This window comes from Cinclus cinclus, chromosome 18 (genome assembly GCF_963662255.1).
Source record: "Cinclus cinclus chromosome 18, bCinCin1.1, whole genome shotgun sequence".
Lineage (NCBI taxonomy): Eukaryota > Metazoa > Chordata > Aves > Passeriformes > Cinclidae > Cinclus > Cinclus cinclus.
The window spans coordinates 12,076,860-12,362,537 of record NC_085063.1 but is presented as its reverse complement, the minus strand read 5'-3'; the positions used below and the strand labels follow the sequence as shown (position 1 = coordinate 12,362,537).

Sequence of the window (285,678 nt, the reverse complement as noted above, 5' to 3'; positions counted from 1 at the left end):
TGAATGAGTAAGCACATTTCATTCCCAAACAAAAATCATGCCTAGGAGGAGGAGAAATCAACAAGCACACTGGGGGACAGGGGTTAGGGGAGGAAGCTTTTCTCATTAACCCTTTAACTTCTAAGAAGCTGAAAGGAGTAGTCAGTCAATGCACAGAGGGCTAAAGTTCTCCATTGCCTCTTTCCTTCCCATCCATACCAGCACCTGACAATGCTGATATTGCAAAACATGTTGTGATTTCATGTAGGCAAGAATCACTGTGGTCAGTGCCCACAGATTCTGGCATGTTCTGGCCTATTGGTCACAGTTTTGGCTCCTGCCCCTGAGCCTTACTGTGCAGCAGAGCTGTGGCAGCATTGCATCTCTCTCAGTCCTTGCACGATTTAACTCAGCTGATGCCTTAAGCAACGACCCACACAGATGAGCGGATGGTGAAACTTTGCCCACCCACGACACAGCCAGCAGATCCTTCAGATCCCACTGGTCTCTCCAGATCCCCTGGGGCTTGTTCCACCAACACAGCTCATCCACCTGTGTGCCACAACTTAGCCACTACTGCTTGGAAATACTGGTGTACTTTGTGCTTGGGTTACAAGGCACAGCTCCATGTACAGCCAGTACCTCTCTTTTCAGATCCAAATGCCTCAGAATGGTGAGTTATCTCTTCCTGAAACAATCTGCCATATTTACTTCACCACTGCTTATCCTTCTGACAATGTTTCTTCCTGGAAACCACAAGGTTTCCACACCTGTCCAAAATTCCCAGTCCCTGCAGGTCACCTATCCTTTCCCTCCCCTACTTTCTGTGCTCCATTTCAATGGCTTCTTAGAGAGGGGCAAAATGTCTTCCTTCTCTCCATTAGCACATCATCTTCCTCTTCCCCATCCCACTGGCTGAAGCAGGAAGGGGCACCAAGAGGAAAGTGGGCCCTGAGGCATGTCTGGCACAGGAGCAACCCTTTCTGCTGCGTGCTGAGACCAGAAAGCTCTCTCTGGCCATCGGGTAGTCCAGGATCCATAACCTGGGAAACACTGACAGGGAGAAACAGGCTTTCTCTGTTCCACTCCAACACCATTTGGTGTTTTCTCTTACAGGCTGTTCTCTCCACCTCACTGCACAGAGAAAACACCCCAGAGTATCCTGTTCAGAGCCACTTCCTTGCCCTACATCCCAGTGGATGCAGCTTCTGAAAGGAAGCAGAGTCTGTAAGGATGGAGTACTTTTGGGAATCATTCCCAGCATATGGAGACTGCATTCTTCAGCAAGAAAGGGCAGTTCCCTCAGCAAGTGGAAAATGGGCTTCACCTCCCTGTGGTCTCCCTGTGGTTTGCTTCCCTTGCGATATTATTTTTGAACAGCAGGCAGGAGCTCTGTGCTTCTTGTTCTGTTTAGTAAATCCAATAACCAAACCTGGCCCACTTCTGGGTGGTCCTCCTGAAATATCCAAAATCCACGCCAAGGCCATGTGATATAATAATCATAAGAAATACAGGGATTGCTTTGACAGATACCTCAAAATCAATTTTTCAGGAAATGGGATGTTTCAACCAATGTGTCCATTCCATATGGATTTTTTCCCCCTTATTTCTTTTACTTTTTAAGTGCCTTTGTCCTTCATTCCAGGAAAGCCAGAATTACCAGCCTGGAAAATGAAGATCATTGGTGCATGATGCTTGACTTGGTCTTAGGCTGGTTAGACTACACAAAATGCCTCCCAGGTTAAGGAATTCAGATCTGGATTTGCTGGGCAGCCCGACTGATTTCATGACCAAGAAAAAGAAAGAGAGATGTAAAAATCCAGCCGTAAAAAGCCAGCCATGAAAACCCAAACGTAAGCATGGTTTCCTTTTATTTTTCTGAATACTTTGTGGGTACAGTCAGTGCTCATGGGCTGCTCGGGGCAGGCAGGGATGCGGAGCACGGAGCACTGCCCGGAGACTGCAGGGGCTGTGCCAGCGGCTCCCCCCGCGGGGCCCCTGCGCTGCCGCTTCCAGTGCACTCCAGCCCCATCCCGGTGTGTGCACTCCAGCCCCATCCCGGTGTCTGCACTCCAGCCCCATCCCGGTGTCTGCACTCCAGCCCCATCCCGATGTGTGCACTCCAGCCCCATCCCGGTGTGTGCACTCCAACCCCATCCCGGTGTGTGCACTCCAACCCCATCCCGGTGTGTGCACTCCAGCCCCATCCCGGTGTCTGCACTCCAGCCCCATCCCGGTGTGTGCACTCCAACCCCATCCCGGTATCTGCACTCCAGCCCCATCCCGGTGTGTGCACTCCAGCCCCATCCCGGTGTCTGCACTCCAGCCCCATCCCGGTGTGTGCACTCCAGCCCCATCCCGGTGTCTGCACTCCAGCCCCATCCCGGTGTGTGCACTCCAGCCCCATCCCGGTGTGTGCACTCCAGCCCCATCCCGGTGTCTGCACTCCAGCCCCATCCCGGTGTGTGCACTCCAACCCCATCCCGGTATCTGCACTCCAACCCCATCCCGGTGTCTGCACTCCAGCCCCATCCCGGTGTGTGCACTCCAGCCCCATCCCGGTGTGTGCACTCCAGCCCCATCCCGGTGTGTGCACTCCAACCCCATCCCGGTATCTGCACTCCAACCCCATCCCGGTATCTGCACTCCAACCCCATCCCGGTGTCTGCACTCCAGCCCCATCCCGGTGTCTGCACTCCAGCCCCATCCCGGTGTGTGCACTCCAGCCCCATCCCGGTGTCTGCACTCCAACCCCATCCCGGTGTCTGCACTCCAGCCCCATCCCGGTGTGTGCACTCCAGCCCCATCCCGGTGTGTGCACTCCAGCCCCATCCCGGTGTGTGCACTCCAGCCCCATCCCGGTGTGTGCACTCCAGCCCCATCCCGGTGTGTGCACTCCAGCCCCATCCCGGTGTCTGCACTCCAGCCCCATCCCGGTGTGTGCACTCCAGCCCCATCCCGGTGTGTGCACTCCAGCCCCATCCCGGTGTGTGCACTCCAGCCCCATCCCGGTGTGTGCACTCCAGCCCCATCCCGGTGTGTGCACTCCAGCCCCATCCCGGTGTGTGCACTCCAGCCCCATCCCGGTGTGTGCACTCCAGCCCCATCCCGGTGTGTGCACTCCAGCCCCATCCCGGTGTGTGCACTCCAGCCCCATCCCGGTGTCTGCACTCCAGCCCCATCCCGGTGTCTGCACTCCAGCTCCAGCCCTGTCACCCCCACCTGCCCCTACAGCACCCCTGCCCACCTGCCTCTGCAATGGCCTCTGGAACGGGTCAGTCCCCAATGGTGTGAGATGAGTTAAGGGAAAGGAAAATAATCCAAATCCCTTCTGCGCTGAGCTGTGGGATAAGAAAAGGCTCCTCACAAACCCTCTGTGCAGAAGCAGGATCAGATCACCAGTCAGCTCATCTCCCTGCACGTTGGGGATGTCCCAAAAAGTGCTTAACTCTGAGGGAAAATAAACATTATATTGCATCACTTACAAACTCCTTCCCAGCTACCAACTATTAATGATGTTATAACAGTTTTTCATTCACATTTTTTGCTGGTGTGTTTTATATACAGTGTATTTTCTGGGAGAATGGGAACCCAAGCCTCTTCAGATGGAGAGGACAGGCTGGCCAGAGACACTGTAGTAAATTCTTGTTCTGATAGCAATCAAATGAATAATTATTTGGAGCAGAAAGTCTATTCCTTCTTAAGGGCCTGATCCAAATCACATTATGTCAGAAAAATGTCTTTATTTTCTTCATATGCCTGTGCAGCGACACCTAATTAGATGTCTGTGCTCTTATTTGTCACTGCCCTGATTTAACTAATTGCCACAGAATTAAAAATACTGGTTTAATTCATGCTCACATAAATTTCAATCATTCTTGTCTCTTTTCATAAACACAGGCCCCAATTCAAGTACCATAATTTTGCACTGCAAACCTAGCCAAAAAGGTGATAAAGGAGAATTTCATGATCTGTGTGTTGGCTGACACAGAAACAGCAGTGCACAGGATCAAAGCAGAGCAGTGTGATTGATTTATTCCCAGCTGCTGCAATTTTTGTGAAATGTGTCTCAAGACATGGGATCCCATGAAGGGAGCAATTGGTGCCAGGAAGAAACAGTCAGCATTGCAGGAGCTACATGTCCTTCCACTGCTCCTGGCACAGATATCCATGTGGACAGACAATCACTGGATCCCTGTCATCTCCTCCTGACCAGGGAACCCAGCTGTTAAACAGTGCTTACTGAGAAGCTCGGGGTTCAACAGGCACACCCTGCCCTCACAAAACCTTCTTCCCACTGTCACCTGGCACTTCACAATCCTGCTGCCCTTTCTTTGCCACATTACATTCTCACAGAGCTGCTCCTGCTCTCCCAGCATGTAAATAATATAAAAGAGACTGCTCTTGTTGTACTCAGTTACTGTGGGAAATGGGTTTATGGTTAATGGACCAAGTGGGACTCAGGAGATGTGACTTCAGTTCCCAGTGCTGCCACACACTTCCTGCACAACTCCAGCTCCCCACACAGCCTTGTCACATTCCCCCCAAGCCCAAAGGAGAGGATCAGAGGAACAAAAATGATTTCAAACAAGTCCAGGGTGCCAAACACCCTGGCACAGGAGACACCAACACTGCTCATACACAGCCCTGTGCAAGCAGGGTCACAGCCAGAGCGGAGACACTGCAGTCCCTCCTTGTCCTCAGCAAGGAAACTGCTCCCCAGAATTCCCAACTGCAGTGATTTAGTGTTGGCAGGGAAGCCAAGGACAAACTGCGATGGAGGGAGCATGGGCGTGAGGACAGAGCAGGGCTTGTGCAACTGCACAGGCAAAAGGTCAAAGCCTTTATTAGAAAAACCTGTAAACAATTAAAGTAGCCACGAATATGGGAGGTATGAGTGCAACATTAATATTTAGGGGAGTGGAGGAAGGAAGACAGAGAGATGAAAGCTGAACACCTTTTTGAACCTCAGCCAAAGCTTTATCAACCATATAAATAAGAGAACATATCCTGCTCAGTGAGACACGTATTCACCCTGTTTCATTACATTCTGTTCTGTCCTCAGTCATGATGGATCCTGCTGAGACTCGTGTTTAACAGTTCCTTCCTGGAGTGGCTCGAGCAACAACAAGAAAAAAAATATTGTGAAAGTCACACCCCATTGAAATTGCATCCTAAAGGGACCTGGTGAGCATGGTAATTACCAGGATGACTGTGAGCACCAGGGCCACTCTTGGCTCAGAGGCTGCTGTATGTGTTAAAATTAAAAAGGACTTTAAGCAGATGCAAGGAAAGTGGAAATTAGGGACCAAAGTGTAGGCTCAAGAGCGATTCATCATTCCTGATAAGGAGCCATTAGGCCAGACTGTGATGGGAGCAGAACCTGGGGAAGCTGGCAGTTTTAAGCTTACAAATGCAGAGTAATCCCCCTGTTTTCAGATAATGGAAAACTGCATTAACCTTGTGATGTTTCCCTGGTGCCTCCAGCACATCCCCCCTCTTACCAGCTTCTCTGCTGTTTTGTTTTTTTTTTTGCACCCTCTGATTTCTACAGGTTCTGATTTCCACCCTCCATGGCCAATCCCAAAAGGTTTGGTAGGCGAGATCAGAATCCAGCCCCATGTTATTTCAGCCTGAACAAGATATCTGGCTTGTTTTAGCCATCAGGATAGCCTTGACATGCTTTGACTTGCTTGCACCAAAAATGTAAACAGCAGCCCTAAGTAGAACAATTAACATTGTGTCTCTGCAGATGTTTGTTTCCCTTGAAGCAGCTTGGAATTTGAGTGGGGAAAAGCAGGGTAGGCAGTGAACAGAGGCTAATGCAGTCTGGGGCAAACTTCCCAACTGGGATTTTATAAACAGCTCAAGCTGCTTCCCTTTCTATCAATGATGTCACTGTTAACCTTAGTTTGGGCTGCAGCATTGCTATCCATCATCTGCCAGTTGCTATTCCTTCCCCACTGTATAGCAGCAGGAATATGTGAGGGCAATTGGAGACCTGAAGAGTTTCAGTTTCATGTGATTGGAAATCAGTAAGCTCCAGATTCCCTGGATTTTTCATACAAATTATCTCACCCAAGTCTGTAGATAATGCTGTCTAACAGTTGTAGGTTATAATTTCCAAACAGGGAGATAACCTTCATCATGAAGCAAAAGCAAAACTGCCATTAGCAGATAGAGAAGTGATTTAACTCAACCTAGCCATTTCCTCACAAGCCTGAATTTATGTCACCAGTTGTGATGAAATGAGTGTTTTCTTAGATAGATATGGACAACTAACACAGCGCAGAACTCAGCAATCTTCAAAGGACTCTCAGTTTTAAATTCCCTGGCTGAAGTCAAACATTTGTCTTTCTTATCACTTTCACTCAAAGGATGTGTTTTTGCAATATTACATCAGGTTCATTTGCCAACAGAAGAGGCCAAAAGGTGATGTCCAAGAGATGAATGCTGCCTTCACTTACATGACAGTAACCCATCAGCTGCACTGGAATTACTCTGGGATTCCAGTGAAGGACTTGACAGCACGACCATAACACCCTGCTAGAACATTTCTTATATCACCGTTGCAAGAGCTCCATAAATCCAGCACTTTCCAGCTGAGACATTTCAGAGGAGAGCTCAAAGTTGAGGTGATCAAACAGCTAGCAAAGAGGTGAGTGAACAATGAACAGCAGTAGGACACTTGTCTTCCTTCCCCTGCCAAAAAATCCTGTTAGGTCTGAGTACTACTAAATGCAGAGTTATTCTCTGTCTAAACCTATTTTGTCTGCAATTATACGCCTTTGCAGCATGAGGCTTTGTGAGCAGGACATATTATTTAACAGGTCACTTGCACTTTCTCTTTCTCCTCTCAAACGCCAACACTTTGGCTGCTCTTGTCTCCTCCTTTAAACTGTTTCTGAGCCAATCCTGTATGATTCCTTGCAGTGCTGCTCTCATCCCTCAACAGGCCATGAAAATCAAAGCAGATTTCATTTGCTTTTGAAGCAGATGTCTTGTGAAAAAGCTTCTGTCTGTTTAGCAGCATGGCAGATTCATTCCTCCAACAGTCAAAAGGCTTTAATTTAGTGAGGTCACACACTCAGAAATCGGCCAACTGAATACTCACCAGAGGACCTCTGCATAAGCCTGATGTGATTTTACAGGACAGAGAAGTACCTGCAGCACCAGGTAGAATATTAGAGCATCTCTCATTGCTCAGACACAGCGAGGTGGTCTCACTGCTTAACACTGTTATTGTTATATGCAGCAAATGCTGCTGCATCTGTTTGACTTTCCTGCAGCCTCCCATGGGGCTCACAGCAACGACAAATGAAGAGAGCAGAGAGAGATGGTAGGTCCTGACTGCCTCAGGCACAGGAAGGGCTGAAAGTGAGTGACTGCCTTATGCAGTACATGACTGCAAATCCTGCTCTGGTTGTTTGCCACTTTCCTACCAAGATAAACAAAACATGTCCCTACTCAGTTCGTGCAATTTTCCACGATGCCCTGAACTCTGCAGGTGACAGCCTGGGCGAGGGAACAGAGACAGCTCTGCACACAAGTTGATGGGATTGCAATACTCAATTGTGACAGGTGGGGATATTTTTCAAAACTATCTCTGTACCAGAGGATTTGAAGTGTTTCTTACCTGAGGCTACCTGCCAATAACTACTGCTATTCTTTGCAGCTGCATACATCTTCAAAATAAAGGCAAAGTTCCATCTGAGTGTGATGTTCAGACTCCAGCTCCAGTGTTAAGGTCTGTGAAGAATTCATTCAACCTACTCCTGCACCTTGTTGAACAAAGATGAGTTGTTTTCATGCCCTTAGTTTCTGGACAGTTGTGCCAAACCTTTGGCTATACCTAACCAAAGACCTGCCTAAACCCAGGTGCATCACTGGGTAAGTAAGTTTAAGTCATGCCAGTGTCACCACAGTGACATTAAAGAAGACAACACTCTGTATCACACCTCATCATCTTGAGACAGATGGATCAACTGAAAACACCTAGGCAAGGATGACCAGAAGGCTTCTGCATGGAAGAAGCTGAAGAAAGACACTCTAACACAGTGAATTTAGCCATCACTAACACTTATCGAGTGCATCATTAGGAAAAAACCCAAAGGTGGCTGTAATTCCAGTTTCTGCACTCCCTGTCTTCAAAGTGCTTCCAAAGGCAGCTTGAATTCTTCACCCTGGTGCTGGCATGCTAGGAGTGACATTGGAAGCCACTGCTGCAGTCGCTGTTATCACAGCCCCAGCTCCCCACGCTGGCAGCAGCAGGAACGCGGCTGTAACTGGATCTGTCCCAGCCAGGGAGAGTCTGGGCAGCCCCACTCCCAGCTCCACTGCACAGCGGATATCTGCCCTGCACACTAACTATAGACTTGATGAAACATTATCATACATGAAGGACTAATTAGGTGTGCTGGGCCATTAGCCATCTCTGAACATTGACTGATGAAAAACGTAATTAATGGCAGCTTCTATAAACAGACTGCAGAATGGAGAATTGAATTAAAAGGAAAACAGCTGTTGCTAATGGAAATAAGGGCCATTTCTTGATTAAAATATCTGCCTGTCTTTCCGTGGGAGTTTTTCCAGAGTGGTGGGATGGAAGAGTGTAACGAGATCTGGGAGCAGAGAATCTGCAAAGCTTCCTGCTGAAGAAAGTACAACTTCTCTGCCTGGTGAGTCACAATGTTTTCCTTTTGCAGATTGGAGCAGAGGAAAGAACCATACAATTGCCTTGTTCATCTTGCTGCCAGTCTGAACAGCTTTATAAACCTCGGGGATCAACCCTGACATGTAGGAATCCAGCTCAGCTTTAACATAATGAGATGTTTCATTTTACATGAACCCATATATATAGGAGGGTCTAGAATTCAAAAGCTACTTGCTAAGGCCCTACACACAGTAGCACTGAGCTCTGAATCCAGGAGGCATCTCCACAAATCCCACTTAAGCACATCTATTGATTCTGACACCAAACTGCAGCAGGGATACACAGCTGAGAACATCTATCAAAGAGAGACTTCTACCCAGAGACAGCCACTAGGGACTCAATAAAAGTTAGGTGACTTGATTGAAAGGGTCTGAATGATGAAAAATGTCAGAATCAAGATTTTTTTTTCAGGTCGTGAGGCCTTTCCTTCATGCTGTGATGACTCTGATTCCCTCCGACAAGAAACACTGCAGGATAAACCTACAATATGGAAGAGTTAACATCCAGATTTTCATAGAGACAGAGCAACAGAGCTTCATCTGCCTCCTGTGACAGAAATCACACAGCAGTGGGGTGAAAGGCTGCTTTCTGGGTTTCTAAAGCCATTTACTTCCACATTTGCTTCATTTAGCATAAAAGTTGTCATGGCGCTCCCAAGTGCCACTGGGACCTGCGTGTCAGTGGACGTGACCTTCTCAGTTCTACCCCGTGTGTTTGAGTGTGTCCTCTCCAAGGCTCAAGGATGCTTTAGTGTCTCTTCATATAAAGTCTTGAATGATGGGGTTGATTCCCTGGGAGGGCACGTGCTGCAGATGCATTTTGGTGCTTCACTGTCGAGCTGCTCTTTGTAGATCTGTACCCCACTGTGTACCTGGGGCAGAAGAGCTCTGCTCTGCTGCTCCGACTCCATCAGTCTTACTGTGCTTTTTCAAAATGATGGATCTTTTCCATCAGTGATGCCTGAGAGCTAAGCCCTGGAAATCCCAAGCCCCACGGAGCCTGCTGACAAGGAAATACACGCTCCATCCCACCTGTGCCCTGAGGAATGGAGGCGCATGAAAGGCTGTGTTCAGGCTGCATTATCAGATTCAAAGTGGAAACTAAAGAGGGAGAAAGGCCTGAAAGATGAGCCAGATGGGAATGCCTGTTGCTTTCACCTTTGATCCACGTGACGCTTTGATGTGGTATTTCAGTCCTTCAGACAAGGTAACTTATCCCAGTCTGCAGCTCATGGCACCTCTGATAGATATAAATGAGGCAGCAAGAAGAGCTCCTGGGCTCTCCTGAGGTGCTGCCAGCCAGAGGCTTAATTCAGTCCCAGCTCCCTTCCCATGCCCATTTTTTCTCTGCCTGAAGAGTCAAAAAGGAAATTCCCTCAAATAAATACAAAAGCACTTGATGTTCATCTAATGGCATTTCAGGGAAAGGAAGCATGAAACCACACAAGTTATTCATCTCCATAAAATGGTTTTATCAGGACCCAGAACACAATTCGTTAGCCTGAGGAGGTCTGGTCTTCTTTGTGAGATGTAAATGCATGACATTATGTGCAGAATGGATGCTGCTTAAGAACCCAGATAGATACACAGCAGGCATGTGGGAATGATCAGCATAAAATATTTCCTTTTAATGATGTGCACACTTCTTCTCCTTTGAGGGAGAACAGTATGTGCAGTGAATACTTCAGCACATTTTTCTAGTGATATGGAGGTCTTGATCTGCTGGTGAGGGCTCAGACTCAAGTGTTATTTGTGTCACTCTCAGCCAAAGGTTTGCCTCTCCATTGCTCTGTGCATGGAAAACCCTGTGCCCAGATTTTCCCAACAGCAAAAGAAACAGAGTCCTCATCCATGTGCTCACCATTTGGGCAATAACCTGACCTGGGAAAACAGGCTCCGAACTTCCTGGGGTTTGCTCCTCTCTGCAGTCAACACCAGAAATCTGTCCCTAAGAACAGAAAGAGAAGTATTAGTTTCAACAAACACTCCTCAACGTGCACATGAAACAAATCCTGGGAAGGGAGGAAAAGCTGGAGCTGTTCTTACTTGCTACCTCCTGTACAGGCTTTAATTGCACATTATTCATTAATCCTTTGCTCTTCTGAGCAAACAGATCTATTTCAAGACATTTGTATTACATAAAAATCCAGAAACCCTTCAGGATGAGTGTGTACATACACATTCACCCAAGGGAGCGCCACTGGTCTTCATTTCCTTGTGCAAGTGCTGTGATAAAACTGACAGAAATTAAGATCCCTTGTGTGGCTTTGTTGGGCTGGTTTTGACACCAGTTTTACAAAACCCACATGGGAACCCCAAGATAATTGCCTGGAACACTCTCAGGAGTGGCACTTGGAGTGGGTGGGTATCTGCAGGACTGTTTGGAGCTACAGGAGGCATCTCACTAAGGAGATTCTTCCTCTCACCCCCCAGCATTTCATGCCTGCTGTCACCCTCCTGTGTTTCCTCTGCTGTCAGACCATATGAAGATTAGATATGCAGTTCTGGCTCTACAACTGCACTGACCACTGTGATATGGTTTCATAATCATTAATAGACAGCATAATTCTATCTATGGGCCATTAAAACAGGAAGAGACTAACAATTGTGCCACAGGAGAAGGCAAATTCTCCTTGTGCAGGGGTTTGATCTCTGTAACACAGCTGCCATTATGCTTAAAGTGGGAGAAAAGTTATCCAGAAACAGAAATGAGGGAGGGAAAGGTGAAGAAGCAAATGCAGGGAGCACAGAAATGTGTTCATGGGTCCCTGTCACTCAGACTGCACGTTCAGGACAATCAAACACAACTGTTGCTCTGTTGTTCTTGATCAGTTCTGTTGTTTTCAGTTCAATAGGAGTGAATCCTGGTCCCCCAGGGAGGAGAATGGGGTAACTGGTGCAGCAGGGAGACCTTTCAAGCTGGATCTGGAGCTAGACTAACAACTGGCCAAAGTCATTTCTGATAGAACAGTGCCAAAACCAGCTCAGCATTCTTTACCTCCCCTGAGCTCCGGCAGGGACAAACCTGGCTGGGCTGTGCTCAGCCTGGATAACCCAGCTGTGGCAGAACCCAAGCCCAGCAAACCCTTCGGTCTGGTGGGCACTTGCCAACCTGACATGTCTGAGTTCGTGAACTGCAGCTGGTGCTGGCCCCGGGTCCCATTTTCCCTCCACATCCCGAGCAAAGCGGATCAGGCCTCACCACAGTGCCTGGGAGACCATGGGCAGGAAGGGATCAAATTTTCCAGTTTTGCCTCAAGTGTGTCACCACATCAGCACACAACTGCTTCGCCTCATGCCAGTGTGTTGTGTCACACCTCATATTTCACACGACAGAACACAGCCCAGTGATGGGAGTCCCTTCTCTTGCTGGACTGCTGGTATTTATGGAGATAGCAATTACCAGGAAGCCAGGATTTAGGGCACGCAAGGGCTGGTGGTGGCACAGAGCCCTTGCTACTGGTGGGTGGGATTGCTTTACCTCTCCCTGAACTCCAGCCAGGCCACTCAGCACATCTCCAGCCACAAGAAGTTTCCAGCTGTTTTGGTTTGAAGCACCAGAGGGGGAGAAGTGGGGGAGGCTCTATCAGCTCTTCCCAGGGAATGTGGTTCAGTTCCTCGCACCTCATCTTTGGTCAGGAAACTGAGATGGGGATAGGCAAAGCTGCTGAGCCTACATAGACAGAATACCTCAAGAAAACATGCAGAGCCAAATTATGTCTCTCTAACTTCTCCCAGCCCAACACCTTCCACACTCTGCTGCAGGGAAGGCAGGGCAGCACTGGGACCTTTTCCTTGGCCCCTGCTATGGAACATCTCCTGGGCTGTCACACACTCTCGTTCTCCATGGTGGGGAAAGCCACTGCTGTGAGCTGGGACACTGAAGCACCAAGAATAGCAAATTCAGGCAGATCCTGACTTCCCCGATCCTTGTGCCCAGTGTTTCCTGCTGCTGAGTGATTCTGACAGCCTCTTCTATGGATTTTAAGAGGGACAGAGTGGAGAGAAGCCAGGGTGAACATTCCCATGCAAGGAAAATGAGGTGGCTGTGTCAGTAACTGGCACAGACTGGATCCAGCCCTCCCTTGGGTGCAACAATTCAGCCAGGGGTCTCCGGTTTTTCCCTGTAACTCCACTCAGGGTTTCAAGAACCCTGAGCCCTCTGTGGTCAATGGTGGATGTACTCCAAGCATGGGAATATGTGGCCACCCCCAAAGAGCACAGCCAACAGGCCCTGGACTGCCTTTCCCAGCAGGGATACAAGTGCAGCACAGCACAGAGATGGGGCCACACACCCTGGAGAGCACAGAGCCTCCCAGAGCAGCCTACACACAGCAGCAAGGAGGTGTGAGGTTAAAATAACCCTCTGCCCACCACTGGCATCACTCACATCCTGACATCATTCACATCCTGATCCTCTCCTAGCAGTGGGGATGACTGGGAGTTCAGGGCATGGGTCATTGAAGGAGTTATTCACTGTCACTGCAGAGCTGCTGAGCCCATAGACAACAACTGAGGGGTCCTGGCCTAAAGCCAGGCAGGGGGACATCAGTGAGAGGTGAACTAGAGGAGTCTGGGCTGCATGAGTCATCCAAGATCAGGCATCCTTGACTCCAGAGGGATGAAATGAGGGTAGCTTGGAGAAAAAACAATTGTGTTTAAACCCAGCAGGCAGCAAAACACCACCCAGCCCTCACTCAAGCCTCCATGGTGGGATGGGGAAGATGATTGGCAAAAAGGCAAAACCCACGTGTTGAGACAAAGACAGTTTACTAGGACTGAAAAGGAAAGGAAAGGAAAATAATAATAATAATAATAATAATAATAATAATAATAATAATAATAATAATGATAAAAGAATACACAAAACAAGCAATGCACAAAGCAATGGTTTACCACTCATTGAGTGATGTCCAGTCAGTCCCCAAGCAGCACTCACCTCCCCCTGGGTAACTCTCCCCATTTTTTTTTGTCCAGCATGCTGCCATGTGGTCTGGAATATTTCTTTGGTCTGTGGGATCAGCTGTCCTGGCTGTGTCCCCTTCCAGTTTCTTGCGTCCCCCTCCAGCCTCCCTGCTGGCAGGGCAGCATGAGAGGATGAAAAGTCCTTGGCCAGTGTTCAGTAACAACTAAAACATCAACATTATTCTCATCCCAAATCCAGAACATGGCACTGTACCAGCTACAAGGCAGAAAAAAATAACCTTTTTCCAGCTGAAACCAGGACATTGTCAAATCAGCATCACAATCCCTTGCCTCAGTTTCTTCAAACTGGGAACAATAGGGTATGTTCCCATGAGATTCTGGGGAGTGGAAGTTCTCAGATGGTGGAGACATTGTAATTCTTTTATCTGGGCAACAGGAAGAAAAGAGAAAGAAATAAAAACAGTTCATTTCTTGGAGCCGCTGTTCTGATGTTCCTTCCAATCCCTCTGTTTTGATTGCAGATGTATGGTCTGCTCTGGGGTTTCTGGTCTTTTCCCCCACTGTGATGCTATTTATGGCAGAAAGGGGATTTCATCATCTCCCCATGGTCATTCTCAGAAGCCACTCTTGTCCACTTCCCTGCCTTGCTCCCCTTGGTCTAATAAACTTTTTTTGCTTGGTCCAGTTTTCTTCCTTGCGCATCATCTCTTACATCATCTCTGTACTTATCTCAGGTTCTATCATTTCCTATTTCCAAGCACCTCTGAGAATTGCAATAAACACCACGTACAGCAGAATCTTGGCATAAGACATCAGCTGCAGGCAGAAGTTCTAAGTGACAGAAAACCTGCCTGGAAATCTAAGATTTCTTCACCACAGGACAGCCACTTGGTAATAACTGGGCACCAGTTCATTAAGAAATTCAGTATTTACAGTTCCTCACCCAACAGGAAGATATAGGCCAAAAAAAAGGTGAAGATTTGTGAAGGAGGACCCCATTCTTACGTGCCCTCTGCTGCTCCCAACTGGCATTGAAATTCCCTCCTTTCAGAATGATTTATGGCTAAATGCTATCATTATAAAGCAGAACCAGACTACTTCTGTGCAAGATAACACTCATTAGGCAGACTTTCTGACTAGATTTTTTTTCACTGTTTCATTGATTATTTTTACATTGTAATGTGCAAGAACTTATTCATGTCTTTATTAGCCTGACTTGTTTCCTACGTTTATGGAAAAGATCTTTCTTTGATAACAGTTGTTATTGCTGGAATGAATGTCAGACCATGATCTACTGTAACACATATTTCTGAATTGCTTTCTCTAATTTTGTTAGTCAAAAAAGAAGTCATCTAATTCAAAGAGATAAAACCTTCTGGAAGTGGAACATTGCCACTAATTAGGATAACAAGAACATAGGTATGAGTTGCTGGGGATACAGGAGTCTAAGCTTCTTTTCCTAACACAAGAAGAGGCATATTTTTCTGGAACAGTCTTTCTTCTGTTACTGAAGTTCTGCTGCTTTGAGGGAAATTATTGACATTAATCTCTTTATCCATGATTCCCTTAGGAAAAATGCTGACCAGGATTCAGCAGCTCTAGATTCAGGTTCTGGGTTTGCTATAAATACCCTGTACAACCTTGAGCAAGGCCCTGTTGTTCTGTGACTTAGTTTTTCCATCTGTAAAATGGTAGCAACGATGAATCCTGTGTTTTACTGCCAGCTCTTACATTACACATATCTGCAGTAGAACTGCTCACTGAATCTCCTCATGCCTTGGCGCCTCATCTCTAAAAAGGGAATAATAATACTTCTCTTGTCTACTTATTTTGACTACACTTTGTTCATGTTTGGATGTACTTGAAGTACTGTGGGAGTCTGCCCCAGGATGCAAACAACACATTTCTCTCTTTCTGCAGGCACGGTTCTGTTTGACCCTTGAATGTCTGCTGTGTTGTCTGTGGTGGTTTGACCTCTCAGGGAAAGTTGCTCTGTCAGTGACTGAACTGACTGACTTGCTCTGAAGCACAAGGGAAGCCCTTACAGTGTGCTGTGGTAGATAAATTGCAGGGTAACATCATCACTATGGTCAGCAGCAAACATTCAGGGGACAGAACATCTTGAATTCACACTATCTCTGCACATCAACATCTAATTACTGCCATATCTCCAGCCCCACAACTTTTGCTCAGCTAAGAACCACATCCATGATGCTAGGAGTCCCATCTGGACCTAAAATTATCTACACCTAACAAGGAAGAGACCACTAACACAATTTTATATTTGATAGCTCAACTTAAAACCAGAATATACTCATGTGACTACTGGAGAGAGAATTAGGGTAAGCAGAGATATAAATGCCTACAATGAGCAACCTCTAACTTTGCTGCAGAGGTGACCTACACTGTGGTGACACAGAAGATTTAATATAGTGCCCAGCTGAGGGAAGGAATTTTGCACAATATTAGATGACAGAGTTGTTCCATTGTTTAAGTACCACAGGCATTATTAGTCTGTCACGAGACTGGGGTACAAACTCATAGACTGTGCCTCACATCTGCCTTTGAACAAGGTTGCCTGTGTAATTATGTATGTGAAGTATGTCTGCCTGTAAACACCAAATTCATGCAGCTGAATTTTGATTAAAAAATTCCTCCCAGTCCTCCAAGCAGACACATCAGTCTTTACTGCCTACCCAGCTTAAAGTAAGACCTGATTCCACCTGGATTGATTGCATTTCAGTGGCAGGGGAGGAGTACAGACATATTTGCAGGATCCGTTCTACCATTTTTCAATGTGCAGAAGAGCAGCTGAACTCAAGGCAACACTTGACATTGAGCAAAAAAGAACAGAGCCCCTTTAGAAAGGTGAATTTCTTTCTCTTTATTTAAACATCCATTATTTAGTGTCTGTGCATGACCAAATTATTATTCTTTTTCAGATGTCTTTCTGGAATTCACTAGATTCCACAACTGCTGTTAAAATGCTGGTACAGTTAGATCAATATGAAAAGCCAGTTTGTTCAACAGCAGTTTTCCAGGCAGAGTTACAGAATGTCAGTTGTTTGAACCCAAAGAAAATAACAGTTCTTCTCTGTTTATGTTTCCAATGGGTGCATTCAGATTATCGCTCATCAAAATGAAGACATTATGGGCAACTATGTCTCATTTTCGTTTAAGGAAGCTGGAATACCAAGAACTGGTTGAGAAACCAAGGGACTGAATTTTATAAGCAGCACAGGCAGTTCTTGCTCCCATCTCCCTGCCTTGCAGCACCATCTACAGAGATGCTGTCAGTATCACACCCACTGCAAACCTCGGGAAGCTCCAGTTCCCTGGACAAACAAACCCTGGCTCAGTGTTACCCTGCTCAGGAAACTGCGAGTGTGACAGCCCTAAAACCTGAAATCCTTCTGCACCAAGATAAAGGCAAGAATATGATCAATTTTCCCAGGGGCCACTCAATTCCCATGCAGAAAACACACCACTAGCAATGACAGAGGTAACCCAGACACTTTGCTGGTTTTTTCTCCAGAAACTTTCCTGCAGAAGAACTTCTGTGGCAGAGAAGTGTTCCATCTGCAAAAGGATGGTGGGATTTTTCAGGGCAAAATGCACTTCATGGTCTATTAATCCCGAATTTGGCACAAGTTGATTGCTCAGGCTTCAAAAGAGTGCAATATTTCACCTCCTCCGTGTATCTACTCAATTACACAAGATAAAATATCATGGGGATTGACCTTCATCTGATCACTGGAGCATAAGGTGCTTGCCCTTCACATGGCCTGGGTACCCAAACAGTGATACAAGGGTGGGACCACAATGAAAGAGTTTTTAAGCACAAGCAAAGGAGTTTGCAGTTTAAAAGCTGGAGTATGAAATATGTCTCTGATTAACTTGTCATTAATAAAAAAAAAAAAGTATGCTTATCTATTCACCTCAAAATAGAATGTTCTTCTGAATATGGAATGGTTTTTTCCACCAGAAGCCAGATCCAAGTGCCACAGTAGTAACTGGAAAGTTCCCCACCAGGTCCTGGCTGTGGGAGGAGGTGGGTGCAGGAATGTGCCAGTGCAGGCAGCATTTCTATCTCATGGCTCACTGGGAGCAGCAGGAGAGAACAGGCATTAAGAAGCAGATAAAAGGCAAAGGAAGACACAGGCTCCAAAGCTACAGCAGTGGGCTTAGGCACAGATATGCAACAGCAGTGAATATTACCAGCACACACTTAGGAAGATGTATTTTGGGATCTGTGCTGTCTTATGAGGGGAAAATATTATCTGGGTTTTTATGATCAGCTCAAGTGAAACATTCTAATGTTGCTGTTTGCCCTTGCCATGCCTGTAAGGAGGACACACCAGGACCCAATTCCTCTGATGGTTGAACATATTCTTCTCATTTCCAGCCTACATTTATTCATTACCAGGCAGAACAGAACTACCAGCTCTTAACTGTTTTGAAAACCAACTACCATACAAAGTCATTAGGTTATTCCAGCACTGTCCCCCTTCAGTAAATAAATCCATGTTGCCTTTTAGTCCATTTCTCTCTGCCATCATATCTGCTATTATTCTTTCTCACTAAATTTATCCCAAGTCTTGCATTTTATTTGTATCAGACTTCAATCACTTTTCCTCTTTTTAAAAGCTGGAAGAATTTTTCCTGTTCTCAAATTGTTTTGTGTTGCTCCTGCAGGGATGCTGTTATACAGCCAGATATAAAGTGCTCTTGGATATCTGAGTCAGAAATTAGAATATTCCTGCTGAAAGGTGTCTATAACAATCATTTAGCCCAAATCATTGTCACATTATGATCTTGATGATTTGTTCCACTTGGATGAGGTAATTTCTGTCTCCATGCATTCATTTCCTCTGTGTACATTTCCACTACATATTACACATTCATTTGTGTCCTGCCTCTCCCCCTTTCACCACCTCTCCCCCTCCTCTCCTTGCTCTCCTGCTATGTATGCCTGAAGAACATTTTGCCATTTGTTTTAATTTCCTTTGCAAGATCTACCTTAGCTTTACTTCTGGCACATTTCCCTTTATGCCTACACTTCCTAACTTCTAAGATGCATTTTTCTTTGATTAATCCTTTTTTCCATTCCTTCCACTCTCTTTGCTTGTTCCTAATATCCACTTTGAAGTGGTTATTCACCAGGTCTGGACCCATTCCATGCAGAATTTTATCCCTTTGTGTACAAGTCCCAAATACTTTTTATAGCCCTTGCATGAATTCCAAGCCTGCCCAACATCCAAATCTTTTTAAGTTGGCAAAAATCAGAAAGCAAAATATGTTAATTACTGCTGTGTACCAACTTCCAGCACACTGGGCTTCCTACTGGGTTCATGTTCTCCATCCAAATGAGATATTCCAAGAGGTTTTTTCTCAAAGATCATGGCGAGACCACCAATGGCAGGAGAAATTTCTCTTGACCTCCAGCCACGGCAGCAGTGCCAGGAGAAGGCAGGAAGGTCATTAGCTGTTCTCATAGTATAAAAATTGTTACAGTAGATTAAAAATTAGCATGAAGAAATGAAGCACACACATATATTTTAAAAGCCTTTGTCAGGCAGCCAAACTGAAAGCAGATTTCACCAGACCACGAAGAATGAAACGCGTGCACTAGGCCTTGTATGGCTGGAGCTTATTTATTTGCTAAATTCCAAGTTTCAGGTCTCTCCCGCTGAGGCAGAAGGGCTAGTCAAGAAAACTCCTCAAATGTCTTATAATAGCAGAGGGGAATTTTTTTCCCCCTATTTTTCACAGTACAAGTTTGCCCAGGCGGTTAAATAAAACGAGATAACATTTCCAGAAAACGTGGTTGTGATTACAGTCCCTGTTCCTACCACATGTGTAAATACTGGCTGGTTTGGGAGAGGGTTTTGAGGGTTTAAGCGAGGCAGGCTCTTGATGATCTGTGGGCAGCAGCTCCCCTGGCTGTGCTGGGTAGTGGCCACTGCTGTTTCCATGGGGGATTTGGCAGATGTCCCTTGGAATAAAGGCATGGGGTGCCCAAGCCTCGTGTCACATCTGCCCCACACTGGGACTGACAGAGCAGCTGCAAAAAGTTATTTTAGTCACCGTGTTGAAAAGTCTCTTCTGAAAAGTCAAGCCCCATATTGTCATTTTAAATGGTTTGTTCACTTTCAGGAAACATCATGGGTTTTGAATGGCTGGGATCAGAAAGAAAAAAAAAAATAAAGCCACATGTCATTGTTTGGAAAACAGAAAAGTGACTGCAAGCAAAGCAAATGGCAAGAGGTGGGAGGGATTCAGAAAAAAGAAACCAAATGGAATGTGGGCGAGGATGTGGGTATGGATGAAGGGCTGGACTGGAGATGGACCTTCAGATGGACTGGAGACAAACACGAAGATGAACGTGGGGATGGACACAGACATGGGGGTGGCTGTGTGGATAAAAATGGGGATTGCCGTGTAGATGGACATGGACATGGACATGGCCGTGTGGATGGACATGGACATGGGGATGTGGATGGACATGGACATGGCCGTGGGTGTTGCTTTCCCGGCCCCCGGAGCACCGGAACTCTGTTGTCGCGGCCGCGGTGCCGGGCGGAGCGGTAAGTGCGGCCGGCCGGAAGGCGGCGGGCGCTGCACAACGCGGAAGTGCCGGTCCGGGCCGGGGCGATGGCGGCGCCCGGCGGCCGCGGGGACCCGGGCCGGGGTGTCCCGGTCCCGGCCAGGGCCGTCCCGGCCCCGGCCCTCTGAGCGGTCCCGCTTACGGCCCTCTGACGGGTCTCCGCCCCGACCCTCTGAGGGGCGGCCGCCGCGTCTGCCGCGGGTCCCGGGCCGGGCTCGGGCCCGGCGGGGCGGGGGGCCATGGCCACCCGGCGTCTCACGGACGCGTTCTTGTTGTTGCGGAACAACGCGGTGCAGAGCCGGCAGCTGCTGGCCGAGCAAGTGAGTAGTTTCGGCTCCTCCAGCCCTCTGAATTCACGTAGCATGGCTGCTGCGGTGAGTCTCCTCCCTTCATCCTTCTGTACTCGCCGCGCCCGGGGCTGCCGGGCGGCCGTGCCCCGCCCCGGTTCCCTCTTCCCCTGAACCCTCTCCTCAAACCCCCCCGTCCCCCGACCTTCCTCCCTCTGCCCCTCCCTCCCCACCCTGTTGATTCCTATTTTCCCACTCCTTCACGTTAAAGGAATAGAAGAGATCTGAGTGTGCTGCTCGCATCTCTGTTCGCTGCGTGCATAATAACTCAGTTACTGTTTTAACAGCTTCGTGCTAGCATTGACAGGAGGTTTTTTGATGCCGCCTTTCCTATAAAAAGAAACAAATTCATAAAGCGGATCTCTTCTATTCACCTCACTATGGGCACTGTTAAAATACACTGGTGTAGTTTATTCCCGTTGCTTAAATTTCTCCATAACTTGCTCTGATGTTCATTGCCCTTTTTTTTAATCCCTGAATACAAATAATACTCAAACACATTTGTGAGAGAGGGGAGTCAGTAGATTCTGGTGTAACTAGTTACTGGTTCAGAGGCAGTTTCTGTAACTTCTAGGTTTTGAGCTAGTCAGGTTGTGATGGGCTGAGCAGCTTGGCAGGTCAGCTCTGCTCAGGTTTTTACAGTTTCTGTTTAAACTTATCATTTATTTGCCACAGCCACCGGTAAATATCTGTTGGCAGTCTCATCACTCTAAATAGCTTTACACTAACGCATTTTTGTTACGAAAAGCAGTGCTTCCTGTTGCTGTCAATGTCTTTGTTCCTTGCTAACTTTATTATACCTGTGTCTAATAAAAACTGTGTATCAAATTGCATTTGCAGAACAGGAAATGTCAACAGTAATTTGTATTTTACATGTGTACTTTGGCTCTGCATTTAGTCCTTGTTCAGTTTTTAATGTCACTTGTGTAGATCCTTGGGTTTTTTAAAATACCACCAAGAAAAAGTAGTGATATTTTGAACTCACTACTTCAGAACAATGAAACTTCACTTTGCTCAGCAGCCAGTGCAATAACATTTAGCACCTGCATCAAATATTTATTTGCAGTGTTTGTTAACCTTAATTTAAGGTTTTTGCTGGGCTGCTCACTCAAATGCAGTGGAGGCTCTCAGTGACTAGGAATTGTCCATCTCTGCAGATGGGTGAAAGGAGTAATTTTTGGCCCTGGTGGGCATTTCAGAGTCCCACAGTCACTGCAAGTGAACTGTTTCAGCAAGAAGTGTGGAGTTGTCAGTGTGAGCTGTTTGTCTTTCATGGTTTTAGGTGCCTGTCACTGTCAGAGTTGCAGGTTTCCCTTGGGTGGTGCCCCCAGGCAGAGCTGCTTCATGTCATCTGGGCAGGGTGGCAAATTCCAGCTCTCAGTACTTCAGCTTCCCTTAGTTCATCTCCAGCTTTTTCCTCAGGAAATCCTTTGCTGTGACTGGGTCAGGAATTGTATTCCTAAAGTCAGACAGTCAAAGCAGCATCTTTAACAGTAGAATCCTCTTCCAAAAGCTTGGGGAATCTCATAAGTGATAATCACCTGATGCTGCTTTGTTAAACCAAAGGTATTTTGTCCAGTTTTAGGTCTGACTTTGTTAATCTTGGAGTGAAATATCCTTTTGCTGACACATCCCCTCCCCAGTGCAAGAACTGATGGACAGGGAAGGTGCAGTTAGGTGTCCTTGTGTATTTTTTCAGATCCCTGCAGGGTTAAGGTTCCCTCAAAGCAGAGCACAGCTCAAGTGTGTACAGAAGTGACTGAACAATTGCTTTTGCATTTTGTCTTTTGCTCTCTGTTTGAGAACTGGGGTGTTTGTCAATAAATGTCCTAAAAAAGCTTCTCTGTGCCCCCCCCCCCCCCCCCCCCAGTCATAATCAAACCCAGTGGATGCTGAGTGCTGCAGTCAGACTGCCCTTGCTGTCATTCTTCACTGTATTCTATTGCAGATTTTCTGCCTGACATTTCAATATTTAGAAAGTTCACTGTACAATTACTTGGTTAAACAAACCAAGCTCTGCACTTGATCTCTTTATGTTCTTGCTGTTTACCAAGGAACTGAAATATTTCTTTTAAAAGTTGGTGCATTAAGCAAAATGCTGACTTAAAATGCAATATCATGATGTATTTATTGATTAACCATGTCTTAAAAGCCAGTTTGTTTCTTCTTGGTAAACAATCATACTTTAAAAATAAATCAGTATTTTCTCAACTGACCATGCCCTATATCTGTCCTATGTCTCTTTTTTCCCTTTTATCTTTTGCTGTCTCTAACTGGATGGGGCTGATGGGATCCACAAATCACTTCAGGAGCTGGATGAGGTATTGTTTTTCACATTTTATTCTGCCATGGTGCATCAAGCCTACATCACTGAGCTAAAATATTCTTTCTTTATTCTGCTATAGTTTATAGAATTTCACTGTAAAGGATGAAATGTCTGTGCTCAGTAGGACAGGCTGCATAGAGAAATCAAGCATTTTGTGATGTTATATTGTGAATAAATAAATGTATGAACCAGTCTGGCTTACTGTGCACACATGGGGTGGGGTGACTTTGCACAGTGAAGGCATTAACTATTCCTAATGCTGTGCATAAATTATGCAAACTTTATTGATCAGAAGATAAGGTCAGGGATAAAGAAATTGCTTTCAAGAAAGAGTTGCTCAGGAAGCAAGGGGGATTGTTTTTTAAAAAGGCAGGGGGTATGGAACCACAAAACTTTCCAGGCCTGATAAAGGAAAATTACAAATTTGGGAGAAACTAGGGAGGGAAGTGTTTGTATGAAAGCTTTCCCAAATAATTAGTTAATACTGTAAGTGGTATCATTCTGTATCATCTCCAGTACTGCCTTGGCTGTTTGTGTTTAGCACAAATTAATTATCACTTACTAAGTAATGTAACCATTTGAGTTGCATGTCAGTTTGCCAGAGTGTTTGTTCTTCAAAATAACATTGTTTGAAAACGAGCAGTTATAATAAATATATTTTTTCTGAGATTTTCCCAAGTGCAGTTTTTAAATTTGCCAGGCCCAGTATGAACTGCGCTGCAACATTGCGTCTGAATTGTTGTCTGGTAGAAATGTACCAACATGAGAGTTACTTGAATTCTCACTGCAATACCATCTTTCCTTCTGGAAAATTCGCTAAGAATTTATTCTAAGAGTAACTCTGAGTTGCTGTAGGACGTGGGAGGGTGTCATTAGAACAGAGGGACAAACCAGGAGATGAGATATTTGATCAAACACATCTCTGAGGTTAATTTCCACGGGAAGGTATACATGCATTTTTTCTGATGCTCAAGGATTTGGATCTAATTAGAACCAAGCTAATTAGCTGTCTCTTGTCCCCTGTGCAGCTGGCTGATGACCGCATGGCCCTGGTGTCAGGGATCAGCCTGGATCCCGAGGCTGCCATCGGAGTGACAAAGAGATTGCCTCCCAAATGGGTGGATGGGGCAGACGAGGTGAGTGCTGTGCTCTGGCACACCCAGCCCACAGCTGGACTTCCCACTGAGGGATTTGTTAGTGCTGCCACTTGCATTCTGTCTGTTTTGTAGCAGAAATAGTATTGGAAGAAAGATTCAAATAAGAATTTTAGTTTGAATTTTTGTTTGAAGCTGGTGAGGAGTCCAGTTGAATGGACCCTAAAATGGTAGAGATGGGCAGTTTGTTTGAAAACAGGAAACATTAGTGTCTTCTTGCAGGAGAACTTTCCTACCTCTGCAGTCTGGATGCCTTGCAAGTTATGGAAATATTTGGACAAACACAAGGGAATGATTCTGGAAGCATCCAGTTAAAAACCTTTTCCAGTATTTGGAGTGTGAAGCTATTCTTGACCTGCAGAAAATCCTTTTGTTAAACTGTACACTCAGAACGCATGTTAGCTCATCAGATTGTGTGGACAGAACCCAGTGTTGCAGAAAGATGCTTGGTCTCCTTTTTACTGCTATCATAATCATCCTTACAGATTTATTTTTAATTACATGGTTGAAAGCATGGCATTTAACTTCTACTGCTGAGTTGAGGCTATTCAGTTTCTGACAGAGTTGAAGGTGTGACCTGAGTTTTCATTTATTTTTTTGGAAGTTGGCTAAATCTTCTTGCTGTGATGCTGTATAATTATAAAAAAATTATTCCTACCTAATGAAGTGTATTTGAAAGCAACAGTCTTGTCTAAGATTAATGAGTAGGTGTAAAAAAGTAGCAAACTCAAAGTCTATTAAGAGTATTCAGTTTCTTAGCTTTTTATGTGGCTTTTAGTAATATTTGGTCTGCCTTTAATGTTACAGATTTCTCTCAATGATTTTTGTCGGAGCCTTTTCCCCTGAAGCATGAATTAATTCCCTTTTTTCCTGTTGGAATTTCTGCTTTAGATTCAGTATGATATTGCCAGGGTTAAACAGAAGATGAAAGAATTAGCCAGTCTTCATGATAAACATCTGAACAGACCCACACTGGATGACAGCAGTGAAGAGGAACGGGCAATAGAAATAACAACCCAGGAGATCACACAGGTACAGAGTGCTTTGTGTCCTAAACCTCCAGTCTGGCACATCTTTAATGCATTAGGATGAGACAATCCTCTTAGGAAGGATTTCTTTTGTGTGATCAGTGTTGGAGCAAGCCAGAAGTCCTGGGCTCTGCTCTGAACTTCCCAACAAGTCAAACCTGCCTGTTCTTTCCCTTACCTGTTTGATTTTCTACTTGGAATACGATTGGCAGATTAATCAAATCAAATTTACAGTTATCTAGGAGAAATCTGTATCTGCAGATGCCTGTTCTGAGGCTTGCAATCCAGCTAATTGTAATGAAGCAAATATCTTTGGTCAGAAGGAGTTGTATTACTCTGCTACCTTGAAGTTATTTGTTCATTTATGTTCTGTTTCCGTATCTTTTTAAACATTGCACGGGCCAAATTTAAAATTACTTTAAAAATGTAGAAATCAAAATATTAGTCTTCAATGTGGCACTTCTGCAATGTGTTGTTTAATGTGTGTACTGCTGTATGGTTTTCCACTAATGGAATTGTTTTCTCAGTTATTCCACAGGTGTCAGAGAGCAGTCCAGGTGTTGCAGAGCAGGTCACGTACTTGTACAGAACAAGAAGCACGTGTTCTCAGGAATGTAGTGTCTTCCTTAGCACAGTCCCTTCAGGACCTCTCCACCAACTTTAGGCATGCACAGTCTGACTATCTCAAACGTAAGCATAAGAGATGTAACAGTAGTGCCTGGGCCCCTTCTCTGGAAAGCACTCACTGAGGTGTGCTTATTTTCCTGGTTGGGAAAGCTGAAGCACAGAAGGGTTAAGTGATGCACACAGGACTAGAGGATAGAACTGTAGTTTCTAGTTCACAGCCCATTTTCAAACTGCTTTGTTCTACTTCTTTTTCTTGTTGCTAAAGAAGTGGCACAGTTGAGCATATCAACACAACCATTTTTAATCCATCCACATTTTTAATGCATTGTGCTTCTCAACCTGTGGTTTGCGAAGCTGCATCTGTTACATTGGTGAAGCAGCCACTGGTCTTCAGCCATAACTGCTGCAAATGGCAGGCTGTGATAGATAAAGCTTAAGAGCTAGTCTATGATGAGTTAAAATTCTGCATCCATAAACAGATGGGAAGTTTACTGTTTAAAAGTAAAATTTTGTTGAATTCTGTTTTAACACAAGTCAAATTATTTTATTCTTGAAAGAAACCCACAAAAACTTTATTTTTAAATTTAATATTGGTATTTCTTCCTCCTGTGGTATAAATGGCAGGGGTGGAACTGAAGATCACATTTCAGACAAGGAGTGTTCCTAAGAGAATTTGTTACAAAATAGCCTGGAGTGATGACACTTTAAGGCTCTTAACTTTCCAAACTTTTTTAACTTCATGGAACATAACAGCTAATTTAATCAGTCTTGCAAGTCTGGTTGAATTTGTTATGCTTTCATTAAATAGTGACCCCAGCAGTTAAAATTTAAATATTGTGATTTATGTCATTTACTACCCAGATTTCCTTTTTTGTGCATTTTTATCTGGTGCTTCAGACCTTACCCTGATTAATGTGTGCTTAAATATCATGCTCAAACATAGTTTGTCTTTTACAGGTATGAAGAATAGAGAAGAAAGGTCCAAACACTTCTTTGACACCTCAGTCCCACTGATGGATGATGGGGAGGATGATACACTTTATGATAGAGTAAGTTGTTATTACACAAATTCAATATGAATTGCATTTTCTCAGATTATAAACATCTGAGTTATGAAATCTTCTTATCCTTTTAATAATTTCTAATGTTTTCATACTGTTAATAGTAGTTCAACATGTAAATCTTGTATTTCAACAGGGTTTTACAGATGACCAGCTGGCACTGGTGGAGCAGAACACACTGATGGTGGAAGAGAGGGAACGAGAAATCCGTCAGATTGTGCAGTCAATCTCCGATCTCAATGAAATATTTAGGGACCTGGGAGCAATGATAGTAGAACAGGTACACTGACAGCACAGTATTAGTAAGAAATGGGACATTCCATGCAGTGTTAAGGCTTCCAGACTCACTTTTTCTAATTTACTTCTTCATGCTCAGGTTCCCTCTGCTTGAAATCAGCCACAAGTTGAGTTAACGAAAATAAGCGAATTAAAATTCACTTATGGGTTAGACTTAAAAAAAACCCAAAAACATAGAAAGCCAAAGTTCTTGTGGTTATTCCTCCCAGAGTTTCAGTTTATGGTAAATATGTTAGCCAAAAGCACCTGGTCTGGAATCAAGATGATTTTTAGGGATGTAATGTGAGATGGTGACAAAGCTGCTCTTAGGAACTGAGCAAGGAAGTTGTTTAATAAAATCCCAACTGGTCCTTTGAAAGTTCATTGTTTACATAGTTCATAGCTGTTTGCTGTGAGTGTTGTTAATTACTCTGCTGCTTATGATAACATTTGCTTTATGAAGTTCATTTAGGTTCAATTTGGTGCTTGTTTTCTCCATTTTATTTAGGGAACAGTTCTAGATAGAATTGACTATAATATTGAACAGTCATGTATGAAAACTGAAGAGGGTCTAAAACAACTGCATAAGGTAAGCTAATGGAATACTTAAGCCATTTTGCATATCTAATAAGCTTTTATAATTAAATAGGTATTAAGTTGTTCAGTCAGTTTTCAATTGGACATTGTCCCTTTTAGAAATTCCTTCTGTACAGTATGAAATGTCCAGCTGTGCTGTAGGAGGAGCTTTCCATATAATTTCTGTGAATGTCATGCTTGATGCCTTCAGTTAATTTCTTAAATGACTTTCTGGGCATCCAACCAATGTGCTTCGATATTTATATTGCTGATCTGGTGGGACCTGTCTGCAATTCCTTCTCTATTTGAAAAGCCAGGCACTTGGGAATAGGGTTGGTTATTGGGTACCTCACTGCAGATTTTAGTTTGAAAAGATTATCTCAGTCATGTGAGCAGAAAGTATAATTATTAAAGTTTTTTCTTACCATCTGACACTTGTTAGATGTCAGGTCCAGCCTCTTGCTTTAAGGTGAAGCTTTTGCTATGAACACCTGGAAAGTTTTTAAAACATTGATCTCAGCAGATCAGAGTTTTGTGGTCATTTTTGTTTTGGTTTATTTTGAAGGCTTTATTAATTAAAAACAAAATGCAAGCTTTGTTTTGTTTTGCTTCTGTTAGTAGACTTTCATTTGGCTTTTGGAGAGTTTTCTCTATGTTGTGTCCTATTAATTCTCCTGGGAAAAGGAGGAGAGGGATGAGAAAATATGGTTAGAAGAAAGAAGGAGTGAAGCAGAAAACTTGAGAACCAACTCAAAAATAAAGTTTTCAGTTCTAATTGAAATTAAATGAAAATGCACAGCTGACCAGCTACAACAAATGTGCCTATTAAAAAAGGAAGATTGTTGTGAATTTTAATACCCTTCAAATATGATACAACAATCTTATCTCAGCAAACAGTCTTTAACACGGTTAGATGTGACTTCAGTGCACATTTACCTTCCCTGGAGCTTCTGGTGCAGATCAGAGTTACTGTGTGGGAATTGCCTTCTTTAACTAAACAAGGGTCTGTACTTCAGCCTTGCAGAAATCTAATTATTAACTCTTTCCTCTCTGTTTATAGGCAGAGCAATATCAAAAGAAGAATCGGAAGATGCTAGTTATTTTAATTTTGTTTGTTATAGTAATTGTCCTTATTGTTGTTCTTATCGGTGTAAAGTCACACTAGATTTTGCTTCATTTTCTCATTTTTGGAGTTTCTGTGAACTTTTTCCCCAATGTGAATGGATAGACCTGCACTCCAGAAAGCTGCCTTTGAATGTACGAGCCCTTGTGGTACAACGTCTGTGCAATGTTTCTGTAGAATTCTTCAAAGTGCAAGTTTGGTGATCTGTGAGGTGTTTGTAAGGATTATATGGAAAATGTCAGGAAATTTGATGCTCCCACACAAAAAAAAAAATGGTGCTCTATGCAGAGGTATTTTGAAACACAGTACTTAAGAATAATTAAAAATTGAAGTTTACCAGTGACTACAGTAATTAGTGTGTTACTGTGAACAAAAATGTGTTGTCTTCTATATTCTTATGTCATAATTGTTAACAGGCTTCAAACTTAAACCATGCTACTGAGTCAATGGGACTGGATATAAAATTTGTTGAGACACAGAATTGCTTGATTGAATGCCCTTTCTTCCAGACTCAAAAACTCCAAAGAACTGGATAGACAGCTAAAAAGGAAAGCTTTTAGCAACCAGAACGTAATCCAACTCCTGTGATCTTAATTTAGATACTGCACCATTAGTAAGAAGCAGTGGTACTTGATCTTGTAAATAACAAGATGTAATCACTGGCATAATTTAACATGTTCAGTTAATTAAAAAATTTTCTGAGCTTGAGTAATCATGGGAATGATTTTCCTTCATTGGGATGATCATATTTTTTCATGCATTATATTTTTTATTTTAAAGTACAGACAGTACATTAAAGCAGTGAGGTTAAGCTGAAAAAATGGAGTAGAAACCCAAAAAGAGAATCTCTCTGGCCTGCTGCAGTGGGTCTTGGATGTTTCAAACTGTAGCTGCTGTATAAGTTGTTTATTTTACAGTGCATTTGTCCATATGGGTTATGTGTTTTGTATAAGAAGTGGCTTCACTACAGTAGATACTACATCCATTTTCCCTGACAGAAAATTCTCTTTCAAATGTCTGTCTAGGAGAGGATGTGTTCATGGTCTTTTACTGACCATGAGAGATGTCATGCAAGTGACATGTTACAAGGCCTTCAGTGGAGAATTTGGGGCTTTCACTGCTTTTTTTCAGTGGAAAACTTTGCTGCAGGCTGTACAACAGGAATTAAGGCAACATATAAGTAATAGAATACTCTTAATTTAATTCAGGCCTGAAGTGGTGTGCAATTGTAGAGGCCTTGTCTTAATATTTTTATTATTGCCTTTATATATTTTTTGTTGGTTTTTTTTTCCCAAAGAGACTGTAACTTCCTTCATTTTTTGACTGATACAAGTGCTCCCCACAGACCTGCAGAGAGATGCTCTGCTCCAAGCCCCAGAAGTGCAGTTTCAAAACACTGTGATATTGAAGTTGCATCTGTTGCCTGCCCTGAGTTTCTTTATTCTGTGCTAAAGAGGACTTGAGACATGGCTTTAAACTGACCATTTTCAGGGGATGGACCTGAAAGCAAAGACTGCAAAAACATGAAAGCCTTGGCTTTTTGTGGGGCCTGTGAAAAGCTTTGTACCACTCTTGTTACCTCTAGAGAAAGGGGATGTTGAACCACCAAAACTGCCAGTTAAACTCTTCATTGAATTCATGAAGTAAATTGATGAAAGGAAGAATGAGGCTTGTGTTGGGTGTGCAGCTCCCCTGTTCTGGTGATAGATCTTTCAATGATCATGAGTAAAACTACTGTCTCCCTCATGCTGTCTGCATCACTTGGTGTGAAGCAGCAAATTGCTATAATTTAATATACTGTATTTGCAACTTTCTGTCTAACATGAGATCGTGTTATTTATTTCTGTCTTGACCGGTGCTTTTGACATTTTATCATGGCAGATGGTTTCAAAGAAGTAATAAAACACTTCCAACCTAATTGGGCAATTCTTCTTCTTTTTTTTTTTTAATTATAAACTGAGACATACTTTTGTGATGTTAACATGTTTCTGTTCATCATAATAAATGAAAGTGGCAGTAATGTGAATTTTTTTTTAAAGTAACTTTATTTAGCACAGTGTAATTTGCATTGTCAAGAGTTATTTCCCATGAGTTATGCCCATTGGCTACCTATTTTCTACCCAAATTCTGTACAAGGAAATGCATTTTAACAAGGCTAAACTCAGGTATCAAGTGTCCTATGTAACTTGAGCTGGAATTTATTGAAGCTTGACTCCACTGAGGAAGAAAACTCAGAACAGGCTGGATTCTAAATCATTGCTGGTGTGTGGCTTATTCTGAGTCAGTCTGAATAACTGCCAACAGTTCCATCAGACCTGATGCTGTGCTTTGTGGGGGTATCCCCACAAAAGGGGATCTGCCTGTGCCTTAGGGCAATGAAAGCAAAGCCACAGCAGCTGCTGCCTCCTCAGGTATTCCAGGAGCTGCCTGAGCCTCCTGCCTGAGCCTCTGCCCAGCCCTGGAAATCTCTGTGAGCTGCTGCAGGCAAAGCTGGGACCCTCTCTCAGCCTGGGGCGTCTTCATGGGTGCTGGATTGTTCTCAGCCTGTATGGAAACTCAAACTCCTTACAAAAGAACAGAACAGCATTGCTAAAGCATCTCCCAAGGATTTGTGTCTCCTCAGCTGGTGGGAAATGGCCTGTAAAACTGTTGGCTTGTACAGAGTTTCTCCATTAAAATGCATGTGAGCGTGCAAAAAATGAGCTGCAGCTTAACAGAAATTAATTATATGCCAAAAGGACAATAGTAAAAACACTGTAATAGCAAATTTATTTTTACTGCAAAATTTGTCTTGAAACTGGAAAGTAATGCGAAAGAATTGTCTTTTTGCTTGCTGATTTTCGGAATGTGCTAAAAATTGGAATGTCTATACTTAATTCCATATTCACTGCCTAGATTGCATTGATTTAAGGTCTGCTTTTATGAACCACAACACAAAGGAGTCTTAACTCTTTTGTTAAAGTGTTTGGAAACTGCTTTTGGTACAGCCTTGCAAATAAGTTCTTGGATAGGTGACAGTGAAACTGATTTTGTTGGAAAAAATAAGCTTACTATTTAAAAAAACCCAAACCAAACCGCCGCCTTAAACAAAACTCATTAAAATGAATTCATTATAATTTTGCATATTAATTATGATAGATTGTGTAAGATTATATTTTACTGGCTTAATTCCATGAATACTTGTAGAGGATCAATAACTGGAAGACAGGTCCTTGCTGCAGCTTCTGCTGAGGCTCAGACAAGCAGAAACATTTGCAGCTGCTGGTGGTGGGACATTGACGGGGAGTTTTTGTAGATAAGATTGATTTCCTCTGTCCATTCCCTTCACGAGGACCCTTCTCTGCTGCTCTTAAGTGCAACAAATGGATCGTGGGTTAGGTGAGTGTTTCCTACCGTTTTATTTGCTTTGCAGATGCTGTGGATTCAGGGAATGTCCTGGTTTTGGACTCTTAGAGCATCAGGAACAGCAGATTTTGAACTCGATGATTGAGAGCTTACTCCCTGGAGAAATCTTTGGAATGTCTCAATCCTGAAGTAGTAGCTGTGTGTCCTCTCACTCCCACGCTGATCTTCTTTACTGGGATAACAGCAGACCCACAGCAGTGTATTTTCTGTGGCTCAGTAAAGAGACGCTTTAAAGTTGGAGCCTGTATACTGAGTTACCGTCCCGTTTGTGAGGATGCATGATGGACCTCTGCAACAGATGTTCCTACAACTTTATTTTCAATAAAGTTTCTGTGATGTCCCTTCAAAGACCTTACTCTAAGGATTTTTTTTTTTTAATTGAGCCTGGGTTTGGGGGTTTTTTGTTTCTCTTTTTAGGTGTATTTCCATTATATACATCAGAATTCACTTTTCCCGCGTAGGTGGAAGACTGCACAGACCTTCCCGGCTTTCCTGGCTGCACATCAGTGAGCATCAGCATCCCCACGGAATGGTCTCAGCACCAAACCTGTCCGAGCTCCAGGAGCGTTCGGGCCCCGCTCCCAGGGACAGGCTGGGATCGTCGGGGCGTCTGTGCAGGGCAGCGCTTGGACTCGATGATCTCTGTGGGCTCCTTCCAAATCACCATATTCTGACAACCGCCCGCCGACCAAACATTAATAGGAGGCGCTTGGCGACTACAAAAAGACCAGAATAAACACCTTACTGTATTCCAACCCGCCACGTGTGGTTGCGTGCACTATGCACACAGGCTCTCGGCAAGGCCCGTTCGCCCAGCACCGTGCCCGCAGCCTGCCCCGGCCGTGCCCGGCGCTGCCGCGACACCGGCGCGTCCCCGCCCCGCGGAGCCGGGCCCGGGGCGGGGCGGCGCGGCCGGGCCGGCCGGGAAGATGGCGAACGTGCAGCTGGAGTTCCAGGCCAGCGCGGGCGAGGCGGACCCGCAGAACCGCCCGCTGCTCGTGCTGGGGCAGCTGCACAACCTGCACCGCCTGCCCTGGGCTCAGCTGCGGGGGAAGCTGCAGCCGCGGGTCACCGAGGAGGTGAGGCCGCGCCGCGGGTCCGCGCCCCCCTCAGAGCCCGGCAGCGCCCGCGGGGCCCCCGCGCCGCGTGTCCGCCCGGCCCCGGGGCCTCGTGGGACCAGCGGCGGCCGCCCCGGCTCGCAGCCCCCGGTCTGGGCCCGGCCCGGAGCTCCGCTGTGCCCCGGGTACCCCCGGGCCGGGCCGGGCCGAGCCTGTTGCTGCGGCGGGGCCGCCCGGGCAGCCGCTCCCGCAGCCCTTGTGCCCAGCCCGGCGAGGGAAAAGGCGTTTTGCCCTCTCTGAGGGGACGGGGGATGGCTGCAGTGAGCGCTGAGAGCCCCCTCCCCGCCCGCAGCCGCTGCGGTGGGAGCTGCGGACCTGTTTGTTTAGTGGTGGTGATGGCTTGTGGTAGAATGATAAACGTTTTGCCTTGCGGCTTTTAGGTCGCTAGATGTTTGGCAGGGGTTTTTATGCAGGGTTTCCCAGTCTCTTAAGACAATATTTACCCTTTTTGGTTTTATTTGTTTTTAATTAAGTTGCTATGTGAAATAATAATTCGGAGCTAGTAAATCAGTTCTCCTATTTATCACTAGGAAAACTGTCTCAAGAAAGCTCTGAACCAGCCTGTGCACTAAACAGTGTGGGTTTAGATTGCAATTCATATGGCTTAAAGGTGATGCTTGTAAAGGAAAGTACGTTTGTATTTTCTGATTCATGAACAGGTTTGTCAAATTTCCTGTTTCTTTTCGCTCCAGAGGTTCTTGTGCACAGTTTCTTTGTTTCCAGAACCTAAACTCCTGTCATTAAAAACTGCCTTAATACAGCAGGACTGAGGTGGGAAGGAAAGTCTGGCACAGTTCTTTGTCTTTAAATCCTTCGTTTCTCCCCAGATCTGGCAGTCTGCTCTGAGCACTCTGAATCCCAACCCCACGGACAGCTGTCCCCTGTACCTGAACTATGCCACGGTGGCTGCGCTGCCGTCCAGGGTCAGCCGGCACAACAGCCCGTCCGCAGCGCAGTTCATCACCCGCCTGGTCAGGAACTGCCTGCCAGGGGGGGTCAACAGATGCATTGTTGTGAGTGTCTCCTGAAATGCTTCTGGTGAAATGTCTAGCCAGTGTTTTCTCGACTTTTCCGGGTTGTAGCTGTCTCCAAGGAGACTGGAGGTGGACAAGTTTGACTGATATAATTACACTGACATGAGGGGTTTTGCACTGACGTGTAGGCAAGACCTGGCTGCAGTGGCTTGTGCATGCTCAAGCACATTAGGAGGAGGAAATTAAGGCTGGATTTGTACGGAACATCTTCAACAAGGAATGCCCATGCAAAATGAACCATTAGTGGCTTTTTCCAAGCTAGGATTTGGGATGTCAGCACATGCTTCAGAAGATTGATGTAGCCTGAGTGGAGGGTGTTATGTCTGTATCACAGAACCCATGAGAAGCGCCTTGCTTGTGTTGTTCAGTGAGTTTTAAAAGTCTTGATGCAAATTATGCTCCAGTGTGAGTCCTTTGCAGTGCTAGCTCTTGGTCTTCTTTGGTCATCTTCTATATGAAGGTCATTGGTCATCTTCTAAATTCTGATGAATTCATTTGTTCCTGTAGGTTCTCCAATTAATAGCAGATGTATGGGCTGTCAGAGAAGACTCATACAGTCGGTGTCAGTGACAAAATTTAATAGTACTCTTCACTTGGAAAACTTATTGCAAGAGTAATAACTCTGCTTAATTTTTAGCCTTTGAAAATGTTCAACCAAAACTGCATTCCACTAGTAATTTCTATAATGAACTTCAGAAAAAGAATCTACCTGTTAACAAACTTTTGGGTTAATATTAGCCACGTTCTCATACGATTTCTGCCTTCACATTCTCATATAATTTCTGTCTTTGTTACATTTGTTTTGAGCACATGCTGGTGATTCCTGTGCCTTTTTTTGGTCCTGGTCTGTAGGCTAACCTGTGTTAATTGCAGTGATATAATTACAGCAGCCCAGCTCCCTTTTAAGGATGAACTAATTTCAGCAGTGTAATTAATTTCCATAGGGGAAATGAACTGGACCAGTTCACTGGGGTACTTTCACGCTGCCTCTCTGTCCATGCAAAACACGATGAGTGAGCTTGTCTTGACTCAGCGCTCGGTTATTTCCCACCCAGCTCCTCTTTTCCCTCCTTCCCCAGTAATACCCCAGGTAACAGATCCCTTTAAGTGCATCTTTCCACACCTGGTGGTGTGTGACATGTTTTGCTGCTGGCTGCTGTTGCAGATGGTGTGTGAGCGCTCTGAAGTCTTCGCCTCCGCGTGTGCCCTGGCCAGGGCCTTCCCCCTGTTCACACATCGGTCCAGCGCCTCCAGACGCACGGAGAAGAAAACTGTGGTGGTGGAATTCTTCCTGGTTGGCCAAAACAACGGACCAATGGAACTGGCAACACTGAAAGTAAGATTTTGGGGGTTTTCGGTCATCTCCTTCAGTTTGTTGCATGCGCGAATGCATCTCTCTCAAGCTGCCTCTGGAACAGGTGTTGTGTAATTATCTTAGCTCAGGGTTCCTTGAAGCTGATCGGTTCACAGCATCTGTGAGTAGAAATAGTGAGCATACTACTGCAGCAGATGCTGGGGATGTTATTCAGAATTTAGATTTCAGGGGTGGAAAACACCAAACAGCACAAAGAAAATGTCTCCTCTCTCACATGTATCACAGCTGAAAGCTCTGGTTGTAGCCTTTAATATTACACTGCTTTTAGTGTGTGTGCTTCTCACTTTTTTCCTATCCAGACAAAAGCTGTGTGTGATTGTTCAGGTGAATATCACACTGATGTCACTAAAAGTCACCTAACAGGGATCACATATGGCCTCTGCTATTTCTGTCTGATGTACCTCTTTGGCTGAGTTCTTCTGGCAGAACTGTGGCCAGAAGCAAGACCCTAAGAAACAAAACAGCTTGGAGATGAGCTGTACATGAAATATGTCCAAGTCATCTTTCAATGGCAGAACATCGAGGACTGTTTCCCTTGTTTGACTGTTACAGAGGGGAAACTCCAGGTAACTGTTGGCATGCCAAGTCATTCCTCTTCAAGATCCATAAACTTAAAAGCCATTCCAAGGTTTGCAGTTAATCTGTTAGGGAACTCCCTGTTCAGTGCTCCAGGTTCTGTGCTTCAGTACACATGGATAGTTCCTTATCTGATCAGTCAGTGAAGTTACAGAAATGCCTTAAAATTTTTGGCAGTGGATTTGACAAAGTGGGTTTGATATTGCTGCATTTGAAATTCACAGCATTACAGCTTTAGGGTATTTTTTTTCAGTATCTTTTCCTCTGTGTTTGGTCCCTACTCCCTGAACTGATTTGGCCCCAGAAAATGGTGCCAGCCCAGTTTTCAGCAGAGTGGCAAAGACAGGCGTGCTGAGAGTACAACTCTTGATCACTGCATTTTTCCATGCCCCAAATCAGAAAAAGCATAGCTGCTGTCAAAAATAGTTCCTTCAGATAGATAGATTCCAAACCACTTGGGTTATTTTTAACTTAAAAACAAAGCTGCAATTATTTCTACCTCCTGTTTTTTCCCTTGATGTCAATGCCAAAAATATTACTGGCTTCCTCTTAGCTGAGTTTGCACCCCTTAAATTCAACCAGCACCAGACAGCTAATGCAGAGCATGGAAGAGGCATGTGGTAGGACATTTTTATCTAAACCTCTCCCTTGGCATGTTGTATTTTACACCTACTTCACTGTACAGGGTATTTTATGGTGAGGACTAGCAGGGATTGTCAGAGCTTTGCAAGGCACTTATTAAAGGCTGCCATTATCCAGGTTCTCTGGAGGACTGGAAACACAAACACTGGCACAGCTTATTTCTGGAAGTCATGCTGCTCCCCTCGGGCTTGGCCTTGGGGTTAGAGCACCTCCTTTTACCTGCATGGTCCTAATAAGGAATCACTCCAGACAGAGCTTGGCTCCTGAGGAGGTCCTTACTGCTTTAGGGACAGTAAAGCAATCAGAAGTAATTGCAGGAATTGGGCACCATTCCAAAGCAAGCCAAGGTTTAGGAGTGTGCTGGGATACAAATGTATCCTTAGGCTGGTCTGGCCAAGCCAAACTTCAGATACCTCAGCAGGAGTGAGTGTCCAACACCTCAGATTCCTGTGAAACCCATCTTGACTCACCCTTGTGCTGTGTGTGGTCCTCAGTGTAGTGTGGCCACGGGAAAGCTTGCAAAGTTTCCTTCCCCCAGGTCTTACAGCTTCAAGTTGTTAGTTCATGGTAATTAAATCTTTGTGCCAGGAGGATCCTTCTGTAAGGAAACAGCCTTGACTGCTTGACCATTTTGATTCTGTCCACTCTTGCTTAGATAAGTTTTTGCTCAGTCCAGGTGAGGGTCAGTCCATTTTGCCACAGAAATCAGGAAACAGTTTTACACAAACATGAAATTTCCCAGCTTCCCCATGGGCCTGCCATATAGAACATCTCACAGTAGTAATCTTTATTGCCCTCAGCCACTCTGCCTGTCCTGTACAAACTGTGCAGTTTCCCATGTTGCAGATTACACAATCTCTGCAGGTTTCCAACCCCAACAGCCCATAAGCTCGTTGTGACTTCCTGAATTAGCTGCCTCTTATCTTTCTTTCCTCCACCTCACACTGCCTTCTTGGTCTCCCTTTGATAATGGAGAAAGATACTAATTTTGCAACAGCAGTTTGCTGAGTAAAGGAATACAGTTGCTTAGAAATTAAAGCGCATAGGAAGATAAGTTGGACACATACAAAAAATAATGGCTGGCTTGGCTGACCATTGTTTAACTGTGGTGTTGGCTGCAGTGGGATGAATGCAAAGCTGTGCCAAAGCCCAGCCCCTTCTCAGGTGTCCTCCCTTGTGTTGGCAGTGCCTGGCCAGTGCCACTGAAGGTGTCCGGCTGGCCGCGCGCATCGTGGACACCCCGTGCAACGAGATGAACACTGACAACTTCCTGGAGGTTGGTGATGCACCTGATGAGTGAGAGTTGCTAATTGGAAGTCTAGACTGCAGTAATCAAACCTGAGTGTTGCTGTCTCTCGGTGAAAGCTGTGTGGCAGCAGTGGGGAGAAAATCAAACCAGGGGTGCTCAGGCTCTTCCTTTGGCCTTTCGTGTTTTGTAGAACTGTGCAAAGTTGGAAGAAGGCAGAGTTTACAGCTTGGAGTAGGGCACTGGGAAGCTGAAAATAGTATTTCTTCATTTGGTCATGGTACTGGATTCTTGTCTTAAACCTGGTGGTGACCAGAGTTACTGAAATTATGGGACAGTTGACATATTTCCAAGTGAGCTTTATCATAAAGATCTGGAAAGCTCTTGAGAATGAAATTATTCCTGTCCTATTACATCATGAGCCAGTAGAGTGAACAGTTGTCCTCTACCTCAGAAGATTTCTTTTACTGGCAGAGCCTAAAGGTCAAATTTATATTTCATGCTGCAGTAAGTCAAGGATGTGTCAGTAGAGTTAGGCCATTGGAAAAGCAGCACCACTCCCAAAATTGTGAATGTTTGTATGTGTATGCGTGCAAAAATCACAAAAACCCCTTAACTGGGTACCCATTTGTGTGGAAAGGTGCAAATGTATCCTTATAATTGACTGACAGTGTCCTTTTTTCTGAATTATAAAGGAAATCAAAAAAGTTGGCAAGGATCTTGGGATTACTCCTACCATTATCCGAGATGAGGAGCTGAAAGAGAGAGGCTTTGGAGGTACATGTTGTTGAGTATTCCACTTTTTTCCTAGCTGATGACTGGAATGTTTTGCCATCTCCATTGTAATATTGCATTTGCACATTTTTGAAACTGTTTCATTGTCCATAGTGTTCCAAGAAAATACCCACAGGGGCTCCCCACAGCCTTGTCTTCCCCACAGGTTTAATTCTCTGTTTTCCAGGTATCTATGGAGTTGGAAAGGCAGCTCTGCATCCCCCTGCCCTGGCAGTTCTCAGTCACACTCCAGATGGTGCCACACAGACCATTGCCTGGGTGGGCAAAGGTATTGTGTATGACACTGGAGGACTCAGCATCAAGGGAAAGGTACAGAAACACTTGTTCTACTGCTGCCTTTGCTTACACTCTTGGTTTCTGATGACAGCAGTTCAGATCATGTCTGTAGGAAACAAAAGTACCTTTTTATTGAGTTAAACGCTTGATCTGTTGTCATCCATATGAACACACACTGTCAGGGGAGAAGACCAAATGGGATTCAGGGACCACTGCAGAGCAATTCAATAGCAACGTGATATTTTGCCCTTTAAATACTACCTGCTGAAAGGCAGAAAGTAGGAACAAAGATGTTTAATTTCTGGTTTCAAAGATGGAATCAAAACCCATTGGAGTTGGCCTCAGTGTGAAACTTATAAACAGCATTTTTCTTTTTACTTTCTTTACAGTTTAGCAGCCCAGGTTTAGTATTTTTCAGTTCCAAGACCAGATCTACCAGTAAGCAGAGGCACATGTTCCTTGTTAGTGTTGTTGACAGCTGAGCACTGTCAAAACCAGAGTCTCAGAAGCATCAGAAACACTGGTTCTAGCAGGCATTACTGTGAAATTCTCTTTCAAAGACAAAAAAAAAAAAATCCTATGGTTCTGTTTAAACAGACTACTATGCCTGGAATGAAACGAGACTGTGGTGGAGCAGCTGCTATTTTGGGTGCTTTCAAAGCCACTGTAAAGCAAGTAAGTAAAATGTGTTAATTGATATCATGTATCCCAGCACTGCCAAGGAGCTTGGATGTATTCCCAGAGACAGGCCTGTCTAATCCTGAAGTTCTGACCTGCCACTTCTCTTAGTGAACTTGAGCCACTCTTCTCTTTCTGCTATTCCAGGAAAATATTTCACATCTTTACTGGGATCTTGAGAATTGTGAGAAATTCCTTGAGTGCTGATTTTTTTTAAGGGTCTTCCTTGAATTGCAGGGTTTGTTCTCTGGACTGAGTGGTTTCTAGTTCCTTGAATCAGGTCTATACTTGAGTTATCCAGTGCTGATTTTGTTTGAGCTGTGGGATTTGGGGCAGCTGTTGTCACCTTAGCAAAGAAGGGGATGAGTGACTCTGGGATATGAAGTCTTTCTATATTCCACATATTGTGCCACGTCTAATATTAACCTAGTGAGGAAATAGCAGCTTTAGTGTCATCAGGAGCTGCTTGTTGGTTTGCTTCTGTGGTCAGAAAGTAGTGGGAGAGCTGAGAAGAAGCCAGGTATTGAAAGACGAAGAATTACAAATGAATATTCCTGTTGCACTTTAACAATGCAGGCTGGGGAAAAGTGGCTGCTGCCAATAAAACTCTGCCCTCTCCACAAATCCAGTGACTAAGTCTTGCTGACAGAGCAGCTATTGCCTCCAAGGAGTATCCAAAGTTCAAAAAATATTTACTGCTGCAGATTAATGCATAGATCTGATGGATGCTTTGTCCAGGGGCTGCTCAGTGCCAAATTCCTGTTTCTCAATAGTCTAGCTCTGTGCCTTGGCCCTAACAGCATGTTTGATGTGGAAAGATTGTAAACTTCACCGTTATCTGCTGGGAATTAAAATTGAAAACAGATTTGTGAGCTGCATCTCGGGCACAATAACTACCTTGCATAACTAAATCCTTCAGAAAGTTATGTCAGAGGTCTGGAAGGGACAGGAGCTGAAATGCAGTGCTCTGGGAGACTTTGGGATAGCCAGGGATGGGGGACATCCTTTCAGTGGTTCAGTCCTTGTTTCCAGAGTAGTTTTGTGTGTGGTTGCCTGCACTGAGAGAAGTTCCATTCACAGTCACAGTAGATGTGAGCACAAGTGATCTGTCAGTTCATACACAGTTACTGCAACAGTGAATAAACTGCCAGTGATGTGTTTGGACAAACTGAGGCTGGAGAAATCTTTATATGCCTTTATATGTAAAAACAAAAGAATGAACTCACTGCTTAATTTTACAGTCTTGTGTGAGAGGACCTGTAAATGACATCCCTGCAGAAAATGTGTTCCGACAGGCAGTGGGAAGAATTTATTGCTAGTGTTTCAAGGCTTTTTTTTTTTTATGCATTGAAGAATAAAAGAAAGGTGGAAGAAGCTTCACTGAGCTGTGCTTTGTCACAGAGACTGAAGTGGGAAATGTGTGTTGGATAGAAAGCTCAGTGGGAAGAGGGGGCAGAGGTTATTTTCCGTCTTCATAAAGTATCTTCCTGCATGCTGTTCAACAGTTACACAACATGATTTTAAAGGGCTTTGGATGGCAAAATTAAACAAGTGTTTTTTCCTAGAAAGGTGCATTTCCTCCATTGTGAGCTTTCCAATACAAGAGAGAAGAGAAAAACATAGACTTACATTTTTTTATTTCGTTCTTGTTAACATGATCCTGCATGTTAGAATAGTGAATCCTGCTTTTGAAGAGCTGCAGGCAGAATGAGGTGCAGGAAAAGGGAACTGATACTGGAAATAGATTTTCACTTTTTGACAGTAGATTAACAACATGTCTTTCTTGGAGGAGAAAAATCCAGTGCAGTGCAGTGAGACTCTGTGAATAGTTGGGTCATGGAAGGAAGGTCTGGGCTAGAAACTGGAATTACTTTCTGGCTTCTAAATGCTGCCTGTTATTTTGAAAGGTTTTGATTGATGCCTTTGCCCTTTAGACTTCAGAATATGGGCTGATTCAGCAAGCCCAGATTTCTTCAGCCACAGACTTTTATCAAGAGATGAAGAGTAAAACTGGCCCAGGTTTTCCCCCAGAATTTGATGATGTTAATTATCCCAGTTAAGGAAGAACAACGTTTTCATTTGTTAAATGCTGCTTACTCCCTGTCTGTTCCTAGAATCTCTCCACACAATACAACTGCTGTATAAATAACAGAATCATCATCCATTTTAAAATACCATCCATAACCACATAGACATTTGACTTTAAACAAAAATTATAACATCATGAGATAAACCAGAAGGCAGGAAGCTGAGGGGGGGAAAAAAAGCCAAAACAGGTAAAAAATGCTGTGTGCCTCCCAGCAAGAATGACATTTTTCAAAAAACCCAACTACCACCCACCCACCTGTCCAAAAACCCCACCAGACTTCTTTGAAAATTGCAGCATTGCTGTCAAGAAGTCTTAATCCCTCAGTGATTTCAGTCCCAGTAAATGAGTTTGACATAAATCAAAAGCCATTTCTCCTCTCTGGTTGTTACAGGGGTTTAAGGACAATCTTCATGCTGTTTTTTGTCTGGCTGAGAACGCAGTGGGACCACGTGCAACAAGACCTGATGACATTCATGTTCTTTACTCTGGAAAGTAAGATTGTATCTATCCCTTTCCCATAAACAAAACAAACATTATTTTTCTGTTAATCTGAGAGCCATGCAGATTGTGAAGTTGTCCCCAAATCAACTTCCCTAAATATTGATAATTGCATTTCAGACATCCGTAGTAGTGAATTTTAAATGTGCTTAGATTTCCCTGTGGGGTGTGTAAATATACATCAAAATACATGTGTATCATGAGCTTCGATTTCCTTAAAACACTCAGACTTAGGTGGTTTTTGTAGTAGAACCAGTTTTCTGTGTTCTTCTACAGCTGCACTGTGTGGCAAAGCAGCAAAGACAGGCCACTGATGGATCAGAATCTCTTTTAAGGATAGATGTTACTTCTTTGGCAGTAATTTGTAGAATCCCAGCAAGGCATCACACAGGCTCAATAAGTAGAGCCTGCCACGAGGCCGGCACTGTCATTTCCCTTTTCCTTGTGTGCTCTGTCTGGTTGCTTGGAGCTGGCGAGTAGCAGCCCAGCAGACTTGCAGAGTCAAATAAGAGAAGCACATGAGGTCTGAGGCTGCTCTATGAAGTACTCTAGTACAGACAGGTGAGTCCTGACTTCCAGCCTGAGGCACTCCAGTCTGACATGGCCTCTCTTGCTCCCAGAACTGTGGAAATCAATAACACTGATGCAGAAGGTCGCCTGATTCTGGCTGATGGAGTCACTTACGCCTGCAAAGACCTTGGAGCTGATATCATTCTGGATATGGCCACTCTTACTGGAGCTCAGGTACAACACTTTACATCTAGAACTCCGTTTCTTTTCTGCTCTTCATGCAACTTCTTTATTTTTGCATACTTAAATTAAAAGTGGTGTTCTGATGACATCAGCAGCTGATGTAGGCGGACAGTACTCCATGTTTGCAATTCAATTTATAATTACCAGAACTGATTTGTTAATACTGATCAGGACTTTTTTGTCCATGAAATGGCTTCCATTTCGAGTCATACACAGAGTGGTACAAGGGTACAAATTTAATACCATTATTTTCTAGCACCTGTTCCTGTGTTCCACAAGGTTATATTGATGAACAGTGGTGAAAGGTGACTTCTTCTTGATTTTGTCCTTTACGTCACCAGGGAATTGCTACAGGAAAATACCATGCTGCTGTCCTTACAAATAATGAGGAGTGGGAAAAGGCTTGTGTTAAAGCTGGCAGGAACTGTGGAGACTTGGTCCATCCTCTGGTGTACTGCCCTGAGCTCCACTTCAGTGAATTTACCTCTGCTGTAGCTGATATGAAGAACTCTGTAGCGGTAAGATTTATTTTTTCTTTTAAATTTCTCTCTTACATAAAAATGTGTGTTTTCTAGACAGTGAGCTGGCCTGCAGAAAGCTCTTCATGGGGGCACCTGTTAGAAATGGCCCAGAATTGTCCTGGTCTTCAGGGTCTTTCACCTGGAGCTCTGCAGGCTGTCTTTAGTGGCAGTTTTAAAGAGGGTGACCTGCTGCAAAGGTATCTTTGGGCTGCTTGCCTTTTAAACGTGGCTCTAAATGAATGCTAAATTCCTGGATGGAGACCTTTTAGGAAATCAAGATGGGCATTGCTCAGATCATGTAGCACCAGAAAGTAGCTGGGAGTGCAGAAACCAAGAAGCTGAGGACAGAGGGCTCAGAATTGCTGCAGCTGCTTTTGCTTCATTTGGGAGTTCCAGTGTGCAGTGAGGTTCCAAAAGCACTGCAGAAAGGAGTGTGGGCAGCAGAGAAATTGAGCAGGGCCACACTGCTGCCAGGGACTAAGCAAGGATTTACAGTAAGGTTGGTTTGTAAGACTGTTTTAGGGCCACTCGTTAAGCTTTGAACGAGATTTGTGTAACTGCCTTTCCTCTAGGCAGAATGAACCATTTACATTTTCTTTGATTGCAAGACCAACTCTATTTTTATTGCTCCCACAGGACAGAGACAATACCCCAAGCTCCTGTGCTGGGCTCTTCATTGCCTCTCACATTGGCTTCGACTGGCCTGGGGTGTGGGTGCACATCGACATCGCTGCTCCCGTGCATGCCGTGAGTGTTCCTGCCCTTCCCTGGGCACACAGACTGGGCAAACACACCTGCTGCTGCCTGCAGGAGCCCTGCTTTGTGTGCATCCAGTTCAGGGGGACAGAAATAGGTGCAGTAGGGTCCTTTAGGAAAGCACTGACTCGTCTCTGTTGCGAGTTTCTTGGTTTGGTAGTTTCATCTGTTTGTATTTTTCATTTTGGTTGTAAGATATTCTAACGGCCACTTTAATCAGTGACATCTTTATCTTTGTGAGTATTGACAACTTGCCTGGTCTCTGTTCATGGCAATAATCCCAGCCTTCCATTTTCAACAATGTTTTTTTAAGATGATTGACCAGAATTGATCATCCTTCCAAAAATATGCTCCCTCTTAGATATTTTCTCTTCTTCTTTTGGTGGAACTTGCATATAGTATTTTTTTTTTCGTAAAAACCAAGCCAATTCACTCCACTTGCTTCTTTTTTTTTTCTTTAAACCTAGTTTTTTCAGCTCATATTCCAAACCCATGCTCAGGCTGGGTGGGAGATCTCCTGCCCTGAACAATGCTGGCCTCTCTCCACCCACAAGTCAGTGGGAGCTCTGTTCTCATGTGTTGGTTTAATCCAGCTGGGACAGATTCCAGTGGCAGTGAGGATACAGCAGCACAGAGCAGGGGTTGGCTGTGGCTGCTGACCACCAGAGCTGTTGGATGAGTAGCCAAATTAAAACTAATCCAAGTCCTACAAGTGTGAACTGTGTGGTTTTGGTTTTGTTTCAGGGTGAGCGAGCTACTGGCTATGGTGTAGCTTTGTTGCTGTCCCTGTTTGGAGGGGCCTCTGAAGACCCTTTGCTAAACCTGGTGTCTCCCCTGGGGTGCAATGGGGACTCTCCCCCTGAAGAGATGGAGAGGGACTCCAAGAGACGGCGCCTGGTTTGACACAGCCCCAGCCCTGCCAGGGTGTGGGGTTACCTCACTTTGCACTGATCTGTTCTCAAGCAATGAAATGTCACATGTCAGAAATTGCCATTGGGTTCTTTTTGTTTGTTTTATTTTTTTTACTATCATGATAAGATTTATTACTTGTTTCTGATAAAAACAGCCTGATGTATTGTTTAGTTTTCTTTTTTTTTAAATTATTGGTGCACACAGTTGTTGAATGATATCAGTGGTGCAGAGTCCAGGCTCGACTAACTATATCAGGAAGAGGCCATGTCCTCCTCTGAGCTCCTCACAAAACCTAACTAAGTGCATTAATGCATGAGAAGCTCTCTCTAGTCTGAAGAAGCAACTGTAGCTATTGCTTACAAAGCCTTCTGAATTACTTATTATATGTGAGGTTTTATCAGACGTTTCTGCAGGCCCTACTACATCTCAACACAGGACAAAGAAAAAAACCTCTGTAGACTTGGCTTATTCAGAGAAAATTTAGCTTAGCAGCAAAGGAGATGTAATGAGAAGAGGCCTATAGTTTTAATAAGGTGCTGTTTCCGCATGTTTTAATGTTCTTCTGACCAGTGAAAATCAACAAGAGGGGTTCAGAACATATCTCTATGTAATTGTTTCACATACAAATTACAGAATGTATTAATGTTAAATGAGGAAAACAGTAGAGGGACTGTGATTGAGTAAAATCAGTTTACAAAGCAGAGTGGCTTCTTGCCACTTAATAAATTTATTATTATTAAAGAAGCTTACATATCCCATGTGGTGTTTTGTGGAGTTATTTACATTTCTGAGAGCACTGAGTGCTCCAAAACTTTGTGTACAACATCATTACCCTGTTCACATTCTTTTTCCCAGCACTCAGAGCTGAGAGAGGAACAGCTTGCAGTGAGTGCTTTGGTTCTGCAGAACTTTCTGATTCACTTCATTTGATTCAGCAGCAGTCAGGGATGCTCAGTGTGAGTTTCTGTGCAAGCCACAGGGATCTTCCAGGCACTGGTTTGGCTGGGACACCCACGGGAAGTGACTGGTCCCAGTTGATGTCATGGCAGTGACAGGGCTGGGAACAGAGAGACCAAGTCCCTGTCCCAGGGCTGCAGCATCAGCCTTTGGAAGCATTTCCTGGCTCCAGCAGTGTCAGTGGTGAGAAATCTCCTCCAGCACCCCCTTGTGCTTTGCAGATCAAGTCAAGCTGAGCTGTGAGGGATTGTCCCTTTCCCTGTTGCAGGGATCTCTGGAGAACTGGTGTTGGTTTTAGCTGGAGTTCCAACACTGAGGAACACCAAGAGTCTTTTTGATTGAAGACTTCTTGGAAGGCAGAATGCAGAAGGGAGAAGGAACATGTTTCATTCTGATTGTGTGGCCCTATTTGACAGATAAAATGTAACTTAAAAAAAAACCAAAAACACAACCCCAGATTACTTCCTGTATTTGTTTCTCCCTTGCTGTTCTGGCTCTCTGTTCCACTTGAGTTTTAAGAAATCTGTATCCAAATGAGTTCTGCCTTTGTTTATTCTTAATAATTGGTATAAAGCACTACCTGGTACCAAAAACTGCTGTGGGAAATGTGTTGATGAAGTTAACTTTATTACAGATTCAGCATTGAAACAAATAGCAATATGTTCTAATTTCAGTGCTCTGAGATCATCTTCAATCTCCATTTTGTAGAAGCATTCTTCAAATTAATCAATTCCAGTTTTGAAATATAGTGGTTTGCCAGACTTTTACATAAAAAGTAGCCTGTGGCTTTGTGGCACAAAGCTCAATTCTGATGTTATTCACTGAATGATAACAGAGCAGTTTGATTTTGATGCCTGATTATCATATTCCTCAATTTTTCTGTGTCTCAAGGCATAATTCTGCTGGATTTAATTTGGAAGGCACTTAATGGAAGCCATTTTTTAAAACTGAGTACCTCATTTTAAAGAAATCCATTAAGAAAAACCTGAAAAGCAAATGAGATGTTTGGGAAATCAAAACTTGAAATCCAGCTGAAGTTTGCTAAATAACAGTAAAATAAATTAATTCAACACCTAATAATGAAAAAGTCTGATGCTTCCTCTGTATCAGAGACACAAAATAAAAATCAAGGCTCTTTCTTCCCAATTTCTTGCTATTCTTCATGTGCATTATTATTATTTCCTTTTGTTTTGGTAAAAGGTCTATTCTCCAGAGCTCAAGCTTTGGACCTACACAAGACAGTGATTTGTGAGCTGTGTTTGCCAAATAAATTATTCTCTTTCCTCTGTGTTTCACAGAGCTTGCATGGGGTCATTCCTATTAAGCTCATAATGTTTCTTAACCCCTAATGAGTAGAATTTTTCTTCCTTTAGCTTACTCACCTGTTTCTGGGTGCTGGGCAATTTTAACTCCTGTTTTTTCCCTGAACTATCCTGGTGTGAGAGCTGGAAGCAATCTTCAAAATGGGAGATCCCAAAACTGCCTTACAAATAGCAAATACATAGAAATTAATACGTGGGGTCATTACCAAAATAAGAAAAAAGCCCATGTTGAGCAGCAGAGCTGGAATTTGTCCCTGCAGCTGCCACCACTGCCAGTTCCTGGGGTGATTGGTCCCAGAAGCCACCCTGACCCTGTGTCCCAGCATCACTGACACCTAAAGCTCCCCTGGCCCTTCTGTGTGACAGAGCAGCAGATATTTACAGGAAACACTTCCAGACACCAGAGCTTTGACCTCTGAGTTTAAGTCTGCACTTGAAGTGTGTTCTGGCACCACTTAAGCAACTTTAAACACAAACACTCCCACGCTGGGCAGGGAGCACCTGCAGAGCTTTGCAAACCTGCTGGTCCTGGGTGCTCCTTGCTGTGGGGAGCTCTGACCAACCCTTCAAAGGTACTGAAGGTCACCTCGGTGTCAAAGTGAAGACCTGAACTCGGGGATCCCCAAACTCCAGGTTCCCAGATGTCGTCCTGCCCCTCCTCAGCTGCCTCCTGAGCAAGCACAGGAGCCAGAGCAGGGTCACAGAGCTGGGGAGGTGCCTCTTTGTGTTGTTTTGTAGGTCTCAGAGCTTAAATTTCTGCAGCTGAGAGCCCAGCACTTTTAAGAGGAGGTTGGCAACCACGAGGCAGCCTCTACAGGATTTCACTTCTACAAGAGGTCTCATTTTATTTTTGGGGCTGCGCTGCTGTTACCAGGATGAGCCAGTGGAATGTGACACAGGCTGCAGGTGAGGTAAGAATGTCTCTGTCGTGGTCCAGACAATCCCTGCTCTTTGTCTTGTGACAGCAACATCCTCTGGGCAGCAATTTGCTGTGAAGTGTGTGGCAGACTTGGGAGGATAAGGCTGATCTGTTGGTTTTCTTTTTAAAGTGAAGTTGGTGTTCAGTCAGGGAAAATCCTGTCTGTGATGTGTTAAACTTACAAACCTTACTGCAGGAAAGGTCTTTTCTGCTTTTGTTATGTTTTGCCTGGAGGAAATTTAGCTAACAGTGCGTTTTATCCCATTTTGGCACTGCCAAGTGCTGTCTGAACTGGGAAAAGGCCACAGACATGTCATCAGAGTTTTACCTGGTGCTCTAGAAAGATGAATTTGGGCAAAAAAAATATTTAGTAATTAAGTTTTGCTGGGCAGTTCTTATCCTGGGAAGGTGCAGTAGATATTTGGGATCCCTTTGGGTGTGTTGGACTTTACCTGTAGCCTCTGGTTTGGAGCTGAGTGTGGAGCTGTGTGTGGAGAGACCAACACCCCCTGCTCTCCCTGGGACCAGTGTGAGAGGGAGGCACAGAAACCCCATCCTGCTTGTAACGTGGACAAACTTTGGGACAAAGTAGTTTTTTAGAAAATGGTCTTTGGGATGTCAAGACAAGCACCTGTGTTCCAAGGTTGCTCCAGGTGAGTCAGGACATGCTTTATTTTTTAGTTACCTGTGCACAAAGCTGCTAACCACATTTGCTACAGCTGGAAAAGCACCCATAGAGGCAAAGGGCCCGTTTGTGTTACACTGCACTGACCCTGAAGCTGCACAAAGGCACACTAGGCAATTAAATTGATTTTCCTCCATTTGCATGTGTAAGAGTTGGAATTAGTACATCTCCCTTCTCCGTCCCCATTGTGGTTTGTGTCTTGGAAATTTTGTTGCCTTGGTACGTGATGTCTTCTGGGCTCTGGATGGGAGAGCAATGGTTTTCCAAAACTGCTGTGCAGGGATTTTTATTTTTCCCTTTCAAGTTTTCTTTCAAACACTTCTCTTACACAAAACCCACAGAGAGAGTTCCAGGCAGCATCCACCCATATGAAACCAGACATTTTTTTCCATAATCTTTTTATAGATTTGATAATATTTAACTCGGCATGTATTAAAAATGTATGGAGTACATAAAATTCATTATAAATGTCACCAAATGGGCCAATGGCTTTTTAATATCACTGCCACAAGACTGTATTTTAACCCATTTCCTGTCTGGATCCATTCCAGTGGCAATTCCAGGAGGGGAATATATTTAGTCTATATTTACTTAGTCTGTTTAACTTTCAGTTAGTGTCTTTGGCTGATCCCGTGGCCGTGCTATTTTGGGATGATTTATACAATATTTACATTAAATTCTGCTAATATTTCCTTGCCTCTTGAAGTCAGATTACACTATTTACATCTCAAAGGCCCAAGCTGGAGGAATAAGCAGCTGTTCCAGGCACCAGAGAGAATTTAGTGCAGAGGAGGTTGCCAGCAGTGAGACCATGAGTCTGAAATACTCGTGGAGGAATTATTTAGGATTGGACCAGTCCTCCATGAAGGAAGTCGGAATCGTGGAATGGTTTGGGTTGGAAAGGACTTTAAAGACTGTCTAATTCCAAACCTCCTGCCATGGGCAGGGACAGCTTCCACTATCCCAGGCTGCTCCCAGCCCTGTCCAACTTGGCCTTGGACACTTCCAGGGATGGGGCAGCCACAGCTGCTCTGGGAAAACAACTCCAGGTGTGAGGTGGTTCCCCTCATATTCCCCATATCTAATCAAATCTGCCCTTTTTCAACTTGAAGCCATTCCCTGTGTCCTATGACTACACACCCTTGTCCCAAGTCCCCCTCCAGCTCTCCTGGAACCCCTTTAGGCACTGGAAGGGGCTCTTGGATCTCTCTGGAGCCTTTTATTCTCCTGGCTGAACAACCCCAGCTCTATCTTCCCAGGAGAGGAGCTCCAGCCCTCTGAGCATCCTTGTGGCCTCCTCTGGACTTGCTCCAGCTGATCCACGTCTGTGGATCAGAGGGAATTCCCTTCATGTCTGCAGAGGTGGAGCAAAGCCCTCAGCTGAAGGGAATGAAGTGTCTCTCTCTGGTCTCTGTGTGGTGTGGCAGGAGAAGCAGGACAATGCCCAGAGCTGTGTAATTGAGCCTTTTACAGAGCTGAGAGAAACCTTCAAATCAGAGTTTGGATGCTGAGGTCATATCCCTTAATGCAAAAAAAAAAAAAAAACAAACTACAAAAATAAAGGTGGGGGGTGCAAATTTTGGATTTAAAGCAAAAATTAAAATTAAATATATTCAGCACCACTTAATTTAACTGCAGACATGCATCACAGTTGGAGGAGGAAACATTCCTCTCTGCATAAATGGAAAATTATCTTCAGGACTGACCTGTGCAGTAACAAAGCAGCAACTGGATGAGATCAAAGTGCACAGAGCCAGCTACCCTCAATCCCAACAATATTTGGCAGAACAAATGATTCTCCTGCATGGCAGGTACAATGTAATTTAGTGGTCCAGGGAAAAAATCCAAACTGTGAAAATATTTGATAGCTACTGTTATCTAGAGGGAGGAAGAAACCAAATTAGCTGGAATTTTGGTCTATAATTATTCCCAGGGGAATCTACAGATTTTTAAGTATAGGGGATGGTTCCAACAGACATTCTTAATGGTTTGAAACTCTGGAAGCAAATCTTGCTTTGAAAGCCAGTGAAACTGTAGGATTAATAAATATTTTTTTTTTCTTTTTACTCAATCTAGTTCTCATTTTCAAGTCCATGAATTATCTACAGTTCATGAAAAAAATGTTTCAAGTCTTATATCCTTGCTAATCCACTCTAACTATGCACCAAAGGACATTCATTTTACTTTTAAAAATGTCTCATTTGTAAAGTTACTCACTTCAATACTAAGAAAAACTTCATTAGTAGTAAGAAAAACCTGCCTGTGGATAAATAATCTGTCATCCTGAAGGATTTTGTTGGCCTTGGAACCGATAAAATGACACACAGAAAAAAGAATAAAGGGCAGAGCCAAAGCAAGAATTGAAGCAGAAATTCCTGTGATTCAGAATGATCACAAAATAAAGTCTTTCTGGCTTGGATACCACAAAGCAAAGCACAAGGCAGACAGATAAAACACCTCTGACTCCTCCAGTTCATTGTCATGAAATATCCTGAACCATTGGGGTGGAAGGAAAAAAACAAAAGAGTTCGAATGAATAATTTCTGTTTTCTAGGAACAAGGGGGTGAGATTGCTAAAGAACATTTTTAGCTCAGATGAGTAAATAAATCAGAGCAGGGTATGGGGTAATGGAACTTTTAACCACTGCAGGTGTGACGTGGTAACAGAGCATTAACCAAGTCTTTCCTAAAAGCTTTTGCTGACTCAGCCACTGATAATCCCAGTCTGGGATAGTTGGGCTGATTTATGGGCACTAAAAGGATGATGTGAGTGGAATCACCTAAACTGCACCCATTCTGTAACCCCCCTGAATTACCACGGTGTGTTTACACTTACCCATCACTCAGGGCACCAAACTGTTGCCAGATTACTTTGTCAGAAGTTAAATTTTCCCTAGAAGGCCACAGAGATGATGTCCAGTGTGAAAATGAACAGCAGTCCCCGAGTGTGACACGGGGCAGACACACACACCCCACTGAGACCAACCCTCTGCCAGGGCAGCAGTGCCCATTTAGGACACCTGACACCCCCTTTTTAGTCCACACAAGATTCACGTCCCTAAAAACTATTAAGTGTTACTATATTTAATTTTTTTTAGATTTTTTTTTCACTCTGATCAGGTGCACGTTGTGACAGGTAGGTTGGCTTTGAGGCTTTTATTGCCTGTTCAGAAACAGATCACTGGGCAGTGATCATAATGAGAACTTCATTTAATATCCTGCTTCCCTCTTCACTCCTGGACTGAAGGGGAAGGGATGACACCTGCCACTGATGAATGATTATTCAGGCTGAGAACCAGAGCAGGGGGAGCAGGTGAGGGATCCATCCCTGGCATCTCACCCTTGATGCTGCCTTTGGCTCCCATCTTTTCTGCTGCTTTAGTTCCACTTAATTCTTCAGCATTGTGGTGCAAATGTGTGAGTTTGAACATCTCTGAGCCTATCAGAAAAGAAAAATTAATAGACAATGATCATTTTGGGCACAGATAACAGAAGCTTCTTTCCCAGTGGCAAATATTTCACCTGTGCTTTCCTCTATGCCCGGCTCCTTCTCTTCATGCTCAGCCTCAAAGAGGGGTGACCACCAGTTCAAATCACTAAAACGATCTAAAAATCAATGGAGCCCAGAGTTTTGTGGATTATTTAGAAAGACAAAATCTGAGGGAACTGTGCCTGTAAATGCTGTGTGTGCTGGTCTAGTGCATGTTTAGATTTTTAGCACCAGTTAACCATAGCATAATGGAACACGAGTTCATGGTTTTAGTCCCTTTATTAGTGTTTTTAATGTGATGTTCATATAGTTGAAGGCAGTTATTGAGCTCTAAGTAGGAACATCTGGAAGAAAATAATTTTCCATGTACCTTGAAGTGTGCTGGGCAGCAGCAGTGTTTGGGAGGGACAGAGTGGAAAATTGTACATGTCTGGCTAAAATACACTTCAGTCCCTTTGGGAGAGGGCAGGTCTGGGTGCAGCTCCTGGAGAGCAGAGAGTTTCATTTCTGCAGTTTCCACCTCCCCACATCATCTTTTCTGCTGAAAATGGCTCCTTGGCTTTTCCCTGCCCCAAGCTGTGGGGCTGCCACTGGCTCCTTTTGCTGACATTTTTCTGCACAGAGGCAGAAAGTGATGCTGCTGCTTCACCTGCATCTTGGAGATGCTGCTCTTCTTCCAGTGGGTTTTTGGTTTGCTTCAAATTCTCACATTTCTTCCGTCTTATTTCGATTCGTTTCATCCAACTGGTTGAAAACAAGGTTGAGGCAATGACTGCTCTAAATTAGGTGTGCACTTTATCTGAACTCGGTGTCTTGCAAACACAAAACCTGTAACTTTAGTGATATAGAAATCACCAGAAAACGCAGATTTGATTTAGAAAGTACTTAAGAAATGAGAAATGTTAATTTTATTTTTTCAGTCTAAATTTTTTTCCCAGTAGTCACATACTTTGTTTTTATTCTATTGTATTTTTTTAATTTCCTGTCAGAGCAGCCCTAATGAATAAATCCAGATTGCAAATAGGGAAATATTTTTCCTTAAGAGGTAAGGTGAAACCAAAGCCAAGGAGACACTGGCTGTAGGCCTGGTGTTAAAGACACCAGCCATTTGTTTGTTATGGGCATTCACACTCGCAACTTTCTTTTCCATCTGACTGTTGCATTCTCTCTCCTAAGGCTGGGTATCCCACCAACATTCTTCTTCCTGAATCATCCTTCACAAGAAATTTCACGGCACTTCACCACATTTCCCATCTGTCTGAAATCCTTCCATGACAGCAAAATAGCATTCCCTTTGTCTTCAGCAAACTTAGCAGTGGGCAAGCCCACAAACCTAACCCAAGGACCTTTGTATGAATACCAGAAGGGATGAGGATGGTTCTTGACGTGTATTTTGTTGGATATCACTTTGATATGTGAGATGTAAAGGCTGTGAGAGCAAGAGACTTTAATCTCTTTGGCCAGCAGGAACTGAGCACATGCCTTTAAAAATTGCCCCCCTCCTAGACCACATGTAAGCTTGCAAGTCAGGAAATAATAGAGAGACAATTATTCATCCGAGTATTAATACTTCTTCTGATATTATTGTTTTTATTTTTGTGGAGCACAGCTTACTTTGGACCTGGCCAGCATTTGGAAGCTCTCCATCCCCAGATCTGATATCCAAAACAGGAAGCGGATTTGACAGGCACATGCAACACTATAGGAAAACACAAAGCACCACCGTAAAGGGCTGGCTCTGGCCCAGCTTTGTATGTGATGTTGAAACATTTGGTGTTCTGCTTATGGTTTCTGCCAGGAAACATCTGTGAGATTCTGCTGCAGATAACACGGAATGTTTGATCAATCCTTGTTCACCTAGAGAGGCTCTGGGAAAGGCTTCACTGCAGAATCAAAATGTGCCCCATGCTGGGATAGCCTGGGTGACCTGAGGCTTGCAGGGCTCTTTGCATCCCCTTGCTGGAGGTCCTCTGACCATTTCCTTCATCCATCTCCACTCCATTGGCTATCACAAATATCCAAGCAGGATTTTTGTTTTAAAGAACCTTTTACACCCTGTTTATCCCGTGCAGATAAATTGATTAGTTAGCCTACTGACTGAAGCAGAAGCCACTGAAATTATTTCTGGCCAACTAGCAAGTACGTTCCAGATCTCTTTGATAGAGAAAACCAAATAAAAAAAATAGAAGGATGAGAGTTAGTGCAAAAGAAAAACCCCAAAACCACTCAGTGCGAACCCTGCTCACACCAAAGGGCTTTTTTTCTCCTGTTAAACACCACAGCCTGACACACAGCAGAGCTTGGTAGTGCTTGGTCCTCCTGTGACATTGTTCCAGCAACCTCCCAGTGATTAAAATAAGGCTCCTACCTTGAGGCAGGGTCAAAGAGCTCTGCTGCTCCTGGAGGGCTCAGCACCAGCCTGGGTATCAGCAGGAGTTCAGGTTGCCACAGTGGTGTAAATGAAACTGCAGCTCACAAAACTTTTTCTTTTTGCTTTTCCCCAACAAAATTCAGTAGATAAATGACAGTTTATCTTCCCTCTGAAAATCTGTGCTAATGGACACTTTTGGGTTGGTTTTCCTGCTTCCCTGGTGCTGAGTCACACAGGACTAAAAGAGCAGGGTGTATTTATTCCAAATGCCACCATGCTGCCTTTGAAGTTGAGAATTGACAATGTGGCAGCACAGAAATATCTCCAGTATTTCACTAATGTTCCCTTAAGCAGCAGGCCAAGGATTTCCAAAAGAAGATGATGTGGTGTGTCCCCTCCTGTAATAAGAAAACAAATCTGTTTGGTGTGATGCTCTCACCATACTGATTTGACACCTTGTCTATAATTATTCCCACGTATGGCTGCAAACGCCCCTGGAGTAGGTGACTTATCTTGCCTTAAACATTGTCACTTAGCAACTGAGGTTGAAAACACAGAGATTGGTGCCCTGAAGAGCAGCTGCTGCTCCTGAACATGTGTAATATGTTCTCTTCTACTTTCCATGGCATCACTTGTCTTCCTCAAATACTTGAAACAGCAACCAGTGAAAGCTGAACAACTTTCAGTGTGAAAACAAAGGCACGTTCTTGGCAGCAGAAACTTCTGCTTCAGGAGCCAGGTATGGTCCTTGCAATACTCTGTTCCAGATAGGCTGGAAGGTCTGTGACATGAACCCTTCCCATCTCTATTCCATGTGCTGTTTTGTGTTACCCAAAAGCCAGTTCCCATTCCAGCACCAAAGCAAAGCATGGCTGAGGGGTTTGCAAGAGCACACATGGAGCTTCCCAGCCAAGCTGGGTACCTGTGTTCACTGATCAGATCCTCATGTTTGCACAATTAACATTTAGTAAAACTGTCCTAAGGACACTTTGGTAACAGGTTACAGCCCTAGTTTAGCACAATGTTTCACTGTGCTGCTAAAGAGAAGCTCAGAGCACCTCATCTGGAGGAGCTTGTGTTGTTTCCTTACTGTGCCCATTCTCTGTCACTTTTTGGAGAGATTCTTGTTTATCTTACGCCTCTCAATCATAGGTTGCCTTAGCAACAGTCAGACTGTGAATGCATAGAGGAGCTGCAACTAAACATATTTGCACCTTATTTTTCCTACAGAACTTGCAGAGGTGCACAAGCAACACCTCTGTTGGTATTGAGAGAGATTTAGGACATTACAAACTACTCGAGTTAAAAAGGCAGTACGGACTGGAGAGGATGTCTGTCCCAGTGGCCATAGCTTTTATAGGTGTGAATCAGGGAGTTCAGGTTGCAAAGGCTTTGGGGGCTTTGTGTGGGCATTGCACAGCACACTGTGAGGTCTGAGCACTACCAGAAAATGGAGGTGAAGTCCAGTTGCTGCACTTTTCTTAAGTATCAGCAAATGGCTCCTTTCCCTAACAGTTAATTAAGACAGCATAGGAAGAAGAAAGTTTCACTTGGCTATAAAGATCCCTCCCTTCTGGATTCCACGCCCCGCGGTGAAGTGCCGTGGACAAACCAAATGACAAGTGTTCCCAACACCACTGTTCTCCTCCAGCACCGGCCTCACTGCTCCAGGTTCTCTTTAAAAACCAAATTCTTGGGCTGTGATAAACTAGCAGGGCTGGAACAAGCTCCAAGGATTTAATAAAGAGAGTTTTACTTTTTATGTGGCCTGCCCTCAGAGGCTGACAGTGAACACGCCAAACTGCGGGGATTTCATGAGTGCCTTTGCCAAGTAATTCTGGTTTGTCCCTCACATCATTCCTCACATGTTTCAGGTTGAGGGAGAGTGCAGTACAGCACCAGAATGAAAACATAGTTTTACTTTTCTCTGAGAGGCTGGGTCACCTGAGCAGGGAATGAGAAAACGTGGAATTCCTCTCTTTGTGCCAAGAAGCGTGCTGGGCAGTCACTGTGGTTTGAAGCCAAAGCTGATGAGAACTGATTGTGTGATTGGAGGGAAGAATTCCTCTGGGGAGGTATTTAGCCCTGCAAAGAAATTTGGGACAAGCAGGATGTTCCTGCAAGCAGGAAGGAATGGGGAACTACGCAAGGCACGAACGCCGCTGGTCACGAGCCTTCAAACAGGGAGGTGAGAGAGGAAACAAAGTGCATTGTATGGGATGCTGGAGCTCTGAAATAGGAGCTGGCTTTAACTGGGAATGATGGTGGAATTAAAAGACATCCCACATTTTTTTTAGCAGTACTGGTGAAATTGGGAGCGAGGTTTTTTTTAATTCAAAGCCATCTCTCCATCATTCCACGAGCTCTGCTGTGCCACTGTGAGACAACCTTGAGCGTGAACTTGACTTCTCTACTGCTTAGTTTTGATTGTGACTGTAGCATTTTATCTCTTTATGAAAATTGGTGTAATCAGAGTGTCCTAGACCCTTTCCCTGCAGTTTGAAGACGAACTGGGAATGTGGATTGTTGGTGCATTTTGAAGGGGAAATGCTCTGATAATAAGAGGTGAAAGGTTTGGAGGTAGCAAGACGATATGAATGCAAATAAAATCTATTAACAAGAAACTTCGGGCAAATTTTGACTTTTAGATAATGAGAGAGGTAATGGTTTGTTTTTAAAGTACATAGAAACACATTTTCCTGATTTCTCTTCTGTCCCAAATGTATTATTGAAACCTGTTATTGAAATCAAAGTGGTTGTTGAGAAACCAATAAGAGTAGAATTGAGTTAATAACCTTTGATGAACAAAATCTCTATTTTAAGTTAATCAACAGCACCTGGAAAAACCCTGAAATACTGATTTTGTTTCTTCAGACACAAAACTGATCAAGTGCCTGTTAAAAATAAAATAAAAGTAGTAGCATGTTTTTTAAGTCAACAATTTTTAATTGCAAATTTATTCCCTCAAGGTGTGGGGCTGTAAAATTTAGATTGTTAATGGGATGGAGAAGCACAGATTTCAGCTACCTCTTCATTGCAGTGGGTATTGCCAAGTTAATAATGCAGTTACAGGGTGCTGCTTTCCATGAGGTGTAAGTTGTGCCAAAAAAAGCAACACTCATAAATTAGGTCATATATTCATGTTGTCCAATTGTTCCATGTAACAAGTTTACTGAGTATTTTCTTTAAGGGTAAAGAATAACGAAGGGTATATTGTACAGATGATTCTTCAAAACAAGTTTCCAAAAATAATAAACACAGGAAAACAAGCTCATATCAGTTATTAAAAACTCAGCTAATAGAATTTAAAGTAAGTAAAGTAAATTTTTTCGTAATAGAAGAGTGGAAAAAATTATCCTTCTTTTCCAGGAGAGCTTTCCATGCTAAATTGTAGTCATGTACAAGAACTGTAAGGATGCTGCAGTTCCAGCAGGATAAATGAAGTTACATATGATAGACTACAATTTAAACCATGCATACTTTATGAGTAAGGAGAAACCATTTCTGAAAGCAGAAATCCAACTGCTGGTGAGGGTGAGGTGCAAGGAGTGTCCCTGTGCCAACAGCAATTGTTCTCATTGCTTCCAAAAGGGGGAACAAACTCACAGGCAGCTGTTCCTGCTTCCTTGTCCTTCAGTTCTCAGATGGAAAACACAAACTATGTCCATCGATTGCTTTGCAGGTACATTTACTGTATACATTTCCAATCATCAAACCAAAGGCTTGGATTTGCTTTCTGTCCAATAATCCTCATTTTCTCTGAAATGGGAACTATTGATCCCTTAGGTTTCACTTTAATCCAGACTCTTTATTGCTGTACAAGTACTTTGAAATGTGACTGTAGGACCATCCTTTCTAAATTAGAGATTCTCTGCTTGGTTTCTTTCCCAATAAAAATAATTAGTCAGAGCAGACGTGTTCTTCACATTGAAAACAAACAAAAACTGAACCTCATTTTTAAAACTAATGCTCAAAAGTCTGGTTCTTGAGTATGAGATGGAAGCACACAGTCTCCATGCAATGTATCCTTAAATGCTTAATAGGCCAAATGAAGACACTTTGAAGAGCATTCTAAGTAGCAGTCCAAGCATCACAGAGGCCTGCATGATCCACCTAAAAGAACTCAAATGATTTTTAGGAATGGTTACGGTGTTAAATATTCCAAATTTCCACCTATTCATCCTGTACCAACCCAACTCACAGGAAACCAGGCTGGAGACTGGGGACAGTAGAAATACAACAGCACAAGACAAGGTTTATATCCTTTGTAATGCTCAGGGCAGGATTAACTAGCAAGGCAGAACACAATTAAGTTAATTTAGTAATATTGGTAACGTTGCTTTACTCAACAAATCCTCTTTTTGTCATACTAATTATTTACTGAAGCCATTTGCTACTTAAACTGTGAAAGCTGAAATGCATCTGTGATTTTTTTCCTTTTAATCTTTGGCTAAGGATTTTGTAGTAGATAATCCTGCAGACAGTACATGGTGGGTCTGTGATTTTTGTTGCCAAATGTATCTGTGAATGAACTCCGTGGCTCTGAAAACAGAGAACCCTCTAGGATTATTTGCCAAAAGAGCAATTACAAGCTTTTTGGAGGCTGGTACTTGTGTGCAGTCTCCTTGTATGTTATTGTTATGTTTAAAGGGAATTAATCAGAGGGTGAAGCAGAGCTCCCATCCAGAGTTCAGTCAGAATGCTGGAATATGTTTGCACCCCTGAGCACATGAATGGAAATGTTCAGTTGAAGCAATGCAGGTGGTCAGACCATGCCCTGGATCACACCAATTCCCAGGGTTTCCCCAGCCCTGGCAGCTGCCTGCTGCTCCCACACAGGAATGGGAATTAGTCCAGGGACTGTGCCTTAATTACAGTCTGTCCAAAGGGAGGCTCTCTCTGTGGAGTGTCAGTGCTGCCTTTCTGAAACCCCCAGTGTGGGTGAGGCAGTCAAGGAGCGACACTCTGCAAGCTCCACACACTCATCTGCTTCCTTATTCCAGCTCCAGGTTATTGCTGCTCTCAGTGGTATTTAATTTGGTCCATGTGAAGGCTGAGTGATGGTCAATTTTGCATTCTGCACCTAAAATCTTGTTGGAAGGACTGCAGACTGGCTGGTGCTGGCTGTAGGAAGAACTATTTCATAATGGGAGCACAGATGTCCTCAGCAAAAATTAATAAAGCTCATCAAAGCTTCCTTTGCTGCCCAGCGAAAGACACTCCTTGAGATACAGATAAACACATTTTTAAATGGAAGAGAAACCAAAGTATCTTGTATCATGTAGGCAAAGGTGTCTTTTTTGGCACATGGAATGGTTTCTTACCATGAAAAGACTCCATTGCTTTCAGTGTCCCATTCTCTTGTATTTTTTTTTCAGTAGTAATAACAGCAAGGGGATTCATGAATGCTTTGCACTTCCAGGAGAGCTTTCTAAATGAGAGGGTTCAAGGTGATTTTCCCTTGACACAGCTGTTCTTTCACTTGAGCCTTTCCATTTGGTTCAGTGGAGGTTGCAGGTCTCCAGGTCAGCACACAAGGACCCTCCTGGGTGAAGGGCAGCTGTCTGTCTGTCCTAACAAACACAAGCCTTTTCCTTGGATACTCCAACCTGATGTGTTCTGGCTCTGTAGAGACAAAGAGTTAATCCTTACTCTACAGAAACCATTGGGAAGTTGAAAAATATGACAGTGAAGTAACAGCAAAATACAGCACAGGAGGAGGATGAGAAGGAACATTGTATTTGCCAAGGGTTTTTTTCTGTTGTTGTACCAGAAGAGGAAAGGTGATAAATTCCTGATCACTCCCTTTTGTGCCTGCACCTGAGCACTGCAGCATTAACAAAGAGGAAGAAAAGACAGACAGACCCCTGGACTGATGAGACACCAGATGCATGAGAGCATGGAGCAAAATAAGAGCTGAAACGGTGAGAAAGAAACGAAGCAGTGTCGTTCTTTTTTTTAACTTTTAATGAGTTAACACACTGGGGCCTCATTAGCAGCTTCCAGGCGGCTCTGAAGCTGGCCATCCCAAAGCAGCAGCTCTGCCTTTGTTCCTGGTGGACACTTGCAGGGATGTGGCACCGCAGGGCCAGGCACAGCCAGCCTGTGGCACTGGTGACATCTAGAGGACTCCATCTCTCGGCACTAGCCACAGCTTCAGGGAGAGGATGAGCTTCATGGGGCATCTCCTGCTGCCAGCTGAGCTCATCTCGCAGTGATGTGGCAGAGGAGAGCATTGAAAACAGCTCCGTGTGCACGTGGAACTGCCCTGAGGATGCTCCACTGCATTTTCAGATTTCATTAACTGAGGGTGTAAACTGCACTACTGCAAGCAAGGAATAGACCAAAACCTGCTACTTCACTGCTGTGACTGACTTACCAGGAGCCTGTGTCTGGGGAAGCTCTGACACTGTCCCCAGGCGGGGTCGAGTGACAGTGACACAGAGCAGCTGCTGTGCTCTGGGAGCATCTCCCCTGCTCCCCTCCCAGTCACTGATGGTATCTCGCAGTGCACAAATAACCAGAATTATGACTACAGCTGCAGCCGCAGTGCATCCATGCCTTTATTTCCTGCAGTCCTAATGACAGGCAGGTGTCAGGCAACACAAAAAATACACAGAGAAGGTGTAAGTGGGAGCTCCAACTGCTCTGCAGGGCTGCTGCTTCTCAGCTCTTGTGGGAATGTCACTGCAGTACCTTCCTGAGAGCCTGGGTTTGCTCAGCCTCCCTGGCCCTGGCAGCTCCGACTCAACCTTGGCTCTGGAGTGTGTTGGCACAGAGGCTCAGTGGCAGAGCTGCCAGGTTGCTCCAGGGCTTGCTGGCAGTGGGGACACCAGCCTTCCCCACATCCCCTGTCCTGTGCAGCCAGAGGTGCTTTCATGTTCTGTGTTATTTTTACCAAGAAAGTAGATCCCTTGTTTTTCTGACATTTTTTCCTTTAAAGCTGCATGAGAACAGTGAAGTCTAGCAGGCAAAGTCAGCCTGACCCAGTGCTTCAATGGCAAATATTAAACTGCAGTGCTCAGAGAAATGATGAAATCTCTACTGGTAGAATTTAACAACCTACTTACACTGGAGCCAACTAGGAGAGATTTATAAAGCTGTAAAATCAGCTAATTCTGGTTTAAATTATTTGAGAACCTGAACAGCACAAGCTGTCTTTAAAATCAAAGGGCAAATTTGACATTAAAAAGTGAGATTATGCATTGTGGCCAAAATTAAATGCAGTTGACCCAATCACATAACAAGTATTTTTGAGGAATAGCAGGGACAAGGATTTCTGGGATTGTTTCCACTTAAAGAGAAAATTGATGGTAGTCTCCATTTCTCTCAAGCCTCCAGTCCACACTATTCTAAAAGTCCTCTTCCACATGACATCCTCCCATGCCCACAATACCTCCCTGCTACTTGCTTGCCCTTTCTTTTGCTCACAAAGGGCTGCGGGGACCATCAGCGCCCAAATCAACTGGGCCCCACGTTTGCAGAGTGTTTCTCAGAAAATCCCTCGGGCTGCAGAGTCAGGCTTGGGACTTGCCACCCTTTAGGTTTTAGTCACTCAAAGCAGAAGTCTGTAACTGCTCCATCCCTGAGGCTGACAGAGCAGCCTTGTCACCCACTTCACTTCAGCCTCGTGTTAATTCCGTGAATAAGAGCGCTGACATGCGATCCAGGGCTTGCAGCGAGGAGCTTTTAACCAAAGCAGGATGCTGGCTGAACTCCAGCACATAGTGTTGTTCTCCGCTTATGACACTAAACACGCAGTTATGTTATCCAAATCGTACATCTGAGTAAGAGTTTGCTACTTCAACTGAAACGCTTCGCTCGGAGCTTACTTGCTTTTTCCAAAAGGCTGTGTGGTGTTTTCAGACACTGATTCAGAAATGAGTGTTCACGTCCCGCTGCTCTAATTAGTCAACACGGGCTGAGGAACGCGCTCGCAGTGAAGCAACACAGGCTGGCTTCAGCCTTCTCCTTCAGCAAGGCAACTCGTGCTCCTTCAGGATACGAGGACAGCCGCGGAACTGGAAGGACGATGGCTGGGATTTAATTGCCTGTGTCGCAGGGAACACGGTCATTGCCAGCTGAGCTTTCCGACGGCTCGCCCTTGCTGCCGGCCGGCGCTGTGTGCCCGTCCCTTATCGGCAGCCGCGGGGCGAGCGCGGCTGTTGCAGCATCGCCCGCTCCTGCCGCAGGCGCTATCTCAGTGCGCGAAAACACGCGGGCTTGTTTTTTCCTAGCCGGGCAGATAAGAGCCAACAGATGTCAGTGCAGCCTGAACAACACGGGGCCGTGCTCTCCGCTCAGGGCTCTGCTCCTGCAGAAACATCCCCGGTGGGAGTTCCGCCGTCGGGGATACCTGGGCGAGGGGGAGAGCGGCGCCGGGAGCGGTATCGGTGCGGCCGGGGAGGATGCGCAGGCTCGCGCAGCTAAAAATACCCGCCCAAGTATTTTTAAAAACAAGTTCGAGGGTCCTTATAAACACACAGGCTTTTGTTGACAGAACAAGACTGCTCATTTATGCCGTGTATTATCCTTGAAAACGTGCTCTGTTTGTGCAGGGAGTCCCATGACAGCCCCTTGCTGAGGGTGCCACAATGATCTCGACAACAAATGTGTCCCTTTATCTGCTGGAGAGGGACAGGGGGGAAGCAGGAAGTATCTGCAGGCTGTAGGAAAAACAGTTAAGAAATGGAAATAAGCTGCTTTATCAAAATATTTCTTTACTGTTTTCACAAGTGCAATCCCCGTGGATTTCTAGCCCAGCTCAGGGCACCTCTTCTGTGGCAAGTTAATGCCAGAGATGTGTGCGTAAAATCCGTGGAATTAGCTCAGCCATCTGGTTAAGTGATGTCTGAATGGAGGGAATTTGACAATGGGATATCATCTTTTTGCCATGAATATGTTTTCAGGTAGCAGCTCTAGGACAGAGAAGGCCTCTCCAGGGAAACTCGCACACGCTCTGTTACTGGGGAAAAAAAGTGTAAGTATTCTGATATTCCTGAAGACAAACTGGGGCATGAAGCCACAAACCAAGATAGTCAGGAGAAAACCAACCATTAAGATAGCCGAGGGGAAAGGTAGCAATTTTATTGTATTTGAGAGTGAGAAGTTTATACTTTGTAGCCTGGATGGTGGCAGTGGTTTGTTCTGTTCCTGGTCTTCTATCCCTCACTGCAGTGTCAGGACCAGAGACAAGACAAATGCTGGATCAGGGAATGAAAGATATTATGGAAATCTCACATCTGAACGAACTTAATCAGGATATTAATAAGTTGGATGCTTATCTACTCAGTTACACACCACACACAGTGAAGTACAGAGCTTTGCTCCTGGAGTCCAGGACCTCCCCCTGTGGCTGATGGGAACCCAGATGGACTGGAAGTGTCAGTCAGAACTGGCATTTAGACCAGAACTTTGTCCTCTCCCCAACTGCATCTACATGCTCCAGTCTCTCCAAAGAAAGACTTTGCCTTTTTTGTACTTGGAATGGTCTTGAATGTGCTAGATGGAGGTGGCTTTGCTCAGCCCATGCCCCGTGAGTCCAGGTGGAAGCTCAAAGCTGCTGTGCAGTAACAGCAACACAGTTTGTTGACCATGTCTTCAGTCACCTTGCCATGGATAAAAGCACCAATACCTCTTGTCATTTTATATCTGAAATACATTTCAAATGGAGGTAATTCTACCTATCGTGCCTTATCTGTGCATCATGATGTTTACTTTAGAGATGAGCCACCTTTTAGATTAAGAGATGTGATGAGGCCAGTGACTGTGGCTTTGTGGTTATAGGTATCAAGAGCTCTTGATTTTCAGACTTCTTCAGAAAGAAGACAAAAAGTATTGGCTTAGATTGATACTTAAGCAAGAATTTAGGAATCTATGATTGAAATTAGGTACTTAGTCACCATTTTTGACCTAAATTACAATGCAATAAACAGAGAAATGACAGCAAAATGAGAGTTAAGTGAAGGAAAGAACCAAAAGCATAGACCAGATAGAATCTGTTTCAGCTAAAATTAATGGAAAACTCTCACAGTCTGTAGTGGGTGCTCAGTCATGTAAACACAGAGCAAATCCCACAGATGTAGATTCCTCTCCCTATGCCCTAAAAGCCTTGTTATGTAATTGGGTGGCAGGATTTATTTTCAGGTGTGCTCAGCTCCGTTTGTTGCTCCAGCCAGATTGTGCACAGCCATCTCAGGACCCATTTCAAAGCTAAGCCTTTACTCAGATGTCTTTAACCACCGTGCCAGGCTACAGCCACCTACACTGGAAAAGCTGAGTGCAAACTGGGCCCAGAGAGAAGCTGCCTGTGGGAGGGCAGTGCCAGCTGCGAGGGTGACACATGCTGCTTTGCACCAAGAAATGAGGCTTGTACATATGGATCACTTACTCTAACAGCAGTGGGAGTCTGAGTTCAATTATTTTCCCTCCCAAGGTACAAATAAATGCAAATTTTACTCATCTACATTTCTGTTGCTCTCGTATTTCCTAGCATTGATCTGAGGTTTTTTTGCTTCAGTGTCCATGTCTCTTCTTTTAATGCTGCAGTCTCATAGTCTCACAGCCCCTTTTCTTCCTTAATTTTTTTTATATTCTCAGATGGCCCATTCTGTTTTTTAACCTCTTCATCTTTTCCCCCTTCATTGCAGATGGTAGAAGCAACAGAATAAGAATGTAGAGATCTGCAGCCCATTGCTCAGGAAAAGACAGCTCTCTATTCCCTTCCTCCCCCCTGAGAGTTGGGGAGAGGCAAATCTTGAAGGTAATTTCCTCTTCTATCCTTGAAACTGTGTGTGATTTCAAAAAGCTGTCAGTCTGTGTCATGCAGTCCTCACCCAGGTGAGACATGTGACTTTATACCCTTGCTGCCACTTTCTGCCACTAACTAAAACTGGTGTAAGCAGGGAAGTGATGAACTGTGCCTGCCATTGTTAACAGCTGGAATTCAAGCAACTACATCTGTGCTGTAACCACGGGCAGGGCCACAGAAGGATGTGAAATTTCTGATTTCCTGAAACAAGTAACTTGTAAATTTTATGAGTTATTCTAGGGGGTTGGAATAATAGGGTGAGGGAAAGCCTGTTTTCCACTTTGGAATCCTACTTCATTTTCAGATTTCTACCTCAGAGGATGGACATTACAGCCAAGGTAGGCTTGGTATGCTTTGCCAAACTTGTCACCTGCACTGGCAAAGTTTTCAGAGTAACCAAACCAAGACAGGCTGACCTTAAATTTGTCTTGCTATGAATTGCACCGGCAGGAAAATTTTGCTTGCCTACCCCCAGAACCAGGAGAACAAATTTATAGGCTGAATGTTCCTACTAGTTTGTCATTTTAGTTTTTGGGTTTGTTTGTTTTCTTCACAGTCCTCAAGAGAGTTCTCTTTCCTTTTGGTAGGTGGAACATAGACAGATCCCCACAAACCAGCCTGTTTCAAAGAACTGTGCTGTCTGTAAGTACAAGATTTGTCGTGTCTCAGTGTCTCTCCAAAAAGCTCGGGAAGAGAAAGAAAACTATTAATAATCTTCTAGGCTGACCTTTACATTTTCTTGTTATATTACATTCTCAGGGGTGTGTTCATCAGAAGAACAAACTTTGGGTCCCAGAGGAAAAGGCATTACAGCAGTGGAGGCAGAATGAGTCATGTGGGCATCTTGAGCCTGATGTGAGATGGATTTATTCCTGCAACAGGCAGCAACTGCTGCGGAATCCTGGGCTAACAGTGATGTGCAAAGTGAACTTCCCTGCCGTGTAGTGATTTCATTCTTACACTTACTAATTCCTGTACCAATTGCAGGAGATTTTGAAAGATAAATTTGTATCAAGAAGACACCTAACTTGTGAGCAAGCACCGAGAGGAGAAATGGAAATTTCAGTGAGAACCACACGGGCTGTTTGCAGAGGACAGGCAACAGCACAGAGAGCTGGTTGGAAAGCTTCAATTCCAGAGTGCAAGGATGTGTGGCCAGGCCCCAGAGAGCATTAGTCATTTCATAAATGAATGCTCAGAGCTGGCCGGAGATGAGTACAGAACAGAGCATGACAAGGCTGGCAGTGCTGTGCACAGCCCGTGCTGCCAGAGAAGGGGGTACCGCCACAATCAGCATCATCACCCCAGGCCAGGTAAATTGACAGAACTGAGGAGCTGAAGGTGAAGTTTGTTGTCAGAGGGCAGATGTGGTGCCACCAGAGGAAGTTCATCAGTAACTTCTCCACTGGATGATGGTACTGGTGGAAAATAACAAGAAGTCACTGACAAATCTGTGTGTGGGAGGAAGTGAATTAAAAACGGGGCATGAAAATGACACGGGTCTCGGTGTCCTTCTCTCCACTGGGCTCAGGCGTTGTGTCGAGATGCTCAGGTGCAGTGTCCAAACTGGACACGAGCTCTCCGTGGACCGGGGCTCTCCCTGGCACCGCAGCATCCTCACGACGGGATGTCGGCTCGGGTCCCGACCTGCCAAAAGCCGGGCTGAAACGTCAAAGCAGCGCTGGCTCCTGCGGTTTGGGGTGCGGGGAATGTCAAGCGCTGCCCCCCGTCTCTCCCCGAGGGGCAGGACGAGAGCCCGCAGAGAGCCCGCAGGTCCCCGCCGGGCCCGGGCGCCGCCGGGGGGGGGGCGGGCGGGGGGCGCGGGGGCCGCTCCCCCGCAGGGCCGGCGCTGCGGCGGGGCCGCTTTCCAGAGAATACGGTAAACATGTCCGCATCACGTGCGGCCGCTCCCGCCGGCCGCGGCGCGGGACCGGCCGGGAGGGCGGGACGGGACGGGACCCGCGCTCCGCCGGCCGAGCGGGGCCGCTTTAAGAGGCCGCCGGGCGCCGCCGCCGCCTCGCCCTGCCCGCCCCGGCGGAGAGCGATGCCCGCGGCGCCGTAGGGCGGGCGGCTCCGGCACCATGGGGCTGTGCTACAGCCTGCGCTCCCGCCTGGCCGCCGCGCACCCCTCCGCGCCCTACGGCACCCGCGGCGAGCCGGACACCCCCGCGCCGGCCGAGCACGGGGACCCGCAGGTGCGGCACCGGCTGCGGCAGGACCTGGTGGCCAAGGAGCGGGCGGACAAGAAGCGGAGCAAGAGCATCGACAAGACGCTGAAGGCGGAGAAGCGCGAGTACAAGCAGACGCACCGCCTGCTGCTGCTGGGTGAGCGGCGCGGTTCGGTTCGGTTCGGTTCGGCAGGTGCGGGGCCCGAGGCCGCTGCCGGTGCCCGAGCGGGCGGAGGAGGCGGCGGCCGCGGGGGCACCGGGGCGGGGCGGGCGCGCACGTGGCGGCGGCGCCGGGCGGGGGCTCCGGAGGCTCGGCGGGGCTGCGGCAGCGCGGGGGGAGCGGGGCCGGGATTTGCCGTGCCCGGCCGGGGGTACCGGGGCTGGGGAAGGGGGGATCCGCGCTCGGCTGTGTGCGGTGGGAGCCGGTGGCCGGCCCGAGGGAAGGAGCAGCCGCACCCCCGTGAAGGTGATGCTCGGCGCAGAACCGCGGCCGCCTGGTCCCCGCGCTGGTGCTCGCACGGAGCCACGCAGCGGGACCGCGGCAGCAGCAGCGCTGGCTGAGCGGGGGCGGCCCTCCCGTAGGGAAGGAAGCCCGAGTTTTCTGTGTGCGGGAGTGATTTGCCGTTGTCCGCTCCGCCTCCCCGAATGCACGGCGCGGGGATGTAGCTGCTCGGGCTGCGCGTTTCCATCCAGCGCTGCCCCTTCTTCCCTGCGTGGCAGCTCGTCCCTGCCCCGGGCTGCGCAGAGCTCACGGGCAGGGATGCTCCTGCACGGTGACAGCACAGGCACTGCCTTCCCGAGAGGTGCTCTATGGAGCTCTGTATGCTCTACACTTCAATTATGTGTGATGTCTGAGCTTCTGTAATACATGACCCCAACCCAAACAGGCTTAGAAAGTCACGTATTGGCCTTCAGGTAAGTCGAAGGAGGCTGGAAATGTTTCTACTCCTCCTCCTCCCAGTGCAGATGGAATACAGGTTACCCTGAAGAATAATATTTCCAAATACTTCACAAATAACTTAAGCGCTTCTCACCCTTGGAGCGTGCATGGTTCCACAGGGCATAAACAGCAAAATTTGGCCTTCATCCTATGGTGTGTGTTTGCAGCCTGTAATAGAGGAGCACAGTTTTAAGGAGCTTTAGAAAACAGTATTGGATCTACTTTTCTGCATCATGGTGGTAAAAGTTTCTATTCCAGAAGCAGAACTTTTGATGTGGTTGCAGCTATACTGATGCAAGTCTCTTCATAAGTGTGTCCCTCCTTCCCATGGGAAGGGGGTTGAGCAACACTTGTGGGAAGAGTAAAGCTCATGTTACTGTTGGTAAGGAATCTTACAACAGTAACAGCGCACCTCTACCCAAAGTGCATTCCTTTCAAGCATACCGTACCTGTAGGTGTGTTACCATTTGGTGTTTGGTTTTAATGTATTTCCAGTTTGTTCTGTAGTGAACAAATGCGTGAAGGAGGAGCCGTGAGAACTTTTCTTTCTTTGTAGATTAAATGTCAGAAAAAAAATCCAACAGTAGGGTTAGTTTTGATGTTAATCTGCAAGCCTTTAAGTCATAAAGGCTATCTGATACAGGCTTCTGTAGACAGTATTTCAGTTGCCTGGTTTTTAATAAGGAGCTGGGTTTTGCTGCAATGACATTGAACACTGAGTGGGTTAAACAACACATCTGAGTGGTTTAGAGTTGTCTATGGTGGAGCCAACAGAGCTTTCTTTGTCAAAGTACTGATTTATAAATCTGATGGATATGAGTCAGTGTTATGCTGGCAGTCGTTTATTATATTTCAGCCTGGACTTGAATAGCAGGAAGTCACTTTTTGGCCCTCCTCTAAATCTTGGGATGCCTAAGAGACCCATTTCCCTGCTCCTTGCCCAGGGACTATCAGTTTTCCAGTTAGCTTCCTTTCCTTGCTGCTTCTCCCATGCACCCACTTTCACTGTTGCTTTGAGAATTTTCTGTTTCTAAACTGGATTATGAAGTTTGGGGTATATTAGGTGATCCTTCATGTACATCAGCAAGTATTGCTGCCACAGCTGAGTGTGTCTCTGCTGAGATTGCTTAGGGATTGCACACACAAACTGGGGACAGGAGGGTGATGTTGAATGCAGGGGGCAGAAGCATCCAGCTGGGATTTAAAGCTGCAGCTGAGCCTTTCTCTAAGGAATGGAGTTAGGGTGGGGAAAAAGTGCAGAGCCAGGAATGTCTCCTTGCTTGGGCTGAAGCTCCATAGCAAAAGCTGCAGTAGATACTTGGAGTTTCCCACTTGTATTCCCGATTTTTAGGCTGAGGTGCTCCTGTCAGATTGCATGGCTGACACAGACAGTGAGGAACACCAGGGGTGCCAGCTCTTTCTTTGAGAGTAACAGATTTTAAACCAAAACTTCTCTGATGTTTCAGGTCTCTCCTGTCCCCAAGGCTAAATTGTTTGTAACATATGGCTGCAGTAGCTCATGCACTTCCAAGTGCTGGGAATGTGGAGTGTTCCTTCCTTTGGCTGGGCTGTACAGGACACAGGGAGTACCCAAAGCCACTGTGCCTGTGCTGTGTGGTTTGGTGTTATAGTGTGTGTGTCTCTTACGTGTCTGTTTCTCAGGGTTTCACTCAGGTCATGCTCTTCAGCACACTTGATACTTCTATTTCAACATTGCAGTTCCTTTTTTTTTGGAAGGACAAGTTCATATTTTTATCTGGCTGCTCAGGGGTGTGCAGTGTCGTTACTCAGTGGACAGCTTTATGCCATTAATTGATTCTGGTTTCTTTAAAAATTTTTCAGTCCTTTTTCATCACCACTGTTGTATAAAATAAAATCCAAAGCCCTGAAACTTCTCTTAATTTCAGTAAAGCAAAGATCTTGCATCTCCTCCATTTTGGAGGCAATAATCTGGCTTTGTACTTGCAGCAGATTAGTGGGAGGTTTTTTGCTTTGTTTTTGTGAAATGCTCTACCAGGTGTAATCTTACTAGATTTTGTTTAGTGAACTGTACAAGTCACAACTTCAAGATTACAGTCACTGTTATGTTGGCAGCATAGTGTGAGTTCAGGGATACTACTGGGAATAGTAGGTGATTTTTCATGGCATGGTTTTTTTGTTGTTGTTGTTGGAGAACAATCCTGGCTCTAAAACTGAAAGTCTGTGGTTATGGGAGAAAAGATTTTAAACTTTGTCTTAAAACAATTCTCTTACCTGTATGCTTTCTTACTAGTAACAGTAATGTGGGTTTTCCTCTATTTTTTCTTTTTCTTTCTTCTTTTTTTTTTTTTTTTTTTTTTTTTTCCTTTTAAAGGCTTGAAAGTATGAATCTGGCTTGCTATAAGAGAGTGAACTTGGGCTGGTCTCCTCTCAGTGCTTTGCCAATCTCTGTGTACTTGGCTTTTTCACTCTCTCAGGCTGAACTGTTATCTATGTAAAAAGTACTTCTAGCTTATTCCCATTTTGAAAAGGAACTGCAGATATTAATATATGAATAGAGATATATGCACTTGTCACCTTAAATATTCATATTAAACTACAGCTTATAAAATAACAGCCATTCCGAATCTTCCCTACGTCAGTGTTTAAGTAAAAATGGTTTTAAACAGAAATATCTATGGTGGTACAAATATGAATATAGAGTATGAAAATGGGAAGGCATTGTGGGGAAATATATTATACAGGAGAAGAACACACTTTAAAAAGCTGGGAAATGCCAGCGTAAAGACTGACCACAGTCACCCTGTCTGTGTGTGCTCGCTGCCTGGTGAGCCCCTGCCTGCCATGTAATTAAAGCCTGTCTTGTATGGTTTACATTGTATTTTTTTCTCCACAGGGCTGGTACTTCATTCCGGGCACAAGATGGATGTAGGGTAGTGAATGAGCAGCTATTCAATATTCTTATCCTCCTCATACAATGTGTCACCCTGTGCCCTATTTGCGGCAGTCCCTCCATACCCTGTGCTGAATAAAGAACTGTTGAACTCTTCATGCTGTAGCACTGATCACTGCAGGGACTGAACGCTTCACAAATGTCAGTGCATGGCACTGCTGTGAAATGAGGTGGTATCCTCCTCCTTTTGTGGATGCTGGAGGGGAAATGCCACCAAAGAAAAAAGCTGAAATTGTCCAAAGGCACCAAACTTTGTGCTTTTTTTTTTTTTTTTTTTTTTTTAGTAAATACTTTCTGTATTTAGATCATGGACCTCATTGTTGTGAATGCTCAGCGCTTTTGCAAAGTGAGCTTTAGGTTCTGAAGGGCAGCAAGAAGCACAGCTGGTTATCCCTAATGGAAGCTCTGTGCTGTTCTGCTGGTTGGGGCAGCTCTGTAGCAGACTGAAGCTGGCCTGCTTCTCCAGGGCAGCAAATCCCACAAAACATCACTCCTCTTGTGGTGATTCCCTGTCTTGCTGGCTCACAGGCAGGTGGTTATCTCGGCAGTGCTTCTCTCGAGGTGGAGTGGGAGAGGAAGATGCCCAATTATAAAGACAGTGCTCGAGCACTTGACAGAATTCCATCTTGTTGACAAGATTTTCATTCACTTGCAGCCAGTTTGCTTCTTGTGCCCCATGTATTGTGATCTGCAAGAGAGGGCACACACCCTGCTGAAAAGCATGTTATCCTTATCAGAAGATCATGTAAAAGATGCACAGGACTAAGTAGACTAAAAATGTAGAGGGAATATTTATCCTGGTGCTTCCTAATTCTTAAGAACAGGATTTTTCACACTAAACATCTTATACAAAGTTGGGATTACATTTCCTGTTTAAGAAAATCAGGAATAGGACAAAAATGTCCTATGGGATGCCTATGATATGTGTATCTTGTAGCCTGTACTCTGTGATACCAGCTGGAGAGGCAGCAGTGTGCACTTCTCCAAATGGACTATCTTTAGTGGTGAAGGAATTACAATATTTTCCAGTAGGGCTCCCAGTAATTACCAGATACTACAAGAACACTTAGACATGGGAATCTCTGTGGTTTCCATCTGCCCAGTACTTCCCAGTGCAGACATGATAATCCTGCTGTGGACAGCAAGAAGGTGGAATGCTAATTAAGAATCTTGCTTTGCAATTAGGACCCTCTGCAAGAGGAGTCCTACTCTGTTACCACTGCTGTATCCAAAATGTGATGCCTTTTCAGCTGGTAAATGGAGATTTTTCTGAACTGGAATGTGTTCACCCCAAACAAAAATAACTGAGAAGCTTTGCAAATTTTAAGAAAGTTTTACCCAGCGTGCAAGCAATGCTGGATGCACCTGTGATGTAATTTGTGATTGTTTGCTGAATCTCAGAACAACCTGGTGTCCTCAGCAATGACATCTCTATGCTTTCGATCACTTAGTAAAGTAATTTCTCTCCTGTTCTCATGTGAAATTTCATAGGAAGGGGAGAGGCAAGCTGCTTCTCATTTCCTGCTCTGTTTTGTTCTGTTTTATTTTGGTTGATTTTGTTTTCATTTTTTTGGTTTTTTGTTTTTTTTCCTCGAGAGCTCCTGATAGTGACTTTGCTCCACATAAACAAAAAATATCATTAGCCTCGGGCAGCCACATGGTGTGGGGAGCTTCAGCCAGCATATTTGAAGTTTGGCAAAGTTTGATCTACTTCAAACAGGGTCTGGCAGTGGAAGGTGTCTGAAAAGCTGGAGCTGCACTGCTCTAAGTGTGAGGCTGGAGGGCTGCTAATGGATGGCAATGCTGTGTGAGGCAAGGTGGATGTTCTCTACAGGGATCTGAACTGAATTACTTTCACATTTGCTGCTAGTTGTAGCTGTAGCTAGCTGAAGGGATGCTCTGTACATGTGTAAGCATGAATTTTTGTGGGAAGGGAGTGGAGAGTCTGAAGGATCCCCTGATCCCCAGGACCAACCATGCCTGTGCAGTCACACAGCAGCATAAATGAACATAGTTTCTCCCTTTCCCCAGCAGAGATGCCATCTGTGTGTAGTGGTAGTCTGTTTTTTTCATTCATTAAATGCCTGGTGGCATAAAGGTCATCATCCATCACTCTAGAGAGGCTGCATTTTCATTTGTAGCCATGGATCTAATTTCAGAGTTATCCGAGAATTATTTTTAAAGCTCAGACTCCACCCCAACAGTGCTCTCTTTTTGACTTAACTTTTTTGAGCTTGTGATCCTGTTGCTTGGTCAGCCCCATCTGCTTCCAGAGCAGGCAAAATGTCTTGCTTCCTACTGTGCAACTGTTGGCACCATTCTCCTCTGGGACATCTTAAATTGAACTGTCTCCTGTGCAAGGGCTTCCCTAGAGGAAGAGCCTGGAGGAGTGTAGTTAATTACATACAGTTCTTCCCTGGCTCCCTTAAATTTGGGAGTGTCCTTGTTCACAGATATGCATGATTTCATTGAATTTCGTTCTAATTGCCATAATCTAAAAATGTCAGGAAAAGAGTTTGGCAATTCCCTGGTGAGAGGACAACTCAGATGCTTTTCATGAGAAAGCCCAGTTACCAGGCATATAAATCCATGATGGTTTAGATATTCAGACCTGAAGAATGTGTCTTGAGAAGTTGAACTCCATGACTTATTCTTATTGTTCCCCTGCTCAGTGAAGCATTTGAGAACCAAGCCATGCAAGCTTCATAAATAGCTCAGCCAAAGTTTTCTTTACTTCCTCTAATGTGTTCCCTCTGCAAAGAAAACCCACAGTGACTGTGTCTGGGCAGCATTTTAAAAGATCTGTATGTCACTAAGAGGACATAAAAGTTGATGGGTATTCTCTGCATTGAGGAGTGTGGGGAGGCAGCAGGTGTCACACAGATGTCAGAGAGTTGATATTTTTATTTTGCCAAGTGAAGGAAGGGGATACTGAGGAGGAGGGGTTGGCTCCTGGCACGAAATAAGATGTAGTTTTACAATCTATGGTCTTGCTCTGTTTAGTCACTTCAGTCTCAGTGTTTTGGAAGAGGGAACAAGTGCTGTCACAGCTTTGCTTCCTCTGCATTATGTTACAGGAGACTTACACCCAAATAAGTTGCTTTTATAATGTAACGCTTGCTTGAGAGCATTCCTTTGACTTTGAAATCAGTCACATCTTGCCCTGGTGCTGTTTCTGAGTGCTGAGGCTGCCTCGAGAGGAGCTGGTGAGGTGTGTGCTGCTCCCTTTGGCAGCCAGAAACCTGAGCCTCAGCTGTGAATTGTTCCTGTCACATTGCAGAGATTTTAGATCTCACTGATACCCTGGAACAATTCGGATCATGGTCTTGCTGCTGGCCAATGTGTGTTGTGTGCCAGCCCTGCAGGGACCAAGGGCTGGTGGAAGGGATTCTCCAGGCTTCAGTCCTTTCTGACTTTTCAATTTTGCTTAAGGCAGTTCGACAGCAGCAACTGGGCAATCTTGTCAGGCACTTTGTTGGAGATGATGAACTGTGCTGGCTTCTTGGTGGAGGTGACAAACACGTCTGAGTCCCTGGAGAACAGAGAGCCTGAGTGGGAACCAGCAGCTTGTGTGTCCCCAGGCTCTGACAGAACAGGGGTGCTCTGGTCCCTGGGGCACTTAGCACCTGGGCTGTGCCTGCTGGGCAGCTCTGATGGGGAGATGCTGCTGCAGAAATGAGGGAGGGGAAAAAAGGCACTTTTTAGGGTTTGACTTTCTGTTTTTCTGTGTCATCCGCATTACACGTACACCACCTCTTCCTCTTTCCTACCCCACCCCCCGCTGAACACAATTTTTCGTTTGTGGGCTGTATTTGTTTGGGTTTCCATTTTTCCTGGTTGTTTTTCACGCTGACATCTCAGGATCACTGGTTAGCTGGGAGGTTTTCTGGAGCACAGAGGGATTTGTGAGACTGGGACTCAACACAGGGAGGAAATGTAGATACTGAGGAGAAGGGCATGGTATTGTGAGCTGAAAATCTACATTCAGATGTTTTGGGCTTTTTATAAATGCCATTTAAAGCTGTCTGCTTGGAAGAAAAATACTCTGTGAAATACTGATGCTTTCCTGCCTTATCTCCACACAGGAAATTCACAATTTGATACAACTGATTTTCCTCTGCCGGTGAAGAGTACAGAACAAATTCCTTTTAGACTGTAAAAGCTGTAAGGTATTTTCTCCCCTGATCCCTTAACACTACCTGTGCTCTCATTTCTCCCAGCTTCTGTGAAATTCAGCCTCATCTGTAGCATTTTGTGGTTTCAGGTGTGCGTGATGCAGGACTTGACTTGCTCATATTTCAGAAGAATATATATTTATTTTTGACAGCACTTCAGATATTCACAAAGAAAGTGATTCTGTTTTCACAACGAAAACTCCTCAGTTTCCCCAAACAAAAATAAACATCAAATTTGATAGTTCTGAAACATGTATGTATCCTTGTGATTCCAGTGGGATTATTAATGTGAGCAAGGGCAGTGCCCACTGTCCCCTGAGAGTCACCTGTGTGCTGCCATCCCACCTGGACACTCCATCCCTGGGCACGGCACAGGGACACACCTTGAAACTGGGTGTAACCCACTTCATTGCAGAACCAGGCAATGTAGCCTGAACCTCACTATCAAACCCAAATGGGAGTTTTATGGCACAAAGGAATTCAAGAAAATGTTATTTGAAATGTTGTTTGCCGTTGAATTATTCTGCATTAGGAGGTTTGAGAATCTGTTGCTTCTAGTAGAGGTCTGAGCAAAATCTATATACTGCAAAGGTATTTAGTGTTCAGGATTATTTTGGGAGGGGGCTGAGGAAAGGCCTGATAAGTTATGTACTTAACCACATGTAGTTAAAAATATTATTTGGAATATAAACTTCCTTGTCTAAAGACCAGCTTTATTCACGAAGTCAAAAAGCACAAAAAGCAGTTCTCCTCCTGGCCTCCATAAGTATACCTTAATGCTGCTGAATCCTGGAAATTATGCAGGGCATGCTTTTTAAATGTTGATTTTGACTTCTTGCCTGGGACCAAGTGTAAAGTCTTTCCAAGGAAATACTTAGAAAACTTGCAATGAAACCCAAAAGCTGCTGCCAAACCTTAGTTTTTAGAAAGGGAGTAGGGGGCAATCCAGCCTGTTAAAAACTTCCAGTTGTTTGTAATTAAATCCATTTCTTCTGTGCACAATAAACATATACTTAGAAAAAGATCGTTTTACATAATACTTATGTGGTTTAGTGCTGCTTTTCAGCTGCTAAAAATCAAGCAGTAGGTTTGCTGTTTTTGTCTGGGAAGGTTACTGAGAGCTGGGAAGCCAGGCTGATGCAGCTGTGCCACCACAGTGGAACAGATCCATGTATTCAGTGGTGACACACAAAGCAAGCCAGGGAATCCTTTTCTCATCATGAACCATCTTTCTCACTAGTTCAAGTTTGTTTTGGATTGACAGGGATGGGAATAAAGAGCAGATAAAAATATCCCGCCTGCACGTCCCTCTTCGCCAGCAGCAGCAGCGCTCGTGGCTTTGGTGGAAACTCTTCTCATCACTTCTTCAGGAACTTCTCATCACTTTGAGGGCTGGCAGGAGGCAGGGATCACCAAATCCTTACCACCCTGAGCTTGGTCTGCCACGGTTCATTCAAGATGGTTTCAAATCCACTGCCATCATTTGTCTGGAGGATGGGCCGTGTAGGGTGATGGGGGCAGCCCGAGTGTGAGTTTATGCAAGAGATAAATTTTATACTCACTCTTAACAAGGAAGGGGATTTTTTTTCCAGGATAGCATGGAGAAATTGTCACTTTTTACTGGGCAGGTTGCAGGAGCTGTTGGGTGCTGTGATGGGAGTATACACAAGGCATAGAAAGAGCAGAGAGGAGCAGCTTAGAGGTATTATCTCATAAGTGACAAAAGAAAAACTATGAAGCCTTGTAGAGCAGATTTGCTAGGATTTGAGATGAAAATCCCTGTTGCTTGCTGAGATTATCCCCCAGCATATGGCAGAGAACGTAACAGAGAGGTAGAATTAGCAGCTAATGACCTGGACACCTCTTGAAAACAGATGTTTGTAGTCCCATAAAACTGCTTGCTATTTTGTTTGTCCAAAATCTGGATTACTCAACAACACGCCCAGCATGGTATTAGAATGTTTGCTATCTTCATTTCCCATTGATCTCAGTACAGATCACCCCTTTCTTAGGAATACTGCTGGAGTAATCTAATGTGCAGTTGGAATGGAGAGGTGGGAAATGGCTCTCACTGCAGTGCCAGAAGACAGAGTTAGCTGAGGGCAGGGACTGGTGAGGAAGCTGCAGGCATCCCTTTGGGCATCCCAGGACATCTCCATGGCACTGTGGCACTACCCTGCTGCTGTTCCATAGGCAGTGTTCATTCAGGGTTTCTTGAGAAGATGAGTTTTTGGTAGATCTCTATGGCAAATGATGCTGCAGTTGAGGAGGGGATTGCTCAGACTCGGCACTGCTGCATGGGCAAGCACCTGATGTAAAAACCCTTGTGTTATTTACACATTTTGGTAATTTTGGTACCCCCTTTCTCACCCTGACTTTGAGCGGTTGTCAATGAATACCTGACTTATCCTCACTGTTGTTTAAGGCACTGAAGTTTCCAACTCAGGGACGTAATTCCCAGTTTCTCTTTGGGATCTCCTAATTTATTTAAGTGTTACTTGAGCAATCTGTTCTAGAATGCTCTTGGTATGCTTTAATTTCTTTACATTAAAAAAAAAAATGTTTCCAAGTTACTTTTCTTGATTTACATGATTGGAAGACATCTTCTTGATGCTGGAAACCTTTATTAAGGTGGGGGAAAAATTGTTATCTGTCAGTTCAGCTCATCTGTTTTCCACCCCTTCCTTCATGTTAAACTTAATTTTGGACTTAATATTTTACTGTAAAAGCAAGACCTTAACCTCAACTTCTCTTTCTAAGTTAGATTCTTTTGACCTGGTGTCATCTTTCTTACAAGGCTTCACACGCTGCAATACAATAATATTTTTCTTGTGGTGCAATGAACAGCGCTGCAGACGCTGTTCCAGATGGGGTCATTTTTTCTCTAAATTAGCATCTGCCTTAATAGATATTTTCCGTGGCTTCCAAACCATGTGGTGTTGCTTGAACGAAAATGTAATTCCACTGAGAGATTTTAAGCCCAGCTTTTGCTGGGCTTCCAGAAATAATTTTTTAAAAAAAAATATTTGTACAGTCGAAATGAGTTTGCTAGCGTATTGTGCTTGCATGTTGCAGTTGTGTCTTTAGAAGTAGATGGAAATTCTGAATACTATTCTGAGTATATTATTCTCAAAGAACTGCATTTTGATGCAGGCTACCTTATTGATGTAAGGGTTAAACTATGGCAAATTTATATTGAAAGAGTTGGAATATTTCTTTGAATCAAGAGCAGAAAGTCCAGTTCTCTGCCTCCAGAGGTACTTGTAACGCTTCACCTTAGACTGGTTAATTTTCTGTCATTTTAAAGCAATCATTTGAGATTGCAATTTTAATGTGAACAGCTTGCTTCTGATCACTCGAAACTTCCATGGAGAGGTGTAGAGGGTTCTGGTACACAAACAAAACGTGATGTGGACTTGTGAAATCCTTGGTGGTGGCTGCTCTAGCAGGACATGAGTGGGCTCTCAGGAGCATTTGCTTGAGTTCTTTGTCACAGACAAGCATGGAAAATGCAGGAAATAATGAAAAATCCACCAGGACATAGTACAAGCCTTAGGATCACAGATAGTTTTCGGAATGTCAGTTTCTAAATAGTTGAATTTAGTCCAGAGAAATTCTAATATTTTTGTTGGTTATCCAGCTAATATCATTAGCATGGCCAATAGCAAACTATTAAATTTAAACTGTGCTGTTTCTAAGTATTTTAAGATTACAGGATCTGTGGTTGCTTTTGAGATGGAGAATTTGCATTTCAGTCCCATATTCTTTGTGTAGCTCATTGCCTCTCCTGGTTCTGTCCTGAGCCACTCAATCATTCCTTGTGCTAGGCAGGATTTTTTTTTTTTTAATGCCAAAATCCAGAAGGACTGTTCCAATTTTATTACAGTTTAATCAAGTGAAAGGTCCTGAACCACCTTCAACACCTGGTGTGTTGCACCCTCTGTGCTTTTGAGGGTGGGCAACCATTGCCCCGGTCGCGGCTCATACGCCACATTCCAGGAATAGCCTGGCACTGGATAAGGTACAAGAGGGACAGCAGAAGGCACTGGGCAGGCCCTGCAGCCCTTTGTGTTTGCACATTCAAGACTGAGACTGTTTGTGCTGCAAGTGGCTCATCCTTTCACACCGGAGGCCTGGGAGATGCTGTTGGAACTTCTGTGTTTGAGGAGAGAAAGTGGGATTTTTGTACAACCAAAGAGCTAAAGCTGTGCCTGCAGGGTGGGAGGGATTCCTGCCAACTCCCCATGGGAACAGGGCTGGGAAGGCATGAATTTGTTAGGTCTGTGGGGGCACTTTGGTTCAGTTGAGTTCTCCTGTGAAGATGTCACAAGACTGCGTACCTTGGCCATTAGGAATTTGTCCACGCTGCATTATTAGAAGAGATTCCTATTTTATTTTTTTAATTTCATCCTCCACCTACTATGCTTAGAGAAAGTCTTGCTTCTGTGACTTGTGAAGAAGCAGTTTTCCAGTGCTTCCCAGAATTTCCTCCAGAAAGGGATGATGTCACATCTGACCCAGATGCTTATGGAAAACAGTGTGTCTCAGCACAGTAAGTTCTGGGAGGGACCCTGACACTCAGGAGCTGATCACAGCCGTGAGGACATTGTTGGGGGAAGAGAGCTTTTCCTAGGATTAACTCAAGGGGCAGTCAAACACTTCGGTTTGGCTGGCTTGGCCTTATTTCCAAGCTGGACCTTCTTATTTTTCAAGTGGGAGTAGTGTCCCTGGACCGCTAAAACCGCCAATATTTTTTCTCCTCCTGTCCTTTGATTAAATACTTGTTTGTTGACTCTTCAGTGGGTTGTGGCTCTGATGACAGCAGCCCTTGTGTCAACCAAGACAGAGCTGCTCACTGCTGATAGTTCCTGGCTTTGTCTCTGCTTCCTAGATGTGGTCAGATAGAGGTTCTAATGGTCTTACAAGTTGTAAGTAGGGATGATTCTCAATAAAAAAGTCAATTCAGTGGATTTTTGCATTTCTCCATTTGTTCCCTGTGCACATGTGTTCCATGTATGTAGACCAGACAGAAGAACAATGGCAAAGCTATGCAGATCTCCAAGCTAATTCTAATAGTCTGCCTGAAAAAGCAGATGTGTAGGATGAAATAGAAGGGTCGTGTTTGCTCAATAAATGTTTAAAAAGTTAGTTCTGTATGTATTTCAAGATAACTTTTCAATGGAAAATAAGTGACTGAATCTACTGTGGTAGTGTTTCCAGTGAACAAAATGTGGTGTAAAGTTCAGATTTACATTTCTTATTATAGCTTAGAGGGTTTCATCTTAAAGGAGTTTTAGTAGGTGCCAAATGCTCTCAATAACTGTCAAGGTCAATTATAGATGAGATTTTTTTTTCCCTATTTTTGCATGGAGCAGGAAACATGAAGCATCTTATTGGAATAGTTCCTAGAGGGTTTGAACTTTGCAGATGTGTGAGGTTTTCATATATTGTGGTAAAATGCTAAATCTGAAGCTCAGCAAATTACTCTGCTGGCTGTTAGCAGAAGATTCCAGCTATTGCTGGGTCTGCAGGAAAAGAGATGATATTGAAAGACTTCCAGCCCTGCCAAATGGAGATGTCCTGGTGGGTAACTGGTCCCATTGGAAAGGTGTTGGAGCAGCAATGTTGGAGCCTTGCTGCAATTGTTTTGGCATCCGTTTAGCCCTGGATCCTGGCTTTATTAGCCCTGGCTTTAGCTCAAGGTTCTGTTACTCTCATTGCAAAGGAGAAATTCCCACCAGATAGATGCAAGGTGAAAATCACACCAAAGTTACCCCAGCAAAAATATCAAAATCAAACTATCAAAAATCAATGATCTTTGGCAAAGGATGAAATGCAACATTTAATTCAACATAAAACCACTTATCATAGCATTACTTAGTGTTAATTTAACATTTACTTAGCAGAAACTTATCCCAACTGAGAAAAACCTCTCAGCTTAGGACAGCTGGGCCATCAGGCTGCTGCTGTCCCAAGACCCCTGGATCTGTCTCGAGGGCTTCAGCAAGTCAGAACTCAAGGGTAGAATGTGCTGCTCTGGTTTCCAGCTATAAACACAGAGATCAGTATCGTGTCATAACCAGAACTGTTAAAGTTGGTCGTGCACTTTATTATTACCAGGATTTTAAGCATAACTCATCACTACCATAGAACACTGTAGCAGAAAAGATTTGTTCATTTGCAGATAAAGTGCTGAGTTACATTGTGCTCTATTCTTTGTTTTCTTATCTTTTCTTGACAAATGTCCATTTTAGGGCATCTTTCTTTGATTGCTTCCCCTTTATTAACTTTGTTCTTGCCTTTTTGTACTTGGAGTTGGTTTTTGACATAGAAGCAGTACTTCGTACTTCAACATATTTTTGTAAGACTGACACTCCCTAATCTTTGGCAGAACAGTTCATATACTCTCAGATATTTTGTTCAGCACACCTCCTTCACCATATTTGTTTTCTCAGATTCAAAGTCAGGCTTTTTCTGAAACACAGCATTTTTAATTATTAAGCTGTTAAGGACACAGCGTGTTGTTATAAAATGATGGAAAAGTAGAGTGCTGCAGAAATATCAAAAAACATTGGGAAAGGTCTTTTCTGTTGTCACTGTTTCCCTTTACTCTTTCTCTGTTAAGCAGCAAGTACTGATCAAATCACAAGTCCTAGTTCACCCCCAATATTATTTTTTTGAGAAAACCATGTAACTCCTGCAATGAAAAACATTGAAGGTGCCAGTCAAAATTGAGAAAGAACAAAATATGGAAGCTCTATAATTAAAAAAGGATGTTATCAAATGCGTTGCTTTGGCAGAACTTTTGAACAGAGTTTTCTAAGACTGGCAAGTTGTAACTTCACTCAACTCCAGCTTGCTTGATACTAGAGCAAGAAAAAAAAATTAGGGGGCTAATTACACTAGTTCAGAAAGAGCTGAAATATTATCATAACCTGTGGAGAACAAAGTAGTCCATGACCTGACACTGGAGGCAGGTGTGTGCTGGGGAGTAGAATCTCAAGGAAACAGTCCCCAACAAGGGGGGGGATCTTGGAGCTGACACTGAACATCTCAAACTGCATCATCAACCTGCAGGACCCAGCTCCTGAGAGAAGGAATGTGGGAAGGATGCAGTGGAGCATGCAGCAGGTGGAAGGTGCAGGAGGGATGTGGGTTTATTCATGAGGGCCAAGAAGCTGTTGCTGGGAGGATGCTATTAAAGACCAGGGAAAATAGTGCAAACACAGGGTAATCAACATGCCCATAAAGGACTCCAGCAGCTCATTAATCCCTTCCAAGAGAAAAGGGTGCTTACGTCTTCATCCCAAATTTTCTTTTTGTTTAGTTCCATGAACACATATGCTTTCTCGCTCTTTCTCATTTAACCTAAAGCAAGGAAATTATAATTTTAAAAAATTCCGAATGAAACTTTTTGTGTTGTCCTTCCACTTTATCATTTTGTGCAAATATTTGAAGGCATAACTAGGTGCTAACCTTGAATGTTTAATGTTAGGACTAACTTCTGCTCATTGTTTACCAAAATAGGGCCACTGTGTAACAGCAGTAATGTAAGTCAGTGTCAACACCGGCCACTAAGATTTAACAGAAGTTCATAATTGAGTTCATAGTAAAACCAAGTCAAGGTTTTTAGGGTGAGTTAAATTTACTGCAGCAGCGCCCTCAAGTGCTGTGACACTTCCTAGGCTTGATGGTGTCTGTCCCATGGGACACTGTCATGTGCTGGGGCTTGATTCTTCAGCACATTTAGCCTGGTAAGAGCATGTAAATTATTTTGGTGAAATTTTGAGTGAGACCATTTAAATCTGTGAGACCATTTAAATTAATACCAGAGTAAAGGGAAGGGTCCTGGTTTGGGAGTTTCCCCCTTTAATTGCTCTGTGGTAAGAAAGGTGCTTTCAGGACCAGTTTGGTTGGAAGTGATGGTGGAAGGAAACCTGAGCAGAGGAGCTTTCTTCAGACAGGTCAGCTGTAGGCCAGGTCCTGCAGGATGCTGATCTGGAGTTTGGGATGCTTGGTGCCAGCAGAGCCCAGTGCAGAGCTTTATCAGCTGCTCTGCAGCTTCCAGGGTCTTAGTTTAGGTCTCTGTCTCTGCAGAGACAGAGGAGCAGAACCTACTCTGGTGTGACTCGTTACCTTAACAGAGAATTTAGGATTCAGGCATAGTATCCACTCTCCTTTGGTTTTGAAGGAACTGTGTCTACTAGTCTGTGGATTTAACCAGCACATTATTGACGTATAGTATAAACTGTATGGACAAAACTACGGCAGTACAAAACTGTGGGCTGCTAGAGGTGTTAGACATCCTAAACATACATTATTATGGTTGTGCAAGGAGCCTATAGGCCCTGGACTCACTGGATTGTGTCTTTGCCAGCAGAATTGCAGCTGTCCTTGAGGCAGCTGCTGGAGGAAGCCCTGGTTGCACTCACTCCTCAACTTGTGAGTAATGAAGCCCCAGTGGCTCCTGGAATTGCAGCATCTCTCTCAGCTGTCTGACAAAGCTGTCTGTGTGATTTCCTCCATCCTCAGAATTCCCTTCTCTTGAGCTCTCCACCTCTTGTCTCCCAGCACGACTGATCAAAGTAGGTGAAGTCAGCTTTGTTCAAAAGCAGAATTGCCGAGTGATGCTGCTGTGTCTGGAGAAGCAAATTCAGCCTGAGGGAATGATTCCGTGGGGGTAATGCAATCTCAGTACCTAATAATTGCCTGTATCCACAAAATGAACATCTGAGGCATTGCTCAGAGCAGAAGGCATCACTTGCAACTCTCACTGTGTGAAAGTAATGCCCTTTCCTCCTAATTATTATGGAGTATTTTTGTAAAGATACTTCAAAGTCTTTATTTCATATTCCTAGCATATACTAGTCAAATGTGTGTTCTGTAGTGTCCTTTTGTGTGGGTTTCTCTGGATCCAGAGGGAATAGCAATTGCAATAGTGATAGCAATCTGTGGAATGAGGAATTGCAACATTTGGGCCATACCCACTCCCTATATTTTAGTCTTGAATGAGTATTTCTAGAATAAAACAGGAAAAAAGGAAGAGGTCAGAGGGAAGAGAATTTAGAAATCATTCAGTTGTTTGACTTATGAGAAGAATAGTGACACATCTTTAAAATCAACAACTGCAAAGGTCAGTGGCCAGAAATTCAGTAGTTCAGGGCTTTTTTTTTTGGTCACTTAAACAAGGAAGTTCTAAAGCCTTTGGCCCAAGTGCTTCTCTCTGCTGCACATGGGGAGTTTCACACAGCTCCTTCCTTAGGTGGCCTCGGGCTGGTTTTGATTAGCACAAAGGAAAAAGTATGGCTTTTCTTTTGCTGGGAGTTTTATCACTCCAGAGAAGTGCTGTGAAGAGTTGGTCACTGGATTCAGTCCCCTTTACAGCTCCCTCCTGCTGCAGGCTGGAGGAACAAGTACTAAAGGTACACCCTTCTCCAGGTGAGACATCCAGCAGGTTCCTTAGGTATTTTGGACCAGAACACAGAGGCAGGGTATGAAATACTGTAATTTAGATACATCACACCCTGTATTGCAGTATTGTAAGGACAACTTGCATTGTCCCTTTGGTCTCTTAATACCTCTACCATTGCCCTCCATAAAGGAGGATGGAAAAGAAAGAAAGGGGGGAAAAAAACCCCAAAAAATCCAAAACCAAAATGTGAGGGGGGGAAAAAAGGAAGTGCCATTATTTGGCAAAGCTTCAAGGGGAACATGACCAGCGAGTTTGGTTTTGCTGACAGAAGAGGGGGCCAAAGCTGCAAGGACTGAGGGTGGGTTTCAGGTTAAAAAAGGAAGAGGGTGACAATGGGAAGGAGCAGAGTGAAGGACTGAGCACTCTGGGTGCATGGGAGAAGCCTCTCCCAAGCAGTGTTGTGGGTGTGAGACAGGGACTGTGCCTGCCCAGCTTGGGCTACAGCTCCCACTGTCCTCTGGCTACAGTTTTGACATCTGCAATGGGTTATTATTTTGGGGGGGAAGTTTTTTTTTTACCTATATTTTGCTTTAATAATAATACCAATTTATATAATGTTACTGTGCAGGCATTTATTCATAGCTTGGATGAAGTTGTACTTTTTTGTGTCTGTCTTGCTTCTGCCTTTGAAACCCAGGACATAGCATTTCCATGGCTAATTCAGGTCTTTTGGAGAGATTTGCACTCTGCCTGGTGGAAAAGTACCCCCAGCCCCTGAATTCTCTTTTGCTCAGAAAAATATTTTGCAGAGCAGTCTTGACAAGACAGGTTTGTCCAGGGATGCTTCCATCCTCCTGTGCTTCCACATGCATGTTTGGCTGTCATTGTGCAACAGCTTGGTGATGGCTAAAAGGCAGGATAATTGGGATTTCTTGCAAACACAGAGTTACAACACTGATAGCAATGTGGCAGCAAAGTTTCTGTTTCCCTGCTTAAAGCATCTGCTCCCAGAAAAGCATTTGCAGAACCACTGCTGCATTCTCCTATTAAAGACTTTCAGGATCATGGTTTTCAGTGATTTTTCTTCTAGCCATTCTGAAAGCAGCCTGCAAATGGCACTTGATTGCTAATGTCACATCATGGGAGGTGGTTAGTCTGAACCCCTGCCTGTAGCAGACATCTAAAAGCAAATGGAAATTGGTAAAAATCTGTATATTATAATAAAATAATATAATGCATACAAAGAGCACAGCTCCAAGAATTCTGACCAGCCTGCTGCATGTCTGGTTTGGTGATATGTAAAATTTTGGACAGGCAGTGGTACACATGGACAGTTTTTGTTCCTGTATAAACAAAGCATGTGAGTGTATACGTGGTGGAAGGGAAAATACAGCCTGAAAACTCCTGTGCAGGCAGGACAGGAGGTGATGTGACTTTCCACTGAAAAGCCAATCAAGAAGAATATCAGGAAAGCAACTGAAATGGGGCTATTAGGAGGAATAAATGTAGGTAATCATGTTGCCAACTGTTACAATCATTTTTTTCTCTGGGTCTCACCATGGTTATTGCTTTTTTCCCCTCAGCTACAATCCGTGGAGCACTGGCACTGAACTTCTGTTGTCAGTCCAAACAAGCCACGTTTTCTAGCTCTTAAGATTTCTGAGAAATGTTTCAAGTGTTCCCAAAAGGCTCATAACTGGAAGCTGTATTTTTCCTTTAAAGTCTCAAAACTTTGGGAGGGTTTGGCCCCTTATTTTAAGTGGCTGGGATTTGCACATTTGTGATAAATTTCTCTACAATACTGTTGTGTGTGGTGTGGTATTTGTTGCCTCTGTACAGTGATGTGTGAGCTACTATCTTCCTCCTGAGTGGGAATTCTTTGTTTTAGCAATGAGAAGAAAACGAGGAAACCTGCACTTCCAAAGAGAAGAAATTATAAAACACATAAGCATGTCCCTGTGAGATGGGAGGTGACATTAGTGTGGCATCTTCTCGTGATAAGGAGTGGCTTTCACTGAACTGGGTGCTGGGCTGTGCCCTTAGGACTCTGTTCAGTCACGCAGCTCCTTCTGCTGCACCTGCAGCTTCTGAGTCCTGCACGTGCTAATGGGAATTTCTGACAACAAATTCAGAAGGTATTAGTGAAGGAATAAATCCTGCATTGTTAAAATCTCCTGGATGAATAACTACTGCAGATAACACTGAGTGTTTGCGCCTTTGCCAGTTGCGGTGCCGCTTCTCGACCAACTTCTAGAGCTGGCTCCAACATAGCCCTCCAGCCCCTCTCCTCACCAAGACAACATCTAGGCTTGTCCGGAGTCAATCCAGGAGCTGTTTCCAGCATAATTTCTAGAGCCACCTCTAAAGCCATGTCTAGACTAATTTCCATCTCTTAGGTGATTTATAGGTGAACCTTTGAACTTGCCCCCGGGTCGAGGTCTGCAGTCGCTCCTAGCACTGCTCTGGCGTGAGTTCATGTGTTGATCACACATGGAGCCAAGCTGGAGCTGCTTGTGGAGCCCCTCCTGTGCTGTCTGCGGGGTGAGGTCCTGCTGGGGCCCCCTGCCAGCCCCGACCACCTCTGCTTCACCCTGTGCCTCCTCCCTGGATGCTGGGCAGCGGGGCACGGGGGCCAGGAGGGCATGGGGCAGCCAGCATGGCTCACTATAGTGGTTTTTTTCCTTGCTCTTGTTATTTTTCCCGTCACTCGTGCCGCTCTCCCCGGGAAGCAGCAGTCATTTCAATGTGCGCTTTGTGGAAGCAGAGCTGTCTGAGCCCTTTAAGCGGGAGATGAGCTCAGGTAGAAGGAACGCAGAGAGCTCCTTTCATCAGCCAGAGCCCCGCCGGCGGCTGCCGGGCATGTCCGGCCAGTTATAAATGGATCATGTGTTGCTATTTTTAGCCGAGAGAGGATTGTAAATATAAAAGGGTATAAAGTGCAAAACTTAGCAACAGTGGCGTTTATTTGCTTTTTTTTTTCTTTTTTGCTTTTTTTTTGCTTTTCTTTTTTTTTTTTTTTTTTCTTTTTCTTCCCCTCCCCGTTGGCAGGAATGTGTTTGGAGAGAAGTTAGAGCAGGAGCTTTGCCGGTGGACTTTGCGCTGCTTCTATAGACAGAGATATATAGATGTGTATCGCCGGGCGGGGGAGGGAACGGGCTCCTGGTGCTGTTTGAAGAGATCCAAAAGCGCAGCCTGGAATGAGATGGAAGCGCTGCGAGGGGGAGCGGGGGCACCCGGGGAGAGCGGGGCCGGCTTGGAGACAGAGTTCAGCAAATGGAAAACACTGACACGGGTAAAAATAGTAACAGCGGGGTTAAAAATAGCATCTGGTGAAATAAACGTGCAAGTAACTCCTGAAACCCTCCTGGGAACTGCCCCCTCCCGATCCGCCCCTGCCCCGCGCCCCGCTGCTCTCCAGCCGGGAACCCCAAAGCAAACCCCCTCAGCAGGCTGAAACCATCAAAGCACACCCCGCACTCTGCAGAGGACGAACTTTGGGGACTTTCTTGGCGATTTTTATGGATTTTTGTTTTGGTTCGTTTTGTTATTTTGTTTGCTGAAACTTCGCGCCAGAGCAAGGGGGAGCAGATCCCTCTTTTCTCTGACACTCTCGCGGTCCTGGGACAGAGCAGTTAAAAGGTCCTTGGGGCTGTTCCTCGCTTCCCCCCCCCCCCCCACCCTCCTTTTTTTCACCTTTTTGGTGGGGGATTTTTGGTTGTTGGTTTGTTGTTTTTTTGTTTTGTTTTGTTTTTTTTCCCGGTGGTGTTCCTGCTGTGGTGTTTGGCGTTGTCGCTGCTGGGAGCGCAGGGCTCGGCGCTGTCCCCCTGCCCTGGGCCCAGAGCCGCGGGGCAGGAGGAGCTGCAGGCCCCGCTCCGAGCTCCCCAAGGTGCAGGCTCTGTTCTCCGGGCTCGGCGGGGTGACACAGGGGACAGGAAAGGATGGAGAGACCTTGAGGAGCTTGCTCTGTGGAGCAAAGGCTTGGCTGGTCCCTTCTCTGGAGGCGCTGAGGGCTTGAGGGTGGGAGGGGGTCAGGGAGGAGCGGGCGCTGCCGGGGTGAGCAGGGGACAGGCTCAGGGGGTTGTAGAAATCTCCAGATCTTTCATAGCTCGGGCTGTAAATGCGCCTGTTTTGACTGGACCGGGTAACTGAGGCAGAAACAATCGTGATAGACAAGGCAGACCTGGTTCCTGAAGCTGCCCCGCCACAGGGGGAGGGACAAACTGGAGGCCCTGCAGTTCAGAGGCAATTACACGTTTAATCAGATATTTTTAAAAGATTTTCCTCCCAACCAAGCGGCTGAAAGTTTCCACCTGGCTTTTTGTTGCCCAGGTTGAAGGGGTGGGTGTTTCAGGGGTGCATTTTTAACACCTCCACACGGGTTAGTTCTCTGCCCTCTGCCTTGTAGCATTCCAGGTGCTCCTCTGCTGAAAAACTGGGAAACTAAACGTGATAAATATTATTACAGGGGTTTCGGTACCGGAGCATCACTGATGAATCTGGAAGTGGCTCTCCAATGCAGGTTGATGTCTCCCTGTTTTCCCAGGTCTGGTGCAGCCCTCCAGGATGGTGCCAGGGTTGGAGGTGAAAGGGAGGGCATTTATCTGGTAAAACCAGAAAGGAGCAGAATGTCCTTAATTGTCTTTAGCAGGCTAAGCCCTGAGCATTTAATTACTTTTTTTTTTTAAGGATTGGACATTCTGCAGCTTGTTTCTCTGTATAATTTTAAATTAGTTTTGATGTTTAAATATATTTCATGTGAAGCCTGTCTAAATCTTTTAACCAGTATATTTTTGAAAGCACAAGTATGCTTTCATTTGATGAAGTACCTAGAAAAACCCTTTTTGTGTTTGAGAAAAGCTGTTTTGTTTTTAAATTGGGTTGTTCCAATCTTTCTAATTTGATCATTTCAAATTTGATTCAGCACACAAAACTGATGCAGAAACTCCTGTTATGAATCTAAACTGAACATTCATTTTCTTATCAAAATATTATTATCGAAAAATATTAGTCATTCTTCTTGGCATAGTAAACAAAGAAACATGTGGATGTGTTAATTTATTCCAGACTTAGAAAAGAGGGATAGTTTATATAAGTAAAATAAATAATTCTTGACTATTTAATAATTGGATCACTTCAACAATAGCTGACTAATAGTCATATGTCTGAAATACATCTTGCCCATTTCTATTCTTTAGGGGTTTAACGCTTAAAGAGTGGTTTTCTTTTTCCAGGGATTGTAATTTTAAAATTGTTACCTTTTTGCATACTTAATAGTTGTTGTCTTTCATAACTTTGGAAGTCAGAACTAGGGGGAAAATAGCTCAAATGTAGTTGAAATTAATCCCCTGAAAGTATGCAAAGAAATTAGACTGAGATGGTAAATTGTGTGAAGGAATTTAAGATGAGTGAACACAAGATAGTTATTTTACAAGTGCATTATTTTACTACCTTGCATAGGTAGAAAAGTGGTGATGTGTTTTTGTGTCATTTATTGGTTTTGTGTCAATAGATTTTTGAATTATACACATCTAATTCCAAATTGCATTGGTGGCACAGGAGTGAAAATGTAAAAATTAATTTTTTCTCACTACTGTAGTATAAATGTACCAACCTATAGCATATGAAATTCCTGCATTTCTACATATGGCTCTGCTAACTTCTTAGTTTTTCAATTGTTAGCGTTACCTATTGAGTTATTTTGCTCCTGTTTGTAACTGCTTTAACACTTTGTTATATTTTCCCAACTTAGAGAACACAGGTGGTGTGTTGGTAATTGAGAACAGCCAGCTGAGATTTAACTCCTGGGATTAGGTTGTTTTAAAAACAGAATTCCACACTTGTATTTTTTCATTTGCCTGAGCTTTAAAGAAATCAAGCCTGTGATTGTTGCTTGTAAGTAATAAAATTTAAGCCCCCTCATGCTAATGGATTGATGGGGAGGGTATTGTTTGTTCATAGGGTGCAAACATATACAGTGAGTTCTTAAATGCTCTATGAGTATTTTATTCCCCTCTAAAATAATTTTTTATATTTATGTATATGTACCAGAATCTACAGTGCATTGATAATTTAGCATTTTATTCAAAAGGGATAACATATTATTGAAATATCAGATAATATATGTGTTTAAAAGAGGATATATTGGAGAGTTTTAAGAACAAGTGAAAAAACAGTATTTTTTTTTACAACGTGAAGAGAACACCTCTGGAAAGTCACAGCTGAGATCTTGCAGCCCTTGTTTATTCAGAATGATTTTTACAGAACTAGAATTTTTGGATGCGTGGTAGGGAATTCAATACTGTTCTCTAGAAACTTAAAAGAAGAATTATATTTTGTTAGAAAAAAACAGACAGTAATTGCAAAGCCAAAAATCTCCAAAAAGAAGATTGTTTTTTTTTTTTTTCTTCCTGGTAAACTTTTCCTGTTGCATGGTATCACAGTAAGGACATAAGGGAGGGGGGTTGAATCAACTTTTTTGATACTTGCATTTTTCCTTGGAACCTACCTTCCCTTCCCTTACTCTAAATGCATTCAGTTTGAGGTGGTATAAATAAAATTTGTTAATTTAAAATGTTGGATAATATTTTTCTTCCTCATTTGTACATAGATGCATAAGATGAATAGAATTAATGCCTTTCAGAATTTTGATATATTTTTAATTTGAGGTTGGTCCACTTTTTCATATGAATAGTATTACATTATTATCAGGTAAATATACTTAATTTTATTAGCATTTCTGCAAACTCCATGCTAAAAGGCATGGAGACATATGAAACTGCTTTACATTGAAGATTATTCTGTACCTTTATACTGACTCAGTGCTAAGTCACTTTTGTCCAAAATGTGGATTATAACCATAGTATTAAACATGCAATTGTAATATCTGAATTTTAAGGAAAAGTAGGGAAATTGATGGCAACAACCATGATTAGAAATGTGGGTATCTTAAATGATGGGAGAAAGTAATACCAAATAATTTGTTTTGCCACTCTGTAAAATTCCTAAATCTGGTGAAAATAAACTTTGTAGCATTTTTCTAAATACTAAAAAATGAACACAAAGAAAACTAATATTCTGGCATAGCATTTCTAAATAAATGAATGCAATTAGTGAGGTACTAATTATGACATTTGTTATGAATTCCTAGTGAGTTTTTTTTACCCCTTAGGGGAAGTTAGTTAATTAAAACAATGAAAATGCTGAGGGTTTTTGTTGAGAAGAACCCAACTTACTCCTGGCACAATTAAAATATTTTTAATTATTGAAATATATTAGTATCTAAATATTATTAATACATTTCATAATAAATATCATTTGAGCCCAAAGCATGTCTAAGAGGAGCAGCTCTGCCAGGAGATCTGCTCCCACTTCCCCATCTCCTGAACTTCTCCCTGTGTGCAACAGCAGGAGCAGACACTGACATTTCTTCTTCTTACAGGGGAGCACAGGAACACTGGGAGGCCCCTCTGGTTGGGGAAAGCTGGGACTCGTTTACAGATGATTATGATTATCTGTAATTTTTTGGCAGTACTGGACCTGCTCAACTCCAATCCCTTTCTATTTATTTGAGTGTATTTTTGATCGTATTTTCTTGAGTGAGAGATGTAGGGGAAAGGAAGCTTGGTGAAAAAACTCAGAGTATTGACTTGCTGTTTGCATATTTGGGAAGGATTCCCTTTGAAATACTTCTACAGCTTTAGAAAACCGGAAAGGAAAAAGAAACTTTTTGCAGTAAAACCACTGATGTAATTAACATTTCTTAAAGTGATGCAACACCTTCAGTTACCTAAATAGACGTTTCCATGCTAATAACAAAACCAAAAGAGAAGACAAACCTGCAATTTTAATTTCTTCTGTCAGATTGTTCTGGTTCTGTTACTGTTTTGGGACAGAGTTTTCTGTTACTGTTTTGGGACAGAGTTTTCTTTTCAGTAAAGACTGAAAAGTCTTTACTCTTGCTCTCGAGCCATGTAGTTTAATTCCTGCTGCACAGGCAGTGAGGTTGAGGGAGAGCTGCTGGTGGGTCTCTTTCACATGGACAGCCCCCCTGGAAACCTGTAGAATATGAAACGTGTGCCAAGAAGCTCAAAAGTCATATGTGATTGATTTGCTTGATTTTTAACAACTGCGGGGGAAAAGAAAACCTAGTCATGATTGTGTAGTGATTAATAGCGCTTGCTCTGGATTTCTTCTTTTTATTTCCCCTCTGCAAATCCCTTGCAGTCAGAAGCACAGGCAGGTATTCAGTGCACACTGCTGGTTTCCTGAAACATCCCCTCTCACAGATCTCTCCCCTAGGCAGCACAGAGCTGCCAAAGCGGGCTCCTGTGGAGTATCAAAGGGCGTCCCCTGCAAGGAAGCGCGGCTTCTCCCAGCACTTTGACAGAGCAGCTGTCTGGCATAACCAGAGCTGCAGCTGGATAGTCCCAGCCCTGCTCATCCTGCTGGTTTTTGTGAGGAGTTTATAAATACACACTGCTGCTCGTGCAGTTAGCCGGGGTCAGGATTTTGTGGGTTGTTTGAGTCCAAAGGGCTCCGTGCGTTCCCAAACCCGCACAAGAGCCGCTCCCAGCCAGGAGATTCCAGCTGCCGGCGGTGGCTCCGCTGCGGTCCTGGCACAGCTTCCTATGTTTTCTGTACATTCAAAACAATAAAATATTCCCAACAAACCACTGGCAGCTGCCACCAGTGGTTCAGGAGTGTGGTCCTTCACCTTCCATCTAGGGCTCTGCAGCAATGTGTTTGCTCAGATGCTGTCCCACAGCCAAGGGAGATGTCTGGTAGTGCTCATCCTAAAACCAGCTCCTGGGGGTTCATGGATCACACGAATGTTAAGGCTTGGCCCAATGGGATCCCTTGACCCCACCCAGAGGTCTCAAGTGGAGCTCCTTAGCCCAGGGAGCCTCCTAAGGGCTGTATTCCCATACAGCTCAAGCCCAGAGTTTGATGCTGCTGCTCTGACCTCAGCTTTGGGCGCAGAAGTGCAAACACAACTGGATGGAAGGATTGGAAAAATGTAGTAGTTTTATTGAAACAGATTTAGTCAAGCTGGCAAGTGAGCCTAGTTCAGAAATAATGTGGCTACAGGCCTTCTTGTAGGGCAGCATCACCCAGAGCACTCAGAGAGAGCCCAGGCAAAGCAGGAGGCAGGGTCTGCACGGCTTCGCTCGTGCCTGGGGAGCTGGTGCAGCAGCAGCAGGTCAGCGTTCCCATATATGGGAAAACCCTGCTCTAATTTTTAAAGCTGTGTGTTGTGGCAGTGCTGAATATGGGAATTTTATAAGCAAAGCTGAATGCTTGTTATGTTCATCTGGATGCCAGCATCTGGCACGCTGTCACTGTGGTTACCAACGTGTGCTTGCAGTCTTTGTGAAAGCAGGTTCCCGGTGTTTTCCCACCTCTTTAGGGCTTTTCTAACAGCTGTGTGAGCAAGGGATATGGCACAGGGAAAGGCACGATGCTGAGATGCCCTAGAAAAGCAAATGACCAGAGGCCCTCTTAGATGGGATATTTTGCATCAGTAGTTTGGTGAGAAAGCCGTGAGAGGATAAGGATGAGCATGGCAGCAGTAAATGTGCTGGCTCAGGGGCCTTATTTGTTAATACATATTATTATGGTATTATTTGGATTTACACTGAGCTCATCCCTTTACTAATCTGAGTGCTTTACTCTTCTCCAGGCTGTTGCTGGCTGGCCATACAGAGAGTAGACAAGCAGCCTGTCGTTTCTGTAATTCTCGTAATCTAATTACTGCCTGCCAGAGCAGCGAGGAACTTCTGCTGCTAAAATCCATGATGCACTTATTGCCTTGATGCACATGTCTGATCTGGAGTAAAGATCAGCCAAAAATGCCCTGAGAGCTCCTGGGCATATCAGGAGGCTGAGATGTCCCTGGGACTATGACCAGGGTTGAATTTTTCTCTTGATTGCAGTTCACCTGTGTGTGAGACTCTTAACTACAGCAATTTAAAGGCTGGGGAGAATGGGGAGGACACAACCATGTCACTTCTAGGACAAGGTAGCTGTTTGTGAACAAGATGGGCAGAGCTCCCCTCCAGGCACTGCTTAGCATTTTTGGTGCTCTAAATCCACTCATTTGGGGGTTTATGTTTGTTTGCTTTTAAGGTAAAAATAGAACATTAATTGTTATTTGTAAAGGGCTGGATTCTCACTACTGAACAGCTTAAGTAAAGTTAATTCGTACAGTAGTTACTTCACTCAGGGTATAGAGTGAAGTTTGCTACCCTTGCCCTGCTGACCACTGCTTTTGAGCCAGCAATGTTCCGAAGTGCCTGGTGGTGCCGTTTGTGGCACCTCTGGTTTTTATCCCTTGATTTGGGGTGGCAGTGAAAACTTCCTTTGATGCCAGCTTGCCTGCTCCAGTAGCAGAAGTGCCAGCCATGAACAGGATGTGAATATAGAAACTTTTTTTCTGAACTTGTTTAAAACCAGCCATTTTGCAGCTGTTCCAAAAACCCAGGAATGAACCCACCCTAGCCATTCTTGGCAGGCTCCAGTTACTGCCAGCACGTGCCCTGTTCTAGGGGCAGCACCTGTGGGAATGTGCCATTTTCTCAGGAGCTGGAGAGGAAAACATTGCAGGTACTTCCTGGCTGGAAAAGAGGGATGCAGCAAGCAGCAGCTAGTTGCAAAATAGCTGCTTTAAAGCAGAAGCTGCCTTGCTCTGCCAAAGCTGAAGGGCCAGCCCCAGAATGGAATGCTTATAAAAATAAGATGATGGTAACCATGCAGCAGAGACGAAGAGAGACCAGGAAGTTTCAGTGTTACATACAGCATGATACTCAGTTTGGAAAAATATTGTCACAATTGTAGAGATACGGGCACAGATCCATAGTTGAAAGGCATAACCCAGTACCTATCATTAGGGTGATTTCAATCTCTCATTTCCAATTTTGTCTGTGGAAGAAAACTCTTTTTGTCTTGGAAATTCTCATGTGAAATGTGTAGCCAAAGGAGAAGTGTCTGGGGAAAAGTTTGCAGTAATTGGTTAAGGCTGGTTTTGAATTATAGAGGGGGGAAAATTTGTCTTATACCATTTCAAAACATAACAGTATATTGATTAATTTAAAAATTTACAGGATTATGGATTTATTTTAGTTTAATCATGTTGATATTTATGTGATGGTTTGGATTTCCAACAAAGTGAAAGAAAGTTCTTCTTTCATGCAACCTGATGAGGAAATAAAAACATGACAGCAACCTTTGAAAATATGAATGTTGCAGCTTCTCAGTCATCCTGAAAAACAGTGGATATCTTGGTTCTCAATACTTAGGAAATCTTGCAGTCTGTACAACTAAGGTTTTTCTCTGTTTTTTTATAGTGGAATCTGATTTCTGTCATCTTGAAGACAGGCTATTCCTAATTACATCCAGAGAGAGCAATTTCTGCTGGGACAGGGGCTGTAGAGATGCAAGAACAAATGTAAACTCTGACTTCATTCTCCTTCAGCAGGAGCCTCAGGGATGCTTCCAAGAAACCAATGTAGGGCACCAGAAAAGGGGACAAACCAAATCAGAGTGTGCTCAGTTTACATTTCCCCTATTTGCACTCTCAACTGGGAAGATGTTAAGTTCTAGCCCTCCTCCAGATACAACAATTATTTAGGAATATCTAGTCAGAGTGCTGGAGAGGAGGTGTACTACAATTCCCTATGAATTTGGGTAAAAAATGTTAAACCATGTACTCTCTCTGTCTAGTGCTACTCCCCCCATGGAGCACACAGACACTGAATTTTCATCTTTACCCATTGAAGGCTACTTCAACAACAAAAAAATCATCTTCCAGATTTAAAACAAAGATGTTACTGCTGAAAAGTGACTTGGGTGCTTTTTTCTGAGCCGTCAATTTACAGGTGAGCTGTGCCTTCTTGTGGGATCCTGGCAAGAAATTAATAAATGACAGATTATTATTCCAACAATCCATTTACTTTCCTCACTGTTTTGCTCTTTTCACAGCAGGGACAGAGTAGTTCACCTCTGGGGTATTTAGTTCCAGAACAGACAGTTTGTGTGGAGTTGGGGGTTACTCCACATACATTTTCCAGCTTTTTATGCTTTGTCTTGAACCTTCAGTCCCCAAATTTCAGTGGAGCAAATGCACCCGAAGTGAAATCACCCCGTGGGCTCTGGTTGTTTGTGTTGTGTCAGGCTTTATCAGTGCCTGTAAAAAATGCTTTTTCAGCTCTGCATGGGGTTCTGTGTGTGTTATGCTGGAGGTTTTGCAAATCCTACCAGGGCTGGGAGGCACTGAGAGGACACCCAGCCCTTGACTGTATTATTTGGGTCCAGATGTCCTCTTTTTCAGCTCTGATGTTTGATGAGTGTATTGCTTTATATCACCAGGCCATGCTCTGGTTCTGTGCAAAGATTTTCCACTTCTGCTCTCCTCTATCTTTAATGGATAGTGCTTTGAGAGGATTTTATTTATTACAAAGACCTTGGCTGACATGATTCATCTTGGCAAGCGGTGAAAAAAAAGAATAAATAAAAATGTATTTTTATGTCACCTTTATGAGGTCTACCAAGACTGGGCACTCAAAGGTGGTACTTCTGTCAGAAATCTTGGTGTTTACTTTACAAGCAAGACAAAACTCTTCAGAACCAGCAAAAACTAGGTCTAACTAAAATAGTTCAAGTAAACAAAGATGTTTCTCTTCTGTGAGGAGGTAGATGTGTCTGTGTAAGGACGTAGTCCCTATGGAGTTTGCCCTACCACAGAGTATAAATAAAAAGAAAAAATCTACAGTGGAAAATAAAAATAAAAAATCAGGAGGTTTCTTGCTCTTGCTTGTGGAGTGTCTCATCATCAGGACATGGTTGGTTGGTGTGTACTGGATGCTGCTTCCCAACAGCATTTTCCTCACTGCATCTTCCTGAGGGACAACAGCAGATGGATGCATGGCCAAAGAATTTCGGTTTTCCCCCAAAATGAGGTGGGGGCACTATGCTCATGACAGGAGCAAGTTGTGTGTAGTGGTGTGCTGAGTGACCCCCTGCCCTGCTAAATCTGTGCCTGGACTGAACCAAGGGGATATCTCAGTCTTTTTTATTGATGTAGTTGAAGGCAGGTGACCTTTGTTACTTAGCAGCTTTATTGTCTTCTGCTCCACCTCTGGTATCACCTGGATTTCCAGGAAGTAGATGAAAACATTTTGAAGCCTGCAGGATGGAGGTCATCTTTCAGAGGCATCCTAGGAAGTTTCTTTCCTGAGGAAAGGATTTTTTTCTTGTTAAGAAGCTTGTAGCTCTATTTAAACTTTTCTTTCTGTAGTCCATAAAGGCAGGAGGAAGATGCTGTAGCCTGACTGCACAGCCTGCTTTGTATTGCTTGAAAATAAATTGTTTCCCTTGACCTTGGTGGGAGTTAGGATGATCTTGCAGCAAGGAAATATAACTTCAGATATGGGGTAGAGGCTTATGCCTGCTCCCTTCTAAGTCTGTGATAACCACTAAGATGAATAAACTTCCTAAAAGGTATTTTGTAAGGAGCCTGAACAGTGGCAGGGACTGGTATTTTAATTTTAATAGATTACAATCGTTTGTCTAGGCAGAAAGTTTAATTTATTCCTGCGTCAAGCTTTATTTTTGGCTTATAAGACCTAATGCCTTTAAAAAACTCCAGTCTTGATTTAAAAGCTGTAAGATGTAATATAAATACTTTGAAATGCAAGCAGCAGCATTAATTTATTTTTAAAAAGTAACAGAAAAATGTAATCTTTGTGATACTATCAGCATACCAGATATCATATCACCTGAAACTTCTTGGGAGGTTTTCTTACAGCCCTGTTAGCTCAGACCCTGTTGTGGATCAACTTTTGCACATTTTTCAAGTCAGCAAGGCTGCAAACAAGGATTTAGAGACTGTAAAGTAGTGAAATTGAAAAGGAGAGACAGTGGCATTAGAGAAAAGGGACTCTGATATTTAGTTTCTTTTTCTTGGCATTATTTAGACTCCCAAATGACAACGTTTCTAGTTTTCTAACACAAAGGAGGCTTCATGCTGTTCAGGATCTGCTGTAAAGTTCTAGTACAGATCATTCTGTATCCCAAACAATTTATCTAGTTCAATGATATTTTTATTTCACAGCTACAGTTTATAGGCCCTAGTCTAATAGTTGATATTTTTGGAAACCTCCCGTTTATCTAACAATAAGAGCCAGGATGGAATATCAGTTTCTACTTAGATTTTCCTGAATTCTCTCCCATTAAATCAATAACATTATTTTTTTAGATTAAGCTTTCTCTTGCTTTTAAGGAGAAAGGCTATAAAGGGGGAAAAATATAAAATTCTATTTAAAACAAACACTGAGACATATAAAAAATAAAAATGCCATTAATTTCAGATAAGTTAAATAATCAGGGTGGGATTTGTTACATTTACATCATAAAACGTGATTTTAATCGAAGGAATGTAACTGATTTACAACATGCACTGTGAGTGCTAGAAATACACGTGAGCAGGCCATTGTAACTTTAGTTTGTGTACATCAGTGTCACGTCTTAAATCTGAGCTGTTGGGAGAGGGGCCGGGAGGCTGGAGAGGGAGAATCACATCAGAAAACTTTAAAACTTTTTGACAAACTGACTTCCAGAAAATAACAAAGCGCTGCCTCCCAGTTTTCCATGAGTCCCAAGCACCTGAAAGGAGCTTTCTGCAGATGTATAATCACTGCAGTAGCACTTTCATTTCTGTCACAGAGGTCTAAATAAATGAATTGGCCATCTGCAATTAATTCACATTGTACAAATAGTTTGAAGACTGAGTCGTCTGTCTTCCGAACAGAGCGATCTATTTTTAGCTTCTCAAGCAAGCCTGTTTTGTGTTCTTTGTAGAGTCAGCGACATTCTTTCAATTTTTCAGCTTAATTAACACAAAAGACATTGTAATCTGAGAAGGCAGCAGAAACAAGAACCCCCTGAAAAGCATGAATTTGCAAGAAGCAGAAGACGACGGCTTTGCAAAAGATAGATGGCAAAAAAAGAAAGAAAAAAGTTCAGAGCAGTTTGTGGTTTTTGGGCTGGACACTGTATAGGCTAAGTTGTACATAGTTTGTTGATTTACAGTGAATGCTCACAGGTTTTGCAATTAATTTTGGATTCTTTATTCTGAAAATTATGAGGGCCACAGAAGGAGTGTTTTCACTTGAGATAACTAAAACAGAAGGACACTTGTGAATAAAGCAGATTTCTGTAGAATTTCTTGCACAGGTCTCGCCTGGGTGTGAACGTTGCTGTGCGTTCCCTGGGTGGTTGAGAGAACACTGAATCCCCTCTGGATGGACTCTGTGTGCTCACAGCTGTAGATAAATCATTATTCCAAGCTTAGATGTATTCATATACATGTAATTTTTATTAGAATCTTCTCTTGACAAATGTAAAAATACCCCCCTGCAACATATGTATTATTATATGTATATGCAGATGTATTTTGTACTACTTGAGTTAGAAAATTTGTAGTGATTGTTAGAGAGAAAGAAGGCACAGCTCACTGCTCACAGGGATTTGAATTCAAATGTTAGTGCTAAGTAAAAAAAAAAAAAAAAGAATGAAAAGCCAAAAAACTCAAACCACCAACTGCAATCAGTCAATGTTCAACAGTGCTTTGAAATAACGAGATTTCTTTGCCTGCTGGCAAGTGCTTTTTTGTATTAATGTAATACCCATAATATAAATATCCAGCATTAGGAATTTTTGCTAATTTTAATTTGCTGTGTACTAATATTATTCATGCACAGCATGTGAGCTTCCCAATTAAATATCTTTCTAGGGGTCTGTTTGTGGGTGCTTGTCTGAAATACACAAACAAAAGCAGTGGCAATCCTAAACTCTCAGCCTCCCCTCTCTGAATCCAGGGAAAGAACGTGAAAGGCTGAAGTACAACTCCAAAAATCTAGTGGCTGCTGTAGCGCAGGGAGCAGGGACACAAGTTTCTGCATCAACTGGTGCATCTGTAGCCTTGTGTTCCAGAGTCATGTGTGCCCTGTTTTAAAGTAAAATGTTGTGTATTTTATTTAGAATTCTCTAAAAATACAGCAAAGTTGGCAGTGGGAGCCTACTGCTGTAGGTGTGGCAAATAGAGCCACCTCAGGGGTTCAGCTGGATGCCCTTGGTGAGATGTACCTGCATCTGTACCTTCTGAAATCTGGTCTCCATATGCTTTTGGAAACTATTCCCCAGATATCCTGAGTATCAACTTTTATCTGGTTCCTTCCCAAAACTGTGTCTGACGAAGTTATATCATACATCAAAGAAAAAAAAAAAAGGGTGCAGAAAAATGGTTTGTTTAATAAGCTGAACTTAGTTCCCAGAACTGTAAGTACCTTTGAGTGTATCAAGTTAAAGCAGAAGCTGTGACTGGCTTCTGATTAAAATTCAATTAATTCTTCAATTGTTGCAGAACTGGGCTCTTCCAGGATGCCACCAACCTCATTAGCTCTGACCAGTTCTGTGATACCGGAGCCTTTCCTCCCAAATTAAGTGCTGGAGGAGATTCCTTTCACTGCTGAGGGTTTGCAAGACTGTATCCTTATTTTTCCTTTTCTGCAGAAGCCTGCTCGATTTCCCCTTTGTAAATAAAAAGTGCTGTTAATGGGGAGGAGGAAGAATATCCATGTTCTTGCTAAGAAACAGTAAGAGAATTATAGGGCTGTTGCAAAGCCTCTGTGGAGGATTAAGGAAGTGTGTGACTGGCAGCAATGCTGAAAATAAATGGGAATGGTGAGCAGTGGTGGGACCTTGGTTTGCTCACCTGGAAATTTGGAAAACCTGAATTAATTTGTGTCATTAGAAGCTGCCTCACTCACTGTCACTGATCTTCCCAGTGCCAGATTGATGCACAACTCTAACTAGAGATCATGTAAAAGCCTTTTATCAACACTGAAAGTTGGTGATGAATATTAAACACTACCAAAAAATCAGTTTACATCCCTTTGCATGGATTTGTGCTGCAAATTTTCCCCCACAAAGCTAAAGGGAGTAAGGGGAACTGTCAGTATCATCTTTTTCAGTGTTTGTAACCAGCACATCTAATCAATGATCTGGGATTTAATTATTATTTGAGTTTCAGTTGTAGGAGTTTTCCATTCTGAGCAATATGCAGACGTGCCTTTTGTGTTTAGGTGCTAAATGCACTCATAGTAAGGTGTTTGAAAGGCTTCACTACTTCTGATGCTTTTTCTTTTAAGGACTTGTAGGTAATCATTAGATTATTTCAGTACATTAAAAGCAGTAAGATAGGTTTCTGTGATCTTTGTACCCTTAAAATTGAATTTTTGGATCTTTGTTGAAGGAAATGTAAACTTTTTTAAAGTACATTAAATACTGTAACAAAACAGGAACTATGTCCTAAAGTATGTTTGTTTTAAGTGCTGTAAGAAAGTCTATTTAAGGATTCTTCTCTAAGGATGTAGAATCTGAAATACCTATTTAGTGTAACAGTTGTAAAATATATGAGGTAGTCAATCATACCTTTGGCTTTTGTACCCAGCCGGGTTACTTGCCAACATAAACAAAGTCTTGAAGACTTATTTTTCAGAAGTTTCAGACAGAATCCAGTGAACCTTTCACTTAATTCATAATACCCTAAATATTAATTATTTCTAAAAATACCCAACCAATACTGTAATTTCTAAAAACAGCATGAAGATATCTTCCACTCCATCCATTTTATTCTCATATGATCCTCAAATAAATATTTCCTATTATTTTTTTAAGCACAAGATGTGTTGATCATTTCTTTAGAAGGTCTGCACTCAGCGTGTTTTCTGTTGAGTCACAAGTTATGTCTGTAGACCACTGCATTGTTAAATAACAGTAAATATTCTTTGCTGCTGAATCACCCGTGGGAAGGACAGACACAGCACCCGGGCTGCGGGCACTGAAGCAGAGGGACAGAGTGCTCCATGTTGTTAAGGTTTCAAGAGAATTCTTTAGATAATTTGCTGTCCACAGTCCTTCTCCATGCTCTTAGCCTTGACAACAGCCTCCTCAACAGAATGCAGAGGAGATGGTGCTCACATGGCAGTGATCAGCTGGGCACTAACCTTGCACGAGGAGTTCTGCACCACTCCTTGCTGCGCCTGCTGCTCCGCTAGCGGTGTCAAGGACTGCGTGACACCAACATTGCAACCAGCCTTGAGAAACTGCCTGGCCTTCTTCCCACAAGGAATGCCCAGAAACCAAAGCTACATGCTGTTATCCCACCCATTTGTGTGCTTCACTCCTTACTCTTGTCTTCCCTGCGCTCCTGAAGGGCTCTGGCAGGAGCCTCTGAGGTCCATGGAGAATATAGGGAAGATGTTTCCCTGCTTGGCGTTTTTGGGTTTCATAGATGTAACAACATCAGTTTTCACATTATAGTGATTCCTTTTGCCAAGAAGAACTCTGATTCCTCACCACCTCTTGCTGCAGAGCCCAGCAGGCAGCAGAGGGAGCACAACAGTCCCTTTTCCAGTGCCATGGGATAGCAGCGCTAATTGTGTGTGAAACAGCAAGGAGAAATGGAAGGAAGAACAAGAAGAGTGAAAGACATCTTGGTTAGCAGCATATGGAAGTAGATGAAAGGGCTGGAGGGAACAGGGTAAATGTCTGATTATTAGGGAACGAGGAGCTAAATATGGCATCTAAGCATGGCAAGAGGCCAGATCTGTTAGTTTGTAGATCTTCACCTGCTTCCAGTATTTGGTGTTGAGCAGGATTAAAAACCAGGAGGGGGGGTTTTTTGGCATTCTGGTTTCAACAGCAATGGAATCTCCTGAAGAGCAATTTTACTGCCATGGCATCCAACCCCAGATTCTTGTCTTGTGAGACTTTAGGATCCAAGCCACAGCTCTCTACAGAATAATGTGAGTGCGGCTACAAAATGTTGTTAGGAGATCGTGGCTCTCTGGGTACAAAATGTTTCATTGACAACTGATATTCATGTCAAGAAGAGTGAGAATTTAGCTTCTACTCACGATTTTAAAAGTGTAGCATCTCCAAGGTATCATTTTCTCAAGCTCTGCATTCGATGTGTTTATGCAGTACCAGAGCTAGAAGTTTCTAAAATATATATTTTCTTAGGAATCAACTGCATTAATGATTTTGTTATAGCTGAAGATATAAATGAAAGTGACATTTATATAACAAATTTTCCAGTATAAAAGCCAAAATCTGCTGGCTAAAAATACTCAGAAGGCTTTACCATGAAAAATTGTAACAGTCAGAGGTTAGATGAAATTTTGAGAAAATGTAGGGCAAAATGGGTGAATCTACTGCTTTTTTATTGTTTTTTTCCAAGTGAAATGACTTGAGCTGAAGTTAACTTTTTGCTACTTAAGAAGATTAGGTAGTCCATAGAAAAATAATTCAAACTGCTTAATTTTAAAACTTTTTTAAATAAGAAAACTTCAAAGAAGTTTGTTTTAGAGTAGAATTCAAGTAATGCAGGTAAGGTAGTTAAAAATTCCCTCACTGAAGTGTAGTTTGAAAAATAAACTTTCATGGCACCAATACAAGTATTTCTATAGATCCTTATCTGTAAGAGCAGCAACATATTTCTTTTTTTAATTAAAGATCATTATAATTGCTAATGTATGATTGTTTGGGGGCATATGTGAGTCAAACTGTGGTTTTGAGAACACAGTTTTTGAGAACATCTTCACCTTCACCAAATTCTTCACCCTGTGCTAAATTAAAATACAGGTTTAATGTTGGAGATGCCCTATGTCCTTGCCAGGGAGAGGAGCACCTCCAAGAGGATAAATGAGAAATCTGGGAATCATCCAGAACAACTGAGGAAAATAATTCTGTAGGATGTGACCATTTTGCAGAGAAGCTAATTGGCAGTTCTAGAAAGGAACAGGAAAAAAAAAAAAAGAACATTTGAAGCCAAAGGAAGGAGGCAGAAGAGGGTTCCAATCATTTAGGGAATAGGTGCTGTCTCACAAAGAAATAAAACTTTCTAGACAGAGAGGAGGCAGAATCATTGTTGCTAGGAAAGGCATAATAAGGCTAAGAGATGAGCTCGAGCCTGTGTGATTTTTTTTCCATGTATTTTTGCCTTGCTTATGCATTTTTGTTAGCTTTTTAATTATTATGAGGAGGCAAAGTTGGGGTACTTTTGGAGACTTTGGACTCTGTGTTTAAGAGGTTCCTTTACTAAGCCTATACTGCTTTCTTATCAGCTCTTTAAGGACACTGTTGGAAAACCAGAGTTTCTCACAGATGGTAAACCTTACTGACACATACTGAAAAACCTGTCTCCAGAAAATTGTTCCCCAAGTGCTGATGTGCCCAGATAGTGGCCTTCCATCATGGAGTGCTCTTCAGCTTGGGTCTTCAAAGGTAGTGATTCATGCTGTGATGTATATCTGTCTAGACATGAGAACTTGATGCAATAAGAAGGTTTCTTACTTGGGTATTAAGAGACTGTAACAATTACATAATTGTTGTAAGGGCTGGAGGTCTCAAGCCATGGTAGGTTATTCCTGTCATGTCTAGTCCCAACTTTTCTTTATGCAGATCAGTTTGGAGTGTTTGCCAGTCAGCCTCTGTCCTTCTGCCACCTCTCACCTGGTCATTGCAGACTTCATATTGATGCTTCCATAAAGAGACCTGCTTGAGGACACTCTTTAGGGCAGTGACAGTCCATTTTTTTAGCTGGTGGAAGCACTGCTTCAGAACTTCACATTTTAATTCCTTGATACAATCTCAGTTTCAACTCTGGTAACAGGAAATCTTTTATTCCTTCTTGGGCAAGGAATTTCTTAGCTTTTTAACTTTATTCTTGAGCAGTTGTAAGCATATACACATCACTGAAAAAGAGCATTCTTGCAAGTTGCTACTGCACAGTTTGGTCTCATGGCTGGTGTGTCTTGTTTTGGGTCTCTGTCCCTACACCCAGCAGCTCTTCCTGCCTTCCCTCCAGTGCAGCCCACACTGACCCATAGTCAGAAGTCAATTCTTTCTAGCCCACTTTCTTCCCTCCAAACCAGCTTTTAGGGTGGAGAACAATTAATTATTTTTATTTCTGTGCTGAAAGATGGTCTGTGATGCTCATGGTGGTTCTTTCTGCTTCATGCCATTGTCATTCAGCTAGGTACAGAGTGCTTTGATCTACCATGGAGGGTATGATACCAAATAAATGTAAACAAACCTTATAGCCAAAATTATGTTTGCAAAATAGAATGTGGTTATCATTTTGATATCATTTTTATGGAGAACTATTTTTGGTGTGTCACAATTGCCTTGGTCCCTTTTACCTGCTGGAATTGTGAATTTGTCAACTCCCTCTCTAGTCTCCTCACTAGAGGGGAGGAAAACCAGGACACTGAAACTCCATTTTTCTTTCAAATTAATATTAATAGCAAATGTTAGGAGGTACTTGGTCAGCTTTGTAATAATATACATGTCCATTTATGAGATGGTCCAGACAGAACAGAGGATTAGGAATACTGAATTTAAGACTGAATTTGAAAAGGCAGCACAGGAACTTCAGCTCCCAAAATATCCTCTGAAAGTTTTGCTTTATTTCACACTGTCAGCCAGGATTCTCCTTACAGCACCACTATATTCATAATAAAGAAATAAATTAAATCCACCCCTTCCTGTATGGCTCACAACACACAGCACTGTGCATGCTCAGCACATGTGTAGTTTTGATAAAGAGACATTATCAAGCCTGAAATAATTTTAAATAAAACAAATAATGTGGCTGCCCAGTACTTCCTCTGGAAGTATTTCCTTGGACAAATCTTCCTTAACTCTCACATGCATGGAGTTAGTATATATATCCTTCAGTAACACCACTTCATAGAAAGAATGTTTCAGACTCACTGTACAGCTGTGTATTTTATATATAGGCTGTGAAGTGCAGCCCTGCCTTCAGAGGCTGCCAGGGCCGGGGGGATCTGGCATTTGCAGGTGCCCCGTGGCACAGGGCAGCGGGGACAGGAGTCCCTGGCTGTCACCCCAGGGCTGGGGCTGAGAGCAGGGTGGGTCACCAGCCCCTCTGCTGCTCTGTGGGGCTGCACAGGCCACGGCAGCAGGCTCAGAGCCATCAAATCCCCTGCCCCCTGCGGCATCTGGACGTTCCAAGGGCTTTCCATCAAACACGGGGACGCTGACACGGCTGTGATCCCACCGAGCCGTGGGCAGTGGGACATTTTGGGGAGCTCGTTCTGTGCTCCGGGCTGGAGGGAGCTGCTGGCCCCAGAGCTCCGGGGGCTCGGCCGTGCTCGTTCTCTGTTTGCACAGCAGAGACGGAGCTGTAAAAAGCCGATTGCTTCAGAAGGGAACAGGTCACAGTTAGACAAGGGAGCAATGGAAAAACAAATTCGTTATTGTAACACCGGAGAGCATAAAGCAAACTGGGAGTGACCTGTGGAAGAACACGGCGCTGGGTTTCTGTCCTGGTGGGTGCTTCATGGTGGGCAAAGAACGACTGAGAAGTGTGCAGGCTTTTTTTTTTTTTCCCCCTTCTGTTTTCAAAATAAAAAGTATCTTTGTCTAGTACTTTGAATGTAGCAAGCATGCTGGTTCTAGCTTTCCCTGGTTTTGCTGGAGGGCCTGTGGAAGAAAGACTTGACAGAGTACTAGCAGCTTTCTCACCATTTTCATTTAAGAAAAACAGCATTAACATTTTGAATAGAGCCTATTTTTAAAAAAATTAAATGCTGCTGAAAATGTCTGAGTTTAAGAGGTGTTAAGAAAAGGAAGGCAGACTATTAAAAAAAAAAACTTTCTTCCCTTTTGAATAATTATTTTATGATGAAACATGTAGCAGAAGGGCTTAAAGGTCACCAGTGAGACCAGGGCCCCTTGGTTCTCAGTGCTGTGCAGACATGTCGGAAGCAAACAGCTCACAACCTGTAAGAGAGAGGCAGATAAAAGATAGCTGGACAAAGAGGCACAAAAAAGGGAAGTGGCTCGTCCAAGGTCACCCACGGATCGGTGGCTGTGCTGGACTGAACCATCTGCAGTAGATCAGGTCTCCTGGATCCTGTTCCCCTGTTTGATCCCCACGCTCGTCTTGCCTCCATTCACAATTTGTGAATGTTCACACAGGCCTGATCATCCCCCAGCTGGCTCCACAGGAGGGCATAATTCTTCACCTCTGCCTGTTTTAATGGGGCAGAGGCAAAATCCAGTGTTGGACCACAGGTTCTGACCCAGCCCTGGCCATGGATGTCTTTCCTGGCTTTGCCTGAGATAGAGCAACAAGGGAAATCTTTCACTGTGCACCTAAAACCTTGGAGACAATTAGTTGTTTCATATACATTTCTAAAATCTAAAAAAAGCCCAAACCACCAGAAAGACTTTCTCACTGCAAAAGGGGTCTAAATTCTGCAACTGCCCTAGGGCATGTGGGGGACTCTAATTTAACATCAAGGCACTTAGGATGTAATGGTGCTGTTGGTTTGCCAGACAGAAAGATTCTTCCAGGAAAAACAGGGTACAAAAGACCCCTATTCTATAACTGTGTCAGTACGTAATCTTAGGACCTACACTTAACGTTTTTTCATCTAAAGAAAAAGATAGGAGAAAATGCCCTTTTTCAAAAGGAATACTTTTAGGCCTTTAGCAATGCAGAGACAGAGTAACAAAATCACAGTCCTGTTTTCCTTGCAGATCGTCTCTAATAGCTCCTGGTATTGAGAGTATTGTGGTTTGCTAGAACTAAAATGTAAAGTTATTTTGAGCATGAAAGCCTGGACGTCATCCTATTTTAAAAAAATGTTAAAGAAGGAGAGGAATGTTTACAGCACATTAAAACCTGTGTGACAACTTAGCAAGAACTATTTTAACAATCCTCTTATTCCCTTTCCTGTTGTGCACCATAAAATGAGAATGCAGTGTCAGTAATAAATAATATTGGCATGGAGGGATGGCTCACCGTGCTCCTGGAGCCAGGCTGGGACAGGCTCAGCCCCAGCTGCCACCCTGCTCCAGTGGGAACTGTGGCTGGTGCTGGGGAGGTGAATGCAGGAGCCTCCTCTCCTTGGCTGACCCCCGGGCAGGAGAAAAGCTTGGGAGTTTCGTGGTTCTTTACAGGAATTAACAATAACCAGTGTTTAGAAAACAGCCTCTGCCACAACTGCCTCCCTGGGCTTTGTGACCCAAATGTATCAAGGATTAAAGAGGAATATTACTTTATTAAAAAAAAGTTTACTGTCAGGGGTAGGTCTGCAGTGAATGTTGACAAATACTGAAACTAAATATGAGAAAATACTTGTTTCATTTTTTGTTTTTTTTTTTTTAAATCGGCATTCCATATGTGTTATGTGGAGAGCTAGGATGTGCTGCTGCTCCTGTTACATAAGAAGTTTTTTTCTTTTCTAATAAAATGCAGTACAGAAGGCATGAAAAGTGAGAAGGAATACCAAGGAAAAGAACTACATGAAAACAAGAAAAGCTACTAAGTGAAAAGCTCTTACTCAGTGTGTTATTTCCATAATTCCATGAGTTCCTTAAAGTCTCTTTTTAATGTTTCTGAGGGAAAGCCTCGCACTGAAAGGAGGGAGGCAAGGGGTTTTTTTTCTTTGGTTTAAAGGAAGATCTTGGTTAATTCTGTTAGTAGAGTTTGGGCTTGTTTTATTTAAAAACAAAACAAAAATCCCTCTCAAGTTTAGAATTTCTGTATGGAAAAATTCTTCTTCTTTGCCAGAGAGGGAAGTATCTCCTTTTCATTCTGTTTGTTTTGGAGTATCTGTAGTTAAGTGTTTTGTGTTTGTTCTTTATTGAATACATTAGTGGTGCATTAATTCCTCCCTGACAATGCTCGTTTCATTGCACTCACTCCTTCCCATCTGACAGACAAACTTGTCCTTTCACGTGATGATCCTGCTTTGCCCTCCCAGGGTTTGATTGGTAATGGCTGCATTTCCTACCTTGTTTACCTCTGAATGCTTTTTAAAGTGATTTTTGTTCTGGCCCCCACAAGGGAAACAGACGAAAAAAACCCCCCACATTGAATTCTTGCTCCAATTCCAATCTGTTTGCTTTGGTTTTCCTTTTTAGATTATTGTTTGGCTTTAATTTGTTTGTTTCTCCTTTAAACGGGCTTGAGATTACTCAAGGGTTCCTTGTTCAGCAGGTCAAAGGGTAATTTGGAGACTTTGAAACCGTCTCCCTTTTTATCACCAGTTTCGTTCTTCCCAGAGTCCAAAGGATTTTCAGGACGATAGCTCGATAGCTCGTGGAGGATGGCTCCATCTAAGGAAAACATGAGCAGCAGACCTGAGTCACTGCAAGAAGCCATGGCAGTTTTTCTTAGATGAAAAAATCCCCACTGATCAAAGTGTAAATCAGGACCTTAATTAATCCTTATCTGTAACTAAAATATTAAGTTTGCTGGGGATTAAGATTAAATACATTGAGGTTGATAGGTTTGATACTCAACTACCAGCCCTGGATGGAGACCCTAAATTTAACTAACTTCAAGTCACAGAGGTGCCCATGCACAAAAGTACACAGCATGTGCTATTAAAAAATGTCCTTTAACTGAAAGAGTCAATCTGTTCCAGAGTTAATCCCTGCTTTTAAAAGAGGAAGGTCAGTTCCAACTGCTCAGCCACGGCACTGTGGATTTGTAGGACAGTAAAATGAAGCATGGGGTAATGTAGGCTCCTTAACAAAAATCCAGGTGTTGCTATAAGGACCCTATAAGAACCATTTGTTTCACATGTCCCCCAGGTTAATTGAGCTCTGTGTCCTTCCGTGGAAAAGAATTGCTGAAGATATGCTATTTCCTACAAACAGAAACAAAGGAAATAGTACAATTAGATCAGTGCTGTCACTTTTACTTTTTGAGCTACAAATGTTGTCCTCTCTGCTGTGTCTCCTGAGCCACGGTAGGAACTGGAGTACAGGCTATTCCAGAGGCGAGGAAGGCTGACAACCTCCTCAGAGGCTGCAGTGCCATTTCAGTCCAGTTGCTAAGGGATGCTGGAGTGAGATGTCGTCTGTGTCTTCTCTTCCAAATGAGCACATTGGCTTGGTCACAACTCCACCCCCACAGTTCACAGCCAAAAGTTTACGAGGTCACATTCACTGTGGACAGCGAGAGCCCGTAAGGAACTGCGTAACTATCCCATCTGAAAATTAGTTAACCATTTCTTCTTTACTGGAGGCACCCAAGTGCTCAGTGCCTTCAACTCACTAACAAATGTTAATTATTTGCAATAGGAAATAAGGGTCTTTGTCACCTGGACGGTTTGGGGGGAAGCTGTGAGGTAAGATGGGCATCTGATCTGGGTCTCATAATCAGCTGTAAATACAAACAGTAACTCGAATGAATTCAGAGCCCGACTCTGGTCAATTTAGAATAGAACTAATGCAACATCAGAACTGTAAGCAGAAAGTTTTATCCGTTTAGTTAAAAAGATAAAAGAACAGAACAACATGAAATAAATGTCTGAAAATAAAAAAATAAAAAATAAATGTCTGTTCTGAGCCTTTTTTCAACAGGCTCATAATCTACTCTGTTAATGCAATAGTTTCTCCAAAACCAAGTCTTGCATCTACATTTTCAGCCAATGTTTGTGAATTTTACAGCAGTATTTGTTTGTCTTTTACCTATACAAATGTGCATATCCTCATGCACAAGAAGGGAGACTACCACAAGGAAAATTAATTGAAATACATATAACAGTCTCAGATATAAAGTAAATATATTAAAATAGGAAAAAGATAGTCTTTTTCTTGAGGTCCTCTTGAGTGATTATATCAGCAGGTATTACATGTAAGTCTTAGAGGGACAGAAATTCATGTTTATAGGGTGGGGGAAGCATAAAAAATGCTAACTTTTCAACAAGTTCCCTCTTGTACTGCTATTGATAGTCTGCTTCTACTCTATATCTTAATCTTTTTATCCATTTTTAAATCAAGGCTACTGAAGCTATGCACTTCAGTAGGACTGCTCAGCTGAGTAAAGTTCAGGTTTATTTCCAGGATTAGGGTATTGTTAAAAATCCTTATTTAGTTTTAGGCACCAGAGAGTAGATTTTGGGGCAAAAGCTGTGGAGGGAAAATGGAGAAAATAATTGCAATCAAATTATTCTTTCAAAAAAAAGATATTAATAAAATTAAGAGACCTGATGATTTTCATTAGGGTGTAATAGGAATTAGGTCAATAGGACTAGAAATCTGAAGTTAGCTAAAGTGAACAAGTGGACTGAAATGGATTATAGATACAAGGAAGTTTTATACACCCTCCTTTTCTCCCAAATATTCCACTGAAATGTTATTGCTCTTAATTATCCTGCTACCTCTTCTTGTGAGCTCTTTTCTGGTTTGAGAAGTTAAAATAGCAGAATACTGTTTCATACTGCCAAACCCCCTGTTCTTTTTGTGAAATCCTTGCCCTGAGATGCGTGCTAGTGTCTCAGAATCTTTGCATTTACTTTAGACTGAAAAATAAAAAACAACAGCCTCTATTCTATTCAAAGTGTTATATTCAAGCACAGAGGGAATACCAGTGAATCTGGATTTATTCTGTAAGTGTGCAATGCTCGCAATCTTCTGTGTGCAACCTTGTATTCCCCATTAATTTAAATAGTGCAGGATTGAGTCAATAGCTGTTAGTCTTCTGAAGTCCTTTTACAGCCATTTCCACGTTCTTGTTACCTTACCTTTTTGGAAAACATTTTCATTCAACATGCAGCAGTGTCCTCTAAAACCCCATTTTCAAGCTTCAAATAGTTAGACTTTTATCACAGAGGCACTATGCCCGTACATATAGTTATTTTATCTTTGCATTATTTGCTCCTAAGGCTGCAGGCTCTTCAGAAGTGAGATTTAATTTTATGGTGAGTCAGGGGTCAGATTGTGCCTGCACTTACCCTTCTGATGGCAGGAGTCCTGTGAAACTCAAGTTCATGGATTTTTACAAGATGGAAGCTAATGGAACTAGGTCCAATAAGAAACACAATTTATTCTGAAGACACATTAGCAGCCTTATGTTATTTAAACAAATGTAAAAAGAGTGAGAACAGTTAATGTGTTGGTATGCTCACTCTTCAAACGATGGGCTCCTAATCAGGACAGCACTGAAAAAACTGCTGGCAGTTCACTGGGTTTGTGAAGTGCGGGTGGTGCCCGACGTCCTGAGTACTGTCATATTTCAGAAAGAAAAAAACAATCTGTAATTGCTGATAGGTTACACAATGTGGGAGTTTTCTTTTTGTTTCGTGTAGCTTTTGACGCTTTCACACTTTAGTAACACTTGTAATACAAGGAGCTAATTCTTAATTCTGTTGTAAGTAACTGGGAGCTTTGTGAATGAGCTGAGTGTGTTTTTCTTTTTTAGCTACCTCATTCTTTGCTCAGCCTAAAGACAGAGGCACAAGGCATCTACAGCAGGAGTTTAACCTCACAGAGCCTGTCTTGGTTTCTATTTGGGAAGGGATGGTTATGGCAGTGCTGGACAACAGCACTTACACAGCCATGACTCCCTTGTCCATGGATGCTTTGGCTTATTCACCCATCCCATTTCCATGTATAGACACCATACACCGAGATTTTAGCCTTTTGTATATCTCCAACAATAACTTTTATCTTGTTTGTGCATTCCTTCATGTTTGGAGCTTGAGATAGGCTCCCTTCCCCCCAGCTGGGACCCAGAGGGAAGCAAAGCCTGCAGGCTAGGGCAGATTTTCCCCCAGGTGAGGTGGGAGGTACTGGCACTTCTACAGTCTCTTCACACCTGAAATCATTAAAAAAGTATGAGGTTTTCTAACTTTCAGTCCAAATTCTGCTTTTCTGAGTCCTTTATGCCTTGTAAATTCCACAGTTAAAATATATTTTGATGTTGTGTATTACATGGAAACTATACAAATAAACAACCTATAAGATACAAGGAATTATTGCCATCTTTGCTTCAAATGAATCTGAGCCAAGTTTCTCTAAGTCCTTTAAAAACTGCTCTTAGCCTAAAAGAACACCAGTAAGAGTCTCTCCTGTGACTCCAGAACTCTGGGGCTCTGTGGCATTTAAAAACAGTGACTGTGATATTCCCTGTTTCTCCTGAGGCCCCCCCCCTCTTTCAGCAAGGGCACTTCAACAGATGTATTTGATGGCATTAGCTGTGACCTCCTAGTTGTTTGCTCTATTCCCATAATTATTTTACTGTTGGTTTCTAAATATAGTAGCTGGATGATGTAAGAAGGTGTGTTCATGGGAACAGTGTGGTAGATAATCGAATTTTTCAAATGAGGGTAAATAATATTTGTACAGTAAAGAACATTTCACTAACTCATGTTTGGGGGTGTGTGCATAGAGAAAAACTATCTGTGTGTTTTAGGGAACCGGGTCATACAAAGAGCAAAGCGCCAACCTGTGTTTTCCAAGTGTAACTGATAAGTTGGGTAATTTTTTAACGAGGTTTCCCAAACATATTTTAGAGAAGAAAATGGAACGAGACAGGGTGGTAAAACCATAGGCAGAAGCAAGTGTGTGCATCCAGCAGCAGTACTCTGCTAATGCAGAGAGCATCCCCTGGTACCTTGAGCCCCCAGTCCCGGCCGGGATGGGCAAGGATGGACATGAACAGGCAGGGATGGACCCCAGCGAATCGCGGCGTACGAACGAGCGAGCGACCATCCACCTAAAAACCCAGACTACAAACCGCTCAGCACCATAACTTCCACATTAATTATTTTCCAGCGTAGCACAAGTCGTTCGCGGGGCACGACTCCCGTACAATTGATTCAGAATCCTATTAACTGCCAGCGGAGCTCCGGGCGGCTCCATCCCTCGGGGCGGGCGGGCCGAAGGTACCGGGGGGAGCTCCGGGGCCCCCGAGCGGCGGCGGGGCCGGTTCGAAGAGGGCGCCGGCGGCGGCGCGGGGTGACGCGGGCATCATGTGAGCGGCCCCGCTCGCTCCCAGCGTGCAGTGTGGGCCCGCTCGCCCCACCCCGAGCTCCGCCGCCGCGGAGCCGCTCAATAGGGGAAGGGAAAAAAAAAAAAAAAAAAAGAGAGAGAAAAAAAAAAAAAGGAGCTAAAAAAAAAAATGTGGGAGAGAGCAGGAAAAATAAGACGGGGAAAAATCCGCCCGTGAGGGGACAGGTTCTGCTCGGGGCACAGAGCAAACGGGCGCTTGCGCTTTCTTTTCTTTTTTTTTTTTTTTTCCCCAATTTTATTTTGTGTTTTCTTCTCGCCGAGAGGATTCAGCCGCCTGGAAACCGCATGTGAAAAGAGCAGCAGCGAGGCTAGGGGAGGAAAAAAAAAAAAAAAAAAAAAAGAGGAAAAAAAAAAGGGGGGGGGGTTTGGCTTGGACCCCCCCGCCCCAGTGCGGGAGGAAGGACCCGCTCGGCCGGAGGGCGAGGAGCTGCGGCGGCCGGCGAGGGAAGGGAGCGGGGCTGCGTGACCCCCGCGGCGCGGGGGGGGAGGCGAGGAAGAGACGTTTCCCGATCCTCCCCGCCGAGGATTTGGGGAGGTTTCCGCGCCTGAAGCCCGTGCCTTTGGATCTAAAGAGGATTATTATTTTTTTGGGGGTGGCACTGAAGCTGGATTTGTTCCTGTGCGTGCGGCGCGGGGGGGAGCATTTCTGCTGCCTCTAGAGGAGCCGGGCGGCCCGGCCGGGGCGCGGAGATCCCCGCGGATCGCTCCGCACCCCCCGGGAAAGGTGCGCCGAGGGGATCGGCGGGGGGCGGGGGAGGAGAGGCAGCTGCAGCTGCCGGGGAGGAGGCCCGGCGGAGCGGCAGCAAAGTCATCGCTATCGGCCCCCCCTCGGCTGGCTTCGGGCTCGGCGCTCTCCATGTCTCTGGCTCTGGGCAGCGGCCGCCACAGCAGCGAGTAGGGGGGGGAGGAGGAGGAGGAGGAGGAGGAGGAGGAGGAGGAGGAGGAGGAAGAAGAAGGGAGCCCGGGAGTGCCTCCCTCCCTCCCTCCCCCCGGCAGCCCCGGCCGCCTCCCGTCCCCTCGCCCCGCGTCCCTGCCTTCCCCTCCCCAAGATGGGCTGTTTAGGGAACAGCAAGACGGAGGATCAGCGCAACGAGGAGAAGGCGCAGCGGGAGGCCAACAAGAAGATCGAGAAGCAGCTGCAGAAGGACAAGCAGGTCTATAGGGCCACGCACCGGCTGCTCCTGCTGGGTAAGGGGTCGCGGGCCGTCCCCTCCCCGCCGGGGCAGCGGCCCCAGCCCGGGCACGGCGAGGCCGGGGGAGAGAGGTGGGGCCGGGGGGGGGGGGGGGGGGGGGGGAACGAGCGGAGCCGCAGGGCCCACCCGGGGCCGCGGGGATCCGCTATAGCAGCGCCCGGGGCTGCGGGGCCGGGGCCGCCGGGGGGACCGGCGCGGTGCGGGGGAGCGGCGGGGAGGGCTCGGGCAGCGCCCGGGGCGCCGCGGGAGGGGCCGGGGCAGGTACGGAGCGGCGGCGCGGGGCCGCTCTCCGCCCGCGGGGCAGCGCCCGCCGCCGGGGCGGCAGCGGGCCTCGGGCGGGCGTGGGGTGGGGGCCGGGGATGCCGCGGCGAGGGGCCCGCGGGGAACCCGGCAGATAAACAGGGCAGGGCAGTGACAGCGGCCGCGGGAGAGCGGCGCGGCGAGCGCGAGAGGGCCGGACACCGCTCCCCGCGCCGGGGCCGGGGTGCCGAGAGACGTGCGGCCAGGCCGGGGAGAGAGGAGGAAGAGGAAGGGAGGAAGTCGGGGAATCGTTTGGGGGAAACGGAGGGAGGATGTCGGTCCCGGAGGGAAGCGCGGCCGCGTTGGGGCCGCGGAGCAGCGCAGGGCCGGGCGGGCACGGCCCCGGCCCCGGCGGGCTCGGCACCCTCCGCTGTCGCACCAGGAATTGGAGGTACCGCGCGTTGGAGCGCTGGCAGAGCCGGGCTCCAGGTGCTGTTCCAGCGGCTCCGTTGGGTTACCTGCTCGTGTTTTTCAGGAGAGATATTTACAAATGCGGGCTGTGGCTTTCAGGGAACGGAAAGGTCCAAATGTCGCTATCGGAGAGGACAAGCAGATGTTTGTCAGGCTCATTATTTCAGAGTATTTTGAAGTGGTGTTTTAGGATCAGATGCAGTTAGGAGCCGTGGGTTGTTTTGGTCACGCCGAGGGACTGCCTGTGCACGTTCTGCAAGGCTGTAGCGTGGAGCGCAGGCTAGGCCTCACCAAGCTGACTCAGTTTTGGGGGGAAAAAAAACCCTAATTGAAAGAGAAAAATAATTTTTGAAGGCGGTGAATTTGGAAGCGTACTCTCGCCAGTAAAATCTTTCAAATACTCATTTGTAGAAAGAGACTTAATATAAATGGAGAGTGACTGGGACTACAGCAGCACCTGCAGCACTGAGGAGCCTGCCAGGGCTTCAGCAGAAATCTTTTAACAGGATAATTTGGACTTCAGCTCTTGGGAAATGTCTTGGACTTCCAGATTTCAGGCTGAACATTACGTAGATACATAGAAACTACTTGTCATCAGACGAGTTGCTTTCGTAAGAGGCAAAATTTCAGCAAACAGAAGCATGATGGGCTTGCTTGGGTTTTCCTTCTGTTGTCTTTAGTTTTGGTGGCTGAAAAATAGTTTAGATACTTGCAAATAAAATTTTGCGTGTATTTAGTGATGGCAGTAAAGTCATCTGTGAGTGTGTTTTAAAGTGATAGTTCAGCTGTTACTGTTTCTGCCATGAATTGTGGATAGTCTGTAACTCAGTAAAAAACATGGTAAAAAACATGAAAGCTCACCTCCCTATTATTATGTTATGTTTCCTCTATAAGACACGTGAAATAAGAAGCCAGGCACTTGGAAAGTGTTCTTAATATTTTCAAATTATATTCAAATAACACCAAAGAAGAGCTGCTGAATATTCTAGTGGGTTTATGCTGCTGCTCGTAGGCCCCATCACTGTACACGTGCTTGCCCCACTGCCACGAGCAGTCTTGCTGAAATTAATGGAACTCTCCTTGGTGGTGAAGTTAAACGTGTGTACATAATTGTTGTTGAGAATATAGCCTTAACAAGCAGCCAAATATAGAGCTAGACTTATGGAGAAATGTAGACGTAATTCATCATTTTGGTTCACTGGTGTTGTACCCAATCCAGAGAACCCAGGTGTGTCAATACCAAACCGTATGTGTTTATAGCAAATGCAACAACTGTCCAGCCTCCTTGGACCAAGTGAAGTACAGATTTTGGCTCCCGATGCTTATAAATATAAAATGTGATTTCGTGTTACAGCTGAAATTTACTTGTTATTAATTTTTAAGTGGATGTATGACTATAGGAGATACTGCCTTTGTGAATAATTCTTAGTTGTGAAGATGATCCAGTCTGTTTTATCCTGGGATGCTAATTCTTGATTGGTTTAGCCACCTGTGTTTATTGCATGGTGCAGTCTGCCTGATCAGACAGAGGGGCTAAGGTATGAAATAGCAGCTTAGGGGAGAAGTGGCGTGTGCTTAAGGAGGTGTAGATAAAAACTGCTCTCTAAGTGCTTACAAAACACCAGTGAACAAGGAGAGGAAAAAGGAGTAAGGCTCTGGGATTAAAGTGGCAAAACATGCAGCCAGTTTTTTTGGAGAGCAGAGGAGGACTTTTGGGAATTCGTGAGGGAGAAGGAAAGGAAGGGAGAAAGCAGAAGGGGAAAGCATTTGTGAGAAAACGAACCTTGAAATGTAACTGCTAAAATACAGTTTTGAACATGAGGCTTAAAATGGAGGCTTGTGCTGTCAGTGTGTGCTACCAGAGGCCTGACATCCTATAAATACAAACTGTACCTCCCTGCCCATTCTGCCATGGTTGCTGTGGGTGAGACACAGGCTGAGGAGGGGAATAAACGAATAGCCGGGAGATGCTGAGGGGAATCTTTCTAAATTTTGCTACGTTACGATACTACTCCTGCAAAAATATGTTTGCTTTATATAGAAAGCTGCCGATCTGGCAGCGTGGAGCAGCTCAATTAAATGCTGCTGTTGGAGTTGTTCAGCATGCCTGGAAAAACGGGTACTATAGGCAGATGGGCTGCCCTGTGCACTGGCATCCGAGCAGCACAGCAGAAATAGCATCCATCTACTTATGGAAACTGGAGTAAAGTGGAGTGGGGTTTTTCACTGCAGGTATGGAGGGGGAGCTGGGGAGAGCTGCAGTGGGGCTCTTTGGAGCAGGCAGCCACAGAAGGTGGGCTCTGCCTCTCGTTGTGTGTAGGGTTGATTTTGGAACATGTAGGGAGGGTGGGAGGCTGCTTGCAAGACACAAATAAGAGGAGGTTTTTTGAAGCTTTGTGGGTGGAGGCTTAAAGGGATGCCTTCCTTTTTCAAATGTGAGTATCTACATATTTTATTCCTTGTGATTTAAGTTACAGAGTTTGACTGGGTGATGATGAACTGCAGCCAAACTTAGAATTCTTTAAGGATATAACAGAATTTCTTGGGTTTTATAGGGACTTCAGTCAGTCTTTCCCTCTGTCAGATAGCAGAGTCAAGGCAATCAGGTTGTGATGTTCCCTGTCATCTTCTCTGTAAAATGTTGAAGTTGTCCATTTTCTTTCCAAATACTGCAATCTGCTTTTAACATTGACACTGGAAAAATGGACAGTGAAATGATCCAAGATTCAGATCTGACACATGACTTGAGCTGGGCATTTATTTTTAGCTACAACTGAAGTTTCCAGTGGCAATTATTTCTTTCACTTTTCGCTCCTGCAGTGAGAAACCCAACTTTCTTGATTTTTACCCTGAAGAAAAAAATTCTAGTGTGTGCCTTAATCACTTATGCTTCCTTCTGAAATTGCTTTACTTTCATTTTCTAGGTGCTGGTGAATCCGGTAAAAGCACAATAGTCAAGCAGATGAGGATCCTGCACGTGAATGGATTTAATGCTGAGTAAGTGCATTTGCTTTTTCACTTTACAATGTTCCTTCTTCCTCTGTGCTGCAGTCAGTGCTCCTGGTTTATATCTTGTGTATTTTCCCCTTGCTGCTGTTTCTCTGTCTCTAGAATTTGGATGTATATTTTTAGATGAGATTAATAGACATTAGCCTGAAGAAGTCAGGCACCAATCATAAGTAAGATCTAGCATTGTAAAATTATTTATATCAAGGCAGAGCTGATTTGATTAAGTTTTGAGTTTTGTGGGTTTGTTAACTGCAGTTTCTTTCACAACATGGCTGACACTGATTTACCTCAGCTATAGCACATTGATTCATATTGCTGCAAACATGCCTTGTGTCAGTGTACAAAAAGAGCACGATTTTTGTCATTTGGAGCACATAAAGCTTTATTTTCTGTGTCCTCCCAGAATGAAACTGTGCTCTGAATTTTGGGGATTTTGTTGTGTTTGCTTGTCCAGAGGTTTGTCTTAAATTATCTTTCTAAAGGCTTTTATTTTTTTTGCATTGACTATCTGTTATTTGGCAGTTGTGAAGAGGAGAATGGCATTAAGATAGGGAAAATGGGTTCTTGTTTGTCTGAGAAGGGTTTATGTTTGCTAACTTTTTGACTAACTTTGCTAGAGAGTAGGAAGAGATTCTGCTGCATGTTAATTTATGCTTGCAATTGTGTGTGTGTGTATATATACCAAAAGCTGCTAAATTAATACTAATTGAATCAAAATGTTGAAATTTCAAAGCTTATCTTCTGTGCTTTTTTTTTGGTTTAAGATTGCATTATTGATTTTGTCTGGCTTGTTTTCAAACATAAGAGTTTTGTACGGCCATTCTTTAGTTTTTAGTGGTATCATCTATTTTGCAAATCGTGACTTTTTGGGAAGGTTAATCTTTCATTAGTCTTCCAGTAGTTAATTCTTTAATAAGGATATCTGAGCTAAAAGTTCAGCCAAGGTGTCTGGACAGTACTTCTTCCTAATCAGCAAATGATAGTTCAGGATAAGGTGCACAATCTTTTGGATGAAAGTTCAGACTGATTCATAATAAATACGTTATGTGCTATGTGTTTTTAGCTCCTCTTTATAAGGAATGTTTTCTGTTTCCAAAATAATTTTTTCATAAGTGCCTAGTCCTGCATCCTGTTACTGCTGAGCTGTCTCAGTTGTTTGGGCTGCTGCAGAGACCTCTTAAAAGACATGTGTGGGTTAAAAGACTTGCGTGAGTTGACTTGGTTGAGTAGGTCTCAGTATTGGGTGCTGAGTAAAAGGCTCATAAATGAAAGTGGAAGTGGATCCCTGGTACCTTTGAAAGTAACAATCCACTTAAACAACACGGTTTTTCTAAGTTCTTAAGTGCATGGGTGCTCTTGAGGGGGTAATGATGCTGTGCAATGGATGGTGTGTGATGTGGGTAGATAACCTCAACCCTGCAAGCTGCATACCCAAATCTGTGTGGAGCTGGGAGCCCATAGACCTGTGCAGAACTGGTGAGGGACTGGGACACACTGGGGTTTGCAGCAGCAGGGGGTTCCTCGAGTGTCTCACTTTGCATTGTAGAGCTGAACCTGCAGCTGGAATCCAGGGCAACATGGCAAATTTGGCCTCAGGAGGCTCTGCTGGCTTCTGCCTTCTCATAGCAAGGGATTTGGATTACGGGGCAGCCCTGTGCCAGCACAGCCCTGCTGCCAATCACGGGGCATATCCCAGTGTGGGAGCCCTGGGAATTGCAGGGGAGCTGCCTGGGGCTCGGGAGCTGTGGATTGTCCACCCATGGCATTTTGTCCCTGGTGCTTTGGTGGGTAGTGCGTGTTGGAACCCCGAGGTGCATCAAAATCCAGTACAGAATTGTGGTATATTTAAAGTGTACAAGGAGTATGTTATAGCGCATCGTTTTTAGGGTTCTACTGCCAAAAATAATCAGTAGATCATAACATACACTTTGCAGCAGGGAAAAGGCTGTTTTTCAGTGTTTTGAAATTCTTGCAAGTTGCGCATCTGTCCTTAAGTAACTTGCATTTTCTTCCAAATAACTAACTCCTCTCTATGTTGTCTCACTTTCCATTACTCTTTTTGCCTGATTGATTCCCTTTCTGCCCTGCTTACCTTGTGGAAGAATGATGTGGGACTCAGCTAATGAGAGAAATAGAGTGGAGGTTTTCTTGGAAGGGTAGGAAGTGCAAAGCGTTACTTCTCTTCACATCCTGATCAGTTGCTCTGGGACATAAGCATGTTTGTATACAACATCACAGCTAATGTGGTGAATAGCAGGAGAGAGGTGCTGAGAACAGTAATATGCTGCAGATGAGGAGACTTTTCTTTAATTCTAGTGTACCTGTACATAACTAGATTTGAATTATTTCTGTTGTTGCAGATTATTCTTGTGCTTTGAAAGAAATCCAGTTTAAAGTCCTGCCTTAGAACTGTTTGCCTTTGATTTGGTTGCCCTTTGGCAATGGATGTTTGAAGCAGAGAGAGGATACCTGTTAGGAAAAATGTCTAATGCTATGAACGAGGGAGTCAAAAGTTTTTATTTAGTGTTACTCTTCTTTCTGGTGACTGAACAGGATATCCAGTGCTAAAAATGCTGGCCTACTTCAGTGAGTGTGAGGGGATTTTATTCGGTTTGCTTTTAGGATTCTGCCCCTAAATAGTTGAAGTTATCATGTGCCTTTGGGTGAATCACTATAGCATTTAGCAAGGTGAAGTCTGTGTAGTTCTACAAAACTAGAATTTCCTCTGGGACTCCCAGTTCTCAATCCCTTTAGCTAATTAATTATTTGAGGAACTGTATGGAATCAAGTGCTCCAGGTAATTAATGTGCTGAATAGTTAAAGCTAAGATTAATTTGATGGTGGTTAAAGTTGTAGGCAAGTTAACTACAGAAAAGACTATTTTTTTTTCAATGTTCCTTTTATAATCTATAGTCGAATTAGAGACAGAATTTTTTTTTCTGTTGCTGTAGTGAAGGTGGTGTGTGGGATGTAAGAGTGCTGTGGTATTGGTAAGGGGAGCAGAGCATTGGAGAAGCAAGGCATGTTCTACAGCACAGGTTTTTCTGCAAGGAGCTGTTTTGGAAGAGCTAAGCCCACTTTCAGCTTTTGCAGAATGGCTTCAGGTGGCCATGCTGTCATCTGACATCTTCCTGCAGCAATTCCATGAAAAATGGGATTGTGGCTTCCCCACAGTGTTTTTCCAGTGTTCCTGGTCTTTAACATGGAAGAGCTGCCTTCTAAGCATAAAGAAGAAGCCGTACCAACCAAATTTTCTGCTCTTTGCATTACTGCCAACAACAGAGGCCCTTTTGATGTAGAAAGGGTTTAAATTTGGCTTTTAATAGCAGGAAGCCTGCGACTTCCCTTCCTTTCCTTCCCTCCCTCCTCAACACTTCAGCTGTCTTTTCATGAGGCAGTTCCAGAGGAGTAGGTATCTGCTGCTGCAAACACTATTTTGTGAGCATGCCCTGATAAGGTGGTGCCAGAAACCTCTTTTTGACTGTGCAGAAGTTTAGATGGCAATCTTTCTGAAAGGATGAAAAATGGAGGATAAGAGGAGTAAAGAAAATAGTTGGAAGAATTAAATGTGTAGCTCAGGTTGAAGAGGAAAAGAAAAACAACTCCTTTTTGTGCTGTCTAGAGGCTTGGGTTCTTTGCTTCTAAAAACATGGCCTTTCACTTACTTCTGATTTCTTTAAGTCATCTTTCCCCTCTGTGATCACTGTGGCTTTGGCTGACAGACTCTAAGGAGAGGGTCATTGTCATGCACAATTTTAGAAAGCTGGGAATAATTGGCACAGGCAAGAGACAATTTTGAAGTGTCATGGGAAAAACTGGGACAAGCAGAAATATTTAAATAGAAATAAGTGGTTGAAATGTGACTTACAAAATCCACTATAAAGATTGACAAATAAGGGGAATATGCCTTTGTGGTTATTAAGTTTGGATAGGGTTTAGGATTCAGGAATTCTTGAGGTTACGGGAAATTTCAGGTAAAGTTTTTCAGTCTCAATTTCCCAAATTATGATATAAAATATTGACACTTTCTTGAACTAGTATATTGAAGTGCTGCATAGGAGCTTGTGTATTTATTAAATTGATAGCATAAGCAGAGCTGAATAGCTTTGTTTTCAAGACTTAAATGACAAATGTATTTGCATTTCTCTTGTACTTCTAAAAATTACTTTCTCTTAGTGGGAAAGCTAAGAAAGCCAAGTCACCCTCTTAGAGATTTCTAACATTTTCTCTTTTCTCACCAAGATTTAAGAGTTTGAGTAAGGAAAAGTAGTCACTGATGGTTTCTAATCTTCTCTTAATACATCCATATACCACCATTATGTTACATAAAGCAGTAAATAATATCTAATCACTTTAGTCAGTGTCAGTCTCTCTTGCAAGTGAAACAACTTCTGGTTCAGTAACTTTACTTTTTAGTTGTCTGATACTGTGGATTTTCTTCTAACTTTGGTCTTTTTAGCCATGTGATTTTATGGAAGAGAAGTTAATGTTATGAGGGAGGGAAAAGTATGATATTTATAACTAAGTCTTCCAAAATAATGAATTCCCTCCTAATGGCTAATATTAGCTTATATACACAAATATGATTGCTGTTTTTGTAGTTCCTTTACATTTGTGTAGCAATCCCATGTTTTCAGAATGGTTACTTCAGTTCCTTGCCAAGAAACAAACATACTTTATTGTTTTACCTGACTGGCAGCAAAAGTAATTTTTTCCTGGTGTTTGAGTAAAATTGAAAATTGGAGTGGGGGAGGCTTGGGGTGTGTGATTCCCCTTGCCTCCTTTCTTTCTTTCTTTGCATCACAGTGTCTGTTGAGAGACTTCTGCAGCTTTGAGGCACAAACTTTTGATATTTTTTTTTCTCAGCTCCTGTTCCAGGACACCAGTGAGGTGCTGGAAAATTTGTGTGTACACGTCTGTTCAATTCCATCTGAACAAGTGGTTATGGTGTTTGATCAAAATTTTTGCTGTAGAACATAAAGTGGAGGTGTGGGCAAAGAGGGGAGCAGGATTTGTTTTTCACTCAGTTTTTGGTCTTGTCCTGAGAGCTGACACAGTTGTGTATTTGAATTTTGTCAAAAGACAAACATACTCCAACAGCTAAGAAATTCTGTGAAAAAGAACTGACTACTGCATATAGCTTGTAAAAGCTTATGCAAAATGTTTATACAAGTTAAATACAACTTTCATCAGCTTGAAGGAAATGGGAGGTAATACCTGGTGATGTTAAACCACCTATACAACCTTGCAATCCCTTAATTGTTAGAATGTTTAAGAGAGTTTTTAATGTTTAAGAGTTTTTATGTGCTTGAAATTATCTTTCCTTTGAAAATACTTTTATTTCTACAAGGGCGAAAGTTCTGTTCTATGACAGAGTTAAAGTGAACTCAGTGAAGCAGCATTATTTTTTTTTAAGTATAACAAAAAAGGAAAAAACCTTCCGAGTTTGGGTTGTTTTGGTTTTTTTTTTTTTTTTTTGTTTGTTTTGGTTTTTTTTTGTTTCTTATGGGATCTTGCCTGAAGATATGAGATGTTGTCCATCAAGAACTTGTGCAAATACTTTGTAATTCAGATCTGCTACTCAGGTGTGATTTTTAAATGCTGTAAAATGAGTTTTCAGAAAATTTTGATTGTTTATGATACCTACACTGGGCCTCATTTGGCAAGGATTGTTAACATAGTGTGGCACTGAAAATTCTAATAGTCACTGGAATAACTCCTTGACCTTGCTTAGAGGCTTTCTGAAATCAAGCTGTTAAAATATTCCCATGTGCAAGTGAAGTGAATTGTTTTTTCAGGGTGAAAAATCATATTGTTTACGTTCCTGAAATATTACAGAAAAGTAATACATGAAGGAACCTTAAAGTTTGAAAAACTGGTTAGTTTTTCTGCTTTTAGATGCTCATGGTAGGTTCAGGTTAACCATCAGAGGGGAGATGACAGCACAGTGTTCAAAGAAAGCATTGACTTTTATTCTTACATTGAGTTTTGTTTTCACATAAAAGAAAGGAAAGTGTGAATTGAACATAATTTCTTTATTTTCACGGGAAACATGGTATTGCTCAGAGCAGAACCTGTATCTTACCTGCATTTACTGGTTGGGAAATGCTGAATTCTCCTGGCAAAGCAGTATTTAAACTACCAATATTATGTTTTTACATGTTGGGAGCTCTCTGTCCTTTGAATTACTTTTCCTGGCTTGCAACTTGACATTTGTGCTTTCAGTTAAATATTTCTGTTTTCTGAAAAAGAAACCCAACAACAGAAAACCCCAATAGTAAACTCATCCCTCAAGCTAAGTTTGCATATGTTGCAGACATGATTTGGCATGTAAAGGGACTGGCCAAAAATATGGCAGTAGTTCTATTTGTTTTGAGGTTTAAATTTCACAAAAGCTTTTTAAGTATGCAGCTATCAACCTAGGAGAAAGCTTTATAGTTGTAGAGAGCTTGGAGAGCAATAACTATGAATAGCAGAATAAGCACGGGTGATGTAATCTGAGAAGCAAAGGAGAGAGACAGAAGAGAATTTAAGGCTTAACTATGTGGAAAACATTGTGAATGGGTCTGCGAGGGTTTTGACTTCTGATGGTGGATGTGGGATTTTACTCATTAGTTTTGGTAAAATCAAACAAATATGCAAGTTTGCTTTTATTTTCCCGAACAGAAAATAAACCATTCAGTGGGTAGCTGAGTGAGTGAAGTCTGGGTTCTGTAACTTGTCTCCCAAATCTTTTCTGCCCTGCAGCCTCTGCAGCTCCTCTTTGGGACCTGTGGCTTTGTGTGTCTCCCATTTCCTCCACTCCTTTTTTTCCCTCCTTAATGCAACACTGATCCCTAAATATTCCTGCATCAGCCCACCCTTCATCTTCCTTTTTCTGGTTTTCCAGCTACCTGGACAAAGTCAGAATGTGTTGTGGCTGGTGTAGATCTACATGAACTCTTCCTGCTTTTCCTCATCGGAGTGCTAACTTTGGTCTCTCTTCTACTCAGCCTCTTCTTTGCATTTCTGGAAATTAATTTTGCAGCAACAATGCTTCTTCAAGTTTGGTTGCACAGCAGAATCTGAAGTAGAATGAGACTTAGAAAAAACAGTGAAAAGAAGTCTTGCTCTTCCTCAGTTCACTCCAGATTTTTTCAAAACATATTTTTAGTTTCCACATTCATGAGTTAAATTGGAAGTGGTGTATTTTTCTCCATTTTCTTATCTTAAGCAAACATCTAGTAGTATAAACCAATGTATCATGTTCTATTTAACTTGTTATTTAATAAATCACCAGCTATATTAAATACTGCAGAAAACTTCAGATAACTTCAAAAATATGGCTCTCTATGGAGAATATTAAATGTATCTCTATATTCCATATTTCCTTATCCTTTCTGAAAAATTTCACTGGGTTTTTCAGGTTTTCACCAGCTTTTCTTAATAATTAGATGGTGCAGAGTGGGTTACCCTTTCTCTAGTCAGTGCTACAGAATCAGCACTACATGAAGAATTTTCTTCTGGCATATCTCATTGTATTTCTTATTTCCTATATATTTTGGATGCACAGACTGGGCTGTACTCTGATTTTTCCAAGAAAAACTGTTTCTACTAATTTTTCCAGATGGATGCTTGAATTAGTTTATAAATGAACAGAGTGCTCCTTATCCTCTTAAACTTATTGCAGTTACCTTTTTGATATTAAAACTATTAGTTCACATTATTGCAAACCCTGAAGATTCCCTTTACTTCATGATGTAGCTACATTTTGTCTCTTGCCAGTCATTCCAGCTGGGAATTTTTTTTTCCTAATTATATTATGTTAAAACCTTGTGGTTTTGTCCCATAAGGAAAAAAAAATATTATTAATAAAAGCTGTGCCTTTCCCTTCTCCTTCTAGCAATCTAGATGTGAGTGACATTTGCTGTTCCTGTTTCTTAGGTTGTGAGCTCCTGTGTTGTTCTCTTGGACTGGGGGAGCAGGTTTAGAGGGTTTTGAGGCATTTTTCTAAAAAGTGAAAATACTGCTCTTGTTCCAGTTTTGTGAACCCCCTTCCCCAGTGTCTCAGATCGAGGCAGGCAGAGCTAAGGCTTTGAAGTATAATCCAGCAGGCAAAGTTATCTCCATCTTTATTTTTAGATATATCATGCATTTGTGTATTAGGGTTGCCCAGGTCCCATCTCTGATAAAGAGCTGAGATACAGAAATTGCTCGTCTTAATCTTGGCCATTCAGAGCTCTCAAGTTGAAATGAAGGAATTTCCACTGATGAGTTGTTGTTTTGTTTTTCTTTTTTTTTTTTTAGTATAGCTTGAGTCTTGATGTTAAAAATAGCATGCCTTACATTTTACTTTAACAGTTGAACCTTGAGTTAATAGTAAATCCAGGCATTTAGGATGCAGTGCAAGTGTAGCTGCATCACTTTTAATAGTTATTTCTAACAGAACTTTTAATAGTTATTTCTACAACTGTATTCTCGTGTAAACATGCAGTTAATTAGAATTACTTGTTTAAAACTGAGCTTGCTTAGAAACATCAATGCCTTGAGGGGTGTTTTTGACAGCTAAGAGGCAGAAGCACCCACTTTTTGAAAAACGTAGTAGTGGAATATCTCAGTGAGATGTTTTGTTTAAAGGTGTTGCTGTTACAGAAGTACAGGAAAGCTTGTGACCTTCTCTCTGAGCTACCTGTATTCTCCACAGGGCTATTGAATAAGTCATTGTGCTCACTTGTCTTTTTAGCTAAGGCCCTAGAAAATAATTCTCTCTCCCAGCTGCACCCTTGCAGCCTCCCAGGAGTGGTGGGTGAGCTAATGGAGCAGGCAGAGGTGTGCAGGGTTTCCTTCTGGGGTTTGGTGGAGTCCCAGGAGATGCTTCATTTAGCCTTGAATGGCACCTTCAGAGCTACCTGGGGGATTTACTGCTGCCTCCTTCATCACTGGGGTTTAAACACTCCCTGCTTGTCTGCAGCTCTGTGTGCACAGAAACAGCTTCGGTTTCCTTCAAGTTACGACATTTTTATTCTGTTTGGACAGTACAATTATCTGTGTAATATAACTGCTCATATTAATTAGAAAATGTTGCAAGGAAATGGCTGTTTGTGAAGTAAATTTCGTCCTTATGTTTGTAGTAAAAAAGAATGCCTTGCTTCAGTCTTGTTTGGTTTTTAATTTTTTTAAAAAAATACAGATAAAAACGTGTAGTGGGACACTTGGCGCATTAAGCTCAGAGAACTATGTGTAATTCCTGTTTTAGCCCTGATAATTTAAATGAAAATAGGCTAGGGAAATTTGGTTTAATGTGGCATTACTATGGAAAAATTAAACTAGCTGGTTTCATGAATTCTAATTTAATTGCACTGTAGTGACTGGCACAGCTTTGCATTTTTTTTTTTTTTTTTGCTTTTTGCAGGTTAAGACTATTTAATATAAATATGAAAACTTAGACTTGTAACAACATTATTTTAATAAGCAAAATATAGTAATCCTGAGGACATAGCCATTTACTGAAAAGATTTTATTGAATATCTTCTGAAATTAGCGTGTAATCACAGCACTGCATTATTCATGGGAAAAAAAAACAACTATAAGCACAATGCAAAGCCTAAGAAAATTATTTTTCCTTTAAATGAGAGAGATAACTGAAAGGGGAAGGGCTCAGTTAAGCACTTGGGGTTTTCAGGAAAGCTGGGACCACTCAGTCCCAATCTACCACACAAACCCCAAGCCCATGTGCAGCTCAGGCAGAGCAGCACTTTCTACACTTCCAAATATTTGACAAAACAGTTACAGAGCTCAGTAAAAAAATTAAGTTTCCTAGTACTTTGTCTCAGTGTCTTCTGCAGCAAGCTTGTTACACAACTTTCTGGAAGATTTGCCTTAATGGGGTTGTGTGGGGGTTTTTTGTTATTAAATTTCTATGTTGTGGGAAGCTACTGGATTTTAAGTTCTGGGTTTTGATGTGCTCTAAAATAAATGCCTGGAAATTGGATGCAACCTTTTAATTTTGCTATGTCAAAATGATTAATGTTGTTTCGAAGTAGTTACTCATAGGAACGCCTTTTGCTTATGCTGAACATTGTAGATAAAAATATGCTCTGTAAGTTACATGTAGGACACTTGAAAATCTGAAATGTAACTATTTTGCCTGTTAGTTTTTTGAACTAGGACTGTGTCACTCTTAATTTCCCCAAACTCTTGGGAACTTGGGATGCTCTGTGCTGCCTCTGTGTTTTGCTTTCACTTAATTGGACAGACTTCACTTTATGTAATTGTTTCTTATGCAATCAAATGTTTACTTTCCTTATGTTTATCACTGAAGAACTTGGGAACGTTCTGTTACCTAAATGTCTTTTTGACACTGTAAAGTAAGGGGCAGGAAATGAGTGAAAAAGATTGAGTTTAGTAAAATATTTCTATATTCTATGCAGTCATAGGGAGTTGGAAAAAACATTTTGAAATCATGTAAGCAGCATAATGTATGACTTTTTCTTCACAGTTTTATTCATGCTGAATAATTTTTTTTAATGTATTTTTTTCTGGGACTAACTGGAGTCAACCAAGGCCTCTGTTTTCTTAACTGAAATTCATAGGTTCCATTCTGATAATAATTTCAGGCAATAAGAAAACAGGAATATTTTGCACTTTTAATAATACTGTTTGGGCACAGATTTTTTTTTTTTAACTGAATGCAGAAGGCAAAGTTATACATAGGTAGAGAAAATAGAAATGTTCTATATATAATATTCCTTACCAAAAGAAAGTATGTTTCCATCCTGGATAATGCTGCAAACAGAAAAGGAAGTTTGGTATCTGTTAGATGGGCAAATATTGGGATCAACTCTGAGTGATTTTGTGATACTGTTGTGGAAATAGTATCTGGTATTTTCAAAAAGCAATGAAGATATCCTGTGAGAAACTATGGGAAACACCAATTTATATAACTTATTTATAATTATTACTGGGAGGGGTGATCTGATAAATTGTACTTCAGAAATTCGTTTTAGTGCAGCTGAACATGAGAGAGTCCCGCAGGAGTCAGAGTTTAGATTTTATCTGTAAAATTGGAAAAGGACTCAAAAGTCAATTAGTTAAATTACCTTAGTATGATTTGGGATGTTTTTGTGGCAAGAAGACAAATGCAGGCTTGGACGACTAAAAAAAGGGAAAGTGAAACATAAATGATAGAGGGGACTTCCAAATCTGATAAGAGTGTTATTAAAATAGTATACCCCATGCTGGTGCCTTCACTTCATGAAGGATGTGGAATTATTGGGAAGAACTTAAAAATAAAAGGAAGCCCCAGGAGTTGTCTCAGGTCCAGAGGAGGGGTGTCCAGATGTGGTTTCATGGCCATACAGAGGTGGTGCTGTGTGAGAAAGATGCCTAAAAACAAGGGCAGGCATGAGACTGACTTCCTTAACATTGAGATACTTTATTTGAAATAATTTGTTGGGAAAGAGAAGCTTCATTTAAGCAATCTGAGGGAGGTAGGTGTTTATTTTTAAACCATATTTCAATCCACCTGAAGATTCACCTTTCCTGACACGGTACCCATTGTGGCCTTGAGGAGCACAAAGTCTGCAAATTCCTCCTTTTCCTACCCTGAACATTAATATGTATTTTCAATTCTGTGTTGGTGTTTGAAGCCTTGAAACCTTTCAGCCCTGTGTCTGCCCACGGGCATCAGAGAGGTGGGGAAGCGTGGGGTTTGACTTTTGGTTTTGGTTTTTCCCTTAAAATAATTCTGCTGCTTGTTTTATCACAGTTTTCACTTCCTCCTGAAGCATCAAAGATTGGGCAGGGTCTAAGGTGATGTCAGAAGATCCTCTTTTGGGCCAGACTGGTTGATTCTTCTCAAGTGATACAGACAAAGTTAGTTGAAGTGCTTCAGATAAGAAACTCTTTCACTAGGGACTGCTAGGCTTGTTTCCATCTTCTCCTGCTCAAGGCTTTCTTGACCTCCTTGGATCATTAGAGCAGACTTTTTGTAAGCAGTTCTCTGCCCTTGCAGAAGTCCTGGGTGCTCAATCTTCCCTCATTTCAAATTGTGACTTTCAGAAATAATTGTTTTATTTGAAATTTCATCTCAACACTAAAGCATATGGAGAAGCACATGGTTTGTGATACACTGAAAGGCAAACTGAAGTACTGAAGTATCCTCTCTGGCCTAAAATTCTTCAAAATACTTACCAAATATCTGTGTTTCCTGATTGTTCCATGCTGTTCTGAAGTGCTCGCCCAGGTCACAGCTCTGGTTCTGAAGTCTGTTCTGTAGAGGGAGACATGAAGGTGGCTGAGAAGGTGGCTGACTGGATTTAGTGCTACTCTGTGATTATGGATCTCTGTATTTTGAAAAAACCATCAAAATTTCACCTTAGTATAGGTAATTCACATCAGTATAGGTGTAGTTGAGTGCATTAGTGTTTCCTAATGAAACCAAATATAGTCCTCTTCAGTTCCATTCATTCTGGACCTTATCTCTCCTTCTGATATGTCTCACTAGTTGCCAAGCAACCTCAACAGTAGTTCTGCACATCCAACAGCATTCAAAAAAAAGTGAGTAGTTGTTGCTGAAAATAAGATGCCTTCTGATGACATGAATGAAGAGAGTTACGAGGGAAGGAAATGGGGAGTGGCAAGTTTGGAGCTGATATTCTGAAAAAGTTAATAATATTTAGCATCTTTATTTTCCAAGTACTGATCAAGCAATCGTAAGATTATGAAATAAAAACTATTTTTTTTCTTTCAGTGAGTGATGCACAATTATGTTTATGCTTCCTAGAGCAGAGGGCAGGATTTAATCCCAAGAGTGAAGGAGTTTAGTATATGTATTTCTTTCTCTGACCTGTATTGACTTCCCATGTTTCTGGTTGAACTGCAGATTATCTGGAGGGCTTGGGAAGATTTTTCTTCGTGTGTTTGCAGATACATAGCCAGCACTCTCTATTTATTGCATGCAGATGCACCTGCAGTGTTTTGGGTTTCATTAAAATATTTATAACCTGCAAAGCCTTCCAAATTAGAAGTATGAAAGATTGTGTGTAAGTCCTTTATTACTTGATAATGCTGTAATGCTTATAAAGCAGTAAATAGAACTTACTTCTATATTCTGTCTCCTGTGCAAAATGTGATCTGAGAAGCAAACAAACTACCATAGCAAAGGAGATCAGAAAGGAAGTGAAAGCTGATTTGGGAAAATGATTCTGGTTTTAGGTTATTCAAAAGGAAAACTTTGTGTTTCATGTAGGCTGACCAAAGCAACATTACTGAGGACACAAATTAGAAAGTATCTGAGTTAAGACTGCCATAATTTGAGCTCTTTTTAATTTAGGACATCATTGCCAATGACTTCCTATATAAAAAGGTAATTTTGAATCCTTTAACTAACTCCTAAAAAGCAGTTTAAATGTGAATGTGGGGTTTTTTACAGCAGGCTCTGACACTGTGGAAACTCACTTTCCCTGTCACAGCCTGCCTGGAATTACCCAGTTGTGTGCCATGAAGAGACACCAGAGAACTGGGCTGTCCTACAAGTTCTGGTCTAGAGGGCTGTTCACAGTTCAATCCTTCCCTTCCCACTCATTTTTTTCCTGAAGATGGTGGCCTTAGGAAGATGCTTACTCCATTTCTGAGAGAGGGTAGTAAAGCAGGGATGTGCTGCAAATGTGTCAGAAACGGGGATGTGTCAATTTATACACAAAGTAGGATGTGTTGTGAGTTACACCCTCGGTGTCTGTGGCACACAGATCCACGTGTTGGACATACTCCAGTGAGGCTTTTTACACACATTTTTACATGCTTTGTGCTCAGCCTGTGGTTACACACTGCATCTCCACATGGGTGTTTTGACACTATTCAGGCTAAAGTGAACAAAACCAGGCAGGATTATTCAGGAGGCGTTTGCTGTGTGATGCAGATAAACACACACACACAAAAAAAAAGGGATGCTCAGTGTGCAAATCTACAGCTTAACCTTGCAAGGTGGCTTCCTGCTCTCCTGTTCCACAGAGGGGAAGGTGTTTTACAGGTAGAGTGGTGCTTGGAGCTGCTACTAACAGAATATGCACATTTTGAATCAGTCTGTGTGTTCATCTGAATCACAGACCCAAAGGAGTGCCTGCCTGGGAGGAGCTGGGTTTTGCTCTGTGTGAGGGGTGGTGAATTATTCTCCAGTTGTTGTTTCAGTGAATTTAAGTCAGCTGGTTGTCGATTTTAATGTGAGCACTAGAAACAATTCTAGATCATTGTAGGTTTAAGGATAAATTGAATTAAGGAAGGCATGCAAAAGAACTATACTTGCAAATGGTTAAAAAGCAAATGAAAAAAACATCCTAGTGTTACGTAGTATTTTTATCACTAACTTCTAAGGGTTATTTGTGTTGGACTAAAAATTCTTTTGACATTCTGCAGCTAATAGAGGTAATTTAGAGATAAAAAAAAAGTCTGTGTGTGTGATGTATATACAAAAACTGTTTGTAGTGGTGGTATTTTTATCCTCATTTTCTAAGAGAAGAAGACCAGTCCTAGTTCATGCTTTTTTTTGTAATCTATAAAATACGTGGATTTTGGCAGCTGCCTCTTGCCTCTAGGCATGTAAGTAGGTTTGTCCATGCAAGATGTGGATAATTACTCTGTGTATATATATATATGTGTGTGGTGTGTTTGTTGCTGCACCAGTATTGCCATGTAAACTTAGTTGCCCTTTTATATATATATATGTATTCTCTGTATATCTAGTTTTAAAAGGGTAAATATTATAAACTGGTTGCTCAAGAGCAGCACACTATAAAAAAAGTAATAAGCACATCAGTAAAAGTGTTGAAGTTGGTAATAAAACTGCACTATAATCCTTCCACCAATTTATTGAACTCTTAAGTATAGTTATCTATGACAACTGCTGCATACTGTACATTAACCCTTTGTAAGTAACTGTATATGCAGTGATATTCAGCATGGCCTCACTGCCTTAAACTTTAGGTTTTCAAGCAAATGTGTCATCTAATTTGATAATACAGTTTGCTTGTTGCTTTTCTCTTTTTATCCATCTTTCAACAAAATAGGACACCCAGTTACTTTGGGGAGAACATCTTTGTCACAAAAATAAATGTCCTTTTTGCAAAATGAAAGTAAACACATGATTTACTTCAGATTTGTCATCAGTGTCTTTAAAAGTAATAATACTGCAAAAGGTGATAAACATTTAAATGTGGCCACCTCTGCTTCATTGGAACACATAACTCCTGTGCCCTGTTGGGTGTCCCAGGGTGGTTCTGACTCCCAGAGCCATTTCCATGTGCTGAATGTTCACCAAGAGCTGGGATGTGCAAGCTCAGGAGTGCAGCTGGCAAATTGGGTTGTGAGGTGAAATTATAAAGTGTAAGCTATTATTTCTTATTAAATAGAAGAAGTCAGTCTAAGGTTTAAATCTTCTAAATTCTGTCTTCCAGAAAATAATTGTTTATATTTAAAATATCCTAAAGTTTCCTCAGACTACTCAAGTGTCTTGGAAGTTGAAACTACAGCTTTTTTAATTCAGTTTTTTGTTGCCTTGACACAGGAGTTTCTGTAGCTCTAGTGAGTGTCCCTGAGTTCCAAGAAGATCCTTAAAATGTCAAGCAGTTACGTTTGAAGTTTGGATCTCATGATGTCAATACAGATAGGTAGTAAAATATTCCAGGGTGTGGTGATACTTAATCATTAATGATTGAGGCTTGGGGTATTTCCTGAATATTAATGCTGGATATGAATGTTGATTGCCTACACTGAAATTATCACCCAGATACTTTTTTCTCTCCCCTCTCTTTTTTTATTGATTGCGAATGCAGAAAGGATAAATGCAGAGCTAGGTCAGACAACTATTTTAAATACTCCTGAGGCACAATTCTCAAGACAGAACACTTGCACTACCTTCATACCTTGTGGATTTCATAATTGTTATATAGTGTGAAAGTGGTTATGTTATCTTTTTCTCCCCTCTAGTGACTTAATCTGTAGTTACACAGCTCAGGCTGTAAGTTGTCCACTGGGATTCCTCGCCTCAGAATCACTTGGAAGAGTTCAGCATTGTCACAAGCTTCTGGTTTCAAATGATGAAGCTGATGTAGAATTTTTCTCTAATTGTGTAAGTTTAACTGCCACTAAGGGTAAACTGATACGATGCCACACCTTGGATGTACTTTAATACTTAATCTGCCCCCTAGGAAAGGATTGACTAGCTCATGTCAGTGCAATGCTTTACAAAAAACTTACTCATAAAAATGTTTATGGCCAGGTTTACAGTAATATCTTTTATAGAAATGTAGCCTTTTGCTGCCAACACCAACGATTAATAACCTACCAAGATACTTAACTGAAACATTTCATAAATGTGTTTGGAACACACAGCATGTGCAGTTGGTTATGTTGTGTTCTGTAAGTCTCAACTCCTCTTAATTCCTGCACAAAAGTACAGGAGGAGGTGCCAGGGAATATCATTATGCTGTAGGTACATTGGTGTGGTTATCTGATTTCCAGGTAGTAAATTTGTTGGGCATTTCAGCATATTGTTTGCATGTGTTGAAAATACACTCTTGTACCTGGTGGAAATAATCTTGGTTTGTCTTTCTTTGAAACTTTCCACAGAGAAAAAGGTTTTTCAGTCCTATGTGTTAAACATTTGGAAGGAAAGCCTTGTCCCTCTTGTATGACAGTGATTGCTACAGCAGAGTCCATTGTCCTCTTTCTCTTCCCAGTAGCTGGGAAGTATCTTCTTACCCCATGGCTAAGAAGCAGCTTCTCTTACTTAGATTAAAAAAATATTTTGTGTAGTCTGTTTTATGTATCTCATAAATAATATGTTTTAGAATGTTGTAGATACTGATGATTCACCAAATTCTTTAAATCAAATCTGTGGTACTAAGCACACATTTTCTGTAGCATAGTGGCATCTGGTCTGCTGAATTTTCTAGGAAGATAATTTCTAAGAATCAGTGCAACACTAGTTTAGACCAATGGTTTGTGTAGTCCAGTATTATGTGTCAGAAATGGCACTTGGGGAGAATTAGGGAAAAAAACATACGAGATTCACTGTGATTCCTCTTCAAGTTCTACCACTGCCACTTCAGAAACTCCAAGAAGTGAAATTCATAGCAACTTTTGAAGTTAAGTCACATTGAGTATGTTTGTCTGTTTCTTTAAAAAAGCCTAGTACTTGAGTAATCTAAAAAACCCTCATTTTCCTTTTGAAGTTTCAAGTTTTCCTTTGTTTCAAATAGAAGGCAAATCCAGTGAAGAAGTTGTTTTGCCTGGTTTAATACATCTGCACTAGCTGGGTGCCACTGAGGTCAGTCAGATTCAGGTAAAACCAAGCTTCTCAGAGCTTTTGCTGTGGTTTTGTTGAACCCGAAGTAGCAGCTGGTTGGATCAATAATTGTGCCCAACCAATATTGTTTAAGTAATTTGCAGTGTTATACACACTCTCTTGAGATTGTTTTCTTCAGCTGTGTGTAAGTTTCTCATTCAAACAATATTATTTGTATTTAAAGAACCATATGTTGTGAAAGGAATTGGACAATTACGACGGGGTGCTGTATATTCTAACCGATGAGCTAAGTATCAGCAAATAATTTCTCACATAACTTTTGGCCTAACATTCTCATTCATTACATACTGTCAGCATGAACTGTGTCTTTTACTTTTTTGTTATCATTTAGAAATGTCAGGTCAAGGCCAGGACATGATAATTGTGCCATTGTCACAGTTTGACTTAAATTACAACAATATAACTTCCCTTTTATCGGGGAAATGAAAATAAATGTGCTTATTCAGGTATCATTAATTTCCAATTTTAAGCTCAGTAAAAGGTCATTCTTCTTACAGGTTGAGTTCAAATATATGTAGATGTTAAATATGGTAAAGTGAAAGTTTCTTCACATTGTGGCTTGCAGACTGTTTAACAAGAACTGTTTGGAATTTTTCCAGTTAACTTGTGTAGCGTTAGGTAAGGCTCTAGTTTGGATGCAGAATTTGTTTGTCCGCAACATCCATGAACCATTCTGGTCCTAAATGGTACTTTCCTGGTTATATAAACTCCCTTGGTACTAAAGGTGGGGTTCCCTGGAATGTGGCCTGAAAGTATTGTTCTCTTACTGTGCATTTTAAGTGAGTGGGCATAATGGGGAAATACAGTGTCTAGGTATGGGAACTGTGTATTGTGCTTTCAGATTCATTTCTACAGCTCCTCTGTATCAAATTTTGCTTAATCCAAAGCAAAATTAGTTCAGAAGTAGCAGTACAGAAACTTGTGTTTCCCTCAGTAAATTGACACCAGCTTTTCTGTAAATAGAACCCTAGATGTCCAGAAAAAAAATAGGTATTTTTTATGTCTTAGTTGACAGTGTATTCTAAAGTCAGGACAGCAAGAACAGCAGGTAGACACTGTTGCCTGAAACAATATTCCCTGACACTGGTTGAAGAATTTTGCTAATGGGTTTAATGTGGTGCTGATGGTGTCTGTGCTTGGAGAGAAGTGAGGGTATTTTTGGTGTTGTTGCCTGGTAATATTTGGTGTTTACTTACAAATAATTTTGTTATATCATCTTCACTTCTGGTAGTGCAAAACTTTTAATAACTGGAAAAGAAATTGAAATACCTTGTATCATATGAAATGTAATTATAGAAATCAGTGTTGATACTTTAAAGGGAGCTATTGCCTGATACCTGTTGATCTCTGGGCCACCAGAGGTAATTAGTACAAAAATACCTGAATTTGGACTTGTTACCAGTGTGGTTGTAGCCTTTGAGACTGATGGTTTTGGTGTGTAGTTGCTTTGGGAGAATTTCTTTACTCACAAATTTGATTCTTTGTGCTATTGCCTTATGCTTCTTTTTTCTAGTGTTGGCTTTGAAATTCAGCGTGGTTCATCTCTTTTGCACAGCAAGTTGGTGTCAGGATATGTGTGTGTTAAATACACTGGAGCTTTGCTGAGCAGATGAGGAAAGTACAGTAGCAGCCACAATTTTCATTTAGCTTTGCTGAGTTTAAAGTTTAATTTGGCTGTACTTAGAGACTACCTTTCTTAAGATCATAATTTATTGATGTGATTTTTAATTCCTGTTACTTTGGAGGACTAAAACAGAGAAAACTTTTTCAGAACATGAAACTGGCCAAAAACACTGGCAGTTGCACGAGTAAGGTGCAATGGAAAACTCCTCCTGTAATTTTAGTTTCAGGAGGCATAAGTGTTGTTTGTAACAAAAAGGGATTTGAAAATATTAGAAAACAGATGTTAAAACTTACAGGAGAATCCATGCTTCCTTGACTTCTTTGTCCAAAACAGCAATCACAGAAATTTCCCGTGAGTTTCCCATGTAGGAAATGTGAATACTTCAGTTGTTCACTTAACAGATATAAACTATACCTTTTTCTTTTACATTGAGGGCAGCCTTAACTTGATCTGAATGACCTTTGCTGTAACCAAGCCAATGTTACTGTACCTCAGAGCTTTAGGGTTGGAACGTGCTAATCTCCAGGGGCAGGTTTTGTGTTCCCTTCCAGCGATGTTCCAGGAGGAGCTGGAGCAGCTTTGGTGTCTGCAGAGGGCTCAGCAGCACCAGTGACAGGAGGAGACCTTTCATAAGAAAAAGCAGGTGTTGGTTTAGACCAACAAAGAATTACTTTTTACTGCTGAAATCTTTTTTTAGAACGATGCTAAGGCTTGTGCAAGATGTTCCCTGCTGGATTCCCTGTGGTGAGTGTTGTTTGGTGCCCACAGCAGAGTTGCTTTGTCACAGCTTCTGAGCACTCCAGCTAAGGGGGGCATTCTGCCCCTGCCTCGTGCCACCTTGAGATTTGGCACGGTCTTGTCTCAGTAAAAATTTAGTACTAAATTCAGTGGTATGGGAGATGCAAAATAAATAGCAGTGCAGTCAGGTTACTTGAGACTCTGTATGCAGGACTTTTGATTTTCTGGTCCAAGTGCTCTTTCAGTGGAATTAACTCACACTGAATTTTGCTTTTAATTCTCGTCGTCTCGTGTCGTAATATACTTGCTTCTTACTGCATAGATATTAATGAACAGTTGTGTGACTGTGGCATTAACAAACCTCTGTAAACATGAGGCTGAGTATTGATCAGTGAAGCTCCATGTGAGCTGTAATCAGGGGTATCAGAGCTGAATGGTTTATTTCTGGTGGATGTTGATGGGTTTGTTCTGTTGAGGATTACCTGCTCACTGACACTTGTGCAGAGGTAAAGGAGGATCAATTAACAGCGAGTGGGACTCTGGAAAAAATATTTTAAAACCACCCTGAAAGGAGAAGAAACTGCTTTGAATTCCATTTTGGAGCAGAACTGAAGTGTGTGTATGTTTGAATGTAGAGTAACAGCCCTGATTAACCAGTGCATTACTGGAAGCTGTGAGGACACAGAAGCTCTCAAGATAAAGCACATTCCTTGTTTTAAAGATGGCACAGTGTGGCAAAAGCATTGGACATATTAATATGAAATAAAGACAGCTTTATCTGACTGTTGTGTGTGATGCTGAGGATTTCACTCAGAAACAAGCACAGCCGTGTTGTTTTTTTGTTTGTTTGTTTGTGGGGTTTTTTTGGGGTTTTGTTGTGGGGTTTTTTTGGTGTGTTTTTTTTTTTTTGTTTGTTTTTTGTTTTCTTTTTCCAAGAAGAATCTGTGGTGCTTTTTTGTTTTGGTTTGCTTTTGCCTGAAGTCCAGTTTTGATCTCCTGGAGGTTTTCTTGGAGAAAAGTTTACTTCTGTCATAATTACTCTGGACTGCCTTTTGCAGACACAGTCACTGTGCCTTCTTTCCCTTCTCAATAAGGGTTCCAAGCCTGTGGCTCACACAAGCTTTTTGTGATAAATGTGCACAAGTGAAGTAGAAATACTAGAAGTCAAGGATAAACTCATTTGTTATATAAAAATAACTGTAAAACACTTTTGTGATAACTTACAAAGCCTTTCAAGTCAGAGATTGTCAAAATTATTATTAAGTCTGTGAACAGTAGTAGCCCTGAAAAATTTGTTTCTAGATGCAGTTTTAATAAACTGACAGTTGTGGTAAAAAGTGGGAACTCTGTAGTAACATAGTTTTATTTTTTTTTTCTTTTGAATTGTGTTTAATGGAATTTTTAAGTTCCTTGGAGGTGTATTTCATTTGCCATAAAATCCATCTCATAAGTAGTAGTGTGTAATTCCCCTGCTGCAGATATCTCAGAATGCATAGTCCACACATGAGATAATCTGGTTTTGTGTTCTTTCTGCTGCTTGTTTACCAACAAGTAAAAAACTTCAACCAACCAAACAAACAAAAAAACAAGAAGAAAATAATTTGTAAGCGATTTCTTAAATTGCTCCATTCTTCCCTTTCTTAGCAAATTATTTTATGAGACTTGGTCACCTGTTGTGGAGCCATATTAAGATAAAACAAGATCAAGAATTTTCTAGTGAGTGATTTAGAAATCAAGTAAGTCACCACTGATTTAGAGAGGCTGTCCTGGCTAGAAATTTGCAGAGCAGGTATGGACTTTATTAAGGACTTTTCACATCCTTAATATTGGCTGTATAAAATACTTCAAAGAAATCCAAATTTTACTTAAAGACACATATTTGCAACGCCTTATATCTGTACAAAAGAGGTATGTGCACAGCTTTGAATATCCAAAATAAATGTTAGACAAGAGTTACTGCACCCTTTAACCTGTTGCAATTGGACACAGGTATGAGACAGGTAAGAAAGGCTTAGTACTGATGTTTGCAAACTGCAACCACAGGCATCTTATTTAAGAGTGTTACTAGTGGCTAAATTTTTGGTCTACTTAACTAATCTCCCTCTTGCAAAGTAAATTGTGATGGGCAGAGCTGTCAGAGAAAAAGAAGGGCAAAATAAAAATTTGTGGACATCTTCTACATGAGAACCCTCATCATATTTTATCTTGAAAGGCTGTGGAGGAACTTACATCTCTGAGTTTACATAAGCATAGCTGAGTTCAACTTATGGGAAATTTTGCTTTCAAAGTATTTATAACTTAATTGTTCAGTGGGAGAATGCTGTATTTTCTCCATGTAACATAGGCCATGCAGCATTCTTAAAGGTTCTGGGCATTCTGGCCCCCATCCATCACAGTACTTAAACCATGAGTAGCCCTATTAAAGTTGATAGAATTACTCATGTGCTTAAAATTAAACATGTGCTTAAGTGCTTTGATGGATTAGAGCCAAAGTTGTCAGCACCTTGCTTTGTTGTGTGCTGTGTTACACCTGCCTCTCCGTGCCCTGGCCTGGGTCTTCAAGGGACACATTTTCAGATGTGCTCATTCCAATATTTAGCTGCTCCATGTCATAAAATTGCAGTTTATGTGCACAGCCATAGTAAATTCATACAAGTCTGGAAGTATGAATACACAGCTACAACTCTTGAAATCTGTCAGGCCTTGACAAATCTCACAAGATTTTTTTTTCTGGGTATTTCAGAGGAAACTTTATGCTAAGTCTTTATGTGGAAACATGACATCTAAAATGTTTTTCAGAAAACTGTCTTTCTACTGAAATTTGTATTTTAATTAAGTATACAGTGGAAAACACCATTTGGGCAAGACAGCACATTCTTAAGAATGACTTCTTAAGAACTTGAACTTCTCAAAAATGGAGATCAATAGGGGCTGTTCTAGTTTCTGCTCATAATGCTGAGTCTGTAATTCTTTAAGGCATATGAGCAAAGTCACATATACCTGACAGCTCTTTATCTTTGAAGATAACTGTGGAAATCTTCCTGAATTCAGACTTTGCCCATGGTAAAAATTCTGGATTTAATAGCTGTGAAGGAAAGACTTGAGTCAGTGAAAGCAGTTTAACATTGCTGTAACAAAGTATGGTGAGCAAAGCATTTAATGTTAATATCTCTGAAATATTAACTCTCAGTGACAGCTGCACAGTTTAGTAAACAGTTCCTTTGTTCCTGTCCAAATAGCTGTCCTTTTTTTTTTTTGGGGGGGGGCGTCTGCATCCCCTGCCTTAACTGCTGTCCTGTTCAGATTATCATTCAGAACTTAGGAGCTACCAATACTAAATCCTACATCAATTAGAAAATGTTAAGGATTTAGATCATTGAGAGTTTAATGGAATTTTTTAGACATACCAGGGGAAAATAGTGAAATACGTTAGAAATTGCTATTCATTTGAGTGAGGCAAAAAACCTTGCCTTTTGTCACTGCTAGGGGCAACCACCTTCTAAATCATCTGTCTACAGTATCACATGCCAGAAGTGTTTCGGATGATAACACAGATCGTAACCACTAAAAAAAAATATCAAGGGATTTTCAGGACCAACCATTTTCCACCTGTCTCGTCATTGTCTTCTCTACTGCATTGCATCCTGCTTTGGCTGGTCTGTGTTTACACTTATTTGGCATCCACTGGTCCAGCCATTTTTATTTTAGGGCTTCTTTCCATTTAATATTGGCACTTAGCCAGCTGTGTACTTTTTCAGCTTTAAGTAGCACTGAGGTCATCAGCCATTATAGGAGCTATTCCTCTCATTCTTGTGCACCAACCCCTGAAGAGCTCTGGGATGTGATTGCCTTCTCTTCTAAAACTTCATACCCAACCCTGGCTGAAGAAGTTACTGGAATGCAGGCATTTGCAAAACAGTTTTAGAGCCAAGGACGCTCATCAAATTGATGTTTCAAAGGTTGGACAAAAGTACTTTGAAGGTGAGAACAGGACCCCCCAACACAAAGCTGCTGTTACCTGCCTGTGTTTGAAAGCAAAGGGTGAGGTGATGAACAGCACAACAAATGGCCCAGATGTAACAGCAGGTGCTGTTGGTCCATGTGTATGCAATGTCTGGGCACTCTACACTCCCACAACAGTCTTTTTTTCTGGGCATGCAGAGATCCAGGAGAGCCCAGGAGGCTGGTTCTGCTCTGAGGAGTGGCTGTACAAAGAACCAGCTTGGAACAGCAGAGGGCACATCCCAAGAGGTGTCGTGTGCTGTGCTCCAGTGCTGCTGCACAGCTGGGGCAGAAGTGTTTAAAAAATGTGATGGGCAATGGACGTTTAATTTATTCTGTGTTAATAATGGCTACATTCACAATACTTAAATAAATAATTAAAAAGGTCCCTGCTTCCTGACAGCTTCCTGACAGTTTGATTGTCTCCAAGTAGTGAATTGTACAAGGCAAGATGATTCAGCAGTTTGAGCCCTCCCGTTCCTGCCGGGTCGGAGGTGTCCTTCTGAACCAGAAAGGAATCACAGTGTCCTCTGAAGACTCTACAGCCTTGTTAATTATTGTATCGAGTGTCTAGAGAGAATGCTAAACTTCTGAGGACACCTTTCAGTGCAATATGCTTTAATTACTTGTACTAAGAGCAAGAAAATGACACCGGTGTGTTCCCCTCTGAATGCCTGGGGAGCTACAGGCAGGGTTTGCAATTTACAGAGGTGTTTAATTGCACAGCAGGAACTAAAGGGCCTTTGTCAAGCTCATACATCACAGAGCTCTTTGTGAACAATTCTATTTTCATCCCTTACCTAAACTATTGCTAGTTAATTAGTTGAGGTAAGTGGAGCAGGATAAGCAGAATTATGCTTCTTAATATTGTGTCTGTGATGGTCTCTTTGTGCCACTAGCAGGTATAAAGGGACTGTAAACCAGTTAAACTGGTTTTATGTAGGAATTTGCAAAGCTAAAGGGGAGCCTCAAGGTGGCTTAGAGCCAGAATAGCATCTCTGTGCCACATCCACCTGGGCAGGTGCTATGACCAGGGTGCCACGTGCGTGCTGCCGGAGTCCTGGAACTTCCTCAGGAGCAAAGTCTGCCCACAACCAGTCTTTGCATCAGGATAGCCATAGAGGCAGAATAGTTACCCTTTAACCTTTGCACTTCAGGTATCACAGGAGGCAGAGATAGACCTAAAAATGGAGTTCATTACGTTTATATTCAGGGATGCGTTTTTTTAGAGTTTGATATAATTTCATTGTGATATCATTCCCAAAGATAAGAAACAAGTCACATCTCAGCCCCTAACACTGCAATGTAAATAATGATCAAATATAACAAAATTTCTATTTTCGCTGAGCTGTGATGTGGTTTTTTTTTTTAGTCAGCGCTTCAGTAATTTGTGTTTCTTGACTTTTAACTTGGAGAATGGTTCTGTCATTCCATTAATAGAAGGTATGTCTTTGTGCTTGTATTTCTTGTCATCTGTTCATGTGTTCATGTGGCTACAGAGTAAGATATGCATGTTAGTCATGGAGAAAGATATTGCAGTGTATTAAAACAAGGAGTGATAAAGCAACTTACAGTGCTTTTCACAATCTTTAAAAGGAATCTTTGTAGAAGCCCTTTTTGTATTGTCTACTCCATACATTGCATTGCATATTGTGTGAGAAAGTGATTATGCTTCAGGGGATAATTGAACTAAGTTCTCCCAAATAATTTAGGCCACAGTTAGATCTGTACAACATAATCAATTTTTAACTGTGTCTTTAATTCAAAGTATATCATGACAAAATTATTCAGCCTGTTGGTTTCTTCTTTTTTTTTTTTTTTCCCCAAAAGGTGTTACTTATTTACAGAGAAAGCAAATAGTTTATCCTCACAGTTCTTTTTTCTGGTATTATTTCCTCTCACAGATCTCTAGTAGCTGAATGACACAGGTGTTGGTACCTGGAATTTTGTAGACATTAAACAAAGAATTTTCAAAGCAAAGTAGGTGTTGGGGTGGAGGAAAGGTGGTGTAGGCAGGAGCATAGTGGTAGGGAGGGGAAACTGCTCTGCACGAAGGGTCTTGTGCTTCCAGGGAGATGCTCAACCCCTGTGTGGTCAGTTACCAGCACACACTGACTGTAAAGTGCTTTTTAGGATGCATTGTGTCAGTCCCCTGTGCCTCGGGTGCCATTTCATTTTAGCAGGTGCTTACCAAGAACGAAGTATTAAAGTGGTTAGAAAATCTCTTTCAGCTGCACTGCAAGCGAGGACCCAAATAAATCCTATTTCAGTTGTAAGCTGTGCAGAGTTACTGCTGTGGAACTGCTGAGAGGCAGCTCCTGCCCCCTGGCACTGCAAGGGTTTGTCCTTTCTGGGCTTGAACAGCACAAACCAGAAAAATCTCTTTGAAGCTGGCAGAACTACTGAGGTGTCTCAGCAGTGTGCTATAAATGGTGTTGAGTTTGCAGAAGATATGTAGTGGGTTTTGCTATTGCATTTTAGTAGTTTTGTCTGTAAAATTGGTACTTTGTCACAGGTGTAAGATGAATTATTTCAGCTTCACTCCAAATACTCTAGGCAGCTATTTTTCCCCATTTTCAAGTGCCTCTAACTTGGCCTCTGCCCTCTTTGCTGTTCTAGCTATTGTATTTTGAGGTAATTGCCATGTTCTCTTAGAAATAACCCAGGCTAAAACAAATTTATCTTTTAGTTGAATTGTAAAGTACTGCAGGATTTTTGTCATGTGGATTGGTAGCAAAACCTTAATTGAATTTCCCTGCTCGTGGTCTTGTGTCTGAAGATCTTGACTGCACAGCTCTGTTTCTCTGAGGTGGATTGGCAGGTAGTGCTCTTAGTTTCCATAAGGTTCAGTAAATAAATTTTAATGCTGATTTTATGGAATATTTATTAAATCCATCAGCATGTTTCACTGCATCAAAGACATTTTATTTAGTTGAATAGGCATGTTTAAATCCCACGTGCCTGTGAAGTGCATGACTGCCTGTCAAAGAACGGAGTTGTGTTTTGAAACAGAATTGATCTATCAAGTTTTCATTGGCTGTCAGTGTGTAATTGATGGGCTTTTGAAGGTGAGCAGAAGGGGACAGCCCGTGGCTGCTTCCCTGGGCATTCACATTCGTTGGCAGTACCTGAAAAAGCAGGGAGATGCACCTGTGTGAAACACAGCTATGTCATTTTCTACCATAAAAAGTCAGAGGCAAATGAATTGCTTTGTAAGATTTTCATTCTGGCTCTTCCACTTGCAAATTGACTCATTAACTGCAGTGCCTTGCCTGGGGAAGGGAAGCCTTGCCCTGCTGCAGTTGTTGTGTCAGCAGGTTCAAGAGTCAGCGAAGTTTGACTGCTTCAGAAATAAAGGTAATTTATGCATTACACCAGTCCCTGAAGGTGATAGGGGCTGGGCTGTTTACAGCCTTGTAAAGGAGACAAAGCCTCTGTATTAGCACTGTGTGACTGCATTTTAAAATGACCTATTAAAATGGTCTATATATTCTCCAGAGCTGCAGAACTCTCAAAGGTTTCCTAACATGTCTGCACTGACCAAGAAACTCAAACTTCTTTGCTTTTAAGAATTAGATAAATGGTGTGAAGGTGTCCCATCATCCCTGTCCATCTGTCTGTATCCACCCTCCCCCCCCAATTCTTTATCATGTTTTGTTGTGAGAATTAATTTCCTCACCCATTTTAAAAATTATTTTTCTGACTGGGAGATGCAGAAGGTTTCAGGGTGAACTGAATCTTTATCCTTTGAAATGTTCTATTTAAACTTTTAAGTATTTTTTCCAAATAATTGTGATTTCTATTATCTGTAAAGTAAACCAGAAATTAACATTAAAATTAAATTTGTTTGCTTTATGATAATCTGTTAATGTGTTCTTTGCATACGATTTGATAATGCCTGAGTAAAAAAGTTGACTTTTTAATAGTAAAGCTCAACCACAGGTGGAGAAGTTCTTTACTAAATACTGATTAGGTTGGTTTTCAAGGAATATTTGATTTTTCTGACCTTTGATGTCATTCGGATTTAATGTTACTTGAATTAAAATGTCATCTTTTTTTATAGTTCCTAAAATAGACTTTATTAGTTTTCCTGAAAGCTATGTGCAGCTTTTCTTTGGCCCATTTAAATATTGAAAACAGCAGGATTTGAGATTTTTCTTCTAATCCTCAACTAATAGAGTTTAATGCTTTGTTTGGCCTACCTTGCACAGCCTAAGCAAAAGTTTTAAACAAGATTAAAAATATGACCTTATTAACCCATGACATCTAAAGATACAGCACAGGCCTGCAGAGACATCAGTCATTCCTTAGCCAGGAGAGCATTGGTGCCATTCCCAAACTACTCAGGATGTTCCAGAGGAAAACATTTTAGCAGCCCAGCTTTTTTATTTTTTTCTTTTGTAGTTTTGTGCCAGCACCTGGGTATAAGAAATAAAAAAGGAAAGAATCTAAGTTGAATATTCAGTCTTTGTGGCTGTGGAAAATAAAAGTTTGAGTATTTCTGGAGGTCCAACCTGACTGGGTTTCTAAAAAAAAGGACAATTTGGCAGAGCAATGGGATGTTGCTTTTGTGTGCTTCACCTCATTAGTCCCTGAGTAAAGTGAATGTCACCTTTTTGGGATTTTTTGGGCTTTTTGGGTTTTTTTTGTGAGAAGTTAGAGTTGTTTGTACACTGCTGTTGGATGGATGATTGATGAACGTGCTGAGGTTCAGAAGAATAAAGTGTCTCATTGTCATGGAAAGTTTATGTCTCGTAAACATTACAAAACACAGAATGCTGTGATACATTCACTGCTGTGTAATAGGATTCCTTGTTTACTGGGCAGGCTATAGGGCCATGGCAACAACACCAGAAATAGGAACTATGAGTATCCTTGTTGTAAAGATGATGATGGTTATCAAGCACTTTGTTAATTGCTGCAGGTTAGCGTTTCTCCATATTCATTAGCACTTAGTAGTGAGGGGATCAGCCAAGAGGTGTAAATGTGGAAGTTTGACTGAAATTTTTAATTAAAATAATGAGGTTTATTGTATGGCATGGAAGAGTCAGGTCAATGTGCGCCTCATTGATGCTTTGAGACAATTAATTGCAAGTGTTCCAGGGAAAAGAGAATAGAGTTTGCTTATAAACAATTCAAACTGCATAAACATCTCTTTTTCTAGTGATATTCTAAACCAAAGCAAAATGTCTGCTAATTCCTTAAAAATACTGGTACCTTGCTTGGCTTTCAGCATATCAGTTGCCCTTTTGATCTAAACAGGGCAGAATCTGGATACATGTTCATAAAGTTCAAGATCCGGCTGAAATTTGGAGGCAGAATAAAAGCCAGACAAATTGCTTACACTGTCATTGATAAACACTTCCTGCTTTCATACCATTATTTACATATTTTAATAATTAAACATGATTTTTTAAAACTGGAAGTGGATGGTGTTTTTGCAACCATATGTGCACTGCTGAAAAGCAGAATATTTGTGCACCCTTAGTCTTGGTTATGGAATGGAGTTTGTCAAGACCTGGGGCAATAGAAAGCATTGCAGTTAAGAAGGAAGAGCGTTAAAAGCCCTCAGTTTTTTCTTTCTTATCCTGTCTAATTTATTTTCCTTAATTTGGTGCTTTTGGTCTTTCTTGGCTCACTGCCTTGTTCTCATCAGCAGTGCCAAATCTCAGAAGCAAAATACTGGTAATCTTCAGGAGTGAGGTGGTCTGTAGGTAGGTAAAGAAGTCTAGGAAAACACAGAATTTTCATCTGATTATTGATCATTCAGTTCTCTCTCTGCATCAAGCTTCACTGACCTTCCTGTCCCTGCCCCAGACTTCTGAGGACACGTGGTCAGTGAGGAGCTGATGTTTGGGGATAATCACATTTGTGTTTGTTGTTGTGCTGCAGATTCAGACCGGTTCCCTACACAGCAAAGTCATCCTGAGCACCATGATTTGGTGCTGCTGCTTGCTTCCCCTCTGGAAGAGCAGCCCTTGCATGTCCAAGCAGATCCTCCACACCTCTGGCTAACAGGCAGAATAACGTGGGGCTGGTGTTTTCCTTGACCCTGGCTTTTACGAAAGTTTCATTAATTTTTCATTTGATAGCCGAAATTCCCACCACTCCTGGATGTCAGCCTTGTTATTGAAGTAGTATTTTTTTTCCCTGCTGTTCTGCATTCTTGATGGGTGACTGTGCTTTCAGTTTCGCTTTGGTTTTTGACTGTGAGTAATTATAGAAAGGAAAAAGTGATAAAAAGCATTTGCAATGTGCTTATTAAATTAACTCCATAGAATGAGGTTTTCAAGCTGGGGTGGTAAGCTGAAAGTGTTAGTTGCTATCTTTGAAAGAGTAAAAAAAGGAAATGCTGTTGGTACTTCATAGTCTCTGGGATGCTGTGCTGGAAAATGTTAGTTTTCAAAATGAAAAAAATATTCCATAATCAAAGAGTCCTGCAAAAGCAGTTGACTGATGATTAAAAGGTCACTTAGACTGTTTAGCTGGCTTTTTTTTACTAATTGCATGGCTAACTTGGTTTACCTCAAAGTAGTGATTTTATGCTGTGTACAGCAAGAAATCAATAATGTGAAAAATTTTATCATAGTGCTTTGCAATTAAGATACAGTTTACAGGCCCAATGCTAGTAGTACTTTTAGGGTGCTAATTCCTGGTTGTACCAAATGTTTGATCATGCATTTCATTTGATTGCACTATTTAGCATTGAAATTAACTGTTGTCAGATTTGACACAAAATTCAGTACTAAGGAGCCAGAGGCAAGGGTTTGCACTGTCCTGCTCCAGCCTGTTGGGCTTGTGAATGTGACTGCAGTCAATCCCAAATGATAGTGCTCATTCTGAGTGGTTTTCCACCCTACTCCTCTGCCTGTAGTCAAGAGGAAATTTTATATACTTGGATTAACCCTTTACTGTTCATTTCACATCCAGACTGTTTGAATGTCTTGTATCAGGCTGAGTTCTCTGCTCTGGCTTGTTCTGCTAAGGCATCATTTTTGTGCTTTAATTTTTTTGTCCTTTGAGGTTCTTTGGTCTCCTTTCATTTGTTTCTACTTTTAGTAACTAACCCTTTTTTCCTTTCTGTTTGTTTCCAGTGTATACTTTCCTAAAGAACTTTCACGTATGTCTAGTATTTTGCATTCAAATGAATCAAAATCTGCTTGATTCTGCACAATGTCTTAGTCCCAGTATAAGGCTGTAGTAAGTTTTTATTAAAGCATAATTAGACACTGATTTTTGGATACAAATAGATGTTACTGCTTAAAATAGATGCAAATAGATGTTACTGCTTAAGTAGAAAAGTTTAAAGATATTTAAATGAGTCTATCTACCAATACAGCTTTGATAGAACATTTTTCAAGTTCATGTTCTGTTTGAAAAAGATATTCTGCATTTCTGGCTTATAAATTTAATGACGTATCTTTTTTATTACAGGGAGAAGAAAATGAAAATTCAGGATATTAAAAACAATATTAAAGAAGCTATAGAGGTAAACTTACGAGCTATTGTTTTTTAACTATTCCAGGTGGCTATTTAGACACTCTCTGCAATATTTTACATGTGTTTCTTTGCAGACAATAGTGACAGCAATGGGCAATTTGGCACCTCCAGTGGAACTAGCCAATCCAGAGAACCAGTTTCGAATCGACTACATCTTAAATTTAGCAAACCAGATAGACTTCGATTTCCCTCCGGTGAGTAATTCACAGTGGCTGCAGCCATGCCTTTTTGCAAATGATTATATTTCAGTGCCCTGTAGTAAATATTTCCCCAGAACAGTGAGCTGCTCTCTGGGCATTACTGCAGTAGGTGCCTTTGGTGAGTGCTAATCGAATTTACAGCAACACAGCCAGAATATTCCAGCTGATCCTTCAGGAACATGGAGACCCTCATCTGCTTTTTGTGCTCTGGGGAAATAATTAGCCACAGAGTCAAGATGGACAGTGCTGGGTGTAAAATTTGGATTATTGTTGGGCATTACCCTGGCCAGAAGCTGTGGAGATAACATATAGCATTCTCTTGATGATTAGCTGGTGTTTAATGATTTCTCTCTTCTGGAAGAACAGTGGAGTTTTCTTGCTGATTCAGACTGTGTCAGCCAGGCTCTCTGCAGAGGCTCCACGCACACATCCTTGCCCCATTCCTGGTTAATCATTGGAGGTGCCAGAGTAAATGTATAAAGGATAATTATTTAGTTGATGATACAACTTTGTGCCCACTCACGGTGATTAATTTCTCTTGTATCTCAAGCAGACTTGTACCAGAAGCCCATAAAATGCAGTTTGCAAACACTGAACGCTTAAACACTGGGAAGATGTTTTTGTTAATTGCCATGAAGTAACTTTTACTTGCTGTAATGCAGGAGTGGCTTAAAACTTGTATTTCTCTCTCTCTGCACTGGTTCAGGGGGCTGAGGGGAGGAATTGTAATGATATATCAAAAATCATAATCCATTTACACCAGAATTCTGTGTCCAGCAGTCCCAAATGCTTGAAATTAAGGTGCAAGTGCAAATAGTAATAAGATGTGGGATAGTTTGCACCACAGCCATTCTTAATTCAGTTTGTAATTATTGATATGTAAATATTATTGAACAAGGTTGTCTGTGAGACCAACAACAGTTACCTTCTCCAAATGTTGCTGCTTCTAGGAAGTTCTCTGCTTTGGTCAGTCCTTATCAAAATAAAAATAGTCAACCAAACAAACCCATATGCTTTGTGTACAAGGAAGAAGTCTGGTGACATTAGCAGTTAATTGGAAATACTGCACTGGAATCTTCAAATAATTTTTAATGTTGAACAAGCACAGAGAGGTTGGTGGAGGGGGGATGTATGATTCTAGCACATAAAATGTAGTCATTGTAATTTTGTCTTAAAGCATCTTAAATTGGATATTTTGAGGTTTTTAACTTCGCACCTCTTTAATTTAGACATTTGTCAGTGTTACTCACAGGAATACTGAATTCCTTAATGGATGATTTCTCCTGCTGGGGGCACAGAAAAATTCATGCTTTGAAGATAGTTTCAGGAGAATGTTTAAAAGAGAAGACAGTGAGTGGTTCCTTGCTCCACCCTCTGTGCTTCTGCACTGGCTTTGTGCCCACAGTTCTCCCACTGCCATTGTTTGTGCTGCTTCAGGTTGTGATCTGTAACAATGCTGCAACAAGTTCCTGTGACCTACCTCGTACTGAAATACTGGATTTTCCTTGTATCAGAATTCTATTTCAGAGGTAGTTTTTTTTTTTCTTCCATTCAGTTGGAGTGCCGTGATTTCTTTTCATTTTTTCCCTTTTTTTTTGTTTTTCACTGAAAGCAAGGTGTAATTCTGTGACTTACAATATCAATAATTAGATATATATCTGTAAACAATTCCAGGTTCAGTGAAGAGTCTTTGAGGTGTTAAATGACACTCAACTTCAGGAATAAGAGTGCTGTAATAAAACTAGTTTTTCTTCTCTGAGCAAAGGTACTGTCTTAAATTTTTAAGCCCTGAGTCTACAGAGGTTTAGGCGTGTGCATAACTTTGACTAGTGGCTTACTTCATTGGCATGATTAACTATTTCATATGTAAATGTTTGTAGGGTTGAGGTTTTAACTGGATATTCATTAGCCACAGGTGGTGGAGGACTATTGTTGGCTCTCTCTGCCCTCAGTGATTATATAAGTTAATATGATTTCTGAACTTGTCAGAATGTAGGTTGTAGTCTTTGGTACCTGGAAAACTGAAGCTGTGTTTTAATTGCATGGTTTAAATCAAATTAAGATCTAGAGTGTCCCTAGATGCCAGCTCTCAGTGAATAGTGACAGAAATCACAATCCTTGAGTACCACTGTAAAAATAATTTTGGATTTGTTACAGATTAATTAAAAGTACTTTGAAGGAAAAAAATAATTTTATGGAAGCAGAAAGGACAGCTTTATGCCTGCTGTGCTTTAAATCTAAGGAAATCTTGATCATCTGCTTCCTCCTTCAGTACACTGGGGGAAGAATTTCATAAACTGGCAGCTAAACTTTTCCTGTGTAGAGTATTGATTGGGAAGGAGGGAAGGGAATTTTTAGCAATGTCACCCCTCTGTAATGCTGTCTGGTTTGAGCTGCAGAACTTGATTTCTGCCTCTTGCATTTTCTTCATGGGAAATGGCATTTCAGCTGTCTTGAGGACATACTTTTCTAAGTGTAGTATTTGATGCTCTTCTCTGCCCTAGGAATAACATGAGGGTAGGGAGGACGAGCACTCATGTCCCAAGGGGATATTCTTTGAGGGCTGCAAGTACTTAGGACTATACTCTTAAATACAGAGCTGTTCTGCTTCCCTTTAAAGGTCCATTCTTCTTTTCCTAAACATTAATTTAGATAGCTCCGCTGAAGAGAATGCACTGACATAGAGGTCAGCACAAGGATTGTGGGATTTCTTCTCCAGCTATATAGGATCATCATCTTTATGAAGGAGCAGTTGGAATGAATTTTAAAGTAGAGGCCAAAATCTGTGTTTATAGTTCCCTGTGGAACAGGTGGAGCTAGAATGCAGGTCTCCTAACAGCAAGGTTCAGTGTCATGTGAAAGGCAGAAGAAAATCAGGAAGAATGTAGGAGCTTTACAGTGTGATGCAAATACTGGGATCTGACTCTACATGTAAATTAGGATTCAGAGAGCAGCTTTTGTATTCTGATATTCTAATTCTTTTCTTAGTCTGGGTCTCCATCTGTTTGCTTTGCAGTTTTTAACTTACAGGAAATGTGTGTCATTTGTGTAGACCATATTGTTTTGAATTTAAAAAAACCTAAAAAACAACAGCTTGAGTTAAAAATAATGTTGGTACAGTGTAATGCTAGGTTAAACATCCCCTTTAAAGCTGAAAATTTACTGTGTTGGAGATTATTAATTCAGCACAGTTGGTATTAAGAAATTAAATTTTTGAATACAAGTAGTAGCATATGGAGAAAGGCAAAACATAGTACTGACTGAAAGGAATTCTGTCCACATAATCATGCTGGTGTTTTAAAATATATATTGCAATTTCTGGTAGATCAGATCTATAGTTGAAGCTTCCAAATGGTATTTTCATCATTATTGTCCTTCGGTGCATTTAGCTTTACACAACTGTATATATGTGTTTTCAGTGTCAAAAAAGTGTCATAAGTAGTTTCAGTAATTCAAACTAGTCGTATATCTGTCTCAAATGTCAAGTGATGTTGGGTTAGCTGGGTTATAAAAGTGATATTTTTATTCCTGTTCTGCATACCAGACAGTGGTTAGGATATTTTCTCCATCCCCAGTAACAGTGGCCACCTTCTCATCCTTTTCTTTATGCTCTTACTTTTAGAAGAGGGAAGGAAATGTTCCCATTTTATCAACATTTCACATTCTATGATCAACCAAATTGAACCAAGCTACCAAATAAAACCTATTTACTTAGGGTCACAGTCCATTTATAGTTGCCTGGTTTTAATGAAATATTCAAAATAGCTGAGCAGGATTTACAGCTGCCTATTTTTAATTGATCTGGACTCAGCTGAGGAAGATGTGTCTTGAAAATACCATACCAAATGCAGAAAAATGGCATTCAGAAAGTAGTAGAATCAGAGTATTAGCTATTGAAAGGCAAAATATCAGAGAAATGACTGCAGCCTATGGCCTTCTAGATTGTGGATGCTTAGAAGAGATGCTGATGTTGTCTGCAGGTCTCTTGATTTCAGTTTGAGTTTTATTACACTGCTCCATTGTAGTTATTTTGAATCTCCCACTACCACTGCTGCTGAATGGTTTTAGTATGGTTTCTGAGTGGTGTCCTTGAGCTTTCCCACACTCTGGCTTCAGCCTCAAAGGCAGCTCAGCATCCCCTGTGCCCACAGCCAGCCCTTCCCTCCGCTCCACACCGGGATGTGCCACCCTCACTGGGCCAAAAAAACCTCCTCTGGGTCCCCAGTGTAAATCAGACCATTGAACCAACCAGGTTAAAAATAACCCTGGTAACCCTTACTCCTTCTCTCTTCTATTTTGGGGAGATTATTTTTAACAGGGATCAGTTTTGAGGTCTGATTTACAACCTGCCCTGTGAGCAGTGTGGTACAAAGGAGGTGGTGCTCAGTGTGATCCTTTAACCTGCAGCAGGGTCAGAACAGGACTTTGGAGTCCTTAACATGGATTTTGTTTGACACCAAAATCTTCAGGAAGGTAACGAGATGATAGAGTCTCAGTAAGAAAAGATGTGAGCTAGGATCTCTCTGCTGCCAGAAGTGTTCCTTAATTATGTAGGCAACAGAGGAAAATTATCTCTCCCTGTAGATAACCACCCTGATGGGCATAATATTAGATATATTATTATTCCTGTCTATATACATCATGGGAGAAGAAGAGAGCTGTTCTGATTTGACAGCATCACTAGCTTTATAAAGTAATGACAAACATACTCACTGCAGTGGGAGACATTTCCCATGGGGAATGTCACTGATTTTGGGGTGTGAAAGTAGGTAAAACATTTTCTTTGGTGAGGATGCTTGTGGGAAGCTGGGAAAGGTGGGAGACAGAGCCTGGTTTCTTGGGTGTCTGCACAATACTGTGTGCAGTTGGGATACTTACCACAGAGAGAAAATTACGGGCTCCAGCTTTTTCTTGTCCAGATTTTTTATGATTTTGAGCAAGACACCTCAATGCCCTATTTGCCTGTTTTTAGTATCCTCTACCTTATTATGTGTAAAAGAGTGATAAATACATATCTTTGAGATGCATCTTGAGGTACAAAACTAGTAGAAAATGTGGATATGTAAAGTATTTTTGCCTCAAGAATGTTAATGTTCAGAGAAAGGAGTGAGAATTTTTACAGACAGTATCAGTGATGTGCTAGATCCTCTGAAATAATCCTTACTTACTCTTTTTAAAATCTCTATTATCTGATCTACACAGAGCAGCTCCCTCTAAATGGGCTTCCAGATAATCCAATTGAGTTTACCTGATCAGAGTTTATCAAGGACTTATGTAAAGTTGGTTTTCCTAGCCTTTAATCACAGAATAAATTCTTGAATACAGATTAATTAAACAGTTCTTTTGAAGCCTTCCTTTAGTATAGGGTCTGTGAGACAGGCAGCCACTTGATTTCATTTCTGTTTCTAATAATTGAAATGTGTATAACTATTGATGATTTGCAAATGAATCTCCTGAAATCTGATTTTTTTTTTTTGTCTACATGGATAAATGCCTGATAGGAATGTTTTATGTGTAACTAGCAATATCTAGCTAATTTTGTTAGTGCTAATCTATTTATTGGAAGTGGGTTTTTAAAAATTTTGGCCCTTTGAATTCTGCAGTGCTTTCACTGAGGTGTTCACATAGTTCTGTTGAAATCTCACAAAGAATTTCTTTGAATTGGAGAATCTGCAGCCCAGGACTTGAGACAATGGGCATTATATAGATGTCTTTTCTATAGTCCAGTTGCTTTTGTAGTACAAAAAACCCTTACCCTATATTTTACTTTATTACTAATTTATTTGATTAGTATTTGAAGTAAATGCTAATGCTTTGTTCTGAACTTGTATTTTTATCCAGTAAATTCCCACCATACCAGACCATATTTACAGATTCAGAAGTTCACGTGACTTTATTTCTCTTGATACATCTTCTTTGTTTTCCTCAGAGCAGTCTTAAAGAACAAGGACAGATTAATTCAATTTATGTTGAAATAGAGGAGCTGTCAGTTGAATTAAACAGGAAATAGGCATAATTTAATATGGAAATTCTTAAGCATTTTCTGGTTTTAATCACAGTAAGAGACTATCACAAAATATTGGTGTATGCATAGATGAAATAAAATTATACCTGTGAGCCTCCCTGGTATTACAGTGGATGTAGCCACAGCCCTGTTGTGCTCAGCTGAACTGGTCAGGGTTTCCAGCTGGTCTTTGGAGAATACATGACATTTCTTCAGTGTTCCAGTGAAATTTAAGATTTTTTTTTTTTTAAGCTCCCGGGAAACAGGGTATCTTTTTACTCTTAAAAAGAAATGTCAGCAATTAAGCAGAACTTTCAATTAATTTATTTTAAGTATATTTGAGCTTCATTTTATCGTGTAGACTTCGTTGTGAGCCTGTGAACACTTCTATGAGTACAGATGCTGCTCCTTCAGAAAGATTGGAAGAGGGTTAGTGAGCTGTCCTTGGGATTTGTGTGAATTTAAAATGAGGAGAACTGTTTTATCTTACACCCCTTTCTGTTGGTGGAAGTTTCTGGCAAAAAGAGGCTTTTTGTTTACTCAGAGTTTTATTAAACCTTCTTTCTTAGACTGAAGTCTCCAAAAATAGCTGATGGTTGAACTACTTCTGTCACCAGTCTAAACTACCCTGAGAGAGCTGGGATGGGGTAGAAAACTTCTTTGTCCTTTTTATGCTATCAGGAATTTGATCCATTAATGAATTGCCTCTTTCTATGTATGATACACTTTGAAGTAGCAGAGGAACACTGATTATTTGGTTTAAATTGCAGAGGAATCTTGACAATATAGGGAGCAGGCTTGCTGCTCTCACCCAAAGTGAGTTTTTCTCTCTAATTATCATGAGGAGCTGTGTTCTGGTACCAAGAGAGAAAGTTTCTGTGGTGATTAAACTTCTTGTGAAAGTAGAAATAAAAGAAAAATTATTTGATATTATGTTAATGAGGACTTCTAACCAAAGGCACATTGTAGCTTATGGGTATGGATTTGTGTGTTGGCACATTTCTCAAATGCTGTGGTGTTTTGAAACTCTCAACAAAGGGGAATAATGTGAGTTCAGTCTTGACAGAAGTCTCCCATTGGCCAGTCCTTGCAGCCCCATCCAGTTTAATTTGTACTACTAGAAGTTACCAAGCAGAAACACAGAATATTTCAGCATCATACTTTTCCAAGCATGAAAAACTATTGATAATGAGACTAAATCCTTGCTGAAAATATTTCTGACTCAGTTATGGGAAGTGCTGAGTGCACTGGGCCTCTCCCAAAGAGTTTTGTATTCAACTCTGGACACATGCCAGAAACTGGAGAATATCTTCAACTATTTGTAGGTATTCGTTTCCTTTGTGATATCATCAGCGTATTTGCCCTAAAATAGCAAGCAATAATTAACACTTGTTCACACCACTAGGAATGCAGATGTTTCCCTATTCGAGTAAGTGGCTTATTAAACTGTCTGATTTGACAGATTTAACACATTCTGTTGTCCCTGCCCCAGCTTGGGGAGAATGATGCCACGAGTTCCCATCTCTGAGTGGCAGTACAGTCAGTAGTGATGGCTTGATTTCACACACGAGCAATGAGAAATAAATCCATTTGGTGGGTACTCACCTATCCTGGAAGGAGAAACTGCTGGTGCAGTTTGTCTTGGAATGCTCTTTGCTGCCCTGCCATCCCATGACCTTGCCTTGTTGCAGTGCCTCTCTTGTGGAATGCAGCAGAACTGCCTGGCTCCCAGGAAGGGAGAGCTGTGCAGAGTAGCTCTGTAAAGGTTTGAAACCAATGGTCAGTGCTGCTTTTAAAAGCTGAACACGTTGGGAAGAAAAGTCCTCCAGGAGACAGTTTTACAGTTAGAAGCTGCTTTGGTTTGACCCTTAATCATTAGATTTGTAAGTCGGTGACCTATTTAAAACTCTTATTATGAAATGTGCAGCTCCATGGGACAGTGAACTTTGCCCAGGAATTGAATCCCAGTTTTAACCACAACATTGTGTAATGGTTGTACACACCTTTTAGGAGGTAAGGTTTTTTCCCAATGGCATTGACTTTTGCTGGAATTAGTAAATAAACTGTTCTGTTGAAGGATCCACCCTATATTATATTTTACAAAGAAAAGGTAATGTTGCGTGTCCATGCTAAGTTTCCTGTGAATCTGGTGTCACAGTGGCATGGACTGTGCCAATGTTTTTCCCTGCCAACATCCTAATGCCTATAAAACATTGCTTCATTAACATTTTTTTTAAAGTCTCTTGAGTATTTATATATCTGGAGGGAACAAAGCCTTGTAGACAGTATGTCCAGTTACATTCTTCCATTTTCTCTTAGTATTTTATCCTTTTAGAATGCTTCTCAAAAGCAGATCTTAGTTCCTTTATTTTTTCCCAGGCCTGGAGTTTGTCTCTTGAGGATTATTTTTTTTAACAATCAAAGTGCTCAACCCCCAAGTTCTTTAACACTTTCTGTAGTTTAACTTTGAGCAAAACCACTGTTTACCTACTGCCATTTCTTTAGCTTGCTGAAATTTTCCTATATAAGTAGGTTTTAAACTTGATTAGACTCTGCATTGCCCCTTTTCTAATCCAGAATTGTGTCAGCAAGATCTTTCTGGAACAAAGAACTGTTTTCCAAGCATCCCTTCCACATTTCCATTGATGGGTTTCTTTTCTCTAGAGGTCTGCAGAGATTCCTGTAAATGAATACAAGTGATTTACAAATGTTGCCTATTGACTCATTGTATTGGGAAGCTTTCAGCAGGTGGGGAAACTGTCACCTCATAAATAAAACATTAGTAATGAAATATATTTCACATAAATGCAGCTTTTTAACCATTGTGGTGTTACAGTATCATGAGACATGAGGTTTCCTCATCAGCAGCAAGTCCTAGTCCTTGATCCTTCAGTCGTTTAAGCAAGACCAGAGAAGGTTTACCCAGACAGAGGATTTTCTCAGGGCTTTTTATGGTTTCCCAGAAGTGGAGTCTGTTCTTGGGGATTGTGCCCGGAATTCAAACTATGCCCCAGCCCAGCCTGAGCAGATTCAGTCAGGCCCTGTTTGTTCTCTTCAGATCTGTGTTACATTGACATTCCTTTCCTTGAGTGCTCTCCTCAAGGGTTTCTCCCTCTTTAGGGGGATGTGGACATTTTGGGACGTGTAAAGTCTGGTCTGGTGGTGAATAAATGCTCCAGTCCTGACATAAAGCTCAGGAGGAATTCACTCCTCACCTTCCATGAGGGAGGTGATGCCATCCTGTCACCACTTCTGTTGACTTTTGTTGCTTTACGCAGCTTCAGCTGTACTTTAAACAGGATCTTGGGTGTGTATTGTGACACTGCAGCATTTTATTTTTTAAATGGAAAATTACATAATTTGATTTTTTTTCCCAGTTTTAAGTATGCATGGGGCAAGAATGGATAATATGATCATACACTGCAAATACTATGAATCATTTGGAACCTAACATTCAAATCCTATTTGTTGTGGAATGTCATCTCAACCCAAATTGTTATTTAGTATTATTTGTTTATTTAGCTGTTTTGTTAGGAATTCCATTTTCTAGTGCAAGAAAAACCTGTGTTGATGCTGCTATAGAATCTGTTATATTAGAGTGTGCCAGCAAATGAATCAGTGTTGTGGAAACAAGAACCAGACATGTAAAGACTAGTTTTCTGGCTATTTCTTTTCAGGAAATTTTCCTGCTACTTTTGATTAATTTGTTTCCTAACTCATTATTTTTAGAGCTCTCATACAAATTATACCTATTTAACTAAAAAAAAAAAAGAAAAAAAAACCAGAAAAAAAGCAACCCTTTTGCTAGTTTGATTTTTCTAGTGGCCTCTGAAGCCCCTGTTTTACCTAAATACATAACAAATCTTGTGGTTTTACTTGTCTTCCCTGAGAGTAGCCCCAGGCTACATTCCATGACTCTAATGGGATGCTGAGGATTTCTTGTGTTATTCTTTTTCTTAAATATTATTTCAGAGCTGTGGTTAGTGTAGGTGTAGTGGGGAGGAGGGAGAATCTGGAGTTTTTGCAGCCAGCTACTATGTCTTAATTCCAAAATCAGTCACTACAGTAAGGAGGCTTCTCATAAAGCAGGAGATGAGCTCTGCAAGGCTTGGTTCTGCCTTTGCTTGGGTGAACACCTTCCTGGCTCACAGCTGTGAGAGGTGGCTCAGCATCAGTCCCACCATGTGTGAAAATGTATTTGACGTGGCCTAAAGACAAAAGGTAGTGTATTAATGAAAGGCCTTCTTATTTGACCATCTCAGATCAAGCAGTTCACTTTTTAAAACACGATGAATACAAACAAACATGAAAAAGAGACCAAATGTAACAGCAAAACCTCATCCCAAAGAAACCTCCCTGTGTTTTAGTATAATGATCTATTGTTCTTTACTTGTTGTAGACCCTGATTTTGAAACCCTGATAAGAAGTTCAAAGAATGTGGAATTAAATTCTTTTTCCATCCCACATGGACAATTAATAACCATACTGAGAAGATTGCTCAAGTATTGCTGGTTATAGTTCAGATTAGCAGGACAGGCATAAAGGCAGTTTTAAATATTTTATTGCTAATTTGGCCTAACAAGGCACAAACATGATCTTTATCCCATTATTGTAATTCATTAGAACACTGGCAGGACTCTTCTAAACAATATGTAACTATTCTGGTAAACTAAACCCTGGGCTTTCTATTATCAATGTGTTTATGCTGGGGCCAAGAACTGGTTTTATTTTTCATCCCATTTTAAGATCTGATTGCAGAAATTACTCCAAATGTAAGGCATTATGGTGTTTAAAAGATCTTTGGAATAATTGCTTTATATCAGCTTTTTACCCAAGTGTCACAGTTGTAGTGAGAAACAGTAATGAGGAAGAACTTTTGTGGCAGAATTTTACTGTGCTGTGACTTTTCTTATTAAAGTAATGACTTTTTTTTTCACTTTATATGTGTTTTTTGGTGATGAAGAATGCCATATGATGTTCGGTATTGAACAGCTGTTACTTTTTAAAAGCAAATACAGAAACATTCCCCAAAATGTGTTTGATTCAGATACAGTGAGATTGCAGATAATTCCCCCTTTCTTCTTGACTTTCTCTTCCTTCTCCCTTTTGCTTTAGAAAGATATTTTCCTCACTGTGCTCTGATACAGTTGAAGGTGACTGACAGTCCCCCAACTGCCAAGAAATAGGAAATCTTCAAAATTAAAGTATCCAATGAGTATAATTTCAGGACTGGGAGACAGAAAACTGAGTACTGGAATTAAGATTTTGATTCCTCTTCTATTTCCTTTAATAGCAAAAGCAAATGGTCATGCAATCTGCGAATACTAAAAATCAAGTGAAATCTTACCTATATCTGAAAGAAATTTCCCTGGTCTTTTTGTTCATGAACAGTTCATAATAACAGGGAACAAACTGACATCTAATACCATATATAAATATCATAATCTCTTTAAAGGAAATCAGAACAAAATTTAGGTGCGTATTTTGTGTTTACTCTGATTTTTTCTATGTGCAGCTTGGGAATACTTAATAGCAATAAAAGGACAATCAAGTTTGCATCTGCTGCACTGCTTCCATCATTGGTATTCATAATTGTGTGATCACACAAGCACATGTGCATCTTATACCTGCCAAGAAGAGGGTGCTCTGAAAATCAGCATCACTAAATTTACTGTAAGATGCCTTTATGCAGCTTCAAGATGCAATTTAAAGGAGTTACTGTTCTGCTACAGTTCAGGTGTTAGTTAAGATTCTGGTAGGAATGTGAATTTTTTTTGTTTTAAACTCTTTTTCAAAGTGAAACTTTGGAATGCGTCCCCTTTATTTGTACTACATTGATAGTGAAGGAATGTGAGAGACTGATATCCCAAGAGACGAAGGAACATTGAAGCAGCAAAAAATAACACATTTTTATTCTTTAAAGTAATTCTACTGTAAAGAAAAAGGGTGGGTAGACACAGAATTTATGCAACAACTATTTTAAAGGTCTTGTTCTGGTCTAATTAAAAAAAATAAATTATTTGCCACTTAAAATCAGAGTGAAAGTATTTTACCCAAAACACTTCAAAGCTCTGAGAGATAGCCAAGGAACACCCATGGCTGTTGATAAGAGGAATGCCCACAGTGGTGTCTGAGTGTATTTTAGTCACCAGGCTCTGCTGCTCTTTCTCAGTCTACTCAGAGTTCTTAGCCTGATGGCCAGGAGTTCAGTTCTGTGTTGCACATGCACTGCTGGAGCCAAAGTGCATCTTTCATATGCAGAATGAAAGGGCTTTTGGTTGTGCTGTTAGCTTGTGTTACGGGTTCAGCAAAACTGAAGCGCTGCATTTTTGGCTGTCTGCTTTCATATCTTGGCTTGCAGTTTTTAAGTCTGAGACAAAACATGATCTAGCCTTGTGTCACTGTCTTTCTTCTGGAGTTCAATGTCTTTTTACACTGTAAAAGAATATATTTACCGAAGTGGTACAGAGTTAAGTAAGATACAGATGTCTGTATAGTCCCTGAAATCCTCACTATCTTGCAAAGTCATGTAAAACTTAATTATCGTTATCATTCGTGTTGGAATTATAGAGAAGTAGTGTTTCATTGAAAAAAAAAATTATGACAGCCACAGAAATGTAAAATACACTGACACCATGGGTTCAAGAGCAAATGTTACCAAATAGCATTGATTATTAAATTTGCCAACAAAATTGTCGTTAATGAGACATTAACCCTTCTTACAGTAGATGGTTGGATTCAGTCAGTGGCTGGGAAGCAGATAACTGTTACAGACTGTTGAATTCAAGCATAGAAATCCAACTGAACTTGTAATGAGATTCTAAAGCATGGTTAAAGGTTTTTGTTAAATCTGCTCCATTTGTTGCTCATTGCAAAACGAAACGATGCATTACTATTTGCTGATTCTCTTCATCTCTAACCTGTTTTCACAATGCTGTTTTCCCATTTCAGGAGTTCTATGAACACACAAAAACACTTTGGCAGGATGAAGGTGTGAAAGCCTGCTATGAGAGATCCAACGAGTACCAGCTGATTGACTGTGCACAGTAGTGAGTATTGCTCCACTCCTCTTTGTGACTGGGGAATCACAGTGCTTGGTGTCCTGATGCTTTCCCTTGCCCTTGGAAAAGGAATGTGTGGTGCATAATGAATTCTTGGTCATCAGCTATTCAGAGAGGTGGACAAACTGGTGTTTAATTAGTACCTACATTAAAAACTTCACAGGTGCTTTCAAAAGGCTTTAATGGGGCCCCTTAATGAGGGGACAGTTTTATTGTCTCCAAGGGCAAATTTCCTGCCTCTTCACTTGGCCCATCCTTTCCAGATGTCAGCTTCAGGTGCTGCACAAGTTGCAGTAAGTTGGAGAGAATGTTGGTGGGAAATAAACCTGTTTGTCACTTTGGTTTCTAATGCAGTTTATTTAAGAGATGGGAGTTACAATCTTGGGAAGCAGACTGTGACCAGTCACCAGAGTTCTGCCTGTGTGCCTTCATGCACATATCTGAGACAGAGTCATTCTCTTCTGGTATTTATACTGCTGGGATAATTAGTATTGTCTTGAGAGTCTGCTACATGTTTGCAGTTATTTATCACGTTCAGCAATATATTGTGGCTCAGGATTTTTTATGGCAAGGTGCTCGAGTTAATTGTGGCAGTTTCTGGTACTTTTATTGTGCATACTCATGAATTGCAGGATGTAAATTTGAAATATTATTGGTTAAAACTGTTTTGTTAGTTTATATTCTCTCTGCTTCTTTTGGAGAAGCTGAAATAAGGTTTAATGGGTCAAGAAAATGAAGGTTTCTCGCTTCACACAGTGATGGCAACTGCAGTTTGTCTAATGCTGCATCTCTTAAAGAACATCTGATGAAATAAAATCTGTAAGGTTCTTCTTTTGTTTGTTTGTTTAGGAAGACTTAAAGGTAAATCAACAATTAGCTCTGTTTGAAAAGAGACAAGAGAGATAATTTTACTATGCTTTGCACAGCTCCAGATCTCTAGCAGCCTCTTTGAAGTTTTGCCATTGTTTCCAGAGTGAATTTGTTTGATGTGTAACGATGTCTTTTGCATTAGGTGACTAATGTTTGATCATTTGGCATGGAGCTTTTTGCAAGTTCAGTTGCTACATAATAAAAAAGTACAAAGATTTTCATTTTCAGACAACATATATTTTGTGTTTAGTGTGAAGTTGATAGAAGTGAGGAAAAGCTGGGTTTGTTTCTGGTTAGTGTTTGTTAATAGCTTCTGTGCTGGGAAGAAGGAAATTGTTGAGCACTAAGAGGGTTCTGTGTTGCCCTTTTTCTGCCCTGAATGCACAGAAGAAAGCTGAAATTCTTATCATCCCTGGACATTGATTTTTCCATGGATCAGCAGGGGAGGTGGCCCTGACGATGGCTTTACCATCCTGCTCCATCTAGTGGAACACTTAATTCTACATCATGGGCTGTTGAGCTAAAAATAAACCTTGAACATTGCTGACAAATGAGATTTTTTTCCCTAAAGAAAATAAAATGCTGTCTCCTTCTAAAAATAATTAATAATTCTAATATTTATTCAATATAATAGTAACATATATGACACTATAGTCTTGTGGAAGGAGCTTTCTAATTGTTAATTTTGATAGTTCTTGTCCTTTCTGGCATTTTTTTACCATGCAGTGATGTTGTTTTTAATAAAAGAATATGCATAGTAGGAGCTTTTTAATGGCAAAATGTTGTCTTGGAGGGTAATGTCACTTTGAAATGCTGAACTTGTTTTTATCACATTTAATTTTCAAGGGACCTAACAAAAATTGTTTCCTGTAAAATCTGACTTGATTGAAACCTTTAAATTAACCTGGTGAGCACATGCTAACAAAAATGTGGCAAAGGCAAAATTCAAAATGTATCTGAGATTTATTAGAGGAAGGCTGTTTTAATAAGAAATGCAAGTTACTGTTGTTAGTGCTAATAGAAGTTAAAGGAGAATATTGAGCAAACTCTATTGGGGTTGTCCATTCTTTCAGAGGGGAGTTTTGGGTTCTGAACACTTTTCCCCTTATGAAGTCCCTATTTAAAACAAGGAAGTTACACTGGAAATAGGAGATGGAAAAGCAGCTTTTCTCTTTCATGATCAGTCTGGCTTCCAAAAATCCTTTCTTGCTCTTGAAAGTCGAATAAAATTGTAAATATTAATAGATTCTTTGTTCAGTGATTTGCCTTGAAATTTTACACAATGTTTCTTGTTCACAGAAATTAATTTTTTAGAGCTGTTTATAAAAAAAATTAATTCTTTTCAACTGTCATTTTTTGAAGGCTGAATCACTTAGTGTAAAGTTCATCTCGGTATGGGCTTACTTAACATTCTGAATTTTTTAGAAAGGAGGTTTTGTCAGTGTTGTGACACAGTTTTATATAGGAAGCTTTGTGAGGAGGATCTGCCAAACATTGGCAAGTCAGTTTTGCCTGTCTTTTGGCAGTTCTGCTTTCCATGGATAAAAGCTGGTTCTACATGTAGACAGCTTAGCTGTAGTCTAGGAGAAGGAAGGGCTTTCCAGGATTCAGAGATGGAGAATCTGGAAAAGAAAGATGCTGGAGAGATGGCAGCTTAAACTTCTGCATAGTTTGTGCTGAGGAAAGACAGGGATTTGCTGATGGGTCAGGAGCTCTCCTGAATGGACAGAGCGTGAGGGAAAAGCCACTTTTTGCTTCATGTCCATTCCCAAGAAAGTGGGAACAAATGTGATTCTCAGTGTTTTATCTCCCTAATTCCAGTGTAGGTGCTTAGAGTCCAAAAATGATATTTTTCACCTGTTCTGGAGAAGTAACTTTAAATGTACATTGCTTCCTTCTGCATCTCTACAACTTTCAGTGTCTCCCTATAAGAAGTGACATTATTGCACACTCTTACTCTTGCTCACCAAGTCTCTGGTTGTCTTGGCTGAGAAAAGATGACTTTACCAAAAGCCACAGGTACCATCCTGGCTTCCCATTTCCCTGCAGTTGTGATGTTTGGAGGTGTGAAGCTGGGGGGCCTGGCCAGCAACCTCATCTGCTGGAGAGCCCTTCTGGTATCCTGCCCTGTATCCTCAAGCTCACTGGCTAAATGAAATTGTCACTTCGGAGGAGCCCTGTTCATTTTGTAAGAGTAGCTGCCTCTGCCCGTCATGAGCTTTACTGTACTTCCTGCCCAGGCATATTTTACAGTCTTGAGGGGCTAGAGAAAGGAAAGAAGGCTTGTTTCCCTTTTCTTGACTGGCCTTACTAAGAAATCAGTTTCAGTTCTGTATTTAGAACAACATGGTCTGTGACGTTGTCACCAGTTTATGTTTCAGCAGAGAGGAGGGAGCTTCATCTGTGAGGAGACCAAATTTTATTATTCTTGCATCTTGCAGGGATATACAGAGTGTTTGTCTGAAGCTGCCGTGGGGTCCTGCTCTTGGCTAATAATAAAGAGAAAAACACAGAAATGTCTAGAATACAGAAAATCCCAAACGGTGTTAAATTATTTACCATCCTTCATATGCTTTTCCTGAAGGCACAGGGTCTCATTTTATTTCGAATATATTACTTATTATTAAAAATACAGGAGCCATTTCCACTGCGATGTGCCAAAGCCTATTTGTCAAATCCACCTTGTCAAATACAAGCACAAAAAAAAATATCTTTGAAGCATTGTTGTTGCCAATACTTTTACCTCAGGTTTCATTTGAGCAGTTCTGGGTTTAAAGCCTCATGAATACCTGCAGAGCAGTCAGAATGAGCAGGATCTGTCCCCCAGGAATGTGCTGTTTGTGGCATGGGGATGTGAAGGGTGTCCACATTGGGCAAGACGTGCCAGGACAAAGCCAGTGCATGGCCTGAAGAAACCTGCACTGATGTCAGGTGCCTTTGGGTTAACTATTCAGCAAATTAAGAGCAAAGCCTGGGTACTACATGAGCCTTCTAGTGCTTTTCCTAGAGTTGCTAATATTAGGCTGTGCCCACAGATCCCTGAATTTTTCCTTTAGTTAGCCTTGGCCACTGATTTGATTTTGTGCTTCATTTTACGCTGTGCTTTCCCTGCGAATCTCCTTGCTGGTGCTTCCTGGTTTTGGCTGTGGTGGAAAAGGAAATAATGTGAGAGACAGTGTTTGCAGCCCATTTCACACCCTGCCATGTCAGGAAGGGCTGGAAGCAGCACGAGGAGCCATTCTCACGCTATTTCCTGCCTCCTGCTCCTCTCCTGCGCTGCCATTTCGGGGAAGAAGGCGCAGGGAGGAGGCTCTGGAGGTGCAGAGTCACGTTTCTGGAACTCCAGCACCAACAGAGCCTCTCTGATACCTTGAAACTCTGCCAGGCTCCTCCAGAAGGGTTTTATGAGGAGTATTTTTTAAGATGTTTGTTTTTAAAATACTTATCAAAGAAAGGCAGGGAGTGTAGCTATTAGCCGACTGCTGTGCAGGGCTGCTGAAGGATCAGCACATGTGGACACACAGGCTTTTTAATTTCTGATGTTGTGAGTTCTTTATATTTTTATTAAGATTTATGGTGTGTTTTATTTCTGGATTTGCAGACTTGCAGAGAGCAGTTAAGAGCCCCAATCTGTGCACTTAATGATTTTCTTCCATGTTGATTTCTCTTCATGACAAAGTTCCTTTCATGGAACATGTAGTAAAGTGTGTTTGCTCAAAGTCTCACCTTTTTAAACAGTGCCTGATTTATCAGGGCTACTACTGTTAGTCTAGTTTCTTATCCATATTATTTATTACATTTTTTTTCCTTTTACTTTCTTTCCATTTGATGTGATTTTGGCAGAGTGGTTTCTCTTGTCTCCAGCTCCTCTGAGTGCTCACATTCAAAAGGCCAGGAATTTCCCTGGCCCGTATTCCTGGCATCCATGAGCTTCTTACGGACAGTGACAATTATATTGTTAAATATTCCCATGAGGAAGAATAATATTCATGTCCCCTTTCACTGGAATAAAACTGATGAGCTTGCCTACTGCTGTGTAAATTCCTTGGCAAGCCAAAGAGTAGACACAGATCATCTAACTCCTAATTTTTGGTCTTGATTACAAAATCCACGTTACTCTCTTCCAGAGTGCTTAGAGATAAGTGAATTAGAGTCTTTTCCATGCTCATCTTCAGCTTGAGAGAATAGAAGATCATGTTTTAAACAACGTTAAATTTAAATTCAAGAAATACAGCCCAGGCTGTACATTTTCTGTAGTCCAGTGGGGTATTAGGTGTATGGTGGGGAGCACAGTAACTCCTACCTTTGTACGACTTCAGTGAAATCCCCATCAATAACACGAGTCCAAACCCATAACAGCTGAATTATACCCAACTCCTCCACGTGTGTGCCCTCTCTTGCTGACTGTCAATAGCAGGGATGTGCCTGCTGACAAGTGCTCTTAAAACCAGATTACCTAAATTTAGCCAATAAATGGATTATGAATCCAGCACATGTTCCCGCTCTTGTCACAGCTGATCATAAATTCATTATTTCAAGCTACACTTAACCCTAGATAAACTCCTCTGTCTTCAAAATAAATCGCATCCCAGTATGAAGCAAGATAAACCAAAAGGTATCCTGGAGCAGGTTGCTTGAATGTTATGAATTAGGTGCTCCAATAAGGAAGATACAAAGTTGATGGGCCGTAATGGCAGAAAGACCTTTAGAAGTCCAAAATGTGAATAACAGAAGTCATACCACAGCATTTTGAGATCTGTGTGGTGCCCATTGCATCATCCTGAATTATTGTCAAGGGGTTTAACTGTTTGCTCCAGGAATCTGATTTCTGCCTCCACCTTCATTCCCTCAGCCACTTCCAGCCCCCTGGATTCATTGCCTTCATTCATCTGCTTCTTTTTTTTCTCCTCTGTTCCTCACATCTGTGAATGTGCCAGTTCCTTTCTGGACTTTGGCTGCAAATGCAACTTCCTTTCCCTGCCTGGTTGTAAATACTGAGGATTTGCCTTCAGCTGGAGGCAGGGCTGACCTGGTTGTAGAGCATTAAAAAGCTGGGTTGGAGCTTCTTCCCCAATTTCTTGACACAGTCTTGTGTCCAAATACTCAGACCTTTTAGTTTAAATGCAACACTTGCTAATGCCTGCAAGGGTTAAGGATAAACTCTGGTGTTCATGGATGCCTGATTCAGTGGAAATGGGTGTTTTATATTTGCTTTCACGGTGAATGGGTTTGCTCTCAACAGCTATTTCTTTGTTTCAGACAAAATTCACATGCACAACATTTGTTCAGGTTAGGCTTGCACTGGGTCAAGAGTATCTTTCAAAGTTTGGCATGAATATTAGCACTTTATTTCAATAAAATCTGTCATTAAAATAGTAATTTTTACTGGGATCATAAGCAGACGCCCGCATGATTGGGTCGGTAGATTGCTGTACTCCTCTGACTGAGAACTTTCATTTTGAATGCCAGAACATCAGGAGAGTGTAATGAAGGCAGGGTTAGATAATAAACTTACTGACATTTTAGTTATCTGGAGGAGAATACTGGAGTTGAGTCCAGGGTGTAGTTTGCTTAGGATGTATCTCCATTAATATTTTACTTTATTAGTTGGCTTTGAAACCAACGTTGCTATTACCAAAGAATGTAAATGTATAAGTAAGTACTGCTGTATAAACCTACGAGTGATGCATCTTCAGAAGATAATTCTGTACTAGAAGTATTTGGCTACAGTCCAGAATTCTGCAGACAAAGTTCTTAAGCCAAATTTCTTAATGGGTGGCCTAAACCCATAATGTTAATTAACAGTTAAAAATAATTCAGTAAAGGCAAGAACTGATTCCTTGTTACTAGTGGTAAAAATGGCAAATTGTATTTTTCAATAAAGATAATTATACTTGCATCACCAAGAGATTTTAAATATACAGATAAATGACAAAATATGCCTAATTTCAGGGATTTCTATTTCCAAAAGAGAAAATAAAGTAATCTTGGCGTTTTTTTTATTAAAAAAGTGTCAGATGCATATTTTTGTAACTGCTTTCAAGTCTGCTTGGCTCAGTAGTGTCTGGACTTCTTAGTCAACATATTTCTGGTGCCTGTTCAGGCTTCTGCTTTGTTTTTTGTGGTTCTGTTCTCTGCAAACCTACACATGCAAATGCAGTGGAATTTTTTTTCTGTGGGTAATGGGAAAGTGTTGCAATGCAACATAGCAGGAGATGGAATATAAGCCAAAACCTTTGGTTAATTAAACTCTCACTAATTTCTGCATTTTAATGGCAACAGGTTCCTCATTTCTTCCCACTGTAGTTTCTTTCCATCCTCAAAGGTTTTTGTTGTGGCATTAAGTTATGGTGTGAGTGAATATGGCAGAAATGTATGAAAAAACATATTTTGTCCGCAGAGGCGTTTGGAGGAGATGCTGTGAATATTGCATTGGTCTCTTGCTCTGTTGATAGGTACAAGTTTGTAATAGATTAAGAATTAATAAACAACACTGGCTCTGCTCATTGCACCTAAAGCTAAACTGACCTGGGGTTAGTGCTGCAAAAACAGGTACAGAGTTGCCACCCTGAAAAGCATGTTACCAACTTCTAATCAAGGAGGTGTTTAGGGTTGACTTTTGTGGATTGATTGATTGATTGATTGATTGTGAAATTTTGAGACTTCGTAAATAATTTTCCACATAACTAAAATGACCAATATTTTTCAAACAACTGGTAATATATTATTAAAAATCCTATGTCATGTGTATTCACAGCCCTGACTCCATGTGCAATCCATTCTGAGCGGTTTATCAGTTTTGTTATAGACAAAATAATGTATTTAAGAAATCAGTATGTTGCATTGTTCCATAAGATCATTAAATGCAGCTACCACCACAGCATTACTACACAATTCTATTTTTCTTTCATGATTGTAAAGATTAAGAAAAAGTCAAGAGGATGGATCCATGCTAATAGAAACTCTCTTGAAGCAGATGATGTTAAAACTCTCCTCTTGTGAGTGAATTCATTAACAAGAGGTTTCACAGGTATCTCTGATTTTGTGGATTCGGTGGTGACTTTTCATGGTAGTGAATCTCACTGTTGGGCAGAGCTGAACACACCCTTGGTACTTTCACTGGGGACAGCCCTGTGTGTGCTGGGCTTTGACACATGCTGAGTAGTCAGGCAGCTGGCAAAGCTACAGAAATGCTGAAAGCTCCAGATCCTTGGGTTTGGCTTTGCTGTACGTGGATCTTGCAATGATACTCCTTTTTTTTTACTTTTTTTTTTTTTTCCCCATCAGGCAGAGAATATCCCTTTTTTTCTGGTAAGGAAAGCACAACAAATTTACCCTTAAAGTAACAGTTTACTGCAGGTGAAACTTCTGTAATCATATTGCTCAAGTGTTTCGAGAAAATTGGAATGAGTAAAACAGTAGATTGTTGTGTACACAGTAATCCTTCAGTCCTCAGTTTTTTGTGAAGACAGGTAGTGGTCAGTCTGAACTGGAAATGAATGAATGTCATAAATGATTTGGTCAGAATGAATCTGAGGGAGAAGTTAAATAAGAGGAGGAATTGTGACTGTAAACTCTGTAAGTTTATCATGCACCTTGCGTGTACTAGATTTCTGCATTTTTTTCAAGTTTTCCCCATTAATATAAAAAAAATATGCTCAGTTTTCCATTAAATTCCCATAAGCTTATTATAAAGCAGAGCAAATGACATCTTGACTTGTGAGTATTGGACTTAATGATACTGCAGTGTTGGATTGCTGTACTGGTGAAACCCTGTAGCTGTCAAATGGTGAGAATCAATCCAAGCAACTCTTACAACTCATAGTAGTTCCTGAAAATGAATTTTTACTCCCCTTCCCAGGCTCTTGCAAGGTCCCTTTGTGCAAACAGAACGAGGTTAGTTTTGAGCTGTGATTCAAATAATTCAGTCTGAGACAGAAACAAGTGGAATAAAAGACTTCCACAGGGGCTGGAGCAGCCTTCCTTAGGAATCCCTCCTGCCAGGAAGAAGATCTGCAGGCACAAAATACAGGACAAGCTATAAATAAACATTTGAGGAAACAAGGAAGAGCATGGCACTGGTTGCATCATTTTTGCATGGCCCTGGTAAGGCTGGAGCATCGTTCCTGGGTGGATTCTGTGTTGGAGGCTGGGAAGCTGATGTGGGATGCAGTGCTGGACTGGCAGGGGACCCCCAGGTCTGGCTGCAGTGGAAGCCACAGAAAATGCTGCTGCAGCAGGACAGGGCTGCAGGAATGATGTGCATCCCTGGTGCTCCGATAACCATGATCCTGAAGCAGCTGTGACCAATGTTTTTAGGATTTTGCAGTTCACTTGCCTGGGTGGGTTGGGTCAGTGGGTGCTGAAGCTTTTTGCCTGACCTTGGGAGCTGCTGTTTCTGATGTTCCCCATGAACAGGCACGACAGCTTTTGGAGCATGGGAGGGTTTTCTGAGAGCTCTCATGGCTCAGCTGCATTGCTGCAGAAAAAGAACATCTCAAGATGACAGGATGACAATTAGGAAAACACTTCTATCAAACTTAAGACCTAAAAACCTGCTGTAAAACCTCATTAAATATTTGCTTTAAAAAAAATAAGTAAAAACAACCGTGCTCCAAAAGATGGAAAGCAAGAAAATTCCTGATCCGAGGATGAAATGAGGCCAGTACATTTGCTGGTACAGTGTGAAAACACCAGGTTCAATTCCCAATTATTCTCTGGGCTGAAACACTGCAGATACATCACTGCCAGTCCTGGGGAGAGGGAGCACTGCATGCTGCTGACTTGCACGTTCTCCCCTTCATTTTCCTCTTCTGTGAACTCCACTGTTCGGTGATATGCCAAAGCCTTTCCTTCACTAGGGACTTCAATTTAAATTTCTTTTGTCTGGGTGCTTGCCTGCAATCACAGGTATTGCTGAAGTTACTGTTTTTTAGAGACCCCTGACAAAGATGTCTGGAGGACATTCGGTATAAATTTACCCGCAGGCTCAAAAGTTTATTGAGACCATGTGCTTGCATGCAGAGAACATGGCAATAAAATCCTGACTTCAGGAGGGGCAGGCTGAAAATTAAAAAGTAGATTAAGCTCATATTAGGTGAAGAAGCTGTCAAACCAAAGCTGAGCGTAAATAACTTTAAATACAATATTTTTAGTATGTCGCTAAGTTCTAAATAAACTGAAAGAAATTGCTGGCTAATTTTACATGTGATTAAGAGTAATTTTGCAGCAGGATGTCATGATAGGCTTTGTGATTTTGAACTGATTACTCTGTAGTATATTATACATTGATTTTATAGCTGAAACGTGTTAAAATAAGTTGTTGTAGTTAAATATAAATCTTTATTAACTTTATCTGTATTGGGGTGCACTAATTAAGTCTCTGGGAAGGATATGCACCAATAAAGCTAAATTATAATGTGTTCATTGTGGATGTGAGGGGTTTCAGTGTCCGGATGATAATTTACACTTGAAATGTCTTGGCTGCCCAGTAAATTTTCAGTGAGAGCCTTGGGTACTCAGCAAGGTTCCCCTTCCCCCAGAGGGCTCATGTAAAGGAAAAGCTGGCAAAGGACTATTTTTAGGAAGCCTTCTGCAGCTGGGGGAGGGAAGGAGCCTTGGCTCCTGGGCTGCTGAAGGAGTATGGTGCTGGCAGGAGTCTCATCCAGCCTGGGTCATCCAATCTTGGCTGAGAGATTTGTGTTTTTCAAAAACAAAGATCCCTCTGAAGCCTAAGTAATTTTTATAAATGAATGAATTTAATAGTATACGTGCAAAATCCCCACAACTGTTAAAACTGTCTTGTTTGTTGGTAATACTTGCAAATTTTCTGAGGACCACGCTGTTCAACACTTCTGCTGTTAAGGTATCCAAGAGGGACTTTAATTACACATTTATAATGTTACAAGATCAGGAGGTTTGTGAAGAGTCTGTGAAGCTTTGTGTCTGGTGAGGCAATTTTCTTACACAGCTTCATAAAGTGTGGCTGTTCTCTGGATGTTCTTTCATCAAACTGAGTTTCAAGACTGAGCTTCCTGGTTGTTGTTTTATTTTGGTGTTTTCATTAGCTCTCCCTAACATCACTCTATGTGCCATAAAAGGGTTTGCAGTTCAGGTGTGCAGATTCCCTTTCATCCCTGGTTTGGAATGGCTTCTTGTTTATTCTGGAGGACTCCTTGATCACCTCTGTCCCAGGGAGCTGAACTGCTTTAGGATACACACATTTTGTTATCCAAGGCCAAGCTTGGGTGAAACAAAGTTTCCCCATTTATAAACTGGTGTTTTGATAAAACTCTTCTTCAAGAGGAGTAATAAGCTCACACCTGCAAAAACTCATGGGTGATTTTGGATAGTGTGAGGCTTCAAGTGAAGTCATATGAGTGTAGGATGATCAATCTTTCATGGCTCTAATGCCAAAAGTATTGTGATGTCATCAAGAATCTTGATCAAGATCTTGTCATCAAGATTCTCGATCTTGAAGCTCACAATGAACTGCTTTGGTGGAAGGCGTGAGAGGATGGGTTTAGAGATCTCCTGTTTTACCATGGTACATTCCCCAAATGGGCATTCCAGACTCTAGGATCTTACCATGTCTTGTTAAAGTGCAGGTATTGGTACATTATCTGTGTATTTCTCAATAGCTAACTCTAATTCTCTACCTCTGTTGTTCAAAATTTGTTTCAAAAGTAAAGTGTGGATGAAGCGTGGAATAGTCTCATGTGAGGTTACAAGTACAACAGACTCATTAGTACCACAGTGTGTTACCAAGGGAAACAGTAATTAAAATGGCCAGTTTTAAAAAGCTTTTTGGAGAACAGCATGTCAGATTATAACTTGCTTTATTGTGATTAATGTGGCTGTTTCAGTAAATTTAAAAATACCAGAATTCCTCTGTGTTCTCTCAGAGCTCTTTGCTAGGTGGGATCCTTGGCCCTTCTCCATTGCTCCTGGAGCACTTCCCTATCCACCTCTCTCCCACGGAGCTGAGCTGCTCTGTGATCCAAGCAGTGTGTTATCGTTTAGGGTTCTCACCAGCTCCCTCCAGACCATCCAGGCTCCATTTCCCTTCCCTCCCCATCTCCTCTCCTGGGCACAGTGTGAAATGTGCAGCTGCACGGAGCTCAGGCAGGGAAAACAGCACGAGGCAGGACTGGACAGGTCAAAGCAGAACAGCTTTCATTAGACTAAAAAAAACCCCAACCAGACCCCAAGCCTGGCCCTCAACCAACTTTTAGGATCAGAAAGGTGTTGAGCCATTTCCCAGTTTCAATCTGATTGGAGCCGAGCCTTGCAGACACTTGGGAAGCTGGAGCTCCACTGCTGCTTAATTGCTTCTTGTTTTGAAGGATAATTAGGACCTTTACTTAAAAATAGTAACTTTAGTGTTCAGTCCATTAAATTTATCACCAAGATAATTTCATTAGACTCCCAGCTGTTTTCTTATTGGAATTGTGAACTAAAAATAGGTGGGATTTCTGCTGTTGTGTGCAGAGGCTGGTACCTCCGTTTCAGCTCTAACTTTCCCTAATGATGTGAAACGTGTTTGTTTCTCTCAGAGCTTTCTTCTCGGCTGTATTTCAGAAGGTCCTGCTAATTATGCCAAAATTGTACGCTGTGGTTTTTTGATAAAGTCACGTGCCTGTGAAGAATATGAAACTGATTTCCCTCAAGACAAGTCTTACAAATGAAAGATTGACGCCGCACCCAGTGCATTTTTCTTTTTCACCAGTCTGCAAGAGATGTTTGTAGTCGTTGAACAAATACCTTTTAAAAACAAACAAACACTAATGAACACAGGTTTGTTACTATTATTATGAGGGGTGTGATTTACTCTCTCAGTTCAGTTCTCATGAGCAGTCCCTTTGTTGTGCATAATTGAAATCACAATGTAGATTTTGAGATAATGTGACAATTACCATGTTTATATTGTGTGAAACACGGTTGGGTTTTTTTTTTTTTGAAACAAACCTCCGTAATTAGCAGAATCTGTACAAGCACATGCTGCTTTTATACATACATGGTTTACAGGGTGAATCAAGTTGTAACGTCCCTGTTTAAGACATCTTTTTTTTAAAAGTTCTGAACTGTTTCAGATTGATTCCTGACATCCACAAGGCATCCTAATGGTGGACATGCAGAAAACTGATTTTTCTCTGCAGAGTTAGGTCTGTCTATGTGAATATATGGCATTTTCCCTGCATACTTTCTTAGAAACCAGTAATCACTGGATCAGACAGGAGTGGTCTGGTTAGAAGGGATCACTGAGGCCATCTAGTCCCACCTCCCTGCTCAGGCAGGGTCCCCTCAATCACCTTACTCAGGGCTGTGTCCAGACAGCTTTTAAAAAGTTGCGTTTTTTGACTATGATGTTAGGGTTTTTTTGTTTGCTTTTTTTTTTTTTTTTTTTTACCTTGGGATACCTTTTGACTGTATCTCCACTGAGTATCTGCAGTTTGTGCTGATAAAAATGAATGTAGGTAAGAGGAGGAAGTTCTGCTGCAGAGCAGTGTCGGGCTTGTGGGGTTTGTTTAAAGGCTTGATGTTTGGGGCCACAACCAAGAAAGTCAGTGACCCAAATGTAAATTATGTGGGCCTTAAGGGTCTTTTTCCTTCCCTACTCTGTTAATCTTTAAGCAAAGAAACCGTAATATTTCTTACCATAAGATTTCTTTGTTTTCTTATCAGAGAAAACAAAGAAAATCATAAGATTTGTTCATAAAACAGGTCTCTCCAATGGAAGTGAGCTCATTCAAAGGAGGGAAATTTTCTTCCTTAATTAAAATGAAGGATATGCTTATCTGCAGAAGTGCTCCAGCGATGTTCCCTCAAAACCTGTATTTAGACGCAGTGTGTAATTCTGGCACGGTTTATTAACATCTCAGATCTTTTTTAATTTTCTCATCTGCTTGTTGGCAATCTGTTCCTTGGACTTCCTGTGCGTGTGCGTTCCTACAAAGCAGATAGCTGCAGTTTTACAAGCTGGAGCTAAACGTGGGTGGGATGGCGTGAGGGAAAAGTGCTGTTTTGAAAGCTCTGCACCTGTCACTAGTTTTGAGCATCACCATCCGTGCAGGGCAAGCCAGTGTGTGCAAGATGCTGCAAAAATCTCTTAGGCAGCAAAACGTGGAGGAAAAGCAGGAGTGGGTATATTTAGTAGTTGCATATTATTAACTTCTGTGTAATGTACCAGTTGCTGTGCTCAGACACCCCTTTTCTGTGGTGAATTAATAATTTGCTGCTGAGGAGAGGAAGTGGAGTTAAAGTGCTGTTGTGTGATAAAAGCTGTGTTTCACATATGGTTATGGTGTTTATAGGCTGTGTGTGTATAAATAAGCACCTGATATGGGGTAGGTAATGTAGGAACACACCTCCCTTTCACCAGAACCTGTGAATGTTCTTTGCAGGCTTTCTCCTGACCCATCTGATCCTGAGTCTCTTCCACCTTGAAGTCTTTGCTTCTGTACTTAGTGTAAACCATGATCCGGAAACTCTAATTATAGTAATGCAGAACAAATGGAAATCCTGGAATTGTCTCCAGCACTCTGGAATCACATAGTTGCCAGTTGCAGGTATCAGAGCAATAGGTGAGCCAGCCCAGGATTGTTTCCCTGGAGCTGCCTCATGCCTCTGCTTCTCAGCACAGCTTTGAATTGCACATTTATTTCCAGATCTGTGGGCTGTGACTGATGGCCACAAAGTTTTAGGCATATATTTGAACCTAGACTGTAATCTGAAGGGTGCTGTACATCATTTAGTGCTTCTTTTAGACATTCTAAGAGGCTTGCTGGGTTTATGTCTTTTTGCAAAATAACAGGCTTGGATATTGGGTGGCCAAAAGCCCTAGCTGGGGCTTAAAAAATGTTGATGTGGGAATAAGCCCAATATTTGGGGAAGAGAAATACCATCTTAGACCCCTTCTCATCTTTCCCACTGCAGCAATTATACCCATGTTTTTTATGTATTTTTTTAGTTCAGTTTGTCTCCTGAGACTGTTTAAGTGTTTCTTTCACATGGAAGAGGAAATTTGTAATCTGTTAATGAGTAATTTAGGTTTAGGTTTTTACCCATTTGAGATGCAAATATGAGACACTGCCCTCTGCAGACAAAGAGATGATAAAGATATACATGTCTTCGACTGGAATCATGGCTTTTAGTCATCCAGTGGATTTTGGAGATTTTTTTGAAACTTCAGTGTATACCTTGGGCTCTTCAGGTTGGCTTTTCCTTCCCTTGGATTTCCTGCTGCCTGCTGTGATTGAGTGCACCGGGTGGGGAGTCCACCCACTGGTGGTGCAAAAATGAGTTGCTATTCATAGCTCTGTGATACTTTCTTTTCAGTGTAATAAACAACAAAAAAAAAAGCTTAAACCAGTATCACTGGAGTTCAGAATTAATGCCCACTGAGATGAAGTTCCTCCCCACCTCCTGGTGCTTGTTTCATGCTCCCTGAACAGGTAGAGCTCACTGCACCATTTTGTGCTTGCTTCATGATGACAATGAGTAGAATGTTTCTTTCTTTTTTTGTTCTCCTTGCCCCATCCCCAGATGAAAGGTGGGACTGGAGTTAAGGTTTCCAGAGAACGTGGCAGGAATTTAAATTGAGCAGTTTTGTCCAGGGTAGCTCAGCACAGAGGTTCTCTCCACCTTGGCTGAAGGGTGGTTTGTGGTCAGGGCTCTGGCACAGCCTGGGAGCACAGGGAGCTGTGTGAGAAAGGGTTGGGGCTGTGGGAGAAGATTCCCTGCCCAGGCTGTCCCAGTCCTTGGCCTCTCTAAGGTCTGCCAACAAGGAGGCCAGTGAGGATGCTGGAGGATGCTGTCTCTGTGTCACTTTTGGTACCTCCTGAGTCTTAATTCAGGAAGCATAATTCAGTCTCAATTCTTCTGAGTATAAGGTTCTACCTCAAGATAGAACTGTGCCTTCTGCTGCTGGGGCTTTGGGGTTGTAATTCTGAAATAGTTATGTTCTGTGAGTAGTACATTTAGTAATTGTTCAGGTAATTACAACACTTTTTTCTAGGTAATAAATAGAGTCAATAAAACTTGTTCAAAAGAAATAATTCCACCTGAAGCAGCCAAACAACTTCCTCATTTTAACATTACAAAACAAGCTAATTAGACAATAAGGGATTTTAAAGAGTTATCTCAAAATTTCCCCATCCCACACCCCTCACTCCAGTCCTGTCTGAATTCCGTGTTTTGCAGCACCTCACTGCTCCTCTATGATTCAGGGACTGCCATGGAAAACCTCCCTGAGCCAAGAGGTGACTCCTGGCTGAGAGAGGAAGCACGAGGAGGTTGTGCCTTGTCAGGGATTTTACTTTTCCTGTGCACACTTCATTCTAAATTCTCTGTGACTCCAGCATTAAAAGCACACAGCTTAGAAAAGTCCGCATGAAACAACATATTTTGCAAATGTTAGAATATGTTTTGTAAATACAAAGTCTGTCCTACTGTGTTTTACAGACATTTGAATGACTAGAGCTTTTAGTACTATTTAAAGGTCTTTTATAGCCAGCTGTGTCTTTTGAGAGGTGAGATTTAAAGTTCATATTTTTGTAATTATTTAAGTTCTGCTTCAGAGTGAGTTGAGTCAAGTTAGGTCAGTGGGAAAGAGAGGGGGAAGGGCCAAAATATTTTATTTTAAAAATTCTGAAGTGGCTTGTCATGTTCCTTCTTAAATTAGGACTGGTTTTGAATCTTTATACAGCCACATTATTCTGCAAGGTGTCCATTTCACTTGCAGGCTTAAAAGCAGTAAGTACCCAAATGCAGTTTGTGGAAACATTGCACAGTCAGTGGCTGTGGATTGATGTTGTCACAGACACGTGAGTAAGCAAAGATGGAGGGTCTATATTAGATTTTCCTTTTAAGTGTTGCAAAACACTCTGCAAAAAGCAGAACCATGAAACTGGATGACTGAAAGGTTTTTCACTGGGAATAAAAGAGGGCTGCACTGTTGCAGAACCATGGTGACTCCTGTGAATGGCTTTTCCACAGAAGTAGTGTGGTCACCTTTATTATTTGCCTTTGATTTTAGCTTCAAGCTTGATTTCTTGCTCCTTTTATCTGCCAGAGTGTAATGTGTGCCAGGGACAGACAAGCACTTAAACTTGAATTCTTCATTTTGTTGTATGGCAGAACACAGAACCAGGTATTTGCTTTTCACTGTAGCCAAAGATGAGTGTCCCTGCACTGCTCAAAATTCACAGTATAGAATGCTGTTGTAGCTCTGTATCATTTGCCTGGTTTAAAACTAAATTTTTAAAACATGCCTGGTATTAAGTTTCATGATCAAGCAAATGTTTTGAAGAAAAAGAAAAAAAGAATAGTTACTGTATTATTACAACTCACTTCCAAAGCACATGAGCACACATGAGGGTTGTGTTCTTTACAGATGCTTGCAGCTCCAGGTGCCAGCTCCAGGTGCCAGCTTGTGCCTCTGCTTTTACAGAGGCCTGGAGTTGTTTTTGCTGAGTTGAAAGGAGAGCATTTAAACAAGAAGGAGGGCAGGAAGCCACATTCCTCTGAGGAAAGCAAAAGCTGAAATGTGAGCTGCTGGGAGGTGAGGGACTGTCAGCCCAGCAGGTATTGACAGGTACTCGATCCTGTGGAGACACCGAGGCTCTTCCAGCCCCTGCCTGCAGCATCACGGGACAGAAATGAACATTTCAGTGGCCTGTGAGCAGCATCAGAGTCAAAATTACTGCCTTTTTGCCAGAGAACTCAGCTGCCTAAAGTACTGAACAAAAATCTCAGAGGAGATGGTGCCTAAGCAGACAGGATTCCAGCGCTGGATTTATATCTTGCATCTAAATACATGCAGACTGTTTTTCTGAAGATCTCTGTGCAAGTGTATTTTAGTAGGGAGGTGAAATCCTCCCTCACCACCTCTGCTCAGAACCCAGCAGAGGTTTTGTCTTCCCGTTGTTTTGGGCTCATCTGGGGCCTGATTCCTTCCCTGAGCTATCACTGCTTCCTTAATTCCTGCGGAAACTCAGTCTTGGTTCAAAATTCCTTTTCTGTCACATGAGGTCCTATCAGCTCCACCTAGCCTTGTCCCTAAAATTCCTGTTACAAATGATGTTGCTCATTTTTTCTGGTAGTAACTGGGGAAGTGCCTGGTTCTGTGTTCTCCCTGTTTAGGTTTAGGTTTAGGTTTAGGTTTAGGTTTACAAGCCACAAACAAGCTGAAAAAATGTGGGAACTGTCTGAACCTTTATTTTCTCTGGTTTTGCAGATAGCTCTGTTTCTATAGGGAAACTAGTATTTAGTATTAAACTTGTTAAGTCTTTTATCATTTGGATGCACTTTGATTAATATTTTAAATTGTTTACATAATTTTTATTTATTAGTGGTGTCCTGTCATAATAATGAAGCTTTAAAGTTACGTGCTGGTCTTTATCAGCTGAAATCAATTCTACTGATTTGATGGCACTGGAGGGAGCTACAGACCATGAGGACAAGAATAATAAAAATACTTTGTTGAAACACAATGAAAGGATATCCCATTCACCTTTTCTAATTGCTCAGAGCAGTCTACAATAGGGGATTTACACCTATAACATGCATAGGTTGTTGCCATATTAAAAATGGCATCTGGGATGGAAGGAAGCTTTCATATCCTTATTTGAAATCAAATATGAAGAATTTCAAACAAGTTCATGTTCAAATTTCATTAAAAATTCTTCATTCTGAATTTGACTTTACTTAAACAGACTTCTTAGTCTTAAGTTAACAGCAAATATTCTTAAATCTAAGAAGATCCTTTTTGTACCTGATGGATTTAAATTAGGTTAGATTGTGGAAAATTACTACATTTCAAATTTCTCTCCAAGTTCAGTCCCCATAGAGCACAGGAGGGATGCAGTTTATGATTTCCTCTGTAGTATATAAGGTCTGTGACTTTAACTTACAATTAAAAAAGGTTTAAAACAAGAAAATCCCTGACCTTGTTAATAGATACTTTTCCACCTTCCAGAAAACAGGGCATGAAAAAAACTGTATTAAAAATATGGATATTTAGGAGGAGCAGATGGGAAAGAAGTTCACCAGCAGCCCACACTGGAGTTGTCACTAATCCAGCTTGTTGGTTTTTAGATAGTCAAGACCATGGAAACAATTTGTTGGTTTTTTACAATTAAATGTTAGACTTCAGCTTTTAATTCCTTGTGTTAAATTAAAAGTTGTAGTCTTTGTTGTGCAGAGTTTTTCCTGAAATAACTTGAAAAGATACCAAACTTGGTGGAGGACCTAGATTCTGTAAGATGACAGTCTTTGGGAATCACAGGAGGTCAAAACCATTTCCAGCATCAGGAAGGACAGAAATGAAAGTAGTAAAAATGAAGGCAGGCAAGCAAAATTGCTCTAAAGTGTAGAAAAGATAAAATATCATGTATCTAAAGCAATCGATTTCATAGTGTCTTGCAAGAAACAGGTTCATTAATTAGGGCCAAGTTTCTGGTGTGTATGGCCCTCCAAAATTCAGGAGGAAACATTGGAGGAGCAGCGAGCAAAGCGGAGTGAGGAGTTTTGTTGCACAAGCACATAATCATTTTGCCTTTTCCCATGGTTTTTGTCTCCTTTTGCAGCCTTGTTAAGAGAGGGAAAAAAAGAAAGTTAATAGGGATTGCACCAGAGTGGGGTTTCTCCCCACTCCCTCCTGCCCCAGGGATGGGATGGGATGGGATGGGATGGGATGGGATGGGATGGGATGGGATGGGATGGGATGGGATGGGATGGGATGGGATGGGATGGGATGGGATGGGATGGGATGGGATGGGATGGGATGGGATGGGATGGGATGGGATGGGATGGGATGGGATGATGGTGTGGTGTTCTCATCCACACCGTTACCTTCCCCTGGTGTTCCCAGCTGAAGTCACCTGGGGTGGGGTGAGCGGCTGCTCCGCAGGTACTCGACATCCCTGGGCTTGTCCAGCCGGGGCAGCCTGGGCACGGGGAGTGAGGTGGGTTAATGTGTGTGCTTTGGTGCTGGTGAGGGTGTGAAACGCCTCCCTGCACCATGGCAAAGTGCAAACGAGGGCTCCAGTGCTTGACCTGGCATGCTGTTGGTTCTCCTGGGGGAGGCTGTGCAGGGCAGTTCTGTGACAGGGCTGGGAATGGGCATGATTTGGGGTGAGCAGGGCCCCTGGTCAGCCTAAAGGATCACAAATCCTCCATAGGGATCATCCAGTCAAGGCAAGGAGTTAATGGCAGAGCCTCCAGTGAAGGACTGGAATACTGGGCAGGTTTGGGTCATCCCATGTAGTCTTTGCTACTCTACAGCTCTCTCTCCCCCTCATCTTTCTCCCAGAAAAAATGGGAAGTTTTCCCCTTATGTGGACCACAAAGAGCTATCTTGAAGTGATGTATGAGTTGCTTTATTAAGGAATTAAAAGAAAATATAAATATTTTTTTATATTATTTAAATCAAAACTTGCAGCTGGTGATAGGCTCTTAGACTAATTTGGAGTACCTTTATAAAAACCAATAAAGCCTGCATTACATGTTTTAAAGTACATTATCCAAAATCCTTCTGTGCAAGCTGCCGTTCCTGAGGTGTACATTGTTCAGATGGCAGGGGAGGGAAGTTTGCATACAGCTCAAAGCCTGGGTGGAAGTAACTCTACAATTTTTAGCAATGAAAATATCCATGTAGGGACCTAAAGGAATCCTGTGGGTTGATGGTGCAGTTTGTGTGGAGTGCGTGCACAGTGCCTTTTTGGCAGACAGAAGATATTTTACTGTGAGTTAATGCTTATTATAGTTGCAGTTTCTTGATCACCATCTGTAGTCTCTATTGGTTTTTGATAGAGCAACTAGGATTTTATATTTTGGGAGTGGTGTTCTCTGTGTTATATCACGCTGACTTACTACTTCCAGTGTCTGTGAAATAACAGTCTCACAACTTGAGTCTGATTCCTGAGCTGCTGCTTTCCTGTGCTGGAGAAAATATTGAATCTCCTCATTATACAAATGGCTTCTGTTGGGTAATATTGACAAATACACTGAATAACATTTTTGACATAACATTCTGTTCCCACACAGATAATTTGGATGTAATTGTATGGGTTGATCAAGAGTCTGTGCTAAAAATACAACATTTCTCACCCACTAAGTGGAAGAAAATGCTTGCTCCAGAGGCAGTTCAGTGGCACAGAGCTGTTGGGAAGATGGGATGGGATGGGATGGGATGGGATGGGATGGGATGGGATGGGATGGGATGGGATGGGATGGGATGGGATGGGATGGGATGGGATGGGATGGGATGGGATGGGATGGGATGGGATGGGATGGGACTCTGCTTCTGTCCCATGCTGAGGGTCCAAAGGGATGATGCTGAAACCTGCACAAGGATTTGGGAACCACATCCCTCTCCAGGCTCCTGGAGGCATGGAGCAGCCTGAGACTGATTTTAGCTGGAGCAAAGCGCTCCAGCCCGGGCAGGATCCCAGCCAGGATCCCTGTCAGACCCGCAGGAGCACTCAATGCACTCGAGCCAAAAACGTACAGAAATAGTTGTGGGGGGAAGACTTGAAGATCTCTTTTCTTTCCTTCTGTTTTTCCTTATTTTAATGGTCTCTTGGGCAAAGGGCTGCATTGTTACAGTTTCAAAAGCGGGGTGGTTGTGCTGCAGACAGGGTGGGGAAAAGAAAGAAAAATAGACCTTAGAGAAAGGCTGGCTGTTTAGTATGCAATAAAGTGACTTTTATACCTCTCCCGATCTCCTATCAAATAAATCTCGTGCTAACAAGCAATCAAACCCGTTTCCCTGCCCTGCTCCGCGCAGCCCGAGCCTCATTGTACCTTTCCAGCCTTTGAAACTGCCTGTGCCTATTTTTGTGAGTCAGGCCGGGGCTGGGCTGGCCCCATTCCAGATGTGTCTCACAAGATTTGGTGCTGATGAGCTATTTATAGCCCTGTGGTTCCATTGTCATGGCAACCGTGCTAGAGGCCAAGGCGGCTGGGAGCTATTTCTGGACTTGTGCTGTAATGTAAAACTGATTGGGAAAGTTAGTGCATCCTCTAAGCCAGACTAACTTTAGACAGGCAGAGAGAGGGGGGAAAGAAAAAAAAAAAAAAATAAAGAGATACAACTACAACCTCTTTAAATAGATTTTTCTCTTTCTCCTACCTTTCCCCCTTTTCCCTTTCGGAGCCGGTGCAGTTTCTGAAGGGCGGGTTTGCCTTCTGCTGGGTTTGTGTGAAATCCATTCATGCCTCCCGGCGGATTACGCTGCTTTAATTCGGCACTTTGGGAAGCCGGGTACGGAACCAGCCTCGGTTTTAGGGCAAGGCTTGAACTTCACAGAGACACAAAACTAAAGGGGGCTTTGCTGGCACGTCCTGCTTTTTTGCCATAGTTGCAGTTCTTTGAACCCCATAGTTTTAATACTCTATTTTTTTGTGTGTGTGCTTCATGTTCTCCAAGCCTTATAAGGAACTGTAACCTTGATTACCACAAGATGATTCCAAATATATGGAGTCATACTTTTCAGCTTTCTCATTATTTGCTTCAAAATCAGACCCATGGTGCCCCTCTGCCTCCAAGTGGCTGGAATGCTCGAGGTTCTTCTGGAATTACAGCTGGGGCCAGCTCTCAAAATCACTTTTCTGGGATATGTACACATTGATACCATCTATAATTAAATTCTGAGCTTTAGAATATTTCTAAACCTTTCTGTGCGACTTACAGTTTTGATAAGGAAATCATAATAATCCCTTGTCTTAAAACTGGAAATCAAAAAGTTTTCTGGCGAGTTGGCTTTTTGGTTTGCTTCTGTTCATGTCTTACGCTACATTTCGAGGTTCATTTCCAACATAAATCTGGTTTTCAATGGGATCCTTATGTCTGAGGAGAGACATGGAGAATGTTGTTACAAAAACATCATATATGAGATGTTTTTAGATGCAATATACTGCTCTCCTAATTATACCAGTAATACTTGGTACAGTACTGACCCTATGTACCTTTCTCTATAAAGGTTTTTTCTCTTTCCTAATTGTAATGTTTTTAAAGAAATTAGAAAGGTTTTGGCATTTATTTTCTCTCTCCTTATCTAGTTTTGTTTAGGCAGAAAAAAGACCTGTGCCTTTCTGAGCATTTTTAATTTTCCAGTAATGTTTGTGGCACATTTTCACCAACCACCTCAGCAGTAAAATCTCCCCCTTTGCAAATAATAAAAATACCAATATGTTTGTAAAAAAAAAAAACAGTCAAAATCTACTGATGTCCCAACTTTGATTTTTAACTTATATTTGAGGAAAAACCTGACAAATTTGGTTGCACATGCCATGCTGTCCATGTTTGCAGGGCACTATGAATACCAGCAGATTGAACATTTGCTTGTTTTATTTTGCATCATTCCTGTATCTTTGCCTGCTGTTCTGCTCCTCTTGCAAAATAAATGAGCTGAAATCTTTATCACCAGTTTAAGGATTAGGATTCCCTCCTCCCTCCACCCCTGCTTGCTCTGAGCAGCAGAAAGGGACAGAGTTGAGGGACAGTCAATTCATTCACACACAAATACCCTATTAAAAGGGAGTTTTGTATTTTATACTCATCCTATGTCGCTGGCTCAGCATAGACAGCATAGCTGAAGAAAGAATTTACCAGATAGTTTACTGCAGAGCTTTCAGAAAGCTTTGCTGGATAACATAAAATATTATGGCAAGACTAAAAAGGCAGGAAAGCAGAAGTAGAGCATGGTCTGTTCTGAAAAATGCACTCTTGTTTACAATAAACGCTGTTAATATTGAGTTAAATTTCAGCTTAAAACTGCTTTAAGTAGTACTTTGTAGTTCTGATAGGATGTAGATAAATAAAAATCGGCTGGGCATTTGCACAGTTTGGTCTTTGGGGTGATCAGTAAGAAAACATACTAATTTCTTTCTGATAAAAGAACCCTGAATTAGAAAGATTGTTTTAGAGGTGGTCAGGGAAAATGGCAGTGCAATTCTTAGTAGACTATTGATAATTCTTAGTAATATTCTGGTGGGTTCTTAGTAATATCTTAGTAGAAACACGACTCAGTGGAAATGAAAAATAATTTCCACTGACTCAAGGGACTCGGGGCAATTAAGTACTCAGTGTGCCTGTCTTTAAAATAGGGTTCATGCCATGTGTGTGTTTTGGGGTGTGATGGTGGAGGCAGGAAATGCAGCCCCAATGAAGGCAGGCAGGAGCTGGAAGTCTGATTTACTGTCTGTAAAATACCTTGAGGATTTCAGAGGCAAGGAACTTCACCAAGTTTCACTGGTACTGTTGAGGCTTATAAGTTATAAACAAATGTTTTCTTTAGTTGGGATTGAAATCTTGATTTCACGAAGTATTTTGCTGACACTGAAGATGAGATTTTATTGTGTCTTTTAAAGGAGACATTTTATATGCAAATTCAAGTTCTAACTTGACGAGAAAAAAAACCTGATGGAAATAAAGTTCTTCAAATATAGGTGTGTTGTCAGTTTGAAGACGCCTTTCCAGTGTTGTTCTAGGCTGAAAACAAAAGCTGCTCTTCACAAAGCAGAAAAAAAAAATTGAAAATTCTTGTCTGCCAACCATTTCGTCAGATGACAGAGAGTAACATTTCAGTTGCTGTTTATTGAGAGGGATGTCAGGAAATGCTCGAGGAAAGGCAGCCTGAGTTCCCCTTCCCTCTGCCCCAACCTGTGCAGGTTCTGAGGTGGAAGGTTTCTTGTGTCACACACCTTTCCAGCAGGGAAAACGAGCTGCACTTCTTTGTCTGGCAGCAGCACTGTTCGTTCAGGAAATTCCCTTCTCATAGGGAAAAAGCAGCTCTCTCTGGATGAAAGAACTCCAGAATAACTCAGGTGCTGGCATATATCTTCATCTGAACTTCGGGACATGAATTTGACATAGTAATTTTTAGTTGAAACTTTGAAAGAATTGAGGATACACGTATGGCTTAATTACTTAGACCTGCTGGAGCTAAGGAAAAGCTGTGTGTAGTTTTCTCTGACTCTGTCTCCTGAGTGCACCCTTAAAATTAAAGATGCTTTATTTGTCACAAAGATCTGCTTGGAGCACCTCACATGTGGTTTTCCTTCCCTAAGCTAAAAAAATGAACACAAAAATACAGCTTTTTTTTTACTTCAGATTATTTTAATTTTTTTAAACACCTTTCATTTTAATATCTCAGAGACACAACTGGTGCTGTCCTAGTGATGCTTCTTCTCAGTGTTGCTGACTACCTGAAGTCTTTTGAGGTATTTTGTTGGCATGTGTCAGAGCAGTATCCATGTTTTATAACACAGTCAAAAGAGCCTCTTACTACGTGACAGAATTTTGCAGAGCAGTAGCTGATCCTGTTATTTAGTCATGTCCAGAATGTGGCCCAAAGTGAGAATTGGCAGCAATGCTGAATGAATTATTTGCTTTCTGGAAAATAGCTTTTCCATATAATCTCTGGGAAGATTTTACAGAACAAAAAAACACTAACTTTGTAACTTGGTTCAAGCCTTGCTCACAGTATAAAATTTGGTTTTGTGGTTTGACAGTTTTATGTGAATTATTTCATCAAGGTCACTTCTATTTCTCCCTGTAAGTTCACTGCTGACACAGTAGATGGTGGGCACGTCTCCAGTAGGCTTAGAACAATCTCTCACAGCAGTGAATTCAGCACACAAAGTAGTACTCAAGTGGCCTCACTTATGTTTTGGGTAGAGCATAGCAAGAATTAAAAATAGAAATTAATGATGGTGAATTTGTGTTTATTTTGAATTGGGTTTTGTTCTCATCTGACTGGATTATTAGTTTAATTTACTGGATAAATTGTTTGGTTTTGACTAACATTGACTGAGAAGTCTCTGAACACAGTGTATTGGTCTTTTCTGAACTCTCATGCTCCTGCTGTTTCTCCTTATTTTAGGTGCATCAGAGCGGATCAAATTTCTGCTCCCCCTTTCTCCTCACATTTATTTTTGCATTGACCAACCGAAAGAACAATCCCTTTTCTTTACATGTGAGCAGAAAATCAAACAGCTTTTTAATGCCTTTAGCCTTTTCTAAAGCTGCTGGAGCAAACTTTCATGCGAGGCACGGGCACAGGGAGAAATCTTCATTGAAGGGATTGCTGTGCTCCCTTTTCCCTAAAATGCCCTGGAAGCAGGAGGGGTTTTTGGTGACTATCACACAGGGAAAGACCTCCTTCTCCAAGGAGCATTGTTGGGAGTCTCAGATATTGCTGAATGTTGGAGCTTGTTTGGGGGGGAAGAAGAAATGTTTATTCCATTTGAACTTGTTTTACCTGGCATGAGTATTGCTGTTGGAATTCATCTCAAGTACAGTACTACTGCTCCTATGTGGCTGATGTTTTTCAAGGAAATCACAGGCCTAAAAATAGTCTGCATAAACAACAGTAAGAGGTTTGTACTTTCAGTTCCAGGTTTTAGCAGTATCTTGTTGTTATTTTCTAATTTTCAGTTTCCAAAATCCATTAAGCTGATTAGCAGAGTGTTCAAAAAGAAAACAAAACAAAATTAAAAAAAAAAAAAAACCTCAAGCCCAAAACAAAACCAAAAACCCACCTCTTGTGGAACCCAGCATAAAATGTTCTGCTTGGATAAATTCATACAGAAAGGCTGGGTGATTGCAGTAATCACCTTTGTATCTTGATGAACATGTTCTGTTCGGAACATTTTTCAAGCATCCTCCAACTTGTGAAATTGCCACGTGATTCTGAAACTGCTCTGAGGGGAGAGGATGGGATGGAAACGCTCGTGCTACTTGGAACTCACGGCTGATGTACGCATTTAACATCCTCTGCGTACTGAACAGGGAGTTTTATTTCTTCCCTTTGAATTAGGAAAAAAAAATAAGGAAAAAGAAAAATTTACTTAAGAGCTTGGAAGATACGTGGAAAAAAAAAATCCAGCTTGCAAATTGCAGAGCACAGTTTGTCACCACTTTAGCCTTGTGTGCCTGTGGCCATGTCACGTTCCATGATGGAAATTGATCTTTGCACTTTGTCTCACGTGTTTTTGTAGCGTGTTAACTTAAGATACATTTTAATATGCTTAAAATTTTGCAATTCAGCCTGAACAAGAATTAATTTTCATGTGTCTCCGAAGCAAGATCATGTAGTTCCTGGTGAAAAGGGCATTGCACTGAAGCAGTTGTCAAAATACAGGATTATATTTCCCTCTTTCCCTGCTCTTCATTAGGTGTTTTAGGAAGTCATTTGGGGCAGAAACTGGGGCTGAGTTGTGTGGTGGCTTTACTGGAAGTTTTTTGGGTTTTTGATTTGTGAATCTGAGACAAGGCTCCCTTTCCCCCCCTTGAAGCTGTGGCTGTTGTTGGTGCACATTAAAGGAGGCAGGGAGAACTCACCTTTTCTTTGTGATTTCTGCTTCAGAGACAAAACAATTCATGCAGAGGAATTTCAAAGGGAGCTCAATGGCGATTGGTTTAAAGGCTGATTAATCATTAATGTTAGGGGTAAAGGCACTGCTGAGGTGGAAGGGGCTGAGCAAGGGGACACCTGGCTGCAGACCTGGTGTTGGGCAGTGGCACTGGGGCAAACACCATAAAATCTGCATCCTGAGCTGCTGGTTTGCCACCACAATAAAGCAGAATTACTAATTCCTTGAGATTTTTGCTCTTTGAGTTGAAGCGAAAGATAATTATGAGGTTATAGTTAATTGGAAAAAAAAATTAAATGCACTATAGGTAATACCTAGTGATTTTGAAAGAAATGTATCTCTTTATTGCTCATTTAGCCAACTACTGCTGCTGCTCCAGAAAGTGTCTGAAACACTGATACAGCAGCTGGCAGAAAAATCAGTGTCCCCTCTCACTTACCTGAACTTGTACTGAAATTGGTTTAGGGCTTTCATTTATCTAAATAATTGATAAATGGTTTAAAAACACTCATTTGACTTTCAGGGGAAGGACACGTGGGGAATCGCTCGAGTCGCTGCTTTACCGTGAGCAGCAGCAGGCTGTATGGTGGGATCCGTATGGATAAACCACCTAAATTAAACCCCCCCTGTGTTTGTGGTGGCAGGGGCTGGCGTGAGATTCCCAGCTGGATTAATTGAATTGATCTCAGCCCTCTGGCGGCTGCTGCTGGGAACACTTGTCCTGAGGATAAAACCCAAACTGAGCCATTTCAGTGTGTGATTTTTCATCGTTTTGTGAGCCTGGGAGCATTAAAATGCACCAAAGGTTACCTGGGAACTGTCAGTTCCTAGAGCGTCAGAAAGTTTGTCTGAGTTCAGAGTGACCAGTTTCTCTTTTTTTTCTTTCCTCTCCCCAGTTTTCTAGACAAGATTGACGTAGTCAAACAGAATGAGTACACCCCATCTGACCAGGTACGTGGAGCTTTGTGAGGAAATGACACAATTTATGTGCCCCCTTCATCTCTGGGGGTAATTCATTCATTTTCTAATTGCCCTTTCAGGTATTGCCAGGTGCTGTACATATTTAGTATTCCAGTAAAAATGCCTTTGTCCTTTGGATTATGTTAATGCACATTAATGATGTACAAGGTTACATCACTTAAAATGTTTCTATCGTGCTTCTGTGAGACTGAACACTCCAGTGCTGTTCCCTGGTGTTGTAGTACAGCATCAGGGGTACTACAAAAAAGAGGTTTATTTCCTTTGCTGGATACATGGAAACTCACTAAGTATCTGTGCTGAATTAATGCATTTCCTTTTATGCTTTAGGATCTTCTCAGATGCAGAGTTTTGACATCAGGAATTTTTGAAACCAAGTTTCAGGTGGATAAAGTAAATTTTCAGTAAGTATAATTCTTTATTTTTTATGGTTTTTTTAATACAACACAGATAAAGACCAAGGTAAACTGGGAAGAGAGCCTACCATATATTCATTGAGCCTACTATATTTCTCAAGTATTGGTGTTTAATATAAAGGAGGAAGTATTTTATGATTTTTTAATTTAGTAGTCTGGCTTGAAAATTAAATACAATTTGGTATTTCTGCTTTATTTTAAATCACAAAGAACAAAATGTTTTAAGTCTATTTTCTCTGCATGCATGTGTTCATGGACTGTTCACCTATTCAGGTTCTTGTAACCCAAGATTCCCTTTAACTTCTGTGACACAGAAGTTTCCTAAAGTTTCTTACCCATTTTGTTTGCATGCAGACACCAAAAAAAAAAAAAAAAACAAAACTCAACACAAAATGATTCTGACTGACTGGATTTATGTTTTTTTTCCTCAGTATGTTTGATGTTGGAGGGCAACGAGATGAACGCCGAAAATGGATCCAGTGTTTTAATGGTAGGATTGGAATTTCTGTTGACTTTATAAAAGAGTTCTCTGCAGAACTGTAGTGCCTAATCTTCATTTTCTCAACTGTGTAAAATCCATCATCTTTCCATGTAGCTCAATAAGGCGTTATCTCAGAGTCATACAGGATTCAGATTTTCTTGACAAGTAAACTCCTGTAACTACATAGAGCATCTTCAAGGAGAATGTAGCTGGAGAGGAATTTGAGTTTGATAACTTCAGCATGTCCATTTGTTTGGCTTCCAACTCTTCAGTTAGTCAGGAATTTTTGGAGGTGGCTTTGTGCATTATTTGCCAGCTGTGAGAGTGTAAATTCCAAGCCATGCTCTGTCTTCCACTTGCAGGTTTGCATATGGATGTGCCTGTGCAAAATGCAAAATATAGGATAATTATTATATGCATAAAATCAGATTATCACATTTTTGTTTATAATGGCAGCCAGTTGGCTCTGCTGTAGTGCCTCTGTCTGAATCAGCACTGACCCAGTAATGCAGAATGAGGTTGTAGGGAGCATCTGTCTGGTTGGACACATCTGGTGAGAGCTGGAGTCTCTTAACACCAATGTCCCCATGAGTTCAGGTCAGGTTTAATTCCCACATGACTGAAATTAGGCAGTTCTGTGTCTCTCCTGAAGTGTGCCAGGTACCTTCACTGCAGCTTTGTTTTACTCCGTATCTGTTGAGAAACCTTTCTCCACACAGGTTTTCTTAAACCTAGACTTGGTGAAAATATTTTCTATTCTTTGTTGTTTGGACAAAATAGCAATGAAGTTACACAAGGAAGTCTATCCTTTTGTAGAAAAGCTACAATAAGATCCTGGAGAACAAATAAAGCAGAATGCAACTTGAAATTCATGGTTCATTGCTACAGTTCCTGTCACAGAATCACCTGGACACTGTGTATGTGTGTGGAGGGACTGTGCAGTATTTTCTTCTGTGCTATTAATAACAGATTTGTTTGGGTTTTACCTCTGCTCCTTCCTCTTCCTGTTACCTCATGGTCTGACTCATCTGTTCTGCTGCTGGTGCCTGAGGTAGATGAGGCTGGAACTCTGTGAGGGGCTGGAGACACAGATCCTGTGATCCTGGGAATGCCTCACAGGGAAGAAATGGGGCTCTAAGCAGTAAAACACACTACAGGGGGACCAGAGCAATTAACCATGAATTCACTGCAGTCTGCTGTTGTTATTTCTACCCTTTACACAAATCAAAAGTGCAGTTTGTCCTGAGGCTTTCCCTCAGGGACCTCCCTGTCCTTTCCTGATACTTCACAGTTGTTTCAAATTTCTTTACATATTTTAAATCTTCTTTAAATTCTGCTCTTGGCTTTCTTCAGTTTTTCTCTGTTGCTTCAGTTCCTTTCTTTTCTACATTTTCTGTCAGCTTCTGTTCTGGGGCCTGCCTTGCCTGTCTCCCATGGTTTCTTCAGTTTCTTTTTTGATTCCTGGTACTTAAAAAGCTGCCAGCAACAGCATCCCAGCCTGTTCTCTGCAGGGAGCTGAAAGTCTTGCAGCTTCTTACTGAACTCCATGATTCCTGGATATTTGTTCTGAAGTTTGGCATTAACTAAAGGCTATTCCTTGTTTTAGATGTGACTGCTATCATATTTGTGGTGGCGAGCAGTAGCTACAACATGGTGATACGAGAGGACAATCAGACCAATCGGCTGCAGGAAGCACTAAACCTCTTCAAGAGCATCTGGAACAACAGGTCTGTGAAAGGCTCTTGTCACTGATTACTGATCCTGTCTCACACTGCAGTCACCACTTGTGGATGGGCCTGGCTGGCACAAAGTTCGTTTTCTCCACAGCAGCTCCTAGAGTGCCATGGTTTAGGTTTTGCCCAAAACAATGCTGGTAACACACTAGTGCTGCTGAGCAGTGTGTACAGAGCATCCAGGCCCTCTCTGTTCCTCACTCTGTCCCTGCAGTGAATCCTGCAGTGTTGGGAGGGGACATAGGTGGGCAGCCCAAACTGGCCAGAGGTGTGTTCCATGCCACATAACATCATTCTCTGCAGTAAGGGGGAAAGGGGGATTTTGGGAGGTTACTCAGCTTGCTGGGTATTGGCCTGCCCACAGGGGGTGCTGAGTGATTGCCTTTGCATCACTTGGTTTGTCTTCTCCTTGCTTCTACTTATCCTTTACTAATTAAACAGTCATCATTTATATTTTATCTTGACCCCCAGATTTTTTTGCTTTCATTCTTCCTTTCCTCCTCCTCCATCCCCTGAGGAGGAAGGTGAGTAAGGAGCTGTGTGGTGCTTGGCTGCCCACCAGGGTTAACAGCATGGGAGGCTCTGTTATTCACATCTCCCAGCACAGTCTGGGCTGGTTCTTTGGTCAGAGCCTCCCACCTTTAATGTTTATTGAAAAGAGCTCTGCACAGCTACTAATTAGTGATTGGCATGTTGAGGCTGAAGTAATTAAAGTAGTGATGCAGCAGTGCTCTGGGAGGTGGAAGTGCTCCCCTGGGATGGGTTTGGATTAACAGCACAAAATGGGGAGCACCCAAACAGCCTCAGGGTGTGCACACCTGAAATTACACCCTTGGGATTCAGGTATAAAAGCAACCTTTCCAAATCGTTCCAGTGTGTCATATGATCTTGTCTCCAGACATTTTGTGTGACTTACTTTATTTCAAGTTTCTGTATGATCTAGGCTCTGTCTCCTCACAGTGTTTGGTTTCCATTTTCCACAGGTGGCTACGGACCATTTCAGTAATCCTTTTCCTGAATAAACAAGATTTGCTAGCAGAGAAAGTTTTGGCAGGGAAATCTAAAATTGAAGACTACTTTCCAGAATTTGCTCGCTACACTACACCAGATGATGGTAAGATTTTGAAGCTTTGTTTGCAATTTATCATTTCCTTGTTAATTACATTTGTGATGGCTTTGGTAGTTCCAGCTAAGACTTGAAAACTCTGAAGTAGATGTAATCATCAATGTCTTTTAGTCAAATTTTAATGTTGATTTAAGGTATTAATAATGAGAGATTCCTGCCTCTTAAATGTTTATTATACTAATAATTTCATCATGACAAAATCCTTCTGCTTTGGTGTAGATCACAGTCTGACATTGTGTCACAAATGTGTCCTTGGGACTCCCCCCCAAATCCTGCCTGTGGTCATTTCTCTTACCTGCCATATGCCTGGTACTGTGGCCATTGTAATATTCCCTTGTTCCCCTGAAATCCTGCTGGTTTAAATAATGTTATGGTTTGTCTTGTCTCATAGTCAGTTTTGCCAAGTGTATTTCTGTCATATGTGAGCAGAAAACAGAACAAATTGAGATTTTTCGGTGCTCTTACCAGAAAACACCTGTTTTAATAAGATACTTATTTTATTATTAATCAGCAACACCAGAGCCTGGTGAGGATCCCAGAGTTACAAGGGCCAAGTATTTTATTAGAGACGAGTTTCTTGTAAGTATTTCCTTTCTTTGGCTATTTGTTACATGATTCTTCTCAAACCCAAACTCCTGCTCATCTTCTGCTATTGTAAAGCTGTCACTTCTTGTGTTGTTTATATTTAACATCCACATTGCATCAACCACTGTTATATTTACGAGCTTTACTGCTGTTTCTTAGCTGCTTTTTTTGATATTTGTTTGTACATAATTAAATAGTGTAAGAATTTGTGAGAATTAAGAAACCCCAAATAGAATGATGAGTGAAGTCCTGCTGTTATTAATGGGGCCAGATTTTTATTGCATGCATTATTTCTAAAGATAGAGACTAATCAGAAGATGCCTCATTTGTCAGATATTAATGTTCTTTTTGTATTATCTTTCCCATTACTGGTCAGCTGAAGCTATAATGGACGTAGACCTTTTTTTTTTTTTTATAATATTGTTACAATTACTTGTAATGGAGAGCCTGGCAATCAAATTGTGGACTCATTTTAAAATGGAGCAAAACAGAAAGTTGAGAGAGGCTTCCTGTAAGTGTAAGCAGGGATAAAAGCTTTGTACAGGGAGGCAAAATCCTACTCTTTTCATGGCCAAATGGACTAGGAGTTGTGTTGCTAAATCCACCAAAGCTGCATATAAATAATGGCATTTTCCCGAGTTCTCATTCCTCTCTGCAGTTCCCCAGCTTGCAGTGACCACCTCACCATGTAATTCTGATCATTTTGAATTTCGTGTTTCAGGTGAGAGAGTGCAAACTTTGAGGGCATTTTGCCACTCAGTTGCACTTGTTGAAGACGCAGCTCACGATGCACACCTCACCTTCGTTCAGCCGAGCTTTGGGGACGGGCTGGGGATCCCCCCGTGGGTTTGGTGTTTTAACCCAGTGTCTCTCTCTTGCTTTGCACAGAGAATCAGCACAGCAAGTGGAGATGGAAGGCACTACTGCTACCCTCACTTCACGTGTGCCGTGGACACAGAGAACATCCGGAGGGTTTTCAATGACTGTCGGGACATTATTCAGCGCATGCACCTTCGCCAATACGAGTTGTTGTGATGGAGAGCACTTTTTTCTGTGTTTTGGACTCCTTATTCCTTATTAAAAAAAAAGAAAAAAAAAACACCCTTGCCCACATAGGGTGGAAGAGAACTGTTTGAATCTCCCATTGATTTGCACCCCTCAACTTTTACTCCTTGCTGGACAATAGCAGCACTTCTAAGCTTGCTTCTGTACCCCTCGGACAGTTTGAGATGGCCCCTAACACTTAAAAGGCCATTTCCATGAGGATTCCCTAACACTGTTATTAACAAAAAAGAGAGGAAAAAAACCCAAACCAAAACAAACAAACAAAAAATGAAATAAAACCTAATTAATTAAAAGTCCTGAATGTGGAACACCTGAAAGAATTGGGGATGAAAAAATTAAAACGTTGAAACAAAAAATTGGGGGTGAGAAAACTGTAGGTAATTTAGCACTGCTGTGGGCATAATCCTATAACCCGTGATCTCCACTTTGTATCACTCACTGCATCCGAGTAACGAAGGTGCCAAGTCACAGACCAAGTTTGAAGACTGACCCTTGAGTTTGGTTCTCTGACTGTAATGTGGCTTTGGGCGGAAATACTGACAATTCTCCAGCAGACCTAGACAGTGCAAAAACCAACTGCTACCTTTCAGAAGGGTATTTTTAAAACCAGTCTTGGTGGTCTAAAGACAGCCATGGACATTTATGAATTGAACTGCGTATGGCCTGTGATTGCAGAAAGAGTAAACCACACACTGTTTTCAGTTTGTCCACTGATGATCCCGTCTGCTCTAAAAATCATTATCTAGACTGTAGTCCTCACAGTCTTTCCCTTCTTTTTCTTCTTCCCTTCCCTCATTTTTTATTTTACTGCTGGATTATTATTCTTGTACAGACTGTAAAATGTATTATTTTGTACAACTTTATTGAAAATAACTTGTAGAAGATCTTTGTGCCTTGATTATGGCTGTACCTGTACAATGAGCTAAGATGTAAGTATGTTTGATTGCGCTGTACAGCTTTGTCAACCCTATCTGCAGCATTAGCTCAAGGTAGGGAAAATTTATCTGTAGTTTAGTTTTTCTGGTTTATAAAAGAAGGAAAAATACTGTTTAGTAAAAAAAAAAAAAACAGAAAAAAAAGAAAAAAAAAGTACAAATTGTGCAAACTTAACCACTTTAAAAGTGAGGTCTTCAACAAGTGACCAGATGTTGCAGCATCGTGCTTTTTAATTTTTAGCTTTAATTCATTTAAATCTCTATCCAAATGCAAAACATGGCTTGTTTCTACATAAAACCAAATTTTGCTACAAATTATAAATGTTAGTCTTTGGTCATTCATAGTCCTTTTTTTGCTAAAGACAAAAAAAAAAAAACAAAAAAAACCAAAAAAAAAGAAAAAAAAACAAAAACAAAACCAGAACAATAACAGACACTTAGGGCATCATGCAGGTCTGGTGACCATCTCTAGACTGGGCCAAATACCCACCAACCTCGGCTTGTGCTGCGTGGGCAACGACTACCAGAATGACAAGGTGTGCACTGCCCTTGGATTTGGCCACTGAATTCCAGTTTCAAATGACATTTTTATTTCTCTTTTAATAAAGAGATACTTTAGAACCTTTTTTGTTTTATATTAACTATATAAGTAGCTTAAAAGTGAAGATGTGTGGATTTTTTCTTAAACTTGAATAATTTATGCAAATTATATGCTTAGAACAACATGTGGTACAGTAAAAAGAAAAAAGAGCAAAAATCACTGTAGCAATAAGAGAGCATGTAATTTTAGTAACTACTACACTGCTTTATATTTTATACCTAGGTGTTTTATGTCTCTGTGAGTGTGTTACTTTTTCATGTGTCTAAACCTACGTGTACAATTTGTACAGTCAGAAATTACAGCTGTAATAACACATCTAGAACAGTGTTAGCCTATATTACTCAAACACCCCTGTTCCCTCTTCATTTACACCCCTAAACTGATCTGGATCTTAACTGCAGTGACTTTAAAAGGAAAAGAAACAAAAACAAACACCAAAATTCTTGCCTCTTTGCCTTTCACACTAGCTTCCCTCCACCCAAGAGACCGTGTTGGCTTTCTTTTTTTGGGAAGAGATCCAGTTTAAATTCAAGTGAGGGTGTGGTTGGTGATAACTGTGCAGCTAGATTTGCTTCAGGTACCAGATGCCTCTTCAATACTAAGAACTGCAGCTGTTCAGAATTGTGACTTTTCATTTGCTTTTGTGGGTAAAGTCTTAAAATGAATCACACAGTCCATTTTCACTGGAGAGCAGGGATGTGAGGGGGTCACTGTCCCATCTCAATTCAGAATTACTTCCAGAAGACACTGAATAGTCTAGAAAAGGTTTAGCTGCGGTTGTTACTTGCCTTTCAAGAATGATCTTTCCTGTTCACAGGTTTAGACAGTTGCCACCTGAACTTTGTAGAACTGTAGAAAACGTGACTGAAAATAGGCCCCTCCAATTCAGAATGTATCCAGTGCCTGTAGGTGAAGGGCTGGCGTTTCCACTAGGTAAAAATGGGATGCATGTAGTGGGAAGGAAATTCATTGTGAGCCTTAAATTTAGTTACAGAAGCCAAAATCTTTATTTTAGTGCCAACCCTTATCTTTTAAAGCCTAGGAGGAGTTGGTGTGAACACCAAATTTATAAATGGAGAAAACCTGTAGTGGTGTGAGGAATGTAATCTCTTGTCTGAGAGAAACAAAGCACCTCCATTAAAAAAAAATTAACAAAATAAGCTTCTTCCTCTGATGAGGAGGACACATAATAACATGAGCTATATAAGGCAGCAACAGTTTGAGAAACCTAAAGCTGTATATGAACAGATATGTTTAGGGGATGCTTTTTTTTTTTTCCTATGTGAGGAAAAAGGCAATTGTTTTGAATATGGTTGAGTTGCACAAGTACAGAGCGTGTGTGTGTCTTAATGTCTCAGTATTGCCTTTGTTAGTCTCTTTATTAGTCCATGCAGTTTGGTGGCCTGGTAAATGCAAGTCTTATTTTTAACAGCTTTCTTTTTCCTTTTTTTTTTTTTTTTAAATACAAAACCATAAAGCTTTAATGCTTGCTATTTAATAAGTAACTGTGTTTTCTTCTGTCTCTAATTTAGTGGCCATAATTTACAGTTAATTGAACCATTCCAACCTAATGCTTACCCATATTTCTTAGTTTTGTTTTATTTATTTATTTGAACTTCTTGTTTTCATGACTGAGGACTGTCACTTCTGTCTCATTCATCTGTTTGGAAACTTCTGACCTTACAGCCAGAACTTAACTCATTCTACTCAGTATTCATCGTGATGCTGAAGTGTAAGATACCTGCAAATGTAAACACTACCACTTTTATTAATAAAAGCAAATACAGTGTTTTTAGGGCACATTTGCATCACTGTAGTTGAGGTTGTGTCAGTATTTCCATTGTAAACCTATGGAGGGTCTTACCTTGGCACTAAACTGCCCTAAGCTGAATCTTTGCCATACAGGGCTTCTGCTCAAGCGTGATTTGGTGGGTTGGTTTTTCAACAGTTTCCAACATAAACTCTTGTTTCTGTTTTAAGTTATACAACTGTTTTCTTGGATGGGGGTTGGTTTAAAAAGAAAACAACAACAACAACAAAAAAAAAAACAACAAACCTGGTTCAAGATTGTTTTTGGCACTTCTGTAACTCAGAAATGGTTTTGATTTTTAAAGAACCTTCGGCAAGCCAGTAACCTACAATATGGTCTGATCACTTTGGGTATTTTGTAAAAATAATAATAAATGGTAGAGATGTTGTGGTTTCAAAATCAGCTACTGTGCATTTGCAGTAACTTATTTCAACCCAAGAACTTTTAGTAATTTGTGCATCAAAGCACACATTCAGAGTGGTGCCACAGAGTAAGGATAACTCCTAAAGATATTTTTCTTTTTAATCATATGGAGAGATAAATCCACTACAGACTAAAAAAGGATTCAGCTGCCTCTGAAAGCATCAAAACCTGCTCTCAGAGGCTGGAACTGGAGCTCTGCAAGTTGATAGGAGCAGACTTTGATGCAAAAGCCTAGGAAGGCATCCTGGATCAGCTGTCATAGGCAGGAGTCCTGAGGGTTTTTCTTCATTTCTCTAAAAGCTGTTTTGATTCGTGGCATCAGGGCAGGATTTAATTGAGGGTATGTCCTAATTCCAGAGGAAGGGAAGCTAATACTGCTCCACTGTGCTGCATGGAATTGATACCTGCAGGGTAATTTCCTTCTGCCAGTAAATCTATGCACAGAAATATTAATGTTCATGTGGCTTCAGAACTTGAGCACCTTGTAATTTGTTGTGATGTGTTGTTCCTGTAAATGATGGAGGATGTTTTGTATTATTTATTTTCCAATGTCAAAAATTATGTGCCAGTAAAAACAAAAGACATAAACACAGGAGATTGACCCTGACCTGGAGGCAGAGCCTGTGACAGCTGAGTACCAGTCCAGTGCCTTAGTGACAATGCTCTTGGTGATTGGTGCTATACAAATGTCTTAAAAGTGATAAAGTTGTTCTAAGTTATAAAATGATGTAACTAATTGTGGAAGAGAGTAAGTTCTCTTCTTTCCCTAGCTGTACCTAATGTGCTGTGTGTATTCCTAATAATGCTGGCACTCCTAAGACCTCTTCTATGGAAGCAGATGATAAAATTCCTACTAAATTTAATAAGCAGGATCAGGGCCATAGATTATTATATCAGTGGAAATCTCACACAGGAGCAGGTCCTCATCTCTAAAATGCATGTTGAGTTTGTATAACAGTAAAAATATTTACAAGCAAACATCTATTTGCAGTCCAAAACCAAACTGGGCCCTTCTTCCTCAGCTTGGTATCTCTGAAAATTCATCTGTTGGGGAAAAAAATCTTCCTGTTCTATGAAGCATCTTTGTAAATAAAATAAGCGCCAAATGGGGATTTCTGAAGCTCTGCTGATGAAAGCCTGACACTGAAAAATCCCTCTGGTGACTGACAAGAATTCCAAGAGTGAGCCTATTTTAATCCTGGTCATACCCAATTGGCTTCAGTCCTGTTAGTGCATGTGTCAGGGTAGGTAAAACTGCTTCAGAGTTTTACTGTAGTGCACACTGCTAAACTTTGAGCCGTAAGTATTGCCTTCGTAATTACTTGTTTTGATCCCTGATTCTCATTAGAAGCTCACACGGCTTTTTACCCTGGTTACTTTCAGTGTACTGAGCTGAGCAAAATGGGTGCAGTATAAAGCACAAATCTGACCTGGAAAAGCAACATGGAAGGAGGTGGGGAGGCAAATAAGATCTCTCACTGCATTAAACATAAAAATAATAAAATGGAGGGGTTTTTTCTGACTTCTGTGTCCTATAAATTTAGCCTGGTTCTGTGGAAAACAGGGAATTCCCCAGGGTAACAACAGCATTGATACCTCTGTAACATGGATAACTGACCAAATATGTAATAGATAATTTAAAAATCCACCAAAAAAGCAAAACTTACAGATTTTCCTAATTTTTTCTTCACTGAAGAAGTCTGACTCAAAATTACTGAATGACAGAACAAAATAAAACCTTTAAACATTGTCCCAGATAGGGAGAAGGATAAATTTTTGAGGGAGAAGATGCTGACATTAGGGATTTTGTATAATATGCTTTCTAATGCTGGGGTACCAACAGACAATTGTAAGCAAATTCAAAATTAAAATGTGAATTTATCTCTTCACTTTAATTTACCCAGTCATTTTATTGAATGAGTTGGCTAATTTATTCTTTTTATTATACTACTACTCAAGTTTGAAGAAAGACAGGCCTAGGACAGAGGCAATAATGTTGGGAATTCTCTCAGTTCTGTTGTTTTTGTCATGCAAACTATTGTTTAAGGCTGTGAATTTTATGTGAATTATTAATAGTGAAGTGCAGTGTTTCTATCTGTAGTTTTCTGGTATTTGATGTGATTTTGGAACTGTGTCATTCTTGCAACTGAAATGCCAGAGTGCTGGCAGAGGAAGGAGCAGCTGTATCAGGGTTAGGAATTGCCACATCAGGGAGGCACATTCCAGTTCTCTTTTTGCTACATTTTCAGTTTGCTGTTGGCAGGATTGGAAGACCTTCCACAAAAAGACAAATTAGGGGTGATATAAATATTGTGGAAGAGCTCAAAGTATTTATGGAAATGTTTCAGACTGGTGTGAGGTAGAGCCATGGAGATGAGTCCTGAGGAGGGTGTGAGGGGTGATGAATATCTCAGTAGTTTCAGTCTCTGTTCTCTTAGTGTTTGAAGGCACAACATCCAAAATGAAGTAACAGTTTGTGACAGTTTTGGTGCTAACCCTGAGTTCTGCTTCTCACAGGGCAAAGCTCTGCTGGGCTACAGAGGTTGGTCTGTGTAAGGCAGTCTGGAAGCCCAGAGCAGCCACAAGCAACAACTTTTGTGAACCTGTTTGTGGTTTAAAACTGGGAAACTTAACAGCCAATTGCTCTGTCCTGCAGCATGACCCAAACCCTGCTGCCTCTGCTTTCTCCTGTCCTCCACCTCCCTTAGTCTTGTAACAGTGTGGTTGGTAAGAGAATAGAGTAGTAACAAAACAAAGGTATGAGATAACTTCAAAGTTCAAAATCCATCACCTTGGACAATGAAAAAGAAATTTAGGGGGAAAATTCTTCATTCCCCAGGTGAGTGACCCAGTCTGGGATCCTCATACAAATTTTCAGAATGAAATCTATCCCAAAAGGCCAGGGATATCCAGTTAAGGAACCACAAAACAAAAGGCACTTCGTGCAACCATTAGGGCTGGGAGATAGTTTAGTGAAAGGTGAGTTTAACAATCAGCATGAAAATCAACTGGAACTTGCTTTGAAGCAAAAAAGCATTTCCACCACAGGCTCGTCTTGAGAAGCACTTGGGGCATTGGGAGGCTCGGTGTTTTAAGCAATCCTCAGTATATAAAATACAGTTCCAACTTTTAAGTTGACATTCAAAGGACACTAGAATGACATCACATCAGCAACCTCAAAACCACCTTGTTTTGTCTCAGAATATTCTTGGTTACCTGGTGAAGTGTTGTGTGTTCAGTGTCTGGAATAATTGTTACCAGTACTAGAGGTACAAACAGAAATGCTTCATCTTGAGGCTCTGCTTGAGAAGGAAGAACTTTTTATTCAAAACTCATTAGCCTAACGATGCTGCTGTAATTTCCTACTCCATTGGAAAGTTGTTATCTCTAGTTGAATGTATTGGCTGCTTTGTAAAGGGCTAACGATTACAAAAATCCAGATTTATGCTGAAAGAATTTGTAGAGGGCAAGGAGCAGAGGGAATGACAGAGAATGCCAGGGTGGATATTTTTAAAAAACATGAATAAAAGGCAAACAGTTTTGTTGGAAGTCGGCTCTTCTGTTTGGGATTTTTCTTCTATATTTTAGGGAGGAACCAAATGAAGTTGGATGATTTGTCAGCTGTATTGCATTCAGCCCTTTAGGTAGCAAATCCTGAAGTACAGTTGTGAAATAATTTGCTCAAAAATCAAGCAAATTTTGACAGTTGGAACTGAAACTTGAGCATTTGATACTTTTTTTATTTTTCTGTTAAATAACAGAAAAAAAGGTACAGAAAAAAAATGTAATTTTGCATGTTCCTGTACATCTGGCTCTTCTTCACACACTTTCACTTTCCAGAATGCCTTTACTGCTTCCTCAAATCATGCAGCAGAGACACCAAGGCTGAACTTCACTGGATATTTATTGGGCTCCAAATCTTCTATCTCAAAATTTATCTCAAAATTTATCTCAAAATTTGCTCTCTGCCTCTTCAAAATCTCATTAGATAGAAATTGTCACTCAAGAATATTTTACACATAAAATGTAGTCAAATATGCATTTAGGGGAAAATTTGTTGCATTAATTTGCTGCATAATAAAACCTTTCAGGGACATTCAGGTAAATCTAAGTGCTTTAGTCATGAACATTTCACTGAAACTATGTAAAACACATATGGGGGAATGCAGTTAAACCCAAGAGACAACTAAGAGTGTTTCCATTCAAAATTGTAAAGGTTTAGTTAGCAAAATCAATTTCTGGTACATTTAATATTTCATCACATTTTAACTGACATCTTGAAATTGTTTGGTTTAATCTGATTTTTTCTCTTGTTTATTGACCTGAAGTGAGGTAAGCTTGGATATTGTAATTCTGCAAAGGGCTATTCAGCAAATGTCTGGCTGTTACAGATCCCTAGTTTTCTCCTCAAGGGAAGCTGAAAGTAAATGCTTTGAGTATTGTTCATTCTTTATATATTTTTTAAAAAAATATTTTCCTGTTATTGTAATCAAAATAAAGAGATATAAATATATAAAGATGGAAAACTTCTAGTTTGAAGATTCAGGCACTAAAATTGTATTATAAATGCCTAATTCCACTGTGTCTCTTAATGGCAGTTGGTGCTGGGGACTGTGCCCGTTTTCTGCTCAATTAAGGAGGAAGTTTTGTAGCATAATTATCACTGAAGTCCCAGAAGTCCAGCTGTTGTCACCAGACAAAACTTTTACCTGCTCTGAAAAATGCTTTACTGAGGCTAGGAATGTTTCAGGCCATAACCTCTGGCACAATGAAATTCTCCAGGGTGCAGATCCCAATGTCCTGCCCAGGAGATGCACAGAAAATTTTGGTTGTGGGAAGGAAGATTCTCCTACCTATATAAAAACTGTCATGCAAAGTGCATTTAGTTGAACTTCCTGTAAAGAACCAGGATCTCCTCCTCAGACTTGTGGTTTTCCCATTGAGTTTCACTGGAATATTAAGTCCTGGACTCCCTTCTTCTCCAATTTGAAGTTTTCTGAACCTTCTGTTAAGGTACTATAATGGTTACCCTGAAATCACCTCCTGAGAATTTGTCTTACACCTAATTACACATCTTATAACTTCATTGCAAGCCAAAGGAAAAAAAAAAAAAAAAAAAAAAAAAAAAAAAAAAAAAAAAAGAGAGAGAGCTCATAAAGCACAGGAGCTATAGAGATGTTTCTTATGAGACTCTCAGCAATTACTTTTTCTTTCTTGGTTTGGGATGGATTAAATTCAGATCTAGTACTTTCTTAGGAAGCTCTGACTGGTTAATCATACTGTCTGCTCCAAGTTCACTATATTTCTCACATCTATTAGATGGAAATTGCCTGCTAACCAAATGGAGATGAGCCAAAAACATTTTCTTAAGGGTATTATCATTGGCTCCCAACCTCAGCTTGTCACTTTGCTCCCAGTTTGTCCCTCATAAAAATGACCACTGTGACTCCACAGGCACTGGGATGCCCATCACTGTCCTGATTTCCTGCAGTGGAAAACCTGTCCCTTGTGGCTCTACTTCAATCCATGTCATTTATTCCGAAAAAGTCTTTTTTCCCTTGTGCTGGCAGAGCAAAAAGAACATTATCCCGGGCTCTGCCGAAGTCGGAGCAGTGTTTCAGGGAGGGCTTCACCACTGCAGGGCAGCACACCACAGCACAACTGCAGCTCAGGCGCTGGGGTACATTCTCTGCACTGAACTTGAAAGTGCAGCAAATCCTTCGATTAGCACAGCCAATTTCAAATGTTCAAACCACATCTGAACAAGGATTTTGTCTGTTGGAGACCCTATAACTTATTTCTGAACAGGGGTTTTTTGGCCTTTCTTACCAAGCTATGCATGGAAGACAATGCCATCCCTTTTTACTATTTTTCAGTTAGAAATTGAATGGGAATAAAGGACCTTTCAAATCATTAATCAGCAAAACTCATGGCTGGCTTCCAATCCCAGAACACACCCTCACCCTCCCCTTTCTCCCAGTTCAACTCTTATAGAACTGAAGAAAGGAATGGATCTGAAGAGAGACAAAGGGACTCTGTTTCTCACATGGTCTCACTAATGCCTCTCTCCTTGCCCAAGGCCCGATTATGTGATCAATTTTCATTGCACACTTGTCCCCCGTTCATCTCATTCCTTGTCCCTCCCTTCCTTGGGGACCCTCTTGACCGTTGTCACTGCTCAGCATCCCCAGGAAGGGTCCTGGGCACAGCCACTGCTCTGGGGATCCAGCTTTGTGGATGGGAACAAATCCTGTGTCACAGGCTGCCAGAACAGGCTCACAACAGGGGACGTGGCTCTCACAGCACCTCTCCTCTGCCCAGAGATGCCCACTTTCATTCTCCAAAGTTACCCACGTCCTTTTTGTTTTTTCCATCATTCCTATCAACCTGCTATTGTCCAACATCCTCCTCATGCTTCCATGGGCGGGAGGGAACTGCTGTTACCCAGCTGCAGCCAGGAGAGGAACATATCCCTTGGACAACACATTCCATGGAGAGCACATCCCATGAACAACACACCCTTTAGAGCAACACATTCCATGGAGCAGCGCGTCCCTACTTTTTTCCTCTTCCTTTGCAATTCCCGTCCGATTGCTGCTGCGCTGTGAAGCTCCGCAGGGCAGTTTGTTTTTACATTTCCACGGGTTCTTTTCCGCACGTGAGGCCGTGTGTGCCCCCTCACGGCCTGCCCGCCGCTCCCCCTCAGCCGCCGCCATCCCGGCTCTCCCGCTCCCCCTCAGCCGCCGCCATCCCGGCTCTCCCGCCCCTCCTCCGCCGCCATCCCGGCTCTCTCCCTCCCCCCCAGCCGCCATCCCGGCTCTCCCGCCCCTCCTCCGCCGCCATCCCGGCTCTCCCGCCCCGCCCGTTCCGGCCGCTCGGAGGGGAGGGGAGGGGAGGGCCGGGCTGGCAGCCATGGAGGACGCCGATTACTTCGAGGGCAGCGCGGCCGAGTGGGGCAGCGAGGCGGACGGGGGCGCGGTGAGCGGGATGAGGGATGGCCGCAGCCTCAGGCGTGTCCTGGAGCAACCCCTGGGCGTAGACTCCGAGCATTCCCCTGAGTCCGGAGCATCCTCCGGGAGAATTCCCCCCGGGCCCTCCCACTCCTTCGCGGGGGCTCCGGGCTGAGGCGAGGAGCGCCGGGTGTGAGGGCAGGGCCGGGCCGGGGCTCCGTGGTTAAACAGCGGCAAGGCCGTGCTGGTTTTGGTGCCTTCTCCGTTAGTAATGGCTGTGTGCCGGGGTGCTGGCGGTGCTGAGCCGAGGTCTGTGTGGTGCTGTGGGCAAAAAGAGCCTGAATATGGGAGTGTGGGGGGAAACGGGACAGGGGAGGCTGACCTGACTGTGCTTATGAGCAGCAAGATGATGAGGATGGGGAGGGAGAGGATGATGCCGAAGTCCAGCAGGAGTGCCTGAAGAAATTTTCAACCCCTGACTATATAATGGAACCGTCTATATTTAACACGTTGAAGAGGTGAGTGTGACCTGATGTGTGTTACGGTGTGTTAGAGGTGTTACTTTGTACGGAAATGTGTGCAAATGTATACATGGTGCTGTTATTTCCCCTTTACATTTAGAGTTCGATTGTGTTTTTTGGTTCTAATATGGCTCAAATCGTTCTTTCATCAGATACTTTCAAGCAGGAGGATCTCCAGAGAATGTTATTCAACTCCTCTCTGAAAACTACACTGCAGTGGCACAGACTGTCAATTTGCTGGCAGAGTGGCTCATTCAGACAGGTATGATACAAGATATATAGTAGTTTGAGTCTATAATTTTTGTTCTGTCAGAAATATCTGAATTTGTGGCAAATTTGCTCATACACAGGAAGCGGATTGTTATAAAGTTGTCATCCTGTATGTGGCTAAATCCTTTATAATAACAGGTTTATTCCACTTGGAGAATGAAGCAATATGTTGATGAAATGCCAACAAACTGTGTTATAAAAGGTTTTATAGTTGAAGCAACTGCATAAATTATAGTTTCTTTTTAATTTCATTCAAAGGATGAGGGTGCTGTTACATAGCATATGTAGTGTTTGGTATCTTGTAAGAGAATTAATTATATTATCATTATTACATTACCAGAATTATTGTACTCTGGTTTCAGAAATGCAGAACTCCTCATTGGTATTGGTGTGTTATTTTGTAGAATACTATCAAAGCTACTGATAACCCATATTTTAAAGGATGAACTTTAATGTGTAGTAACGTGGGTTTGTGCTGCAGCCCTGGGAATGCCTTTTTTGGTTAAAACACCCCTGCATTTTGCTGTTACATCAGTAACAGTCCTGGTGATGGCTGGCATTGCTTTTTGTGTGTCTGATGAGGAAAGCAAGAGGAAGGTTGTGACCTGTCTGAGATCAGTTTAGCATTTAGGAAAAATAGGTGGAAAATATGTAAATCTGTGTCAGTGCAGCTCAATAATAGAACTGATGGCTCTCCTCTCATCTTCTCTGTGTTGAGAAATTTTGGAGTTTCTGTTCTCACTGGAAAGTGTGGGATGCTGCTGCTGTGTTCCATTGGACTGCATTGCATCTGCCTAGTGTTTTGTTCCTCCTGTGCAGGTGTTGAGCCAATGCAAGTTCAGGAGACTGTTGAGAACCACTTGAAGAGCTTACTGATCAAGCACTTTGACCCTCGGAAAGCAGACTCCATCTTTACAGAGGAAGGAGAGGTGTGCATGGAATCCCTGTTGCTGTCTCTACAGTGGATCCTTCCTAGATGCTTTCATCTGATGGAGTGGTGAAGGGAAGGGAAATTGAATCTTCAAAGCTCTTTGGCTGAGGAACTGCTGGTTTCAGAAAACCAGTTCTATCTCACTGGAGTCCTCAGAGGTTTAGAGAACTTGGAAATTTGGAATGCTCCTTTGTAATAAAGCTCTGTAGAGCAACTCACAGTACTGCTGAGAGGTAAAAGCCTTGCTTTTTGTGATCCTGACAACAAGATAGTCTTAAATTTCTCTCTGTTGCTCTGTTCTTTTCAGACTCCAGCCTGGCTTGAGCAAATGATAGCACATACCACATGGAGAGATCTTTTTTACAAATTGGCAGAAGCCCATCCTGATTGTTTAATGCTTAATTTTACTGTGAAGGTACTCTACTTAAGTCTGATGAATAAGAATATCCATGGAGGACTAGTTGTTCTGGCATCAAATGTTAGTTGTGCTCTTGCTTGTATCTTTAGTGTACTCTTGCTAATACTAATTAGTAAAAGTACACCTTGGTGGGAGGATTTTGCTACAGGTTTCAGTAAGTGTCATTTCCCAGTTTGAAGTACTGTTTTTTATATTTTTGTTGAGGTGTGGGGGTTTTATTTTTTTTTCTTGTTTGTGTTCCTTTTATCTCTGTGTGAAAATTCTGGATTTCTAGATTTGTTGCATTGGAACCTCTCAGTCAGTTTTGTATGTTTCTGTGACAAGAAAGGAATTATACATTTTGATGTGCTCTGCTACATTTTTTATTATTGTGCTTTATTTTTGCTACATCTTTATTGGTTTCCTTTTCTGTAGACCACAATAGAAGTGTAAATTCCAGTCAGTGTATGCAGAGGTGAAACTTCGATTCTAGGTGTTCTTCTAGATTTGTTAGGATATCAGAAATACAAATGTAAATAACACAAGATTTCTGTGATTTTTTTATAGCTTATATCTGATGCTGGGTATCAAGGGGAAATAACCAGTGTTTCAACAGCATGTCAGCAACTAGAAGTATTTTCCAGAGTCCTGCGTACATCTCTGGCAACAATTTTAGATGGAGGAGAAGAAAACCTTGAGAAAAACCTCCCTGAGTTTGCTGTAAGTTTGCTTTTTTGACTTTTTTCCCCCTTTTTATATGGAAAAAGAAGTGTTCTGCTTTCCAGTTAGGAGATACAGATCACTGTGGGATTGTAGCCAATCTTGATGTCCTACAAAAGCTTATGAAGAGGAGGTATATCTGATTTAAAACCCAGAAATTTATATTTTTGGTCATTCTGTGACCAAGAATTTCTTAGGTTGCTTATGTGATACTTCTTATATTTATTAAATGGGTTGTAAAAAGGTGGGGATAGAAGTGTTGTCCTTCATGTGTACTGCAAGATCTAAAGATCAGTCTTGTCAGTCCCCTGGCAAATGAAAATAATCCACGTCAGCGTGAAAGTTGCCATCTGAATCAACTCAGCATGTGTTCAGTGTTGTGAAACAGCACAAAGATTTTCAGCTGGCTTTGAGCTTCTCTTAGTGTTTAAATACTGCACAGAAAGTACCGAGCATAAGTAGAATAGATTTTCCTCTCAGTTTTGGCATTTGAGAAATGAAGTTCTCAATTCAGCCATTTCTTCGTGTTTGTTGTCAGTGCTTTTCTGTATTTTCCTCTTAGCTGTTGGGGTTTTGGCTTTGTTGTTAAGTTGTTTGCCTTTTGGTTTTTTTCTTTCCTTTGCAATTTTGCTGTTTGTTTGGGTTTTTTTTTCCCCTTTGCTCTCACGGCATTGTAATCACAGGCAGACACTGGGATGTGTTCTTGCTGACTGGTGAGGTTTGTGCTGTGCTTTCACAGAAGATGGTGTGCCATGGAGAACACACGTACCTCTTTGCTCAGTCCATGATGTCCATCCTGGCCCAGGAGGAGCAGGGCGGCTCCGCTGTCCGACGGATCGCTCAGGAGGTTCAGCGGTACGCCCACGAGAAGTGAGTGCCAGCCGTGGGCTCAGGGAAATGGAGCTCACCACAGTCTGTAAACTCTGCTGCCTTTCACTCGTTCTTGATCACCTTTCACCAGCAAAAGGAGAATCTTTAGCTGCAGCTGAGCAGTTCTTGTAGCAGAGCTTGAAGCTGTGGAACAGCAGAAAAATTCAGTGTCCTGTACGGGAGAGACCTGAAACTAGAAAAGCAAAGACGTGAAGTTTCTGTCTATTAAGAAATATCTGTTTCTATTTTTCTTTTAACATATTGGAAATAAACAAGGCAAACACAGGCCTGTTTCTGTAATTACCCTAAGGCATTACATCCCACAGAATATACCCTGTTGACCTAGTGAGACTTCATCTGAAATGTCTGAATTTAGACAGTAAGTCACTGTGTGTGTTTGCTTTTCCTGCAGAGGGCATGATGCCAGTCAGATTACCTTAGCCCTGGGTACTGCAGCCTCCTACCCCCGAGCTTGCCAGGCTCTGGGAGCAATGCTATCCAAAGGAGCTCTGAATCCAGCAGATATCACTGTCCTCTTCAAAATGTTTACAAGCATGGACCCACCTCCAGTAGAACTGGTCAGTAATTACCTGTTTGTAACCTCTGAAACTTATTTCTGTTGCAGTAGCATTCGGAAATAGGGTGCCCTGTGCTAAGTGTTGTATGGACAAAAACATTAAATCAGCACTCACTTTCCCTTATGTAATTGTCAGTAATGTCTGTTGAAGCTGCTGCTTGCATTCTGGTTTGCATTAGCTTTGTGGTACTTTCGTAGAGGTTTTTTAATCATTCCAAGTTGTGTTTTTACATATAACTAAATTAACTAACTTTTCCATAGGAAATAAAAATGGGAAGGAATTAGTTCTTAAAACAAAAAAAAATTGAGGAAAAAATCCCTGCCCACTTTAGCAGTTTGTTATAAGCAGGCTTAAATGATACATTTCACACTTCTCACTGCATTGTTCTAACATGGCTTTTGGTAAGAAAAGGCAAGATTTTGATACTTTAGCAGTATGGTCTGTATCTGATTCCTTTTTTTCCTTTTTCTCTGTGTCTCTTCAGGAAAGTGTTTAACGTACACTTAAAGGAAAATGTGTTTATCTTGTTCTATGCAAGGTATATCTGATGCAGAAACTCCATTCTTAGTCACCTCTCATGATTCTCAGGCTCTGATAAATTGTTCTTTCTCTTCACAGATTCGAGTGCCTGCATTTCTGGACCTCTTCATGCAGTCCTTGTTTAAACCAGGTGCTAAGATCAACCAGGATCACAAACATAAATATATTCACATACTGGCATATGCAGCTAGTGTTGTAGAGATGTGGAAAAAGGTAATGTTCACTTCTGTGAACAATATTATTTTTACCTGTAGCCTATCTGTGCTGAAAAAAATGTATGGTTGTGAAGTTGCTCAGTTCAAAATAATATATTCAGCTTAGTTTACCTATTTTAATACTAAATGCTTCTGCCTTCAACAGAGGTGATTAAAAAGTGTAGATCCTGATGATCAAACGACAGTTTGAGTGCACTGAGAATTAAATAAAACAAACATCCTTGTACTCAGATCACTCATAATTAATTCTTCTGAAACTTGCATGTGAGTCTGAATTTCGAGACACAGGATGCAATTCTAGGTTTATTGCAGGTTACAGCTCCTTTCCTTAAATGACCAAAGACATCTGCAACTTTTGCATTCCAACTTTGCAATAATTTTGCAGAACAAGAGAGTCAGCATAAACAAGGATGAACTCAAGTCAACCTCAAAAGCCATTGAGACTGTTCACAATCTGTGTTGCAATGAGAACAAAGGGGCATCAGAGCTGGTTGCAGAACTGAGCACTCTCTATCAGTGCATCAGGTGAGCACAGAGGCTGGGAATCTTTCATGAGGACATAAATTCTGTCTTTCACACACAACTTGTCCTCCTTGGGTGGCAGAACATGATTTTCTGTGCCTGAGGAAAATGATGGCAGATTACTTCAGGTTCCTAATAAAACTTCCATTTATTTTTTCATGCTGCTGTGCTGAAGTACTGTCTCTCTGTAGGTTCCCAGTGGTGGCTATGGGTGTGTTGAAATGGGTGGATTGGACAGTGTCAGAGCCAAGGTACTTCCAGCTGCAGACTGATCACACCCCAGTTCACCTGGCACTGCTGGATGAGGTAAGAGCGTCTGTAAAACTTTGCTGGAGAGCAAGAACAGTTCTGGTTCTTGTGTAACACCCAGTGCACTGAGTGCCTGACATTTGCAGTAAGGCAGTAAATATGCAGAGATTAATCTATTTAGGGTAAATTGCTTGGTTTTGTCAGCTCAGCATTACTTACGCCAGGAAAACTTGGGCATCACGGAATGCTTTTCTAAATGAATTTGTGTCTGGCACTGAACATCAGTGTCTGCTGCATTGTGTTTTAAATTACAGTTCTGAGGATCTCACTTTGCTGTGTTGTTTTCAGATCAGTACATGCCATCAGCTGCTTCATCCCCAAGTTCTGCAACTTCTTGTCAAGCTCTTTGAAACAGAACATTCTCAGCTGGATGTGATGGAGCAGGTGATACTCAGAGGATTCAGTGGTTTTTGTTACTTCACATCAATCACTCTTACCCCATTCAACAGCTTTTGCTCTCACAGCAGGGTTAATTTAGAAGTGGTTAAAATGTAGCATAGCAGATACTGAATGAATAAAAGTTGCACACTCTGAGAGCAAGTTCTGATGTGTTGGCACTTCCCTCCTTTCACCATCAGCTGGAGCTGAAGAAGACTCTCCTGGACAGGATGGTTCACTTGCTGAGCCGAGGGTACGTCCTGCCTGTCGTCAGCTACATCCGCAAGTGCCTGGAGAAGCTGGACACGGACATCTCGCTCATCAGATACTTTGTGACAGAGGTCAGCAGCAAAAACTGCTCACTGAAGTCTAGAGATCAAGTTTAAAATCATGTTTTGGATATTCAGAAATACTTGAAGTTCAGGTCAGATTCTGAGCAATGTCTCAGTGGTCACCAGGATGTGACTTGGTCGTACTGATCCTGACTTCTGGAAGTAATAAGGTACTCAGTAGAGCACCCTGAGCATTAAATGGAGACGTCCTGTTCTCCATACAACTACTTGTGTGCTTCCAAAACTGGTATGTGAATTAAATATTGTCCCTCCTCCCCCTGTAAGTGTTAATAATCATCAGTTTTTGTCTGCTGTTTCAGGTGCTTGATGTGATTGCTCCTCCATATACCTCAGACTTTGTACAGCTTTTTCTTCCCATTTTAGAGAATGAAAGTATTGCAGGCACTATAAAAACAGAAGGAGAACATGATCCTGTCACGGAGTTCATAGGTAAGTCATGTTACTCCCTGCATACCTGCTTTCATTTGTTACAATTTGCAAATAATGTTCAGGAGGAAGATTGCTAAAAATAGGAATGCCTGCCAGTTATTTTCACAGACAGCTTCCCTTTTAGGGGCCTGTGTTTAGCAATTTTCCTGTAATCAACAATCTGTGGGTAGTAGTGAGGAAAGTGAAGATAAGTACTGCTTTTTGGGAACTAGCACTGCAGCAAGGAAAGGAGAGGAAGGAAAGTTGTCTGTATAATATTATACAATAATATTATACTCCATCCTAAAAACAAAACCATCTGTCCAGACCCTAAATTTCTCATTATTTACATAATGCAGAAATCCATATGTAAATATATAAATCAGAGAATCATAGCAATGTACTGAACAGCGTCTTTTTTTCTCTCCTTTTAAGCTCATTGCAAGTCTAACTTCATTATGATGAACTGAGCAGTGGAAAACATCAAGAATGCAGCCAGAGCTCATGGTCACTGCTTTGCCATGCTCTCCACCAGTGAGGTTCTGTAAATGGCCAATACAGCAGCAAAAAAAATCCCAACAAAACCAACAAACCTAAAACAAGGAGGAAAAGGCTGAAGGGCATTTGCTTGACTTGCGTGGTGACCTTGACATTCTTATCAGAGGAGTGTTTGTGTTTCATATCAGAGGACTATTAATGTCATTTGGAAAATGGAGTGATACCAAAGGATTTTCTGTTGTTACACAAATCAGTATAAAAATCAATGTTCTGAAGAGGATGGAGAGCAAGAAACATTTATTTGAAAGAACATTGCTTTGGTTACTTGCAGAATTTGTCACTGATTATTTGTGTAATAAACAAAAGATGAAGAACAGGTATGATAATTCCTACAAAAAAACACTTTGCAGATAATTCTCAGAATAGGTCTTGAATGCTCTAGGCTTTGATGTTGCAAGTTGTTAAAAATAGGAATTTGTGGGATTTGTTTTGTGCTGCAGAGAAGCCCTACTATCCATTCCTCCCCTTTGCATTATTTAGAATTCTAAATATCCTACGTGAAAACAAAAAACCTGTTTTGTGTAACAGAGGAGGAGTTGTAACAATCAAGGTTAGTTTTGTATTAAGAGATTAAGTCTATGTGAGTGTATTACCTTTCAGAATCTATTTTTTGCTAAATAGATGCATCAGATGTTACTGGTAAGTTTCATTACCATGTCATTACTGTCCCAAAATATGAACGTGTGCTAAAATTTCATTACTGCTTCTTGTGGCTCTGTTTTTATACTTATCTCTACTCTGTCCTGGCTCATGCCAAACAGTGAGAGATACACCCAACAATAACTTACCTTTCAATAAAGGTGTTTGTTCGTTTCCAGAGATGTCTCTCAGTCTCATTAAGATGACTCATTATCTCTGGTCATGGGGCTAGAGTTCTCTTTTCACCCCTCACTTTTAAACAAACAGTAATTTTCTTGAACAAACAAGTGCATTTTGCTTTTCCATGCACATCTGTTTTCTGAAGAACCTGCTTTCTGACAGACACTGAAACTCTTAAGTGCAGCTGGATGTAAATTTAAAGAGCAAATCACTTGAAAAGGGCAAAAGTTGCTTCTGTAGAGGCTGTTTTGAACTTCCTTGCTTATCTCTGAATAGATTTACTCCAGACTTGCATGAGACCTGGTTTTCATAATTTAAGTAAATTGCACAAGTAACAACAGAAATTATTCACCCTACAGAGAATCAGTTTAGGATACAGCCCTGTATAAGCTCTTGGTGATAATCAAGAGCAGTTTGCTCTGTGTCCACTGCAGCTTTGCCAGAAGTTTAAACAGGGGTTGTTTTTACTTCCCTGTGTTCAGCTTGGTATCACTTCCTCTAAGCAGTTCCTCAGCACTGATGCCTAGAGATGATTTTTACCTTGTTAAACCTTTTGTGGTGCTGTGATCAGTGCTGTCACATGTTTGAACCAGCATCGTTGCTGTATGAACTTGTCCATCAGGCCTTTCACAAGAGAAAGTCCAGTGGAAGCAGCACCATCCAGGAGACAACCACACACCTGTATTAATAAGCTCTTACAATAAATACCCAGTCATGTAAGAGAAAAAAAATCTGTTTATTAAATGCAGTTAGCAATGCCAGATAGTAACATTTGATATGGCACTGATTTGTCATATTAGTGAGGAGTGCTCTGGGTTATGGCAATTTATATTTTGCCTCTTTAGGAGAAAAGGGGCACAGTCACATATTCAAGCAAGAAATTTGAGCAAAGACAAGACTAATTAAGTAGGAAGTGTTTGGACTGTCTTTTGGTCAAAGTAATTCCCATTATATCATTTTGGTGGATAAAAGCAATCTCATTGAGACTTCCAACACCTCTGTTTCACCAGGAGGTCAAGGAAACAAGGTTTATTTTGGACTTATCATGGCTTTTGCATCATTGTAACATATTTGGTCACTACTGTCACAGAATTTAAAAGATGCTCTAGACCCAAATATTGAGTATACTTTTCCAATACATCTAACATGATTTATATTTTAAAAAAATAGATATTTACATGTACAGGTTCTGTGATTCAGTCAGTGTGATTTCAATACTGTGCATCAAGCTAGGCAACTCCTTCATGGGTGAATTACTTCAAGATGTAAATAAAATTAGGGCAGTTCTCTATTTTTTGAAGGCATTGTGTGTTGCATCTGGGCTAATTTTGCAGAACTGCCTGATGATGTTGAACTGTGAAAGAGTCTCAGGCTATTATTCTTTAAACAAAAGGAGGTTGTGCTGGGAAGCTTCCAAAGTAGCTAAACAAAAAGCTGTACCATGTAGAATCAAGGCAATATAGGATCTCCATATGCACAGTCCTCTTCAATAGCCAGATTGTAGTCTCCTCCTCTTCCACCCTTATAGGCACTGGTCACAATCCTCAGCCACCCTCTTTCACCCTGTAGAGGATTTAATTTGCATTGTAAATTAGGAAACACAACTGTAGAAATCGTGTCTGTTCTGTCTGCCAAATATGAGTTAAGTGAACAGAGGAATTCACTCAAGCTGAAGTGTAACCCTGGAGTCATGGGGCAACCTGCTTTAGTGAATTTACATCCCACCCATCCAGTCCAGGTACATTACTTGATTTTTGCCTACAACAGCAATTTCCAGTTGCCTGTAACAGGAGCTGCATGTCCTTGAAAGATAGAATTTGGGATAGACCCGATACTACTCAAGTAGCTTTGGCCAAATGTCCTTGTCTTCAGACTGTCTGGGTTTAACATTTAGCATTTTTAAACTGTTAGTCTAGTTCAAAGCAAGTTTCAGTTTTATATCCACAGGCTGTAGTTTCGCAAGTTAACAAACCCCACCCTCCCTCCAAAGCCAGAAGTGTGTTCCCATGTCTCCTTACCCAGGGCTCTCCCCAGGAGTTACGAACTATCCAATATTCTGTCCCATTTTCCACTCCCCAGCCAGCCACAGACACGATGTGATTCACTGCAGGTGAGGGGTTGTACTCTGTGTACAGTCCCCCTGTGTAGGCATCCAGCTTTTCAGTAGCCATTATGCCACAGCTGCAAGAAAACAGAGAGAAGGTTTCATACAAGGGGATCAGGGCAGGGGCCTGGCTAAAAATCAACTGGTTTTCTTGCATTTTGAATTCTGATCTCGGTTTATATACAAACTAAAGTCTGCATGTTACTGCAGAGCTGCTGACATGTGCTAGAGTGAAAACGTACACTGAGTTGCGTGTATGGTTTTTTTTTTACCTAATTGGTCCATTCTTGTAGATTTCTGCCATCATTTTTTCTCTTCCACTGACAGACCCATAGTCAGCAACTTTCCAGAGAGTGTAGTTCTTGATCACGTGGCATTCTCCAAAAGTGACACAAGTTCCACACTGGTTGAACTTCTTACACTCTGTAAAACAGAAGTGAGGTTACCACTGGAGGCAATCTGTGGGGAGGTGCTTTTCTTAAGTGAAGTGATGGTAAGACATTGAGCTTTTATAATTTGAGGCAGATATTAATAACTTCAGAGTATTTATTAATACATAGTCTCTCTGGTGAACTCAATTATTTTCTGGAAACCACATTTAAAATCCCCATTATCACCGCTTACTGTTCTTTACTTCATAAGTAGAAATACTTGGTTGAGGACATAGAAAAACCATTCCAGTCATACATGACCAGCCAAAGGTAACATTTCTCCTTTGTTCAGCTTGAGGTGACACTTGTAAATATTTCAGTACATTAGAGATTGTGTGTCACGGATTTAAGATATTAAGTTAAAACAATTCAGCTGTGCAAACTTGCCTGAGCATGATTTAGTGCTACATTGTCTGTCTGGAGTAAGAGACCCACACAGGCCCGTAAAGAAAACCTGTTCTGTCAGTCAAACAGAAGGAACCAGTACTCTGAAAACCCAAGAAATTATATTTTTTTTTAAAACACACTAGGATCTGCTAAATCTGGGAAGAAATCCTACAGCAAAGCAGAGACATCCTACTTTGGTCCTTGGCTTGGTAGTTGTTGCAGGTCTCGTCGGGGATGCCGTGGTCATGGGCGTACCTCCAGACCCCGGAGTGGTCCCCGCCCTCGCAGGACCCCGCGTCAGCACAGTCGATGACATTCTGGACAGACAGGTAGGCAGAAGGCCAAGCACCTTTCCTCTTGATGTTGATTCGGTCTGTAAGGTTAAGAACCCGGGGTTTGCTACTGGAATATGTGGGTGGCTACACACTGCAGCTGCTTTTGAAACTGTCTCCTTTTCATCGAACCTGTAACTGTTTGCAGACAGCAGCACTTATGGTTGGAAAAGCCTCTGCTGTCTGCAATGAGGAACACAGTGTGACCTAATTCAAACCAGAGGCTGAGTTATTCTTGTGGGTTTCCTTTAGGAGGGTTTTTTCCATTAAAGACTCAGCAAAAACATGGAGATGAGTAAGATATGTCTAAAGCCTTGAAGAGCCCTAGACCTCTTTTAATTCAAGCCACAGCTTCTGAAAACTTCCAGATCTGTTTCCGGACTTCGACAGCAAAGAGTTTTCAAATACACATCATAAAAAACAGCTCTGACCAGCATCTTTTACAGGAGTAGAGATTTATGTATAAGGCCATACATAAACGTAAGTCCATGGAGCACAAGCTGCTGGCTCTGTGAGACAGTCTTAATTCAGGAGAAAGCTTCCAGAGTTATCTCCTTGCTGTTACATCAGCATCTCACTGTTATCCTGCCAACATCTCACAGAAATCCTGCCACTGTTATCTCAGACAGGCACCACCACCCTTCCTGCCTTATTTTGTCAGAAACAACAAGCTTACTTGGTGGAAAAGCTTCCTGACGAGTATTTATAAACTGCTTCTCTGCATTAACAGTCTTAACTGATGCCACTGTAGTACTTTAAATCCTATTAGTACCAACAACATTCAAATACATGTGATAGAACAGGGAGCTCTCATCCCAGCCTACTCATCCTGCAAGTTACTGTATTTTACCTATCCCAGTACTTCACTCCATCCTGGCAGGTGTCATACATGTCCATATCCTTGTATGATGCATGAGTCCTGCTATCTGCTCACACCTGCCTTGTCTACCCCCTTCTCCCCAGTTTCCTCTAGCTCTCCTTCACAAGCAATTTTCCTACAGCCTCCCTGTGCAAGTGGTGCTTCTCCAGCACATAACTGTTGCGTGCAAATCATGTATTCTCTCTAGAGCCACTACTTCCCCATCTGTAGCAAGCTACTACTTCCCCTTGACTAAGAAAAAGGCTGAAGATTCCTGCTGAAATCAGACTTGTGTGTCTGCTGTGGTGGTCAGTTCATTGGAATGACACAGCTCTTGTAGCAAATACCCCACACGAGGCACCATTTTTATTTCTTTAATTTCCTCACTCCCAGCATGGCTGGAGAACCCCTGCTCTAGTGCCACAGGCCGAGGTACCCGAAAGGGGAAGGAGACCGGACAATTCTTCTGTGTCTGCTGCTGCCATCACCACAACTCCGAGGGGAGAGCAGAAACCCCAGCTCTTAAACCAGGACCTAAAGAGCAGTTTGGGAGGAGCTATAACCACATTCCTTCTGCAGACAGGTTACTGACCACATACCAGCGTTCCCCCCTTGCTGCCTTTGGATAAGGTGGAGACAGCCTCACTCCGGTCACTTTTTGTATCGAAACCAGCCCTCCTTGCCTTCAGCTTGGGCATTCCCACTGATGTGGTGTATTCACAGACACCTCAGCCTCGGTTTCGCTGGGTTAGTCAGTGCAGTGATTAAACACTTTATACCAGCCGTCAATAACCTGAAGCTAAACTTCCTTTGCTACCCAAAGCCTCCCGATTCCAGCGGAGAGCCAGCCCGGCAGGTGAACCCGAGCATACCTGCCAAGGCGCTGGTGCTGCCATGGGCCCAGCAGGACCCGCAGTACTGGGGGATGTGCTGGTTCCGAGTGGTGCTGGCATAATTCACCCCATTCACGTTCCTCCAGTCCCAGCTCTGCGGCAGCGCCGACACATCCAGGTACTCGTGCGGGCGGGGGTAGGTCCTGCGGGGGGGACGGGACGGGGAGGTAGCGCCGGCAATCCCCGGAGCAGGGCAGACCGGTGGATTTTACTTTTTTTTATTATTTTATTTTATTTTTTTAACCCACGGATTTCACCGAGTTTCGTAACGGGGCCGCGAGTGTCCGGCGGGATCACGTGACGGCTCCGGCCCCAAAGTCTCGTGACCGCTCCCCCGGAGCGGGCCGGGCCGGGCTGGGCCGGAACGGGCCCGAATCCACCCCCCTCCGGAACGGGCCCGAACCCCCCGAGCCCCGGCTGTGCCTGCCCAGCCCTTCCCCAGCGCTTCTCTCCGCCGAGCGGCCGGGAGCGCCACCCGGGAGGGGACGAGGGACCGAAGCTCACCTGAGGGCCGGCGCCTTGCGTGGGGCCGGTTTGTAGCAGTGCTGCCCTGCCCTGAAGTAGAGCCCGGCGCGGGCGGGCGGGCAGAGGCAGCCGCAGAGCAGCAGCAGAAGGAGGGGGATGAGGGGCTGGAGCAGCGTGGCCATGCTGGGACAGCGGCAGCTCCCGGGATGCGGCCGCCACCGGGATTTAAGAGCGGCGGGAGGCGCGGAGGGACGGGAGGGGCGGGGCGGGGCCGGCATCACCTGCGGTGGGCGGGGACAGGGGACAGGGAGGGGACAGGGGACAGCCCGTGCCGGTGCCGCCTTGGATTGTCTCTGATGCATCTCTTGGGGACGAGGAGCCAACTGAGATCCCGCCTTCCCTGCCCCCAGTGACGTTTCCAGCTCGCAGGCTCAAAAATTTGGTCACACGGGTTGTACAAGAAGACTTGTACCTGGGACAGGCCCTGTTACAGGTTTTCTGTACCTCAGCATCGTGCTGAACTCTGGCCAGCGACTGTGACTGTTTTTTGTTGTGGTTTTTTTCCTAGTCCCAAGTTCTGGATTTCTCAAGCCCTTTAGTGCTACAATTTCCAAAGGAACACAGGCCTGTGTCCAATTTCTAGGCCATTCCTTAGGTCTTGGACATCTGAAGATTATTTATTATTTGCTAGAAGATTTAGTCAATAGTAAAAATAGTTTCCTAATTTTCCTATAGAAGCTTCTCATGACTGTGAGAACGGATTACCAGTCTCTTTTCCATACATTAGCTAGAAGCTTTCATGTTTGATAAACAGGTTTAGTAAACCACAGACAGTTCTCCCCTTCTAGCTTCTCTTCCTTAGCTTTCAGCACTTTCTGTAGAGGGCCTGAGTTTATTAGCTCCACACTATGAATAGAGAAACTGAGGCACAGAGCACCAAAAGGAACAGCAGAGTAAGAATGGAGCCTGAGTAATGAATACAATGTTTTTGGTATCATTCTTAAGTGTGATTCAGCTAGCCCAGGTTCGTTAAGACTTGCATCAGCTTGTGTGGTTGCCATTCACAGATCTCTCTAAAATTATCTGATGGCCTGTAGCCAGGCTCATCTCAAAATGAATAGGCTTTCCTCTAAACAACCTTCTCTGCTACTCCGAAAAGACAGTTCCTTCCAGGCAAACTATTAAAAAAGAGTATCACAGAAGGCCTCCTTGCACAAGCATATTTACTGGGGGTAGTGTTAAAAAGACCCAAACATCAACCAAGAAAACAAAAACAGCAACAAAAAACCCAGCCACCACAAAAGCCTGGCATCTTCATGGTCTCAGCTCAAGGTCATCACCAGGGCTGTGGTATCTGTTCTGGAGGCACTGGAAGCAGTGGGAAGCCTGATAATAGCCACTGTGGGACCCTGTAAGAGCTGTGCCCGGTGCCAGGCTGCTCCTAATCTCCCCAGGGCCAAAAGTCCCTCTGAGCCAGCCCGTGCAGCACAGCCCTCTCTCCCCAGTGCCTCCGCGCTAATCTGCAGCTGCACATGTGCCATGGCAGTGCCTGGGAAGAGCCTCGGGCTGTTAACAGGCCTGGGGCTTTTCAGGGCTGAGCAGGGACAGGCCTGCAGCTGAACCTACACAGAAACAGGCCCCTCCTAGGCCAGGCTTGGGATAAAGTCAGACTTAGGGGTTCTCAGAAATGCACATGGGGAGGAGAGGGAAAAGAGGCCCAAACCCACATCCACTTCCCAAAGCATCTCAGCTACCTGGTGTCATGTGCCAGAATTTTTAAGACTCTATGAGGAAGTGCTTCAGAGGAGGCACATGATTGTAGGGAGCTATTTTCAGCCAGAGGAAAACCCTTACTGAGTGATTGCATATTTCTTTCACTTCCCTTTTCCCCCTTTCCTTGTGAGATGTACTCAGCAAATATATTTATTGCTGAAATTATTTTGTCAACTTATTTGGACAGTGAATTAGCACCTTCAGCCTCTTCCTAAGCTGTATCTATTGTGAATACTTGAATATTTTAAATAGTATTTATTTTGTCAGCAGCTCTCTGCTGACATTGTGTCGAGGCAGCTCCCATTCAGAATGCAACAGTTGAATATACAACTCAGATGTGCATTACTGCTCTTAGCTAAGGATGGTTGGAGAAAACAAGTTTGCAATGTGCATAAATAAAATGAGATATGCTTTTAAAGTTTATGTCCAAATAACCTTATCAGAATTTTCTTAGGGAATTGTAGAAGATATCCAAAGCCATTGTGGGAAATATTGACAATGTAGCAATGGAACAGAACGTTCTGGTGTCTTGCTGGGTAAACTGAATGGCTTAGAGAATACTTATCTTTTGGAAAATGATAAAATGGTTGTGTTTTAAGGAAACAAAATGTATCTACCTGAATTTAAGGTCTTCCTTTTATTGCTCCCTACCCAGTATGCTCATAGCATACTGAGGATGACGGATGTTTGCTCTCTACTTTTTTACAATGCACTTCTGGTGCTGAACTCTGCATCAGGAGCAGTTATCTGTTCCTTCATTGGCTGCTGGGAGAAGTGGAAGTCATCAAGTGGAGGGGAAGCCTGGAATAAGCTGATTTTTCTTCTGGAACCATATAGAAGCTCAGAAATCCCTTATCTCTAGCAACACGTAAAGTGGTAGAGTAGCTACGTTCAGTGAGTCAAGCCCTTCCACTGTCACTACTTTATGCTAAATAGTTTAAGGTGCTTTCCTAATTATATTTCCTTTCCCCATCCTTAAAAGGAACACTTGCAAGGCTGTGACAGTAATTTGACACGTAATGAAACTGCTCTAGGCTTCCAGAAGTCATTTTATCCTGGGGTTCTGCTGCTCAGTGATACTGGTCCTGGTTATCAGCAGCCAAACATGACTGTGCTGTGTTTTGTTCTGCCTCACATCCTTTCCTTTAGCACAGTGAGATGTTTCACTCTGTGAATGTTACAGTTCACTTCAGAGAACTTCAGTGAAAGGGGGTTTCACCTCTAGCATTTTCCTGGCAAGTTCTGAAGTACTTCTGAGATATAAGAAGTTAAGAAATATTCGAAATGCTGTATTTCTTAATGCCAGGAAATGAAGAGAGAGGGAGAGAGAAAGAGCATTTGTGCAAATTAGTAACAAGTTAATTCAAGTTTTGGCTAAAAATGATGGATTCTTATAACTATTTAAGGACCATGAATCACTGAGAATACAGTGTTATTTTTATGTGTTACAAAATATTTTTTGTTACTTCTTCTGTCCCCCTCCTTCATGCAGTCAGACATCAGGAATGATGCGTGTTAGTTGAGTTTGTCTTGCAATTCACTGAATTTTGTGATTATAGGAGACTCCTGCTCACAAGTTGTTACCATTCTTATTATGGGTGTCGTCCTCTATGACTCATATGATGCTAAAATTTAAATTATGTGGCAGAAGCACATGTGCTTAATAAATTAAGATCACTCACTTTGGGCTATAATCTCTACTACACATGCACATATATTTGTATATATATTATGTCTAATACAAAATAATGAAACACAAACAGAATATGCACATGTATTCATGCACCACACTCCTGCACAGAGAACTGGGAAGGGGTGTGTGTGACAATGTTGCTTTCCAAGTGGTGCACCTGTGCTGTTGTACCTGTACCCAGGCAGCAAAGAGGCCCTTGGCTGCTGGTGCAGTGCCTGGGGCTGGCTACTCCCCTGGCCAGCTGAGTGACACTCCCTCGGGTATAAAAGGGCCCCTGGGGCCAGGCTGTGCTGGGTGTAGCTGATAGAGCAGCAGGCAGAGGGCTTGTTCTGGGGAGCCTGGGTGAGGTTGTAGCCACCAACAGGTCTGAGCCACACAAAATGCGTGAAATCGTGCACCTGCAGATTGGCCAGTGTGGGAACCAAATTGGAGCCAAGGTAAGGTCTCTTTTCAACATTGATCATTAGCAGGAGGTCACACATCATCAGTGGATGAAGACTTGTGGGGAGGACGGTTACCTTGTAGGTCAGTGGTGGGAAGCATAGCATGTTAACAGGGAACATGAGTATTTTGGTATGAAAGGTAAAAGCTGGATTTCCTGCTCATGCAAAGTTCAATGTTCATTTGCAATATCCGTGGCCCAGTGATTACAAGTGCACCAGAGCATTCCTGCTGGGACTCCAGCTCCCAGGAGGAACTCTCTTATTCTGCCAGAACTGGGGCAAGTGACAGAGCCAGTAATTCCAGGGCTGTGAAGTTGTGTTGCTGGTACTTTAGTTCGTTCAGCCATGCATCAGCAGCACCTCTGCCACATTTTATTGTTAAATATCGCAGAATCATACAATGGTTTGAGTTGGAAAAGGTCTTAAAGATCATATGGGACCATATTAATGAACAGCATAACCTGTGTTAGAGTGCAAAATGACACAAAGTGTCACTGGCCTCCTGTGAGAGACAGATATCACTTGGAGTATTTTTGTGTAGCTCAAACACTGGCATGCTGTGACATAGGGAGTAAGTCACTATTGCTGACTTTCTGGGCTAGGAGTTAAAAAAAAAACAAAACCTCAACTACTATGCTGTGTGTTGTCCTTCCTTTTTTATTTTTGATAAATAGGAAGTTGTCCAAAGATTATCTGTTTTGGGCTGCAAGGTCTTTTAAGACATGGGATAGTTGAGGGATTGTTCTGTTGTGCTCTTTTTCCTTTCTCCCACACCTAACCTTGATTCCTTTTAATGGAACATGAAGCGTAGAACATGCATCTGTTGGCAGTAGTGTATTTGTACACTCAGAATGGGACTGGATGCTAACCCAGGAAACCTTTAATATAAGAATTGCTGGTCATTACAGTGGGTGGGTGTGTCTACATGAACACTGCTGTGGCTGCTGCCCAGATAAGAGCCCAGCATAAGAACACATCCATATGAGTGTCAAGATAGGACGTTTAGGACCAGCAGCTGTTTGTGGAAAGCCTTGCTCACATACAAATTTGCCTGTGCTAGCTTTGTCGTGCCATGGCCACACTTGTGCATGACAGGACTCCCTAATCCACACCCTCACAATCTTTTTGTTAAGTTCATACCAACTGTTATTTAAATTTTACTTTTACCATAAAGAGAAGAAATTGAGGGCCTTCACTTAATAGTGCATGGGTCATAGCTAAGCAGCATACATGGTCTAAACCTTTCCCTTGAATTGATTTGGGAGGGGTAGAGAAGGATCCCTGTTCTGATCTGGTAAGTAAATGGCAAAGCATCCTGTGCTTCAGGCACAATTCCCAGAGTTGGTGCTGAACATATGCTGAAAATAAATCATTCTCAGTGTGTTGTACCTCTCTCCTTTTGCAGTTCTGGGAGGTGCTTGGTGAGGAACATGGGATTGACATCACTGGGAACTACCGTGGGGATTCACCATTGCAGCTGGAGCGAATTAACGTGTACTTCAATGAGGCTTATTGTAAGTGCTCAGCAGAGCCAACAGGGAGGGTAAAATAAGTAATTAAAAAACCCACAAAAAGCTTAAGACCCTCTGGGTGAATTGGACTTTCCAGAGTGGATTGTAAGTCTGTTTCTTTGATCACTAGCAGTAATTATTTGCATTCATTTTGTTTTGTTCCAGCCCATAAATATGTGCCCCGTTCCATCCTGGTGGACCTGGAGCCTGGGACAATGGACAGTGTCCGGTCCAGCAAAATCGGCCCCCTCTTTCGACCTGACAACTTTATCCATGGTATGTACAGCACACTGACTGCAGGCAACTGTCACAAAAGGGCCTTGGGAGGCCTTTAATAAATCCTTTAAAAATTCTCCCGTTAACTTTGTGGCTGTTCTTTCTGTAATTCTCTTCACAGGTAATTCAGGTGCTGGCAACAACTGGGCCAAGGGCCATTACACAGAAGGTGCTGAACTGATTGAAAACGTCATGGATGTGGTCAGGAACGAGTGTGAGAGCTGTGACTGCCTTCAGGGATTCCAGCTCATCCATTCCCTTGGCGGTGGCACAGGCTCAGGCATGGGGACACTCCTCATCAACAAGATCAGAGAGGAATATCCCGACAGGATCATGAACACCTTCAGCGTCGTGCCCTCGCCCAAAGTATCTGACACGGTGGTGGAGCCGTACAACGCCATCCTCTCCATCCACCAGCTGATAGAGAACACAGATGAAACCTTCTGCATTGACAACGAGGCTCTGTATGATATTTGCTTCAGGACATTAAAGCTCACCAATCCCACCTATGGGGATCTCAACCACTTGGTGTCCCTAACGATGAGCGGCGTCACCACCTCGCTGCGCTTCCCTGGCCAGCTGAACGCGGATCTACGGAAGCTGGCGGTGAACATGGTGCCCTTTCCTCGCCTGCACTTCTTCATGCCTGGCTTTGCCCCGCTGACAGCTCGGGGCAGCCAGCAGTACCGGGCCCTGACGGTGCCAGAGCTCACCCAGCAGATGTTCGATGCCCGGAACATGATGGCAGCCTGCGACCCCCGCCGCGGGCGCTACCTCACCGTCGCCTGCATCTTCAGGGGCAGAATGTCCACCAGGGAAGTGGACGAGCAGCTGCTGTCTGTCCAGACCAAAAACAGCTCCTATTTTGTGGAGTGGATCCCTAACAATGTGAAAGTGGCCGTGTGTGACATCCCGCCGCGAGGGCTGAAGATGGCAGCCACGTTTATTGGCAATAACACGGCCATCCAGGAGCTCTTCATCAGGGTGTCCGAACAGTTCTCGGCCATGTTCAGAAGGAAAGCGTTTCTCCACTGGTACACGGGGGAAGGCATGGATGAGATGGAGTTTTCTGAAGCAGAAGGTAACACCAATGACCTCGTGTCCGAGTACCAACAGTATCAGGACGCCACTGCAGACGTGGAGGAATTTGAAGAGGTAGAAGTGGAAGCAGAACCCAAGCCAGAAAAGGAAGCAGAGTAAAAAGTATCAAAACATTCTCCTAATGAGCCTGTTCACATTCATTAAAGACAAAGCAATAGCCATCATCTGCATACCCAAAGTAACACAACTTCAGAACTTTTTCTGTGCATCTGGCCAAGTATATCTGGTATTACAACACAGTGCTTTTGAAATTAAAGGCAGCTCCGCTTTACTGTCTTAAACAACAGTTGACACTGAATCTCTCCCAGAACTGATCCACTATGAAGACACGTTATCTCATACCAACCTTTCCTGTAAATGGATTCACTTTTAGAATATAATCACCAGATACTGCATGTACTATACAGCCTCTGCCTGTGTATATAGATCAGGACCATAAGCAATAGCAAAATATGCTTCCAGCTCCTCACCTTTATTTATTCTCAGGTAAAACAGTCCCTGCTGATTGTGAACTTGTTACTGTTTTAGGAACACGTGCACAGCTCTAAGGCCTCCAAGGCAGTGACTCTTTTATCACTCCACAGACTGATGTACATCTGCAGAAGCAACAGGGGGCAAATGACTGAATATGCACATTCTTATTTTATAAGTACTCTAATTGTTCTATCACATTGCTGGCTTATATTATTGCAGAGCTTGTATTCATTATCATGGTGTGGTTTGTTTCTATTTCTAACTACAGGTTGAGTTACATTAGCACACTAAGTTGTGACATTGTGTAAAAGTTTTGGTGTGGTACTTTTTTTCCCTAGGTACTAACTACTGTAAATTTTTTTCCTAACATTCATTACAACAAAAATGACATAGAATGGTTTGTAGTTTGTTAATGTAAATTCCATGGCAGTCACTAAAACAAAACCATATCTTGCCTTCAGTGAAAGAAATTTCTTGCCATCACAGCTGCCTATTTAACAATGTGTTTATAATATTCTTTTAAATAAAGATTATATACCATTCTATGAAAGTTTTATACTTGAAACATTTGATGGGCAAAACCCCAGTTTATTCTTGCAAGAACTAACTTTGAATTACATTAGTTATACTTTTATATGAAAAGGTTTGTTGGATTTTGAAGTAACACCTTATGTTTAGAGCTCAGTCTTGGCAGAGGAACCCGAAGCCAATTCTCCTTTGCAGTGGGACAATGTCATCCCTGCTGTGAGGACACACAGCAGCAGGAAAATGCAAAAAATTCCCCCAAACCCACACAGCTTAAAGTGCATCTTTGACTCCCAGCCAAGAGAAGTGTCCCACTCCATTCCTACTTCCCAGGGAACATGTGTCCCTCTCGTGACAAAGTGTTAATGAGGATAAACAATTCAGACTCACATGTCTCCTTGCCCACCTCTTACACGACACCAGGTCTCCCAGTTCCTGATTCACTGCTAAATGTATCAGACTTGGAGATTTGATTCCCAGCAGCACATCCATGGCACAATTATCCTGCTTCCTGTTTTCAAAACTGTATGCTATGTTCTCTGCTAATACAGATTTTAGCCAGGATTTTTTTGCAAAGCAATCATTAAAATGTAGTTGGCAGAAAAGTTTTAAACAACTATCAAATCTCTCACTCATTTATGTACCTGAAATATCAGCATGAAACCCAAAAAGACATTTGGCTTAAAAATAAACAATGTTGCTTCTGCATGCCCAGACTGTGCTAAAAGCAGTCTTTTATTTTAACAGAACTGAAAATTAAATATCTCTGCAGAACAGAAACTTTGTTTCAAGAGGAACAAGACTTTCCACACATTCAGAAATTACATTTATTAGCATACCAATTTACATACAGAGGCAAGTTCTACAGTTCATGTGATGACATTACACTGCAGTCTTGAGCTTGCCTACAGCTTTGCAGTTTGCTGTTATTCACCACAGATCAGCTCCTACAAGAGATTAAAAATACAAATTATTCAATTCAAGAATGTGTACAAGGTACACCTCAAACAAAAGGTAATAATCTTTAATCTCAGATCAGAAATAGGTGGTGTTCTATCCAGAGCAGAAAATATTTCAGCTGCTGGTGATGTATGGAATGCACAAATAAAGGTATAAGCAGTATCTGTCTCACAGAGAACAGATAACCCATACCATACAATGAATTTGCTAATCAGGGGAAGGAGCAGATCAGAGGCTGTCTGCTGGCATAAGTATGAAACGTGAACATAACAGAGAAACCTGTGAGCATCACTACAGAGCCCCAGCTGTGCTACGTAAGCCTTTTAAAAATCTGACCAAACCCCAAGAGGTTCAGTGCAGGGCTTGACAGGCAGTACATCTCACCTCACTAATGAAATTGGGCAGTTTCCCATCTCACACGTAATCAGGTCACAGACACCTGCACACATCCGTACCGCACCAGCCGCAATCCCCTCCACTCCCACGCCTGGAAATCGAGCCCATCACCTCTAGATATGGCGGATTAATGGACTCAGCACTTACAGACCATCGCTAACGCCACTCTCGCACTACAGAGCCCCAGCCACGCACCCAGCCCACCCCACCCACTTACATTTCAGTCCTTTTTGGGTTTCACCGTTTTCACCGTGGCCACCGCTGCCCTCTCCGCCTCCGCTTTGTACTGCGGCTTCATGGCGGCCCGCACGGCCTGGGCGCAGATCTGCGAGTACCGGATGTAGCTGCGGCCGGGGGGACAGAAGGAGGTCAGAGCCGGGCCCGGCCCCAAACCCGCGTTCCACCCGCACCGCTGTCACCCCGCCAGGCGCTCCCTGACAGCCCCGCCGCGCCAGCCCCTGGCCCCCGCCCTGTCGCGACAGCAACACCTGAGCCCGGCCTGTCGCCAATACGCCACCATGGCTGCAGCTCCGCGGGGCAAGGTCAGCGCGCGCCGCAGGGGACGCGCACGCCGGCCAATCAGCGGGCGGGAACCGCTCACGCGCGCCGCCGTCCACGGGCGCGCGCCTCCGGCGGCGACCAATCAGAGGGCTCCTTTCCGGCGCGCGCCTCCCGCCCTTTCCGCCTGACGCTCCCCGGGCTCGCCCCGCCCCTTCCCCTCGGCCTGGGCGGCCCCGGGGCCGTGAGGGGAGGCGGGGGCGCCATGGCGGCTCCGGCCGTGCTGGAGCTCCTCGCGGCTGCTCCGGGCCAAAGCTGTGCGGGAAAGGAGTGTGCCCTTCCCTGTTGTGCGGGAGGGTCCCGCCTCCACCTGTGGCCAGCCGGGGCCTGCCTGACTGTTCAAACCACAGCAGTGTGAGTGTTGGTTCAGTGGTTCAGAGCTGCTAATTTGCCGGAAATACACTGGACGTCAATTACCTAAAGAACATAAATTAAAGGCCAAGTTTTCTGTGAGGCTCACGGCAAGTTGTGGATCACTTGTGTTGACTACACATTAACTCCTTCCTCAGTAATCCTGTTGTAATCTAAGAATCCGAGCAAGTGGTTTAAAGGGTGTGTTTTGCACCTAAATCTTGTTTGTACCCCTCCGTGCCTTCGCTTGTTTTTTTCCACATAAGACACTGAAAAGAAGAAAAAACATTTTACAAGCATGTGGAGCCAGTGATTTTTTTTTTTTTTTTTTAACAGACTGTCTTCATTTTGGAGTTGATGTGTGTGTGGCCAAGCTGTGACAGCTCTGTCCCATCGGACACAGTGCCTTGCCATGGGTTTCCTTTGGATGTTGATACAAACTCCTGAAATTCAATCATTTGCTCTAAACAAATCCATAAAAGACAACATAGTAAACTAGAAGCTATTGACACAAAGAAAAAAAAATAGTAATTTTCCCACATTTAATAAGCAAAAAAAGCTATTAGAAGATTCAAATCACGTTTGATACGTAAGGAATTTGGTCCTAACCTAATGTTCATTTAAATAATTAAGACAAAATACTTAAGGAGGTTAAATACTGGCTTTTTAACAAATCCTTGTACTTTTGTCTTGTTCACTTGCTTCCTTTCATCTAAATTCAAACCATTTTTAAAGCACAGAGTAATTTCCAACTTTATTAGAGATCTCATTTAGTCCAGTACCATTGCAATTAACAATCCACAGGGAAGAGCCACCAGAACAAGAACAACTGTTCACCAGATATGTCATTCTGTCTCCAGCATACAACAGTAAGATCTGGACTCCAGTGATCTGTATTTTTTTAACTGTTAAACAACTCTTCTATAAAATTTTGGGTTAATTTCTTAAAACCCACATATTGCAATTGTTCCTACTTAATTTTAAACAGCTACTGTAAACGAGGCAGAAACAATTCTTACTTCAGGCATTTGTTTTCTTCTTTGTTTTTGTGTGAAACATATTCTAATTTTGTGACAGACATGGCATATTGGAGCAAAGCTTTCCAATTTGCAGAAATGAAATAAAAAATATTTGTTATGACAAACATGTCTCTGCACTTTTAGCACAGAAAGGTGCCACTGATACTGAAAGGAAATGTATTTGGTTTCAAAGCCCCAGTCAAAACAATAACAGAAAGATACAACTCAGCACCAAAGATTTTGGGAAGCCCCTCAGTGCTACCTAAGCAGCATACTTGATGTAAGTCAAGTAACTGCAGTACTTGCATATATTGAGAAAGGGGATGTTACATGCAAATACCTCTTTAATGGGGATATCTGATGATTTGATAGGTAAAATAATTAGCACTAAGATTATTTTAATCCTCATGAGCAGCCCAGGCCACATAGATGGCTTGGCAGAGAAAAATTATGCCAGTAGAGTTGGACATTTTTTTCCAACTACATGCTCCTCTATTCCTGCCCCATGGCTTCACTTGTTCCTCTCCCAAACCCATTTCTCACCTGTATTTTCCTCCAGAATTTTATTTTTTCCACCACTTCATCTCTCTCTGTACCTCCCTGTGAAATGCCTCTGCCTGCAATTCTGTGAAATTAACTCAGCTCTAAATCTATAATGGAAATACACAACCTGGATGCAATTATTTACAAATTTAGCTCTATTTACTATTTGTTGGTCTTGATGGATAAAAATTCAGCACAAACTGAAAAAGGTAAACCTTTGAGAGAGGTACCAACCATGCTGAGGCAGACTGGGTATCAATCAGTGGCAGAAACTGTGCTCAACAAAATTTCCAGAATCAATATTGATGTCGATGCAGCTGTTACAAGGCACCGTTATAGATTGGTATGACATGTTTTCATGCCCAGTTTAGATGCCAGATATTTTGTAAATTACCTAGAATTTCTCAGGTAAGAATTTTCAGAGAGAGAAAAAAGGAGAGAGCAGGTAAAGGAGAGAAGGACAGAGAGAGGTTTCAGAGAGAAAGGAATAAGTTAGGAGGGTTAGATGCAGAGATCGAGAGAAGCCGCTGCGGTGCAATTAGCAACATCCAGAAATGTGAGCGTGGACGGGTCTGGAGGAACTAAGGATGTGAGGTTAGACATGTCCAAAGAAACTGAGGGAGTGAGGGAAGAAGCATCCTGAAAGGTTAGATTGGAGACATCCAGAAAAGGTGTAGAGATGAGACTGGAGACATCCTCAGGAGTTGAAGATAATCCAGAGGAGCACTGAAACATGAAATAGTTAAAATCGGTGAGGTCTAGAGATTCCGACGAGGTGGAAGAGCTGTACTCAGAGTCATCTGGTGAGGATGGAGGGATTGTACAGGAAAAGTCCAGAGAAACTGAGGAGGTGTGACTGGAAAACTCTGTGGAGCATGAAGAAGTGAGACTGGAGAGGTCTAGAGAGAGTGAAGAAGTAGGGCTGGAGAAATCTGTGGATAGAGAGGTGACACTTGAGAGATCTAAAGAGATTGAAGAACTGTCACCAGACTGATCCACAGAGCCTGATGAAGTGAGACTTGATAGGTCCAGTGAAACTGAAGAGGAGAAACTGGAGCGCTCCCAGGAATCTGAAGAGGTGAGACTGGAGAGTTCTAAGGAAATTGAAGAGGAGGTACTGGAGAAGTCAGAGGAGCATGAAGATGTGAGACTTGAAAGGTCCAGAGAGCATGAAGAAGTGAGACTGGAGAATTCCACAGAGGATGAAGAGCTCAGACTGGATAAATCCAATGAATCTGAAAAGGGGATTTTAAAGAGTTCCAAGGACGCTAAAGTCTTGACACTGGAGGGGTCCAGGGAGGCCAAAAAAGTGAGACCAAGTAGGTCCAGGTAGGTTGAAGAGATGACACTGAAAAGCCAAATAAATCCCCAACAAGATGGGTGTTAAATCAGAAGTATTTTAAACAAAAGATCTCTATCATCACACCAAAACAGAAAGGCAGCATGATCCCAAAAATATGTTTTTGAAAATAATGATTCAAACTGTGTGTTTGGTCTCTTAGTAGTTTCTCTTTTGGTGCAGAAAAGCTCCAGTAACAGGAGCCCACAGAATTACTGAGAACATTGTGCCTTTCCAGGGAACCAGTACAAAGTCACACATACAACTGCAGACAGTCTTCTCTCCTGGCATGTCTGTCCTTGTTCAACCAGATTTATTTTTCTTTGTAGCATTTTTTGGAAGCTAACAATGCACTAAACTGATTCTGTGTCCAAGAAATACACATTTCAGCAACAGCTGTTCTAGCTGTTATTCAGATAAAAAGAGGTCTAATTTTTTTACTTATCATTTATACCTCTGGATACAATACCTGTATAGTAACAATAATTTTTCATTTGTTCTAGTTTGAATTGTTTAATAAAAATATCATAGAGAGAAGTTGTGATAGAAGGCAGAAGTGATTAAAAAGGGAACTGAACAGCTTAAATTTCAGTTCTAAAAGGTGCAGCTAATTATAGTGTGAGTAGATCAAGAGGCTGATCCACAGCTGCCTTCTCTCATCTCCAGACTGTGCCGCAAAGCTCAGAGCACTCAAACCTGTGTTTGTCTCCAGACGGGCACAGGAAGGCACAAAAAGCTCTTCATTCACCACCCCACATTGTATGGACCAAAAAAGTGCAAGGTGCAGGAACAGGAGGCCACAGGTGAACACAACCCAGCTTTGCCCACCTTCTTACACAACCCACGGCCACATGAGTGTGTAATGGATTTAACATAATCACCATGGGTGCAACTCCCACCCAGGTCACCTCTTAACTGAAGCAGGTGTCTGCAGAACAGCCACTGAACTTGAATGCTGTCTTACTATGCAAACATTAAAATAGCGGGGATTTAGCACAATGCAAAAATTGCCACGCTAAAAGAAAGAGCTACTAATATACCATTGATGAGACCCCCAAGAGTTCTTGAATATATTTAACATTTATAGATAATGCTTCTGTAATTTAAGAGCTGTTGCAATATGGTTGCAATTCTTTCAAAGGTACAATATTTATAGATCAAAAGGCAAAAAATTACTTTTTCCAAACATGCATAATTTATGATGAAATGACAAGTTTGCTTGCTGTCCTCTATTTTTAATAAAACATAAAAGTAATTAACCCCTTAAAAATCCCTTGCTAACTAAAAACAATATAATTGCATGACCATCTTTAATCTCCAAGTTTTCTCAAGTGTATTTTACAGGGGAGAACGCATTTTTTTTAAAAAGGCAAATTACAATATAATAAAAAGTCAGTGTCCAACAGGCTATATATTCCATCATCTCTTCACTGAGTTCTTTCTGTCCTAATTTAAAACGACCAAGTTATTGCACTTTTTCCTATGAAATAACACTGTAAAGAAACGTGGAATTGTGGTCACCTTTGTACAAAATGTAGAGGTCAGCAATAACGTTTCCTACCTTGGGTGGCTGTGGATTTACCTCCTTTCTCTGCCTGGGTAAGCCATACTGGGCTGTGCTGGTCGAGCTCTGCTGTTCTCTGCTGCTGACCCTAATCTGCTGCACAGCCACTGGAAATGATGCCATGCTGATGACAATACAGGTCATCTCCTGGTAAATCTGTCTGAGCACAGCACAGCACAGCACAGCACAGCACAGCACAGCACAGCACAGCGTGCCAGCAACACTTCACTGAAATCAGCTCTAGTCTTAAGAGAAAGATTCAGTTCTGAGCTGTTTCTATTACAGGACAGTATTTTGAAGGTTAGTTGATGAAGCAGATGAAGACATTAATTTTCAACTTTTGAACACCTGGACTCAATGCAAAAATTACTTTGCAGTGTCATCCAAGTCTCAGCTGTTCATTCTACAAAATCCGGCATAAATAGCCTGAGGAGGGACCCAGGATCTGCAGAGCAGAATTCAGGTACACTCAAGTTTTAAAAATCTTGTGCATTACTTCCTCTTTTCATGTGTTTAATAACTTGTGTTACTTTTCAAATGTGGTTATAACAAAATAGCATGACGTAAGATATTTTGTCCACAGCTGATGATCCTAGTTCCTCCTCAGGTAAGCAATTAGTTCAGCTTGGTTGTAACATGTAACCTTACCTTTAGAAAAATTCAGTTCTACAGCAACATGCAAAGGAAAGCTACAAAGTTATTTAAGATAGACATGAACAGGTCCTGTGCAAGTGAAAGAACCACCTCCACCTTAAGAAATAGATTCTAAAATGACTCACTGCTTCCATGTAAGCTCTTTATCAGCACTCTTCAGTTCTTCCATAAAAGTGAACCTCAACAGGTTGCTGACCTTCCCTTTGAACCAATGCTCTGTCAGGGCCAGGGAATTGGAAATGTTGCAGTTATCACACAGTGGGTGCTCATGTTTACTATATATGACATTTATTGGAAATATAAATTCAAGTACAGACCACAAGAGACAGAGCAGCAATGCTGTAGGAAATGGTGGTTACAATTTTTCTGCTTTTTTTTTTGAAGCAAACCCCTGGCTGGCACTTGTAGTTCACTGCTGTGTGGCTGAACAGGTGCTGACACCCATTGGTGGGCAGGGATCCATCAGAGCTCACAGCACTGATTTGTTCACATCACATTCCTCCACGTCTGCCCCTCCACTTCCCATGTCCCCTGCCCCTTTTTTAAAATTCTTTCCTCCTGGTTGTTCAGTTCTATTCCTCCAGCTGCAGCTGATTTCCCTTCCCCACCTCCTCCATTCCTTCCAGCCCCCAGAACTTCCCTGCACTGTCCCTCTCACAGCAGTGCTGCATTCATCCACAGCAACTCACATTCACTGCAGGGAATCTGAACACAAATGTGAGCCCAAGCAGATTGAAAATCCTTCCACAGGATGGACTCTCCACAGCAAACTGTGAAATCTGGTTGCTAGTTAAAGCCAGATTTGCAGAAAAGCTGAGTTATTAAGAAACAAGAAAAGACCACGGCAGCTGTGAATGTGCATTTTAGGATATGCATTTCAAGAAAAGAAATCACTCACTCCAGGGATTTCTTCACCCTCACCCCTCTCGTTTTAGATTATTTACCTCATAGTTCTAAAACACAAATAGACCAGAAAGTTTCAAGAATTAGCCAGAATTGAAACAAAATTTTAATTAAAAAAGCGCCACATACAGAAAGCCATACTCTGACAGAATGAGAATGCAGGCATATAAATAAAACAGAAGAAAGAAATGTATTATCTTTCAAGAAGTTGTTGAATGCCTGTAAAAACTAAACAGTAAGGTTTTTTTCAGTGCAAGGCCAAACTGTGAGTTCTGCTATGCAGTCCTTAGTGCAGAAAAATTTGGAAATGAAAAAACTGACTTGAAAATATCAAATGATGCTAATGGCTGAACAAACATAAAATGAGTTTCAAGCTAAGCATTTTTATCAGAAATGATGGTACAGTTTTGCAGAAATTTCACATACATTTTTAAAATTGAAATGTTATTTCAGTTGTAATAATCTGTAAAAGTATGGCAAACCTCAATGACTTCAATTAGTAAAGTAGTCTCAAACCACTTCTGTTTAGAAAAATATTCTGTTTAGAATAGTTAATTTTTAAAAGTTATATATCTATATTTTATTCCCCTAGCACAAATCTTACGGAAGTGTTTGTGTTTGTTAAAATAAGCTCTGGTTCTCTATATAGCAGACACTACTTAATAGGCAATTTGATATAACAGAAATGGCATGCAAAATCAAATATGCTGGGCTGGGTGACATTACAATTCATAAAGGCTAAGAGAGTCTTGAAACCACTTGTAAGCTTAGAATTAAAATTCCAGGAAAAGCCTTGGGCACCAAAATACCACCATAGCTACCTCTGGGCTGTGCCTTTGCCTTTTTCTGCTCATACTGAAGGAGCCTCGTGGGACAGAGTCCCTGTGAGGTGCCCAGGACTACCTGCAGACTGGCACCATGGCACGTGCCAAGGACTGACCTTTCTGCAGAGAATGACTGGTGACAGTACCAAGAACCTGCAACGAGTACCAGGAAACAGAGACTGGAGAACGCCAAGTGAAAACCTGGAGAATACAAAGGGCCTCGTACTGTGAACAAATTAGTTCAAAGGGTAAAAGGATCTGGAACTTAGAGCACTGGTTAAAGTAAAGGACAATACAAAATCCAGTGGATGGAGCATGTTATTTCTGGAACATGATCAAGTTAATGACTATATTGTTAAATGCTACTTCCTCTTATGTTTAGGTATCTCCTCAGCCACCTTCACAGAAGTTTTTTTAGTCTTTAACTGGTTCTTTAAAGTGAACACCTACTACTGTAGCAGCTTACAAGATTTTAAGGCTCTTTGTTAATTGTACCTTTATGTAATGGGCTTTTAGAAATAGAGATAGTTATTGTTGAAGTTTAAGATAAAATCTCATTTTTAGGTACTGCATGCCCAGCTCATTAATGTTGCATTTAGGAGCAGGATTTAGGTCTTGGTAGGTAGGTAAGAGACACTTTGATGTTTTGATGTTTTACCTATAGTGACTAAATTGAAAAACCATTTGAGTACCGTGTTAGGTTTCAACCAGTCAAGTTAAAAAGCTTATCAAAAAATATTTTGTACATTCTTTTATAATTCAAGCATCAAGTAATAAGCTTTCTGTTAAACCAAGTTGTGTCACACAACTGTCAAAAATCAACAAAATGAACAATGCTGGAACAACCATTCTGCTTAATTTTGGGCTTGGTCCCAAAAGAGGTAGTCCATAAGTCACACAAAAAATAAAAGCCTAACATGCCAGTGTCCTCCACCATATGCAGCCTCACCACTAAATGAGGCTATTTCATATCTGCAAACATTATAAGTTAGTGTTCATGTAAATACAGGAACTACACTTGAAATTTATTTCTTCATCTGTAACCGCAATTCGGTCCAGCTGACTCAATATATTAAACAGCCTTTGAGCCTCAGCCTAGGTAAGAATTCAGCTTTTCTCCAGATGAAATTTATAACAGGCCTAATACACACATCCTTTAAATAACAAAGGATACATGTATTTAGGCCAGGGAGAAGCTGCAGGTCGTTAAGCCTCATTAGTGATGCAGGTCTAAGAACTATCATCATTTCTCTACAAATGCTGCTGCTGCCATCGAATTCCTCATGGTTCCTCTTGCTGAAGCTGCAAACTCTTCAATTTCAGCATTCAGTCTTTTAATTACCCATTCCAATGCTTCACGGCCCTACAGTTAAAGAAAAGTTCATCAGTGTGTAAATCTTAGTAAATAAGTAAATCAGTTAAATTCTTACTGAAAATGACTAAAGATATGGTAGTTGAAAGAGGGATGAACAGAATACATGCCTCTGATATTTTTTATTTCAATTACTGGAGTACTGCTGGAACATGTTCTGCCTTACATTTCATGAAAACAATTCCTTGTATCAGCAGTTCTCACATTATGATCCAGAAGATTTTTTTATCCAGACTGTTTAACTGTTCTCGAGGCTGAACTCAAGATATCTTTGGATTGCCAGAGGACAGACTCTCAACTAAAGCACTGTTTCATTGCTCCCACATAACTATTTCAGATCTGTATGAATGTAGATCCTTTTTTGACACCAAAAACAAATAGATGGCATCAAGAGGGCAGCAAAAGAATGACAGTGTCACACTGTGGAGTGAGTGGAGATGTTTTCTCCAGTGAAGATTCAGAGAGCTTTGCCAATAACAATTTATCTCCATTCGCAAGAGGAAAAAGAAGAGGAAGTCCAGCATGCTGGACATTCAATCTCTACAGTAAAGGCAGCAGAACTATGTGGCCCCTTCCTAAGACTGCTGACAAAGCCAAAAAGTAAAATACAGATCTTTATTCCCTTTGACATTTAGCCAGTGACCACACACTTTACACAAAGGCCATACTTACTTTTTTAGCATTGGAAGAAATTGTGTTTGCCATTAGCCCTTCTAGGTAACTGCTGAGACTGACACCTTTTACAGATATTATTGCTTCTTGTGTCAAAATGGTTCTGAAACAGAGAGCAGGAAACTGAATTACCCTGAGTAGTCGAAAAAAGAAACTCCCCCCTCCCCTACAAGTACATTCCCTCATCAGCTTTGCTCAATAACAAAGAACTTCTTGCCCCCTAAACACAACCCACTTCCACACTGTGTAACTGCTTTATGCTTCTACTTAAAAATAAAGCCCAAGAGTGCCTGGCAAGTCCAAGTCTCCCTTTGTGGCTCTCAGCCATTTCCATCTTTAGCAGCAGGATGTTAAGAGTGGAAACAGCAAATCTGGAGTTACTGTATACTGGGGAAACTCTATTAAAACATCCCCTTCAACAATAGGGATTGAACATTTCTGACTGTCATGACAGAAAAAAACTCCAATGTTAGAATCCCTAGAATGATCTTTCAGAATTATCATCACTTCCAGCAGTACAGACTCACTAAGTTCTAAGTTGCCTTTAAATTAAAAACCCAAGCAGCCACCAAAACACAAACCTCCAAAATCAGAGGCTAAAGGCACATGAATTTGCTTTCTAGTGCAGATCTGTGTTCAGGCTGACAAAGAGATCAGGAACAAGAAGCTGAAAACTGCAGATGTATACAAATTCAGTTACAGACAGAACACCCTGAAATGGACTGGACTCCAGCACAGCACGACTCAAAGTCTCCCTGTGACTGCAGAACCAATGTCACTGCAGGAAGTGACAAATCATTTCATCCTGGTTCCGACAATTTATGTAGAGAGGCCATGTAAACCTCATCTTCTGATCGAGGGAATCATGAACACTTTCAAAGCAAAATCCAGTAGTTGGGGGCAATCTCAGGGCAGGGAGGTACTCACTTGTGTGGTTCATGAGGGTGTGGTTTATAGACAAGCCTCTCATCTACCGACACCAGGTTTGTAAATGAAATCTGTAGAACACAGCACAGGATTACCCCTTGATACAAATAACAAGAGTACTACAGAGGGCAAAATGTTATGTGATTAGCAAACAGTCACAGTGTACATACAGCAAGAGGCTTTGAAACATTTTTATTTAACACCACCCCCACCCACAAAACTGCTGCTCATCAGCATATTCACAGCTTCAGCAGTGACAAATTCCCAGAGCCAAGTATATCCTTCCTGAGAAAAAGAACTGATCAACTATTGCCACATTACTGAAACCTTTCACTCATATTATTCTAATGCAATTTTAAAGTTATTTTCAAGATGATTTTCCTTTTCATATGTACAAGGTGGTGCTATACTCTGTGATCCATTTTAGTGGTACAAACACAACTACTTACATTACAGGATTTAAGCTCCATTGTTCTTTTCACAGGGTCAACAACAGAGTGCTCCTGTACATATGTCCTTGTCCTGCAGGTGCCAATGAGCTGGGGGCAGGCAAACAGAGATGGGATCAATTCCATAACCCACTGCAATGCTTTGTGTCTTTAAGTGCACAAGCAGAACACAACACCAAGAGAACACAATTAGGATTTAGCTTAAAACAGAGCTTTCAGTTGATGTAGATCTCACTTTCCAGATGGAAGCAGTCTGAGCCACAGATTTGGCTATCAGGGTCACTGTCTACTTCTGCTGAGCTTTCCCAACAGAGAAATGCTTAAACCATTAAACTTTTAAACCATTAAAGTTATGAAATGATACACGTCTATTACAACAGCTGGCTCAGGAGCTTCCCCTCCCCGAAGCGTCTCTTTCTGGCCTGTGACACAATACCCACCGATTTCACAATGGACGGGATTCCCCACTCTGTGCTCAGGAGCCTGTGGCTGTGCAGCTTCCCGCTGGGATCCACGTGTCTGTCCAGGACATCGACTCCCACCACGCAGGGGTTCATGGGGTTGGGGTATTTCCTCATGGCAGCTGTCATCACAGTTTCCCAGGGGTGACTGCCCAAACACAATCAGGACACTCAGTTCACAGCTCTGGTTGCAACAGGATTGTATCTTTCGCTGGAGAAAAACCCCTATTGCATTGACTGGGCAGTGCACATGAAAATCAAGTATACAACGCACCTGATTAATTGGGTGTGCTGAGTTCTATTATAACTGGTAAGAATGTTTTCCTTGTGACGTCAATGCTAAAAGACTGCACTGTATCCCCGTTTTCGTAATGCTAGAGTGATTTGTCAAGTTGAGTACTCCGTTCAGATTATTTTTAACAGTTGCTCCGGAGCACCTGAGCCGGGCCCGACACCGTGAAGGGCCTCATGGTGTTCCGGGCAGCACAAGGGCGCAGCTCGGTGCCGACAGCGCGGTGACCCCGCACAGCGACAGCCCTCGCCACTTCCGCAGCCCCACCAGCTCCGGAGCCTCCCCAGCCCGTGACCCCGGCCCGGCAAGGTCAGGGGCGGCGAGAGGCCGCGGCGCGGAGCTCCCGGGGGGCGACCCTGGCGCGGCGCAGTCCCCGCACCCCTCGGCCCTCCGCGCCCGGGGCCGGCCCCTCCGCCGCCCGGCCCGGCCCGGCCCGGCCCGGTACCTACTCGAACACGTGCTCCGAGGTCCAGATCTTCATGGCTGCGAGGCCCGGCCCGGGCGCGCTCCGCGCCCACCGCCGCTGCTGCCGCCGCTCGGCTCCACGGGCCCGGCTCTGCCGCCGGCAGCGCGCGCCTGCGCAGGCAGCGCCCGCCAATCGCCGCGCGGCGCCGCGATGACGTCACGGGGCGCGCACCGTGTCCCCGGGGCCGGGCCCCATTGGGGACGTTCGGGTGAGGTCGGCGCCCGTGACCGCCGGGCCGGGCGTGAAAGGCCCGAGCGGGGATGGCACCGCCGGCTGCGCCGCCCATCGCTCGAACATGGGGGGGTGTGGCCTGTGGGCCGCGTTCCGATCAGGCTGGGGCCCGCCGCCCCTCGCCGCCCCTCGCCGCCTTGCCCTGGCGCGGTGGGGCTGGGGCCGCGGTGCCTGATGACGTCAGTGTGGCCGCAGGTGGCCGATGACGTCAGCGCCGTTTCCTCGTTGGGCTGGCAGGGGACACAGGCGGGGTGTGACGTCACGCAGGGGGCGCGGTGCCGCGGGCCCGGCCCGGCCCGGCCGGTTTTGTAAGAGGTTTCGTAAGGGTTTCATAACCGCATAACCCCGCACCCGCCCCTGCCACCGACCGCCTCCCGACTCATCCTCGGGAGGAGCCAGCGACGTTCCCGGCGTTAGTGAAGGAACGGCCACAGCGCCAAGCGGACCCACGCGCGGTTCTTGGCGCGCCATCGAGCGCTCCCTTCTAAAAGTCTCGGCAGTATTGGAAAGTGCCGTGAGTTCAGTGCAAACGGGTTTTGTTGTTTTTTTCAAGCAGCCGGGTAGCGTTCCAAAGAGGGAGTGACCTCTGTGTGCTCATAACCGCACAGAAATAGCCTCAGTGGAACGGCATGAGAGGGAAACTTCGCAGAAACAGCTGATACCGCACCGTGACTGCTGACACCCGCCTGCCGTGCCAGAAAGCCCAGCCAGGCTGGGCGAGCGCTCCGAGAGCAGCCCCTGTGCATCCCGAACATCAGATCCAACGCCTCTGTTAGAGAGAAGCTGCTGTTTAATAAATACCAGGTTCAGCCAGTAGCAAATACTTAAATGAGAGCTGCTTATTTTTGCTGGGCGTACCTGTCTTGATTCTATTTTCCCTTACTCTTTCACGTCATGGACTATTCCTGAACACTGCTGATCTGTCAGAGTGGACAGAATTACTGCTGGGAGATTGTGAGGCAGCTCTAAATCCATTGTAGTCTGAATACCCACTGAAGGATTATTGCAGCTGGAGAATTTTGCAAAGGATGTTAAAAATGTGAAGCATTTTGGGAGGTCTCAGTATGACACAGTTGTGGAAGGTGGTGACCCTTTAACAGGCAGGGGCAGTGTAGCAGATACCCATCCCTTATCCATTAGGCTGCCTGTAGCCTCTCATCAGGTTTTTTTTCTGTTAAAGAAATGTTATCTACTGGAAGCAAAGCAAAATGCCATCTCCAAGAGGGAAGCATGCCAACATATGGTGCAAATTAGGAGCTACATTTCAGCAGCTCTTGCTCATGTAAACTTCAGTCTATTTTAACAGGAGATGTGTTAAAGTAGCTTTCTATATCTGAGTGATATCAAGTGTGAAACTACTTATAAACCTGTCTTGTAAGAGAAATCACACAGTTATAAATAATACAGCCAGACTTTAGGAAAATAAAATGCACGTTTGTAACTGCAGAATGAGAAGTGGTGCATCCTAAACATTACAACTACTTACATGTATTACAATACCATAAAATCCAACATCTTTGCCCCTGTATGTTGTCAGTATCTGTCTAATAGCTGAAATAAAGGAAAACATTCTGTCAGTTGAGTTTGTCCAGTCCCAGGCAGTACCAAAATGATCACTGAGGATGATGATGGACACCTACAAGAGAATATAAAAACCTGTGGAAACCCATGATGAGATTCTTTAGTCCATATGTGTCTTTCAGGGGCTGTTTGCTCACAACTGCTAATACAACTGATGCCTGAAAAGGGCCTTGTGATTCTTACGTGTCAGATTTTGGCAAAGCAATCTTGGCATAGCTAAGAAATACTGGAAATTGCCCTAGGAAGTCTGTAGGAAAGTGCTGTGGGGTCCCAAACAATTAGCTGCTCAATGAGGCAGGAAGATTTTGTATTGGCAGACCCATATTTGCCAGTAGGGAAGTGTGACTTGTCCCCTTTAAGCAGCCTCACAAAAACCTCATAAATTTGATCAAAAAGCACAAATATCAGGAAATAACTCACAACCCAAAAGTCTCTTTATCTCCAGCATTATATCCAGATCATTCCTGCTCTCCATAGTGGGTACCCAAACCCCAGATTGTCAAACCCAACCAGGCCTACACTATAATACAGGTATTATATTTCCATTAGGAAAGCAAACACCACCCTGGTTCAGAGCCCTGCTCCAGAGATCAACCAGCCCACTCTGCAGCACAACATGTCACTGAATTCCACCCTGAAAAGGGTTTGGTGACAGTGGCAGTGACTCAGGCCGAGTCTGAGGGAAATGAATGCAAGTCTCAAGTGCCATTCGTCATAGGTCACCAGAACTGAATTGTGCAGAGGACAGATACAGAGAGGGGTGAGTGGGGAAAGTTCTTACTCACCTGCTGTACTCCTGTCATAGGCTCTGGTTGCTTTTCTGCTTCAGCTATCACAACTATGCCCCTTTCACATGACAGCTGGTGTGTTTACTATTTCCTACGCCTAGGAATATTGTATTTTGGGGTGTATTTTCCCCCCTGTCGTATTCTGAAATATGGCTATGCTGCAGTTACACTGCACAAGTTCCTTGATCTGAAATCCAAGTTTTATTTGTGTGATATTCCGGTATTCACAGGCAATATTAATGAAAACCATTCAAAGGTCTTGCTCTTTTCTTGAGCTTGAAAAACAAGTTCCCACTCCCTCTGTCAATCTGGCAGCTGTAATGATAGAAAATAGTCAGTGTTTTCCAGACGTACCTCTTCAGTGACTTCCATTATACAATTCTTCACGGCTGCCCATCTATAAACACCCTTTCATCAGCTGTCAATCCAGTATCTCAGTTCCTCGTGCTTGGCTGTGTTTTCCTGAATGTACTTCTTAGAAAAAAACTTTGTTGGATAGCAAAGCTCCTTTTCAGTGCTTCCAGAATTGGCTCATTAATGCCTGACAAGTCATAATCCATTCCTGTATGACAAGGTCACATCAAATGGTGCTTTTAATAAACAAATACCTTCATATTTGACAGCAAGAAAGCGCAGCAATACCTCAGTGCAGGATGGTACCCACTCCTCTAGCTTTGCCCATACTTTAATAGGAGCTTTGCTCGAGTAATTTTGATCATTCCAGGTTTCTGATTAATATCTAAAGATACCAATTGGGAAATGCCACCACTACAGAACATTCTAGAAAAGTGGTGTTGGACACAAATGAGTTTCCATGATGAGACATTTATTAGGTCAGAACAGAGCTCACACTGGAGCAAAGAGTAATATTTGCATGCTTTGGTGCATCTCTTTGTCTCTTCAGAGAAACATAAATGGAATAAAAATATTTCCCCTTCAAATACTGAAAATGTGTCCTTATGGAAGTAACCAGCATTCTTTACCGTTCTTCCTCCTCTGCAAGGCATTGACAGTTTCATTGCTGATGTTGAGTCCTAACAGTGCTCCCCACTGCTGCAGCAAACTGACCTCCCACCCCAAAGCCCTTCACCTCTCTTCTTCAGAAATGTTGTCCCAAATTCCTCATCACTGAGACCTGTAGCCCTCATTTGACCCAGGGCAGAGGGAAAGGAGCAGAATGCAGCAAATAGCACTGAGGAGTCCTGAGCTCCATAAACCTCACAGCCTCAAGCAGGGGAACTGCACTGCCAAACTGCCCCTGTGCAGCTGCTCTGCAGCTCTGCCCGGGCTCTGTGAGCTGTGTGAGCTGGCCCTGGTGCCACCTAAGGACAGTTATTTCTGTCCTGGGGCTGCTGCTCATGTTGCTCTGGGACAGGTCTTCAAATGGCCAGGAAGAGCACTGTGAGTGAACAAGGCAGCTAAATTTCTGTTTACACCGTGAGCCGTAAATGAAAATGGAAAAATGACAGGAAGGTCATGTTAGTGCTGCAGAACAAGAACAACTGATCAGGACTGATTTGGCAAATGCTGTGCACCCCCAAAACACCCGCTGGAACCAGCTTGGCTCTAGCCAGACCTGCAGCAGTTCTCTCAGTTCAGTGCATTTGTTCTTCACCTGCTGACAAACATTGACTTGCTGTTTGTATCATGCAATTCAGTTCAACTCAGTTATAACACAGACCAGTGGAAGACAACCAAATGCCTGTATTTGTTTCTGCACTTTATCAGTTGGCCAGGACAGTTTTGTTTTCTATCCTGCAGTATTTACTTCCTCCCTCAGTTTGAAGCAAAAACAGCTTATAGAAATAGCCAACAAGTCCCCTTCCCTTATTCCTTCATATTCCACCAGAAATAGCTGTCAAGTTGCCTAGGAAATACAAATAAACATTTTTACAGGTTATCACTTTCTATCCTCACTAATACCTATCACTCCCTAAGAAGAAATGAAATGCCAGTAAACCATATCACCTTTCAGAGAAGAGATGCAGGTATTTATATAACTACTGAGAAATCAGTTTGAGTTGATTCCTGCCTTCTGTGTGGAAAAACCACGAGAGGGGGCTGGATCACATGTGTTGTCTGTGTATTCCACTCCCTGTGTGTCCCTGTGAGAAGAGTTTTTAGGTTTCAATTTGCACAAGTCCTCATGTGTGAGGAAGTAGCTTTTCCTCCCTTAGCAGATATTGGTCACCACAGCTACAATTACACTGCACAACTCTCCAGGACGTGATTTCAATTTCAGTGTCTCAGGTAATGGAGATGTCCAGACAGGAAAACCTGAGAACAATTCAGAGTGCAAATGTCCTGTTGTAAACCTGTGTGCTCAGGGTCAGATAAGAGCCTTTGGTACTTTATGGAAACAGTGAAGAAAGCCAAGGACATCATTCACAGAATGCAGCTGAGGAAGCTCTCAGCAGGAGGTGAGGGATATCTTTAAAAGATTTAAAGCAGTCTTTGCTTGGAGAGAGAATGGCCTCTTCATCTTGATCATGGATTTGGTTTTTCTTGGAGAAGCTCTGAAAGGCAGAGTTGCAGTCAGAAGGGATATGAAAGAGTGGTATAGAAGGTGGTAAATCTCCCATCAGATCCTACCGTGGATCTCCCATGGCACTCACAGAGGGAATGGCTCACCCTCTGCAAACTTACAGGATATTCCAACTGAGCGTCACAGGATCAATAAGCAAAATAATTTAATATTTCCCTCACATTTGAAGTCATTCGTAATGAGTGAAAAACAAAAAATTAGTGATAAGGTCTTCAGAAAGCTGTGGCCACCTGATATGGAAGGATAGCTTGGGATCTGAACTGCTAATTGTGATACTGCTACACTGCTGCTGCAGCCACTCAGTTTTAGATGATTGGACTAAGAACATCAAGGGGAGACTGAGATTTTGTTACCTGCCATTTAACAGCTCTCCCTTCCCCAAATACCCTTGCACACCTTGAAGAACCCTGCCCAACTCCCCCCAATACCCTGCCCACTCCCCTCGATAAATTCAAACCCAGACATTATCTTTGCTTCACAACACAGAGTTTAAGTTAGGTCATATTAAAAACGTGCATTTTTAATGGAATGATCTGGGGCAAATATTTGATTTTCAGATCCTTTTAATTTTATTCTTCTGCCATAAAATGTGCCAAGAGGCCTAGAGCTGCACACCTTCTGAGTTCTGTTGTCTCATATACCTTCCTTACCCAGCATGTGATACATCTCCTGCAGTTGGGAAACACTCTGTCTAACACTGCCTACAGTAACCAGGCTCTGGCACTGTTTATATACTTTGAATGCAAATAATTATTTTTCTCATCAGCTTCCTCTCCCACCTGACAACATCCAAAATGTGAATGCCCTGCACGTAGGATCCCCCCAGCTGGCCTGAGCTGCTTCTGACACTCACTCTTCCACCTGCCCTCTGGGCTCCTTTGTTTTAACACACTCAAATTACTACAGAGAAATGATTTACCACCTTACACATCTGTGCTTGGCTTTAAGTTTGGCAGCAGGGGTCTTAAAGAGGTAGTACATGGCCCTTAAACGGCTTTTGAGAAGGAATGATCTGGTTTCAATTTAAAAACTGACTCAGAATTTGTAACAAGGTAGGTGCTGTTTGACTCATTTTGACTTTTTAATTGAGGCTGTGCAGTTTCCTTGACTTGCAGAGTTCAGGCAGTTGGATGATGGCTCTACAAATGTCTGTGTCAGGAGTGGGAGCAGCAGCTGCCTCCAGGTGTTAGACTGAGCACAGGTCCAGGGTGGTGCACGGCTCGTGGATGAAGGGGACTCTGCTGTTGTCTGGGAAACAGTCTCTGAAACTGAGAATGTGACAGATCCCAGCCAATAATGTTTGCTCTGGCAAGCATCACAAATGTGCATATGATCAAGTAGGCAGATGATAATCACATGTTATCACCCACAACTCATGAGCAAGCACAGTAAGAGCACAATTAAAGACAAAACCACAAATTTTAAAGTACTTTGAAAATGCTGATGATTTTGTGTTGTTTAGAGATAATCATGTTTCTTCTCCAGTGATCCTGGTATAACTCAAACGATGACAACAGTTCTTATAAAAACATGGTGCTCTCAAACATTTGCTGGGTGCAACTTTCAGTGCAAAGTCTGAAGAACCACTGATGACAGGTCATGGTCAGAATTATGTATTAAATCACAAAAGTAGCTCATGGTCTTCAGACCATGCTCCTGTGTCCAAAATTTCTCTTTGTTTCAAAAATCCTGTGCTCCATCAGCAATCTTTGGATATGGTTTAAAGAAACCAAAACCTGGAAATAGAAGTCGTCACTTTGTCATACACAAAGTGGAAGTGGCCACTTAGTCATCAATGCCGACAACTGTCACCAAGACAATGATCAAATCAATATAAACCAAACAGTCTCCAGGCACGTAGGCTTTCATGTGCCCATGGCTGACCCCACAGCTCTGCTGAAGGCAAGGCATTAAATAATTTTTCTTGAAAGTTTTGTGGGCTAGAGAACAGGTGGGCCCTGGACTTAAGAATATTTCTGCTGTCCTTAGTGCTGGGATTGTATTTGTCACTTCTTTGCAGGGGGAGGATCCAGTCTTGAGAACACAAGACCTCCTCTCTGGGACCTCAGATCTTTAATAGGAGCAGCAACTTCAGGCTCAGTCCCAGCCTCTCACCTGGGCCTGACAGTGGGAATTCCCAGCCCCAAGCTGAGAAGAAGGGCTGGTTTTGGACAAGACTGACAACTCACAGGGAAACAGAGAGCATGGAAGTCAAAAACTTCACCTGAAAATGATCCTTGTCCTTCTGGGAATGAGGCACTCTGATAGTTTTAGATTTTTAATATCTCATCTGGCAAGTGGTGGTTTCCTGTTTGTAGCTTCACTGAAAATGCTTTGCTTTTCCAAACAGCCTTCTGAGGGGTTCTCATGAGTTCATTTCATCCAACCTAAGGGATAAACTATAAAGGAAAAAGAAAAAAAAATATTAATCAAATAGGAGAGTTTAAGCTGGAAATATAATGCAAGGATCTTCCATGCAAATAAAGTAACAGAATACTCTTCATGCACAGTTGGGACAAAAGTATTTTCTTTCATGGTATGTTCTAATAAACATATTAAACTGTGAAGTAAGCAGACTCCATAAAATCTTCACTAATGTAAAAGTCATAGATTCCATTTAAGAAAAATCAAAATCAAAGGCCATGAGATGGTGTGATCAAAACTGTCAGAGTCCAGCTTGATAAAATGCCTGATTCTGCATTTCCTGTAACCACTGACACTCCAGGCCATGGGGGCTTTTTATGTACTTAGCTGTGAAATATTACAGCACTGAAGGAAAGTGAGAGGAATATGTGGGAATACTTATAATCTTGGAAATCCTGCAAAAGAACTCCACTACATTCTGTCCTGATCCAAAGCCAAACACATTTAACAGGCCTGTACAAACCTGCTACACACAGACCAAGAGAATTTGAGTCAAACATATGCAAGAACGTGAAGAGGAGATAAGAATTTAGTAAATATTACAAGAACATATGAGCTATTAAAAATCGATTTGCAGGCCAGCCCTGGGTGTGTTGCATTTATGAAGGACAGCAAGTGAAATCCTCACAGCCTGGACTCAGCCCTCAGATTCTTCTAGGCCTTCCACCACCCCCATTATTGTTAATTAGCAGTTTCATTAGCAATGATTAATTAGAGAGCCCTTTGTGAGAAAACAGCTTTTTCATCACTGTGCTGCCTAGACTTAATGTGCTGCTGAAATGAAGCTGTCTGCAACTTAGTGTTCCAGCAATAATAAAAGGAATAAGCCATGTGTATAAATAAAAAAAAAATCAGAAAAAGTTAAATTCCATGCACTGAGAAATCAAATTTATCCCGGTTTGATTAAGTCAGCCTGGATTAATTCATCTCCTGAGGATGTATATATGTTCTGTGTTACATGAGTACAGAGTCCAAAATGTTAACAGACTGCTACAAACTGAAGTTAAAAATATTTTAAAAATGAGTAAGTAGTTTTAGCATTGACTGCTCTTCTCACAAAACCACTTAAAATGAAGTTTTTCATATCTCGGTCTTGCATAGTGTACATTAAGGCACTTTCCACCTAGCTGCCTCTATTTATTTTACCTCTAAATTGAGTCATTTAGGGACCACTTCCAAGTTGCTGCACAATAAATAATATTTATATCAGTTCTAGTGCATTTATTCAATAGGAGACCCAGCAGGTTCATGATTAATAAGGTGGCAAAAATGGAGTTTAAGTTTCTTAGTGTCAATGTTTGGTTTTCATGCTCAGAAATAAGAGGAATTTTTATATACACCTTGTACTGGTGAAAAATTCTGAGTATCCAGAAGCTCTCTGAAATACACAAAACAGTGTAAAGCAGTAATTATTAAAAATAAAGGTCTGTAAAAGGCAAGATGAAGAGCACAGCTCTTCTTTTTAATCCATCTGTGGATTCTATGTGTCTTCAAAGCCAGGAGCTCCCAAATGTGCAGTGGGATGAGTAGCATAGGAACAGGAAAAACAAATACTGTGTGACCAGCTGGACACTCCTGAGCACAAAGACTCACACGGGGATTGGTGCTGCCAGATCCATCAGCGAGGGGAGCAACAGGCAAGGAGACTTCTAAGGAAAATGGTAATATTAATAAAAAGCCTCCACAAAGCTTCATTAATCACAAAACTTGGAGACAAACCAGTATCAGCAACAGCTAAAACATATTTAATTTGCTTACTCCAAAATCAATGTTTGTTCCCTTTATAAATGTGTGTTTCGGAGTGTCACTTATCTTAATCCTTGCTGATAAAAGAGTCTGTAAATATTTTAAAGGAAAAAAAAATAGATGATGATGATATTGCTGAGGTATCACTGTATCCCTCCCAAGAGGGGAGAAGACCTGGGTTTCAAAACTGACACATTTCTAAGTAGCTTTTCTTTTCCTGCTTCCCTGAAGATCAGTGGTGATATTTGAATTATACTCATAAATTAATTTTGTTTGGGCAATTTCTTTATAAATTTTAAAATGTGATTGTAATCAGAGATATTCAGATATTCAGTGTGAGGAAATGTTCCCTTTACAAGCCACAGTAACTAGTATTTGGTGCAGGAATAAAGAGATGGGATGTAACCTTCTTAGGATGGTTTGGAAAGTACTTTCTTGCTGTGGATGATTTTGATTAAAGAAAAAAAAAGATAAAGATAAAAAGTGTGATTTTATAGTCTTAAGCTGCAGTAACTACATAGAAAAATCTATGTAATTAGGCAGGAAGCTGACTATTAACCTGAACAGCACCTTTTAGTTGTGTGCCTGATTCTTTGATGGCTTTAGTCAAGAAAATACAAACTAGTCATGCCCACAGAACTCTAGTGAAATATGTAAGTAGTAGTATCTCAGATGTTACAAATATGAAAATGTTGAGGAGATTTTCTAGGATCAGCTAAGGATTCAATTCCCAGGAAAAAATTAGTGGGAGTTGAGCTTCCAACTCACATGTTATCTTTTCTGAAATCTGTCTTGGATGGCTTTTCTTAGACAAAGAACAGTTCACCTGGAATTAAAATGTGAGAATTCCCAGTTCAGCCACATGAGCCACTTTTTCTTCCTGTACCTTCTTACGTTTTGAATTTCATTTCCATGCTGGCACACAGGATGGGTATGTGAAGAAGTCCTTGCACAGAATATGACATCAAAATTTGCTTTTCCTGAAGTAGTTTTCTTTATTAACAATTGTTAGGGAGGACAGACCCATCTTTTCCCCAAACCTTTGCTGATGGTAGGGATTAGGAGAGGTTGGTAATTATTGAAAGGGCAAGGTAATTCTAATGTATTTTTTTTTTCATTGCTATATTTTTAATTTGGAGAAGCCTTGAGGAGTTTATTAAATTGTCATGTACTTCAGCAACTTAGTTTTTATTAAAATGAAACCTGAAAGGATAAATTAGCAATGGATCTTTACAGACAGAAGCACTGAAATACAGACATGAGTTGAGCTGTTCAGATGACTGTTTCCATAACAGCACACAGCCACAGCAGGTCCTCAGAGACACAGGATACTGTTTCCATGGTAATAGAATGTCTGAGCCTCCAGGATGCACAGAAATCCATTGTGGAAAATAGGAGCTAATATTTTCGATTAAAGAGACTTCCTTGTTCACACTTATTTGTGTTTAGCCACTTGTCACCTTTTTTCTATGCCTAGATCTTAGGTTGGTGACCCTCCTGAGCTTGTTTTTCTAAAACAAGAGATGGTATCTGGACATTCTGTGTGTCCACCTCTTACAACTTTTTAAACTGTTGGTTAATTCTATTCTAATTCCAGTGTGGCACTGCTGTGTGTCTCTGGCTGGGGCTCAGCACAAGGAGTGGTGACACCACTGCTGGGACATCCTTACAGGGAATTCAGCTGCTTTCTGTCCTTGGTTCAGGGCAGAAGGGGCAGGAAAGAAAGGGTAGGGGTACAGAATAGGTACTTATGGTGCTTTGTGGGCACCTCAAATAGGGAAATAAATGGTAACACATAAATGAAAAGTGCTGGAAGGCAGCACAGGAACAATTTCAGGGTGGTAGGAGGGTACACAGAGCCACAGACAGTGTAGGAGTGTCACTTTTTGTCTTAAAACATTAATTATGTCCCTGCTAAGTAATTCCAGTTGTTAACAGTGCTGGTACTCTCAATTCTTTGTGCTTTTCCCATGTTCCAACATCCTGAGTTGCCTAGATCCTTGGCTGTAAAAATTCTTCTGGATTATTCTACTGGGGTCAAATGACAAAGGATCTGTAATATGCTAAATCTGAGCAGATTCACAACAGAACCTTCGCAGGAGACTATCAGAAATTGAAACTAATTCAAGTAAAGAGCATTACTATTAGTATTTTCAGTAATTTCAGAGCACCATGTATGGAGCCTGAGTCTGGCTGCAGTGAGTGTGTGGATGCTGAAGACTTTTCTGAACACGTACCCGGGATTTCAGGACAAGGAGATAACATGTTAATAGCTGAAAAACTGCTGATACAATTTCAGTGTCTGCTTTTGAAAATCGGAGCCATTAATGGTGTCAATAAATTTGGAAAAGTCATGGTAATCCAATTACTGCTATTTTAAAACACTAAGGTTCCTTTGTAGCTATGGAAACAAAAATGCAGACATTAATGAGCAAGGGGAAAGAACCCTGGTGTTTCCTTGACGACAGATAAAAGCAAAGCTCCATGAGACCCAAAGGAGAGAGGGACAGAAATACCTCTCACCGTGACAGACAACTGAAATCCAAGTCCAGTGCAACAATAAACTTCACTCTGGCAGGAGTGCTCTTTCACATGACCTTTATCCTGCAGTTATCCATGCATGAGGCACTCAGGGTAAGAACTGCAGCCTTAAGGCACGTGATGAGAACTGGAACCCTCCTGGGGCCCCCCTGGAACAGGTGAGTGTTGTGTGGAACGTGGAAGAGCTTCTCAGCCCAGGGTGAGACAAAGTGCCAGATCTGAGCCTGCCCTGGTGCTTTGCAGTGTGGATGTGACTCATGTGCTCCTCAGGAGCTCAGTGTGGGCACAGGGGACATCACCGTGGCACCCCCCAGGGGCAGGAGAGCTCCTGCTCCCTGCAGTGCATCCTAAATTCAGTGTTCAGGCATATATTTATATATAGCACCTCTTCTCCCAGTGAAATTCTGTATAACTGTTAGACAAAAAGTATGACACAGATACAAGCAGTGTGCAACTGGAACTTAATTATTATCACTTGAAAGTTAGCTGGCAACTCTCACAAAATTCACAAAACATTGTTTTTCAGAAGAGCTCAACATTGTTCAAAGATAACATAGGAGTGGAATTGAGACAAAGGTAAATAAGAAGACACCAGTCGGGTTACAGGGCTATTTTTCAGTGGATAGCATATAGCATAATAGAATATTGATATGTAAAATTATTAATAAAATAACAGAAGAGTTAATTGGCAACTTTCTCCCTGGTATTTTGGAAGAGCTGAACTTCCAAAAGAGGTCTCATTTTAACTCTATCCAGCTTACAGTATAAGTGAAGTTCCCTTCAGAATGGGAAGGACAGTGTATCAACTGGTTCAAAATCCTAAATTTTGGTGTGTCAATAGCAATAAAGAGTTGGACACTACACTACAGGAGTGTGGGGCTTCCTTGACAACATGTTGGGGAAAAACACAACTATGTAGAAACTGATGGGGAAAGTAAAAAATACGTAACTGAGTTGTCTGAATGGTGTGGACCATGGGTTTATTGGTGACTGGTGCTGGCCTGGGGTCCTGCTGATGGGAATGCTGTGTTTCTCTATTTGTAGTTACTGCTGCTTCCTTTTACTGGTTTTGACATTGATCTGAGTTGGTTCAAGTGATCAATGACCCTGTCAAATTCTATTCTCTTTCTCTGTAAATCACATTAAAGGCAGTGCACTTGGTGGGCTTTAGAACATTTCTGAGTACTGTCAGTAGTTCTGAGTTATCTGTTTTTCTGTGCAAACAAGAAACAGATGGAAAAATGAATACATCTGTAGTTTGTGCACGTACAAACCACTGAACCTTGTTGCCTTTTTGAGTTGGAGCAACTGTTCCTCTGAAAGCTGCATTGCTTCTAAGTGTGTCACAATGGTAATTTCTCATTTTTGTGATGTGATATGCTGGAAAAAACTACAGCTCATTAATCCTACAGTCTTTAGGATCTGGAAAGACCCTTACTGTTCCTCCTACAAAGCATCATTTTTGTGGCAGAGGTACTATAACATCCTCTGCTTTTTAACCTTTCAACTGTCAGCAAAAGGAAGATTTGGGCAAGGAGGAGGAGCTGGAGCTCTTCGTTCCCACCCCATCACCTGATACTTCAGGAGCAAAGCTGGGCTCATCTGCTTTTTCTCTCTGATGTCCAAGACTTTTCTTGGATTTTAGGCTATCCTTGTAAATTAGTCCATAAAACAACCCTTCACCATACCTGCTTATGGTCAATTAATACTAAGACCCCAAACAAAATAAAGCCCCAAATCAAACTGTGTGATGATTCAGCATTTAAAGCCTTACCTAACATACATTAAAACTACATTTGGAAAAAAGGTATATGGGATTTTAATGGAAGATGGTTTGAGGCTGGACTATTCTTTTTTCTTTCCCTTTCTCCTTTGGGTGAGTGTCTGCCTGTCCAGCCTTGCTGTTGGGCTGTGGAAAAAATCCCAAGCACTTTAAAGGAAAAATTCAATTCTTAGTGAAACATTGAGCTTGTGTCGGAACCAGCTGAACCTTTTCAGTTTTGTGGCTGCCTTAGCATTTTCTCAGCAGCCCTTGAGTCTTTTCCCTATGGGATTCATTACTTTTGCCTTCTGTTTGAATTTTCCTTGAACTGACTTTTTTTGGCAAGGAGACCCACATTTGCTTCTAATGAAGCTTTGTCTCTCCCTTTTGCTGTCCAAGCACATTTTTTTCCTTCAAGTTTTTTTTTCTCTTGGTATGGCCTGACCAGTTTGTGAGGGTTGTACCCCTCTTTGGGTGGTAGTTTGAAACAAACAGAATGAATTGCCAGATGAATCTTAGTAGTTATGCAGTGTTAATATGCAGGAAGGCAGTAGTTGGCTGTCCAGTTTAAAATAACGTGAATATTTTTTTAATATTTTTTTATATTCAATTATTTCCCCACATTTTTAATAGTCACTGTAAAAGATTCTGCCAATTCACAAAGCTGTGATCTTTGGTAGAAAACAGTCACCTTAACTACCATGCTGGAAATGATCCATGTGTAGGCAACCATGATTTCTGTACATTCAAACTTAAGAGTTCATGTCTGTAAAAGAAGTATTGCTATTTGTGATAACCAATATCCATATTACACAATGGTTCTTCATAGGGATTAGTCCTCAGAGGAGGATTAGGTGGATTTAGACATTCCAGGTGTACTTCACCTGCAGCACAGTTGCCAACACCATGGAGAAATGATGACTTGGAAATACAGCAGTACAGGGTCATGAAGTAGTTGTCCAGGTCCTATTGAGACAAAAATGAGCAACACATTCATCTCAGAGAGTTACTGCTTCAGGATGTGTATTTTGTTACTACACTTTTCAAACTGAGTCAAGATAACAGTATTTTTTTAAAAATATGATTAATAAAAGATTGAGCTAATATCACTCATTAATAATGCATGGTGTTTAACTGGGCAAAAGGTGTCTTCATTGAGCAGACAGAACCCAAAGATTAAAAGTTTAGAGAAAGAGTAATAGAAAAAATTGTGGTTCTTTTCTTTTACTTCTACCCACACACAAAAACGTCTGCAATGCCAGGAAAACGACCAGTTCTACCAAATTGATTTAAGCAATGTCAGCTTGCAGACTACATCAAGTTGTGCAATGGCACTCGGTCTGCATGAATGGAACCCTGCTGGCTGGCAGATTTCTTGTCTCTCCAGACATTCACTTTTCTCCATCAGCTGAGGACACAGATATTTCTCCAGCAAAATTTTCCTGGAGCTGACCTCAGCTGGTAGTGGATATAAGGAAGAAGAATTTAAGTTTCTCCTGTGGCCAGTAGCCAGACCCCACTTAGTGCCAAGTCAGGCTGTACTGCTGTGTAATAATGGCAATATCTGAGAGTTTTTACAGATGCAGAACTGGGGATTGTTTTTCATTCACTGTTGGGTGGTTCAGTGTTTAACTCCTTTATCTGTCTTTGTCCAAGTTTGGGATCAGCAGTCTGAAGCCCTCCAGTCCAGTCCTGCTGGTTTTACTCACACTGAGCTGTGCTGGTTTGACATTGAGCTCTGGCTCCTCAGCCCTGGGCAAGGAGGCAGAGGAGTGCCAGGGGTACCTGCTGGGAGCAGCAAGGGGGGCACCACCCAGAGACTCCCCCTTTCCCTCCCCTTGCCCTGTGCATGCAGCTGCTCTGCTTTCCATAGTCAGCACAGCACCAAAGGCACCAGAAATCCTGCTTGATTTGGGGCTCATCTGAGAGTGTGCAAAGGTGCACACCTGAACCCCTGCACCCCGGAGTGCACACGCCTTCTGTCTGAGCACGAGGTTTCCAACCCGGCTGTCTCTTCTCAGCATACTTGAAGATACACATTTACCAAGTATCAGTCCCTTACTATCATGGAGCAGCCAAGTCAGAAAGATTACCTGAAGTTTTCAAGCTCTTTTCTAAAACTGTTTTGTCTGTCTTTCACTTTTTGTGGTAAAAAATGAATTTGAGAAGTGTTCTTGCTTTTCTGACAAAACCTTCCACCTGTCCCTCCCAACAACTGTGTTCATAACTGTTTTAGTCACTGTCACTTGTGTCAGCACCTTTATATCAGCTGAAATCCCATTTTCCTCTCATTCCCCATGATATGACAGTGAACAGCCCCTTTGTCTCACTCCTTTTGGTCTCCAGTAGTTACAACAAACGTTCAAGTCTGTTTTCTGCCCAGTTTAGATCAGTAAACCCGAGGTGCTGCTGGACTACTGTACAAAAGTGGGCTGCCAGCATGTCCTGGTTTTTCTGGCTGTGTTTTGTGGAATTTCCAAGGGATAGTCCTGGGCTCAGATGTCCTGGCCAGTTGTCTATTGTACTGTGCTGCTTGGTGCTACCAAGATTTAGGCACCTATTTAGCATGTTCTAAAGCAGAAATATAGGTGTCCTCTGAAGACTTTCACTGGGGAAATCTGGATACCCTCCAGGAGCACAAGCTCTTGTAGATTAATTAATAAATAGTAGCAAAAATGATAACAAAATATTCACACTATGTAACATATAAATACTCAATTTACCTTTTTTTCCTTTAGAGGCTGAGGAAGAAACTTGACTGGATTACATCTGCTAAGTTAAAGCAACAAAAAACCCTTAGAAAAAGATAAAAGGAAAAAAGTAATAATTTTTCATTTGTGCTTGATGGGGTTATGTTTTTTGTTTTGTTTTTTTTTTTCCTTTTTTTTTTTTTTTAACTGTTTGCAAATCTTCAGTGTAATGGTTTGAAACCCAGTCGTGTCATTTCTTTACGCCCACACACAGAGCTGCAGTAGTGCAGACACTGTAGCAGGCAAACCACATTCCCAGCATCGGCCATTAAAACTCTTCCTACACCAGCGTGGGCTGCCTGCACCCCCTGCTCTCTCTGCACACACCCCACCACCCACCCTTCACTGTTCAAATGCTTAAAAAAAAAGGAGAAGAGAAAGACACTGAAAAAAGAAAACAGGATGCTTTTGTTTCAACGCTATTCCAGGGACCTGAACCTCTCCACCTGCCTGTGAATTGGCCACCTAAAGGTTAGCAAGTGTTTTGTTGTCATTTTCTATGGACAGAGAGAGAATTCAATTCTAGATGGCAAGACAGAAATTGTAAAGTTACAACGTTTCTTTTTTTTTTTTTTTTTTTAATTGTGATGGTTCTTTCACTTAGCAACGAGAAAGATTTTTGTTCATAAAACACAAAGCATTTCAGTTCTGGCCCCACTTCAGTTTTTCAGAGGGCTTTAATCGGTGTTTTTTCACCATTTAGTTCAACCTTCTAAACTTTAAAAGATAGATTAGGGTTATTATTTTTCTGTTAGAGCAACCTGTTGATTGCAGTCTGCTGGCTGGAGGTTGTTAACTATTTCCTAACATGGGAAATGCACAGGAACAAATTTGATGACAGGATAAGATAATTGAAATCCTTTGAGGTTTTTAAGCACTAGAATTCTTATTTTTTCCTCATTACCAAGCCACCAAGCACGTTACAAAACCAACAGGATATGTTAGGTATGTTTCTTTTAGAAATAGTGATGTAAATCTAAACTGGAGACATATAATAAACTAGAAAGCATTTCTTATGGCTGGAGCTGGGAAAAGTAGCAATGTAAGAAGTAGAAAGGGAAATATTCTTGACACAAATTGCATGAAGAAGTAAAAAAGGCCAATACAGTGTTTACTTACACATTAAAATGGATTTTAGGTAACAATGTTTTTACTGATTTAAGCATTTGAAATGTTTTTATTTATGGAAATTCAAGAAAAGGACCATAGGAAAATATAGAAAATTGTATGAAAATGATAAAACCAGCTGCTGCTATTCTGGAACAAAGGGAAGATAAGGCAGATCCCATTCTTCCTAAAATATTTTAATACTGTATTCTGGTACAGTATTTACAGAAATAATTGTTTAAAAAAGCCCAACCTAATCAGCTTTGCTGATATTATACAATTGTGGAAGTAAGAGTCAAAAATAATTGTCCTTGGGATATGGTACAAGAATTTCAAAGTTCCCCCAGCAGGTTTTCCAATGGCTTTGTACTTTAATAACACACGCAGAAGGGCAAAACTTCAGAACAATGACTTGTAGCAAGCAGCAAGATTTCCCAAAGTCAGAATTTGAGATGTTACCATGGAAAGACTCCAGAGGTTTCAAGAGATGATGGAATTAAACACTTTCAGCTTGATTCTGCAGGGGACTGAGGCTCCCAGCTTTGTTCAGGAGGTTGCAGCAGTGTGCAGGCTGCAGGTGGAACTGGCAGAGTTGTGAGATCCCCTTAAGAACAAGGGGAAAGGTGAACTCAGTACTTCTGCTATGAGACATTTCAAGATAGGAAGTCAAACCGAGAAAAGAGCAAAGGCAGAAATAGTTTTTAAGTAAAACAAGATTAACAGTCATTTCTGGGCTAACCAGGAAATGTGTCAGTTCCATTTTGCTTGTTTGAATTGAGAACTAAAAAACTCCAGACCTGGGGTACACTTACAAGCATTTTGCTTCCATCACAGAAGGAGTGTTTAAAGTACCTGCACAAAGTTTATTTCAGAGCCTGTGGTTCACTATGACTTTATGATGCTATGTTTGAAGTAGAGGTTTTGAGTGGTCTATCAAGGGAGTTGTTCTGGCTGTCAGTGTTGGATGAGCAAATGGAAATGATAATCCCACTGTCTGTACCTTCCTCTGACAGTAAGATACTGTGTGCTGCTCTCAGCATCGCTGCCCTCACAGGAAAAATCAATAATTAGCAGTCCTGGAAGATACTTTCTTTTCCTTTAACTTTGCAAAGTTCTTTAAACGCTGTAGTAGTAGGTTTAAGTCCTCAAATCCTGATGGGGACATGAATCGAGAGAGGAGTGTAGCCCCAGAAGTCCCTCCTGTACAGCACCCGACAGCGGGCTCAGCTTTGTGCAGTTTAAATCAATGCTTTGCTGTGTGTTGAGACAGCTGAAGTTAGCCAAGCTCCTCTGAGCAGGACAATATTTTGAACGTAAATGAATATAAATAATCTTGCATAGAGATTGCAGCTGAGGAAGCAACACACATAAGTAGATTGATTAGAAAGAGAAAAAAAAAATCACTTAATTTCAAACAGAACTAATGCAGTGTAATACTGGTGCTCTGTATTTTGTTACTTCTAGCCATTACAGCAGCCTGTTCTGTTTATGTTCTTCCACATAAATGGGAAGAATCACAGGATGCTGTGAAGGACCCTGATTCCACAGTCACTTATCCAAGATTTAGAGATTTTAGATCAAGCTTCAAAAGGTTCTGTTAAGCCCTGAAACCTCTGTGATAGTGACAAATATCCAGACAGCCACTTGCTTTTGTTGTAACTTGCTTTAATTAATTACTGCCTCCTTAAGCCTCTCAGGGTAAGCAGTTTGCAGTTTTAGCATTTGGAATTTGATACTGGGTGATCTAAATAATGAATTTTAAACATGCTTACACATGTTTTCAATTTTTACTAGGTCCATCAATTATTAGTACTGTTTAAATTAAGTGTCCCTTTAAAGTAAATTCACCTTAACTTAATAATAGTTAGTCTCAAAGTGGAATAAAATATAATGGGCTCCAGAAATGTGATCATACTGAAGACAAACTAATTTTGACTGGTTATGTAAAATGCCCATAATCATCTGTTTGTATGATTTGATTCATGCCAGTGTTCTATTATAAGATGTGCATCTTTTTTCCTCGTTGGTTTGTTGACTGTAGCATGCTGTAATCCTCCAGAAGATCTCACTTAGAGGTGAGAACACATTCCTTTAGGAAAGTATCTCCCAGCAGAGTTGAAACTACTTGCTGCATGTAATTCTCTCCATCTGGACAGACTGAGTCTGTAGAGCAGAAGCATGAGTCACTGTAAAGCAGTTCAGAATGTCAAGTATTTTCTAGATTCACAGATTTTAAGCGTCTGCAGTGCCATTACCAATTACTGGGAGCATTTCAGGGTACTGAAGAAACCAGGAGGATTTTAAGCAGTAATCCTGGGCCCTGTTAAGAGCTTTTCTGCCCCCTGAGTAACTACATAACAGGAAAGAAAGATGGGAAGAACAAGACAGAAATATTTCTCCACCACCAGAATTAGAGGCCTGCTAAATCAGGGCTCCAGAAATAAATGGAAAGCAATCCAAACAACAGGCAAAACTCTCCAGGATCAATAAAGCTGTTTGGAGTGAAAATCCACCGGGGCCTCTGGCACTAGTCTATCACCAGAATTATGAAAAGAGCTCCCACTGAAGTGGATGTTGGGCAATTATAACATTACAGTTTCACCACTACCCAACAAGGGACAGGCTGCAGTGTCTGAACGGGGCAGCTGCGCACCACAGGGAAAATGAAAGCTGTATCTTCCAAAAGATGGTGTTCCTAAGGAAATTACACAGGCCAGAGATGCCAATTTTGTAACATTATTTGGAATGTATATTCCAGTTTGGGTTCACTCAGTCTACCAGCAGAGGAGGTTGCAGTCATCCCAGAACCTATTTTAAACAAGTTTTGCAGAAAGAAGAGTGGCCCCTCCCAGGACCCCTCAGTGCTGTTCACTGTGTTTACCTGAGCACTCTTTAGGAGCTCGACCCACAAATAAAATCTACTTTTTTAAAATTGCCTTTTCACTGCACTTGACTGTGCCCTATCCTGTTTTCCCTGAAGCTTTCCACAAGTTTATGGAGGTTTGTTGAGCATGACCCAAATGCTCTTAACATTCCTGAGGCATTTTTCCATCTGGTTACTGCTTTCTCCTGTCCCACAGGGCACCATTAGAAGAAGCTGGTGGACAGCACCCATACTGGATAAGTTTAGCATTTCATATATGGCAAGTGTCTTCTCTCCACCACTGTTTCTTTTCCCAACGTATCTTAAGAGAGCCCTTTACTGTAAAGTTAAAGGAAAATCAGCTTTAGGAGTACAAATTAATAAAACCCTACCATTGTATTTCAGGACAATACAATTGAAAGCAGAGAACAAACCCCATACATTTTGAAGATTCTGTTTAGAGCTCCCTAATTAAATAGTGATAAAGGACACGGAGAGACTGAAATGCCACTTCATTTTCTTCTGTGTCAACTCTTCCTGTTTTCTGAAGGTTGTTAATGTGACACCAATGTAAAAGAAAAAAAAAGAAAGAAAACCTCAACTTCCTACTTCTAATCTGTTTTAAGTTTTTGTCCTCATTTCTCTCTGCTTTCATCAAGTATTGACAGAAATGAGAGGTTTTTGCTGAAACGCCTGGATCAATCAAAGGTACGTAAACTAAAATTATTTCCAGACTAAAGACTTAATTATTTCCAGAATTCCACTTCTGCTCCCTGGCATTTAAGTTAGGAATCACTAAAAGCTTTTAAAAGAAGGTAAAGACTCCTGGTATAATTGAGTATATTGTGTATGTCCAGAATGTTGAAAACCTGCTTCTGTGGGGTTACAAAAAAAAAGGAACTCTGTCATGTCTCCAGGTTGTACCTGCAGACCAGGGTGGGGGAATGAACAACTGAGCTCTGAGCCTGCTTACATACTGAAGCCCTGCTCAGTGCTGTGTCAAAAAAATGATATGAAAGTGCAGAAAATAAGTATTTACATGTTTAGTTATTGATTTGGTTGATAATGATGGACAGTTGATGGAGCATTGCATGTGCCATGCAGAAGACAAAAATTTTTTGATTGCATAGTCCAAAATTATTATAACAGTGCTGACAAAATGAAACAAGTTTTATAAAATGTGTTTAGAATTCAGGAAAAAGTCTATAAAAATGGAACTTACTGGATTTAAAATGAGGGGTTTTTATCCACCTCCTATATTAAAATACTTTATACTTATAAAGTGACTAAGACAATTTCTGCTACAATGATTTTTGTCTGAAGCTGCTCTAATTTTCAGTGTTCCACAGACCTGCCTATGGTGTGTACCTGAAGTTATAATTTCAAACAGGAACAAAAGAATTGTATTTAACGGAGTTTTAGTTTTGATAGCTTAAGAAATCAATTTAGAAAATCGTGAGCTGGCCAAATCCTGCATGTAGTTTTGTTTGTTGGGAAAAAAATCCTATTTAATTAGGATCAAGTTCTTATGCTTGTAGTTCAGTGCCACAAGTTACAAGCAGCTGAGAACGTGGGGTGGATGCTCAGTAACAGAGCCCAGGGCATAACCAGCAGAGGAAGTCCCACTTTAGGCAAGGACTACCTCAAATCAGCCTTGGGCCAGAATTAGTTTGAGATAAGCTATTTTTTTGTAAATGCACAAAGAAATACAGTGGCCTTTTTTGGAATATAAATAACAGATGTGAAAAATCTGATGGTATTTGTCCCAGTAGAATACAAGTCACAGCAGTTTCACTCAGGAAGAAAGTACTTTTTCTTGCTGTGAAAAGCAGCAAACTACCACACCTGGTAGAGATGTGTTATTACATTCTTAAAAGTACATTAAGTGTCACCATTAGCTTCCTCGTTGAGCTTTATTTAAAACTTTCCTTTAAATGTTCTGTCATCACTTAGGTATTTTCTTTGTAGAGCATTACAGAACATCGAAATGAGTCTCAGACTTAGGCTGTGTTGTGGGTCCCAGAAACTTAACAGCATTAAGTGAAATTACAGAGCCTTTGGTACTTGGGAACCACAGGATTCCTATGAAAAACATCTGTCTGTGGTGGCCTTGAAGGGCCCATCAGCTCTGCATGGCCAGGAGGAAACCAGAGAGAGAAATAGTTTGTGCCCCAGGAGCAGGCTGGTGGGGGAAATGTAAAATATGTGGAAGTATATTTCCACACTTCTCTCTCTGGGGGAAGGAGGGGAGCAAGGACAGTGACTTGTTCTGTCTGATGTGGTACTTGTTAGATGTTCTACCTTCTGGGTATGCAGGCTTCACTCTTCTTCTTGGAGTCTGTTCTCTGCAGCATGTTTTCCCCTAAACTTTTTTATTTATTTATTTTTTTTTAGCATTTTGGAAAAACTACTGCATACTTAGTTTGTATCATTGTCTCATGTCTTGTCCCTTATTCTATGCTGTGTTTAAATTTAAAAGTGACCGTATAACTTAGGAACCATCTGAAATGGACTTGAAATGTTGATAACGCCACTTTTATTCTGTAGAGGTAACTACACTGCACAATATGGATAATAACTTAATTTCTTTAACAAGCCATAGTCTTTTAACATTCTTTCATCATTATAGTCACTACCTATGATAAAAAGCCACTTAAGTGATTATTCCACATAGAAATGTCAGAAGTGCATAAGAAAAGTCCATGCTTGATAACTGAGCTTAATTTGTAACATTCAAGAGGAAGAAAAAAAGGCAAAAATCTAACATTTTGCTGTGCACAGATCAGTTCATTTTACATGTTGTTTTCTTGGATGGAACCAGTAAAAATCTCAAACCACATTTTGAAGCAATTCTTTTCCTGTTTCCCAGTAATGATAACCTATTTAAATGATCCAAGGAAGTTACAGAAACACCACTAGAGATTATGCAGTAGAGCAACAAATTGCAGATTTCAAATTGAGACACTGATTATGTTATTCCAAATGGGTTTTTAATGGCTGTTTGCACAAGAACAACCCATTATTCATAGCAGCCAGTGCATCCAGTGAGCATAACTGAGCAAGAATCAAATAAACATTCACAGATCACCTGGTTTTCACCCAAACTGTAATTACGGGTTATGCTCATGCCCCTAACTCTTCCAAAGAAAATGTTCAACTTGCTTATTTTGATAATTTCCTCCTTTTTTTTTTAATAAGAAAGAAAAAAAGACAATACAAATTTTTGCTAAAATAAGAAGTAGTCAGCACAAACCCTGCATATATTAGGATAAGTTTCAAAAGAATAGGTTCACTTTTTTCAAAAACTTTGTCTAGAAGATGCTTACATCTGGCATCGAAAGCATCCAAAAACAAGCAGTACACAATACTATCTCCATTAATTATATACCAAATCAATTTGGTCTACACAAAAGCCAGCATTAATTTCTTACACTATTTTCCTATGATCCCATCCTTTCTACTTTATACATATTTATGCAAATCCGACTTGTAAAGCAGGACATGAATTTCATTTTGTTCACATGTTTTAATTTATTTTACCATTTATTGCAATGTGTTTGGCCTTAGCTCCTTTAAATTGGGTAGGCACAGATAACATGCAGGCATGTTTAATGTCCTGTGTTTGGAACCGGTTGCCCAAAGAAACTGTGCAGTTTTCATCCTCCGAGGTTTTCCAAACCAGACTGATAACACCCTGACAACCCAGTCTGACCTCAGTGCTGACTCTGCTGTGAGCAGGTGTTTGGACTGGAGATGTCCTGAGGTCCCCTTTAACCTCAGCTGCTCTGTGTTTCTGTATTTAAAAATATTAATATTAATGAAATTTAAAAACATTTTATAAATATGTAATGGAAATACGGTTGCAGAAAATTAAAATTGCATTATTTCTGGTGTGCTTAGAGCCTCCATTTGCAAATGTGAAACTCAGACTTGTTTCCAGTGCTTTAGATACTCAGTGTAGGTTTTAAGAATGGCTCTAAGTGCAGCGTTCAGTGTTCTTTACACTGTACTGAACTGCAACTCCTTGAGGAGAAATGAAAGATGAATGCATTTAATCGGGAAAGGAAGTAATGATTGTCCGTGTAACGCCTGCATGTAAGCTCTGTGGTATCTCAGTCGCTGTTTCAGCATCCAGCAGCGTGAACGCTGTTTGCTGCCTGCGGACTCGTGCCTGTTGTGTGTCCCCTCCCGGCAGGTCCAGGTCCGTGAGCTCATGGAGGCCCAGAACCCGCCCGGCGCCGCCGCAGCAGATCCCGGCCTGGGCCCTTCCCCGCGGGGCTCCTCGCAGCCACGGGCCGTGCCCCAGCCCCTGTACCTCAAAGCCCTGACCATCCCTCTGCTCCAGCCCGTCCAGCCCGGCTGCTTCCAGCCCCACGGGCCCCTGGTGAGCGGCAGGAGCTGTGTCCACCTCGATGGCAGCAGCGTTCCCCTCATCCTCAACCCGCTCGTTCCTGCGGAAGGTGCGGAGCGGCCTCAGCCGCTTTTCCAGAAACAGCTTGGGCAAAGTCTAACGTTGAGCATCGTCAGCACTTTACCTGTTTTATCATCGCCAAGTTCTTGTCTAAATGCGTCTGTTGGCAGCCCGGGAAAATCAAAAAAATCTGGGAAATACATCTGCAAACACTGTGGACGAGATTGTTTGAAGCCAAGTGTCCTTGAGAAACACATTCGCTCCCACACGGGAGAGAGGCCCTTTCCGTGCACCACCTGTGGCATTGCATTTAAAACTCAGAGCAACTTATATAAACACAGGAGAACTCAAACACATGTCAACAACACCAGGCTGCCCTCAGACTCTGACACCAGTGGGGGACCAGAGCAAAATGAGAGATCAGCAGAGAGCATCACCTCTCCCCAAGGCAGCAAAGGCTTGAGTAGCACCAGTGAAGACCAGGGGATAAACATCAAACAACCCAGTTCAGAGACCAGGGCAGCAACGGACACTAAGAAACCTCATGAGCTCTCACTGCCACCGACAAGCTCTTCATCAGCTGCTTCAGAAAATCAAGAAACAACAGATCAGTCACTCAGTTCAAAGGCTGTTCAGGGGGATCCTGAAAGAGAACCTCAAAGTTTATCATCTCCAGGAGCTTTGCCAAATGGTCTGTGTCTGAGAAAGAAGATGCAGGAGCACAGAACTCCGACTGCCAATAAGCACATTCAGCTGCAAAGGCAGCAGGCAACCTCTTCAGAGAAGCAGTGGGATTACAAACCCTTGGACTGCAAGCTGAAGAAGTGTGAGAGCACTGACTCAGGGTATCTGTCGCGCTCCGACAGCACAGAGCAGCAGCTGACATCATCCAGCCCCTTGCACAGTCTCTGCGAGCACAGCACAGAACTGGAAAATGAAACTGCCTTCAGCAGCCCAAGGTGTGCCTCCGGAAGCACTGCAAAGCCAGAGGCAGCTGACAAAGCTACAGCCTCGATGCTAGAGAAAAAGAGGCTGGAAGAACACATTTCAAAGCTCATTTCTCACAACAAAAGTGTGGTGGATGACACCCAGTTAGACAATGTCAGGCCCAGAAAAACTGTCCTTTCTAAACAGGGAAGCATTGACCTGCCAATGCCTTACACATACAAAGACTCTTTCCATTTTGATATCAGAACTTGTGATGTAAATAGGAAAAAGAATGTTTCTCTTTGTTCAGCAAAATCTACCTTTGCACCCCTGGAGAAATGCAAGCCGGTGTTTTTCCATTCAGTTCCCACCCAGTTCTCCACAACCATCGACACTGTGCCTGTTACTCGGAGCAACTCCTTGCCTGTTGTGGAGGGAGCGAGGCTGGTACATGACAAACCAGGTTGCTCAAAACCACTTTCTCTTACTAAGCAGTCTGTAAACACAGGCACTGCTGCTTTGCTGCCTAGCAACAATCTCGCTGCAAATTCAGTGGATTTCCCTAATAGCCATCCCCGAGCTCTAGTCAGACAAACAGCAGTGGATGATTTGCCCCCAAGTAATGTGGCTGATCATCCTTCTCTGTCAGAGGAGCTGAAAGGGACTAAAAAGCTTGGGGCTGGAGAAGTAATCAGTGCTAAAAATAAGAAACACAATCAAAGGAAGTTGAAGATGTTCTCTCAAGAAAAATGGCAAATGTATGGAGATGAAACGTTTAAGAAAATCTACCAAAAAGTGAAAAGCAGTCAAAATGCCAAGAAAATTAAACAAAGAGAGAATAACACTACAGATATTACAAGCTTGACTCCTAATTCAAGAGAGTCAGCCAGTAGCACTGAAATAACTGGGGAAATAGATGGCAAGAGCTCTGCAAGTGACAGCCCTTCCTGCCTTGTGACAGCAGCTTCAACCACGGGTAGATCAGGAACCTCTGCTGATGGTAATCGTGTTCTGCAGAATGTGTCCTCTGAGGAAACTGCAGACAGAGTGTCCAACCTAATGGAGACGTCACATTCCATAGCTGCCGGAGCTGTAACCAGCCAAACTTCTCGAGAGCTCAGTGGCAGTGACATGGAGAAATGCACAGCTGGCAGCAGCACACTGCTGGCTCCAAGCAGTGGTGAGCTCAGGCTTCAAAATCCTGAGTGTCAGCTGAGCAGCCACGGGAGGAATGATGACTGCTTGCCAGTACAGAGTAACAACAGGGAGAAACCAAACCCTGGGGAAGAATCCAGTGCATTTGAATTAGATTGTAAAAGCACTTCACACCATTATGGGAACCATCACGGGACTAAGGAAAGTGGCCAGCATGGCCTGATGCCCCTGTGGGTCCACTGCAACAACAGAGAAACTGCAGGGAAATCCCAGGCTTTGCCATCAGAAAGGAAAAAGCTGAAATTCGAAGTGGAGAAGACACAAAATGTGATTTCAGTGTCCTGCCCTAGTCCCAGTAGTGAAACCACTGCAGTAAGTGAAGCAGAGAGAGGCCATTGCTCCAGCACTCAGTGTCTTCCCACAGCTCCAGTGAATTTCTCCAGTAAAGCAGAGGAGCAAAAATCAAGCACGGGAATTAATGAAGCCACTGGACGTACTGAGAATGTGGAAAATAGGAAAACAATCAAAATTCCCACACAAACTCTTAATTACAGTGACATTAACCTTCTTTCATATCCTGCAGGTATCTCAAAAGCTTCAGTGGTGGGATTTTTAGGGTCTGAATTAAGGGGAAGTGGTTCCAACTCTTTTGCCTTGCACAATGCAACAGATGGAGATGACAAAACACATTTTGTAAGAACAAGAGCAAAAGTACCACTTCCCAGTGACAATGCTGTGGATGTGTCTCCTAAAAGCCATCATCTGCAATCTGATCATTTAAGTCCAGTCCCACAACAAAATGCCTTCTCTCCAAAATATATCCTTAAATTGCCACAGGACAAGAGAGCTTCAGATTTGTCACCTTTGCTTCGATCTGAACAGGAGGTGACACCTGGCACAGACACCTTAACCACCCCACCCTGCTCCTCCAGTGGCACATCCCTCCATTCTCATTCCAGTGTTGTGGTTTGTTCCCCTTTTAAATCTGAAGTGAGACAAAAAGCTGGCAAAGGAGAAATTCAGTGGAATCTTCACACAAACTGGAAAACTACAGGATTCTGTTCACCAGTCAACTCAGAAACCACAAATATCTTAACCACAGCAGAGAACACCTTTTGCAACCAAAACTTCAAGCAGCAGGATATTTCAAGAGAGGATTGGAAAAACAAACAGAACAAAACCAAATTAAATTATCAAAGGCAAACAGAAGAGAAGTGGATGAGTAAAAGTACGTGCTCTACACAGACTCCAAAGAAGAAAATCTGCTTTACTTCTGTGTATACAAGTGGCTTTTTCATATCTGCTGACATCAAAGATGAGAGGAAGGCTTTACATCACCTTTGCTCAGGAAGCGACTCTTTGATAAAGACATCAGTTTCCAGCAAGGGTGCAGAGCCAACAATCCTGGGATGGGACAGAGCAGGAAGTCCACGCATCCTTAAGGACACCCCCCCACCACTGCAGGATCTGCAGCATTCCCAGAGCTCAAGAGACACCCCCACTTATTTTTGCCATTCTTTTGGCACTTTCTACTGCCACACCCTCAGCACTCACTGTAAAGGATTCCCAGCGCTGCCCCACAATAACAGGACCAGCTCTCCAGCACCAGGCTCCAAGAGCACCTTCCCATCCCTGAGTGCCGAGCCCCGGCTGACCTGGTGCTGTCTGAGCAGGAGTCTCCCTCTGCCCTCGGAGCAGAGTGGCAGTGCAGGCTCTGCCCACCCTCCCGTGCACACCTGGGACAGGGAGCCCAGCGGGGAATGCACCCTGTCGAAATATGACATCTCCATTTTCAAAATGAGAAATATTAGCAAGACTGTGGCATATGGCTTAACAAACACAAGCTTAAAAACGTTGGTTTCATCCTTCTCTAAAGGACACCAGATGCAGGAGGTAATATTAATAATTCTGTTTGCTTTCTCAAGGAGGTGTTACTGGCTGACAGCCCACCTCCACCCTCCTATTAGAAAAATGAAGTAATGATTAGAAGTGTATTTATGGACATTTACAGGCATTTGCTGATACAGAATTTACAATTTATGTTTTTATAAGATAAGTCTTATATTTATTTGATGTATCAGAAGGATACATTTCTGTGTGAATATTTAAGTTTCTTTAACTTGACCATTTCAGAATGCTGATAGTGAGAAGAGTGAATTTCTATTTCCTGATTTATTCCCTTGATGGGGATTTTTATATTTTTCTCTAATAGCATCTGTATTTCATTGCTTTTATTCTAAATGAATATTTGACTTAGAGTAGGACTTAAATACAGTTCAGTGCTATTTAAAAAGCACACAGATTCCAACTTCTCAGTCAGTGTAATTCACAATTTTCATGTACTTAACTTTTTCCCAATATTCTCAATAGTTAAGCTCAACACTTCCTGGTGGTTCATTCAAAAATATTTTGGAGCACAAGAAGAAAACAGTAGTTTGCAAAAAGGAAAAACTCTCAACAAATAAACTCAAGAGGAGCCACAAACAGAAAAGGATTAAAGTAACCCCTAAATGGTAAGGACTATGGCTTTCAGGTTCACTAGATATAGACATATTTTTGTTGTGATGTGTGATGTAAAAACTCCACAGAAAATAAAAAGTCATGCCCAAAATTCAACCTTGTCAAAACTGAGGGGAAAAAAAGAAATCCCCCAGAAAGAGCTATTATTATAGCACAGCAGGGCCCCAAAGGTAAACTATAAAAATATCAGTATCTTGTTTACTGTTGGGAGCAGACTTTTCTAAGCAAACCAGACATATCCCACAGAAAGATGATGCCTGGTCAGTTGACTCTCTTTATGATTTAGAAATTACTCTAATCTGTCAAAATTGTCAGCATTTACTTCTGTTTGAAGGGAACCAAAATGCTTCTGTTTTTAATCCTGTCACAGCTCAGAGCAGTGTGTGAGGCCCTTTGTCCTCGGAAGATCCATATCCTGAGCTGGTATTCACCAGAGAAGGCAGAAGAATAAATATCAAGTTTAACACAAACTAACAGAACCATCTGTAGTTCAAAGGATCATTTGGTTTAAATAAGAAAAGCAGGAAGAATTAGAACATAAAACTAGCAAAGGCACATTGTCTTCTCAATCAGCACAGCTCCCCCCGTTCAATGGGAATTCATATCAGTGGAACATTTGCCCTCTAATCTTTCAGGAGTGTGGGACAGCAGGATGTCTGATGAACTGCTTCAGTAAGGAACACATATTGTGTGCATACATCCCTCCTTATTTCATGACCAAAATCAGACAGAGTGACTGCCTTGAGGACAAATCAGTGTCAGTAATTTAATCACTGTGTCTAGTTCAGCAACCAGCACTGCAATTTTGAAGGGTCATAGGAACAGGAATAGAAGACTCGGGTCACCCAGCCAAGTGACATTCTTCTAGGAATTTTTTCTGATTTGATTTTCAGGTGTTTTTTTGTTGTTGTGTTTTTTTCCCCTGCTGGTCTCAGAATTTGTTTATAGCAAGTTTATTTGTGTCAAATAAGTGCAGGGATTTAATTAAGTACAGTATCCTGAAAGCTCAGGTCATGCCTATTAGTAGGTGACTGGCCCAGCTGGTAATTACCAAATCTAATTTGATTTTCTAATACACCAAAAACCTGAATAAGTGCATCCTTTTAGATTTACATCTTGCTCTGTGGATAGTAACAGTCTATTGATTTAGGGATGGGACTTTAGTGTCACTCATTCAGAGTTACTAAAAAGATGGAGCCAGAGTAGAAAATAAAGCAGAGTTGCATTATTCAGTGTGGGTTTGATAAATAACCAAAATCCTTATGTTGTCCCTTGGTGATGATGAACAGGCAGCACTCAAGAATTGGAAAGGAAAAAACCCAACAACCACACAGTCTCAGGTGATTCCTGTGTGGTTCAAGTCTTTGTGAAGTATATTGTTTTAAAATTCCAGATATAAGAAAAAGGATCTGTTATTCCTTAATCCTTTTCTCTTGGAAAATCAAGGATTTACTCAATCCTACAAAGAAAAAAGATAAGAAAATAGTTGTGGATCTCCTGCTTAAAATCCATATTGTTTTTGGTGTTGACATAAACAAGCATCTCCTTCCCAGTAATAAATTGCTGTTAGACTTTAATGCACCTGATGAGGTGGTGTTATTCTTCTCTGGCTGCTCTTACATCTCCCATATTTGTTTATCCCCTCAATGCCCCTGACACTGCAGGTACAGAGGAAGGCACATCCATGGATTTGCTCAGCTGAAAATAAACCGGCTGAGCAAGAGGTCCTGTTTTCCCAACAGAGCTCTGGATGCTCTGAGAAAGGGCTGCTCATCCCAACCTCCCAGATTTAATAAGCATAAGAAGTGCCATCCTCCTCAATCCAAGATGCAAGGTAAGTATTTGGATTATTTTTGTGAAAATTGATGTTATTTCAGTGATACGATGAGAAATCTAGCAAGTTTGAGCATATGGGGGTAATAAAAATGGAAGTAAAAGTTCATCCAACCTCTTTTCAATAGAAAATGATGTACACCAGCAAAAAGACACATCATATTCCACCTCAGACAAACTTTGCAGAAGGAAAAAAGAAGCAAAGAATAACTCAGGAATATCTTCCCATACTGAAAACCTAAACCATGTTAAAAAAAAAGACAAAATGGATAAAAAAGTAAGTATTGTACCCTAGTTCTTGTATTATTTTGTATTAACAGGAAAAAAGAATTGTTAATTAAAACCTGAATTATATTCGGCTGTTTTAAAGTTGAAACTATTTTGTATCACAGACTTTGGTTAAAATGTTTAAAAATGTATTAAAGGTGTTTTGGGGGGTTAAAATACAATGAAAATTCAATAATGCTAGAATTATCTAAAACAACAATTAAACTGGCATCAATTGAATGAAATTGCTTTGGACTGAAAATATACGTGAAATTTAAATTTTTTCCTCTCCTAATTCCTACAGGACATTTCTGGGCAAATCAGAGAACACCCAGGAACAGACGCCTCTGTCCAGAACATCACAGCTTCTCTGGGAATAGCTGTGACAGCTCACTCCTTTTCCTCCACAGCTGCCACATCCCTGCAGGAATCCAGCAGGGACGTGGCCATTTGCTGCTGGGTGACAAAGCCCCTCGTGCTCCAGCCAGCCCTGCCTGGGGAATCCTGGCCAAGCCTTCGGAGCAACCCCGTGGCAGCTCCCTTTGGGTCTTGTCCTGAATTTACAAACACAGGCACAGGTGACCAAGCTGACAGCACAAACCCAGAGGCTGCTGCTCCTCTTTCCTTACATCCAGGAGCAGGCCAGGAAAACATATTGAGGGTAGAGTCAGAGAGACAAATATTTGGAATATCAGACCCATTGATCCAGGCCTTCAGAAGGGAGAAAGATCCAAGTGGAGAAAGCACACGTTCACCTCCCAGAGAAAACTCAGCTCCCAGCTCCCAGCCAGGATGTTCACATTTGTTTGGATCACAAGCAGAGTCTGTTCCTGAGAGGGTCACGAGGGCTCAGTTACCCAGCAGAGAAGACTCACAGAGGGCAAACTTGTCTCAGCATCTCCTGCAGCTGCACAGAAGCGCAGACAAGAACAGATCCCACCTGCAGCCCAATCCCTGTGGAAGGCCACATGGAACAGCTCCTTCTACCTTTAAAAAGCCCCCAGTTACTCTCAGATCCCCTGAATTCAAGAGTTACTCTGCAACATCCACCAAGACGTACAAAAAGAGAGGTTTAGAGATGATGAGGAAACAAACGCGGGTGGAATATGATGACACGAGCAGTGACGATGAGGACAGGCTGGTTATAGAAATATAGCAACAGGCTGCTGCCAGGCTTGTGTGCCAGCCTGTTACAGCAGGAAATGCCAGGGATCTTTGATCCCTGGTTCTGAAACACCTTAACATCAACAAAGCCATTCCTCTGTGCCAGGGGCAACACCCTCTTTGGAAGAGTCCTTCCTTTCAAGGACTCAACCTTTTTTTAGAAATGCTCATTTGAGGCTGGCATCATGCATTTAAATGCAAGAGGCAGCCCTGTGTTCCTGACAGGTTTCCAGCATTGTCAATGCTCCTGCCAGTTTCAGAATTCCCACAAGTGCTGGCTGCCCGTGGGTGTGTTACTCCAAGCCTGCAGTGGATTGGGTTACTTCAACAACACAACTGCAGCAGCTTCCTCAGTTCCTCAGCTCAGATTTCCTGGAAGGGTATGGGTATGCTCCCTTCTCTGAATTCCTGTTTCCTGTAGTCGCTGCCTCTGTGCTGAGAGTGACACACTAAGCATTACAGGGAAGATCTGCTCCCAAGTATCTGTGATATTGGAAAATCTGGGAAAACGCTGGTCTTTTTCCATGTTGCACAAATGTCGATGCTTCTGTGTGAGAAATGACACAAGCATGCTTTGCTTTGTGTTTTGTGCCTTTTATGCCAAGATCTACTCAAATCTTCTTGATTTCTAGGTGGAGAATATGGGTGTTAGCTATTGGTATTTCCTTGTGGTAAAATTTCTGACAAGGATTTTCTCATTATATTTGTCACATTGTGCTCCAGCTGATGTCATCTGGAATGTTTCATTTTTTATTGTAATTTTAATTGCAATTATGCCATTTTATTGAGGGTAAAGAACTTATATGGCAGAGCCTGTTTTCTTTTTTTAACAAGTTTTGTGCTACAAACCCTAAAATTTACTGGTTTCTATGTGAATAAATAATTAGATATTTCAATTTGACCAAGTGTGTTCATTTGCTGATTAAACTGATGAACACTAAAAACATTCCACTTCTACATTACAGTCAAATTCTGTACTTCTACTGTTCTTGTATTCTGATTCACGCATAGAGATTAATGGATTAACCTACATGGGATATTTGGAGTTGCTTTTTAGTCACGCTAAGGTAAAAGATTAAACAGATCATACAAATAAATCTAGTACAAATTACCTGGAAAAAAAAAAGTGTATGTGTAAAAAAGGCTCAAACAGCTCAGAGAGATAAACCATGTGCCAAGTCCTGTGCAATTTTGTGTATTTGGATGTCCTACAAATGTGACAAGGCTTGAGGTCATCAATACTGACACAGTATTGAACCATTCAAAGTTCTGGAGCTTTTTTGTTTTTTCTGATGGAATTACTCAAAGCTACAGCTGAATTCTGAATTTGTAGGGAAAGCAGGAGAAGAACGAACACACAGCTTATAGAGATCCCCAGATCACTGTTCCCAGCAATGCTGTTGGCCAAGCACCTTTGAAAAGCACAGCACAAAAATCATTTCACCAAGCCACACCAGCACCTCCACTGCAACGATTTCCACCTCTTGCTTGTGCAAGAGCTAATTATTATAATACATGGACATGTAAGGAAAATTCTACATAAAGTTTTTCTGCATAATGTTTGTGGCTAAATGACGTATTTTAAAGTGGAATTTCTAAATGAGTAATTTAGAAATATTTTAATGACAGACTCAGAAGTGCTGTGCATAGAATGTTGTATCCTAGATAGATTTTACAGCATGAACTACAGAAATTTCTTTGTCATTCTGCAGCTGTAGCTGGAAGAAAAATGGGACAAGATTAAGGTAGCTGGGAAAGTAAATTTTAAATTCCATTTCCTGACAGCAGTTATCCATGACACTTTAGTTCCCTACCCTGTGTAACAATTTAACCTAACATTAATTCTTTCAAAGTCCCAATAGATCCATGGTGACATTTTAACAGCATCACTGAAGAAGGCAGTGACTCCAGGAAAATCCTTTTAGCTATAACAGCCCTTGGAGGAGCCAGGTCTGAGTCAGATTCACCAGTGTGTGAGGACTGGGAGAAAAGCTCTTGGTCTAAGTTAGGGAACTCAGGGAATTAACACATCCAAATCCAACTGGCTGTATGGAAAAAAACTGTATTCCAGCTTTCCAGAACACACTGTACTCACAAAAAAAAAAAAATTAAACAGGCAAACTCTTCTGTACCTTTTACACAGCACAAGCATCAGCCACTGATGTGTTTAATTCACTTCCAAGTAGCTGAACATAAAAACCACAGGAGGGCACCAGGCACAGAGGGAAAAATCCTTCCTTCTCCTCCAAAGCCAGCAGCAGTTCTGATGGATCATCTCTTTGCTATAAGCAGAGCTGAAGTTCCTTTGCACATGAATGCACCTCATCAACTTTATCCTCCTTCCAGTGAAGGAAGCAAATTAATAAGGAACACTGATTACTAAGGTCTATATTCAACATCTACCCAGGCAGATGCAAGTTAGTGGATGTTTCAGATTTTGCCTCTTGAACTGGGAAGGCATTTTTTTCTTATTGTTCCAGATTTTTCTAGTAGATCTTATTAAATATTGGTACTTCACTGATCTGCCTGGCAAACCCCAATTCTTACACAAAGGTGGGTGAGAGGGGTGAGATCCCCAGCAAATACAAAGATATCCCTCGAATAAAAGTTCTGGCTTGGAGCTGCTGGAATTGGCTCTGTAGGGGAAACTTCCAGCAGCTTTTTACAGAAGCCACCCCTGCAGCCCCCCACTACCAAAACCTTGCCAACACAAACAATACAGCATCATGTTATTCCAGCCCTATTTTTACCCATAAAATTTTGTTTATCAGCATCTTCCTGAAAACACAATTCCTAATATATTTAGTGCTTCAGTACATGCCCTGCTGACACGCACAGGGAGTGGTTCCTGAAAACACACCTAAACCTGGTTTTGTATCCTGCCTAGGTTTTATTTGCACAACCAAATTTGTTCCCATTCATCAGTGCTTATATTGTAATAATTTTCCTGTAGTTAAGTAGCTTTGTTAAACAATTAATTTTACCTTAAGGATTTGTGTGGAATTACTGCAACAGATTAAGACTTCTGGCCTGTATTTTTCATTTACTATCAGCATTCCATGAGTCACATGGATGAAAGGGTCAATAGTATTTAAAAAAAAAACAACTTTAAAATACTTTGAGATTTTAACAGCTGATTTACAGTGTCCTGGTGGAACTGGATAAAAGTCACGTAGAAGTACTTAGAGGTTGTGTCTTCCAGGGAGCTGTAATGTTACCACAGTTTGGTTATAAGCCATCCTCTTAAGTACTTAAACATAAAAAAAGTGGTTTTCTTTCTCACAGTCAAAATACCTATTGACTACTCATGACAACTGCCTGAATATGTTCTGCATTTATGCAATGCTTGAGGTTTAGAGGGGCAAGAGTCAGTTAAACATGGGATGAATTCACTTGAACAAATTTGTGGGTGCTTTGCAAAGTAGTCAAAGGGAATTCTTGTGCCATGAGTGTATAGATTGTTTTAGCTTTAAAACCCTCTCTATGAAAGTCTCATTACCAGCCCCTAACTATTGTCAGAGTTCAAAACCCAATGTTAAACACAGTGATTCTCATAGAGACAATTCTTTAATCTACAATCTGTTTTTTTTTAAGTATCACAAGGTTTGTGCACGTGCATCTGCCGCATGTTTTTGATTCACTGATTGACAAAACAAGCAAGTGCTGAGTACTCCAGGAGCATGTTCTTTATCCAGCCAGGACTGGAAGTGTTTCAGAGTGAGCTAGTTGGGATACATTAGGCTCTGATTCTTTTTAAAGATTCTTACCCATTAATAAAAGGAGGGATTGGATAAGAGCCATGGGAGCTGTTTCATAACCTCCTGTGGTCTTGTTTTCCAGCTGACTGCGATGGACACTGAGGTTCTGCTGCTGAGGTCAGACATTCTGGACCAGCACAGACAGTTAAGCCTTGATGGAGTCAGGCTTCAATTACACTTTCTGCTTTACACCTAACCTCTGCAAAGCAAAGCCTCTTGCACATTACAGAGGTATTCATAGGGCAAAATTTAGGTCACATCAACAGCCCTCCCCATTCTTTTTACACTGACACAGCTATAATCAGTGTTTGTATCTAAAAATCTATGATTTATCATTCTGTATTATGCATATCACAGTCAGTTTTTCTTGAAAACATCCTTATTTCATTGCACATGCCCAAATTAAATATTCTGTCTCAAACACACAGCTGGGAGTCTGTTTCACTCAGCTGAGCTGCTGCCCTTTCTCCTCTGTAAAAAAGAAGCCATTACAGAGATTTCCTCCTCTCCATCAAAATGGTTAATTAAAAAAAAAAAAAATCCGTAACCTGCTTTGGCAGCAACTGAGGTGAGGAACTACATGGGGAAAAGGGAGCCAGGTTTGTTCCCACCTGTGTTAGGAAACCACAGTCTGAGGAGAGCAATACTTCACTGGGAAGCTGAGCCAGAACTGTAACAGTTACCTCAAATCTCCAAACTTGTAAGTACAAATGCAATTACGAGATTGGCACAAGCAGCAATTCAGAGGGTTCTGTGCACATACATGTTTGTGTCTTGGCTGGGAGGAGGAACAGGTAAAATTACACTCCTTAAAAAGTAATTCGACCATTAGCTCCACAATGCCTCTTAATGCTCCCATTGCTCACAGGGAATCATTTGCATTGAGCTCCTCAAATGGAAGACACAAAAAGCCATCACAGCCTCTGCATGAGTGCTTGGTATTCCAACTCATCTCACTTATGAAGAAGTTTTGCATAACTTTGTTGATTCTAGTTATGGGTTAGGTTAGCTCCAAATGGAGAAAAGGGAAATGATACAAAGGTCTCAGACCTCACATCACTGGTTGTCCAGAGGCAAGAAAGTAAATATAGCAAATTAAAGCATAAAAAACTGCCTCATCCTGCTCAATATTAAAAGGCTTAGGAGATTATATGAAAAAGGATTTACAAACTTTGTTTGAAAAGTAAGAACAAAAGCAAACTGGTCATCATTACATGTTTGATATTAAAAACACCAAACCTTTTCTTATTTGTACCAGATGTGGATAGGCAGATGTGAACTGTTTGACAATATTCACAGAAGTAGAATTAGGGAAATATCCATAATTAATAGCATGCCTGTGGAAACATGTTCTGTGCTTCAAAAAGAATTCAGGTGGTATTAGAACTGGAAGAACCTCCTTACCCTGAAGATGTTGACAAATTTGAAGAAATTCCAAGCAGTGGAAAAAAATCTTGATCAGAGAAACAGATTACTTGTGCAGAAACATTAAAGGAACCAATCTTCTGCTCTCAATTACACCCATGTGGTCCAGTTAAATTCAGTGGCAATGTACCAATAGAACCAGGAGAAAAGCTTGATTGGGACATATGATAAGAAGGATTTGCTTAGAAATGCTGAGAGGAAGAATTCCCTTTAGGAAGGAAAGGAATTGGTAAAACACTTTGGGGAAACAATAGGTCCTGTAAGATTTAAAGTGCAAAGAAGAAAAACACAGCCTGAGAATGTTCCACTGCAGTAATATCTTCCAAATACCTCCTTTGGGATATTTAACAGAAGTCAGAACACAGGCACTTACTGTACAGAACAATTACACACAGGAGGTCTTCAGAGGAAGCCATCAGGCAGTTCCTCCCCTGGATATCCCTGTCATTCATGAAATCCACACAGTGTCTATGCTCATGTCTGCTATGCCTACATCCATTGCTCCTCCCCACCTTAATTCACACAGTAGTGACTAATGCATTATGAAAATTCATCCATGCTGGATCAGTTATAAAATGCAATTGCACTGCCTGTGTGCTCTGTCTACCAGATGTTCCCTTTTGTGTTCACCAAGAACACATTGTGTAAGAGGAGCTCCTCTAACCAAAACACCCTCACCATTCTTGGTATAATTACAATGACACTGCAAAAAAATGGGACCAGAAGGAGAGAAATCTTATCCTTGCCTCTGGACAATAGGATCAACAGAGAGTTTCTAGGATAGATCTGACTATACATATATAGAATCAGAGAATCACAGAACCCTTAAGGTTGGAAAATACTTTTAAGATCAAGTCCAACCATCAACCCAGCACCACCACCTTGTTCACTAAACCAGATCTCCTCAAGTGCCATACCCACACATTTTTGCACATTTCCAGAGATGGTGACTCCACTGCTCCCCTGAGTAGTCTGTTCAACAACTTGTGAGGCTTGACAACCCTTTCAGTGCAGAATTTTTTCCTAAGCTCCCATCTAAACTTCCCCTGGTGCGACTTGAGGCCATTTGCCCTTGTCCTGTCATCTGTTACCTGGGAGACCAATCCCCAGCTCACCACATCCTCCTTGTCAGGGATTTGTGAGGAGCCAGAAGGTCCCCCCCGAGCCTCCTTCTCCCCAGGCTGAGCCCCCCAGCTCCCTCAGCTGCTCCTGTTGGATACATTTCCCAGTTGCTGGTCACAGAGTGCATTTATTTGCTCTCAACTCAAAATTGGTGTGCTTCTTCTTAAGGTTGCAGGGTGCAACACCTTCCTAGCAGTGCGTGCTCCCTGGGGTGCAGCTGATCCCGTGGGAACTGGGCTAAGGTCTCCTGTCGCTGGACTTTGTCACGCTGGCACACGATGTGACAGAAGCGCTGCTCCCGACAGCGGGAGCCACCTGCGGGAACCATCAACAATTACAGCTCTGAGCTGTCCCCGGAGCCAGCTGAGGAGGGGACACCTTCCCACACCTTCCCTCCCCTGTCATGTTATTACAGTGGCCTTTGAGAATTCTGAAAGTTCTGGATATCCCTGCAATGCTGAAAGCAGCACAGTCCTGCTACTGGGGACCGGCACGTGGCTAAGTTGTTCCAGGTCTTGTTTAGGGTTAAACAAGCATTGAAGGACCCCCAGTTGCTGTTCTGGACATGCTGGACCTTCAGATGAAGCGGAGGGGTGCGACAGTCCTCAGGCACCTCCCTCCGTCCTTGGCAGAGCAGGGCAGGACACAGCTGCTTTCCCTTGGAGGGGTGTCCAGTGATCTGGAATCCACTGGCCCAGGGCTGGAAACACAGCCTGCCATGGACTCCCTGGAGGGAAGCCCCAGAGCACCTGCAGTGCGTTGGTGACATTGTCTGTGGGGTGACACACGTGTCATGGTCTGCAGCAAGGCACGCATCCCACGACAGCTGACCCGAGCCATTCAGGTGACTGTGCCACCCACCCCTGCAACTCCCAGGGGTTTCTGGCTTCAGAAATAGATAGACATATTAAGATAAAACAAAACCAAATCTGGCACTGATGACAGTAAAGAATCGATCTAAAATTAAATGGGATTTACTTTGCCTCCCAAGCTCTGGATGTGACAAATTTCAGAACAATGAGATATGAACCATTTAGAAGTCAGTGATCAAAATAGCATTTCTGATGGAAAGATTCCAGATTGGACTGTAGCAACAGTTACTATGCTGCAGTAAGGCCAAGTCTAAAAAAGCCCCTAAGATACACAAAGGGAAAGAGCCACTTTTTCACGTGTCCTCACAGGAATATTCCCCCCCTAGATCACTGCGTGACAATAAGAGAGCTGGAGTCAACACAAAACTATTTAGTGGACCTTGCCTAAGTTCTTTACATAGCTTGTATTGCTTTAAATATCTTCACTCCCTGAAAAGATAAATTCATCCCACATTCTTCTGGGAAGGCTCAGGGCTGGTTTTCCAACAGCGTTCCTAAGGAGAGCCTTACAGAACTGGAATGTATTCACAGGTACTCTCCCTTTCCCCAAGTGAGAAATCACAATTATGGCATGCAGGGAGAATTAACATCATTTGCTAGACAATGTTTCGTAGTACAGCACAACTTAAAACAGACCACAAGTCTGTATTAAACACAACGCCAAAATAAAAAAATTAATATACAACGCACTAAATGGCTTCAAGAGATCCTTAGCCTATGAGTATTTTTTTTCTCGTTGCTGTGGGAAATAATGTGTTATTCTGCAACAAAACAGGAATGTAAAGAAGTCCTTAAAGCAATGAAATCCTAATGCTTTTTTACAGACTAAAAATATTTGAATTCTCCAACTAAATTAATTGATCATAAGATTGATTAATGAAAATTCATACTTTCCTAGTGCTGGTCTGCAGGGCTGTATGACCCTAGCAAGCACAAAGGTTGTGGTCAATGAGAATAAGACTTGTTCTTCCACTCAAAGCTGCAGATCCCATCATTCCTTCATGTTGTTCCTAGTGTTGGCACGTGCTGGTGTTTGAGACAAATACAGAGAACAGGTTTACAAAACTTCCAAATCCTGGTTTAGTGAAAACTCCTGTTTCCAACTTCTAATGATGTTTCACCAAAGTAGTGAATTTAACATTGTATTTTCCCCTGAGCACTGGCCAAAGGGGATGAGAGCTGCAAACAAATGTATGTGGAAAGATTTTTAGACTGAAGGGAGGGAATAGATCACATCTCCTTGGGGCTGC

The 285,678-nt window shown here is 42.2% G+C and overlaps 9 protein-coding genes across 23 annotated transcripts; 6 read left to right on the top strand and 3 right to left on the bottom strand.

Moving 5' to 3' along the window:
* Positions 1 to 20,303: 20,303 nt before the first annotated feature.
* On the top strand, positions 20,304 to 31,739 carry STX16 (syntaxin 16). Of its 5 annotated transcripts, none has more exons than XM_062504783.1 (9): positions 20,304 to 20,595; positions 22,881 to 22,892; positions 23,926 to 24,033; positions 24,943 to 25,083; positions 25,607 to 25,769; positions 26,664 to 26,755; positions 26,904 to 27,047; positions 27,552 to 27,632; positions 28,680 to 31,739. In XM_062504783.1, exons 1-9 carry the CDS (start codon positions 20,464 to 20,466, stop codon positions 28,782 to 28,784), a joined length of 978 nt encoding a protein of 325 aa, XP_062360767.1. In that variant the 5' UTR covers positions 20,304 to 20,463; the 3' UTR covers positions 28,785 to 31,739. The 5 variants fall into 5 exon arrangements, with proteins under 5 accessions (XP_062360767.1, XP_062360766.1, XP_062360768.1 ...); XM_062504782.1 differs by having other exon boundaries at positions 20,304 to 20,598; XM_062504786.1 differs by having other exon boundaries at positions 20,306 to 20,544.
* A 1,337-nt stretch (positions 31,740 to 33,076) lies between these two features.
* Positions 33,077 to 46,161, top strand: NPEPL1 (aminopeptidase like 1). The gene is made up of 12 exons (XM_062504776.1): positions 33,077 to 33,226; positions 34,093 to 34,278; positions 35,465 to 35,635; positions 38,079 to 38,168; positions 38,834 to 38,915; positions 39,100 to 39,242; positions 39,807 to 39,884; positions 42,368 to 42,468; positions 43,095 to 43,218; positions 43,569 to 43,745; positions 44,385 to 44,495; positions 45,249 to 46,161. The coding sequence occupies exons 1-12, from the start codon at positions 33,077 to 33,079 to the stop codon at positions 45,405 to 45,407; spliced, it is 1,572 nt and encodes a 523-aa protein (XP_062360760.1). The 3' UTR covers positions 45,408 to 46,161.
* A 21,890-nt stretch (positions 46,162 to 68,051) lies between these two features.
* On the top strand, positions 68,052 to 202,219 carry GNAS (GNAS complex locus). Of its 5 annotated transcripts, XM_062504779.1 has the most exons (13): positions 116,497 to 116,683; positions 120,324 to 120,396; positions 138,646 to 138,652; positions 151,552 to 151,602; positions 151,688 to 151,807; positions 164,769 to 164,866; positions 193,024 to 193,078; positions 193,436 to 193,509; positions 193,953 to 194,011; positions 195,609 to 195,729; positions 196,719 to 196,849; positions 197,373 to 197,440; positions 198,335 to 202,219. In XM_062504779.1, the coding sequence occupies exons 1-13, from the start codon at positions 116,545 to 116,547 to the stop codon at positions 198,479 to 198,481; spliced, it is 1,143 nt and encodes a 380-aa protein (XP_062360763.1). In that variant the 5' UTR covers positions 116,497 to 116,544; the 3' UTR covers positions 198,482 to 202,219. The 5 variants fall into 5 exon arrangements, with proteins under 5 accessions (XP_062360761.1, XP_062360763.1, XP_062360762.1 ...); XM_062504777.1 differs by lacking the exons at positions 116,497 to 116,683; positions 138,646 to 138,652 and adding an exon at positions 68,052 to 68,295 and having other exon boundaries at positions 151,548 to 151,602; XM_062504778.1 differs by lacking the exon at positions 138,646 to 138,652 and having other exon boundaries at positions 151,548 to 151,602.
* A 6,973-nt stretch (positions 202,220 to 209,192) lies between these two features.
* Positions 209,193 to 217,617, top strand: NELFCD (negative elongation factor complex member C/D). Of its 2 annotated transcripts, XM_062505319.1 has the most exons (15): positions 209,193 to 209,258; positions 209,633 to 209,748; positions 209,904 to 210,013; positions 210,841 to 210,950; positions 211,260 to 211,367; positions 211,917 to 212,069; positions 212,809 to 212,939; positions 213,352 to 213,517; positions 214,136 to 214,270; positions 214,658 to 214,797; positions 214,986 to 215,100; positions 215,392 to 215,487; positions 215,682 to 215,822; positions 216,134 to 216,263; positions 216,678 to 217,617. In XM_062505319.1, exons 1-15 carry the CDS (start codon positions 209,193 to 209,195, stop codon positions 216,710 to 216,712), a joined length of 1,752 nt encoding a protein of 583 aa, XP_062361303.1. In that variant the 3' UTR covers positions 216,713 to 217,617. The 2 variants fall into 2 exon arrangements, with proteins under 2 accessions (XP_062361303.1, XP_062361304.1); XM_062505320.1 differs by lacking the exon at positions 209,193 to 209,258 and having other exon boundaries at positions 209,630 to 209,748.
* A 719-nt stretch (positions 217,618 to 218,336) lies between these two features.
* Positions 218,337 to 223,337, bottom strand: CTSZ (cathepsin Z). The gene is made up of 6 exons (XM_062505321.1): positions 223,130 to 223,337; positions 222,605 to 222,768; positions 220,735 to 220,914; positions 219,996 to 220,146; positions 219,638 to 219,800; positions 218,337 to 219,182 (listed from the first exon to the last, which is right to left on the bottom strand). Exons 1-6 carry the CDS (start codon positions 223,270 to 223,272, stop codon positions 219,069 to 219,071), a joined length of 915 nt encoding a protein of 304 aa, XP_062361305.1. The 5' UTR covers positions 223,273 to 223,337; the 3' UTR covers positions 218,337 to 219,068.
* A 3,526-nt stretch (positions 223,338 to 226,863) lies between these two features.
* On the top strand, positions 226,864 to 230,911 carry TUBB1 (tubulin beta 1 class VI). Of its 4 annotated transcripts, XM_062505235.1 has the most exons (5): positions 226,864 to 226,993; positions 228,405 to 228,513; positions 228,676 to 228,786; positions 228,908 to 229,000; positions 229,607 to 230,911. In XM_062505235.1, the coding sequence occupies exons 1-5, from the start codon at positions 226,937 to 226,939 to the stop codon at positions 229,984 to 229,986; spliced, it is 750 nt and encodes a 249-aa protein (XP_062361219.1). In that variant the 5' UTR covers positions 226,864 to 226,936; the 3' UTR covers positions 229,987 to 230,911. The 4 variants fall into 4 exon arrangements, with proteins under 4 accessions (XP_062361219.1, XP_062361216.1, XP_062361218.1 ...); XM_062505232.1 differs by having other exon boundaries at positions 228,908 to 230,911; XM_062505234.1 differs by lacking the exon at positions 228,405 to 228,513 and having other exon boundaries at positions 226,864 to 226,970; positions 228,908 to 230,911.
* A 133-nt stretch (positions 230,912 to 231,044) lies between these two features.
* ATP5F1E (ATP synthase F1 subunit epsilon) lies at positions 231,045 to 233,579 on the bottom strand. Its single transcript, XM_062505240.1, has 3 exons — positions 232,731 to 233,579; positions 232,460 to 232,586; positions 231,045 to 231,833 (listed from the first exon to the last, which is right to left on the bottom strand). The coding sequence occupies exons 1-2, from the start codon at positions 232,760 to 232,762 to the stop codon at positions 232,463 to 232,465; spliced, it is 156 nt and encodes a 51-aa protein (XP_062361224.1). The 5' UTR covers positions 232,763 to 233,579; the 3' UTR covers positions 231,045 to 231,833; positions 232,460 to 232,462.
* Positions 233,580 to 241,119: 7,540 nt separating this feature from the next.
* Positions 241,120 to 244,719, bottom strand: PRELID3B (PRELI domain containing 3B). 3 transcript variants are annotated; one of them, XM_062505236.1, is made up of 6 exons: positions 244,620 to 244,719; positions 243,858 to 244,026; positions 243,418 to 243,507; positions 242,969 to 243,039; positions 242,042 to 242,144; positions 241,120 to 241,360 (listed from the first exon to the last, which is right to left on the bottom strand). In XM_062505236.1, exons 1-6 carry the CDS (start codon positions 244,649 to 244,651, stop codon positions 241,241 to 241,243), a joined length of 585 nt encoding a protein of 194 aa, XP_062361220.1. In that variant the 5' UTR covers positions 244,652 to 244,719; the 3' UTR covers positions 241,120 to 241,240. The 3 variants fall into 3 exon arrangements, with proteins under 3 accessions (XP_062361220.1, XP_062361221.1, XP_062361222.1); XM_062505237.1 differs by lacking the exon at positions 244,620 to 244,719 and adding an exon at positions 244,153 to 244,399; XM_062505238.1 differs by lacking the exon at positions 243,418 to 243,507.
* Positions 244,720 to 269,187: 24,468 nt separating this feature from the next.
* Positions 269,188 to 277,243, top strand: ZNF831 (zinc finger protein 831). The gene is made up of 5 exons (XM_062505216.1): positions 269,188 to 273,360; positions 273,838 to 273,980; positions 275,652 to 275,821; positions 275,949 to 276,097; positions 276,392 to 277,243. The coding sequence occupies exons 1-5, from the start codon at positions 269,188 to 269,190 to the stop codon at positions 277,241 to 277,243; spliced, it is 5,487 nt and encodes a 1,828-aa protein (XP_062361200.1).
* Positions 277,244 to 285,678: the final 8,435 nt, after the last annotated feature.

Coding starts and splice junctions, on each gene's coding strand:
- STX16 (XM_062504782.1), top strand. CDS start 20,464: ATGGCCACCCGGCGTCTCACGGACGCGTTCTTGTTGTTGCGGAACAAC. Junction 24,034..24,942: donor GGGTGGATGGGGCAGACGAG/GTGAGTGCTGTG, acceptor TTTCTGCTTTAG/ATTCAGTATGATATTGCCAG. Junction 25,084..25,606: donor CAACCCAGGAGATCACACAG/GTACAGAGTGCT, acceptor TTGTTTTCTCAG/TTATTCCACAGGTGTCAGAG.
- NPEPL1 (XM_062504776.1), top strand. CDS start 33,077: ATGGCGAACGTGCAGCTGGAGTTCCAGGCCAGCGCGGGCGAGGCGGAC. Junction 33,227..34,092: donor AGCCGCGGGTCACCGAGGAG/GTGAGGCCGCGC, acceptor GTTTCTCCCCAG/ATCTGGCAGTCTGCTCTGAG. Junction 38,916..39,099: donor GAAAGAGAGAGGCTTTGGAG/GTACATGTTGTT, acceptor TCTGTTTTCCAG/GTATCTATGGAGTTGGAAAG.
- GNAS (XM_062504777.1), top strand. CDS start 68,052: ATGGGGCTGTGCTACAGCCTGCGCTCCCGCCTGGCCGCCGCGCACCCC. Junction 151,808..164,768: donor TAGACTTCGATTTCCCTCCG/GTGAGTAATTCA, acceptor TTCCCATTTCAG/GAGTTCTATGAACACACAAA. Junction 196,850..197,372: donor CTACACTACACCAGATGATG/GTAAGATTTTGA, acceptor ATTATTAATCAG/CAACACCAGAGCCTGGTGAG.
- NELFCD (XM_062505319.1), top strand. CDS start 209,193: ATGGAGGACGCCGATTACTTCGAGGGCAGCGCGGCCGAGTGGGGCAGC. Junction 210,951..211,259: donor TCTTTACAGAGGAAGGAGAG/GTGTGCATGGAA, acceptor TGTTCTTTTCAG/ACTCCAGCCTGGCTTGAGCA. Junction 214,798..214,985: donor ACTCTCTATCAGTGCATCAG/GTGAGCACAGAG, acceptor GTCTCTCTGTAG/GTTCCCAGTGGTGGCTATGG.
- CTSZ (XM_062505321.1), bottom strand. CDS start 223,272: ATGGCCACGCTGCTCCAGCCCCTCATCCCCCTCCTTCTGCTGCTGCTC. Junction 222,769..223,129: donor CGCAAGGCGCCGGCCCTCAG/GTGAGCTTCGGT, acceptor TCCCCCCCGCAG/GACCTACCCCCGCCCGCACG. Junction 220,915..222,604: donor CAGCACCAGCGCCTTGGCAG/GTATGCTCGGGT, acceptor TTAACCTTACAG/ACCGAATCAACATCAAGAGG.
- TUBB1 (XM_062505232.1), top strand. CDS start 226,937: ATGCGTGAAATCGTGCACCTGCAGATTGGCCAGTGTGGGAACCAAATT. Junction 226,994..228,404: donor GGAACCAAATTGGAGCCAAG/GTAAGGTCTCTT, acceptor CTCCTTTTGCAG/TTCTGGGAGGTGCTTGGTGA. Junction 228,787..228,907: donor ACCTGACAACTTTATCCATG/GTATGTACAGCA, acceptor TTCTCTTCACAG/GTAATTCAGGTGCTGGCAAC.
- ATP5F1E (XM_062505240.1), bottom strand. CDS start 232,762: ATGGTGGCGTATTGGCGACAGGCCGGGCTCAG. Junction 232,587..232,730: donor TGGCGACAGGCCGGGCTCAG/GTGTTGCTGTCG, acceptor CCCCGGCCGCAG/CTACATCCGGTACTCGCAGA.
- PRELID3B (XM_062505236.1), bottom strand. CDS start 244,651: ATGAAGATCTGGACCTCGGAGCACGTGTTCGA. Junction 243,508..243,857: donor TCCCGTCCATTGTGAAATCG/GTGGGTATTGTG, acceptor GCCTGCCCCCAG/CTCATTGGCACCTGCAGGAC. Junction 241,361..242,041: donor TTTCTTCCAATGCTAAAAAA/GTAAGTATGGCC, acceptor CTTTAACTGTAG/GGCCGTGAAGCATTGGAATG.
- ZNF831 (XM_062505216.1), top strand. CDS start 269,188: ATGGAGGCCCAGAACCCGCCCGGCGCCGCCGCAGCAGATCCCGGCCTG. Junction 273,361..273,837: donor AAGGACACCAGATGCAGGAG/GTAATATTAATA, acceptor TATTCTCAATAG/TTAAGCTCAACACTTCCTGG. Junction 275,822..275,948: donor TCCTCAATCCAAGATGCAAG/GTAAGTATTTGG, acceptor TCTTTTCAATAG/AAAATGATGTACACCAGCAA.